The 246,521-nt window shown below is 42.1% G+C and overlaps 2 protein-coding genes across 3 annotated transcripts; one reads left to right on the plus strand and one right to left on the minus strand.

Moving 5' to 3' along the window:
- Positions 1-24,844: 24,844 nt before the first annotated feature.
- On the minus strand, positions 24,845-64,373 carry LRRC9 (leucine rich repeat containing 9). The gene is given in 40 exon segments (XM_054199286.1): positions 24,845-25,020; positions 25,479-25,662; positions 30,224-30,292; positions 30,483-30,665; positions 30,668-30,711; positions 31,297-31,433; positions 34,272-34,344; positions 34,347-34,407; positions 34,759-34,865; positions 36,487-36,619; positions 37,141-37,244; positions 37,955-37,999; positions 38,002-38,038; positions 38,040-38,157; positions 38,263-38,277; positions 38,553-38,682; positions 38,685-38,712; positions 43,607-43,735; positions 45,617-45,796; positions 46,248-46,316; positions 46,318-46,368; positions 47,598-47,761; positions 47,764-47,809; positions 48,786-48,904; positions 49,883-50,029; positions 52,552-52,605; positions 52,608-52,635; positions 53,231-53,246; positions 54,955-55,128; positions 56,428-56,550; positions 57,864-57,916; positions 57,919-58,026; positions 58,028-58,063; positions 58,831-58,835; positions 59,496-59,605; positions 60,123-60,196; positions 61,536-61,699; positions 62,227-62,365; positions 62,367-62,445; positions 64,180-64,373. Coding segments are annotated over 40 exon segments (3,906 nt in total).
- Positions 64,374-89,374: 25,001 nt separating this feature from the next.
- On the plus strand, positions 89,375-206,062 carry RTN1 (reticulon 1). 2 transcript variants are annotated; one of them, XM_054199532.1, is made up of 9 exons: positions 89,375-89,676; positions 152,431-153,165; positions 157,347-158,129; positions 201,608-201,815; positions 202,925-203,063; positions 203,957-204,026; positions 204,643-204,689; positions 204,780-204,838; positions 205,312-206,062. In XM_054199532.1, exons 1-9 carry the CDS (start codon positions 89,487-89,489, stop codon positions 205,352-205,354), a joined length of 2,274 nt encoding a protein of 757 aa, XP_054055507.1. In that variant the 5' UTR covers positions 89,375-89,486; the 3' UTR covers positions 205,355-206,062. The 2 variants fall into 2 exon arrangements, with proteins under 2 accessions (XP_054055507.1, XP_054055508.1); XM_054199533.1 differs by lacking the exons at positions 89,375-89,676; positions 152,431-153,165; positions 157,347-158,129 and adding an exon at positions 189,213-189,535.
- The last annotated feature ends 40,459 nt before the right edge of the window (positions 206,063-246,521 follow it).

Genomic DNA, 246,521 nt, shown 5'->3' on the forward strand with positions numbered 1-246,521 from the left:
GGAATCACCATCAGATTGCCAAATGTCTTGTATATGTCCAATTTTTTCTTTGCCTTTATCATGTTGCCTGTTATTTTGGGGGTAGTAGGGACCTAGAGGCGCCTGGAGTGGTCTGATAGAGCTCCTGGTTTCTTCCTTGACTTTCGCCACTCATATTGGACAGTCATCAATTCACAACACGGATTTGCACTCAACTGGGAAGATTTGTTACTTTGGGCCCTACCTCGAATCCAGACTTTCCAGTCTACAATGGATGGCTCAGCCAGTGCATTAAGGACATCGGGAACATAAATCCTGGTTTCTGGGAGTCAATACTGAATATGCCTTTGTGTTGGAGGCAGCCTATATTTTCAACTCATTTGGAGGTCAGGAGTACCCAGGCCTGTTCTTTCACCCACACTGAGAAATTTAAGCACATTCAAAACCCTCTAGCTACCTTTCTTTACCCAAACTCACTGAGCAATTTTTAACAGATGAACGTAGTTTACTTATTTTTTTAATTTACTTCTTTGGTTTGAAATGTCTTTGGTTTCCTTCAGGTTTTGTGCTGCAAATTTATCAATAACACCGAAATTTAAATTTGTCAATAAGGTGTGCAACCAAAACAACAACATATAAAGTCGGTGTAGCAAAGAAAGGAAGCAGAAATGTTGCTAAAATTTATTCAGGATATTTACAATTAATCTGCTCCCTCCTAACCTCACTGTTCTTCACTCCTAACTTCACAGTCAGGACGTAGGGTATTCATGGCAAGGTAGTGTGAATCTCTTCGTGTTCACGGAAATCTGTCCTGCAGACATTAATGCCTCAGCTCCGCTCCCTGCGTGGCTGGACATAGCCCAGCACCTTGCTGTCTCCGTGCCCTGCAAATACAGTGCCCCACACCTCCCAGCTGGAAAGCTTCAATTTGGAGGGTGGAAGAATGGCCTGGTGTTTAAGTTACTAGATTGAGATGCTTCCCGGCTAAAAAAGTGAAAAATTGTTTTCTTTAAACAAACGTGATTTAATCTGACCTTCAGTAAATCTGCTAACTTCAGTTTTCCCCGTGCAAATTAGGTACTGTCAGGCTAAATTGATTGGATATCTGGTGGTAGGAGGGAAAACCTAATTATTTTAAAAAAGACCCAAATCCTGCTTCACAGACAGAGCTCATCTCTTGTGAGTAGGACAGAGTTATTACAGAAAACAGCAGTAGTCATACTAGTGACAGGCTCTGGTTTGTTTAAATAGGTCCTGTTAACATTTAAGACTTTTTTTCCCCTTTTAAAATTTCCATTTTGAAGTTCATGGTGATTCATGATAATATGTTTTTCCTTTTGTGGTTAACACGTTGACCCAGCATCTCGGCAGCAGCACTGAGAAGCTGTGGTGGTGAATCCAGGTCCTCAGGTCTCTGAAGGAAGCACCCATGAACGGCTCCCTGGGATTAAGGAGGAAGCGGAGGTTTTAATGAAGCATACTCCATTCTTCAAAGGGGTGAAGGGAGGTGAGGGAAGCCCCTGTTTGCTTATGCGATTATTGCTAATTACTGTAATTGAACGTCCTCATGACAGGAATATTTGGTGCCTGAGGTAAAGCTTGTTTGCTTCCATTCCTTTTTTTCAACTGTCTCGTGGTGCCCTCTCGAGGTAGGAGAGCAGCCCATTTTATTTGCTATTTTATGGCAGCTGGAACACAAACTGGAAACACAGAGCCTGGTGAAGAAGCTGAGAAATTGCTGTTTGCTTTGAAAAAGAAATTAAATTTGCTATAACTCGATGCAAAGCCAATGTTTTTTTTGGATTCCCATTTAAAAAAGCATGCCTATCCCTTTGCCTCCAGCTTTTCCACTAGAAAGGACAGAAAAAACACGGGAGATACTTCTTCGTAATGCCCTGAGGTCACAAAGGTACGTTTCATGGGCAATGCACCTTTGTGAAATGCATTTCATGGATTTCATGCCAGCTGATCATTGCAAGGTTAAAGTTTCCATGCAGGAAGGGAACGCATTTCCCACAACATGCTCTTCTGCCCTTGAAGTTCAGCAAAAAATGCATCAAGAAATGCTGACATGTTTGGATACTAAAGTGGATTATGAAGCCTTGACATATTAGGAAGGCCAGCCTTTGGGCTCAAGTCAACCAGAGGGCATTGTGCTTGTGGGGAAGGTTTGTGAGTGAGGTACTTATCCCTCCTGGTTAGGGGGAAGCCAAGTGCCTTGGATGTGATCAGCACATTACTGCGAAGGACCACAAGCTATATGTTTCTCTTTAAAAGTGACTATTAGATGCTTGGTCTTGAAATATCTCTTGCCAGGTGATAACAGATTCCACAAATGCCTCATCTTAAATCCAACAAGGGGCAAGGATTGGCAGTATCGTGGGTCCTCAAGAGTCAGTGAATTAATCAGTTTTGTTTTGGACTGGGATAAGGTTGATGCTGAGTGTTTGGGGCAAGGGCAGCCTGTTTGAGAGATGAGCATGCTATGGGTGCACGCTGAATTATTAGTAGTCTCCCTTACAGCTGAGTAGGATATATTTCACCTCACTGTGCAGCCTCTGCCATCACCTTCTCACGGGATCCTACTGAGTTGCCCCAGGCCATTTCTTTCTGCCTCACCTGGAGTACTGCGTCCAATTCTGGAGCCCCTACTACAAGAAAGATATGGATGTGCTGGAACGTGCCCAGAGAAGGGCCACGAGGATGATCAGAGGGCTGGAGCACCTCTCCTATGAGGACAGACTGAGAGAGTTGTGGTTGTTCAGTCTGGAAAAAAGAAGGCTCCGAGGAGACCTTATAGTGGCCTTCCAGTATCTTAAGGGGGCCTACAAGAAAGCTGGTGAGGGACTTTTTAGGATGTCGGGTAATGGTAGGACCAGAGGGAATGGATTAAAACTAGAGATGGGTCGATTCAGACTGGACATTAGGAAGAAGTTCTTCACCATGAGGGTGGTGAGACACTGGCACAGGTTGCCCAGAGAGGTGGTGGAAGCCCCATCCCTGGAGGTTTTTAAGGCCAGGCTGGATGGGGCTCTGAGCAACCTGATCTAGTGGGAGATACCCCTGCCCTTGGCAGGGGGGTTGGCACTAGATGATCTTTAAGGTCCCTTCTAACCCTAAGAATTCTATGATCCCATTCAATGCAGGTTTCAGGAGAATAGACACAGGACCCAATTGCTGGCTGTATTTTTTTGAAGCCTGAGTCCTTTCAGACCTCTTTCCCCTTCCAGGTGCCCTAGCAGCAGTAATCACCATGAAGTCTGCTATGTCTGTTTGATCAAAAACTCTGTTTCTTTGTTCCCGATGTACCCTTCAGATTAGATGAGCAGAGAGTGCTTGGTGTAGGCTTATGTTCAGACCTGGGAGCAGCAGAGGCTATGGCAGGCCATGGAGGTAAGTGCACCAACAAGGCTCACCAACATGATGGGGTGATGAATGCGACTCTACTTGGTTGTCTCAGCAAGTGGTGTGACACCTTTTCTCCTCCTGATAGCATGACAGCTGTGATTTTCTGAGGCACCTGAAGCAGTTGGCACCCGAGGAGCAAGATTTTCTCAATGGAGTGTTTTTTGCTCAGATTTTCCTCTGCTGCTATTATAGACTGCAGACTTTGTGAACTACAGCCCCTCCTCCATCCTGGCTTTTATGTGCAGCGCAGTTTTGGAGTTCAGAAGGCTTTTCGTGTGTTGATTTTGTGCCCATATTGAATACATTTTAAAAATACTTCTCTTTTAAATATCTCTGCTTCTCATGGATAACTTTTGATGGGGACATTTGGAAATAAATGTAAACAAATGCTGAACAACATGCTGAATCTGAAGGCATAAATCCCCTCCACAGAGCTGCAAATTGAAGACTCAAAGCTCCTGTTGTGTTGAAAAGAGGGACTCTTGGGCCCGACAAGGGGTAAGATGTTAATAAAACCTTTGTTCGCTGTTACAATAGGGAACAGCTAAGTGTGGTTTGGGGTTTCTGCCAAGTTAACCCTGACTTATTCCCATTGTCACAAGTACTGCTAAGAAACCCCTTAACATGTTATTAAAGATAAAGAATGAAAAACAGTTAATACTTTTCATTTTGAATGCCGTATTTAAAGCAAAAGCTTTCATTTTAAAAACATCCTTTATTTCCTTTCCCTAGTTGCTAGACTAGGGGCTCTAAAGAAAATTCACATTTTATGTGTCATTAACTTTCTTTTTGTGAGGAAAAAACAAAGCTAGCTTACATGGTCTGAAACTGGCACTGCTGTTAATATTACAGGAGTCTTATTTTCTCTAAGATGAAAGTGCAGGTGTTCTGAGTCCCCCCAAACACATGCTAACCTGGCTTATTTGATCGTTTCCTTCCCTGTGGTCTGCTGGTCTCTGCCCATCTGTGGTCTCTTGCTCTGTTGTTGTTAGTTCCTTGGGGCAGGAACTATGTGCAGAGCATTCAGATCCATGACTGGACGGAATTGCTTATGATAATGTGAATAATAACAACAAAAAGCCATGGAGAAATAAGACAACATTCAATCAGCATTTCAACTTTTGGTTTCTTCAGTGAATAAAGGCAAAAGAGAGACAGGTTCTGTCTACAGTCCTGCCTTTCATTTGCAAGCGTGCTATTAGGGAATCAGAGGCTACTCAATATGTGGTCTTGGAAACCCTTTGGATGAGTATTAGATTGTAGGAGGCATTGTTTTAGATGCGTCTTCATGAGAAGCTGATAGTAGGATGACAACAAGTAGTATTATCTTGACAACTAGGGAAGAAACGAAGGAGAGAGGTGGTGGGTGTACCTGAGTACTCTTTGGTCAGATCAGGATGTCTCGAGCATCAGACACAGGGGTGCAGTGGTGTCATGTTTAAAAGCAGGCTGGCAGAATACGCTGCGGCAATATTTACATTTCTTTCAGCCCTCATATCTTCCTCTACTCTCCTTTGTGCCACCCACTCATCTTAGGAAAGGTGACATCTTTATCCTGGTAGAATTAACTAATCAAAATATGCTGCTGGTGATTTCAATTATAAATGTTTCCTCCCATTCTTAAAATGTTTCCACTTATTTTCTTGGCAGGACCTTGAGAATCTCTCCTGAGAGTTGCTTTCACATAGATATGCACAGAATAAATAGTTTATCTCCAGCTCCTGCTGACTTTCATGAATAATTTGATGTGAAAAGCTAAGTTGGACTTCTGCTGTGTCGGATAACTTGGGAGTACAAGCTTCTAATATTCCAGCCACAGACTGAAACAGACTTTCTAGTTGTAGAGGCCAAAGTGGCCTTTCTGGCTTCCACTCATCTGCAACCTTTCTTGGCAATTTCCTGTGCCGTACTTTTCCCTCCTTTAGCTACCTGGCTGCTTTGGGCTCCCCAGAAAACGAGAGAGGCTCTAGGGCTTCAGCTGGCAGGACTTCTCTTGTGAAGGAAAGCTATCTACTAAACAAAGAAGATTTTGTAGGACATAAGACTGTGATTTTTACTGTTTCTTGTTCACCTCCCTGGGTATATGCCAGAAAATACTGTGGTCACTCCTGAAGGTGAGGAGCTTGTTTTACGGGGAGTATTCATCTCCCCAGTCTCATTGAAGGCAAACAGAATTGCTTATCTGAGTAATGTCACACACGTGCCTAAATGATTGCAAGAGACTGAAAGGAGTTGGGAGCAGAAATAATAGCACTACTTTATCTCTCACAGAGCAGCGCCAACAAAATAATGAAGCCATGTGAATAAAGAACCAACATAATAATCAAGCTCTAACCATTTTTGGAAAATTAGCACTTCTTCCATAACAGTAACGGCTGCTGGGAAAATGGTACAAAATATTAACTGTCAGGTTAAGCACACCTTAATCAACATGTGCAGAGTCCCACTGATGTGTCCTCAAACCTGTTACTTAAGTACTTGTTAAGGCCAATTAAATAAACAAAATTTTAAAGCCTAATAGCATAAACCACGTAAATAACATAAAAGCGCCATAATGGTTGAATGGGTGGGTGTTTAGCCCTTCTTGATTTAAAACAGTGAAGTGAAAAATGTTGGAGCCCTTGAAGGTGATTTCGAAGACGAGGAAGTGACTGTGCTACACAAACAGCAATCAGAGACAATTAAGAGAACTGGGACAAGTGCCTCATTCTCTCCACAGACTGCATGGGAAATTGCACTTTACATTTCAGTCTCGTTGCATTTCAAATAAGGCCCCCCAGCTATGTCATTTTTCAAGTCCAACTCAAATCAAAAGGTATTGCTTAAAATCTTCCTATTACTCCAGAAGTGAAAGGAATGATTGTCTATGCTGATGAGCCTGGAAGATTGTCTTGGAAAGAATTTGACAGTTTTGTCTCCCAGTCCCATTATAATGTTATTACTGCCCCTGAAGAAGACTGACAGAGCCTGAATACCAGCGTAAGTATGGGGTAGTTTAGGATGGCTCTCTGCTGCCGCAGATTTCATGTTGTTTATCTGCACTGTAGAGAAACTGTGTGCATGTGTTTTCCTTTAAAGCTTAATCGGATGAAGAATCTTAGTGAGACCGTGTAGTAACAAAAGAACAGAAAATACAAGCAAGCTAAAAAAAAAACCCATAAAATTTGAAAGAATTAAAATAGGGAAATTTGCAAATAATTATCCATGTCTAATTATAACCCTATCTCAATGCAGAATGCACAGCGCATGAGTGATACTTTTCCAAGAGCTTTCTGATAAGCATGGAAATGTTTCAGTATGTGATTCAGGAATTTTGGATGTGCAGAAGTGGCCGTACTTTTGTAGCGTTCTTCCCAAAGACAATGAGCTTTCAGAGCTCTTGTAGCTGTTTTGGTTTGTCATAATACGCTATGGTGCCTAGAAATGAGCACCTTGGTTTTTAAACATGCTTAAATACCGATTTAAGTGACTAAGTTTCCCCCAGGGCATAATGCTCATCTGCGTGTCATTTGAGTAATGGTATAACTTTGGCTGGTATTTATCCTGTTAGTTATGAATAAGAAGTAATTGGGAAGTAAGATGAACATAATGAATTAAGTTATTAGAACATCAGTGCTTTTTTAATGTGATGCATATGCGAGACAGAGTGTTTACTTAAAAAAAACCCGAACAACAACGAAATAGTGGGGCTGTGGGAAGGGTTGAGAGCACGAATACATGCTAGAGGCACTGCCTGGTTGTACTGTCTCAGGCGCAGTGCTCGGCTAAATGCCTCTGCCCATGTTTCCATCTTGCTGCAGCCCGGGAGTGCTGGAACCCTGAGGAATCCTACTCCCAAGTGCCACTCGCTTCCCGAGGCCCCGGTGCAGCTGCTCTGTCTTCATCTCAGGCTGTGTGCCGGGGGAGCGAGTGGTGGCCCAGCCGCTGCTGCCGCCCCAACACCTGTTGGTGTGCCGAGGGACGCGGGGGGACTCTGTGCTTGGGCTGCCTGCCCCTGCGCTGCCCAGTGCCCTTCCCTTAACCGGCCCTGCCTCCTCTGCTACCGTCATGGAAACTGTAAGATGGAGGGGCCGTGTTGCATACACAGAAGTGATGCAAAAGCTTTGCCTTACAGCAATTTTCCCAAGGAATTATCAATTTCATCTTACCGTTTTCTTTGCATAAGGCACTTTTTGTCTTTCAAAGTTTGTTTTGTTTTGTTCTTTTTTAATGAAAAAGGCTCTAAATGTAGATGTTCAATTATAATGCTAATTAATAGAAAGTTAGTATAAGATCTCTTCACTCAGATACAATCAACTCTGCATAAACCGGGTCATTTTAGAAAACAAGAACCTAAATCAATTATTTCCAGATTAAAGATTTAAACTTTCACTTTTCACTTTATAACAATTGACCAAGAGATGAATTGCAGTTACGGTGACAACCTAGTACTTGCTCTCCTCAATCCAGTACCAAAGCTACCCAGATCTCTGTCAAAAAAAAAACCAACAATGCCTTTGATATGTGAGGGCTGCAGAGCAAATATGCACACTGAAATTAAGAGAAATTTGTAAAGGAAACAGGCTGCTTCTGAGCCAGGGATTGTAGAAGTCCTTTATAAATTGCGATGACCCCAACAAGAAGCCTTTCCAGCGTGTTGACAGAAAGCAAGTCCAGCTAGAACATTCGTGCATGGAACTACACAAAAGAAAGAAAAATTCTGAAAAACCATACTCACTGCTCTCAGAACCTTACCCCAGTGCCCAGAGTCACAACGGATGTCTCCAGCAGAAATCTCATGCACTTCAGTGGCACTTCCTTGGAGCATGGTACTACTTCACTAACAATTGTGCAGTTGGGTCCTAACCTGCTTGTTTTAAAACAGCTTTAGCAAAAATATATTTAGGGGCAAATTCTTGTCACAGTTAGACCAGTGGGAGTTTTGTGACTTAGTTTCTATATTATACAACAATATAACTTCTCTTACATTTTCATGTACCTCAAATATGATACTCCTAACCGGAAGGAACACATTCATGTACATAAAAACTATGTGTATAAAAATGAATGTTTATTATTTTATATTCAGTAGTAACTTTATGGCTCTGCATTAATATCTCTCTGTTGTTTTCTGAAAGAGAGCTGAAAGACCAATGGGAGCAAAATACCAACCTGAGATAGCAATCTAGCAAGAAAAGCAGTGGTGTCACTGCAGAGGGACTTCCAGCAGAAGAAATGACACATTTACTGAGACTGTCAGTCCAAATCCATGCTGCTTTGGTACTCCGGATAAAGATCAGGCCAACTTAAGAGCTGGTGACACGCCACACAGACAGATGGACAGATTGTTGAGCAACACAGAGACCATGCAGGAGCATCAAGTGTGGATTCTAAAGGCAGCATTCCCAACTGGGAGACTGCAGACAGCTGCCCAGCCTTAATCTTTTAAAAACAGTTTCTGATTTAGGAAACGCCGCAGTTCGTATGGTTCTAGACGATGTAACGTACTGAACAAACCAGGGATGGGAAGGGGTATTGTTATTTCATGTTGGTAAAATAGGCTTGAGCAGCACAAAGAGAAGGAAGCGAAGAAGGGGCCTTCCCTCTGAGCCCTGGAGAGAGTGAGGGTGAGAAATGGTGACGGAATTCCGCTGTGCTTTTCTGTGGCAAGGCCAAACAGATCCCACACACTGCTGAGCAGAGCAGCAGAGGGAGTGCCAAAGCTGCTTGTTGGATGGGGAGGAGATGGGGAGGATTCAGAAACTGGAATTCATCATAAACTCACACTTCAGTCTTCCTCTCCAAAGAGGATCAGAGTCAGGGTAGGGGCACTGTGCGACAACTTTCCTCAGACAAGGGTAGCATTTACTAGACAAGATAAACTCGGACTCTTGACTTATTATAGGCTGCAAAACCCAAAGGTGAAGACCTGATGCCAACGCATTTCTTTTCTGAGGGAAATAGTTTAAAAGATATTATCTGAATTTAAATATTTAGCTTTAAGCAGTTTCTTTCCTGGCACACCAAACTTTAGACAATTAAATTAAATTTGTGAACCTTAAGTAAAAATGGGATTGCTGTATAGGAATTTGAATGATTGGTCCTCATGTGCATCAGCATCCCTCTGACTTAAAATTTTTCATCCCTTCTGTTTGCAAAATGGATAGGGTCTTCCGAGGCAGATACTTGATCCAGACAGTACAATATTCTGTCTTCTAATAATCAGTCCAAGCTGCATTTCGAACACCACTTCTACTCCATTTTCTGTAATTCATTCATTATTTCTTCCAAAATCCGGTTTTGCCCCATGTATTTTGCCAGTGTTGATGCATATTGGGCAGTCAGGTCTAGAGTCATCCCAGGTTACTCTTGTTTGTGTTACTCTTGTTGTGAACTCAACTTATATTTAACCTGGGAATAACCATCATAAAAGGTTAACACAAGGGAGAAAAAAATAAATGCATCCAGTGCACTCAGTATCATGTCCACTTACAAATTGGGTTAGAAAGGGACAGGATGAGTGAAGGGACTGATAAAGGGCACAAGCACCTCATTTTTGGCAGTGCTTTAGCTTTGCTAAATCAGAAATCTGTTACCAACTAGAAGCACTGATTTATTGCGGGGTTCATCTCTTTGCATGCACCAAAGGGATAACAGAAAGCAGATAGCCTTGTTGGTGTTTGCAGAAGAAAGGAATACATTGACTTGTCTGAAACTTTTGTTCTCACACATGCATATGATCAGATTAACGTTGTGGGGTCTAAATGGGGCTGTGCATGTGTCAATTACAAAAAAACACACCAGGAGTGTATTTTGATGGTGAAGAAAAAACTTAAAGCAGCACCTTTAATAAATATTAGCATATTACCTAATTCTTTTGAAGTTCCTGGAAGAAGAAACACCTTTCCGTGAATGCACTTGCCTAAGACCTTTGTTCTTCTATCTGAGTCAGACACAACCAGTTCCTGTTAATTTTGCAGTGAGGTGGGCATGCAGCTACACTTTTTGGACTTCTACAGATTATGCTTACAAGCTTAATAACAATTATATGCCTACAGTACACTAAATAAAAGAAATACAGTGAAGGAACATAAAGGGTATGAGGTTGTCAGCAAAATGTTTATACTTTAGGATGAAGTATATCAACAGTATGTCTAGGCCAGCTGACCCATGAACACTTCTACTTCCATCTCAGGACAAAACTTTGGGACTTTCTTCCGTGGCCTCTCTAGTTCTCACATAAAGGTAACATGCACAACATGCCAGTGGTTGTGTTGTATCCAGGAGAGCTCTGATTTGGATCATCGGAGGCCCAAGACCATGTCTGTCAGCGTAAACATTATCTAACTGTTGGCTCTATCTTGGCGTGCAAAGATCAAGCGCAGAACACCGTGCACCACCAGCAGAGAGAAAGACATTACTGTGACCCCACCTCCAAGTCAGTGATGTCTCAAAGGGGTGAATCTGGATTTAAGTCTGCCTTGGCTTTTTTAAGGTCACCGATTCTCTCTAAAGAAACAAAACAACACATATTGTGTGCGCACAGACACACACACACACTAATTAAAAGAATTAAGATGGAAATTAGGTTGTGTTGCAAATCAAGAGTCTTGTTAAGTGGAAATTTGCCATATGCTCTCCAACACTAGACACAAAGAAGAGCCATTCTACTAACTTAAACCTCAGTTTTTCTGTAGGATTGGAGTGCACATTGCTGTCAATTGGCTTGTTTAGTTTAGTGTTTGTTTAATTAAATAATGTTTATTTGGGGGACTGAATACCAAGGTTACTTTGAAGAAGTTTTTGGAAACTTTTTCTCTCAGTCTGCAAAGCTTTCATTTTGAGGAGAAAGTAACACAAATAAGAAAATGCAGAGGTGCGAGCGGGCTTAGTGTAAAGAAGACTTGGAGGTTTATGTGTCTTCCTTCTTTTTTTTTTTTTAAACAGTCCAATTATGTACCACATAGCAGCAACTGGGCTAACAACAGCCATATGATGGAGTAGCTTCTAATCCGGTTGTGGGTCTAGCTCCATGAGACAGACTCCAAGTAGATGAGTTTTAAATCTCCTTAGAATTAAGAAGGGTTTGGCAACCAAATTAATTGTTTTGGAAAAATCCTGCTTTATGGATCATGAAGAGGATAAAAAGGGAAAAAACATGTCATCTGTAGTGGTTAGTCAGATGTTCTTTTGGAGTTACAACTATTTCCTCTCTAATTCCTCTTCTTGTTGACATTCCCGTTAAAAGAATAATGAGTACTATGTTCGTTGCCTTAGTGCTACTCATCCCTGTGTACGTTACGAAATCTTTGCATTAAGCTACCCAAATGGATTGAATCGTATTGTAAGGCAGACATTAAAAACAATTGCACTCAACTGTAAGCACGCGTAAAAGCGAAGCATAAACTGATACACTACAATACAAGTGGTAATAATTGCTGGTACCCTGCACAGTAGTTTGTTTCAAAGAGGCGGTGGGGCCCAGACAACCGAGAGCAGGCATCAGTCTGGTTTAGCAGGACTGAATTATTTCACTCTTTGGATTTTTAATATTTATGTAGTTACCCTTTTACCAGTGAGGCTGTGATGCTTTGGAAAAATATGTTATATGTATTATTAGTGCCATGTTTCAATAATGGGAGACAATTAAACAATCGCTGGGTAATAGTTTCCCAGGTGTAATTCTATTTTATATATTTTGTAGATATGTAATGTATTCTCACAGAGGCTACATTACTTAATTACCCAATGCTTTTAAAGTATTTTGGTAAAAATAGGTGTGCAAAAAAAGGTATTATTATTTCACAGGTGGCATAAAAGCAGCTTCATTAAGGGGGCTGCTGCTAATAGTCTTTTAATACAGAAAGCCAGGAGATGGTTCTTCACATGGTACATTAAACAGTGAAATATGCCAATTTTGACTTGATTTCTATGCTGCTAAACTACCCCGCATTCATTTGCTTCAGCTTTAAGCCCTTCCATTCTAGTATTCTCTAGCCCCGGTTACAGAATTGCAGCTTGCTTTTCACCTATCTTCTAACAGTTCAACATAGATGTCTGGGTCCAGTCCATTGTTCCAATTGTATATAGTTTAAAAAGCTCTGCAGTATTTTACTCTTTCCATTATATCTTGGCTTCCCTGAGCGCTCTGCTCGCTGCATTTTGCTTGTGCTGGCTCTGTTTTCTAAACCCATTTATGGCTTTTTTTTTCTGTACACCCTTGTTCATTGGGGAGCTTAAATTGACTTCTCTCCATTCTGTTTCCTTAACTAAAAACGCACCATTAAGGTTGATTGAAGTCTTTTGAAAACACTTCATAAAAAATGAAAGGCCATAAGAAATTAGGCTACCAGTGTTTGCAAATACCTGTTTTCAGCCAAATTGATGGGAAGGAATAAGAAGTGAAATTTAAAAATGCTACTGATATATATTTGTTTGCTACTTATTTTTATGAGACTAGAAAAAGCATGTGTAAAACATTTTGAGGAATAAAATATTGAGACATTAACAAAATGTGTCATGCACTATCTTTTCGTTGCAGAAAGCTTTTACCCCCCAAAACATCAGGAGCAGTTCTGAAGACAGAAAGTGGCATAATGAACAGAAGCATCTGGATCAGTTATTTTCACGATTTTCTTTCTAAATCTTTTTTTTATTCTTAAATACTTCTCTTCAGAGAACATGAAAACTATTTCTTTCTCAGAGTAACGCTTGAACCATGGAATAACATATTTATCAGGAATAGGAGGGGTTCTTAAGAAATTGCTTTACAAATGGGAGAAAAAGAAAAGTTAATTAAATCAGCAAAACTTTGAGTCTCCTTTCAGCACAAAAACATCTGTGCAGTGGCTGAGGAAATTAAGTGTGTTTTACATTACGTACATGTACACTTAACAAAGCCGCCTCGCTTCACAAATCACCCAACAGGAATAAGGAAAGTCATTCCGAACAGCACGCTGAATTGTCAAGGAAAATTTTGTGGGCATATGGAAATGCATCGACTTTAAAAAGAGAAATATCAAGAGGGATTTGCAGAAAGTTAAAAGCAAAGCAAGCGCTTTAGAATCAAAAGTGATTACACGGAAAATGGCAGCTTGCTTGTCAGAGCAGCTGCGGCGGCTTCCTCACCAAACAAAATACTAATCGTTCCAGCTGTTTCCAGGCTCTCCTAATACTGATGCTTATCGTTAAAAGAGTATATGCTTTAGAAATGTGGAAAGCTCTGAAAGGAAAATTATTTAATTTTAGTTTATTTTTAGATAATTTTTCAGACAACTGCCAAACTTGTTTTATTTACGAGATATATTAGTTCTATGGCTTTTTCTGTTTTCAGAAATGGAGAGATTCATTCTGACAGTCATCCCACTAAATGTAGACATCTAAAATGAGGAAGACTTTCGGTATAAGACTTCTGTTATGGAACAGTAGCAAAAAATCTGCATAGTGTGAGTTTTACTTAATAGAATTTTTCCAACAAAAAAATCTTAATGTGGACCCCACTCCCCCACCTAGCCCAAAGATCAAACTCAGGTTTGAATTCAAGATCAAACAAACTTGTAAATGAAAGCTGTTCCCAGGCTTTGCCTTTAATATTATGATCCATTTAAAATTTTTGTTCCTTTTTGTTTTATAAAAACAATAGAATAAGCCCGCCAGACCTCAAATGCGGTACTATTTGATGATGTACGGTGAACACAAATTGTAGCATACTGTATCACTTCCTTTAGAAATTCTCCCGTTAATGGAGGAAAAGAGCAGCGAGATCAACGAGAGAAGTAGCTAAGTACAAGGAGGTCATGCAGCAGCGATGAGTTCTGTAGCGGAGGTACAAGGAAACCCTGTCAGTTTCCATCCCATTAAACAAGCTATGAGCCATGTGTTGGACTCGCTGGGATTACCAGCAAACCCCTACCAAGCTGCGTGCTAGCTCTTGCTCACATCCCCCATCAATTATTCAGTTCCTTTTATGCAAATAATGTTTCATAGAAGCAGTGGAGATCCATAATGGGAAAAAAAGTAACATCCATTTAGAAGAATTAAATGGTAGATGAAAAGTGTGACACTTTGCAGGCAAAAGCTATTGAAATGGTGCAGCACCAATACTTTTTAAATGTCTGCACGCATGCACGGATGGGGAGATTCAAAGTTTTGTTTACTTTTTTTTGACAATCAACTTTATACAAAATGAAGTAAGAAGGCAATAGACAAAGGCTCCTGCATTCAGAGTTCTGCCTCGGGGACAGTTGCAGAAGCGAGGCCTCTGTAGCAGATCTGCCTGTGTTCTTCAGGCTCTAAGCTTTCATTTTGTATTTTACAGGGAATGTATGCAATAAGCCTGGATGCGAATGGTGTTTATACTAAAGAGAGGCTTCACTGTTCTTTAGAGTCAGGAGTCAGAAAAAAGCTAAAGGCCGCTCCTGCATCCTTTGATCGGGCAAAACATCCCATTGATTTCAATGCATATATGGGATCAAAACTTCCTTGCTGTAGCACCGCTACAGTTCACTGGGCCAAATTCAGTACTGGTGTATGCAGAGGCAGTGCCATTCCCGTCAGTGGGAGTAAGTCTGCTGAGCGAGATTCAACAAAGATGCTCCGAGAAGGCTTGCTTTCTTCTGAGATTCTTCCCACAAAAGAGATTGATAGGTAAATACAGACAATCCTGGGTGCATCCAGCCAAAGAACTGATCATGGCTCTACTGCAAGCCTTTAAATCCTTGTCTGGGATTTTACTTGAAGGTTTATCCCTCTTCTTGTCAGTAAACTAAGTATAGTCTTCCTGCTGTTTGACCACTTATGTCTGGGTCTACACTGCCAAGTTTGGGAGCGATGATACCCCACTAATGCCTCTCCACTGCAAAGGCTGAGGTGGAGCTGCTTGTCATGAATGTAAATAGGTCAAGACCACCATCGTCCTGTGCACTCCAACATCAATTAGAGAATCTCAAAATAACCTTGAATTTTATACCAGAAAACCAGTGTTTAATAAGGCAGAAGCACAGAAAGAGGACCACAGCCTCAAGGTTTCTATCTGTGTCCTGCTGCAGCCCCTTTGCCACACTTTGCTAGTGGAACTCTTTGTGTGCAAGGAGTGTGAATCAAAAGCAAACAAAATGTTATTAAATCTTTCGACTTAATTCTGGGAGACAATACCTAAACACTAAAAAACTTCTTGTGGCTTGAATCTGTATTTCCTGGAACTCACATACATGCTCCAGCGTTTTAACTATCTCTTCTAGACACGAAGACATCTCTTCTAAAAGCTTTGTAATGTGAATGCCCTGTATACTTATGGTGCTTCTGCATTTAACTATCTTTAATTATACTGTTATTCACAAAGGAAATTTTTTGCTAGACCAGGAGAGACTGAAAGTGTGTTTAAATGGAGTGCAGTTAGCCCCCCAAAGAGAAATATGCTTCCATTATAAAATTCTACACTGAAAAACGCCCTGGAAATAGGCAAAGGTGGAATTTAAAATCCCTGAAAGAGATGGAAATTTGAAAGACTATTACACACAAGCATAGATAAGTTCAGACGATTAAAAAGAAGCAAATCTATAGGGGGTACACACCTATTTCTAATGTCATGTTCACCACATTGTGCTTTTACAGCCTAGAGAAATGAAAGCCATTCACCTGTAACAGGCTGGCAGAGCAATGCTCTCCATCTCAAATGGAGAAGCTCACAGAAGCTCCAGGTCCTTTAAAAAACTTTGGCTTCTTTAAGGCACAGGATATTTCTACTCAGGGTTTTACAAGGGGCTTTCTGTAGGGTTGAAAATGACATGTAGAGCACAAGAGCAAAAAACTGCACTGAGCAGTCTCTGCAGAGAGCTATCTGTGCCCACTCTCATCCCTTTCCTCTCCCCTTATCCCTAGCTAAGGCCAACTGTTAATTCTTGCCTTAAAATTGAGTTGTTGTCTGTGGAGGGCTGGGACTGACCTTGTACAGAGATCAATAACGCAAGGCCGTGAGTACCACATGCTGCATGAGCAGTCCTGCTTTTTCCTCCACATAGTACTTTTACAACCAGTCCACTCATAAGGGGCTGTCTTCTGTTTTGTTTCGTTCCTCTGCCTCCATCAGCTACACCTGTACTCCTCTCTCTGCTTTGGGCTCGCCTTAGAGGTACAAACTGTTTTCCCTGACATTACTGTGTCCTTTTTCAGGTCCCTCTAGCTCTCCTGCGATGAACAAAACCTAACTGCTAGCAGGTGACAGCCAGGCAGTGACCTTTAGATGCAATGTGATCCAAGGTGTCTGTACAAAAACCAGGAGTCACACCCAGACCCATTTCACAAGAAGTCAGGGCTCCAAATTAATCAGAAAGCAAAACGCATCTGACCCAAAGGCTGTGCTGCTCTCACAGACCCGCGTTGAGCTCTGCCAACACTGCAAGTGGTCTTTCCTTGCCTTAAAATTTCAAGAATAGGATTTAAATCTTCGGTTTATTCTGGTGCAGATCTGCCATAGCCCGGCTGAAGTGAGGAGGGAGTCCCTGTCACCCTGTGTACTCATGGCCTGTCTTGGTAGCTCTGATGTAGAAAATCAGCAGTACAACAAAGACACCTCGTGGCTGTCCTGCAAACCGCACGCCAGACAAAGACAACTTACCAGCCAGAAAGGGGATCTGACCACAACCTGAGTGTCTGTGGTTTGGTAACAATCTTCACACTTGCTGCCCGCCATCTATTTCTAAGTATAATTAATAGTAATCCCTCTTTCAAATCACCTAGGAGAAACAAACAAAGTATTGTTTGTTTGAGTTGATGAGTATAATCATCTCTTAATTGTCAAAATTAAATCATACAATTCATAGAAATTTGATGATGGCTTCCAAATTAAGCATAGAAACTCAAATTATTAAATTAAAAAAACCCACAGTAGCTCTAGTAGTAATTTCATTTGGCCTGACATGTGTCCCCTCACTACAAAAAAGACATTGAGGTGCTCGAGCGGGTCCAGAGAAGGGCAACGAAGCTGGTGAGGGGTCTGGAGAATAAGTCTCTTAGCCTGGAGAAAAGGAGGTTGAAGGGAGACCTTATCGCTCTCTACAACTACCTGAAAGGAGGGTGTAGAGAGGTGGGGGTCAGTCTCTTCTCCCAAGTAACAGGCGATAGGATAAGAGAAAATGGCCCCAAGTTGCGCCAGGGGAGGTTTAGATTGGATATTAGGAAAAATTTCTTCACCAAAAGGGTTGTCAAGCATTGGAACAGGCTGCCCAGGCAAGTGGTGGAGTCGCCATCCCTGGAAGTATTTAAGAGACGTGTAGACATGGCGCTTAGAGACATGGTTTAGTGATGGTTTTTGTCAGTCTTAGGTTAACAGTTGGACTAGATGATCTGAAAGGTCCCTTCCAACCTAGACGATTCTATGATTCTATGATAGGCAAAGTGAATGTAATGAAAAATTTATCAAGTCTGGAAGTAAGCTCTTACATTAGGGATAGTACTTTAAAGTCTTCTAAGAATTTTCATTTCATACTAGCATGATAAGTTATCAACATTTACTTTTAAAATACTTATAATTTTATGAGAAATCAGCAGATATATAACATCGTTATAGTTTTGTATACCAGTGTATTTTTAAGACCCTATGTATGCTGATACACTATCCCCAAACCCCTATATTTTTAAAAACATATGAAAAGTGAAAGGTATTTTTTTAAAAATAGATGGAATAATAAAGTCCATAATTACATTCAGATGTAGTTTCATTGCTATTCCTTGTGTCCATTCACACACAGATATATGTGAGAAAGGCTCTATAGGTACAGTAAGCGCATCGATTATAGGGAAGTAGCAATTTTTGTGATTATCTAAAACTGTGTTTCTGAACAGCAAAACAAAATAATGCATAGCAAATTTACCAGCATAAAACCTTGATCTGAGATTTACTTAATTCATTATAATATAACCCATGATATTTTCCCAGTTTAGTAAAAAGGAAGAGTAATTAATTCCGGCCATAAAGCTCTTGGAAAAAAGACCAACCCAGTACCTAATAAAGGTGGAGAGATCAGCCTCTGCCCTCTGTTTTTCCAGTGCAAATCTGAAGAAATTATAATGAATTCAGACTTCTTGTCAACAGAATTCTGAGATTTTATTGCTGATTTATACCAGGGTGAGTGAAAACAGAAAAAGCCAAAGGGATCTCTGATTCCCACAAGATCCAGATATTCTGCACGTGTGCAAATGGTTGCTTCACTGAATTAAATAATTTCATTACGTAATCGATATTTCATATTCATTATACATTCACAATCAGTGTGTTAAAATAAAAGTTCAAATGTCCAAATTATCCCGTCAGTAACACCACTCGAGTCTGTGGAGTAATCTGTAGGAAGATTTTTTTTTTCCCCAGAATTTCTCTAATTTTCACAGCACTTTTGACTCTTACGGTTGATTTAATGTGGAAAGGCAAGAAACAATTCCAAGTCAAACCACTGAGAGTTTGTTTTAAAAAGTATCCTTTAATTTAGAGAATAATCATAATAATACATATTTAATACATTAATAACATGACATTCAGTCCAGTCATGCACTTCCATGACAATAACTTTGTTATGTACCCTTCATGGATGAAATCAGGACTTCGCTTAAGTAACTTGGAGCTCTACTTCTAACACAGCCAAGCCAAGATTTCACTATGTACTTCAGTACATTCCTCTACAAGCATTTTCAGATTTTTTTTTGTCTTATGAAGAAGAGATTATTTACAAAGAAGAGATTATTTACAAAGAAGATGAAATACTGAATTCCCTTAGGATCAGCATTGTAAATATACCCAGGTATTGCTCTGTTAACCCTGTGAGGCTTAAATATTTTACTAGTTTTAATCCTACTGAAAATCAACTATTGTATTCCCCGTATTAACAGGTGGTTCACAAATGACAAGAAGAGAAATATACCATTAGTGGTTCGTAGGCATCCTGTTGCATCTTTTAACTCCAATCTAACTTGTTGATTTTTTTGTATAAGGAGAAAGCATTTAACCCTGTTCAGCAGTGGTACCATGAAAACAGTACTGACCTGATACTAGGGAGCATGTGTCCCAGAATGTGACCTGAAAGAACTGGTAAGATGGTAACATATTATCTTATTATCACTCTCATCTACAAGCAGCTGACGGATGGAGTGACCACCTACTGCTTTGTGCCATCAAAGGATAAAAAGCCAATGCTCTAAAACACAGGTGTTTCCTTTCAAGTGCAAATTATCTTTTTTTAATCATATATTTTTGGTAGAATTTGCCTTCTATTGAAATATAATTTATAACTATAATATTTAAAACTGAACAAAATGAAGCCTGGAAGATCTTAATATTCAGAAAGACAAACAAATGTGATGTTCTGTTTTAAGCGTGGGAATGTAGTAGAGACTCCAGTGGTAAAGCGAAGTTGTTTTGCACATTAAGCAAGGGTTCAGACTCCTTTTGTACATTAAACAGTGCATTACTAGCTCTCTAATAGAATGGGAAAATTCAAGAAAATCCATTTGTTACTTTTTGAAGTAAAATGAGCTGAAACCTTGTCTTTTAAGAGCTTTGCGTTACTGTGTGAGTTGTTTCTCCTCCTGATCGTAACAAAGGAAAAATACACGCGCTTTAAACTTTCAAGGGAAATATATATATTGTACGTAGACTGCGCTTGAATAAATTAGTTGGCAGCAAATTTAAGTTACTAATAAAAATCACACACAAGTGTTATGATTAACTAGGTCACACACAAACCTAAGGCAAAAAAACCTCCAAAGGGTAACTGTCCTAATAGGCGTCCACCAACCACTCACCCTGTGACCTACATGGCTAATTTTCATACAGCGTTTCCATATGTTGTAGTGGCTCACTAGCATAAAATTGTTAATTGAATGTTAGCTGTCCTAAGAAATGTCGTAGCTGCATGGTACCTTGAATATCCATGGAGGAAAGGACAGTGGGCTGACTTTGGGCATTGAAAGAGCATTGTCAAACTTAAAGCCTTAAAACTATTTGGACTCAGGAAACTAGGAGCTTCCTTCCTACATAGATACACAGTCAGAGTTGAACTTACATTACCATACAAACTAACTCTTTGACTACCAAAGATTAATGAAGAAATGCATGGGTTCCTATGTTTTCTGGTGATGGAATACAACTATAAATTTAGCTTAAATGATTACTGTAGTCTTCCTGCTTTGATGTACCAGTGAATCTTCCGTGAAGTTCAAAAAATAAGTACTGATTAAAGACTGATGCTGTAGACAGAAATAATGAAAAGTATCTCATAAGAACATTCGTGTTTCATTTTTACTTCAGGGCTGTGTGCAAAATTTCTCATTATTAATAGAATAAAATAAAAATATAAAATAATAGGTAAATATCAGTAACAGCTGATGCTAAGAGATGCTACAAATAAGTTAAAAAGTTTAGGGAAGGTAATGCTTCAAAGAAATATAACCACAGTAAGGTAAAAATTAGGCTGTTAAGACATCCGAATAGCTTTAACTCTGCCTGAAGAGATGCCATGAGGGGAAGGATTAAAGAAGGGGCCGATTTGTCCTAAAACATTACTTCATCTAACATGGGATAATGTGACTAGTGTTGCTTAATCAGAGTCAAACATTTTTTTTTATTATTATCTGGGTGCCTTAGTGGTGGTGTTCTAATTTTAGCATGTTGGATTTAATAAAAAGTAAGATTAAACTGGAACACCCAGACACTATACATAGTTTTGTAATGTTTCAACAAGCTGAGAGAAAGGGGAAAAGATCAAAGAACACATGTGGCATGTGAAGAAATGCAGACCTAGCTACTGGTAGAGGATGCTTGCTACAGCATCTCTTCTATGTTATTTAAAAATATATGGTCTCCATTTGTTGGTTTTTTAATCTGTGAAAATCAATCTATAACACGGGGATGGAGTCATACATGCTGTTTTAAGCCAGAAAAAAACCGCACTTTTTAAGTAAAACAGAAGAACCTCTAAAAGGACAGTGTGCAGTTAAGATAGAATCCAGTCCTGTGAAGAGGGTGATGATAACTGTTTGACTCAGGTGGTGCAGGAGCCAACAAGGAGAGGAGTGCTACTGGACCTAGTACTGACAAACACAGAGGGACTGGTGGAGGACATTAAGGTTGGGGGCAGCCTTGGCTGTAGTGATCACGAGAAGGCAGAGTTCAGGATCGTGGGAGGTATTCACAAAACAACAAGTAGGATTGCAGCCTTGGACTTCAGGAGGGCTAACTTTGACCTCTTCAAGAAACTGCTTGGAGAGATGCCATGGGCTATGGCTCTGGAAGGTAGGGGGGCTCAAGAGACCTGGTTGATATTCAAATACCACTTTCTCCAAGCTCAGGATCGGTGCACCCCTAAGAGCAAGAAATCAGGCAAGGGACGCAGGAGACCTGCATGCTTGAGCAGGGAGCCTCTGAAAAAGCTCAAGTGGAAGAAGGAAGTTTACAGCAAGGGGAAGAAGGGACTGACCACTTGGGAAGATTACAAGAATGCTGTCAGAGTATGCAGGGATGAAACGAGGAAAGGCAAGGCCTCCTTGGAATTAGACCTGGCAAGGGGTGTCAAGGTCAACAGGAAGGATTTCTTCAAATATATCAGAGGCAAAAGGAAAACTAGAGGAAATGTAGGCCTGCTGTTGAATGAGACAGGAGCCATGGTGACAGAGGATGCGGAGAAGGTGGAGTTACTGAATGCCTTCTTTGCTTCAGTCTTTACTGCTCGGCCCAGCCCTCAGGAGTCCAAGACTGTGGAGGTAACAGGGAAAGTCTGGATGAAGGAAAACTTCCCCTTGGTTGAGGATGATCAAGTTAGAGATCAATTAAGTAAACTGGATATCCACAAGTCCATGGGTCCCGAAGGGATGCACCTGGGAGTGCTGAGGGAGCTGGCAGAAGCCATTGCTGGGCTGCTCTCCATCATTTTTGAAAGGTCCTGGAGAACAGGCGAGGTGCCTGAGGACTGGAGGCCTGGTGACCAATGTCAATCCAGTCTTCAAAAAGGGCAAGAGGGAAGACCCAGGGAACTACAGGCTGGTCAGCCTCACCTCCATCCCTGGAAAGATGATGGAACAGCTTGTTCTGGGCGTCATCTCAAAGTACGTGGAGGAAAAGAAAGCTATCAGAAGTACTCAACACATATTCACCAAGGGGAAATCTTGTCTGACTAATCTGATAGCCTTCTGTGGTGGCATGACTGGGTGGATAGATGAGGGGAGGGCAGTGGATGTTGTCCAACCTTGACTTCAGCAAGGCTTTTGACACAGTCTCCCACAGCATCCTCACAGGGAAGCTTAGGAAGTGTGGGTTAGATGAATGGACAGTGGGGTGGATTGAAAACTGGTTGAAAGACGGAGCTCAGAGGGTTGTGATTAGGGGCACAGAGTCTAATTGGAGGTCAGTGACGAGTGGTGTTCCCCAGGGGTCAGTACTGGGTCCAGCCCTGTTCAATATATTCATCAATGACCTGGATGAAGGGATAGAGTGCACCCTCAGCAAGTTTGCTGATGACACAAAGCTGGGAGGGGTGGCTGACACACCAGAAGGCTGTGCCGCCATACAGAGAGACCTGGACAGGCTGGAGATCTGGGCAGAGAGGAACCTTATGAAATTCAATAAGGGCAAGTGTAGGGTGCTGCACCTGGGGAGGAATAACCCCATGCACCAGTACAGGTCGGGGGCTGACCTGCTGGAGAGCAGCTGTGTGGAAAGAGACCTGGGAGTCCTGGTGGACACCAGGATGACCATGAGCCAGCAATGTGCCCTTGTGGCCAAAAAGGCCAGTGGCATCCTGGTGTGCATCAAGAAGAGTGTGGCCAGCAGGCTGAGGGAGGTCATCCTCCCCCTCTGTTCTGCCCTGGTAAGGCTGCATCTGGAGCACTGTGTCCAGTTCTGGGCTCCCCGGTTCAAGAAGGACAGGGAACTGCTGGAGAGGGTGCAGCAGAGAGCTACGAAGATGATTAGGGGACTGGAACACCTCTCTTATGAAGAAAGGCTGAGGGACTTGGGTCTCTTCAGTCTGGAAAAAAGACGGCTGAGGGGGGATCTTATCAACACTTATAAATACTTAAAGGATGGGTGTCAGGAGGATGGGGCCAGGCTCTTTTCAGTGGTGCCTGGGGACAGGACAAGAGGTAACGGGCGCAAACTTGAGCATAGGAAGTTCCACCTAAACATGAGGAGGAACTTCTTTCCTTTGAGGGTGGCAGAGCCCTGGCACAGGCTGCCCAGAGAGGTGGTGGAGTCTCCAACTCTGGAGACATTCAAACCCCACCTGGACACATTCCTGTGCAACCTGCTCTTGGTGACCCTGCTCTGGCAGGGGGGTTGGACTAGATGATCTCCAGAGGTCCCTTCCAACCCCTATCATTCTGTGATTCTGTGACTAGATCAAGGCTATGGGGAATTTAGTTCTGTATTAATTAGTCATGCTGAGTAGTCACTTCCTCTGACCACTGCTTTCTCAAATGTAACATCTGATTCAGCGTGGGACTATCTGGTTTAAATAAGGTTTATTTAAAGTGTTTCCTCTCTAGAGGTTTGGTGATATTAGTCACCAAAAATATATGTTCCTTTGGAAACTGTTCCTGTCATCTCTGTGCATATGTAAATACCAATTGAGGATGGTTGTGGAGAAGTATCTTTGGGTACAAGACCTTAATTATCTCTCTCTTTCATTGGCAAATACAGCCTACAGCTTTTAAACACATTTTTTCCGGTAGGGAAAAAGCATAGCTTATACCATGGTGTACAGGTATAATAATATATGAAGTATACCTAAGAAAAATGCTTGTTTGGGGTTAATCTTACATGAAATGCAACTATGCATACCGATGCCAGCAAGAATCACCTCACTAACTTACACAACTGATTTTGAGGGAATCACTTTAAGTAGTAAATGTTAGTAATCAAGATGGAAATTTAGAAGTCCTAGTGCCAGGCCTGTTTGTTCACTTCCCTGTTGTGGAGAAACGTTTGTTACAATAAGAAAACGCTGTTGTAACTTTCAGTCACACACTGGCTCATTCCAGCTGCTGGCAGTCAGTAATAGCAAGATACTGCTGTTTGTATCACAACTATTATATCTATTTAACCACAGTAACAGCTTTACCCTTGCATTTCTGCTACCATACTTAACAGTCTTAATTACTAAAAAAAAAAGAGACTTCATGCAACAGAAAACAAACAAAAAACTAAACCGGAAAGTCTTGAGTTAGTAACAGAACAGGATTAAGCACGAATTTGGGAGATACCAACTTATTTCTGTTAAACAGCTGGCTCCATTTTATAGTATAGTCATTGTTCTAATTGCAAAATTCTAAATTGTTGTCTAGATGTTTTCTTAGATGCATTGCAAGTTTTATCAGAAGAAAGAGAGTAAACACACTTTTGGTGGATCTGGAAACTGAGGTAAAGAAAATATGGCAGCATTTAGAGAAAGAAAAATAACATTTGAAGAAGCAGCAGTGTTTAGGGGTGGTAAGAGCCTCACCTGCCTGCATTTTCTGTGTTGCCCTGATGCAGCTGGCTGGTTGGAGGAGTAGCACTGTGGTGCACCAAATGGTTTAGAAGATTAGTTGCCGCTCCTTTGGCTTGCCTAAGAGCTCTTTCTGCATGGGTGCTTCAAAGATTATTTGTTGTAATTCCTGGGTTCTTAGACTTATCTGTGACACAAAATGCACACGGATATTCTCCCTGCAAAGTTTCACCCCAGCTGCCAGTCATCAAGTACTGCACTCATTCTTCTTTTCTTCTTAATTTTCCTCTCCAGAACAATGTTGCATCATTCCTTTCAGTTCCTGGCAAAGTTAAAACTTCAATAAATTAAAAGACAAACAAACAACCCAAAGCTTTTGAAAGCACTGAAAGGCTAATTCTTCTATCAATGATTCGGACTGAACCTGAAGATCCATCCTAGACTGAAGAACTGATATTTATTCCTCCAGAAAACACATTTCTCAGCTCTGGGAAGGTTGTGAGAAACTTACAGACTTGCAATATACCCAGGGAACATAAAAATGCCCTCTTAAAAATGCTTTACATGGCCATATAATAAGTAGCATGAAGGAGTATAACTATATTAGGCATTCAGGAATATGTAATCCTGTTTGTTTATGATTACTTTCATTTGACTTATTCAGTAGAAGCTCTTCAAGTTCATGACCAAATATAAGATCAGAGCCAAATAAATGGTTAATGTTTTCATTCAGATTCCCATTTGTGATTCTGAGAGGATTATGTCTTGTAAAGTTTGCTGGCAGTGTAGGAAATCCACAGTCCTTCGGAGAGTTTGCAACTGGGAAAGCCTTCATAAGAAAAATGAAAACAAAAATAAAGATTACTTATCTTGGTCTTTATGGTAGAAATGTCTTTTTGGTTTTCCAGTAATATAAACAGTAATGATTAACTTTTTGTGAGTGAAGAACTGTCAGATCAGTTCTTCAAATTACTCTTGTGAGCTTAAGATTTGACTATTGCACTTTCTAGATAAGCTGTCAAACACAGAAGCTATGTAAGCTGTGTACATTAACAACCACCAGTAGCTACAAAACTCAAATGCTTGAAACAAAATTGTAACCACTTCAAGAACAAAGCTACTGTAATGCACTGAAGCTGTTTTCACTGAGAAAGATGGAAAACAATACATTTTCAGTTGTAAACCCATTACAAGGGATGGCTGTCAGGGGGCTGATAGAAATTAATCTTTGGAAGGATCTTTATAATATTTTAAAATACTTAGTAGTTCCTAAGTCTCACGTTGTGACACCACTTCCTGCAGCAACTGATTTAAGGCTGTGTGCCAGTCTGTGCTGAGTTGTTAATTTTGTTAAAACTGGGTACAGTACAATGACAACGGTGATTGCCTCCTGTAAATCATCTCTAATTCACCAGTGACAACATTAAAATATTTAACCAATAGTATAAAAAAAGAAAATATTTTTATGTACAAAGTGTTCTGGTGTCTACCTAAAACAGTACTAAATAAAAAGTGCCAGCCTACTTTCTGCTGGGAAAATCTGTTTTGAAGCTTAAGATCAAAAGCACTTTTTAAGCTTAAACACTACCATACGGTTTCATTCTTACTTTCTAACAAGCACTTTAAAAAGCACAACTAAAATGCAACTGACAAACTTGAAAAATCTTTTGTGTTGTTCCACTTGAACGATCTAATGAGAAAATGGCTCAGTTCTGTTGTAGCTAATGAGGTATAACATCTTCACTGAACCTGAATATGAAACAGAGATTTCTCTAAAGATATAGTCTTAACACACTTCTATTGCTTTACGCATTCTGCCATATTTTTATTTAAGTGATGTCCAATGAATAAAAGCACAGGTCAGTTTTGAAATAAAACATTTACACATGAAATCACTCAATCCAAAAGTGCTTTGAACTCTTTGTACAAGCATTGTGGCTTCAAGGGGGAAAGTGTGTTTCACTAACTTACTAAGGTCCTGAGTCTGCAAACAGAGATATTAACATAGCCAGACAGAGATCTGTGATAACACATTTTTGACAGATGAAGTTCTGAGACAGAACCCAAGTGTACAAGGGTTTTAACCTATCTGGTTTCAGCAGTGACCTTCTATCAATGTGAAGAATGAGATTTGGCAAAACAGTGAAGATACCACTAATATCAGTATCAAATAATAGCATTTATTCTGGTAGTACCTAGAAGCTAATATCCTACTAAAGGGCTTTATTTGTATAATAATATATTTATGCCAAGAAATTTATGCAAGGATATAATAAGGACATAACCCATACGTGTGGGAAGCGTAAGATAACAGCAAAGAGGTTAGATTCAGTGCATCAAGTAGTATTTGCAGTTCAGCAACAGTTTAGATGTGGTTGGGCACGGTGACAGCATCATGGCAATAAAAAATTTAAGGAGACAATTGGAGTAGAATAACCTTGTGGTGTAGGTGTCTACTGGTAGTGCTTTGTATCTATAAAGCAAAGAGGTTTGAGGAAAAGCTGGACAGGTTGATGAGGACGGGAGAATAAAACTGATCGTACCAGTGATTCTCATCATCCTTAGTACTTGCATTTCAGATGTGTAAAAGAACTGTTTCTGTGTTCTGTAAAATATGAAACCGAGACATGAAGGGAGAACTGGCTTGAAGAACACAGAGAGGGAACAGACTCTAGATCTCCTCATTACTCTATTGGTCCTTCTGGGGAAACTGATGGTTCAAATGCATACTGCAGTCTTTTGAGCTGGAAGGAAAGAAGTCTGTCCTTCAAACAAATCTCCAGAGAAGTTTCATGCTGTGATACAGAAAACACAGATCTGCTGTGGGACAACAAACTCTTTCAGTGAGCGGGGTCATAGTGATAAACAGAACCACAGAGACAATGAACCTTCTGTTCATAGGAGACATGTGCTGGGCTAGCCTCCTCTCTGACTCCTTGCTGTTGTTATTGTTATTCTTGTATTTAGGAAACCTAACAGTGAATCCTACTAAAAATCTCTGTTTCAGTGAATTTATACTGTAAAATGAGATGAGGCACACCCAATGAAGGCAGACAGACTGACAGATGGGTGAGCACAAGAAAATAATGAGCAATAAAATTGGTCAGTGTGACAGACAATGGTCACAGCAGATGCCCAACTGCTGTGAAGCTTTCTTTTGGTTTCATAGTCGGTGATAATTTCCGGACAAGGTTTGGAGTAAAACAACAAGGTAGCTTTTCCAGGGACCCCCTTCCCAACAAAAGGAGTAGCAAAGGTAGAAATATGGCAGTGAAAAAGGGGTGTTGATGACCAGTAACAGCGGTCAGCTCATGGTATGCAATTGCATCTCAAGGCATTAGGACATGACCTCACCCTCAACAAGAAGCATGGGGATAGGCAAGATTGAACCACAGCAGGGGAGACAAGTACTTTGATGAGAGGGACAGTGAGAACTCACACAAAGCAAAAGGCTTATGGCCAAAGCAATAAATGAAGAACATTATCTGGATGAGATAGTATATTTCAAGACAAGACAATGTGATATTGCATTATCAAATTACAGTTGAAAATAATTATGAAGGTAACTATCATCAAGAAGAGAAACTGGTATCAGGTGTGTCAAGAATCCCCTTTACCAAGCGAAGACGGACAGAGAAGTTATATCACTTTGAAATTACTGTTTAAAACACTGATGCAGCATTGCTGTGATACTGCGTTATGTAGTAACATTATAACAGAATTGTGTTCCTCTGCAACTTCTATAAAAAATTACCAGACACAGATACCCTGTTAAAGTAGGGGTACTTCTTTTCCTTCTGTTCTTCTTCCAATGGACATACTTGCATGACAGTGGTACCACATCTCCTTAACATATATATGAGGATTTGGTTCATCAAATGTGCACCTGCAAATTCGATTTCTCCCCATGACCTCATTCTACCTGTAACCCAGACTATCCAAAAGCTGTGCAATTACACAGGAGTATGAACTGAGGGTGAACCCTGCTGGAAGAAATGAGTGGATTTACTGCAGCATGGGACTTCAGGGTAAGTATAAGTTACTGCTGGGGGTAAATTTCACATTTTTGAACAATAAAATCCATGGTGTTATCTATATCTATAGATAGATGAGCAGGAAACCCTGGATTGGCAATTTCCCAAAATAAATATGTTTGTCTTTTTTCCTTGTGAAGACCGTGACTGTTCTTGCCATTACTGGTTAACATTCAGTTTGCTTGACATTCTCCTGCCATTTCATCATCCATTTCAGAAGGCAGTTCATTTCCCACTCTGTATAACACTGTGAAAGTTGGTTTAAAAAATGTTCTAAGTGCAAAAATATTCTTTTGAGTCAACCACTGAAATCAGAGAGCATGACTGCACCATAGGTACTACTGCTCCAACATGCCCCTGCCTTCTCCCTTCATTTTTTCTAGCTGTTGCTTTAGACCAGAAACTGCTGGTTAATGGTAAAAGCAAGTTAAGGGGCATTTAGAACTTGGACCTTCCACCTAATCTTCAAGGGTCTATTTCTGAAAACGTGCCATATGAACTATATTTTCAGCTGAAAGAAAGCCATGTTTTTTTCTCAAAACTAACAATGAAAAACATATTTTTGTTTCCATTTATGTTTCGTGCTACTTTAAAGCTCAGCAGTGGTAAGATACTTAAATACATGAAGCTGAGATCCTACAAACTTTATTCAAACACTTAGCCCTACTGAGTTCCACTTGTCCTTTTATGGTTACCAGGAAAGCCTTTTCTACTATGTGAAGGTGTTAGCTGTCTTCTAGCTAGGTCCCATAGCTAGGTATTTATAAAATCAGAAAGACTAGAGTCTTCTTTACTGTGTTCTAATAGTTTGTTTCCAGTGACAAAAAAGGCAAACCAACAGTACTATACTGAAAAACAGAAGCATGCCTGGAAAAAAGGAAACCTGAAATTTCCTTTTGGGATTTTTTTCAAGGAGTGTTGTGCAAAACAACAGCAACAAAGATTGCTATTGAGCCATTTTAAAAATAAAATCCAGTATATCAGAAATCCTTTAACATATTTTGATATTTCTTAACAGATCTGACCTGCTTTGGAGTATTGAAAGGAGATCCCATCACTGCAACATACTCATGCAAACACATACATTTTAAATTTATTTTGCATCACTATGAAGAACAGTATGCTGAAGAAAGAGTGCCTCCTGATCATAGTATGGCACTGAGACAGTCACAGTGAGGCAATGTGATCATCACACACACTGTGAAGCTTCCAGCCTTAAAACAATAGCAGATACTTAGGAATGACCTGGTTATGGAGAAATTCCTAACAGTTTTAATGATTATAAAGAGTAAATATTCAGTGTATAAAATGAAATACACATCTAGTTTATTTAACAATGCAAACAAATATACTCACTGGATTTCCGTGCTTTGAGATCACCTTAACGCTGGGAATAAATTGAAGGTTTTCTAGTTCAGGTGATTCCTGTCCAAAAGTTAAAAAATACACCACATGTCAGAAGTTCTCAAAATCTTGCAACTGGTATATATATTTTGAGGAAAATACTGGTCATTTTTCTCAGGCAAATCCATAGAAGAAAATGATAATTTTGTCTGAAAACAGTCCACCGTATTTAGCCTACTGAATCTACAGCATTAATAAAAATATACTGTACTTGAATTCTGTTGAAGTCCAGAAAGAGTTTCTGTAATTTTACCAAAGGTTGTAAACCGTTCAGTTCTTGTATTCGGTTTTGCTCCAGATGAAGAGTCAAAAGACCATTCTGTCTAGCAATGAAACCTTGTGAAATCATTTTAATGCAGTTACGGTCCAATACCAACTCCTGCAGAAAATGGAGAAACTACAGAAACCTTTAAGTCCTTCAATTTGGCTGATATAGCTTCCTAATATAGCAAGAGTAAATACATGGAATCATCTTTAATGGATTTGGATTCCTTTCCAGCAAAAAATTATCTTAAGCAAAAGCAGCTCATAAACTTTCCAAATTTCTTGTATGTTGTTTTGGACCACTTCACTGACAGTGGAAGACAGTGTGTTTGATTTCATCTATGTATCCGCCATCTCTATTTAAAGCAAAACATCTTCCTAAATAAAATATGAGCATATTGAGGAACAACACCTGGGTTAATAATTATTGTTGGTATTGCTTATAGTGAGAGGAGATTTCCTCCGTCAGGAACTTGCTGCTGGCCATGAGCTGACAAATAGATCTTCCACATGCTGGCTGCCCTGGTCTGCCCTTGTAAGAGGCAAGTGAGGCACAGTGGTGCAGTATGGAAGAATTTCACTGTTCAATATCTGAAGGATCTTGGAGCCAGGGCAAGAATTAAGCCAGGGAATCGTTCTTATTGGGGTCAAGACTACAGAAGACTGTGCCCTACAAATCCAAGGCACAGACTGAAGGCTGGACATAGGGAAAGTACTGTAAAATGCTTGAGAGCACATACAGAAAAGCTGCTACCATCTACCCTGCAAAACCAGAAATTTCCAGTTTTTTAGCCTGCTAAGCTATAGCTGGGCCATGTTAGTAATTCCATTATAGGCCAGATGAAAATCTTCCAAACTCTGCATTGTCAGGGGCAGGTTTTCTCCAAATTCTGCATCCCTAAACCAATAAAACAAACAAGAGTATCAAGCACAATTTTCCTTGGACAAAAGAACTTCAGCATTTCCCATCCCCCTCGCAAAAAAAAAAATAAAAATTATTAAGAGTATATATGCATGACTGCAATTTCACTAATCTCTGGAACAGGTTTCATAGGAATTACACCTGTATATGATGAAAAAAATCTGATGAGAAATGAAACAAATTATACCACTTGGAAGTGGAAATACTACATAGAGACTTCTACTCTGTGGAAGCTAGGTGAAGCTTTCTGCATCCAGACCATGAAAATCAAACGAATAAGTAAACCCCCTCCTCTGCTTACAGAAGTCTGAGGACATGAAAAGAAAAGAGCTGTAAACCGCTGTTTAATTTCGTAAAATACTTATGGCAACCTTTGTGTGTATTCTCACGACAGTTGAATGAAAATAGGGCAAAATAAAACAACATTTTCCACTAATTTGCTTGTAAAAGCTTAATTTCTGTTATGTCTGGCCTGTAATTAGGTAGCATGAGGTAATAGATTAAAAAAGAGAAAGGAAAAGAGAGTTCTAATTTTAGCTTTGCTTCTTCCTTACAACCTCAGTTTCCATAAAACCACTAAATATTGGTGATTGCTGAGCAGGTAGTTGACATGACTTGATTATAATCATACATCACAAACAAAACAATATCCACACTGTAAGTTAATATGTAATATTAATTTGTGTTAAGATGTGTAAATATGTACTATGCATATTTTCTGCTTTACTCAGGTTTATCTCACAAGGTCACAAAAAGTAAGAGCTAATTCAACTTCTGGAGAAAGTGTCAAGAGGATCTGAGGAAGGTTCAAGAACATTTCTGTTCCTAGAATATCTCACAATTGATAAAGAAGGCAACATTCATAAAGAAGATAGTATCCACTTAGCAGGTAATTAAAAGCAGCTATAATAAATGGAAAAATAAAGAAATTGACAGTAAGAAGTAAAAACTTCCAAAAAACTGACGAAAAGAGCAAATGCACCTCAGGGGGCACTGAAAAATAGTTTGAAAGTATATCAATAACAGACGTAATCTTGACAATGGTTCTGGATCATTACTAACTGAACATGGTAGAAGTATCAATAAACCTTAAATGAAGCATAGTTGTTTACTAAATACTTTTGTGCTGTATTTGTGGGGAAAAAAGGGGGCAATGTTATTCATATCATACAGTACTAATGAAAAAATTTCCGTTCCAGTATTGACTTAAAGGCTGTTAAGTAGCAGCTGCTGAGCTAGAATCTGACGTGTTCAAATCAGTGACTCTGAGTAAGTCACATTCTAAAAAAGCTGGCTGAGAAACAACATGGAGTATTTATGTTGACTTACACTAAGTTTGGGAACATCAGCCAAGTTTCAGTGGCCTGCAAGGAAGCTAAAATTTGTCATCATTTAAAAAGGGAAAGGGGAGGAGGCTGGAAGGCATTAGTGTAAAAAAAATCCCTCCCATCAACAAGAGGGGCATTCCTACAGTTACTGAACATTTATTTCAAGTCCTTTTTGAACCCCCAGTCTGTGTAAAGAATGTTCATCTCTCATGAGGAAGCAGATAAGCAAAATGAGCACAGAAATTTGTCACACTATGATGGAAGCCCAGACAGTCCACATCCATGTGTACTTCTGCCAATGTCCCTTTTCCCCAGAAAATCTGAAAACAGACTCATGTTTTTCCCACACTCCAGATGCTGAGCGTATGCAAAGAATGAAGACAAGAAGAGCTGGGTGAAGTCTTAAGAAGTATGCACACAACAAACTGATTTTGCAGGATTCTCTGATGCTCTGTCACTGTTACTTTCATAAAACTTGATCAATGTATAGAAGGAATTCTGCATGGTGACTTTGCAAGACTCGTCTGATATCATAAAACTGAACTTGACCATGGATGTTGCCTTATATATGCAGAAATAAGTAAATGAATCCTGACACGTCCCTGAAGTTTCAGTCCTGAAAGAGTGCACAGATGAGAAATGCAAACTGAAAGGTAATTTGAAAATGCTCTTTAGGACACAGGCTGATCTAACGTTGATGGCAAAAGGAAAAAGAAAGAAGTATGACCATCTCCTTTAGAGGATGATGAAAAGAATATCACTTATGAAATGAGCAAAGGAAAGGAGTTTAATGGCAGAATGAATGACTGCTTAGACTACACACGACATTGCAGAAGACTTTTTGATGATTATACAAAAGCCTTCTTTATGTCCATAAAAGGTACTGTAGTCTGAACTGGCTGAACTCATTGATTCTAACAAGGGGTTGTGATGGCCATCAGGATACTATAAAGTGTAAGGCAGCTGAATTTCCACAGGTCAGGCTCAAGTTACTGAAATACTATCTCAATATATTCCTCACTATCTGAATATATTCCTATAATTAAGTGAAAACAGAATATGAATGATCAATCTGATCAGAGGCACATGCACACACTCTCCCAGATCAAACCAGCAACCAGAGAGAGGCAGATGGTACCCTTACTCAAAATGAAATCCTTTGCAGGAAGGTGAAAAAACTTCAATATATGCCTAACCACCTATGCAATAGGATCCAAAGAACAGAGGACAGCAGACTGGTATAGTTAGTTTGATGAAGAAGTGGCCTAACAAGTTGTTCACAAAGAACTCAGGAAAGAAAAGCCAACCAGATGATGCCAAACATACCATATGCGTGCAAAACAAAGAAACCCCTTATATACTGGGTTTCTTCAAGCTAGGAGAGGGGGAAAAAAGGGAGATCCAAAGCTACTGACACTGAAGATACCTCTTTCCTCCTCTGTGCAGTAAAGGAAAGATAAAAGTATATTTTAAAAGCTGATGGTACTTGCTTCCATTGGCAAGTCCTTGCAGTCCATAGCCACAAGAGGCCACCTTTCAGTACAGCTGCTGTCTGTTACCTGATTTGGGAGCTTTTGTCCAGGCAGTATTTATTCAATGTGACTGTAGTTCAGACACAATACCTGTAAAAAGGAAACATAATTAATCAAACAGAATGTTCCTCTGCTAACACATTAGCAAAACTGCCAATTACATTCTTCTGATTCAGAAATTTGATCTCTAGAAAGATGATTGGTCCATTTAAAGTGCTTAAAAAGATTTGGTGCAATTCATTGATTTTGGATCAGATGACTGCAATAATACTGTAAAATTGAAACAGTGGTTGCAATCATCTTTGTGCTGATTGCAAAGAACACAAAACAACACAAAAAACCACAAACAACAGAGAGATTAAAGGCTATTTTCAATCAAGGGAAATTAGTTTATCATTAATATTATTACAAAAAATAGAAAAGACTGTGTCATTAACCCACTTTGGCATAAGGAAGGAAGATTAAACCAGTGAAGAACATGAGATTATTGTTCTGTAAATTCACAGTGCAGATATTTCTAAACTGGTCTGCTAGCACCAGCTCTACAGCTCAGAATTAAGTAAAAAAAGACAAGTATGGATCGAGAATGCAAGTAACATGGAAAAATAAGATAGAAATGAGATATATAGCATGAGCAGATCCATAACATGCTGGCTTTGGGGTAAGAAATGCAACATGCTCCTATGAAAGAAGCACCCTGATGAAAATCTCACAAGAAATTCACAGTTCTTTTTCCAGTAGCAAACAACTTATTTGATTCTGACACCAAAGGCAAGGGTGCTCTGTTTGCTTCTATATCACATTACTGAAATTCCAGCTCCGTAGCTCTTAGGCTGTTTTCATTGCTTTCCAGCAGCACTGGAGCTGCAGTTGCTCAGATGGAATATTCCATTCTCCACTTACCCCAAGGCCCCCCAAAGCACCACATGGATTGTAATTGTGTACCTCAGCTGTGTCAAAGCCTGCTTGCAAGGTACTTGTTACTACTCAATGGTAGAAGCAGGATACTCTATTGGTGAGAGGGACATTCTCAAGTAATTTTTAGGAATTCCTAACTGTGCTGTTGATACATCTCTTTAAGAAACTCAGGGCTTGCAATTGTAATACCTTAAAAGGCACGTATTCAGTGTTATCCTATTGCTGTCCAACCTTTTACAACAAAGCCTCCAGGGAATGAATGTTCTTGCAGAAAATAATCCTGACAAGAACGTTTAAATACTTGTATGTGTCTGCACATCTTAAAACAGTCTCCTGAAACCAAGAGTCAAATGAAAAGGGGTTACAATTTCTTTATGAACAAGACCTACTCAATTCCACAGGAGTATTGACGCTGATATTCCTGGCATGGTGATACTGTTGCTGAAGGCCCTCTAGGCTATTTGAGATCAAAAGATGATCACGGACTATGCCATGAAAATTGTCTTCACGTGTTACATCAGATAGGGACTTTCACTGACAGATGCAGGATACTGGGAAAGAATAAAATACAAATATATCTCTAAGAAGACAAATACATACATACAACCCATAGAAATACTTCCCTGAAGATTAATTTCAGGATGATGTCTGCAAACAAATGTGATTACTGCTGTGCAAAACACTTCTGTTGCAGAACAGTGACTGTCTCACTAGGTGCCCATACTAGTGGTCAGTTAAGGATGCATTTAATGCAGCCAATCACAGGTCATTCTTGCTCTGAATTCATGTAGAGCTACAATGGACAAGGCAGGTTTTTATGAAATCAGAAGATTGGAGAAGCAGCACTGCACATACATACATGTCTGTTCTCACTTTGGCCAAATTTGTTCTGAAAGGAATCAGATCAGATGGGTTTTGATCAAATAAAATCTCTCTCCTAGATATATTTGGTCTGGAGCCAGTACCCTATCTCTCCTAGATATTTTCTGTCAAACTGTGTGCAGGCAGCACCACTCCCAAAATGAAACATTGAAGCATCTAGAGAAAGGATATTTCTTCGACAAAACAGTGGAAAATAACCCTTTGTGATGAAATATTACACTATGGATCAGTCAAGGGAATTTGGCCTACAAATGCTAGGGAATTATCAGGCATATTTGCTGAATACATGTTCTAGCTTTACATTTTCAAGTTGTAACTAAAATATTAGATGCTACTTTTAATAAATAATGCATTTCTGAAAATCAGTGCACCTGATATTAGAGGTTGTCCAATTTAATTATTGCATTTCCGTGAAGTCTGAGTGTCCCCTTTTACCTGCAATCATGTCAGAGGTGAGTTTGCCTCCAAACAAATCTTTTGCACTTTTTTATTCTTTTGGCTCCTGTTAAATGCATTTGAAGTTATGTCTGCTATATTAATGCAGATCTAGAACTATCCAGTAATATAGGCAAAAAACATTGTACAATTCAATGAATTAAAAATGTTTAAAATCAAAGTAACTTAAAAAGTGCTATTTTGTCTTCATATGAGCAGATCTGGATGACTGTTTTATTATGGAACAAATTAATGGAGATAGTCTGTGTTCTCTCAGTTTGCAAAACAGATTTGTAAGTAATGTAGACTAATTTCTTAGGTGTTAGAAATTATTAAGCTCCAAAATTGCAGTTAAAGCCTTGGGAATCCTAACAACATGCCAGGACACTATTGTACTAGGCATTGTTACAAAAAAAGGCAATTTCTACCCCAAAATTACTAAAGAGAGACAGAAACAGACAAAGGAGTATTATGGAGTATATGAGAAGATTACGCACATATTAACAAGTTTGATTAGCTGGGTCTTGATTTGTTAAAGAATTATTTTTTAAAAAGTTGTAGTAATAATCTGCATACAGAATAATTTGCTACTGCGATGCCATCTAAGCTTTGAGAAGATGGAATAATACAAATAGTTGGTAGTGATCTTATTCAATTGCCACTCATGTCCAAAATCATCAGATCAGTTAAACGCCAAGTAGAAAAAAGCATGGGTTTATTAATATACCTTTAAAACATCCATATATAGGTGCATTCAAAATACTTTGTTTTCGGTTCCTTCCTCAGCTGGCATCCGCATGACTCAAAACTGAGAAATCACTTAACAAAATCCGGATATCTTCATTTAGATTAATAGCACTTTTCAACACTCAAGCCACAAATAAAGCCTTTAAAGTGAGTGAAAACCATACCAACATTGCCTTAAAAGCTTTTGAGTTCTCACATGGTTTTACAGAGTCTGAACATAAATAAGAATTAGGGCCTCAGTCTCCAATTAGTGTCTGAATCCAGCCAACAAAGTTTATAATACATACATTACCATTCCAGGTAAGCTGAAAAGAACTGGAATTGCTGCAGGTGTAATTGTTGGTTATTTGACATGAGTTGCAGAATTATTCCATGGATTGTAAACCTTGATTTAGCCTACCTCGTACGCGATTATCTCTGTAAAACATTTTGAACCCAATCCACCTGGAGGGTTCAGTACCTCCTTCTCAGGAGTGAGTATCAATCCAAAAATGTCAGACTGGGGTTCTCATCAGTTCAGGTTCCACTGTAAAGATGGACAAATGCAGCACCCACCTATGTTTAAGTATAGCGCCCTCTATACCTGAACAAGTGGGGAAACACTGTATTTCTAATGTAATAAAGAACAAATTAGTTTTGAAATAGTAAATATTTACCTTTAAATTATATATATCTTGGTTGGTATAAACAAAGTTATTATGTATAGCTCTATTAGGGAGTAAGTTTTCTTTAAACCAACATAAAGATGTGATTCTGTTGTTCTCAATAGAAATGTAATGAGATTTTCAAACACACGTCTTTTGAGGCTGATGATTATTGTTTACACTATGTCTTGAATGTTTGGTGAGCTCTGAAATTCTTTGAGAAATAAACAAGATTCACTTGCTATAAAGTGAGCTGTAATAGAAAAAGGTGGCTGATACTGAGGGTAAAACAAGTTACAAGTAACACAGTCGGTGTTACTGGGTCCGACTGTAACTAGATCAATCATCGGTAGGCGAATTAGATCATGAAACATAGAAAAATATGCACATTTAATAAGAAATACTTATTTTGCTGGAACGTAACTGTTCTGCCTCACTCCCTTTCTTCAGTTCTGCTAAAGATACACTCAGATTTTTTAATATTTGAAAAACTCACTCTGTTGTCAGCGAGGAAAAACTCTCCCTCTAAAATATTTCACTATAAAGAAACATTTCTGCTGTGTCCCAGCTTAACAGCCTGCATTGTCACTACCACGGTAAATATAGTACCATCTAGTGTTGAAATGTAGTTCTTGGAGGTTAAGATAAGACTCGATTCCTTCTATTTGTGTGAAATTGCTGTTGCTAAATGATGCTCATCTTAAATGCTCTTGTTTTTCCAGGATGGAAATATTGAAGAGTGTTGGTCATGCAGATTTAAGACAGTGATCTGTAATAAAACTCAGTATTAGAATTGAAAGAAACTGACCAGTCAATTAATCTGTACATTAATTCCACCTATTTATTCTGTACTCAGTTTCTATGTGTACATTTCCTGCTATCATCAGTGGCAGCTTCTTGGATGCAGGATGTGATATTTCCCCATTATACAACAGAGCTACTCTAATAGAATTCAAAAAAGTTCAGCTTCTCCTCCAAAAACAAGAGCTCTAAAACATAAGTATGCCAGCTCTCAAATATACCTTTGCAGTTGAAGCTATCTGAACGTAGAAATTTTTTTCTTGTCTGCATTAGATCTTAGATAGTTTTGTTCAATTTCTTCAATACATGATTATTTTATTGGCTAGTCTGCTTTACACATCCTCATTCTACAACAGGACTTTAACGGAAACAGGATTTCAGCCTAACACCAAGGCTGGATATTTAGTCTAGAAGAGTCCGAGTGCAAAGTCAGAGCACAGTTTATCCTAACTTTATAGTTCTTCATGCTTTTTATATACGAACTAAATACGCTTTTCTCTATATCACAGATTAACAAATTCAATAATTTTCTTGTTTGAAATATTCTTGAACAGAAACAAATAAATGTTGATACCAAATGTGTACTTTGCTGCCCAGGTTGTGAAATGACTGCTTATACAGGACCTGGCTTTAGACACCTGGCAGCAAGCTTCATGTAAAGACAAGGCTGTCAGTGATCCGCTCTATAATCTATTTGTATGACTACTACTCCCCCTTTCTGATAATACTACAGTATGTTAGCCAATCATCGCACAATGGAGAAAAGATCACAGAGTCCCAATCAAAAAATTCAAATTGTACTGTGGGGGCCCAAAATATCCAGCGTTATTGTGTTGAGATTGTATCTAAGACAAATAATTACTTAAATATTCAGTGCCATTAGACTGGCTTTGGTGATGACTAAAGAACATTTTTTGCTATATTATTTTATTTTCCAAAGGATTTGTCTTACCCTTTATGAATCCCTTCTCTCTGATGTCACGAAACTTACATGACATCTGCTAAAGCATTAATTCTCTTGGCAATTTTTCTAAACCATGAACTCCCTAATGCACAGAATGAAATGCTACACTTATCAACAGAAATGTGTTTTCCTTTAGCTATTCTATATTCTAATAACAAATTGAACTGACAGAGGAGCTTTTAACCTTTCATACTGTGTAGATTTACATGATTTCAGCTGATGGATCGGAACTGGTTAGGATGACCTTGGATCTTCCTCCACTGACTCTTGAGGCTTTTTGTTAGCTCAGTTTCCTAAGGAAACAAGGCTAATGTGATTGTGCTATTTGTATATCCATCTGCTAGCCTTAACCACTAATTTTGAAACCTATTGGTGAGTTTCAGCCCTATCTGTCAGGCAAACACTACTCGACTTCCCACCAATCCCATGAAAACAAGCAGCTGAGTTACAGTTATAAACTGATGATCCCAGTGAAGGAAAGGCTGCAATATTGGCTCAGCTACAATGCCAGACCCTAGAGGATCCAGGAGAGACCTGTTCTGAATGATCTGAGAAACTCTGAGAGCTCATATCTGGTTAGGCACTGGATAACCCAAAGACAAGGCTCTTTCTTAAGGCAAACCATTTTCCTTCAGTCCTGCTGCGCATCAAGTGCCTGCTTAATTAGTTTATAATTTTAGGTAGTCTTTCAAGGTGAGAGATACTGTTCAAAGGGTTATTGTCAATGTTTGGTCATTTGAAATTAGACTTACTAGCCCTCTTCTTGCAATGTTTTACATATTGATATTTAGTAGAACTCTGTGAAATTTTAATCCTGCCTGATCACAAGAAATAGATTAGTTAAGAGAGTTCAATATGCACATGGAAAAGCTCATTTGGCTTTAGACATGAAATATACCTAAGCCTCTACATTTTAGGGCAGGGTATATTTGAAGGGTCAGTATTAGAAAACTGTGTTGCTATATGTATTAGAGAATTCATGTTTATAGAATTTACTAGGAGAACTAATGTTTCAACATTATACTTCTGTGACATCAGAAAAAAGTAGGGTTTTAAATTGACAGAATAAATAAGCTAAGCATGGCTATGTCTGAATTTTCTAATGAAAAATTCTCAGGGTCAATCTCAACTGATCAGGGAGGAATGCAAAGGAGCTGGCTGCAATTTCCTGAATCAGTCTGGTTCTGTCATTATCCTTGCCACCAGTGTCCTTGCTCTGTAAAATTTGTTCAGTATTCTTGAAGCTTCACTGACATTCTCCTTTGATATACTGGAATCCTTAAATGAAGCAAGTAGATTAAGGACTTTGTCTTGCCTTAGGAGGCTATTCTTTAAAAAAACGAGCAAGTGTATCTCATAAGCACATCGTTTCTATAGCCTTAGTGTTTTAAAAAGGGCAATTTTCATATGCTGAAAGCAGTCATGAGCAAAATGAGTGACACAAAAACTTAAGCTAAAAAATGTGAAGGCAAGTTAGGAGAGGTTTGAAGACGCAGAAGGTTAAACACTAAACACCATTATTACACACTTTTTCATTGACAGTTAAAAAATCTCCACCCTTTTACGTTTACAGACTAAAGCAAATATTCATGAGCCCTACTGGATCAGGCCACGGCCACTACAGCAGAAGTGAATGAAAAATAGGAAAAATGATAGCAGTAAGAATAAAACAGTTGTTAGAAATACAGATTACTGAAAATGAAAGATAAAAATGTCAATGAAAACTTGATGGCTAATGTAATCAGAGATTATAATCAGGACCTAATGAAATTCAAGCAATGCTTAATCCTACCTAAGGGTTTTAAAATAGTCAATCAGAATACAGAAGAGAAAGGTTGTTTCAATGCATACTTTTCCCTGCCTTTGTAAAGAACCATGATAAGATGCTCATAATTTACATGGATAAGGAAACACTTTGTATTTTATTAATAAATAAAAATAATCTAAAACTGGAACTACTCATGTTAACATTTTTAAAGCAGGCATTTTTCAATCAAGGATATTAATCAACTAGTTGAAGAACTTTCTGAGCCACTCATCGATTCATTTTATGCAAATGATAGTATGCTTGGAAAATTTTAGAAGGTTATGAACGAACTAAAGTTATAATAGTATTGAGGATAAATAAGATGACCAGAATAGGTCAGTTAGCTTGATATCATTCTTAGATATCACAGAAGGCTGACATGCAACACAGTAAATAATTACAGTTTAATGGCCTTATTAATAGATGCCAGTATGGTGCACAGGAAACAAAAATTAATGTTAAATTGCTTTTGATTAAAATTTAAATGTATTGGTAAGATTAGTAGCTTCTGTCTGAGAATGTAATAAAAAAATAATGATATCCAAAAGTGAAGGTAACTCTTGTTAAATAGACAAGAACTGGTTAGAGGATGGATCTCAAAATCTAACTGCAGAAAGAAAATCATTACTTTACAGAGTATTTTTATTATGTTCTGCTTGAAATTCTCAATGACTGAGCAAAAAAGAGCAGGAGTGCCTTCCTGGTAAATGAAGAGATGACATAAAGATGTTAGTAAGGTCAGCTATTAACAACAGTTTTATAATGACTAACATGGTGGCCCTATCTAAAAAGCACATTTCTGCATAGAATAAGTTGTAAATTGTGTAGCTAGGAACAGAGAAATTCACACTCACACAACGAAAGACAGTGTTCTCAGGAACACTGAAAAGGACTAGATGTAATGATAGAAAACCAGATGATTATCAGCTTGTACTGTTGCCACAAGGACATGCATGTCAGATAACATTTAACCATTGGACTAGTGAGTAGGATTAGGCAAGTGGAATTATTTCTGGGTATGTCATTATCAGTCCAGTGATGGAAGTTTTTGTATAGATGTAGGAGGCCATATATTAAAAACGTGTGGACATAATGAAAAATGTTCAGAAAGGAACTGGAATGTCATGAGAAATAAAAAAAACACTTTATAATGAGACACTTAAGAAGCTCAACCTAACTTCTCTCTAACTTCTCTCTTCTCTCTAACTTCTCTAAGATGAGAGAAAGTGGAATGAATTTGACTAAATAAGGAAAAGACTTCTGGTCCTTTAGAAAATCTGGTTCTGCTCCTTTAGAACATTAGAAAGAGACAATATAAGAACCAGTGGGAGAAATCTGATAGTAGCCAAATTTGTTATGGAAATAAGATAGACATGATACAGAGATAGGAGACACCTGGTAGATTCACTGTTACTTGAAATCTTTAAACAAACACTAAGGCTGGGTTTCATACCAGCAAAACAGTATCAGCAACAGTGATATCTCCATCTCTAGTGACTGGCTGGGTTCTATGGTAGGATATGATTCACTTCAAGCTAGAGTAACCCTCTGAACTGTTAGGTAACTCATGTCCACAAACTGTTTTTGTTTCTACACTGTCTATAAATGGAATGTAGGGTGACTACTTCAAATGTGGTTATCTACACTGTAAATAAGCAAAATTAGATTAAACTAATCCTAATCTGAATGGTTTACTGTAAAATCTGTTGTACCTCAAAGAGATGGTATAAAATTGATGTAGAAATTACCACATAATGCTTTCTTGCCTGCTTTATGCGTAAAGTCAATCTAGAGAATCTTATTTTTACCCCTTGGTCTTAAAAATCTACTAATGCCAAAAATACAGTTGCACTGCAAAATAAGCAACTTAAATACTGTCTTCAGGGTATCCTGGACCTACTGTGAGGCATCTGGAAATGGCCATTCTCAGAGCTCAGAGACAAGGTAACTATTGGTTAGACTTGAATACATTCAGAAATATTTTTTAACCAAAAAGCATAAAATCATTAACCTAAGACAACAAAAGAAAACTTTTACAGAGATTAATATAAATGTTAAACTAAATACATTAAACAGCATCAGCCCTAGCACTGAATACCAGTTATTATGACGCATCTGCAAATCCACCTTGTTCTTGCAAATTTGAGACAGAATTTTAGCGCAAGAAAATACACTGAGAAGGGGAGTTTTTTCTTCATCAGTCCTAGAAAAAAACCAACACTGTATTAAGTATATAATATAACTAGACATACTATACATACTTCACAGCTTAGCATATAGTAAATGGCATAAAAATCCTGCTATTCTTGGAAGGGGAAGGTGATATATTAGTATACATAATAATTCATTACTTCTAATAAGTTTAATAATTTGCAAGATTCCTATAGGTCTTGCACACATCAAATTTTTAGAGTTTCCAGTACATAAAACAGAGAACGAAAGGCCTCATTAAAATACTTTGTATGAACTATAGTCTGTTTTTTGTGAAGATATTTATCCATTTTTTTTCAGAAAGACATAATCTTACTCAGCATGTGAGCAACGTAGTTCCACTGTGACTGTGCTGTGATCACGATTTATGAGCTAGATGGTATAACATCCTCTGAGAGGCAATAAGGATTTTCTGCTATACTGTGAACTGAACTAACTAGGCATTATGGTTGGATGCCTAAGAAACTCTGGAGAGGCAGAGGTTTAGCGGTGTGTAATACTCAAGAGTTACCATGTTGACACACAGAGCTGACAGCAAAGACCACAGGAAAGTTAAAAGTTTAATCTCTCTCCTGGTTCCAGCGGGGATAGTGTTAGCTCTCCCCAGGCTCCGGCAGGGAGACAGGTATCCCACCCCATGTGAGCCATGCCCAGCCCGGAGCCAGGAGCTGCCGGGGCAGGGAACTCGCCGCTTGGAGCGGGCTGGGGCGTCCCAGGTCAGGTTGGTGAGCGGCGGCACCACCATTGTGTTTGTACGTTCCTCTGTCCATGTCATTGTTGTTGTTTTCCTGTCCCCTTTGCTGTTCTGTTAAACCGCCTTTGTCTCAGCCCACGGGTTTTGCCTTTTTCTTACTATTCTCCCTCACAGCGGTGGCACGGCGAAAGAGTGGCTGCCTGGTCCTTTGTTGCTGTCTGAGGCCGAACCATGACAATCTGATAAAAACCTAAGTAATAACAACAAAGAACGAGAGACCGGAACTGGTAGCTCTTATTATTTCTTTTTATATCTTAGCATGTATTGAAAAGATTAATGGAAGCTTAATTGGCAGGCCAAATAGACAAGGCAGCATCTTTTTGGATGCTTCCTGGGTGCCCTAATTAGCTGTTAGTTCTGTTTCCTATGTTGGTTTGTTGTTCAAATTATTTGGGAGGTATTCTTTTCAGATAGTACTCTGTTTGCCCGACTTAGACTTGTACAAAATATTAAATTTAGTGTTAAATGATCATAATAAAGCTTTTCAAAGAGACTTTCAATGTCTCAAATTTCTAAGGTTTAACTCTGCTTATTCTAACTGAGCACTTTAAATAATGTTAAAATGTACTGATTCAAAGGGAATAAAGAACAGAGAGAAATATTTGTTCCAGAAGCTGGCTGGGCAATAGGAATGAATGAGAGTCAGTAAAAGGGCTGAGTATTGGCTTTCTTGGCAAAACTCCAGCCAGCACAGCTGTACTGCTGCAGACCGATACTGGCAGTAACAGACAGACCAACAGTGTATATGCACAGCCCCAAGGCTAGGAACTGTCTGCTCCCACCCCTTATTCAGTGCAGCTGAGACAGCAAAATTAAAGCCAGGGCTTGGTTTTTGATATCTGGCACAGGCCACCAATAAATTTAATTGTTAAGGGAAGCAAAAAAGAAAGGAATTATGCCTCAGAGATGTCTTTGAGCAAAAATGCCACAGAGCTTATTCACTTGGTTAGGCTGTGACTACAAAAAGAAGTGAAGGCCCTGTGAGAACAAAGATCCCGTAACATGATCATAAGGCTTCTTACATTGCAAGGGCCTTAGAATTAATAAGGTGCAGGACCAGATTTTAAGCCTTTATAACTGTGGTCATGGTTAGAATGCTTTCCCAAGAATTTCAAGTGCTGATATGTACCTTATGCCATAGGTGCGATGTCAAGACTAAGTAAGTTGGGAGTGTGTTTATGTAAGATGTTTATATCTTCCCTGGACCTTTTCAGCTGGTTCCAGCTCAGGTTGAAGAACTGCAGTTTGCTTAAGCCTCTGATGCCTTCAAAAGCGATCACACGGTTATGGCTCACACCAAAATAGTTCCTTTTGGGCTGCAAGACAACGCAGGTTTGAAAATAGTTGTATGGCTAAAAGTGTTGCAAAAGAAACTTTGGTTAAAGTAATTAGACACATTTAATCTTTAAATAGGCTTAACTGGATGCAGTGCCTGGGACTCCCCTTGCTCAGTATTGGGTCTGTTGAAGGAGACCTAGTGTGTTCCAGACGTGTTACTTTATGTGTTAAAATGAAATGACCATTATCGAGATCAGCTGGGTGACACCACTGTAATATTGTGATTCAAACTGGAGACAATATCAACAAGCACCAAAACCGTGGGCTGCTAATAATATCACAGTATTCCCGATCCTAGTTTAGTCCCCCATTCTGTTCCCCTGTGTGCATCCTGGCCCAATCCTGTCTTGTAAGCACGTCTCACAATGCAAGAATATTTATGCTAGTAAATGTTTCTTAAAAAAAAAGAAGTACAGCTTAATTTCTTACCAGGTCATAAAAATTATTTAAGGAAATAAATTCATTAAAGCTGTTGATAAGCTTTTGAAGTGTTTTTAAGTCTAGAGATCTCCTGCAGCATGTTCAGGCTGTTCCCATTCAAATTCAAAACCTAGGCCAAAAGTAGATCAGAAATGACAATTTTACTGGACATGCAGCCAAATTCTGTAATGCTCCATGGCTTCCTTTAAAATGGAAAAAATTCAACTGATGGAGTGCAAATACAAATACTGGTAAACCATTAAAAGACTATAAAATGTGAATCCAAACTAACATGAAACAGTGAAAAGACAATAAAGGCTATGATGACTCCTTTTCACTTATTTGAAGACTATTTTTTTCTCCAACTTCCCCCTGAAATAAAAGTGACCTGGGTAAGATGGGGAGTCAGACAGTAAATCAGTTCACAGGAGAAGGGTACACATGCTGCTGACACTAAGGACCTTGCAACTCTTCCCTTATGAGAGAGCAGTATGGGAAGAGTGTAGCCGAGCAGACAGGCACCAGATCCTTAGGAAAAGGTAAAGTGTGAGGACAATTGCTAGTACCTCACTGCAAACACAGATCACTGGAAATATAGCACTTTGGTAAAATAAGAAGAGAATTGTTATTCTCTTCTTTCTTAATGCTGCATTGAAACTGTAAAAAAAATGGAAAACGTAACCATCAAGTAATAAGAAATAACACCATTCACAAACTAGAGGTAAAAATGGGACAGTTCAGAAACTATTTCAGTTTTATGTATCAGATATGTAGCAGGGCTACTTCATCAGAAAAGGCAGCTACTGAAGGTGCCACACAATAGTTATGCGTATGAATGCAGTATCAGAATTATGCATATAAATGTCCACCTGAAGAAGCATTTTTCTGTGCAGCTATTATAACAATATGTATTTCCGAAGATAAAATCTGTAGTCTGCTACAGTTTTGATGTTTTTTTTTCCCCAGGCTATGTCAAATCTGACAGAAAAATCTTTTCAAGAACTGGCATAATGGCATGAAGTCAAGTATTTCATAAAATTCAAAGGCAAGGCTGATAGTTTAGGTCGTGTCCTATTCTCAGATGCATTCTTCTGAAACTGTTTTTCATTGAAATGACGTGTCTTTTACACAATAGGAAATCCAATTACGATTCAGCCCAATAATTGTAATTCACATTGCATAATAACTGATAGGCAGAGGAACACAAGTTCTAGTGATGTTAAGTAAATGTAAGCAACATCAGAATCAAGCCTAAATGGAAACATTAATTTTTAAGTTTTGTGTTTGGTTTAGGTCATGGGCCAACCTGAGTAACAAAGTAACGATGACATAATATAGTTATTTTACTGAAAATTTGACAGCGATACCTGACTAAATATTAGCCTTAGCTAGTGAAAATATTTGCTTTTTTTCATTTAAGAAAGCAATCTGAGGTCTGACCTTTACTGTTGGTTCCATGTTCAAAACCTCATCACCATGTTGCAAATCATAAGACAGAATAAATCTTTCTGTGCTCTCTTTCCCTCTTACATAATTATATTGCATGTAGAAAACAGACACTTGTCTTTGAGCTATAAAAAATAAAAGACATTTGAAATTTGTAAACTTTCTGGGTTTTAATTAAATAATAAATTTAAAACAGCATAAATGAAAGAAGTTCAATTAGGAAATTAATAGCAATCATTCAGGAAATCATCTTTCTGTAACACAGATCTGCTAGAATCTGGGTTTAATTGACTCACAATCAAAACACTGCATAACGTTTTTGCTTGTATGGGTTGTTGTGTACCATACAGAACTATGGCTAGAGTCCAGAAAAGTACACCTAAGCACTGAAATTCCCGAAGTCCAGAATTCCCCAGTCCATGTCTTTTTCCTTTCCCCAGAGCTGAACATCCCACTTCCCCATACTCTCTAACAGATTAACTCAGAGTCTGAAATGAGCCCTCCTACCTTGGCACCAAGTTATGAAGTTAGATGAATGACACAGCAGCATTATATGCTTGTAAAAATGAATAGAAGGAATCAAGGAAAAACTTGTTCAGAATACCAGCTGAGAATAAAATTTATTTTCTTTTTTTCAAAACTGCATATCTCACAATTTAAGCCAAACAACTAAAGATCATTTGCTCCTGCAAGACACCATGAAAAAAAGATCCTTTGTACACTCAATACTGTAAGTTTTACTTTCCAAGGTACCTCAGAGAAAGTAGTTCCTAGTGAGAGAAGACTTAGTTTTCTGCTGCGTTTCATTTAATCTGTTGAAACTTAGAGGATCTGTGCTTTCTTTGCTATGCTTTTCACATGTACAAAATAAAAGCCTCATCCAATTCTCACTACAATGAGTGGAAAGTTTCTCACTGACTTCCACAGAAGTTTTATCTGGCTCTGATAGAATGGACAGAAGAGAATCAACCTTAAACCTGGGCTTCTCAGGTCGTGTTCGTAGAACAGAATTTAATTTACCTACTTGTGTTTTTTTCCTCTTGATAAGTGAAATACAAAGCTTCCTTTCTAATATCACAGTAGGAAAAACAAAGTTCAAACCAGTGTAAGGTAGTCAAACTCAGCCATGTATTCTGGCAGGACCAGTTCATGGTCAAACACTAATCACTCACAATGCCAATGGCTGCAGTTCCAATGTTTCTCCAAGTAAGACCATATTTCTGAAGTGGAGGAAACAAGGTAAATATACTGTTGTTTTTTAGCTAAGTTTGGTATCAATTTCAGAATGTTAATAATTCAAAGGTATCTCCTTCCATAAAGATGCATCAGTTTTATTCCTTTCTGCTGTTAGACTTTCTTTGCCATACATACTCACACAGGCTAATAAAGGAGTTTAACTTGGTTATCTAATACCCTATATAGAATAAGCAACTGACAGATTCCAGCATGAAGATTGCAGCCTGACAAAGACCAGCATAGGTCCTGAGAGCATGGACAGCTGTCCTGCAGTGCTTTCATTGCTGCACTGTCCAAAACTACTCCATCATATTATGGTGTGATTACCTTCTAAATTTGCTTTCATTTCTTCCCTTCTAAGAAACCAGAAACAATCCCAGTTGGAATTCCCTGTTAGCATCTGAAAGTTTGAAGGGTATATCAGAGTAAAAAAGTAAAATCACTACTCCATTCCCACTCTGTTCTCTTGCGAAAAAAAAATAAATAGGGTAAGGCAGAATCTATCACTCAAAGGATATAAATGATATAGGGAGTTAATCTGGTTACTTATAACAGTGTATTTCTCAGTAGTACTCATTTTTATTTTCTCTAAAGGCTGTGGATTTTAAGGGTGAAGGTTTTCTCTGTGGTGTATGAATATTGCCCTTTGCAACACTCACTCAATCCCGCTGTACAAAGAGCGGGTATGAAACTGCGTGAAGTAAGCTACTTTTAGTGTGGACTAATGGCTAAATAGCAGTGTGGCACAGCTCACTTTCACTCTGTGAAGGAAATAAGCACAAATATTTATTCAAAGAGGAATCTTCTTGCTTGTTTTGTCTTTGAAAAAATGCACTTCAGCTGAGCAGAGCCTGTGTTCTGATGAATGAAACCTCTTGACAATCCAAAGTCAAAGATGAGTTTAGAATACAAATGTTAACTTAACCTTAACTTTATGCTAACAAGTGCCTACAAATACATACCATTGCCAAAAGTAGATACATCACTTTCTAAGCATTTCCATGGCCTGAATACTGAATTAGCTTCTGGGTAGTTGACTTGATAGATGGGATTCATTGTACATTGCTTGAGCACTGTGTCAAGGAAAACTTTTGCAATTATTGCTTTCCCTAAGAGAGGAGAAAAGACACTGAATACTTCTAATTTTAGCTTGGGGGTGCAGACAGGATAATAGAACAGTTGTGCTTAGTGTAATAACAAGCAGGCTAGATCTTGGGCTGGCAAATGAATGCTCTAGTATGTATGCAATACATATTAATAAAAGTATGTATTTTTATATATATAATGATTCTGGTTTTCTGGTTGTTATGAAACAAATATACTTTGGCAGACAAGATTATATGCCGACAAACTTGCCAGAAGTCCATGCTGACTGCTCTATTGGCCGATGCTAAATGAACCCCAGAAAAGCTGGGAAATGTCTCTTTTCTTCGGGGGGGAGGAGCAGAGGGAGAAGAGGTATCCTAATTTACGTTAAGCCAGATTTCTACAAAAGTCATAAATACTTAATTATCATTAAGACTTCTGTGCCTTTTTCAAATTTGATTGAAATGTGGTAATTCATAAGCCACTGCAATGGCAGCGTCACACGGCATGACTGGTATTTTTCCTTTCCATGCCCTGTCCTAGACACAAATTGACCCAATGTATTTGTGCCTTTACTCACTCATCTAATTACTTCTCACATGAGGACATCTCTAATAGATGCTTCAAACTCCTGCCTGGGAATTATTCCCAGTAGCCCAAGCCTTTTGTGGAGCTTCCTAATATGCAGAAATGCCACTGGGACAGATTTCAGCAAAGTTTCAGAGCTCCTTTCAAGGCTGCATATGCCATCTCATGGCCATCTACAGAATTTACAAAATAACCCTTCTGTAACAGCAATTATACAAGCCATTCAGCAAATATTTCACAACAACGTCTTTCCAAACTTTGAGGTATCTTGCTTGAACAACTTCTCAGTTGTTCAAGCTGCTGGTTTTGCCTTCTGCATTAGCTTACTTATTGTTTCAGAAACTCTGTTCTGGGACATTCACATATGCTTAGACTGTTACAGAGAAGAAAACCTTTTTTTCCTGTTAGACTGCTGCAAAGATTAAAGTGAGAGCCAAGTATCTTTATTTGACTGAGACCATCCCTTAAAAATGTAAACAAATTTAAGCAGGATGAAAATTTAGCCATGAACTATGATAAGGGATGGCAGGCAGGGAAAGAAAAGAATAATCAATAAGAAAATAGTTTATGGTGTCAATATTCCAACAGAATAAGAGATATGGACAAGAAAATCAGATTGCTAGCTCTGTGGGACAGAGCCCCTCCTCCCGTATGCTTATATAGCATTTAACACCACAAAAAGGAATCTCAGTGGGGCCTCTGCAAACTAGCATGATATAAAGAATAATAAAGCAAACCAGCACAATAGATATTGTATTTGAACATACAATCTTGCCACCCAAAATTCTGATCTCTTCTCAGAGGAAAAATAGGCAGGTGTGCAAAAAGTTGGAAAGAAGAAAAGGAGAACAATGGGGACTAGAAAAGAGTTGCCTTGAATTAATTTTCTTACTCTCTATTCTTTTCCTTCATAAGTCAGAATGAAAATTTCCTTACCTGATATATCTCCATCCTTGGAGACATTCAAAGGCTGTCTGGACATGGTCCTGTGCAGCCTCCTGTAAGTGACCCTGCTTGATCAGGTAGGTTGGGCAAGGTGACCACCACAGGCCTCTTCCAGCCACAACCATTCTGTGAGTCTGTGAAAATACTTCTTCTATTCATAATTTCTGACTCAGCATGAAATAATATATTCCATCTGTCTGGCTCTTTTACAGTCTGGAGATGGAAGGGGTCACTGGAACAGGACTGACAGTTTCTAGGGTTATGACTGGTCTGACAATTAGGATCCGTGCTAGAGGGACCCTACATTTAGGGCTAGGTATCTGAAGATACCAGAGATAAACGGACTAGGATTAAATTTAGGATTAAGGACAAAGGAAGCAGTGATTTTGAGTTAGGATGAGGCTTGCAAGCCACGCACTGGGATGCTATATTACTAGAACTGAGACTGAAAAAAATTAAAATCCATGCTATGCTATGTGCTAGCACTGGTAGGAGAACAAAATAACAGAAAAATAATGTCGTGTTCAAACAAATACAAAAGAAATGTATAAAAGTATAACATAAATGGCTGAAGAAACTATTGATCCAATCTGTTACACAGGCAGCAAATACAGATGCTGCGGGTGTTACTGTGAAGACTTCTAAACTAGTCCTGTATCAGCCCCCGCAAACTCTAGTAGGGGGCACTGATGAGAAGCAGTGAGTGAGAAGAGACAATTTGCAACAAAAAGAGAAAGGGCAAGGCAAGGAAAGAAGATAATGAGAAAAACTGGAAAACACTAGTCATGCCTTTGCCACACGTGGTCTAAAGATGTGAAGAATGAAGCAAAGATAACATCAAGTAATATAATAAGGATAGAGGAAGAAAACAGAAGAAAGATGAATAGAAAAATGATGAAAGGAAGGAGAAAAAGGGAGCAGCACTTTTCTGCCTGTTCTCTTCTGTGCTATCCTTTACTAAACAACAGCATTCATCTATCCACAATGCAGCATACTGTATGCACTTCCAGACCTTGGAAACCATCCTCCAGCATTTGTAGCAGCTGCTTTTCCTTACTGACTATCCAGGGTTGCATACATAAGAGAGAGATTCCATCTTTTCATATTAAGAGACTACAAAGAGAAAAAATAGGGAAAGACTCCAGGTTTTCATTATGCTGTTGCAAAAGCAGGCAAAAGACAAGAATAAACATTCTGACCATGTAAAGTTTATACATTGCACAATATTTACTAAGTTTAACACAGAATAATTAACACAAATTTCATAATACTGATGTTCACAGTAATCATGAGATCACTTGCAAGATATTTTTTTTCCTGCCTCTTCATGATCAGTAAGAGTAGTCCCCATGTCCTGTATTACATAAAAAAAAATAATCAAATCTATTTATTTGCCTCTGGAACCACAAGTCTCATCTTTTCTGAAGATCCTTAGCAGGAAGGTAGCAAAAGCATGAGAGGAAAGAAAATGGTACAATGTATGTTGATAGCAGATCCAGAACCCCATACAAATACTACAAAACTGTGGATAACTTATTTTCTTGAAATGTTTTTTATGAGAGTGTCATTTCTGGTGATTTACAACACTGTAGTTTGACTGCCAGCAGGTTAACGTGAAGATTTGATTAATTATTGCTGGACTTCTCTGCCAAAATGAGCATCAGGCCATGAAGTTTCAATTTAAGAACAGCATTGGGCTGATAGTTGCTTCTCAGGGAAGATGCATAAATTGCCTATCACCAACTGGAATGGGCTCTAATACATATGAATGGAGCTGATCTGACTAATCCATACTAGGAGCTAATATGATGAGACAGTTTTTCATGCAACCTGGAGAATATCCTACCAGCATGACACAGAGTGCACCTGAGGAGCTTCCTGAAAAGTTTTGTTCTCTCCAGGTAATATGAAAAGAGCTCCAAAAATCATTAGCTGTACTAATCTGACCTCCCCATGGACCAAAAAAACTTGCTGGAAATGGGTAGTTGAATTGTCTGCTACAGATTCCTACCTCAAATAATTTCAGGTAAAGCTGTAAGTGCGAGGGTCATTTTGTGTTTCTGAATTTATGTGAAGAATAGCAAAGGGTGAACAAATCTGTTTCATGTTTTATTGGAACGGACTAGAAGCTGTGGTATTTCAGCTATGGGGGAAATAAACTGAAGGCATATCAGAAAAAATTTGAAAGTGGTACAATCCATAAGATCATCTCTGCCCACCTCTGAACATTTCTTGTAGCTATGCTGTTTCTGGGTCAATTCATACCCACCCTCCCCACCCCCCAAACTCCCAAGCAAACAAAAAACCAGCTAATCCCACATCCCCCTTCAAAACATGCTGAGCTATGTTATGCCATTAACTGAAATACTGCATTTCCGAATGGGCACACTTTGAATCCCAGGCAATTTTTTTATATCTTAGCATCTAAAATGTCCTGAGGTCAGAGGGCAGCTGCTGTCCCCTCAGGGAGATAAGATTTTCTTTCAAGTTGAAAAGGTCTTCCGGCTCCCTTCAAGCTCTCAGGTCTGATTTCTACACACAGAAATTACACATACATTTACATGTATAAAATAAACTTTCGCATACATATAAACATAGTAAATGCACATAAAAAGATGAAAAGCACTGTAATAATGGTACCAAAATCATAACAATGCAGTCACACGTATCAAGTCAGTGAGCTGCTCAGTATGGAGAGAAAAAAATGGATTCAACAGGAGGTTCTGTCTCATAGCTACAAGTGGGCAACTGAGTGTCCTAAGACCGCTGCTCCACTGGTTAACACAGTTCTACAAGGTGCTTTGGGCAGATGTTTCCCACTGCTTATGACAGAGATCATGGCTGCATCCCAAATCTCAACATGGTTCTTGGAATACAATGAAATAAATTAGTTCAGTCACACAAATTTCAAAACTGAGACTTACCCAAAAAAACTTCGTACTTACATGCATGGATACAAATCCATCTTGTGACTATCCTGACATATGCACATACTCTCCTGTGATACAGATGCATATACATCTAGGTGGGCTTTGTCTTGTTTCTGCATTGTTCATCTACTGCTGGTTTCCACTTTCAGAAATGTGTCCATTCATAACAATATTTATTCTGTTTGCACAACCATATTAGGAACAGATGAGGTAAGATCCAGATTCTAACAACAAAAATCTGAACCAGTTCTCACGCCTAGTATTTTCTACCAAGCTATGGATCTATGAAGTCCAAAAGCGAGTCATAGAAACACCAAGCATAGGGAACTTTGGGAAACTTCAAGCCACCTCTATCTGGGTAAAACTTCTTAATAATCCTAAATTATTTGATGCTTTGCAAAATGTTCCTGTTCTTATAATCACAAAGTTAACTTTGTTCACAGGCCAATGCTACACTAAATAGCTCTTAAAACTTAGGCACTTACTCTGCTACACTGAAAACTTCTTTTTACAGAAATATTTGAATCTTCTTCTTAAATTTCAGCCTCGGAATTTTATTGTGTACTCTAAAGATGGAATTTATTTTCATTTCCATGATACTGTATGCTCTGAAGTCCTGGGTACAGAATCATGATGGAATTATACAACAAGAACTAAACCTGTGTGCAAAAGTGCACAGAGGAGAGCACTAAGTTAATAATATTTTCTTCTTGCACTGAGTTTTTTAGTGCTATCTACATGATTTTCTTCTGTTTCTTATTCAGAAGAAAGAATCAGAAGCAATACCTCTAGCCTGTTTCATTTCATTATAACTTTGTTCTCTCAGGTGGAGACAAATAAATTTACCTTATTTTATTCAAACGTTGCATTGAAAGTTAAGCATCAAATGTCAATATCTAATCATATGTGATTCATTGTGTTCATTTTCTCTATTTGCACTGTCATATTTAAAATCTGTTTAAATCCTTCTTCCCTATACAAATGAGCAGTTCCACTATATTCGCATAAAGCGAGCACAGCTTGCAAGAACCTACAACAGTTTCTACAGTCAAACTTGAGAAAGAGGATGCAGTCCGCTGGCCAGCCAGGAACCTGGGAGCAGAAGCTCACCTGTTCCCTGTGGTACACAAGTCAAATCACTTTCAAAATATGTGGCAATTTTCTCTCTGTCTGACTTGGAAGACAATAAAACTAATAAAACTATTAAAACTAAATAACTAATAAAAATATTGCTCTTTCTCAAAAAGATTCAGTGCTAAGATTACTCCTCCTAAAACCTTTGTTTTGGCTTTCATCCCTACAGGAGTCATTTATTAATTTCTTCTTGCCAAAACAAAAAGATCCTTGGCTTGAGAAAGTGGCGTTAAAAGTAAGCAGAATGATATTTATAAACAACCTCAAATGGAACCTGTACGTACAAAACTACCTGCAGCTCTAACAAACATCCCTGAACACAAAAAGGAGGCATAACTGAGGTGGACAAGCTTGGAGTATTCAAGCAGAAAACAGTTCTTGAAATACTGACAGTCTAAATTTGAATCTTCCCTCAACTGAGCATCAAGGTTATTCGTACAAAGATGATGTAAGCAACTTCTAATGCTTCTTTACAAGTAAAGCTGTGTAGGAACTTAGAATAATCATTATCACTGTTAAAAAGCAATTGGGTACCTTGCTTATTCTTTTATCTTCTTTTTTTAAAATCAAGATCTTCATAAATAGGTAATAAAAAAAATACAAGCAACAAAAAAAATAATCAGTCTTTGTGGGCTCAAAGCTTCAGCCTAGTACACCACCAAAAGAAGGAGAAGGGAGAGAGTGTTTCCTTTCTTGTTAGCTCTCTGCAAACAGAGTCTGTGGATCACTGATGCTTCAAAATACTCCAGGTCCTTGTAATAAATTTGTTTTGTTAAAAATTATTAAGTTGGAATCATAAGTTCGAAGTATTTTTAAAAGTTTACCATGGATTATTTGATAAACCTTCTTCAAAGTGAATGTTTCCCACTGTTTTCAATTGCATCAACAAGAATTGTACTACCAAATTAAAACTTTTCTTCATTTCCACTTGGAAACATTTTAAAATTATGCCTGGAACAACATAACAGGAAAAACTAACCTAATTTTGATTTTTTTTTAAACAACAAATTCAGAAAGATGAATGATAACAGAAAGACATATATTTTTTTTTAAATCTGAAAGACTACAACTGTGGATACACTGATCCTAATATGTGGATATACTGGTCCTATACTGATCCACAACACCAAGCTTCATCCACTTCACCCTCAGTGTTGCTCTGTAATCATTAACTTAAGGAACTCACCTCCTCAAGTAAGAGAAGTTTGCTTTTTATTATTCATAATGTTATCAGTCTAAGTTGCAGAACTAATAAAACTCTGTTGGACTTGGGTGCAATGTGAGGCACTGTCATGAAATCAGCAGCAAGTAACAGCAACAAATTTCACAGTTATGTTTAAATTCTCCCACACCTCCATCACTTGTTCCTCCCTTGAGATGATTGACAGTCTTTCCCTCTCTTTATTAACAAGCTGTAAAACAGTACTGCAGTATATTATTTCCACTCAAATGCAAATTCTAAACAATTTGATTCTTTTGCGCCTGATGCACTACAGACTGTTTGTACTACACTTGTAGATTGGAAGAGTGTTCACTGGTCTTAGATACAAAACCAAAGCAAGAACTGGCCAGATGAGTGATATGCCTTAGCTGTCCTGCAGAACATCAGAGAGAGAATGGACAGCTTTCTGCTCATCAGAAGAGAGCCATCCAATTCTCCCTTCATAAAAATTCTGTAGAATGAGCTTCAGATCCACGCTAGCATCCAACATTAGGTATCACCAATATCCTCCACATGCCCTATCATGAAGGATTCTCTGTGTCTAGACTTTGTGCTGGCCATTGACTTCAGAGTGAATTTGTCTAATGAAGTCCTCAGCCAGCATCAAGAATGACAAGAAGCCATTAAAATCACATTGAAATTACAGGGGGGAAGACCCCCAACAAACAGAAACAAAAAAACCACAGCACTTTGCTGGATCTCCACTGTTTAAAGGCCTAGAAAACTTTTCCAAGCACTGGTCCAATATAACTACTCATCCTAGCTATTTTTGTTCAATCCTTTTCCTATTTACTGAGATTACCAGTAATGGGAATGGCAGCATCTGCTGACTAGAAAATGGCCTGGATCCAATAATTCAGATCACATAACAGCTACCACTTAAATGATATTTGCAGTACTCCTAGTTTGGACCTTAAAAACACAAATTTGAGAAAGGCTTCAAGTCCTGTCATGAATCTCTAACCACCAGCTACCACACTCAATTATTAATGTCTGAAAATATCAGAATACTGTTCTTGTACAATTCTCTAAACATACTCATTCAGTTTTCTGTTCTGGAATGTTATTCTTTCCTCCACTGCATTTATTTTTTTTGTAAGAGTGCCTTTTCAAGACAGGTCTTTTCTGTATCTTCATTATCATGAACTGAATTTTCAGTTTCCGGATTCCTACTCCTTAGAGATTTATTACTTGATTTTTTTACCCAACATTTGCAGTTTGGCCAATTCATGTTCCAGCTGATAAAAAGACCCCATTAGGATTCAGAAGCAAGAGGTTATGTTAAAGTATGGCAGGAAAATTATCTTATGTTTCCTCAAAAGGTAAGCCCTCTAGATGCCTACTAAAAAGTATACCTGAAAAGAGCGAAACAGAAAATTATTTTAATATATTCAAACTCTTGATTGTCAATAGAAAAAGCTGAATTACTTGGCCAAAGGGACAGCTCTGCTCTGAGCAACTGCACATACTCTTTTGTTGTATACTGGCTCATATCCCAGTCCTATTCATATCTATTAGACCATTGTTTCACCCAGGCAGGACTGATCCCTCAATGTGACTTCATTATGATGCAAGTCTCAGCAATGAAAAAAGAATTAGAGTGTACAGTTAAAATGGAAGTGCAGCTTTTCTTCAGACACCTAAGGGCAGGGTTTATTTCTCCCCACATGTGTCATCACTCTGTGGCATAATAATTACTGTCTGCTTTGTGGAAGCAAAGCATTCTTTTTTAAGAGGTAAATCTTCAGGATCGATCAAGCTGCTATACAGGTGAGATCAGGTAAAGCAAAAGAATAAAATCCTCATTCCTTTTGAATAACAAACAAGGATTTGGCTTCCAACTATAAAATTTCCATAAAGCTCTTCTTAAAGAAAACAGCTTAGCTCACTCTGCTACACACCCTAATGTGAATATTATTTAAAATATTCATATATGCACTAACTATAGGCACTTCTGACAAAGAGATGAGGTGACTGAAGTGCATGTCTGTTTCCTAGATAGTACCTGATCTACATATGGAAAGCGAAGGAGGAAGATATGACTATAAAGACATGAACCTGCACTGGCAGAATCCTTGGTCTGTGCACCCTTGATCAAAAGAATCTGTTGACTCTTGATTGAAGTACTTTTAACGGTTCCTACTTACGTAATCAGCAATATTTTTTCAATTATATTTGTATAGACATATGTGCAAAGAGTTCGCTCAAAGTGGAATGCTTACAAACTGCTGTACAGAAATCTGTGACACAGGTCTTTTCATGTTAGAATAACTGCAGTTGCACTGATGCAACTATGGTCTGACTGATCCATTATGTTGCTTATACTTTCTTAAAGGAAGGGGAACATACTAGTCACTTGGAAATCAGAAAAAAACACAACACCAAAACCCAGTAATTAGTGAGCTGGGTGAGAAAGAGCTTTCTAATCTACAAAACACAGACCTTTCAGAAATGTTTACAGTATCAGCTAGAATAGACAATAACCATAATAATCTGGGAACTCAGCAGGAAGGTCCTCTGCAAACACCTGTGTTGGAAGAATAAAAGAAGGAACTTGAAACTCGGTTTACTATATTAGGTATCTTATCTAGTCCACTGTTCTGGACTGGATCTCTAAGGCTTCCTTCTTGGCGCAGTTCCATTTAAGAGCCCATTGGTCAAAGCACGTACCTAAGGCTTGAGACACCAGATGCAAATAATTATGAACCTGGCAGAACTGAAACTGGAAATGGATCCCCTGCAACACATTAAGTGTCCTAGAAACTTGGCTGCTGATTATTCTGAAGAATAATTAACACAAACAATGACATCATACATGTAATATATTATTTTCCATTTCCACCCAAAATGCAGGGATAGCATTTGGAAGATCTCTTTATTACAGATAAAGGTAAACAAGAAAAATTAATAGATTCTCTAGTATCTGTTCAGAAATGCAGGCATAATTTACATTTCCATTTACAACCAAACAGGCTTGATTTAGATTTAAACTAAAAGCCCTTTACGCTAAAAGCAGTGAAAAAGAAAAATAAATATGTGGACAAATCCCACTGATACCTATTTTCTGTCTTCTTTGACATGGCTACAGCAATGGAAAGGAATTTGGGGTAAACAAAGATGAGCTCTAGGGAGTTTTGACACAGACTGGGAGGATCAGGGCTGTGTATATAGGATATGACTCTGAACCATGCAAGTTGGTAGGCAATTTTTATTAGAATGAGAGAAAGATTAAACCATGTACATAAATCCTTGGTAGTAATCAGAATGCTCATGCTTGCAATGCCAGACTGATACCACCTTCCTATTTTTTCTATTAAGTTTCCAGTGAGGTTGACCTCTTGCAAATTTTGCAGAATACGAAAGTGTAGTGAATGTTTTAAACAATACAGTTTTAATCTAATATTGCACTGCAAATGCTGAAGAGCCTGTAGGCTAAGAGGCAAATCATTCAAATGTAAAAACAAACTCGACTGGAGTCTAAACAATGTTAGCCTCTGTTGTAAACTACAGCTTTATTTTGACATGGAAAGAGAGAATGCATTTTGCCTAAAGGGAATTGGCTTGGAAAGCCTTTGTAAATGATACTGCAATGAAAATAAACTTAGTTCCCCAGCCTTAGTTCCACAGCTGTGCATGAGAAACCTAACCCTATGTCATGAGTTCTCATTAGCTTTTGGCTGCAGACCGTGTCTTGGCCTCGGGATGTCATAAGAACTACATCACTGATGTCAATCATTTCTCTCCATGATGACACTGCACTTCTTTGCAGTGAGATGCCACTAGTGTTTGTGGTGTCCTTGCTAATAAATAGTAATTTCTGGAAACGCTCTACTGCTGGTACACTTGTACTTTGTCAGCTGTAATTTCTCAGTCTTCCTTTTCCTTCCCTATCATCACGCCCAGCTTCAATTTCTCTCTTCTCTCGCTTATGGCTTTGAAATGAATTGGTCTCATTCATCCCTATCAGCATCTCCTTCTGCTCTAACTACTTTTATCTTGGTATCATTATCTCCATCTGCCTTTTTTTCATGTACTCTCTCAAGGGAAGGTGGACTGTGCTGCAGCACCTCTGTCTCCCTGTTGGGGTGCAATGACTTGGGTAATTCAGAAAGCTACGTGGTCTTTTGCTAGAAATGGTCATTTACACATTTATTCTCCCTTTACGTGCCAAACTGCTGATCACGGAGTTCTCGCTGGTTCTGGACTAGCCACCAACTCAAAGGTTAGGATGAAGAGTACCAGTTTTGGGAGGAAGGGGAGAAATCAATTTTTCATAGGAGCTAATTTGATATATGACAACATAAGAAAAAGCCAGGACAAAACTTCTCCTGAACAGGATTTAATCTCTCCAAGTTATAAAAAAATAAAAAAACCAAACACTAAAATAAAAATTAAATGGGAAGCCTTTTACATAATACTGAAGTCCAGGCAAAAATCTGCAGTTCTAAGAAAACTAAAAAATCTTTTCCTCATCAAGAATCCTAGAGGTCTTTGAAAATGAGTGATTTGCTTAACTCTGCATATGCAGAAAATCTTGACAGCTAATCACTTCCAAATAATGTTTCAGCTTTAATTCTTATAAATTGAAGTTTAAGATTGTCCTTTCTGTTGTTCAATAATTCTAAAAGTTAGCCCTACTTACTAGACACATTTATATACCATACTATTCAAATACATTAGACAAATTACAAGAAAAGACACCAGACTCACCTCTATATTCTTGATCACGTTATTATTCAACTAAAGTATATTCAGCTTTGTTAGGGCTTCCCAATTTTCAGTCCTGGAAATTTAATTGCAATAAAGATAAAGCTTTTGCAAATTTACACATTTTTGTAGACCATCAATTTTTTGCAATAAAAGAAGGGGTATTACTTTGCAGCACTGACCAACAAAATGTCACTCTCTCTTGTCAAGATGCCATTAGCTTGCACAGAAAATTGTTAGGTAGTTCCAAATAATGAGACCACATCCTCTGCGCAGAATGACACTGATTTAGAAAGCTTTTCAATTAAGCCAAAAATGAAAAAAAGGTAGCAGCTACAATGGTACATGATAAATGTCTTTTAAATACAGTATTATTTTCATTAAAATATCTTCAATCTAACCAATTTCCTGGAAAGGGTTTCAATGTAATTATTCCAGTTTTAAAAAATATTGTTTCTAATGATAGAGAAAAATACCCCAAAATAGGTTTTAAATTACAAAAACTGTAATACATAACAGACACAATTTCATCCATATCTAAAATGGAAGTTTTGGATACTTAAGTGAAGAAGTGCCAGATCCTGACTCCTTCAAATAGTGCCTTCTTCCTGGAGTGTTTGTGAAAGAATACAATAACCATTGTAAGGGACTGGGAATTGACTAAAGTTGGCTAGTTAGCTAACTCATAGTTAACTTACCACTAAACTGCATTCAGCAATCCACAGCTCTTTGAGCAAGAAGTACCCTAGGTGTGAAATATTTTCAATACTCTGTCCAATGAGAATGACAGTAGTTATATTTGGGAAATATTTCATGTCTACAATTCTGGGATAAACCTGAGAAAAACACTTCCAGTGCTGTTGTTTTTAGTCCCCCTTGATCAATGTTCTCATAAGACAATCCATGACGTGTACTGGAAATGAAAAGCAACTATTATTCTCTTTCTGTCCGTGCTGTAAAAAATACATTATACAGTAGAATGTCTTACTGTCATTACAGTAAATTAGAGATTTACCAGTTGTGTCTTTTAAAACTTCCTCTGCAGTAAAATGTGTTGCAATTTTGGTCACGTTCAGTATATAGAGATTAAGTAGCTTTCTTCTGCTTCCAAATCACATTTACATGAGTGCTTCATATCACACCTCAGAATGCATCTTCAATGTAAAACAAAATAATTTTAAATTATGCTAATTGTAATGAAAATTAAACCCTGGAAATCCATAACTTTGTCTATAAGCTAGTATATGTCTGTGTATACATACACACACACACACGTGTACATACATATATGTATGAGGGTAGATCGTGTGCTTTATTAGTTTTGTAGTTTTCTGCTTCTGGAGTGGCTGTATCAAGTAAAACTTATAATAAAATCTTTTGGCCAGGAAAAAATAAAAAGTTTACATGGAATTTCCCTAAGGGTGAGATTCAGTTTTAGATGAAGACACAAAGTAACAGGTGCCCACATGTATGCCTCCTGCCTAAGCTCTCATATTAGTCAAGAGATTTACCAATAAAGCCAAAGGATCCTGGAAAGCCATTCAGATGACCAGACAGGAGGTGTTTAGGGTATGCTAAATTGACTTATTCTATACGTTCCCTTGACTAGATCGACCAACAATGGGATTCAGAATATCTATTGTTATTTCAGGGACCTTAAAAGTATCCTGCAGCAGCTGTTCCAGAGGAGTGCAGTTTTCTGTATATCCTCCTAGATATGTGTGGTGTCTTTGTCATGGAGACTTACAAGAAATTAAATTTGGTGTGTGATAAAGTCAAAATAAACTTTATTCTATCCAAAACTGTTTAAGAGTCTGACATACATTAATAATCTACAAGTTCAAGATGTAAAATGGAATCAATACTACACAGCCGACTTAATAATTCTTAAGCTTTAGAAATGAGGATCCGAAATGTGCAATCACTCACCTAGTAAGGCAAAGGCTCTCAACCTGCAGGAGTTACCATGGGGGGTGTCCCAAACCACAAGGAGGGTCCCTGAATGCAGACCCTCTGCTCTGAGAAGGACCGACTCAATTTGCCCTCTGGGGGGCTCCATTTATACGCTAGTTGAATCTGATCTGTGGTCATATATAGTTATGTTACTCCTCACTGAGTGCCTTAACTTCCTTGTCTTTAGTGGCACGTGGATTAGTGTCCTGAACCCCAGACTGCAACTTCTAGATTTATCAAATTAGAATTATCAAACACTTATTAGTAGTAAGAGTATGCTTGTTGCATCAGCTTTTTTTTCGTTTTCAAAGCACGTACACAGTATATTAACCACAGTATGCACAATCTACAGCCTTAATATACCACATCCCTGCTGCTTTTGAATTTCTGCCACAGTATTTACTGACACACAGCTCCACTAGCAAGTAATTTGGTACAAGAAATGAAGAATATATTTTTCCATTTACAACAGCTAAGAAAATTACATTAGACATGAATTAGATTTGGGTGGATGCCTGCTCCTCTGTGCTCCCTAGGGGAGCTCGGGGAATTGTTCTACCTCATCTAGTAAGGACACAGCTTCTCTCTTCTCGAGCACCGCCTCCACAGAGAGCTTCCATATAACGCATTCCTGTTATTAACATGGCTCCCATAGAGTAATGCCACCTATTTGCCTGCTCCAGCCTATTCTGACCCAGCACCCAGGCCCACACTACTGCCACCTCTGTGGGACACCGCCTCACCCCGCCCACCAGCGGGCAGAGAGCCAATCGGAGGCAAGTGACACCCTCCTCCCCTTCCCCAGTGGCCAGGTGGGGCAGAGTAGCAGCCAATCAGAGGCGTGGCTGTGAGGCGGGAGAGCTCTTGTGAGGTGGGGGCCGTGGCCATGGCGGTTACCTCAGTGAGAGGGGGCTGGGGGTGCTGATGCGCTCTAGAGGGCTCAGCACTGGTAAGCCCAGCCAAAAGGGCTCATGGAAACTGGGTTCTTGTGTTTCTCAGCTGTGCTAGGCCAATGGTCTGATAGCAGCACACTAAAGGCCTTACCTATCACTTTGCCGGGCACCTGGCCCAGTGCTGATGATTAATTTAAGCTGCAGTGACTTTTCCTCTTGCTGAGTTAGTGTGTGGGGTGGTGGAGTGTAGCTGATAAACTGGTTTGTGAGATGTCAAAATAGAGAGTTTTGTTCTGGCTTGCATACTTCCCTTGGTCAAGGAGGGTGCCATGTCTGTGCAGAAGTTTATCTTCAGGGGGCAATTTAAGGTGACTGTGCCAAACCGCAGCACAGAAGCTTACTGTGGCTTAGCTTAAATCAGTTAGAAACATGAGTGTGGGGTAAAAAAAGCCATTCTTAAACCAAAAGGACTGTGTTCACTGAGCCATTTGCACTGGATTAATTATATCAATTTAAGAATAATTATAATTAAATCACTATGTTTATTTTCTTGCATGCAGTGGGAACAGCTGAGCATTTTCTAGTGGTAGAATTGCTCAGCAGAAACTTGGATCTTCACTGAAAAGAATGTCATCGAAGATGTCTGATTTGTGAGTAAGGAGGTTAAATTTATTGAAAATTGCTAAGATTTCTCTTAAAGTCTTTGTATTAATGTTTCTTAACGTTTTTAATGGAGAGGGAGAAAATTGCTCAAGCAGCTTCTGCAATTCTACCGAGACGTATCAATTGGTCTGTAGCTCGTTACTTGCGCTGCTTTTTCTTGTCGCCAGATGTCATTCCAAGTCCACATAAGACAGATAGCTTCCATTTATTTCTACATTGTAAGAGATGTTCTGGCTTTGTCTTAGACTTCTCTATCCAAAGGTGCTTCGTTTCACGTACCCAAAGACAAATATATATATATATACACACACACACCGCTTCTTTTAGCAGAAATCTGTAATAAGGTAAGTCTATGAGTCGAAATATGCCCTCCTGAATTAACATATCACAACAAGTACATAATGGAACAATTTGAAATTAAAAAGGGGATGTTATTTCTCTGAAAACTGTGCACTTTCTAATTCAAGGGGGAAAAAAAACCCCAGCCATCTATTCTTTAGCCTTCTCCAGAGAAATTTTTGTGTAGTTTTTTGTGAACGGAGTGTGCTCTGTTCCCTTTAAGAAAGAGGGTTTTGTTTAGCAAATGATTCCTTTCCTTTCTCATTGACAAAGAATCTTAGGGGTAACATTCTCACTAAATTAGTTTAGGCAGCTAGGCCAACTGATACCATTTTGTGGCCTGTTTAATATTTTTTTAAACAGTAATTGACTGAATAAGCATTAAAACTGGACATTGCATCCAAATTTAGGTATTCATTGGTACTATCAGTAGCAAAATGCAACTGCTTTTGTTTCTGAGAATCTAACGGAGTGACTCATTATTGGCAGTGAGGAAAGCCAAATAATCTAATTTGGGTATAGGGATTTCTATTCGACTTGAAAGCACTCCTTTCTTACCATAAGGGAATTATTGTAAAAATCAACATTTTTGTGAAACACTTTGGTCCTTTCTAGGTGACTGAATTATCTCAGAGTGACCTGCTCTGGCAGCCTAAAATCTGTGTGTGTAATACTCTTAGTCTCTTCAACTGCAGCAAACATACAGGGTAGCATTATAATCATTAATTCAGCTCATTAGCGACTAGCTAATGTTACTGCTAGATAATCTTGTGTTGGTTTATAAAGCCATTGAAATGTATATTTGCATGTGCAGTATTTAAAAAATGTCTGGCAGCAGTTGCTAGGTTTCTCTTTTAATGTAAAGGATTTTCAAACTTATCTCAGACTGAATTAATCATTTCAAGTGTGTTATCTTTCACCTTCTGCTGTGGCACATTCTGCTTTAATTCTGCTAAAGCCTTTTAGCATAATTTGAAATCACTTCATAGTGTAGTCAAAGCAGCTGTTTAAGTGCTGATGGTGCTTTGCTGCTGTATATTTACTTTCAGAATTGTCCTTGTAGTTTTGCTGACTACTGTAGAAACTTTTCAAACCATTGTTCACAGATTCTGATGGATCACTGTGCATCAGAGGCATGTGTTTTTGCCTCTGCCTTCTACTGATGTTGGTATTTTTATAGGCTAGTAGATGATTTCTTTTCACTGGCATTGTTAAACAGTTATCATTGTATTTGTAGAAGAGTATCCATCCTTAAAAAAACACTGTTTGTGATCTGCATGCAGCTTTTTGTCTGCTTCTGCTTTGTATCACTGGAATATTTCTGACTTCCACTGTGTCATTTATTAATCCAAGTGCTTCTAGCATCATCTCTGCAAACTTGTGCGTATTTAGATCAAATGTCAGAACAAGTGGCAAGAAGCAGTGATGACAGACCTCATGTAAATGTTTGAGAGATTACATTTTAGAAACTAGGCTCTCTATACCTTATCATTAATTAAACACTTTAGCTAGCTTTTACTATCAGGTAAGATATATGAGATTTTGGCTTGTTTTTTCTAATAATTTTAGCAGTATAAATATTTTGATGTGAGACATGGCTATGTCTTTTGAAGTGTTTAAAATAATAGATTTCTCATTAAGCACCTGTGAAATGTCACCCCTTCAGATGTGATGGAAGCAGTTAGGTTAGCAGGATAAGCACAGACAGTAGTTGGAAACATGATCTAGTTATGTTAATGTCTCCACTTAATAATGCAGAGTCCTTACTCCCACTGAGGTTAAGAAAAATATTGCTGAAACAAGACTGAGGAAGGCTTTTAGGGTTTGGCCTAACAGTGGTGATGCATAAAGTGTGTTCACAAGAGTCCCATGAGCCACGAGAACAATTGTGGCAAGGGGAGAAGAGCACTTGCTTGCCTTTGGCACTGCCAAAAATAGATGTTATTCAGGGAGCATTCTGGCATCTATCCCAACCTAGTTACAGCTTGACCTGCAGGATCGAATGGGATAAAAGTGCGTTGTCTCAAGTATGTCACTAGCGACAGACAGTTGTCACAAAAAATCCAGAATCATGACTTTAAATGCACATGCATTAGTGTTTTATCTAAAATGCCTCCTGACTATTTGAGCTCTGGGTGGAAAAGGCCATTTCCCAGCAGCTCTGGCTGCACCCTCATGCTGCAGAGCATATGATGCAGAATGCGTCAGTGCTGTGGGGTCCTGCTCTCTCTGCAGCTTACCTGATTTCACAGGCAACTGTTCACCATTTTTCTAAAGTAAATGAACTACGCAGAAGCATATAGATGGGTATGTATGTCTGTGCTTTGTATTTTGCATGTTTTTAGATCATCTGAGTTGCTGTATTTTCTCATTTATTTGGATGACAGGCCATAAAAACTGAAGAGTGAACTCAGGTGGGCACTGGGCATCTACATGAAATTCCCTGTGGAACAGGACAACTGGCTTCTTATGTACCTGTTAATAACATCTGGAAGGAAAACTGAGTTATCTCAGGTGATTTTGTCTTGGGGATAGCTGCTGAAAATTTCCTGTAAAGAAATTTAAAAAAAACAAAAAAACCCCCCAAAAACCAAGCCCAATAAAACTTCGTTAGTGCTCTTAAAAACAATAGATATTACTTACAGAATATTTTATTATTGCAGTAACTTCTTCGGCCAGCTCTGGACTGGATAACATGCTAACAGACAGAAATGAGCTCAGCATTGATCTATAAATTAGCAGTTGCCTAGTGACTCATGCTACGGGCACACAAAAAATAGCACTATGCAGTAATGGATATATGCCAATTTTTTGTTAGGGTCACTATCCCAGAGCTTACAGCAATTTTTGACATAAATTTTGACAGGGAGTGTAACCTGAAAATGGAAAATGTCAATGAAAACAAGGAATTGTTCAGAAACCATCAGCAAGGTACCTACAAAGGAATGTTGCTATAAACACACTGCAAGGAAAAAAAAAACCACACACAAACACAAAATCTGGCCCAAAATATATGAAAATAAGTAATGTAGCATAAAATAGAATTTGCAGGCCTCATATTAAATGGTTTAGAAATTGGCTTAAAAGCAGATCTCAAAATGGGAAAAAATAATTGTCATGACTATTAATCAGTTTAATGAAACTATCTAATCATTTTATTGGCCACCCAAATGGTAACATAGGTCTCTGCCAGTTAAATCTGCAGATGGCGCAGGCTTGTTGAGTAGTAAGTAATGAAGTTATACCTACAAAATTATTTGAATCACTTAATTAAATGGTCACAGTCCAGCAATATGCACTTCAATACAGCTAAATGCAGGCTGATACACTGGGGCTATATGGGCTACAGCCACAAGGTAAGAAAACCCGTCTTGAAATGCTCTGACCCAGGAAAGTGATGTAGGGTCATCAATAGCAAACTCTTTCAGCCTGAACTCCCGGTGTAGTGCTATAGTTAAAATAACCAACGCGATTGATGTGTTTGTCAAACAGATGAACACAGAATAAGACAGAGAAGGGATTTTTCTTTTGTATGCACTGATAAATAGCTCCTGTAATGGTATGTTCATTTAATGTGCCTTCACTCCAGAGAAGGAGGCCACAAACATAGCCATGGACTGGAAACCAAACCTGATGATACGCTGCTAACAGCCCCTCACTGTTGAAAGGAAGGTTGAAACTGAACTGATTAGTAATATGTAGATAGCTATGGAAGATTACAGCTGATAGTAGAGGGGTTTTGAGTCTGACAGGAAAAAGTGCAACACTATCCAGCCACTGAAACTTTAAGTTGAATGATGTCTGGTAACATGCATGTAATGTGTTGTCAGCTTTAGTGGGGGTAGTGTTGTGTCAATGCTGAATTTTTCCGTAGCATTAATCTCAGTGGGATCTGACTTAAGTTAGAAATCAGCACCTGTGAAACTGCATCCTGATAGTTTAATGGACAATATTGAAAGAGAAGTCACAAGATTTAAATTTTATTAATTTCAACATTATCCTTCCTTGTAATCTATCAATAATATCCAAACCCACCAAGCTTTTTAAATTTTACAGTCTATATTTTTGAATGCTTATGAATGATAAAGTATATGATTTCTCCAAGACGGGGATCAAATTCTTCATGCTTTCTAAAAAGGATCTGCAGATGTAGGAATTGAGTGTGCTTCTTGTCTAAGGGGTGAGTATTTCCAATTTTTGTCAGAACAAACTCTGCACCAGTACTTTGAAAAACATCACCTTTTCCTGTCTCCATCCTTTTTGTCTTTCTTTTCTCTCTATGCATCAGGGGCCTGAACAATCTCCATTGAAACAAAAGTAAATCTTTCATGGAATATGGTGTCATTACAGGTTCATGAAGTTACAGGGGAAGTAATTTTGGCTGTAATCTGCAGTCCATGTGTACTCCTATAGCTCCACTGAATCCCACGGAATGATGCTAGTTTCGTGCCTGCTGAAGGCCAGAACTGTTTTATGGTCATATTCTTGCCTGCTATTGGCAAGGCACAGGGCATTAAACCCACGCCAGTGTGGGTGTGGAAGAATCATTTCAATCTTATGAAGCATCCTTATGAATCATATTTTCCCAGAGCCTGGTTATATTGAGATCAGGACCACTTGTTACAAAATGGTAGGGAGAAGCAAACAAAAGTATTCAAGGGAGTTCTTGAGCGCGTTCTGCAGTCACACTGTAATGTCAGTTACCAGAGGTCTCTACGAAATGTGAACCCCAAAAAGCACCACAGAAGTAGCATTGGAACATTTTGTTTGATATCTGGGGCAAAAGAATTGCACTTGAAAGCAGCAATGAAATTTTTACCTGCTTTGCTTTTGTTGCATTTTTTCATGGTTACTAGCATATCTCTTTGTCTCTGAGGCACAATGGAAATTGAAAACCTACTGGACTGGAACTAGTGCAGTCAGCTTTCCAGGATGAAATAATACCTTAATTGGTCTGTCTGCATGGATGAAAAAGGGCCAAACCCTATCATTCCAGTCTGAGAGATATAATGAGAAAAACATCATAGATCTGATATCAGCAAATCTTCCTGGAGCTATTTGTATCTTTTGATGAAGAGACCTAGTAACATAATTCACAGAACAAGGATACTATAAAGAATTACATCAAAACATTGTAACTTATATTAAAACTTGTATCAAAGCACTGCTTTAAGTATGTAATGGACTTCCTACATAACCAGTTTAAGGAAATGGGGGGGGGGCAGAATTTCTCTTGTATTTCTTTTTTTTTAATCAAACTTTTTTTTCTGAATCACAGAAAACAAGCACCTTGAGAAGTCACCTAATTCACCCCTTTGCTCCCCGAGGCAGAATGAACTCTTTCCAAACCTTCCCTGTGTGCTGTTTCTGTAACCTGTTTTTAAAAGCCTCTGGTAATGGAAATTCCAAAGACTAATGGCAAATGTTAATCACAATGAGTGGAGAAGGTTAGTGAGTGCAAGAGATAATAGTGATATGCTCAATGGTACTTTGATATTACATCACCCTTTAGATTTTGTTGTAGGAAAGCAAGAACCTGGAAGTTTCTAAGGCTCAGCTGGCTATGTCAGGAGATTCCATCATTTCTCTGAACTATTTCTACAAGTTTGTAACCCTTTATCTTGCATAAGGAATATATTTCTTGTTCAAATTCCTGAACTGAAGATTGATAGCAGGAAATGGAATGAGTGTGCTTTTTACTTATTATTGTGATAGAGGAAAAAACCCCCAATTTATAGTTTTGAACACTTTAATGTATCACAAACCTCAAAAACATAAAGTCATTTTTGAAATCACCTAATAGGGAATCATATTTAGCTGTCACTAGCTTCCCACTGTAAAAAAATGTTGCAACGCAGTCTAAAGGACTCAAAATTACTAAAAATATAAAATTAATATTCTAAGTTAATATTCTGAATGAATAAGTTAATGAAACATCCTAGAGGCTGCTAAACATTGTTATACTTTAGGCAAAGGAAGACTGAGAAATTATCAACTTGTATTAGTAGCACCCAGTTCTGCTTCTCAAAGAAGGACTTAAGGCTCTCTGTTCATGTTATAGTTAAATTAAAAAAAAAATAAAATTCCTGCCTGGTTCTGAGAACGACAATCAATGTATTTCTTTTGAAAAGATGCAGCAAAAAAATGTGTCTTTAATTATTCCTCTTGTATCTCCATAGGTAAAAATGTCCTAGGACAAAAAGATTCTGTATGAGTTTCTGTTATGGAAGTGACTGTACTCTGGCAGGTTGAGATACTGATATTGCCAAAGCAAAGGAGAATTTTGAGAGGCTCAAGTGACTGAATACATCTGAAATGTAGAATGAGTCCATCAATAGGTGTGCCAGGCCTGTGGAAACCTTGAGTATCAAGAGGCCTGACAACTGCCTTTAGTTGCTCTGGGAGAGGGATTATGGTTTCAAAAGAGCAGCTGAAAGGCTGCACTCACGTTTCTGGAAAATTATTTTAGCAATATGATATATCAGTCTTTCTAAGCATAGTATAAAAACTAGATACTAGGCCTTGGGACACCCTATTGTTTCATTTTTGAAGTGAAGAATGTGCCTTTCTCTTTCTCTGATAAGAAAAGGTTGGTTCTATTGGTTCTGTGACATCTGATGTTGAAAAATTAATGTGAACACCTTTTCCAGACCTTCATCTTACCACCTCTGTAATTGTTTGTAAGAGTCACACTGGGACCTCCTTGCTCTATTAAATACAACTGATAAAAGAACAGGAAGTAAACACCACCCCCGCCCCAACAAAAAGCAAAATAAAACAAAAAAACCCATGGAAAAAGCAGAAACTACGTGTAAGGGCCACATGGCCTATTGCCAGTCAATGTTCGTTCCCAGAATGGGGTAAATCATGGATGTGGGTCTCAGTAGAGAATTTCCAGCCAGTACAACCAAGAAGAGAATTTCTCTGTTAGAAGAAACACAAACACTGATAGTATCAGGTGCTTTGCTTCTTGCAGAAAAGATGAAATGTGGTGTGAAATGTTGATTGTAGTACTGCATCATATTCTTGACCACATCTTGGGCCAGCTATGATTCAAGTTATTTCCTTCACTGAACTAAACTTCTCATAAGAAGCTCACTAGAACAACAGTAGCAAAGGCTGGGTTGCTATTTACAGCAATGCATACATGCCATCAGAAAAATTGCCTTCTGGGATTAAGAGGGAAATCAGACATAATGAAGACTTGTTTCTTCGTTGTGCATCCCACAGACCAAATTTATTCCAACAGATGAGTAAAAGATGGAAAGACATGCTAATTAGCAGCCTTTTTTTTTTTTTATGAACCTGTACCTCAGGATCTAATTTGCCTTCTAGATAAGGCTTATGTTGCCTGTGCTTTCAGAGGCAAAGGTGGCCAAGTTTCTGTTTCTCCAAGTGTTATGTTCATGTATTTCAAATGCTTGAAGAAAACTGCTTCAGATTAATGAATATTTATTTATATGGTCTGTATATACCTTCTAGACGATGAGAGGCCTCTTTCACTACTGGGGAATTACACAACACAATAGGTTCTGCAATGACAAAGAAGGTAAAGGGAGCACAAAGGTTGAAAGTCATGGGTAAGACCATTATACCAGAGTGGTGGAGAACATTCATGGTTGTGAGACAATAAAAGGAGGGAGAACAGAACAGGAGGAGTCTGCAGGGAACAACAGCAAGAGGAGAAAAGCCAAGAGAAATAGCCAAGATCTAATTTCTTTGCCTACAGTTTGTATGTTGAAGGAAGAAAACAGGAAATATTTAACGGAAAACAAGGATGGAAGGAAAAGAGAGATCTAGAGAAAAATATAAAAAATAATTTAACTAGTTAGATTAAATTGGCTATGAGGACAAGATAATTTCCTGGGAAATATATACGAGTAGTTGTTTGTGTCATATCTCTGTGAATTTGGAGGAAAAAGATAGGTGTGATAAATAGTTGTGCTGGAAGAAATTGAGACCTAACACTCTGCTGTTCACAGCCCAAAGCATGACACATGTACTTCTAAAAATTCAAAGCCATGCTGGCAAGTCATTTCTTCCCAATTTTTATGATGCAATTGGAAACAAGATGTTTGTAAACAATAGGAAACAATATGAAGGTGGCTGAAATGCTAGTTCAGGGCCAAACTTGTACTAAATTTTACATCAAGTCTGACTTCAGAAACACTCAGATATTTAAAGATAATGGGATGCTAAAATGTTCACTGACTCATGACATCAACGAATGAAGCCACAGAGGAAGTGTATGGTACTGTACTATACTGGTGGTAGCATGTAGTGAATAAAACTTTAAGAACTGTCTTAGCATGTTTGAAAGACAAGCTCTGAGCCTCAAGACTACAAAAGCAGAAGACAGAGGTTAATTAATTTGTTACTGTTACTTGGCTTTTTTACTGGTCAACCACAAAGGATGCATTAAGAAGGCTACCCCCACACCCCAGCAGCTTCTCGACATGTGACAGATCTACAACTGTGCTGCTACAGAGGTAATAAAGACAGGCTCAGGCAGCAGCTTTTCTCTTCCAAAACTACCTCACATTTCTAGGGAAATACTGAACAAAATAGAGAGGGAAGAATGAGAAAGATGTTAAATTTGGCAATGATAATGAAACTCTGAATATTGGACTAGCATCAGGCTAGACTGATTCTCTCTTGCAAGGCAGACTTGATTACTTTTATAACAGAATTACAAAATGTAATGGAAAGAGGGAATCCAAAATCTGCCTTGTATTTGATGGAATATTTATTTGAAAAAGATATCTCTCAAAGCTTAATTCAAGGGGATTTAGGTGGGGGGACTGTCACTGGCAGAGTGGTAACACCTGTATGAGATCGTATAATGAAACTGGCCATTGATCAAGTGAAGTCTTCAGCTTTCCAATAAAACAAAGAAATCTCAGCTTACTCTTTTGACAAGTATTACTGAAAGTGTAATATAGTACTGCCTAAATCAAATCAGTTACAGAAATCACACAAATATGCAGATGAATGCTGCTTCTGCTGCAGGGGAAGGAATGGGCATGCTGATTTGCCTGCACAGATACATCCTGTGAGAGGAAACACCAAGCACAGTCCACACTGTCTTGATCTGTCCCAGTTAAAGTTATGGCAAAATTAATCTGCCTGCATGACGTGTCCCTGAGGATTATTTATGAGATTATGGTGTGAGAGACAAATCAGAAATTGGCGATGTGTGGATGAAGAAGCAGCAGTGTGCAACATGCCCCTAAATTCAGGTTCAGTGGTTAAAAAAGTCACTGCTCACTGACTGCAGTGAGCTTTGGCACTGGCAAGACACTTGGCAAAACCAATTTCTTCTGTCTGTCCCTTTCTAATGCCTCTAGACTTTCAGTCACCAAAGGAGATAGCAGAGGTCCAAGTTGGGTGGATGCCAGGCAGAAAGCAACAGCTTCTTTTAGCATTAGTTTACACACCATTCTTAGTCTCCAGTCTTCTGGGGTTGCAGCTGGATTCAAAAGATGGTTATGTGGGTTAGATCCTGTTGCCTCTCTGCCTACTCTTTCACCAGAAGAGGAGGACATGGGCCAAAATTCTGTTAAGACAGTTGTAAAAAATCAAGGCAGCCTCTCCAGCTGTTGGGACCTGCCTGAAAAGCTGCAAACCCTAATCTCCAGCCTCTCCCATAGGACCCGAGTATCACTAGATAGAATTGGTGAGAGGTGATCTTCAGCCTTTTGGGCAAAAGGAGTTCTGTCGCTCACCATGCCACCAGAGAAAGATGAATGCAACAAGGGTCAAGTTAGCAGACAGAGATGCTTCATGCATACCTAGGTTTAGGGTTTGTGTGATGTGTATCCTTGTTTGCTGTGCATGTGTGATGTGGTCTGTCTACACAGTACGCAGTCCTTACTGTGCAGGAGCAATGGCTGCGGCATATACAGAGGGATATTTCTGTTGCTGGAAAGTCAGGGTCTGAAGCAGGCTGATGCCACCATGCTTCATAAACAGCAGAGTCTCCAAAACCAGAGGACACAAACAGATAAAATTATCTCTGTCACAGCAAAGTTATGGAGCATAGATTTAGTGCTGTGAGAAGAATTATCAAGCTGGGTGTGAGGGAGGGAAATGGGGGGAGGCAGGAGAGTGGGAAACGATGTCTGAAAAGAGGGGTCACAGGGGGCATAGCGTTCAATGCATGGATCCTCCCAGTAATGTTCAGGGAGGACGTGTGCTGCTGTGTGCTGCTATATGCTGCTACTCATAAACAATGTGGAAAACAGAGAACAATGATGTGACAAGGATTACAAATCATGCAGAATTAGTCAGGTTAGTAAAAACAAAAGCTGTCTGCAAATAGTTGCAAAAGGGACCTCATAAAATTTGAGTAACTGGGTGGTGAAACAGTAGATGAAACTCCATGGCAATAACTGCGAACTGCTGCACATGAGGAGAAACAGCTGTGACTACAGATATGCAGCAGTGAGCTCTAAATTATCTATCACATCTCAGGAAAAAAGATCTCAGAGTCAATGAAAATATCAGTTCCCTGTTTGGGAGCAATGAAAAAAGCAGCAAAAAGTTTGAAACCACTGAAGGGGGAGACAATAAAACATCACACTGCAGCAGCAAATCCCTAGGGTACCCACACCTTACATTGTACAAGCAGTTTGGCCTCTTCCCAGTTCCTCATTCGCAAAAATTTAAAAAATATGACTAGAAAATGCTCAGGGAAGAGTACTTAATGACCAGCAGTATGGAATAATTTCCATATGAGGGTAGTCTAAATAGAAGTGCTTCCCCTGGAAAGCAGATGACTAAATCACAGAGGTATATGAAATATATATAAAATAAATATTTATATATAAAAATATATACCACACAGGTGTCATGAAGATGTAAATAGGGAACAATAGCCATTATTTCTTACTATACAAGCACATCATGAAACTGCCAGGCAGGTTCAGAACAAACAAAAGGAAGTATTTCTTCAAGCAGACTATAATTAAATTGTGGAACTCATTGCTACAGGATGTCATGGAAGCTGAAAGCATAAATGAATTAAAAATGCAATTAGACAAATTTATGGATATACCTCCATCAAAGGTTGTTAAACAGAAGGATATGGTTTCAATATCTGACTCGGGAAATCTTTCAGCAAAGATTGCAGGAAATTTGCAAGGATATATTGAGGAAGGAGGGCGGATGATTTTCACTCCTTGTGAAAGTGAGTGATTTTCGCTCCTGGTTGCCCTCTCTGTGTGCACTTTCTCTATTCAGCTGCAACTGGACCCTCTCAGAGACAGGATCCTGAGCAATCCTTTGGCTTGACCCATTATAGCTTTTTATAATTCTTACTTTATTTCCTTTCTCCTTTCCCTTTACCTGTCTCTAGTTTTTATAACCAAGCCATTGGATCAGCTAAAACTCCCAGTAGCATAGCTCCTGGCTGAACAGACTTTACAACCCTCTTTGACTCCTGGGAGTGTTGGACAGATTAGCCATGTCTTGTCTTAATGCTCGGCACCTGGCAAAATGGGGAGGAGTTTTAATTAGCTCCTGGCTACATGAGCCATAGAGTTTGTTTTCCTTGATGCGTGCTGGAAAAGTTTTTGAAGACACTTCTAGGCTAGTGTGGGCAGTTGTCTGAGGCACACAGCAGACTAGAGTTACAGTTCTAATTAATGGTGATGTGCTCCTGGAATGGCTGTCAGAGTGCACAGCGACAATAGTTAGTCAGTTGAGCTAGGTTGAAAAAATCTGTGTTAGAGCTACTCTTCATGAATGGATTTCTGTTATCTAAAAGAGAGCTTAAAGGCACAATTCTAAAATACGTAAATGATCCAGCTCTGGAACAGGAATTGGGGATTCCTGTTCCAATTGGGGAAAAAAAAAGAGCAGCCAGGAAATTGAGTTTGGAAATTAGCTTTAAAAAATGAGCTCTCTCTTGTAAGCTGATACATCTGGGAATTGCCCTGCCCCTCCTCCTCCCCATATTCCTGTTCTCAGTGTCAGGTAGAAATGTTATTTGGTATATAGAAAAGCAGAGGTTAAGTGACCAATAGCAGGAAAATGAAATGACAGTGATACATTGAAATGGAAATGGGGGATGGTAAATTTGATCTGCATATACAGAGGCATTATGTCATGAAGTCTCTTTTGATATAACTGCAATAAAATCACATCTACAACACTGCAGCTATTGATAAAAAAACCCCATAACAATGTACACAGATTTTAAAACCTGCAGCAAAATGAAATAGGGAGTGACTTTTGGGAAGCTATGAATACATCAGCAAAGAAAACACCAGGGAGGGGGAGGAGTTGTTTAAGCTAAAGTACACTGTTGGCAAAAGAGCAAATGGCTGTAAACTGGCCATGAATAAATTTAGTCTGGAAATTAGAAGAATTTGTCTAATCCTAAGAGAAGTGAATTTTTGGAACCACTTTCCAGTAGAAATAAAAGGGATAGAACACTCTACCTTATTTTTAAATGACAGTGAACAGTTTATATGATATTGTTGCCTGAAATAGAAAAGGACTGTGCCTGACAAGCCAGGAAGTCCCTTATGTTTTTGTATTTTAAGCAACTCTGTATTATAAGATGAAGGTAGATTTGAGAACATAAACATTTGAAGGGCAGAGTGAGAAGTACTTTCTTGAGAAACTTCCTGGGAGTGAAGTGGTTATGCAATATTTACTCAAAGGAACTCATGGATGACTCATCATTTGGGTTGTCTAAAATAAGACTGAATAAAGCAGTAATCCAGGTAGTTTCAAGATGTGCCCTGCAGTGGCTAGTGTAATGAACAAGGCAATCTTAATTGGTCTGTCTTCATCATGAGTCATGTTACAGTGCAGGTGAAAGGTGCAAAGGTGCAAACCCTGGAGCCCACTGACAGAGATATGATACACAGGGAGAGGGATTCTCTTTGGTAGATGCTGAATAGGAGGAAATAGTGACCAAAAGTCATGGCTGTTGGACTGGGGACTCCTACCTCATCACCTCAGCTTGCAGGCAAGTGGTGTCAGGTTTTTACATTGTTGATATGAGCAGGGTCTACATCTTAGAGAGAAGCCGGCAGGGAGGTATACGTTTCAAGAGGAGCTTCAGAACCAGTGTTTCCAGCTGTGTGGTTTAAAGTGTTATGAAAGAATCTTGGATTTTGAGACCAGGTGGCTTCAGGAAAGTTCACATAATAAGATACTAACCATGGAAGTCAGCACTTAAAAGATTAGACCTTAGGTATAAGGATTGGCCAGTGCAGACTACAAAATTAGCTTCTAATTTTAGTTTTATCTTTAAACAGCTTACTTTTTCTCTGTGAAGATGACTTTTTTTTGAATATTAAGCTGCCATCTAATCTTGTGTTTCACTTTGGGAAAATATGATGTTGGAAATGCTCAATGATCCCCTCTCCTCTTTCTCAGGCACATAGGAGGGTCGTCTGTCATCTGAATGACAAACATAGCACTGGGTTTTGTGTTTAGAGCTGCTGGAACGTTATTTTCCAGATCAATGGTGAAAGTGATTATATGGAGACTGGAACATGGAAGACACAGTAGGATGGAAGAACAGGTCAAAATGCTTTGCTCTTACAAGAACAGTCACTGGTGCTTAGCTTTAGTGCATCTTTGAAATAACAGACTGGATCCTTTGTAGTGTATCACTGTGGCACTAGGCACAACACAAGTTTTAGAGAGTGCCATTATTACGCCAACAGGAAATAGCTTCACAGTAGTGTTGTTAGTGAACTAGAACAGATCTTTAACAGAGAATGAAGCAGTTCTAACTTCATTGTCTATTTTAATGGAAAATAAGCCATAGTAAAATGTATTTGGGAAATTAAGCTCTCCAAATGAATTTTCTGATTTTAATTCAAACTAAAGTTTTGATTCTTTACATTTTGACACTTGTTCCCATGCATATCAGTAAAAGGTAATTTCATTGTCCTCAGAGAGATCTTTTAATCTACCCCCTTCACATTTGCATTCCTTGATTAAATAAATACGCACTGAGGGCTTTTAGTATCTGACCACACCCACATACACAACAGATGTCAAGCAGTTACCCTTTATTCTCAATATACAATCAAATTGCTAAAAGCATTGAAATTCCAGGCTCTGTCCAAGACTGATGGATGAATAATTACAATAAAAAAGACTTGAAGCTCTCACATTTCTTTTTCATTAACTCACTTGATCAAACTTTCAATACTGAGAATACCAGAGCTGGACAAAACCTTGTCAGCAATACTTTCACCAATAAAATACAGCTTCAGAATCATGAATTATCTCCTACTGATTCTGCTGAACTGCTTCAGCTGGGAGAAGGAAATGCAAATCCAGAATCCAAACCACTATTTTGAGATAGTGTCATTTAAAATGTTTAACTTTCACAAAGTTATCACATTAACCAAAACTATTTCAAAACTTATTTCATATAAAATAGTGAAAGTTTAAAGATGCAGGAAAAAAACATGTATCCACCATTAATAAGCACAAAGGCAGTTAAGCTAGTAGCTTAGTACAGCTGCAAGTAGAAGAAGCTGAGAAAGTTCTGAGAAGTCAGAAAAAGACGGAATCACAAATGATTCCTCCCTGTTTCCACAAGTCAAACCTCAAGAAGCCCCTTCATAGCTTGTATGTTTTCAACTCTATATTGAATCATGTGGTCACTTACTGTGTGTTCATCTCATTTTGATTTCTCACCCCTGGCTGGAGAGTCAGAGTTGCCAGGATTCCCCCCTTTTTCAGAAGCCTCTTTGGGAGTATCGCAAGAATTGTGTATATGTCAGGGAGGAATCATTTGTGTTTTCCAGGTTAATTTTGTCCAGAATGGTCTTGTGAAATCTGTTCTACTAACAGCTGAACAGAGGCAATGCTGACCTGAAATGCTTTTATTAGCATTACATTCCTCCTTCCATTTGGAGTTCGCTTTTCTCATGCTGTCCTGGGAGCCCAGTTATCTCACTTTTTTTTTTCCCCTTTGCTAGCCCGTATCTCCAGTTTGCTTTGTTGATTGAGGTCCTAGAGCTCACAAAGCCCTAGCTGACCAGTGTAAAGGACAGGATTATGTGAACATGTGGTCTTTTCACCACTTAAAGGCAGGGCAATCCTTAGGAAGGGTTGATAAAATTTCCAGGTGTAAAGCATAGAAAATATTAAACTTGTTTCACTTGCTTCAATTTTTCTCCCTAACTCCCCAAGCTGTGTGAAGGGCAAAAGCTCATTTCCTCTTGCAGTATCTTTCACTGTTCTTATCTATTCTGTTTTCTTATCTATTTCTCTACCATGTTCAGCTGTAATGAGTTGATAAGAATTCAGATAAGAAAATTGCATTGAATGGGACATTGTTTTTTCGTTCTTGGTCACAATAAGGATAGATTTTTTTATGCCTTACTCTGGGAAACCATCCCTGTAATGTTGCTTGTGAGTGGCAAAACCCACTTTGTTGTCATGGAGATTAGTTGTAACCTGTAATTCTATTTTCTTAAACCTAATGATGATGGCCAAAAGTTGTATGTTGATGCATACTATGAACTTTCGAAGGCAATAATTAATCTCAGCATTTTGAGGAAGGTAACATTTTCTTCACAATCCAGCAGAGGGCCCTGGATCTGATTTCACTTTTTTTTGGCAGGATATGACTTTAATTATACAATGGGGCTGTTCACAGGAAACGAACAGAGCCCTGTTTTCAGTTCAGGTTTTGATTTTTGCAAAAGTTAAGTTACATTAAGAAAAGAACGTGCCACAAATTATAAAAACAAGTAATCAGACTTATTTATTTATCTACCACTCCACTGCAAAATGCAGAATAAAAATGATGATTTTAGGGGTTATTTATATCAGGGATTAATCCTGCCTGGTTTTGCTTTTTCAGCACTGACATCAGCTAGAGTTTGGGGAATGTAGGCTTGTGTTCATTGCAAACATTTAATTCAAAAAATAAAGCCACAGATGAGTAGAGCTGGTAAGAATTTGCAGGTTGTTCTCTCCAATTTGAATAATGTGATATACAGAATGACCTACAAAGTGATTTTGAAATGTAAAGCAATAATGTTCCCTTTGAAGTGCTGATATCCAGTGCTAAATGATATATCAATTAAATGCAAAAACAAATCCCAACCCTGCAAATATTATACAAAAACAGCTTATTTGAAGTCAATGGGATTAATTGCAAATATAAAGTAGAGCCTGGTTCTACAGCACTTCTGTTAACTGGAGTGAATTTCATTAATTCAATAAAAAATAGATTAAAGGTCTTGGAACAACTCTAGCTTGGCTTCATGCTGGCAAAATGCAATCCCTGCCTGACTCAGCCGTCTGTGGGTCTCTAGCACTCAAGCACCTCAGAGTTGTGTTTAACTTTGCACTGCAGACCATTATAGTTCTCATATCATAGATGAGATATGCGGGCACTGACTGGCAAAGGATTAAATTCAGTATTATAGCCTAACTATTCAGTATCATAACACCTAACCTTTACGCAGATTGAGCCAGCTCAAGAGAACAACTAGACCCATCTGTTATTTGCTATCTATTTTGAGATAGAGTAGCCATGCTCAGTGTTGACTGGGTATGAGCCACCTAATGAACAGGCAATGGCCTCTGGCTCAGATAACTTCTTCTCATAAGACATATTTAAATGAATAATTAGAAATGGGGACTTCTGAACCTGATTTTGATTTATGGATTTGCCCCAGTGGCTGCTCTAAAGATGTCCTTGGTTCTCATTTGTATACAAAGCAAGAAAATTAGGTCTGTGCTATAAAAAATGGAAAAAAAGACGAGTATGTTGCTCATTAGGGGAATATAAGTCCCAGCTATCAGGTTACACTGAGGCAGCTATTGCAATGTTCAGTTTTATCACATACAGATTTATCTGTCCTCAGACCTTTTACATTAAACTTGATCTCTATTAGCTATAGAGATCTAGCTAATAATACCTATTAGCATTGTATCTTTAAATGAACCAATGGCGTATATGTAGATGTCCTCATAGTGACTATTAGGAACATTGCTGATTACCTCCAGGTGACAATTGCTTAGAGGTACCTCTGGGCACAAAGCATTGTCTCTATCAAGAATATGTTCCCTTTCACCGTAGTTTTGGTAGTTTTGTCAATATTTGCATATTGCAGCAGTTCTGGGTCTTAGGGATGGTGGATGTGCCTCTCAGTTACACTAAAATGTGTAATCTTTTGTGTGTTTTAGAAGTGATTGCAGGTCTTATCTCCATAGGCTGATTCTTTGATACCCTCTGTGCCATGCCAAACCCTAAATGAAAGCATATTTCTGTTTCCTCCAGCATGCAAGCTGTAATCTTTAGCATCTATGAGTTTCCAGAGACATGCAAACGGTACATAATGAACACTCAGAGTCTGAAAAATGCGTGTACTGTATCAGCATAAATCACGACTCAAATGCTAACCTCTAATGGACTTGCTGTGGAGCTGTGTAAGCGCACAGTGCACAAATACCTTCTGGTGTAATGCAAGGGAATGAGAATTCATAACGAAAACTGGTTTTGCTTCTCTGGAAGCTGGCTGTACCTTTTGGATACCAACTGAACTGTCCTATGATGGAAGCAATTCTGGTTAGACCTTTGTCTCACTTTCTTCAGGTTCTCCCAAAAGCAAATCTTTTAAAAAGCAAATATTTTTATTGTAGTTATTTTTGGTTTACTTTTGCTGTTTTACCAGTATCAACACCATTGCCTATGTAAACTTCTGGCCACCATATGATCTGTTCAGAGCTCACATAGGCTGTCTTTTGGATACTTTCTCTTCAGCTGGATCATTAGCAGTGAAATTAAATAGCACCAGACACATCGGTATCAGTCTGAATATATTTCTCAGTGATGACTGGTCCCTGAAACTGCTCTGCCAGGGCTTGAAAAGGAAGTCCTGTTCTGTGCAGCTGGGAATCTCTGATAGGACAAATTCTAATGCTTTTTCTTTTAATAACCCTGGGCTGGGCTCCCAGGATGAGCACTGTAAAAAGAGAAAAAGATTACTGTTCTGGAGATGCTTGTGAACAACACTCGCAATAGCACACAGAGATCCTGCTGCTGCATGGAGGACGTACTTGCAAATAATATCCCTAACTAAGATCATGCATTCAGATGCAGACTCCTCCTCCAGTGTCCTCCAGGATAGGGAGTAATTTCAATAGACGTATATTCTAGAGGTGAATGCAGAGCCTTTCAGACATAGCACTTGGATGGCAATTCAGCTACCAAGCACTGCTGAAACTAGGCCACTACTGAATGTATCTTCCATAGGCAGAGCTTCCACCTACTCACCTGTCTACTCTGCTCAGCTCTCCTTCTATACAAAAAGGTTGAAGCTGGGAAGAAGGGCTGTGTTCATCAGAGGCCTGGTGGGTTTTCTCCTCTCTGACACCTGATACATGCACATCCCATGGCTGTGCCTGCTCACGTGGTCAACAGTTTTGCTGTTTAAACTCCTGTCACTGCATTTCCTTGTAAAACTCCCTTTTCAGAGAGACAGAGGTAATCCTCACTGCTCCTAGAATGGCTGTTGATGTGGAGGGGAGGAAGGACAGAGCAGTCAGTCAGGCTTACCCGGGGAAGGCACCACCTTTAATCACATTTCATTACAACTGGAAAGCTAGAGATGCTGAAAGCTCTCACATGATGTGGGAATTAAAGGGCCAGGCAGGGACTTTATTTACTGTCATAGCATGACTATAGCCAGGCAGACCTCAGAGCAATGAACTGGCTGCTAAAGAATGTGGCTATGAGCTTTGAAAGTGAAGGAAGTTTAAATTACACAATATGCAGTAAAAATGCTACTATTTAGACTCTAATATTTTTGAAATTGCACTTACTACAGGCCCCAGATGAACCAATCTCCTCATTTTACAGCACGTGGTAAGAGATGGCCCTATCCAGGAGATCATTTTCAGAGCTGCAGTCTTGGACAAGAGTACCTGTCTCATCTCTGCAGCCGTTCATTACAAAGGAGAGCACACCCTACACAGCTGTTTGTCTGGGGAGGCTGTTATCACACCCATACTCAAAATTCTCTTTTCTGGGCTTAACGAGTTTTGCTGTTTCTTTCCTGGCACTGGGATACTTGTGCTTTCAGGAGCAAAATTGGATCTAAGACCCACTGGCTGATGCAGAAACTTACTCCAGGTTACAAAGCAGTGCTGGAACTGCTCTGTAACCCATCTGGTGGGTCCCAGGAGTGCTGTGGGGGAAGCGAGGAGGTGGATGATGCCTTGAAGCTCTGCAGGAGGTTGGGGTACCTATTTCCAGACAGGCCTGAAGCTTTAGCCTTGGCAATTGTAGCAGTGAGAAGAGTAGATGAAAAGGACCTTAGAAAGGTTGCCTGGCTCATTGCCAGAACTTGTGGACATGAAGAGGGGGAAGGTCCAAGGGGCTCCCGCAGAAGGACCACTGTGCAAGAGCTCTTTGGTGGACTGAAAGATGACAGATGGCCTTTGCTGTGGGGAGAGCCACCACCATGTGTCCACTTTTCTCTCAGGCCATTTGCTTCTCTGTAGTCACAGTTTTGAGTAGTTTGGCTTGCCCAGGAGAAGTCATTATTCTTACCAGGACTCCAGCCTTGCCTTGAGAGTCATGACTCTCTGTGCCTTGTAGGGCAGGCCTGTGCCTGGTTTACCCCACAGAATGGCTTCTGGGGTTTCTTCCTGTCTGTGTGCAAATGAGATCTGACTGCATGCAGTAGAAGGAAATTCATGCATGCTGGCCAGGACAGTGCCGTCACACACTCCCAGAGGTTTGCCTGTTTAGGGGAGAGGGTATGAGACACGTGTGGAAACCAGGTGGCCTGCAGTGCAAAGTGGTGAATTGAAAACCAGACCGTAGCTGCTACAGTGATGGAGTCTTTGCTATGGGGTAGGGAGAGGTTGTTTTACTTATCTTTGTTTTCCTATTTATGTCAGAAGCCTCTTTTCTTTTTCTGCTTTACTTTTTCCTATTGCAATTAATTTATTCTAAAATCTCAAGAATAAATCCTCAAGGAAGAGGAGATGATTTTTTTTTGTTGCTGAATCAGTTGATATACCCTGCCAGGTCCTATGCTCTTTGCTGGTAATGTTACATCTGAGACCAAAAATCCCCTCGAGGTTCAAAGTCACTTTGGCCCAGCAGCATACGTCAGCTGCAGAGCACAAAGGGCTATAATGGAAAGAGAAGCAATTTGTATGTATATGTTTTCAGACTTCATACATTCATATGCTTAGAATGTCCAAAGGGAAGAAAGAAAGAATTAAATACCAATGAGCAGAGACAGATGAGCCCTGCGCAAGTCAGTTTTCAACACAATACAATACAAACTACTAGGAGCTTTTGTAAGTTCATTGAAAACAGAGAAATCATCTTTGTTCCTTTGTCCTATTACTTAAATTCACACCTCTCTTAAGCACACATTTGATTAAATCTTCATACAGCCGGATCTTCCTGCAGAGATCTTAAAAAAGCCTGTAAAATCTCTAGTGACTTAACGTTAAACATGACAGCCCAGGTTGTGCCAAGTTCAAAGTTTTCTGTACAAGCTTGCAAAATGGATTGATCAAGCTTTCTGAGCACCTGTCCTGCTGTTCCTGGTGGTTTGGGTTTTTTTTCATTCATCTTGGCAAACCAAAGCTTTGCTATCAGAAATGTATGTACCACACCTGTGATGGTCAGTGGGAGCCCAGGATTTGTGTCCAAGGTTAGAAATTAGACCTCTAGTTTCCCACCCGATATTATGTGGTGATGAGCAAGTCTGATTGTATTGCATGAGACTGTTCCAGGTCACCTGGGGACTGTACAGGAACTGGTGAAATAAAGCCCTGGGTTGCTCTACAATTGGGATCCCTGAAGCAAAACCATGTTTTTTCTTTATTTATATACTTGTCCCTGATTGTCCCCATTTTTCTTCAATAAGCAGAGCACACAGTCCATACTCTTTCCTCTAAGTCTTTTACTATAGTAAAACTGTCTGTGTTCACACCAGCAACCCTCAGATCATGATAACCTTTTTGGTCTGTAGAAATGAATCATTCCTAGCATATGTGCACACATTCTGATGCTGCTGCATTATCAGAAGACCTTTGTGATCACATATTGCTCACACAGCAAAGCTGTCAGGGGCTTGGTGGTCTTACAGGCCTTCTCCTGAGCCCTCTAGTCCATTACAGACCCACACAAATAGTATCATAGGGCTGCCCCAGAGAGTGATGAACAGAAAAGAAAACTGGGGAGTCTGAACAAGGACATGCATTAACATCTATGGGAAGACATATTTTTGAAAACATACTGTATATCATTAACATCATTAATGTAACTTTGAAGTCACTATAGTCTTGCTGGAGTCATAATCAGAAACTATACAATGTGTGACATGGTATATGTCAAAGGGGAAACCACGAATTAGGTCAGCTTTGCTTTGAGGTCAACTTTAGGTGGGGGATTTGTCAATACAAACATGATGACTAAAATCATATGCTACTGAACTACAGCAAACACCGTCCTATTTTGACATAAACAAATAAAGAAAATATGATGACCCTGTGCATATAAGGCAGGTTGAGCACACTGGAGGGGCATATTTTCACCATCGTTCCATGAAGATGTTAAATAATGCTTAATTAATAAATGCTTTATGTGTGAGTTACAGGAGAGTCAGTGTTCACAACAAGGGGTTAGGTGGAGCTGCATGGTTCAAGCAGCTTTTTCCATAGCAGTACCCTCAATCAGAAAACTTGATGCTGATATCAAAGATAAATTTTCTGCCTATCTACCTCAGGTGTCTTTGCAGTATGGGTTACCTGGAAGTAACTCACAAGTAGAGCTCAATTTGGTAGACTATGTTGTATGACACTTAACTCTGTAATTGTTTTAACAAAGCAGTGGCTAAACAGGAGATTCACCGGTATCCTTTACCCGCTGGATAGCCATATTTCAGCCAAGTGGTTTGGAGTAGATTTCTTGTTCTAGTCCAGATGGTCTTGCTTGCTGTGTTAGAGCATATGTTACCCTGAAAGTAAAATGATCTGTATAATAATTGCTGATCTTGAAATAGGGTGCAAAGCATAGGAAAGGGAGAAGTGGGTTTGATGTCACTGTTTTTCAGTAATTAATCACACTAGAGGGCTCAAAACAAGAAAGAAGTTATTGGTGGTTAGATGCACGCTGTCTGTTGAGATTTGCCTCAAGTACTAACTCGAGAACCTATACCATGGGTTTTCAAGCGTGGCTGTCAGGGCAGGCAGAACCTTCAGAGTCCATGGGACCTTGTGCGTACAAGTGCAGTTGATGATGGTATGTCATGAATCATGTTTGTAGAAGCTGTCCCACAAGACATAAGAGCTTACAGGGCAGACAGAAGACAGCACACTTGGTTTATAGCTACTTCTGAAGTGTTTTTTTATGTGATTTCTCTTTTTAAAGACAAATCTTGCTGGCTTTAGCCTACAGTATCTCCACAATAGAATTGTACCATGCAACCCCAACCAGAATAACTTCCTATTCTTTAAAATAGCCCTTGCTACTTAGAGCTTGAGGCAGTGGAGTTTATCTGAGTTCACAGCAGTCACTTCACTTCCAGTGTGATTTGACTGATCTTGAGCATGTGGCTCACACTGGCAGCTTTGGCTGCAGACCTCCAAAAGGACACCCTCTCCCTGCTCCACCTCACCGTGCTGGGGATCCCATTTTTGAAGGGCCATGAGGAGCTGTCACTGAACAGCATGGACTCAAGCAGCAGCAGGATGACTCCCAGAAATAGATCCTGGACTGGAGTGAGGATAAGCATGGCAATTTCCTGGGAGATAACACAAATGGAAATGCTGGAGGCTACTTCTGAGGTTCTTCATCTTGCATTGTGGGCTTATCTGAATTTCCTCCCCCTTTAACCGGAGAGAGTAGAAACGTATTAATTGTTCAAACGCAAGCATAAGCATGCTGGAGCTGGAGAGGGTCTGAAGCATGCCTAGGGATGCTGTGACATAAAGATCACAGATAGAGATCCGTTGCTGCAACAGGCAAAGAGCCAGATGGGGGTGAAGTCTCCTGGCTGGGGCAATTACTCTCCACTTTGTAGCTTGACTTGTCACATCCCAAGAGAGCGGTCCTTCCGCAAGACAGTAAATTTCTTACTTTGACCTGCTGGTGCTGGAGCTCCATGTAATGCGGGAATGGTCCCATACCATTTACCGGACTCCGTTTCCTCTTCTGTGAAAGGTTGGCAAGGATACTGGTTCCCAGTGCACCTTGGAAGTGTCACAGATCCTGCCCTGTACTTCCATCTTTGCTATATGTCGTGCCACCACTGCTCTCACTAACAGCAAGGATCTCTGAGAGTTCACGCTGTTTCTGTTAGCAAGCAAATACAATGGCACACCAAAAAAAAGGAAAGAAAAAAAAGGCACACAGACACCTGCTGTGAGTTTATTTTGACAAGTGTCATTTAGATGCAATAAGCTGTGATCATCTCTGTGGCATGGCTGCAAACAGAAAGGAGCCAACTGGGTAAACAAACCCAGGTGCTGGGAGCAGAGTGCGGCTTCTTCCGCTGCGTCGGGGGGCTGGGAGAGAGAGAGGGGAATGGGAAGCTTTTAGGATGTGCTTTGCTGTGGGCTGTCTTTCCCTCTCCACGAAGTCTGGAGGTGCAGGAGGAACCAGCGGCGTTCCCATGGCGGGTGCATTGCTGTGCCTAGGCTGCGGCGCTCAGTGGGATGCTCTAGAGAGGGGGGGATGCAGAGGAGGGGGATGTGCGCTGTGTGGGGGACCGCAGGAGAGGAGAGGGAGGCGTGTGCCTGCCTGTAAGGAGGCATTTCTTCCCTTATACACACAAGCTGATGCCTACCCTGCTGAAGCAGTTAAACGGGGGAAAGCAGCAGCCAGGCTGGCAGATTCCTGCCCTGTGATATGCCAGCCACAGGGTGACGCAAGGGCTGGAAAGCTCCAACTAACAAGCCATTTTCACCTGCGTAATAAGCGCTAGTGGAGATACAGCAACAGCAGCAGCAGCAGCTCCGAGTCCCCGCAGCCAGACTCCAGCACGGCCGCAGCACCATCGAGCCCTCCGTGGCCACCGCAGCTTTTTTGGTGGCTCCCGCTGCAGCCTGAGAGCCAGAGACCGGCGTCCGCCTTGCAGGCAGCATGACAGCCCCACCAGACCCTCAGGACCTGCTGCAGGCAGGCACTGGGGTGCACTGGGCTGCGGATGGGGTGGACCAGTATGCAGCTGGGGCTCCACTGCGGGATGGAGATGGGGCTCAGCAGCGGGAACAGCTGGTTTTCGGCTCCACCAGGGAACACCCGCCCGTTACCATGGCGACTGCATCCCCAGGTAAAAGGCGAGGGGTACCCAGGGATGCTCAACAAAGGGGCCCCGGCAGCAGCATCTTCTGGTTGTCTCATCCCTGTCCCTTCCCGGGTTCTTCTCCCAGCCTGGCTGCTTGGAAACATTACTAACGAGTTAGTGAGCACGTATAGGAAAACAGAAAATAAGCAATTGCGGCCTTTGCAAATAATCATTTTTGCTGATGTGGGGGAGGGGGGATGCAGGACCCAGCCAAGTTCCCTAAAGCTCTTTGCAGTTTGCTAGGCACAGGACACCCAGATTTCAGTCAAATGTTGGAGGACACCTGACTTGATGGGGCTCTCTCCTCATTTGTTGTACACCTGTACACATCTGGAGTACAGATCTCAAAGGAGTTACTTCAGCTATTCCCCATGCACCTGGAATTCCTGCATGGCCCCTTATGTTATTTCAACATGTAGCTTTTAATGGAGTGCCTATTCTGAAGTGTTAGTATATTTTTTTGCTTGCTTCTGAGACACGTTCATTTAATCGTGGACTTTTCAGTTGTTGTGTTTTCCTCCTTTTGCCTTTTTAGATGTATTTAACTTAAGGTGCATTTAGTTTACCTGGAGTCTGCAGGTTTACTTTTGGGATGTATTTGATTTCCCTTGGTTTAGGGTTCCTTTCTTTAGTGGGTGTATTAACAGCAGGTGTATATCTATTAATGAGCCCCAGAAGGTTTCAGCTTCCAGTAGCTCCTGGTAGAAATGTTTGGGGAAAAATGACTTTATTTCCTTCTTGGTGACACTTGCAGCCCATCAGAGAAACCAAATAACCAAATAACCTAGCTCTGGGGAAGCTGATGGATCCCGTCTAGATTCCTCTTCACTGGGAAGCAGATGTTTCCATTATGCAGCCTGACAGCATTAAAATTGTTTTGAGTAAGTTGAGGGTCAAGGTTTGGGACGGGAATCGGTCTCGGTTATGCAATAGCTGCAGGAGCATTAGGAGCTGTGTTTTGGGGCTGAGTTCTTTCTAATCCCTTCCAGTCAATCAGCACAAAGAGTAGCTGGCCAGAACCAACAGCCTGTGTGACTACGTGTATTATTCCACTTATACCCATCTGTGTGTTTTTTTCAGTGTCTCAGTGTGCATCTGTGCATGTGTGCGCTCTCAACATGGATGTTTCCCTGGTGCTTTTCTGTCTGCTTGATGCTCCTGAGTTCAGTAGTAAAATGCCCATCGGCTGATGTGGGAAATATTTTGCTGTTTTGTAGCTTTGGGCAGGCAGCTAATCTGCTGATGTGCTGCTCATTCGCTGATCTGAGTGGTAGGTTGTGAAACGTGACTTTTTACTGGAGAGAGAGGCAGATGGCTTGTAATGTAAGGCCGTTCTAGGTGCAAGGTATGTGTGTGTGAAGAGGGGCAGGATTGGGGTCTCCAGGTTGCCTCAACAGTGTAATGACATGAAGGAGGAGGAAAGGATCTTGTGAGGTTTTGTTGTTCATTGATGGATGAAAACATGGCCATGCCAAATCTTAGTATACAGAACAAAGAGGGGTGGTCTCTTAAATTGTGTAAATCCTCATTAAGCTGAATGACTGTGATACTGCTTATGTGTAATGAGGGCTTCTTCAGGCTTAACCTGATCTGTGTATTCAGTCTTATAGAATGTAGAATAGAAAAAAAGAGAAAAAGAAAGAGAACAAGAAAAACAGAATGAAAGAAAAGGAAAAAGAGAAGCAATGAAAATAATTTTTGGCTTTTGGAATCCTCTGCAAAGGGCTTTAGACATGTTTGTTTGCATGTGTCAAACTGTGGCAAGGTGGAGATAAAGTGAGCAATACAGACCTTTTTTGGTATTTGCCAGCTATGGATCGACAGACTGTCAAATTAGCAATATCATAAGAGTAGTAATGTGTTTTAAACATTTCCCATTTTGTTTTCCCTGTTTAATAAAGTAACTGTTACGTGGTTGTGTGTCTTCTGAGCTGACCATGGCAGACAGAGCAGCATCCCAACCAGTGCTGTCGTGCGCATGCAGTCTCCTTTTCTGTTTGTGGCTGCAGCACCTGTATTTCTCTTCCACGTTACCTAGACAGCTACAGCTCCTGCTTCCTTCACCGGGAAAAGTAAATAATTTCCCTGTTCTCTCTGTGTGACTAAATATTCTTAAGTTGCTGAATAAGAGGTCTGTCATATTGCTGAGTATCTAAAACTGTCAAGTATTTCAGAAAACTCTTTAATTCTCCTGCTCAGAGAGGGGGGATTCCTGCATGTTCCTAGGCTGTAGGAATGGACCCAGCGGGACATACCTAACTCCAGCAACTTACAACACTGCCACAAACTTACCACACTCCCTATACAGTGGGGCACCTGGGGACACTTCAGACAAGGAACAATGCATCCAAACAAGAGGGAACTGCATGGTATGCTTTCCAGGTAGTTTCTTCACACATTCTGTATCTTCCTCCACACCTCTCAGGCCAGTCCTTTTAGTAAAAAACATGGTTATGCTCTTTGAGGCAAGAGCACCGTTTGGAGATTGAGAGATTCTCCCGTCATGAAAATAACTGAAAATAAATGGTGGGAAATTTATCACGAACAGTACAGAAGTTTTCTTATACAACCTAAAAATTTGCAAACTTTCCCTGAACTTAGCTTTTGTTTTAAGTTTGAAAACCAGCCAGGGATTGTTGAAAGGCTCAGGAATACTTTCAAGCTGGCCGTGGGCCTGGCTTTGAGCCAAACTGGCCTTGTGTCAAAACCTTGTGAGTGGTTTCTGAATGATGAAAAGCAATGGATTTAACTCCCCGTTCTTCAGATCAACCAAAATCGGCAATGATTTGGACTGCAGAAAAAAAATTCCCACAAGGAGTAGAAGGCTCAGAGATTTCTCAAGCAAAGTGAGGGCAATAAGGAGCTGCAGATCCCATGCCTGCTTTTCCTCCTTCAGAGCTACAATGAAATTGACCCCAGTAGCTTCTGGGCAGAGACAAAGCAATTTCTCTTGCTTTTATACTTGGCCCGTGGGTTTTGCCGAAAATGTTTCCCTCCAATGGAGAGTTTCTCTTCTTCCCAAAGATGAATTTGGTTCAGGTTGAGAGGATCTTGAAGGCAGCTCTCTTGCAAGGACTGGAGATTGAAGCAGTCCTGAAATGCTGGTGAGCACCAACAGTTGCATGTTGGTGAAGAGAGCCCCATGTCACCCAACACACCATCTGGTCACAGATTGTGTTATTTATTTTTATAGATCAACAGTGATTTAAATTCCTTGAAAAGAATTATTTCAAAAAATACTGCACGCGCTCCCAGGCATTCCCCAGGATAAATACATATGGTTTCCTTTAGAGAAATGGCAAAACGTAAGAATGGACAGTACTTCCTTGGTGCAGGTGTGTTTAGGGGGAAAAGGAGGGGAAAAAGGGTAGGAGCTCATTCAAATGGTGATTCCTGTTTCAGGATCTGGGAAGTTTTATGCAGCCTTGTGTATTGGTGGATGTCTGCAGGGTGATTTACAGTCAGCAGTGGTATGGCCCTACATCCTTGTAGCTGAGGTTGAAAGAACTGCCAGTGAGCCCTGGCTGCTGATACGCCAGCATGCTCTTTGCCTTCAGACTGGCCACAGCAGTCAGGACATCCCTGGCAGTCCTGGCCCATTTCCAGCTGCCTCCAAAGACAGGTCACAGGTGGGATCCAGCTGCCCAAAGGAGAGGTGGCCAGTTCCACAGGAGATGGCATTACAAATGTGACATGTCCATGGCAACACCATGCTTCTGGAGCAGCAGCCAGGGGCTGGTTGAGATCCCCTGGGGTGGCTCAGTGGCATGAAAGTCCTATGATCATGGGACTGAATGGCACCCATGTGGCATGTGCCAGCAAGGCGAGGTGGGAAGGAGGGACTAGAAGCTGCTTGGATGAAGGAGATAAGTTGAGGAGCAGCCTCTGTCTGCCAAGGAGCAGTGAGATACCAAATCCCGGGCACACTGCATGCTCTGATGGTTGTGGACATATTGCACAAGACCATAAGTGGTGCTGGCTCTTGCTGCTCCATGATGAGGACAGACTATCTAGGCTCAGTGTTTTTAGTAAAGACATTTTAAAAAAAACTTTTCTAATTCACATGATTTGTAGAGGTTGAGATTGAAAACATGTGCTGTATACCCACATGCTCTCACTGTGAACTAACCCACCAACCCCCTGCAGTGAGGTACTCCTACCATAAGCCTGGGTTTGTACTGATAACACTTCACCTGTAAATCTCAGTTTATTGTTTCTCTCCAGTTACTGGAGAGGGTGAGTTACTGGTAGCTTTGTACTTCAACATGAAAGAGGGTTTTGATGGTTTTCAGGCAGCTTGAGAGCCCTGTGGTTCACGCTGGTGGGTATGGATGTGTATGTCTGCACTGCTTGGGTTTGGCACTGATGCTTTTCAGGGATGTCAGAGCACAACCAAATGCAGCAGGTTCCCCAAGGCAACTGGCTCGGCTGCTCTTTGTGGCCTTCCCACCCTGCTCCAAGTATTGCTTTAGCAAGAGCTCCCCCTCCCTAAGCATCCATGGCAATGTACTTCTCAAGGCCATGTGCACTGTAAAGGCAAGTTCCAAAACCTGATTTTTCAAGTTGCTGCGGAAAGAGTCTTGATAGGGTGGACTCATTGACCTAAGCATATGCCACAGGGGAGCCTAAGCAGCTGTTTGGAAATATGTCCTCAAGTGCCAGGCAATCTTGCTCAGATTTAGCCCACTGAGGCCAGATTTAGGCTCACTTTGGAAGAGTATATCTTTATGCCAATTCTATTATTGACACTGTAGTCCTTCCTGATTTAAATAATTGAATTTATTTTTTCTCTGCTCCCAACTTGGTCTTTCAAAACCTCTGACATACTGGTGTGAGTGAAGGTGATGGAGATCATTTGGTGAAGGCTCGCCCCATTCCCTGAGGTTTTGTGAGTGCAACCAGATTTTTCAGAGAGGGATGTAAACATACCAGATTTCTTCTTGGATCCTTCTGTTCCTGTAATTCTCATGAAGCTTGACAAAGTGGCCATTTCATCACAGCCCACAACCAGTCATCTAAAAAAAATTCATATTGATATACCATCCTTCATTCCCACTTGTGTAAACTAGGCGCAATGGCTCCTGTTAGGCTCCTCCAGCAATTGCTCTGCATCTGGGGGTGAAAAGTGCTATTGGAAGTGCATAAAATCTCCTGGTTAAAATCTGTGCAGCAGTGCAGTTCTCAACTCCATACAGATCAAAATGCAGCTGTCTTTGCCCTGTTCCCCACAGGGATGCAGGTAGCTCCATCCCCGCTTTGACTTCCATCCTTATGAATTTTGTTCAGCTTTCAGGACTGCAAATGGGTTGAGGAAGAGGATGAGGTAGATGAAAGAGCGGAGTAGTATCAGGGAGGGTGACTCACCTGCCTTATTTTAATTTTCATCACTTGGTAATGAAATGTTTTATTTATAGGCAAGGAGCTGAGGAGGAGTGGTTGGGGAGGAGGAGAACGGCATGGAGGGGAGAGGCTTTGGATGCCCCAGTTGCGGCAAGCATTGGGTTATGTGTGTTGCTGTATTTCCTGGGCTGCATGTCTTCCCTGGGCTGGGCGGTTCACTGTCTCTCACTGGTGTAAGGGTCCTGGGAGGCACATCTTCCTCTTTCTTTCTGCAGCTCTGGAAATCCCATTCAATGGCATGTCTTACACCTTATTTTTCTCCCCAAAACTGTCGTGTGCAGTACATGCACACTAAGCATGTGCTCTCAGTCTGCCTGGGGATGGCAGCTGCTGCAAATACCTGGGTGCTGCTTCTGGCTCAAGTCCTTCTGGAAAAGTTTGGGCAGATCCCACAGGTCTGTTTATCATGTCTTCACAGACTGTCCCATGAAAGAATGGCTGCCCAACTGCATGGCCTGGATTGACCTGCGAGGCTCAGGACTAGCGTTTGGCTCTGCTTTAGGCCCTAAGACCTGATTTTGCCCCAAGACCTAATTACTTTGTGCACGTGTGTTTTAGTTCAAACTTCCTGAAATACCCAAGGAGTTGTGCTGTGGGTCCACATCATCAACAGGGAATGGAGTTTTTTAAATGGGTGATGGGAATTTCCCTCACTTGCCTTCCTGAGTAGTTGGTACCTCTAAAATGGGCCAAGTATGTACTAAGCCTTTTTCATTTTTATGTAGCATTTATGTCCTTGTGTCTGTTTTTCATGTTGTATTCTCTTGCTGCCAGATCAGAGTTGCTTACAAAATTCTGGGGGTTCTTGTTTTTCTTGTGTTGTTTGTTGGTTTTTTTCAAAAGAAAAGAAGACCTTCACATAGCAAACCATGTTTCAAATAATGAAGCATTATTTGTAATTAGTTTTCTAATTTAGGGAAAGTAAATGTATGTGTTGCTGTAGACTTGGCATGATTCAGCACTCAGGAACACGCGCCACATTTAGTATTCTTGTTTTTTATGACACTTCTGATTTATGGTCAGTCTGTTCCTCTAAGAAGCTGTGTACCTTCAACAGTGAGAATAAATTCTTGGCACTCACCTGCAAGATAACCTTAATCACCTCTTTCAGTCCTCCTTGATTCAATAAAGTATTTAAGATCCTAATTATATGGAACATAAACGCATTCTTAACTGCTTAAAAATATTAAGATGGTTTTAAGCATATGCATAAAGGTGAGCAAGTGTTTTGCTGAATTTAGGGATAAATGAAGCTGAAGATACACCATAGATAAATTGTCTTTATTACACATTAGACCAGGTTCTAACTACATATTAGCTTCAGGTCACTTGGGTGTAAAATGGAGACACCAGCACTTACCTATCTCATTACAACACTGTGAAAATTAACATTTAAAGACATTGAAAACTTGGAATGAATATTATTATAGTGTTGTTTATTTTGATCTATTGTGTGTGTCCAGGGGAGACTAAAAATTGTTGGAAATTACTACAGCCTTCATAAGGCTGTCTCTTTCAAATATGAAGGTGTTATGTCATAAGCATTGGCTTTATACTTTAATATACCTTAAAAGGGGGCTTTTCCGTCTTTATTTAAATAACAGCTGTCAAAAGAGTTCTTTGAATATTTCTTTCACTGCTGTAATGAGACGCCTGCCCTTGATACAGCCTCCAATTATCACGAGATCTCATATCAGAAAAGGTAGCTGGTTCTTCAGAGATTATTTCGACACAATTGCCTTTAACAGCTGCAGCATTCCCAACATTTTCTTCGCATAGCAGTGACTCCTGTCCTGGATGTGGTGCTGCAGCAAGGTGTTTGCTTGTGTGCAGGTGAGGACGGAGCACAGGAGGATGCTTGACGAAGGATGCTTTCTGCGCCGGAGTGACTCTGCAGACCCGCAGAGTTATGTCAGCTCGAGGCTTTACTGTGCCGCTCAGGACATGAATTACATCTTATTTCTCAGTAGTGCTGAATTTATTAACTGCAGCTGATTTATTGTTCATAAAGACACTGAAGGGTTTGTTAACTGTGGCCAGTAAAAAACAAATGTATGGGGCAGCCTTGTCAGGCTGGAAACCTTCCTGCTCCCAGACCCTGGAGATCTTGTGCTTGTCTTGTCTCTGAAGTTTTTTTCTGTGCAAATATCAGTCCACGTCTTGGATGCACATGCGGGCACCTCTGGATGAGCCCCATGACTGAGCAGGAGGAACCCTGGCACCAGGGCACAGCCTCTAGCCATGGGGCTGGGCAGGAGCCTCTCGCTGCCAGTGCTGGCAGTGCTTTGTCTCCCAAACACAGCCCAGGGAGGCTGTTCCTCCTTCCATCGAAGCAGCCTTTGTATGGACATTTTAAAGTTGCAAATGCAGAAGGTATGAATCTGAATGACATCTCCAACCTTTCCCTGCCTGTGCTGCGTTACTCACTGGCTATACGACCAAACAGCCTAAAAATCCTCACCCTGAGCAGCCTCTGCAGCACAGCTGTGTAACCAGGCACTGCAGACAGCCTGAGCTGTCAGAGTTGGTACTGATTTTCTTCTGCTGAGCCTGCCCCCTTACACACTACTCCCAAAAGCACTCAGGGGTACCTGTAAAGGAACTGGTGGAGAGACAGACTGCAATTATGCCTTGCAATCAGCGAGAGAGTTGTGCCTTTTACAGGCCTAATCCTGCCCCCCAACTTGGAGGTAGCAAAGCTGATGTAGGGAGGATGCCTACACCCACCAATGACAGCATGCCAGGGACGTGGGGGATCCCTCAGCCCAACACGCACATAGCCAGCAGAGCAGCTCTGTTTGGAAATACTTTTAATCCCAAGGTCATTGGCAGGCCAAAGGGCTAGATCCTGAGCAAAGCTGAAAAGTCACTCTAAGTCTGCCACCACTGTGATAGTGTTCAACTGTATTCGGGTCCCCCTCCTTGTGGAAGGAATGTGCACCGAGGCCACAGCCGGGGCGGAAGGTGAAAACCTGTAGCCGACAGACTCAGGGAGCACAGCATCTCGTCTTCTCTCTGATCTACTGAACTTTGTGGGAGGGTGTAATGAGATTTCTTAGGTACCATCTCTCCATGGACCACTGATATACAGGGGGGTCTGAATTACAGTAAGTCTTAATTAGGTCTTTCCCTTGGTGTCCTTAATTTAGAGGCAAAAGAGATGCACTTGCTGCTCATATGCATAGGAAATGTTTTGCATTTCAGGATATTTTCATTCCTGTTGATTTCAGCAACGAAATGCAATGCAACACGCTGTAAATTAAATGTGCACTTCAGCTGAACTGGAGGCTTAACTGGTCTTTGTGCGGGTGTAGCTATATGTTATGCACAGTAATCATACGTTATTTGCAGACTGATTGTAGTAAAAGGGCAAATGCCTTTTCCCACCCCTTATAAAAGTTATAAAAATGTGGATGCCAATTTTGCTCACCGGTTTTTCATCTCTAGTTAGTGCTCTGTCTTAGGATGTACCACATTTGCCATTTTGGGGGGTTTTGTTTCTTTTTATTGCAAAGGTTTATATATGTTTGCTAACATCACGGACCAGATAGATACTCTAAACTGCAATATTGCTGTGCGCTAAACTTTAATTGAGACAGTTTCCTTTGGTGTGGGGCTGACCTAAAGCTGAGGCCGGTTCCTCTCTTTTGCAGCTTTTGCAGTTCTTTAAAAAAGCCATAATGCAGCATTCATGTTGTTGCTGTTTTCTCTATTGCTCTAGCAAAAGTATTACTGTGTCTGAATATAGAATTGTTTTCTCAGGACCTCCTGGTTATGTTGAAATTCTCTGTGTGTAATCTGTGATTCTGAGACCATTATTAGTTTGTAGGAAAGGTGTTGGGCCCAAAGGCAAAGCTCCAAGATGCTGTGTGAGAGTCGGGAGAAGTCCCAGGGGAGTCAACCTCCTCTGAACACGTTTATGTAAGAAAACAGGGTTTATCGCTTTCACTGATCAAAAATCCTTATATCAAAATGGCTGGTAAGTGGCATCTTGGTTACAGGCAAGATAGGATTTTAACATCACTGAACGATTTGGAGTAGATTTTTAGTAGGTGGTATCTAATGCTCTACTTAAAAAGTCTCATGTGTGTTTAATGTGGGTACATTGCATGCAGGACTGAAAAGCCAAGCAAGCAAATAATTGCATGCACAGACGTGGAGTCACTGAGTAAAAACTGGGTTACTTTACATGGGTGAAATAGGAACTCTGCCTTTGAAAATGCATACGTGTCTCTGCTGATGCCAGGAAAAAAGAACTGAATTTCCTGAAATTTATTTTTTTTGAGAAATTTGCCATCAGAAAAAAAAAAAATCCACAGGAGATACATGGATTAAAATCACTATTTAAAAAAATAGTGAAATCTTAGAAAGCAGTGTATATATTTTCAAATTATTTCCAAACCCATTCATATGTTTCACTTGATTTGGCTGGGAGCAGTGTTTAGAAATGTAAGTTGACTACATTTGGTTTTATAGTAGGACATTTATTCCAAATACACATAAATTCCATTTTAAAAGCACTAATTCTGGCCTGCAAAGTTCTCTCTTCTGCTTTAGAATTGCCATGTCATGCACAATTTTTTCTGTTTGTTTGTTTGTTTGTTTTTTTCCTACCTTAAAAAATACTGCTGGACATAAGAGTGGATCATTTGAGTAGTAAAAGCCAGTTCCCATTTTGGGATTTTTTTTTCTTCAAAGCCTTTCTGACATTAGCCTGTATAATTCGGTTGCTGTGTAGTAGAGGTTCAGGTCAGAGCGAAGGAGACAGGCTTGAGGATTTATGCTGTGTAAAATATATGCAATCTGCTCTCAGTTTGGACATGGTAAACAGACCGTGTATAATCCCTGGAATATTTGGTAGATCTGCTAGGCCATGAAGATGGCATTTGTAATATTCGTCTAGCTACATGTATTTTTACATGATTGACCATCCCTTTGCTATCCAAACTCTATTCAAAAGCAACCTGAGTAGGGAAGGCTGAACAAAGAGTGAAAAGAAAATATATCATTCCCAGTAGGAGATTTCAGAGTTTGGGCTTCTTTTTTTCCCCTTTTTGCTGCTGCTTTTAATGAATTGTTCTTCTAACCTACTTTAAATCAAGCATCTAGTATGCTAGATATTTTGCAGATTAATCATACTGTGCAATGCATTTAGGCATATCTGCTGTGCAAGTACATTGTCAACTTGTATTTGATAACCTACCAGCAAACAAGATTTTTTTTTCAGAAGCTTGGGATACTAGCATCATTCTCCAAGTGAGAATAATGCAACCACTGTTAATAAATCAACCTGGGTCCAAGGATGTTTCACCACTTTCACTGCCTCCTTGATTAGCATTATCCTCAGAGGTATAAATTAAAGAGGAAAATATATAATCTGGGAAGCTTTCCAGCATCATCTTTAAAAATGTGAGCTCAATGCTTTGCTGAGATTTCTTTGGTGGAGGAATGCTAATAGCAATGTTGAAGCTGTACTCTGATTGTGCCCTAAAGAGTAGGAAGATGCACAGAATAGCTTCGTTTCTTTTTCCTTTGTCATCAAGATTATTTCTAATGCGATCTGCAAGGTTTGAACTGTTTCTACACGGTTCTGTGAACTGGCTCCAGAAGTGCAGCTTTGGTTGTTCCCTCTTCTACTACTTGTTCTCTTAGTCTGACATCTGCATAAAATATGTTACATGTTTTCCCATCTTAGACTGCAGATAATTGACTGCAGCTGTTAGCAGCGAGTGGACATGGTCCCTCTGCTATATCGATCAAAACCTGAGCTTCAGCAATAAGGATTTCAGGAATTTCTTCTGACTGTTTCTGTGAAGTGTCATCATAGCCAGGTGGTAACTCCTGATACGTCCTTCCCCACCAAGGGAAGAAAAATATGCTGCAGATGTGCTGATTTGCAAAAAAAATATTTCACAGGGAGGGTTTGATTTTAGCAAAGTTCCAGCTGTTCTAAATGGGCAGAAAAGGCATTTTTCAGCATATCAGCAACAACTTGGAAATGGAAATGTCACGTCCTCCAGTACTTTCTTAGGAGTCAGTTTTCCCCTTCCCCTGCCCATAACCCACTTGGGTCTTTGGTATTTACTGGAACTAGGAGTTTAGCAAGACTGTAGTACTTGGAGCCTTGCTTTATAACATGTGTATGTTTCTATTTGCTTTCTCTTGGCCAGCTCTCTGCCAACATCATCCTTTGCTTTCCAAGAGATGGTGAAAAGCACAGAATGCAAGACTAAGCTCTCGTTCCTTAGGTTGCATTTTGGAGAGGTGTAAGGAAGTAGATAGCTTTATTACTATTTCGCTGATGGGACAACTGATGCACAGTGGAGTGAAGGGTCTTACAAATAGTCCCCAGCAGCTGCATTTGAACTAGGTCTGTGTCTGCTAAGACCGAGGCAGTACCAGGCTGCTCCAAAGGGGTCTCAGCTTCATTACCAGTGACTCAGTTTGTGGGGCCTTTCAGGCTGAGACTCCAAAAAGTCATTCCTCTCTCCTGAAAAATGTAGGGCAGCTATTTTTACTTATGTGCATGAAGATAGAGGGTTTTTTTCCACCCATTTTTCACTTTTAAACTCATATTAAGGATCTTTAGTTATGTTTTGCAAAGGCATTCACCCTTCCAGCTGAACAACATAGAGGGAATACCATGTGTTATTTGCCATCTCTACTGACATTGCTAAATTTGCTGAAGCAATGTGTTTCAACATTTCTAAACATTTTTCCTGTGGAGCTTTCTCTTCCATAGAAAGGTTTTCTGTTTCCCCTTCATTTGAGATGAAAAGAAAATTGAAAATAACATGAAATTTTCCCATAGGACAGAATTTCTTTTGCAATAGCTCCGCTTCGAGCTCATGTCAGGAAAACCACAACTGCAGTCAGCATGCTTAATTTCAGCCCTGCGTTTACAACTTATTCTTTGCCATTGCTGTCTGAAGAGCAACAACATTAACACACTTTACTATCAACTTGAAAATGCCCATTAAATCTGAGAGCTAGTGCACTAGCAAGTAGGATTTGTTAGCACCTATTTAATGCAAGTGACCTTGGTTCTCTGTCACTGGTGAAAATGAAGTTGCCTCCTGGTCCAGCCCATCTAATTGCTGCTGCACTATAATCTCTCTTTACGGCAGATGACTTTGCCACCCATGTGGTGAAGAAGGCATGAAGCTACCAGTGTTCCCAACCCAGGAGCTGCCCAGCGTCCTTGGATTCAAATAATTATATAGTGTTCCCTCCTTTACTTGCTTAAAGATGTGACTCGCCTATTGCTGCCCAGCAAGGGAAGGAAAGCCAGTGAAGACAGCAAATCTGACTCTTTCTTCTCGGGCTCTATACAAGAACTTCTTTTTAAACACCCTCCCCTTCTCAGTGTGTGTGGGCAGAAAGCAGTGCAGGCTTCTCCATGATGGGAACTGAAGTCTTTAAAAGCCATCAGGTTCCCTTTCCTGACCCTGCACTTGGAGCTGCAATTACAGTTGCATCCTCAGCCTTGCTGTGCTGTGTTTTTTAACCAGCATTTTAGAAAAAAAAGGGCTGTTCCAGAAGTTTTTAAGCAATTTCAGACTGATTTAGTTGGATGGTGATAAGCGCCGGAGTAGGTAAGAACCAAGGCTTCCTAGGAGTCTTCTGCTCCTGCCCAGGTGCCCCAGGCTTTTGTGGCCTTTAGATATGAAAAAGCTAGATGAGAGCAAAGCACCATTTTGCCTGCAGGATTGCTTGCTCAGGTTTCTGGTCACAACTGCTCTGCTGTGCCAGGTACAAGCCAGTTTCTGAGAAGATGGATTAGAGGATCTGATTTGTAACCTTGTCTGACAGAAAGTTGAGAGGAAGAGCAGTATTTGCTCCTGGTGCTTGGGGCAAACAGCCAGGAGAAACGAGCTACACTGAAAGTCAGTGTAGGGACAAGGATAAAATTGTATAAATTGGACGGGAGAATTCAGGCTGGGGAGGGGAGGAACTCAGGATGGAGAGAAAAACTAATATCAAGAAAAAGAAATCCAAACTACTCTCTAGAGTTTGGATTTCTCAAGTGATGGATTTTGCATCAGTTTATGGAGGGTAATGTGATGCTTGTAGTGGTTGGAGGTTAAGCTTAGAAACTCAGCAGGTACCTTCTTGTCCACCTCTCCTGTATTCATGAGCTCTGGAGGCAGCCTTTCCTAGAAAAACCATCTTCCCCCACCCTTTGTTTAGTTGGAGCTATTAATATAATTTCTCTTTAAAAAAAGCTTTTGAATGCATTTTACTTTTTCAATTATTTCTTTTACTCAACTGGAAGGGTGTAAAATCCCTATTCTTTAAGGCAGAGACAAATTTGTTCAACCTTTCACCAAGCAAGGAGGAGTGCTGTGCCACAGCAGGACCTGCTGTGCTGTCTTCACTCTCCAGAGCCTTGGAGACTGGCCGACCTCTCCCAGCTCCTACATCTTGCACTGGGAAAATACAAGGAAGACCATGAAAACTCAGAATGATCTTGGCCATCCGTATAAATGATATGAATAAATAGGAAGGGGTTCAGCAGGGACAGGGCACCTCAGCAGGAAGAGCCAATTTCATAAACACAGGATGGGAAACCACAGATGAGTCCATCAGAGAAGGATCAGGGTGTTAAGGGTCACAAGACACATGCAAGCCACCATAGGCTCCAAAGCTTGTGCTGTTTTGCTGTTGCTAAACAGCAGACGCCACAAAGAGATATGGTGATGTGGGGTTCGTGTGCATGATGCAGCAAATGGCCTGGGGCGGAGTGTGGTGTCCAATATGGAGCACAACACTTCAGGAGAAATGCAGAAAGTTCAGAGGAGAGCAATCAGAGTGATCAGATGTCTGGGAAACATGATCTAGGAGGGAAGACTCAAAGGACTAGGTTTGTTTAAGCTAAAGCAGAGAATCACCGGGGGACAGAACAAGAGCAGAGTACTCACAAGTACATGAAAGTCCAAGCAACGAGCCTGAGTTAATCTGATCTCCAGGTCCATGATGGTCAGGAATGAATGTGGCTTCAGTTGCAACACAAGAGATTCAGATTGGTCATTTGGAAAAAATTTTGGAGAATGTAGACATGTAGGATAGAGAAACAGGTTGCTGTGAGGGCAGTGGCTGCAGCTCCATTGCTGGAGGGCTGTACAGGTAGTGCAGAAGGACATCTCTCAGATGACACAGGAAGTGGTACTGCTGCCTGGGGCCAGTGGTGGAGCTAGATGATGTCTTTCAGGCCTTTCTGGCCCCTTTTTGGGGAAGTCTATAAGGTGAGGGATGGTAGCAAGAAATACATAAATTTCTTCTTTTCCCATCTTAGTTTGGTCTCTATTCTGTTCCAGCTTCTTCTGTTACCCTTTGAAAGTGTGCACCAACCATGAGTCACAGAAAAGTAGGAATGGATGATATTTTTGTGCTTTGGTGTCTTTTGATGGTAATTTATTTTTTTAAAGAAAAATAGCTTTTGGTTTGTTTTGCAGGAAAAGCCCTGCTTTCCTTGGGGCGTGAAATGACTTCTGCAGACAAACCTAAAGATAGCATTCAATGGCTTAAATTGGATGAACTTCAGCAACAATCAATGAATAATCTTCAGCATAAAACAATAATAACAAGGATTCTTAATAAATGCAGGTTTGGCAGGGAGAAATTATAGAAGATGAAATGTGCAGTGATGGTAGGAGATTAACAGCGTAGTGCCTGCATTGAAGGAAGTAGGAAAAGGAAAAATATAAAGTACAGTCTTAATAATTTGATCTAATCAGTATTGTTATGAACATTAAGGTAAAGGAAAACCAGAAAAATGCATCATTGATTTATAAATGTAGACTGTGAAGACAAACCTAATAGTTTACTTCAGTAAGCTACTGATTGTTTTCTGACTGTGTTTCAGTGAAGTGTAAAACCCAGTACTACATGGAAAATTGCTGTCTGAGCTGGAGAGGGTAGAAGGCAATACAGCTATGGCATGATGCATGTTACCTAAAGAGCAGACAGCTTATGCTGAAAGGAAAATGCTCAGGCAGCATGGGAGCTGCCGGTGCAGCTCCTCAGTCAGTCTTGGAGCCCATCTTATTAAATACCTTTGTAAAATGTTTGGTACCAAAAGCCAGAGCAGACTATGTGAGTATGCTGGGAGTCAGGATGAGAGGCGGCTGGAGCATCTTACAGGGGAAGCTGGCTGAACCAGGCAGTCATGAGCTGTAGAAATATACCCCGACACCCTGAAAAGGTGAAAAGAGCTGTGTTTGTTGAGGTGTATCCTCTCTAGAGTGAGGCTGTAAAGCACAAGTGCTGTTTCAGCTTCTGCTTTGACCTTGGGATCACCACTTCTATTCAGTGCTGTGGGTAACTCTGCACTGATTATATACAGAGTCACTATTGCCCTCCCACAAAACGGTGAAAGCAGTAAGAATGACATCAGAGAAAAAAAAAAAGAAATGTTAAATACTTGATACTTGGTTTTAATGTTTTCCAAAACAAAAATACATTTGCTTGGTAACAGTTTTAATAAGAGAATAAAAGAAAAAAAGATAATAGTCCAGTTTTACTGCAATGACTGGGAAAACGCAGCCAATCCTTTTAACTAAAAATTTCCTCATCAAAGGATGAGGAAACAATCAATGAAAGTAGTTTTGAAAAATATAGCACATCTTCTTGGCTGTGTTAATATCAGTGAGCAAACAGCGTTTCCTCAGACCGACTCATGAGCCAAATTTGGAAATGATTCCCTTTATATTTAGGCTCTATGGACTGATCATGAATATTTGAAATGTGACCTGTACTGTTTAATTGTAGCCTCTTATATGAGTCACATGATTATTTAATGAGGATGCTTGATTGGAGGAATGAGCGAACACATTTTATACATACTTCACGTGTAAATTTTATACATACTTGATTGTGCCACCTTCAGTGCTTATTTTCACGGAATCATGGAATTTTCAGAGTTGGAAGGAACCTCTGGAGATCACCTAGTCCATCTCCCCTGCTAAAGCAGGATTGCCCAGAGCACATCACTCAGGGCTGCATCCAGGCGGGTCTTGAAAATCTCCAGAGAAGGGGACTCCACAACCTCCCTGGGCAGCCTGTTCCAGTGCTCTCTCACCCTCACCGTAAAGAAGTTTTTCCTCATATTTGATTCGGGACTTCCTATGTTCCAGCTTGTGCCCGTTACCCCTCGTCCTGTTACTGGGAACCACTGGAAAGAGTCTGGCTCCATCCTCCTTAAACCCACCCTTTAGATACTTGTAAACGTTGATAAGGTCTCCCCTCAGCCTTCTCTTCTCCAGGCTAAAGAGTCCCAGGTCTCTCAACCTTTCCTCATAAGGGAGATGCTCCAGTCCCTCAATCATCTTTGTTGCCTTATGCTGGACTCTCTCCAGTAGCTCCCTGTCTGTCTTGAACTGGGGAGCCCAGAGCTGGGCACAGTATTCCAGTTGTGGCCTCACCAGTGCAGAGTAGAGGGGGAGAATGACCTCCCTTGACCTGCTGGACACACTCTTCCCTGTGCAGCCCAGAATGCCATTGGCCTTCTTGGCGACAAGGGCACATTGCTGGCTCGTGGATAATTTAGTGCCTACCAAGACCCCCAGATCCTTTTCTTCAGAACTGAACAATTTTTTCTAGATGCTGATACATACATGTTTGTCATTGGCCTTGGCAAACATTTCTTTGCCAAAAAGATCACTTCTCAAGCATTGACAGAGAATGATAGAGGGATTCAGCTAATATGAAATCATTTAAACGTGTAATAGCCACTGAAAAATGTATCATCCCCTCTGTACCAAAATCAAGAAAATAACATGAAGATACACATTGTGAGATACATTTGGGTGGCAGCAATGTATGTGTCCAGCTGTGTAAATTTTATTTATTGAAGTCAGAACCAGCTTCAGGAAAGGCCTATTTGATTGCTTGCTTAGCTCTGCTGTAGGTTGGAGGCTTTTCTTGCATTTCTTGTACATTCAGATTTCTCTTGGGAGTTAGGGTGGCTGTAATTCTCACCTCAGAACAAGAGTGGGTGTTGCAGCTCCAATATATCTGCTCCAATGCCACATCTTCTGCCAGTCTCTGGATCTCATCCTGCATGCAACATTAATGGGGAATCACAGGGTCCACAAAAGATCATCATGCAAGGAGACTGGTAGTTTTACCATTTGTTGTTTGTTGCAACAATTTTTCATAAAAGTTCGCTTATTAAGTTTGGGAAAAAAGACTTTCTCTTTCCTGAAGATCTCAGTAAAGCATTCAGCTACAATGGAGTTCAGAAGAGCCTTCTCTGAAGTACTTTTTCATTGGATTTAAAGGTGTTTCATGAATATAAAATACAACATATGTGATCTTCCTTCTCAGCAGCAAAAGCTGCTGCTGATGTAAGACAGAGTCAGTGAATTTCCTGGATTGAAAAATAATCTCCATTTTTCACACTGTAAAGGTCAGTACAGCTGCAACAGTTCAGGATACCTGACCTACTTGATCCATGAGGTTACAGATTTTTTTAATATGGTATAAAGGTGAGAGTTTATCTGTTTGGATAGTGACTCCACAGGTACAACATACTCATTTTCTATCCCATCAGAGATTCCACCAAACATTGACAGTTATTTCCCAATTCAAGTGACTTTTGTAAATTCATCTTGGTGGCATGGATATCTCCAAAATTCCTTGGTCTATGTGTTGGTTTAAATTATTAACAAGCTGTCCTTTCAAATGCTGCTGCCAAGCCAGCCACAACCCCTTGAACCCAAACATAATAAAAGGCAAATTCTTTCCAAAAACTCAATACTGTTTGTTGAATAGATTCCACTCCCTGACTGAAGGAATGGCAGATTAAGTAAGAAAAAAGGGAAAGAAATAACAGGCTTGGAAATCTGAAGCTGAGCATGGATAAACAAGAGGGGATTGTGGCAGTCCTTTGAGTATTGAGAAAACACACATTTGTGAAGAAAAAATGGAGAACGTTTAGGAAAACATCTGGAAGGAGTGGTGCCAGATGGTTGTTTCCTTTTTGATCGGCCTAGTGTTTTTCTCACAAAATATGAAGACCCAATTTTCATGTTTGTCAATATTTACAGATGTCAGTCTGTATGTAAAGAGGAAAATAAGGTCTCAAATAGAACTCTGTGGATGCTTAAAATAAGCTTGATATTCTGTGCTTTGCTGACTCAACCTAAATGGCAAGAGATTTTGAAGTGCTAGGAATGCTTAACTCCTTTTCCAGTTGCTGTCATCTGAGAATCCTACATCCCTATTACAGAAAGGACTTTATTTAGAGGAGCAAACTCCAGGCACCCATGATTAGAAAGTTTTAGCTTGTGTTCCCACCACAGCAAAATCTTGCTGAGCTGGTAGCAGAGTGACATTAACTGGAATCAGCTTTCTTAGTTTCTGCTTGTTGCTGGTGGTGCAGTTGTTGCTTGAGAGATTTGGGACCCTGTCTAATATTGCAGAGCAGGGAGAAGCTCAAAGAAATAAAAGGGGCCAAAGAAGAGAAAGAGTGCATGAAAAATTTCCTGTGCTGAATATTTCATTATTAAATGTTTTCAAGTGCAAACATACACTTTCTCCTATCAACCATTATGATTAGTTAAGGACAAAATCAATTTTTTTAATAGCTCTCTAGATTTTGGTAGAATATTTGGGAGAATAGCTCCCTAGATTTTAGAATGGGGTAACATTGTTTTCCACACTTACAAAGGAACATATCCATTTTATATAACACTTGTATAGCTACAATAAGCAATGAATATGTTTTCTAACAAATGTTTCTTTCACAAATCGACGGTCTTAAACTTGTTTTTATAAGACATGCCATTGAAGTGGTGTTGAACTGTGGGTGTTTTTTCATTTCATTGTATGCAAGATTGAGAAGAATTTCCATCCAGTTTGAAATTCAAATGCTGGCGTTTGAGTAGGGCTGATAGTTAATGTCATTATCCCATGGGGCAAAAACACAACTTCTGAGGAATTTGGAGAAGTTCTTCTGACATTTTCCAGCTGGGGCTTTTCTCTGGGGATCTCTGGAGGATATCCTTAGGATGCTGTAATCATCAGGTTATGCTCCCATCCAGCTAGACATCACCTTTGCAACACAAGATGCTACCACATTTCAGGGACCCCCAGATCTAACATCACCTGCTGAGAGCCTCATATTTCAGTGAGCGGGGGAGAGGATGTGGCATGGTTGTGGGTCCGTGACACCTGGGAGGGCTCCAGGGTCTGCTGTCCTGTTCCAGCCCTGAGTCATCCTCCCCGTGACACTCCTGGTCCTGCCCTGTGGCATGTCCCTGGTGCCATGTGGATCACTGGAAGCAAGCAAAAAATCTATGTTATGGGGCACTGAAAGCAAATCACTTCCTATAAAGGGAGTGAATAGTAGTGAGTAGAATTTTTGCAGGTCTTAGGATCTTATTGGACTTTATTCATTTAAAATTCATTAGAGTTTTTCTAGCATAATCTGAATAATGCATTTATTCACACAAACATACGTGTGTATTTTGCAAACACATGGTGCAATTGTTTTGTCAGAATGATGTGCAAAAGTTCTGGTCGTCAGTAAGTTGAGCTGGAGTGAGCAGTGTGGACTATATTAGCAAGAGCAAAGCCAGTGAGTCAAGAGAAGAGATTATTCCCTCTGGTCAGCCAAGGGTGGATAGAAGGAAAAAACTGAGCAACCTGAGCTAGCTTTGAAATAACACTGCTTTTAGCAAGGGTTGGACTGGAGACCTCCAGAGGTCCCATCCAGACTGATTTTTTCTGTGATTCTATGACTTTTAAGAATCAGCTGTATCACCTTTTTCTCTGCTGTGCTTCTATCTATTATTCCTGACCACTTCCACCTGTTTTCCCATTATAAATACAAAGGTAATTAGGGCTATTTTAAAAGTTGGCTGCTGTCCCTTGAGGCACTTCTGTACCAACAAAGGGCTTGGATTGCTTCTCAAGCCTAGCTGGGTGTCTTGTTGCTCTACTGAGTGCTCCCTTCTCTCTTTCTGGTTCGCAGACTGAATTAATGAATTAAAAATATATGTATTTCTGCAGGTCAGCCTGGGATAAGGAATTTTCAATTTCCTCAGGAAAACAAACAAACAAAAATTGTTTTTATTAAATCCTAGGTGTTTAATTCTCTTCCTACCAATTCCTTTCACTCCACTTTGGTAACTACTTGCTGCTGTTATGAAAAGTCAGCTTTGGCAAAAGACACTGTTTGAACATAAACAAATTGCAGTGCAGTTTGCCACAACCACTGTGCAGTAAATGTAAGCCTTTTCCACAAAATCTTTTTTCTTAGCTAAAATTATTGTCTGAATTTGGCAGAATTCCAAACATTGGGGTTGATCAAGTCTCAAGCCTGAGCTTTTCACCAAACGAGCTATTGAGACCCAAAATCTCACCAATCCGATTCTAGCAGTGCAGCAGGGAGATCCCATATCCCATATTTGTGCTGCAAACTCAATTTTTTAGCAGGGTAAAGCAGAGATTTACACTGGTGTAACCGATGCTGGTTTCAAGGAGGAATAAGCTGGCATGGAGTGGTTTTTCTTGTTTTATAGGATTGAAAAGCTGGACTGAAGCTAAGGAGAAAGTTGAAGGTGCAGGGTTGAGTTTTATGTGAGGCAATTTTCCAGGCAACCCAAATGGGGACAGCCACCCATTGTCCCAAAGTCTAACGTGTTCAAGACTTGTGCGCATGTCTTTTTTCCTGTCTTTCTCCCTCTTTACCCCATCATCAGAGATGAGTAACAGTTGCCTCTCAGGGCTGGCACTCTTTGCCGGTAGTGTTTTGTGTGGATGGGTGGTGATAACAGAATAAGGGCAAGGTAGTGACAAAAGTGCTGATGTTTGTTTGCTCATGTGCAGTGTTATCAGCTCATGGGTGGAAAACTCAATTAACACTTGAGAAATCTTGATTTCTCCAGAGGAAAAGGCGTTTGGCCATGAATCTACCCTCTCTGACTGTTGCTCCAGTTGCACAGTGGTGGGACCTAGCTCCCTAGCTCACACTGTCAGGTTTGGACCAAGGCAAAGGGAGGAGAACAAGTCTTCTGGGCTGACACATCTCTTCTGCTGTGGGTTGGCTTGTTTATTTTCTGGTTTAATTTCCATAAGCAATGTGCACCACTTCTGCTGTTCTGCTCAACCATGAGGTTGTTACAACTTTTTAGCAAGGCAGGAAAGAAAAAAGAAGGACCATTATCTATCTCAGTTAATAGCTGTTTCCACAAGGGGAGCTAAGTGGGCGTGCTAGACCCCAAATGTACTGTGTGTGAGATGGTGTGATGCAGAATGTACTTTCACCATCAAGTACTGACTTTGCATTCCTTAGGCCTTGACTAGCTTAAGAGAAACTCCCTCTGGCAAGTGCTGTGATATGAGGTGCAGAGTGTGATGTGGGGTGGGTATTGCCAGGGAGCCTGGCGCCAGCAGAAATGTGGGGCCTGGTGCCAGCACTCACAGTGGGGATGTGAGTGCTGCAGATGATGTAGAGACAGAAGCCGGATCTCCAGACCGAGAGAGAATGGGAAACGGTAAGAGAGATGTTACTGAGATGTAGGGGCAGTTGAGACCAGGCAGTAGCAAGCAGTGGCCTATGGATGAGCCACCTGTTCACGCATCCTGGGCAATGCCATGCTCTGTGGAAGTGCCATCTTGGCCTTGCGAGCTGACCTTCTGCAGTGCTCTGCATATCTGGACAAAATGAGCCTCTCAGCAGGACTGAGTAGCTGAGGCTTAATGCTGTGCTGCTGTGGTGGTGCAATGTGTTCTTGGGCAATGCAGATGTGCCCGAAGACAAGCTGGACATTTTCCACCATCCAGTTTGCAAAGGGTGAATGGGTTTAGGAAAACAGCCAGCCTCCTGCTTGTGACGGTAACTGGTCTGTAGAAGGTTTAGGAAATAAGAGGACACTCATCAGGAGGTCCTGGTATGGAGAACTGCATGGAGAGTGTAGGTGAGGTGGAGGGTGGGAATGACACACAAAGGTTTTTAGGACAGAGGGATGAAGGTATGCCAGAAACCTCTACTGTGCTTTGCTGTTGGTTTATAGAAGCCATGAGGTGTGCAGCCCTGCTGTATAACATTTCATTCTTGAGTGCAGTTTTACAGAAGTCAAGCTGTGCTCCTGAGCCATAATTTCCTAAGTAACCTAATACAGTCTGCCCCAAACATAATCTGCTGTGCCATTTATCTGCACATAATAGAGTATTTTCTAATGGGAGAAATTCCAGCAACCCTTAATTGGGTGGAGTGGAAGAAAACATGTATTTGAATCCTGAACAAAATATGAAGCCTATTGTTAAGGCCTAAATGTGTTTTGAAAGAAGGTTTAAAGAAAGCAGAAACATTTACCAGATATTTACCGCCTCTTTTTGCACAAGACTGCATCTCTCTTGTTTCCTTTAAAAATCTCTGCTGGAGTTCCTCCAGTAAGACCAACATGTTATGGATGTTCCTCCAGTAACATCCATAATATCTCTGCCACCCCCGCATGGGCCATGGCTTGCTGTAAGTACGAAGGGTGATATGTGGGGTGGCAGACCCAAGCCCTTGGCCACTGTAAGCCAGCAGAGCTCCACTGAGGTCTCTTCTCTGGTTCTTTGAGTTCAGGTGGGCCATGGACTTGCAAAGGCCTGTTCCAAAAGCCTTCTCTGCCCCTAGCCCATCCTTGGGAAGGGTAGATCTGATCCCTCACAGTTTGCACACTGTTGATTTTTCCCTACTACATTCCTATCTTGATTTTTCCAAGGAAATATTTGGCAATTGCTTGGCAGGCTTTTGGTCCCCCCTTTCTGTTTTCTTTGGATTGCAGGCATAGAAATCTGCGTATTAATTTCACACTGTTTACAAGCTACTCTGTCTCCTAACCTGTCGCAGCAGCAGATTAAGCTGGTGTTGACCTTTCTTTAATCTGCAAATTGAGAAATTTGTCAGCTATATCCCTTAGTTATGAAACCGGGATTATTCCAGCAAGGATAAAATCTGAAGGCCATCAACTGCTCTGGCTGAACTCCTCACCAGCTGGGAGCAGGAATACATTTCCCCCTACTGTAAAATTAGCTGCATGCATCGTGGGAGAGTGTTCACCATCCCTTTTTAATGCTATGCTTGAAGCCAGGATGTTCTTTGTTTATGTTCTGAGTAGGAAAATAAAGCCCCTGGCACAATGCTCTATTACTGTAGGAGTTAATATGTGGTTTTGTATCCAGGCCATTTCCAAGGAGATGTGATGTCTGCAGGTCATCCCTAGTATCCAAACTTGTCCTACTTGCAAGCAACCTTGCAATTCTGCTTCTGCTGGGACTGTCACTTCATCAGGCTCGTTTTTTTCCTCCCTTTCTCTCCTGAGCATCAGCTGGATATCCCCTCATATGCTCCTGTAACTCCCCACAAAGGGAATGAGTCAGAGGGTCCCCGCTGGTGCCTTCCTGCCGGCTGGCGAAGCCCTGGTGTCAGACAGCCCTTTTCTCCACCAGCTCATCACACCCAGCCCCTTATGACACCACGACAGCGTGTCTGAGATGCCTCCCTCTTCCCTCTCTTCCATCTGTCTCTTGGGGAAAAGAGCATCGTTATCTGCTGTGACAGGCAGGGTTACGCAGAGGAGAGCTCCTCCTGGAAAGCAGATGGGACAAACTGAGAGTGGACAGGAAGATGCACTAAACAAAGCTGGGCCAGCTGGTGCATCGGGCAGGTGGTAGGAAGGACACATGTGCCAGGAATGGAAAGGTATCCACCATCCACAGGCCTGATTTTTGACTGTTATAAACTGGTAGAACTCCTACGCAGGAGGGGGCTCGGGAACACTGCTGTGTACTTCATATTTACTGGTGTCTCTACTGAATGATAACAACCCCCCCAGATCATCCTGTACAATACTATTTCCCTTATGGGAGTGGCTTCATCTGAAAGCACAAGCTCTTGAGTAGGACATCAGGATTTCCTCTGCAACCGTGAACACAGTTTGTGTTGCCTCCCTAGCCCGTCCAGGCAGGCACCTGGCGCTCAAGAAATAGTTAAATGGATCTGCAAGATAAACTAGGGAAAATAAGTGGCCCTTGGGGCCTGCAAGCAAGTTTCAGAAATATTTCTGCCGCTTTCTTTATCTGTTCAAAAGAGGAATTGGCTGCTGTTTCTGCGTTTGGAAATAAACTGTGGAAAGGTGCGTCCTCCAGAAGATACTGAACTGTGTGAGGGCACTTGCACTGGGATGCAGAAGTTAAGGGCAAAACCCCACTCTAGCAGTCACAGCTGCACTCCCGGAGAAGGGTGATTTTCCTGATCCTCTCCCCTGTCCCTGCTCTTACGTGAAGCCGCGGAGAGTCCTAGGTTGGTACACGGCAGTGCCTCATAGTATGCACAGGGTCACTGCCCTGGCAATCTCCGCGGGTATCAAAAACCATCCCTGTAAATACAGCAAGGGAATGTTTTTCCTGTCCATAATGAGGAAAGCTCATGGAGGTGTTTGAAAAACATATTATATTTGCCATAACTTTATGTTGACATTTTCCACAACATTTTTCATGTTGTTTGCTCCCAGAAGCCCAAATCTCCAGGTATTTGTTGCTCAGAAAATGGAAATTCTTTGATCTAGGGCTGTTGAAAGCACACGGAGACACAGTGCAGGACAAGGAGAGGAAAGGGGGTTAGAAACCCCTGGTGGGAAGGGCGACAGTCTTCCCAGAGCAATTTCCACGTTATTAGTTTGCAACTTGTGTCGTGTTTGGAAGGAAAAACCAAAGGCTTTGACCCAATAAAAACTCATAGTCCAGCCTGGAGTTGCGTCTTTTATTTTCTGTTATTAGGTGCTTACCTCCATCCCTGTTAGACTGTGAGCATCTGATAACAACCATTATGTGTCTGACTGCCCGTTACATTTCTGACCGCCTTTCCATCACTGTGGTGCACAAGTAAGATACTGCAACAAGCAAGACCTTGAAGGTCTGCTGGAGTTCAGCCCTTATTGCCCCAACGCACTCTGGAGCCAAAGGGTTATAGCAGCCCGTAGAAACCCCTCAGCTCTCTGTTTTGTGTCTCTCTCTATAAATAGCCAGGCACCTTAAGGCAGACAGGGAAACCCTGCTGGGATGCTGCTATTTTTGCAGTCCTCTGGATTTGAAGCATTTGCTTTGCAGTTCACCTTTTAAAGGACAAAAATGCTGAGGAGCCTGAGGTAAGTCTGGCCCTTGGCCATCCTCAGGAGCCATGTCTGGTGTCAATCATGAAAATCCTGCAAGAACTAACATGGCCCAGGGCTGCTGCTCTCTGCGCGAATGGATCCGGTTCCCTGGCAGAGCCCAGACGTGGGCGTAAGTGCCTGCCTGCGTAGCTGAGCCTGCAGTGTTGGCCACTAGCATTTATTCCCTGTGCTCTGCTCCTGTTTAGGTTAATGGGAAGGTGTTCTTAAGGAAATTTTTTTAATACCTTTTAAAGGGAAACTATATTATATTAACTGTTTTTCATTGTCTTTCCGGCTGGTTTCCTGCTTTTCAGTGTAAAGGGGTGTAGATAGGAAGGGACTTGTCCCCGTGAGTTTATGATTCTGCTGACTTCAAAACATGGCCATTGTAGAGTTTGCTGAGAGGGTGAGTTATATGAGAGAAGGACTCCATCAAACACAAAATCAGAACAGCTGATCATGAAACAAAGGGAGGAGGTTTTTTCCACTCTTTTCAATTGAAAAAGTGTATTTTCCAGCAGCAGTTCTGCCAGATCCTCTGCAATTTGCAAGGAGCTGAACAGTGGCAATAAAAAAGAGAACAGTGGAAATAAGTCATAGTTTTGTTGCGGTTTTGCCCTCATTGTGCCTTTTGACCACTGTTCTTGTTGTGGTGGGAGTTTCATTGCAGCTCAGGGGACTGTGCAGCAGGGCAGGGCTTTACGGTCCTGGAACTGCTTTCCTCCTCCACCCACTGCATCTTTGCAGGTGGCAGACCCTGAGTGATGACTCTGTGTGGGATGGAGGTTTCTGGAGATGCCTGAGATGTTTAACTAGCAGCTTTTCTAGGTAGCTGAGTATGCCAGGAACCCTGTTAACCTCCCTAGTGGCAAACACCCTCAAATGCTCTCCTGGGGTACCAGGAGGGAAGGCTAGGCAGGTAAATCTGAGCCTCCCACAACCCTAGTCCAGGGCTGAGAGGACAGGAAATTTCCTGAACTGTTCAGAGCCAGTGGGTGGCCAGTGACAGGAAGGAACATGAAGGTTTTGGGGCTGTCTGTGCCACAGAGAGCACTTTCAGCTGTCAGGAGAGCATCCTCTGTGGGCAATGGTGCAGGGAAGTGAAGCCTCCATTTACCCGTTAGGAGAGATCAGTCCAGCAGGCTTGCCTGTCTCAGCAAGATGCAGGGATGACCTCTGTGTCTGCAACTCGTGCAATATTTATGCAGCTGATCTGGTAAATGGCATGGTTTTTATTCTTTGTTAAGTGGATCAGTGCCCCTCGGTCCCTCAGCTGTCCCAGCCCAGTCGCTCCAGAGAGCTCTGTGGCTGCCTAAAGAGAGATTATGAAGCATCATTTCCACAGCCCTGTGCATATTAAGTAGGTTGCAGAGAGCTCACACACAAATAAATGCTGGTTTGGGAACACACAGGTTAGCAATGTTGCAGCTTGATAAAACCTGTGGGGGCAAGAGATACAAGCATTAGCTGAAGCTGTGCAGCGGGCCTATCTAACCACCAAGGAAGGAGGGATCCACGGTGAAGAGCAACAACTCTTCCCTAAAGCAGAGAAAATCCCTGAGAAAAGACAAAAGTATGGCAATGAGGACAAAACCTGAGGCCTTTGCCTCCAAGCCATGATCTGCAGCAGCCCAGGGTGGTCTCAGGACTGGGGTGAAACTTGGGAGCCCAGGCCACTACAGCCCCTGTCCTGCTGTCTGTCCTGCAGGAAGGAGGAGAAGGAGGAGAAGGAGAAGAAGGAGGAGGACAAAGAAGAAATCTCCAAGGACTCCCCTGCAAAGTAGTGGGAGGTGTGGGGAGCCCCTTCTCCCAGGGGATGTCCCCAAAAGCTTTCCTTTTGCCAATGCAACGTGCCTCTTGCACTTCCCATTAACTGTGCCGCACTGAAACCTCAGTTACATGCTAATGCTCAATCCCAGGCTGCTTTCTGCGTTGGTGTCAGCAGGATATTAATCTCTGCCCCGTGCCAAATGTAGATGTGTGGGCGAACCCCTGCCTTCACTTACTGGGCAGGGACTGAACTGCTAATTAGTAAGCCCAGGCAGAGGCTGTCAGGACCACCCTGAAGGGGGATTTAGAGACATGCCTTGCATTAATTCTGGTACTGTTAAAACCAGTGGAAATAAGTATGTAAGCCTAAACCAAGACACCTGTCAGCATCTTAATCTTGGAGCTGGGTGTCTCAGTGTTGCTCCTCCACTTGTCCTGAGATTTCCCTCTGTGCCGCTCTAGCATCTTGCAGGCTGCACCAAGCATTTTTAAAGCCAGCTTTCAGCCATGGAGAAATTCTTAAGGTTATTTGGTGGTGAGCAAAGTGATACACAGGGACCATGCCCCTCCAAATGATGCCTTTAATGGTGCACTAGTAAGGGGAGTGCAAGGAAGCGTGCTGGATTTTCACTTTTGTTTATTACTGTTCACCCTTGGAAAAGAAGAACTACAGGCCATGAACCAGTTATATGCATATGCATTTTTCCATTTTTTGCAACCTGGTTTCATGACAGCTACAGTGCAGATGATAACGTTGGTGCAATAACAATTTGTTAGAATGTATTGGATTCCAAGCTTTCCCTCTGGCAGAGGGAAGAGCCCCTCAGCAGCAGCACACACAGAAATGATGTTGAGCAGTTTCTCTCCAGAGAGCAGAGCCCTCCGAACCAGAACCCTTATGTAATTATGTAGGGTTTTTTGACTCCAGATCCTAAGAAATTGTCTCTTGAATAGTATGTTTCTTGCTAGTTCGTTCATCTGTAAATTTCCCTGGCAGGTAGCGTATAAATAGCTCTAAGGCACAAGCGATCCACGAGTTCTTTTCAGAATACAGTATTGAGTCATTTTAAAGCCTCCTACTGTAGCTCTTTTAAAGATGAACTCATTATTTAAGTGTAAGATTTATGCCTGAGAAAAAATGAGAAAATCCTGGCTTAAGTTGTCCTTCCAACAAAGTACCTTGTTTAAAAACCAATACAGAATAAAATCACATGTGAGCTGGCTACTGAAGTAAGCAGGCAACATCTGCCCATCCCCGCCGTGGATTGTGCTGTTCATCACCGAGAGGCTCTATTGCTTTCTAGAGCCAGGAATAGAAACCAGCGTTCCTTATTCCCAGGAGCGCTTTGCCATGTAGGGCAGAACAATCCAGCTGGATCCCTCCGGCCATCCTTTCTGCCTGACCCCAGACACCATTCAGCTTTCAGTAATTAGGGCAGAATTAGGGCAAGATCCTTGGGGACAGAGGCTGCCAGAGCAGGGCTTGCACAGAGGGCAGATCTCATCTATATATTGAGCGGAGCCTCCTTTCTCACCTGGAAATTTTGTCCAAAGAGAATTAGGGGATTTGATACACTTGTATGGGCTTGGCATCCCAGTAGGTTATAGCAACAGCTCTGTCATTGCCCCTGGATATCTAGAAATATCCGATGTGTCTACAGTGTGTATTCAGATAAACACCTGCTGTCAGTGCACTGGGTATCCAAAGCTTCTACTGACAGGGGATGAAAAACTAAAGCAAGTAGGAAAACCAAAAAGAGATAATTTCTCTAGTGCCACTGCCCATGGGGTGCAGAGTTAGTTGCCCGAGCAACAATACAATGTGGCTGTGGTGCTGACTGCATATATGAGATGAATAACATATGTCGTTCAAACAGTAGCAGACCTCTTAAACAGACCAAAATGTAGTGACCTGCTATGGAAACTGCCCAAGATGCTTCTTCCCTTGTGCAAAATACCACTACACTGCTCATGCATAAGTAGTTGAGGGCTGTTTCACACATTAGTTTTTTGTATGGATGTACCCCAGCACAATTTTCAAGGGGTGGGTGAGGATTTACTTCCCTTTTGACTTCATTAAGTCAAACCAACATCCTTTTTTTTTTTTTTTATTTTCTTCTTGGGAGGGGGGCAAGGCAGCTCTGTCTGAGATTGCATGTAAGTCTGAAGTGGGATATGTGACCAGATATGTGACCTGGGAAGGGAGTTTTAGTAGGATACCTGGGTGTAATTTTCCTTTCTTTTGTCATAGAATCATAGAATCGTAGGGTTGGAAGGGACCTCTGGAGATCATCTAGTCCAACCCCCCTGCCAGAGCAGGGTCACCTAGAGCAGGTTGCACAGGAACGCATCCAGGCGGGGTTTGAATGTCTCCAGAGATGGAGACTCCACCACCTCACTGGGCAGCCTGTTCCAATGCTCTGCCACCCTCAAAGTAAAGAAGTTCCTCCTCATGTTTAGGTGGAACTTCCTATGCTCAAGTTTGTGCCCATTACCTCTTGTCCTGTCCCTGGGCACCACTGAAAAGAGCCTGGCCCCATCCTCCTGACACCCATCCTTTAAGTATTTATAAGCACTGCTAAGATCCCCCCTCATCCGTCTTTTTTCCAGACTGAAGAGACCCAAATCCCTCAGTCTTTCTTCATAAGAGAGGTGTTCCAGTCCCCTAATCATCTTCGTAGCTCTCTGCTGCACCCTCTCCAGCAGTTCCCTGTCCTTCTTGAACTGGGGAGCCCAGCACTGGACACATGTCATCAAAACATGCCCTGCCCAGAGCAGCTATTTCCTTTGCTAGACGCATTGTGCACACATATATTGGAATCAGTACTGTGTCTCCAGTCCATCTTCCTGCAACGTGTCATCCAAATTCTGCCCTCAGCATGAAGTGCAGTAGTGGCCCTTCTCTCCTGCGGGGTCAAAGGAACACAGACAAATCCTGTAAGCCATAAACATCTGTAACTTCTCTTAAAGCTCAAGGTGAAAATTAAAAATAGCCAGTTGATGCCTCAGACTTTTGATGCATCTTTAGCATGTGGCTCTGCTGACATGAGCCATGTGAGTCACACATGCCATCAGGACTCTGCAGTTTCCCAGTGCACTTTTAGGAGTCCTTCTTGGGACACTCCTGTCACTGCTCTTTCACTGCCACATCTGCTGTGAGCCACAGACTCAACCAGGGGCCACAGAGCAGCAAGACGAAAAGACCATGTCCACAGGGATGCAGTTTACCTGGTGCTTGTGGACTGGGACTGACACCATAAGTGGGAATAATCTGCTGAAGATCAGACACCCTGTGCTGTGTTACAGATAGACAATTACAGGCTAAAGTCTGTAGTTTTAATGGCTGCTGACCTTATGATAAAGTAAAATATCAAAGTACAAAAATGTTCCTTCATAAGAACCAAGTGAATACATTTGAATCCATCTATTATTGAAAGGCAATAAGCAGTGTGCTGTGGCAGATCTCCTACAGAGGCACCCTAATGCATTAGTGCATTGCTGCTTGGCTTGGGAGGTTACACAACTCAAACTCGTAGTTACCTTCCCGGTGAGTTAAGGTATCCAGGATGACTGAAAATACACTGGGAATTGCTGTGCGTGACTGTGGGCACTTGGGATACAGCAGAGTTGGGATGGAAGTGCAGGCAGATGAGCACGTGGCCTTCTCCACTCACCGCAGCAGCTTAATGTGAAACGAGAAAAAAAGAGAGAGCAAAGCCAAAGATCAGTTACATTTTATGGATGGAGGATTGCTGGTGGAAGGAGATGGTCTCTCATGTATTTAAATCAGAAGAAAACATTATGTCGTTTAATCTGATATCCTGCAGAACTCATGCTTAAAGATTTCATCTATTGTTGCTATGGCAAGGTCAAATTCACTCTGCAAGCAATTACCTTGGAAGTAAGTGTGTGTTTCTGTACACGTCCATATTTGAAAGGGATTGGAAATAGAAGAAGCCTTTTAATTTATTCCTAGTGTTTGGTATATTTGAAATAAGCAACTCCCCCTATTTTGTATGGTTCTTCAACATTTTCGTATGGATCATAATTCACACGTGCTGCCTCTTCCCATAGCAGGTGTGGAAGTATCAGGGCCAATGGAATAAACAGATGGAGCAATTAAGTAGGGTGTCTAAAGCCACACACCTCTCCCATAACCAGGCACAGCATAAGAGTTTGCGGCCCTGCGTCATTTGCAGGCTTCCTGACCCCATCCCTCTCTTCTGTACTATGCATGAGAGTGAAAACACATGGAAACTTTTCTTTATCAAGGCCTCTTCTATCTGTGTCCCAAAGCTGGAAATCATTTCACAGTGCTTCTTTTAATCTTTAACAACTTATTTGTTTAAAAATAAAGTGGTTAGGACAGTGGGATAAAGCAACACTCACAAGTGCTTGCTTAAATTCTGATCAAGTGTTAGGTGGATCATCCAGACTCCAGTGCACCAATATGAAAGCGATGCTTTTCTTCATTTTACAGGGCTGTTCCTTCATAAAAGGGATATTTGTTATTCATAATCTGCTCCTGGTTATTCTCATCATCAGCTGAAGGAGACGACATCATGCGAGTTAATTGTTTAGTTCCACAGCGGCTAATGAGTAGAGTATGTATTCCAAACTAACAATTTGCCATAGCTCCACAGGATAGAGAGTATTAAGTGTTCAGTGACAACATGCAAATAATAAACATATTTATAGAAAGCAGAACTGAGGGACAATAAAAAGGGCCAGGTTTCTGGATAATTTACTCAGAACTAACAATATGATAGTAAAGAAGATCCAGATTAAAAACATACATATGCTGTTTGGAAGTTCAAATCAAATTCCCAGCTTTTCAAAAGTTCCAGCCTTTTGCAGGTCCTGTTGAAAGCAGTGGGAGAACTGTGGCTGTTCAGTGTCTGGTTAAAAGCGATCCAGCCTTTTTGTCTGGCACTGGTGATGCAGTTCCCTCCTAAGCAAATTTCTTGCCAACAGGTTTTTAGCAAGGCAGAGCTTGATTCTTATAACCAGCCTTCAGAAAACCATGGATCTCGGCTGAAAACACTCAGAGAATGTCTGTCTTATTATTATCATATCTAGCTTATAACATCAATCAAGGTCAAGGCACTATTGAGATTGGTGCTCTATGGACATGCAGTAAGAGATCCTTCCTCTGAGGTGCACATAACTGAAACAGTAAACGATCCCAGTTACACTGACAGGGCTTCTTTGTGTTCCCCATTTGCCCTTCTCTTTCTGCCTCTGTGTTTTCAGACTGTAGCTGTTTGGGGCAAGACTATCTTCTTTGCTCAGCTTTCAGCATGTAGGAGTATAAGTCACTATTTGGACTCCTAAGGTTTACTGAAATTCAAATAATTGCTAATAATAGTATGTCCACTACAGTTAGTGGACTGTGTGCTTGTGTGCAAGTGCATGTGTTTTTACAGACTTTAGGTACCATTGCACTAGATGTGCACCAGATGTGCACCAGAGCGACATACTACATTTTTAACGGCATTTCTCTTTGGAAGCAATGGCTTGAAAGTCAGGCTTGCCCATTTGACGAAAACTAATTTGAACCTATTTTGAGCACCCTACGCTTATATATCCTAAGAACAGTGTCATGTGAAGACAGGTGAAGTTCTTATGTCCTATTGGCTCTGCATGGGACAGTAAACCCACCTGCAATCCACGGTGGCTGAGCATAAGTGGGGAGCAGTTGTGTCTCCTCACCTGGATCAGCAACAACAGTTCCTACTGCTCCACCTCTTCTTTTCATGAGCGTAACAGAGTCCTTGAAGAGCTCTTGAAATTCCCACCTTGCTTTTTAGCAGACAGACAAAGCTTTCCAAGCTGACTTTTTAAAAGGGTATCTCATTGTAATTGTCTATTAGATATAGATTATTAGAGGTGGGTTTCATTGACCCCTCAACACAGTGATCAAAGGACTTGATGGGAATGACAGACATTGACTTCAAGTAGAAGGATAAATAAATTAGTTGAGTGATTGGTTTCTTTCTTTCTTTTAAACACCCAAGCCAGAATCAATCCTTATAGTGACAAGGTTTGGTGTGCTAAATTCCCTTGGCATTACTAACTCACTGTTTCTTTCCCCATCCTTAAAAAAAATACAAGCAGATACAGCTAATGCTGTGTCGCATCCCACGCACTCATGTTGCTCCTGTAGTCTGTTGCTTTTTCAGATTCACACACACATTTGCATTTATAAGCGCCACTATTGCTTTGCAGTAAACACTGCTCATATGTCTCTCCTAAGAGGATCCAGATGTCTTTCTCTCAGGATGGTGCATTTATTTTTAGATTTTTCTGCCCATTGCTGCATACATTGGATGTTCTTTGCTTTTGCACGTAACCCTCAGTTCTCATCACAGACGTTGCATTCAGGGGTGAGGACAGTGATGGGGAGTGAAAGATATTTGTCTTCCAAAAAACAAATTTTATTTTCATTCTTCTGATTCCATTAGGCCCCCACAGACAGGTCTATTCTGTGAGCACTTTTCCCATACAGCTAACTCTGCCTCTAGCGGCCATGTGCTCTTTGATTACACACGATATATGCAGGTATTTGCTGGCCTTTGGGAGCTGAATAAGAAAAGGATTTTATTTGTTCAGTAGCTGAAATGAAAAAAAAAAAAAGGGAATACTTTTAGTTTATTTTTTTTTAGCTAAGGAAGAAACAATCTGGATGACGGAAGGGATCAGATTCCTCTTGTTGGGAAAGAAGCGATGAGTGAATCCCGACCATGCTGAAGGCTGCTGGAGCTCCCACTGAGCATAATGATCACATTATCATCCTGTGAAGTTTTATAGCAAGCGCAGTGAGATCTGGAAAAGGGTGCATGGATTAGTAAACGCGTTTACTCTTCCTTCCCCAATCTTTATGTCATTATTAACACCTCAAACTTGGCTGTCAGAGCTGTTTGACAGAGTCGTAACAGCATTGCAGCTGTGACAGCCTGAGGGTACGCGAGGCAGAACTGGTAAGGAGAGAGAACAACTTCTAATCGACCAGCTAATATTGGCAAGGAAAACAGACAGGGTCTCAGGCACAAGTGGTGCCTTGTGTCTCCTTCCGTTTGTAGCATGGGCATTCAGAACAAGGATTTGCATGTCCAGGGCACAAAGTTCCTGCTGACCAGCATAAGGGACCAGCTCGTCAAGCGCAGTTAAGGCAGAGCATGATCGTTGTAAGTGAGCAATTCTGTTGCATTCCCGAGGAGAAACTGCCCCCCGCCGCCCCCCGTCCCCCCCCCCATCAGGACTCTAATCAGTTTCAGATGGCTATTGGGAGTAGACTCACAAGCAGCCTCTCTTTCCCCTGTTTTGCTGTAGTAAAAGAAAGGAGACAGTTTTTTTAGCAATCAGTAGGCTTTTCCTAATCCTTCTAGGAAAGGTGTGTGAGAACTGTATCTTCCTTATCCCCATTGCTGTGTGTCTTCGTGGAGGTCTGGAGTTATCACAAAATAGTGGAAGGTCTAGCAAAATAGTAAAAATGACAGCATTATAAAAAAACCCAGCTGAGTGGTGGATTGTGTGCGGTCTGATGTATACTTGAATAGAGTTATAAATACATGTTTATGAATGTACCAGAATAATGCCTGTTAAATGAGAGACATGAGTAATGAGAAAATCAGGCCAAAAGATGGTTGCACAGTGGAGGCACTCAAGGACATTGGTTTCACACAAGACAACTGCAGAAAGGGAGAGAGAAAAATATGTCCCTATTACTACATTGTGTTCTACATGCACATGCAAACGTCCAGTGAAAGCTCTGTGGACCCGTTAGGGTTATACAGGATCCAGTCATTGCATGGAAAAAAGGTTTTTAACAATTTACCATGTCAATGGAAATGCCCTGTGATACACCCTACTATGCCCTGTGCACTCTTTAATCCCAGCAGTATCAGAGGGGCACGTCTCATCCCTCCTGTGCTGCTTCTCTTGGCCCTGGCCCCCTGCATGTCTCAGCACTGGCCATGGGGTCAGCCATGCCACCAGACGTCTCCTGCCTGACTTGGACCCTCTGTCTCCTCTCTCCCTCTTTCCATAACTTCTTGCAGGAGGGATATAATCTACTGGAGGGTGGCATTTTGCTGTCATTTTTTGAAGTTGCGTGGAGAGGAGAAATAAGAGGGCGATTTGCTTTTCGATGATCTTTCACCCTTTTGTCTACTTTATAACCTTGACCTGCAGGGAAGGAGTTCTTGTAGAAGGATACCGGGAGGACTATGATGTGCAGTATTGGGCCTTTATTGAGGGGAGTTACACTGACCTGTAATGCAGTGAGTTTTTATTTGGAAAATATTTATTGTCACTACCCAGAGCCAGTGTTTCCATCTTGCACAGGCAGTGAGTGACTCAGCTAGGCTCATGCATGTTGGAAGATCAGGGGCTAAATGTGGATTGCATTTAGCATGTCCTGCTGTATCAGCTGTCAGCTGCTATGCATGGTTTCCATAAACTCACAATTTATCAAAACGTGTGCCTGGAGCTGGACAGAGAATTCACGTCTGATCTGTCACTGGGTTGTTAGTTTCCAGATGGGGATGCTGTTGAGGTAGCGTGGCTTTGGTTGAAGATTTATAACAGGACAAGTGCCAAAACTACCAAAAATGGGGGGCTGATATTTTCAATGCTTTACTTACTGCTGATAGCCAAATACTTTAGCAGATATACTGATTCCCTTCACTAAGTCCTGTCATCACTTGCTAAGCCAAAGCAGAGAGAGTTAACCTGGTGTGAACGACCCTCTCCTACATGACCCCCATTATTGCACATTGTGCATTAGCAACATACTCATTCTTAGCATAGACTAACATCTTCATGTCCTAAAATATGAAAGCTTTTGCCAGTGCATTTGAAATGCCAAAGTCAGAGCTCCACCCACCACCCTAGGTTTTCTTTGAACTGGCCTGTGCATAAGAAATTTGCCCTCTTTCCCCACACTAGAGCATCAACACTCCAACTTGTGCTGCATTTGGCAGGCAGACTCCGGGCCCCACAGGAAGGACCTGTGGGTGACAGGTAGCAAGGACAGGGCTCTGCGGTGGCCTAAGCCATGCTGTGCCATGCTGCCTTCTGCGCTTACCAGGATGAGCAGCTTCTTTAATGCCTGAAGACTGACTGCAAAACTCAGTATTTTCCCCCTAGCAGTTACACAGCACAGAAGTTTCAAAGCTAAAATTTGGAAAATAAAAAAGCATCTTAGGTTGTTTTTTTCTTTTTCTTTCTCAAGTGGTATGGAGGATTACCACATTTGGTTACATAATAATTTCTCTCAGCCTGAGCTTTTTAGCAGTTAATTAGTCAGGGATTTGGGGGAAAAGATGCCTAAACTGTTGAATATTTGCTTATTTGTCCACAAATGTGCTCTATTTTCTTGTAGCTGCTGTTTCCAAAAGTCTCAAAAGAAATTTCTTTTAAAAATCAGGAAAATCCATGACATAATTTTTGACCTTCATTTTCTACATCTTTATTCAGTGACCAAGGGTAGGGAGGGTACGAGAAGCAAACACGCAGTTAGCAAGGAGAACACCAGTGCTAGTGCGAACAGGTTATGCAGAGCCTCTTCCACCCAGCCAAAGGGATTCAGGTACTTCTTTTTCTTGAAGTGTTTTTCCCTCATGGCGTGTCACAGGCAAAGCACTTTTGTAACCCTCAGTGGGGCTCCAAAGTTGCTCAGAACTGAGAAGTATGAGAGTTCTTGCTTAGTTCAGTGCCTGAGATCAAAACCATCCAGGTTGTTAACACCAGCCTCTGAGCAATATAACAACCTGCTTCAGCTGGGTAGCCAGAGCCTTTTAAAGCTGCTGTTTCCTAACAAGGTTTTATAAACCTTTGACTGCTTCAAGATCTGTAGGTGAACTGTGCAATATAGAGGCTTGTTTATTTACTAATGTCTCCCACCAAAAGCCTCATCACAAGGAGGGGAAAAACCACTGGGATTCCTTGGCTCAGAGGGGAAACCCAAATGAGAGCTGAAAATAGAGGATGTGCCCTGACGTTATAGGTATCTATAGATACAACTTTAAAAGCACAGCTGCATTGATTCAGCTGAGTATGTACTCTGTTGAGATGTTTCCTATCCTTTGGAAGATACCTTCACTTCTTTCTCCATCCCTCTCCTTTCTCTATGCTAAAAATGATCATAGCGCATCTTTATCCCTAATACAGATATCACTGAAGGAGCACTTCCAACTTTATGGGGTTCCCTTCTTATTTTTGCTTTCAGACACCAGCTCACAGCAGTGTGATGAGTGGGTGCTAATTACGGAGGACTACATTTCAATAACAGAGCCTTACTGCTGGTGAATACAGAAAAATTGCTCATTAGAGCAGCATGGTATTTAGTCAGATTGGCTTCCCTAGATAATAACATTCTGCTATTAATGGAGTCTGGCAGTGTAATACTTGAATAAAACTATCTCAAGATAATACACACGGAAAGACTTGTACAACTGTTGTCCAGCCTGTAGGGTTTGCTAGGCATTTCTGCCAGGGGCTCCCACATGCTGCTTCTGCAAAAAGCCTTATCATTGGATTTCAGCAACTTACATATACAATTTCTTGGGTTTTTTTGAAAATAAGATGCGGGTCACAAGGCATGGTGCATGTGATTTATTTCACTGGAATGAAACATGCTCTTCTTGATTATTTTCCCAGATATCCAACTTTTAACTGTGTTGTTTGATATGACTATGCTGTGTCCATGATGCAGGCAGCATGGTTATCTGCTCAGTGGCTCTCTGCACACAGCGACTGTGTGCGAGATGTTGATTCCACCCTGGAAAATGCATTGTTTACATAGAATAACATGATAAAGGAAACTCAACAAAAGCTGGTGTTTGAACACAAAGACACCCTGGAAGATTTAGGTGCCTCGTTTCAATGCAGGGAGACTGTGGGCTTGCAGAAGACTTTCGCACTAAGGTTTTCCCATGCAGCTTTGCAAGCAGCAAACTCAGAGGCTGTGGTTTGGGTTCATACTGCTGCAAGCAGAGGTGCCTTTGCTTGGACACGGCTCCCTGGTCCTCCCTCTGCAGCAGCAGTGGCAACTCCAGCTTGGCTTCCTGCTTGGCTTTGCAGAGCTACCAACATCTCTAACGCTGTGCAGAGAGTGCCAGTGAATCTGCTGGGTGTATAGGCTTGTGCCTCTCTCTGTGCAGCTGTGTGAGCTGCCACTGCAGAAGCCATAGCCCCAGGGAATTCCTCGATCCCACATCCTACCCGCTTCCATCAGAAACAGACGCTCCAGTGGGTTAACGTAAGTGATATAAATGTACACAGAAAGGACATAACCATTCAGTGGAGGTACAGACACATATGCTAGAGCTTTCCTCTTCTGTAACCCTCTAGGCTCCCCTTTGACTTGAACATCAGCTTTTTTCTAATTAGCTCAGCTTTATCTAATTAGCACCCAAATGGGAGTGCCTTCCTCAGCTGCCTCTGAGCTTGCAAAGAGCCCAGAGCTAAGGATTTATGTGGAGGAGCAGAGGAGAGCTGTTTCCTGGGGTTTGTATGGTGTGGTATCATCTCTGTGTACTGGGAAGGTGTTTGAGTGTGTCTTTGTACTGGTGTTACTCTGTTGGTTGATACAGAAGCTGGGCAGTACCTGCACCAAATTATCACTGTCTTGTCTAACCTGTTTCTTTTCTGTGAGTTTACTGTGTGTGTTTTTCTTTTATTTATTTAGTAATGGTCATGGTATTTTGCCCATAGTTTGCCTTGGGAATAGAGTGTGTCCTACATCCATCTCTATTTTAAGACTCTGCCGTGTTACCTGCCACTAGCTGGGGACATGGCTAGAAGGAACAATGGTTTTGTGTTATAAGAGGAAATACTAGATGTTTCTAGGGAGCCTGTAACTGTGAGATCCTATGTAAGTTTATAACCCAGAATATTATGCTTTAAGGATAGTATACACCTCACCTGACTTTAGTATTTTAAAAGTTGTCACTCTGGTTTTATTTAACTGAATAATGTCCATTTGCAGACAATTGAGAATGAGTCACACCCAGAAAGCAAGTTATTGTGTTTCTAATATTTGTATTAAGAATATCCTTTTGCTTTGTGTTAGTTCTGCTCTTGGGTTTTGGGGGGCCAGTAGAGATTATGTTGACTTAATGATAAGAAAAAATCTGTTTCCTTTTCACTGCTCTGTACTAAGCAATTGGGATTTATCCCTTCAGATGGTTTAGGCACTCCTTGTGACTCTGCCTCTCTGCAGAAGTTAGCAGAGCCCAACAGAGCAGTGACAGCTGATAGCTATATGTTGCCAGATGCTTGTATTTGTGGGTAGCAAATATTGTTGTTTTAAGCCAAAGTGCATCTGTATGGCTTCCTTTTTCACAGTATTGTGTAAAGGGGGGACTGAACTCCTGTCACCTAATACAACTTCATTGGATTGGGTGATGAATACCTGTACTACAGTTACATTAAACTTTATTATATTATAAGTGTCTGTGTAGGGCTCATACTTAGAGCTGGCACTGCTCAAGTCCTCCTGATTGGTTTCCAGACTTCCAAAGGAAGTTATTTAATGGTGGTGGTGCACACCAGTGTTCAGGTATGTGATCAGTAAAGGTTGCTGTGAGTAAGAATTCACTTAGAGCAAATCAGTCTTGCTCTTACTAACAAAGTGCTTGCAAGACTGTTGTGGTTTAGCTTCAGAGAGCAATAAAGAACCAGGTGGCTGCTCTCTCAACCCCCCATGACCATGTGGGAGGATCAGAAGAAAAAGGCAAAACTCGTGGGTTGAGACAAAGGCAGTTTAACAGAACAGCAAAGAGCAGCTGGAAAGTTGAAGTTCCCGTAAGGATGACATAGTGCAAGTGACCTAGAGATTTTCCTTGATTCCTTCTAGAATCATACATTGGTGTCATCATCCTGGCTGAGTGATTCATAGGAGACACCTGCAAGAACATCTGCTTTATTAGCTTTTCCCCTAATATTTATGCAGAGGCTCTAAACCATGTCGTCCTCAGCTGCAAGAGCTGTACAGTCCAACCCCTCCTTTACATCCAGCACTGCCCCTCCTCCTCGCCTGCCCTGCCTCTCTCTCCTGAAGAGCTTATAACCGTCCATCATAGCACTCCAGTCACGGGACTCTTCCCAACAAGTCTCACTTATACTAATGATGTCATAGCTCTGGGACCGCGCAAAGGCCTCTAGTAAGAATCATAGAATGGTTAGGGTTGTAAGGGACCTTAAAGATCAACTATTTCCAACCCCCAAGCTCTCTCACTGCTCTCTTCCTGTTCTCCTGGCAGTTACAAACACTGACGCAACCAGTGTTTAGAAAGTTTTCTTAGATCTACTGATGAAAAGGATTGTCTAAGAGCTAGATATTATTATTCTGCCATCATATGTCAGGTTAGTGGGTTACAAAGTTTATGCTACAGTGAGGAGCTTGCTGCCTCGGGTGTCTGCATGAACCCATTCACCTCCACTTTTAAATTATGATGATGGAGCTTTCCTTTTGGGGGGGGAAACCTATTATAATCGCTCTTCAATCAAGCTCAATAAACCCCTCTCCATTGCTGCTGCTTTGTCTAAATGCAAGAGCAATGCCTTTTTGAAGACTTCAAATCTGTTCTGAACGTGGTGCTGCAATAGATATGTGCGTCCCAACAAAGAGAAGTCATGGCAGTCCGGTGAAGTTCCTGCTGACTGGAAAAGGGGAAACATAACCCCATTTTTAAAAAGGTAAAAAAAGTAAGGCTCGGGGAACTACAGACTGATCAGTTGCACATGTGTGCCTGGCAAGATCATGGAGCAAATCCTACTGGAAATCATGCTAAGGCACATGGAAAGTAAGAATGAGGTGATTGGTGACAGCCAACATGGCTTCACTAAGGGCAAATCGTGCCTGACAAATTTTGTTGCTTTCTACAACGGTGTTACAATGTTGGTAGATAAGGGAGAATGACTGACATCATCTACCTGGACTTGTGCAAAGCATTTGATGCTATCCTGCATGACGTCCTTGTCTCTAAATTGGAGAGACATGGATTTGACTAACAGACCACTTGGTGGATAAGGAATTGGCTAGATGGCCGCATTCAAAGACTTGTGGTCAACAGCTCGATGTCCAATTGGAGACCAGTGACGAGTGGCATTCCTCAGGGACAAGTGCTGTTTAACATCTTTGCTGGCAACAGTGGGATTGAGTGCACTGTCGGCATGTTTGCCATCGACACCAAGCTGTGTGGAGCAGTCAACATGCTGGAGGGAAGGGATGCCTTCCAGAGGGACCTGGACAGGCTTGAGAGGTGGGCCTGTGCAAATCTCATGAAGTTCAACGAGGCCAAGTGCAAGGTCCTGCATGTGGGCTGGGGCAATCCCAAGCACAGATACAGGCTGGGTGGAGAATGGATTGAGAGCAGCCCTGAGGACAAGGACTTGGGGGTGTTGGTTGATGAGAAGCTCAACAGGACCTGGCAATGTGTGCCCACAGCCCAGAAAGCCAACCGTATCCTGGGCTGCATCAAAAGAAGCATGGCCAGCAGGTTGAGGGAGGTGATTCTGACCCTCTACCCTGCTCTCGTGAGATCCCACCTGGAGTATTGTGTCCAGCTCTGGGGCTCCCAACATGAGAAGGATATGCACCTATTGGAGTGATTCCAGCGGAGGGCCATGAAGATGATCAGAGGGCTGGAGCACCTCTCCTACGAAGACAGGCTGAGAGAGTTGGGGTTGTTCACCCTGGAGAAGAGAAGGCTCTGGGGAGACCTTATAGCGGCCTCCCAGTACCTGAAGGGTGCCTACAGGAAAGATGGGGAGGGATGTTTTTTTAGAGTGTAGCAACAGGACAAGGGATAACAGTTTTAAACTGAAAGAGGGGAGATTTGGATTAGGTATTAGGAGGAAATTCTTTACCATGAGGGTGGTGAGACACTGGAATAGGCTGCCCAGAGAAGTTGTGAAGGCCCCATCGCTGGAGGTGTTCAAGACCAGGCTGGATGGGGCTTTGAGCAGCCTGGTCTAGTGGGAGGTGTCCCTGCCCATGGCAGGGGGTTTGGAACTAGATGATCTTTAAGGTCCCTTCCAACTCTAACCATTCTATGATTCTATGAAACCCCCAGCAGTATCTACTGTGTGTCTGTAAGGACTCCCTCTCCTGAGTGCAGCTACTTGTGCACGAGTGAAGGGACACATGAAAGGCCCCCATTTGTGGGGTGAGCAGTGACTTGAGATGACTATTCACTTCCTTGAGCTCCCAGTGTGGCTTTGGGCATGTCATTTAAATGTCCAATCTCATGATTTCCCAGCTGTGAAATGGGAAGAGTAACTGCTTTCCTGGAATAGCCCTGTGCAGGGTCACTCTCTCCAGCAAGAATGCTCTGCCCAGTGAGTACAAGTCCAGATTACTGGTGAGGAAGCAGGTTGGAGACTGCCCCTGCTCTGACATGCCTGGGGTGCTCCATGGTGTAGAAAAAGGGTGTGCAAACCTGCAGCACTGCCTTGTAGAGTTACTACTTTCCGCAAACCTGGCTGCGGTTCTCTGTTTGTGTGCAGCCTGATGGAGTGCATCACTGTCTGTATTTCCTTCACTGAACAGCAGGCTGTTAGCTTTTTTTAACTGACTTTCTTGCTAGTGTTGCCAGTGATTTGGTAACACCTAGAAATGCATTTTCCCATTTAGTTGTTCTGATTCAAGTCCCATCCTGCACTTAGCAGAGATGCAGCATCGATTCAGTGTGTGTCTTCCTGAGGCTGAACGAAGAGAGCAGTGTGCTTCTGCTCTCAAGCAGCAATTCCTCTTCTTGTTTAATAATGTCTATGGGAAAATTCCCAGCACTGAGCACAGGCTTCCTGCCTGCTTTTGCACTGTTCAGATACAGCTAGAATGCATCTTTATAGCATTTCTGGGATAATTCCTATACAAAATTATTAATTCCTCCCCTGTTTTGTTCCTATAGGGGATGGAGGTGACCTGACTGAAAGCTTTAGCTAAGTAGAAACAATTCAGACTGGCTTCATCGAATTTTCAGTTAGGTCTCAAATATGTGAATGCCTGCAAAACTGAGATCTCCTTCCTAAAACTTGCTAAAGGTAGAATACAGTTCATAGCAAACATTGGTTCTCAGTTTGCTGCAGTCATGCAGCTGGGTGTGGAGAGCAGTTTAGGTATATGGGGAATGGACCATGATCAGCTAAATACTGTGCTGAGCTGTGCCCCTATGGAGACACCCAAGCCTTTTTATGTTAAGAGATCTGGTTAGGTAGCTCTGCATAAAATATCCCCAGCCTGTTTGCACTGCAAATAGAGACCATGGGGGCTGCTGCTTTGGAGGACACTATAGATGAGATGATACTGTGACTAGTTCTTTATTTACAGCTTCTCAGACCAGAGCAGACAGCATGCAATTAAAGCAATTGTCTCTGATGTTAGAGAGAGGACAACCTTGTCGATCAGTGTATCGGAAAGGCAAGACAGTACACGTCTGATGGGCTCTAGAGAGAGGAGATGATGCTTTTGGAGAGAGAAGCAGGATGTATTTGCATCTTGCTTTCATTATGCACGGAAGAGAAAATACTGTGTTAATGGAAAGGTATTGAAGAGCCACTAACTGAAGCTTTCTAAGCTGAAAGGCTTAGGAAGAGAATTGGCCAAAGAGATTTTTGGGAATGGGGAACAATTTGAATCCGCCCTGGAACACGGAATATGAAGGGACTGGGGAATAAAGCAAACATGGTAGTGGTACTTGTAAATACAGTAAATAAAGCAGGATTAAGCCTACAGTTGAACAGTGGGAGTGCTCTGGCAACCCATGGGGCAGGTCACAAACCTGCTCTGAATTTTTGCAGGCGATCCCTATGTCAGTCTTGTCCTTAATCCTGTAAAGAAAGAAGAGCTGCCTCTGGTCTGGAGGCAGTTCTCATGGGTTCACATCCTGATGGCTGGTTTGCAGCTATTGCTTTTAGCATGTCTGTATTTGGCTGGCTGCTTCTGTCGGCTTTTTGTTTAGGATTTGTCAGCACCAGAGGTGGTGTTAAACACACAGATCCACAGATCCTGTGTGAGCCAATGCAGGCAGGACGCAAGAACAACCACAAAACCACAGATGAAAGGCAAAGAACAAATTTAATCTTGATACCTCATGGATCAGGGAATCTCCGAAGCAGCAGCCAGGCAGAGGCATGCAAGCAGGGGACGCAGGCACCATGGAGCGAGAGAGAGTCCTTATTAGCAAGAGTCCTTGTTAGCAAGAGAGTGAGAGCATGCGGACTCCCTGTTCCTGCCAGTATTTCAAGGGTTCAAGCAGGCATAGTTTCCCCACTGTGCTTTGATCTTCTTTAACAACAGGGCAGGATTCTCAAGCGGCTAGATAAGGTGTCCCTGAGTCCACCGTAGACTTACATTATCTAAGTGCAGATGTTCTACTTGCAAGCACATAAGACTGAACAATTAGTGTGATATATGTGTTTCCCAGCACCCCAGGTGCGAGTCACTTGAGTGTATTTACAATCCTCCTTGCCGATCTTCCATTACTTTCCCACAGACGCCTTGCAGTGTGAGGTTAGTGGAAAACATTATGTCGATGGACCTGATGATCTCTGGAACAAGAGGGCAGTGAAAATGGAAAACAATACGTTTTTATTGAGGCCTGCTAGGTGAAGAAATAGCCAGAGGGCTAAGATAGCCTGACAGCAAGAAAGTTCTTTGGGAGGGCTGGGAACTGGAGAAGGAAGAGCCTGAGTAGGATTGATTTATAGGCAGTAAAGATCTCAGTTTAGCTTGTGAGTCACAGCTTTTTCTATTTGCTATGGCAAAGCATGGGCTTGTATTCTGGGTACTTCTGTGTTTTATGTTAAACATGCAATTAAGAGGTCTGAGTAAGGACCTGTGGGCTTTGCAGAAGTAAGCAAGTTGGTGCAGATCAAGTCTACAGAGGTGGGAAACTCCAGCAGAAAGTTTGGAAGCAAGAGCAGGGCAATACAGACTGAGGACTGCAGCCCACGTCCACCTGATCTTCCAGCCAGGGGAAGATCAGGTGTCACAAAACACTGAAGGCCTCCTGGGGTCTGACCTTAGCATTTAACCTGTCCTGAGTTAAATAATCTTGACAAGGAAAATGGGCTTCAATTCCATGGTTCGAAGTGCTGAAATACAGGGATGGTAATAAAATAGGCAGCACCCAGAAGATGAAGGTAGTGTGACAGGGAGCTTGCAAGCAAGCCCAGAGCTTGGGTGCCCAGAAGAGTTGAGGGCCTGATTTCCAATTGCCTGTGCCCTGGATATCATCAGGGTCTATCGAGGTGCTGGAGGTGGGCCAGGCTACTTTAGCACCTCCTAAAGTCTGGGACACAAAAGCTGGCTAGAAAAACAGCCCACAGCTTGCTAGTTATGGTACCATGCCGGGGGGGTGGGAGACCCCAGCCAACTGCTGTTGGCTTGGAGCTGGATATGGGCTGGGGATCCTGTCATGGGTGCTGGTGAAATTCTGTCCAATATGACAGTTTATCCTGAGGTGTATTTAACAAAATCTGACTGTAAATGTTACACTGATCCCCTTTGCCCTCTGATGCAAGTGGGATGGAAGGGAGCAGGGGTGGGGGAGTGCCTACAACCCCAGTGAAGCAGTTTATGGGCTCCCTGGATCTCCCAGGCATGCAGCGAAGGTGACAGGAGGTGATATCCGCTTGGGGTAAATGTCCCCCTCTGAATTCCAAAGAGGTGTGTGGGTGCATGCAGCTTGGTTCAAGGGGCAGGGGCCAGGCAGGCAGCCCCCACTGCTGCCTTCACCTTGCATCCTCCTTGCCCAAGAGCTAGCGAAGGCAACTTCTCCTCCTCATGCCTGGGAGGTGATGCTGGGGTTGCTGGGCCCTTCCCTGCAAATTAGGCTTGTGGCTTTGCCAGAAATGACATCATTTGTTAGGCAGATTTCTTTATTAGGAAGCTTTCTAATCTCAGATGTGAGCGACACAGAAACCCTCCCCACCCCCTGAGCACTGAGAAAGCTGAGCTGCATTGCCAGCCTCTGCAGTATGCTTTGCTTATTTATCATTCATGGCATCATGTTTGTTTTATGACAAATGAACTTAATCACGATTTTCACAGTGGAATACACAGGGAAATACCCCAGGATAACCATAGCTGCAGGTATAAAAAACAAATTTAATTTAGAAAGGATACACAGGAGCAGTCTAAGCAGCTGAAGAATTGAATTAATCTAAGAAAAAGACTCGGCTATATATAATTCTTCATACTGAAACAATAGCTCTGTCATATAGGATGTTGCTTAGATTCTGCATTAAACTTTTTTCTTCTGTGCTTAATGCTGAACTAAATCGTTATCATTATTTGTTGCTGAAAGAGCATTTGGGTGTTGGGAATATTTTGTTTCCCCTAGTGTTGCACAATGGAGGAGGCTAGAAATTGCAGATCATTTATTAATGCTCTGCTCCATTGTGGTCTTAATCTCAAACAGATGGGCCAGGATGCTCTGGCTAAAATTCTGTGTGAGCGTGCTGACTTGCACAGAGCTTTCCATTTCAAGTACGATGATGCAGAGACTGGGACAGGGCACTGAGTGTGGTGGTCATTCAGAAATGTGATTCCAGAAATTTTAGAGGCTGAGAGTTAATCACTTCAGCCTGGGAGAGAAAGGGGTATGCATGTAGGTGTGCGTGCACACATATGCATGCATACATATGGATGCACTTTGGAGTATAGTTTGGTTTTGATTCTTTGATATGGTATTTACTGTATGGCTGTGCTTGCCAGGGTAACTCTGATAACTGCTTGCTTGACCCTGACGGTGCTGTATGCTTCCGATTTCTGCATTATTTCTGACCCTTATCAGTATTTTTTCTTCCTCTCATCATACTTATTATGATGGTTCAACCAGGAAGAATAATGCTTTAGAAACTAACTAAAAGGAGCAGTGACTTATACAAACTTATGGGTTTTCCTTCTATAACTGGATAAATTGACCTCACCTGATGCTTATAGTGAGGGGCAGAGCAGCTGTAACGTGCAGGGAACAGGACACAACAGCTTATTTGACTGATTCAAGCACAAAGATGACAATGGGGGGAAGGCTCAGCCTTAAATCAGCACATTTCTGCCTTAAAGTAATCCCCTCCTTGCCCAGTGCTTCCCGCTGCAGCTGTGTTAGCCAGCAATATCTCAGCCCTGCTGATGAGGATGGCAGCACAACAGCACAGACCAAAGCGTCCTGCCTCCCTGCTCCCTCCAGCTGCGGGTCTGCTCCACCCAAGGTCCTCACACCTGATGTGGAAGAAAAATAGCATCAGACTGGTGCTGTTGAATCCATTGCAGGCAGACTGCTGCAGAGGGCGTGCGTTGGCCATGGTGCAAGAAGGAGCTGCCTTGGTCCAGGCAGCAGCACCTGCACAACAGCTCCCATGTTGACCATGTTGTTCCTCTGCTTTTGTGTACATGTTGCTCCTCATGCCCTTTGCTGGTCCAGACTGAAAAAGCTCCTTCCCTGCAGGAAGTCAGATAAAATGCTTGAGCCATGCAGGGCTTGCAACCAGCACCTTCTTGTTCACTCAGAAGCATCCTCTTCTTTAGGGCTCTGTGTGCATCTGAGAATAGTGCCTTGCTACAGCCTCCTCTGCAGAAACAGTTATTTATTCATAGGCACTGGGTTTGCTCTGAATTTATTCTAAAAAAAGATTTGCGTTGTGCCTGGGAAGTGCCTGGCCCTTCCTCCAAAATGGAAGCGAGAAAAGCTCCTAGTGTGTTTTTGTACATGGTTAAAAATAGTGTCACAGAAATGTATGATGGATAAACATGAATGAGGGAAGTGTAGATCAAATGTAGTAACCTTCAGACTATACACACAGACAGGTATGTGTCTCTATCCCAGCACTCCTAAAATTTCTTCTACCTCTTCTTGCCCATTCCATACTTCACCTCTGCTTTCTTCTCTACTTCTTGTCCTTTGTTCCCCTGGCTTTGTTTTAGTTCTTCTGCATCACTCTTCTTTCATTTAATTCTCACTCTGCTCTGCCTATTTCTCTCTGTGCACATCAGTGTCCTTTTGGCACTCTTCTTTCCACCCTGCTCCCACACACCCCATCATTTCCCTGTCTCCCAATACCCCTCTCTGTTCTTAGCACTGATCTCCCTCTTGTCTCTGCATGCTTTACACTTCTGTTCTCAGCTGTTTCCTTCTCATCGTCACAACCCAAAATCTGTTGGGTATCCTCTACCTATGTAGCCCCTGGGGCAGGCAGGTGCCGGTGCCAAAGATATCTGGTGCAGTTCAGCCACCTGGTACAGAGATGGCCAAAACCTATGAGTGGGCTTAAAATCTGACTTGAGAGCTAGCTGAAAGATGCAGAGAGTGGGTAAACTGGGCTGGGGATGAAGCATGTTGCATCAAGGGGATCACCCGGGGTTAGATGGTGGAAATGGTTAGAAATGGAAAAGCCATTTCTGCTCTCCCCTTCGAAGACCAGTCTGACCTTGGTCTGAAGTTTGGGTGAAACCCACGCAGAGATATCTTGAGGCAGGTCCAGGCAGGAGATAGGGGCTCTCAGTACCCAATGGTGGGGGACTGACCTGGGTTGCCAGCACAGCCTTTGGCTTGGGAACGGCATCCAAGGGAGGTATTTCAATGCATCCTGGATGTGCAGATTGAAATATCTCATCGGAATGGCTGTTTACACTTGTCTTCTCAGTCAAAAGCCAGCATAAAATCCTTAAGCCTTTATCTGATGTATTTAAGTGGATGAAAACACTTAAAAAGAAAGAGTCTGCCCATATGTTGTGAGTTCCTTACAGTGACAGACCTGAATGTTTATCCACATGAAGGCCCTTTAACACTGCGAAAGTGTTAAATGGCTTCAGGGTAAAGTGGAAGTTGAGCCAGTAAGAGTATAAATAGCGTGTTGGAAGTACTCTTCATGTACTACTCTCCCATCCTCAACTTCCCTCATCTCTCCTGTTACCAGTTTTTAAAGGAGGAAAACATTGGTTATTGTCTTCAGGCTATTTAAGATCAGGCTGAGAGCTGCATGGACCTCAGAAGCCCTTTTTGTGTTACAACCCCATGGCTGATGAGGACATCTGCTGGCCTTGTGGGCAATAAGAGATGCAGCACCTGAGCCATGTGGTGTTTGGATAAGAAGACATCAAATGCTATTTTAAACTTCCTGAAATTCCTAATTTATTGTGGAAAGTCATTGCCTAATAAATTAGTTGTATTTAACTGCTGAAACCCAGTTTTCCTCTTGGAAGAGGAGTTTAGTGGAAGAATATAGTGACTCCTGTTTTAGAGCAAGGTGCAGCCTGATTCTTCCTCTCTGTCAGTCCTCTCTGTCCATTCTCAGCCCTGTACTGGCGTAATTTCATGTTTGCTAAGGAACATCCACTGTTCTAACATTCAGCATCAGAAAAAATATGTTGATGGTTCAATTTAGTAAAAGGGAAATGTTCAGAAAGGTCTACTGCAAAATTTAATCTCTCCAGGGTCATACTTTAAATTCTTCTGAAAGAGGCTCAGATTTTCCTTGTTTGCTTGGGCTAGCAAAAATACCTGTTCCCTGAATTTAAATTAGATCATATTTTGTTCATTCACTTCTGGAAAACGTGTAAGCAAGTTGCAGAAGGAGCAGCTGTAAACAGCAGCTGCTTTGAACAAGCTAGGCCAGTTGGAAGTGGGGTGCACATTGCTTTTTGCACTCCACAGCTCAGTCCTGCAACCGGTAGAGCTGGGGGAAGACAGGGCATGGTTAATCCACTGCCTGGATCACCTGCTGTTGGGAGGCTATGGAGAACGGAAAGCTGTGCAGGTCAAGATGGCTCCTATCCCTGCTGCAAAATTCCTTCCAATATATGGGATTTTGGGACAGCGATTTCTAATAATACTCAATAGGATGTTACTATAGCAACAATATGATGTGGTGAATAATTTAATGGGCTTAAATCCAAAACACTGGGAGCTAAGATGGGTTTGAGCATGATTTAGGATTGCCTGTGAACTTTGGTTATGCGGGTGCTATGCTGAAGTGATTGGACTTTAGAAGAAGCTAGGAAAGAAGATAAAAGGTGCTTCTGTGACTCCGAAGGGAGGTGCAGCCTGTTAGTTGCAGCTTCAGGGAAAATGAAGGCCATCCTGCAGAGTCCTCCTGCATGCACCATGTTACGTGTGCTTCCATGAGGGACCCTGATGCACAGCATTTCCCTTTGATATTTGAAGTTTGCTATAAACCAGATCTGACATTTAGCTTCAGGTCAAATTAAATTGATTTGACCTAGAAAGATTTTATTGGTTTGTTTTTTGTTTCACTTAAAAAAAAAAAAATTAAAAAAAAATCTGTTATAGTTCAGTTCCAAGCAGAATTGCTTCCCTTTAATTTTCTCTCTTGCCAAACTGAAGAGTCTCTTATTTGCCCAGATTTCACCTGAAGTACTAATGTATAAGAGACAAAATTGGGCTATCAACAGTGGTACCAGAAAAAGACACCTGGAACCCGCTCCCATGGTAGAGCTGGAGTTCATTCCCTGCTAGGGCCCATCCAGACAGGCTGTAATGGGGAGATGGTATCTGGACACACTCTGTGCTCCCTCTTCCACTCCTCTGCCCTTTTCCATCAAGAAGTACAGCTTGAAATGTAGACTAATTTTATATCTTAACTTCAAGCCATTGCTCTTTTTCCTCCCATCCTTTAAGACTGTGACTAATTCCCTCCCTTCACTTTTACTGGTACCTTGAGAGTATTTACAGACTGTGATCCTGTTCTCCCTCTCCCTTTCCCCTTTCATACAATATAAATTTATCTCTGTTATTGCTTCCTCCAGACTGGTCCCACGTGTCTTGTCCCCCAGTGCTTATGCCACCAACATCTTGTATAGCTTCTCTGCATCTTTCTGTGCTTTTCCTAAATGAAGAAAACAACTCACAAAAGTACCTGGCTCCTGGCACATCTGTGCCAGAGGACAAGCTACTGATAGACAGTGGGAGTCTCTTTTCCCTGCCCTGTATGAGACTTTCTTTGTTTTACATTGCAGGGTTAGTCCATGAGCTCTTATTTCTTATGCTATCTGTTCATGGGCTGCCTCTTGCCTCCGTTAGTGTCCTGCGTGGGTACTTAGTCATGCTCATTCTGCAGCACTGAAGCAGGAGAGCTGCTGTGGAGGTCATGTATTTATCTTGTCTCCCCAAGCAGGAGTACCTCTATTGATAGCATTCAAAAGTTACTTGTGTAACTACTCTTCAAAACCTTCAGTATTTAGGATCTGAAACCTCCCCGGGCTATTTCAGTTTCCTATTCTGGAACTGTGGCAGCAAAGTCAGAGATTTTAAGGTTTGGAGTCTTGAATGTTTCACTGGGGGAAGGGACATTCTTTGGAGGAAAACAGACCTTGCTGTGATTGAAAAGCTAAGTTTTCATTGCAGCTTTTAATAGAAATCTTCCAGTAGATGTGGGTGAGACAGTGGTGTGCGATAACGGCTCCACAAAAGTGCTTCAGCAGCACTGTCGGCACACAGATGGGAGGTCAGGCAGAGGAGGAGAGCAAGGGGAGAGCTCTCTGTTCCTGCCTTTCACTGCAGCTTCCACAGTTACCTGTCAGCTGACCTTTCCTGTGCAGCAGAGACTACGTGAAAGTCACAAGGCATCATGATCTGGGTAATTATTCCCAGCTTTTCACTTGTGAAGCCAAACACCAGGCTGTGCCGCTGAATGCAGAGAGAAGTGCCTGTCAGAGAGGTTGGTCCTGGCACTGCTGTCAAGCTGCTGCCCCCCTCCTGCTTTAATAACACACAATAATTCCAGCAAATGGTTGGTTTGAATCAAGGTTGCTCCACCACAACCTCAAAAGCTTTCAGATAGTGCAGCCTCTGCTGCCTGTAAATCTGCAGAAGACTGTGATTTATCCACTAACTGTGACTGCAGGGAGCTGGGTCCCCTTGCAAACAGCAGAGGCATGACTTTGCCTTGGCTTTCCTCCACTCTTTCCAGAAAAGCAGTGATCGGCAGCTGCCTGCTCTAGAGCAAACCAATTGCCCCCAACCCTGCCCTGCTGGCTGCAGCAGGACAGAAGAGGATCAGAGCTGAAGATACCCATGTCCTAGGTTTCTTTATCCCATGAAAGAGTGGGTGAGCCTTCAGTGCTGCTTGTGGGGCTGCCTGCATGGTGTGCACATACAGAGGAGCTGCTCCTTTCCCCTCAGCTTGGGGATATCCAGGAGTGAGGAGCTTGTGGGTGACATCCAAGGTGTCTGTGAAAGGTGCCCAAAGACAAGCCAGCCTGTTGACCAGGCCCCAGGTCACCACAGAGGTCCCCCATCATCCTTGCAAGCCTTCAGGCTTTGCAAATGAATAGAGATGCTGAATAAGGAAGGAGCAGGAGCTTCTCCTGGGCTTTCACGGAGGGGGACAGTCCAACTAACCTGTCTTCCTTGAAATCTTAATTACACCTCTGCTCAAAGTAGAGACTTCAGACTTGCTGGCTGGTCTCCTGTATGGGTGAATATTTTTGATGTCGCGTATTAACAGTCAGGAGATGGAGTGGCTTGTAGTTGTATCGGTTCTTCACTAAAGTAGAGTGAAGGGTGGGATAAGTCTAAAGATGTCCTTCAGGGAAATGAGTTCTCTGGAGAGGATTTTTCCTGCCTCTGCTTGGAGTAAATTAATTTTTTACATGGGAAGGGACATAGTGGCAAGTAAATAAAAGAGAGACCTTGAAGGCAAGGACATTTATAGCATTAGTTATAGCACATATGGTCCAATCCTCCTTAGGCAGAAGCTGGAGCCAGCAGGTTGATGCTGATTTATGACTGCAGTGGCTCTGCCCCACATTCTGCACTACTTTGAGAGGTTTAACTTTTAATATACTTTTGAAAACTTTTTGATTGACTTTCAGATGTGCCCGTGGTGTCCCCACCTTCTAGAAACAGAGCGAAATTGCTTAACATGCAAGGAAACCACATTAGCACTTGGATCAGAGCCTGCTGCCTCACCTGCCTCAGCAGAACCTCCCAGTTTCTCTTTTTAAATTCTTTTCTGACGCTGCTCATATTTCCTCACTCGTCGTTGATGTTATATGTTCTGTATCCTACTTGAAGCTATACAGTGTCTTTTCTCCTAATATTTCTATTGCTGACAATAAAGGTAGTCACCAGGAGTCAGCATACACTGGTCCTCTGCTCTCCCTGGCACAGGTCATGTTGTGATGGGAAAACCTTGGATGAAAAGAGTTAGATGACAATTTTTGAGCTCTGTGTCTTTGCCTGCATCAGCCTCACACCGCCATGTCCTCTCTGACCTAGATTTCTCTGCTGTCCCTCGGGCATTAGATTTGATACTGATTTGTGGCTGGTACTGTCTTGTCTTCAGACTCTATTTGTTGGCTCCCAGGGCCTCATACTTCCTTCCCCGCTGACAGTTTTATACAGGTGCAACTCTAGTGCTGTTGGTGGAGTCAGTCCTGCTTTAGCCCAGCCCTCAGTGCCTGACAGCTGGTTTTCTCCCTGAATTACTGAGCCTGACATGTCGCTGTAGGTGTTATGCATTGTCACAAATTTAATTTTCCTCTCGAGAGCCCTCAGTAATTTCAGCTGAACTTTGTGGCGACTCTCACTCTGTCTCCCTGGAAGATTCATGCTGCCGGGGTGGCTTTGTCCTTGGGGGATGGGGAGCCAAGCCCAAGGGCAAGGCAGCCCTTTCTTCCCTTTTTTCTCATTTTTTAATAGCTGGATTTACATGAAATGTTGCAGTCGGGTATGAGTGTCACAGAGAAAAGTCAGTAGTCCCTCCAGATGTGTATCAAAGTCTTACTCAAAGACTTGGATTTCAGCAGAAGCCCTTCTCCAACGCTGGCTTTTACCTCCCTGCTGCTGAGCCCTCTCTCCCTGGGTGTGGAAGAGCCTGAAGCTGTAGGGCGATGATTTTTGTCCTGAGTTTATCACAGCATCAAAAGCAGCTGGCATTGGCAAATCTCTCTGTTCCAGGCTGAGTTTGAATCTGTAGTCGCATGGTTTTGGATTACCTTACAGCAATCATGTGAAGCTGAATTTATAAGTAACTGTGACTCAGAAAATATGGGGCTGGATGTGCAGGAGGTGCCTGTGGCAGAGCCCTGGCACGGAGGCTGGGCAGAAAAAGAGAGTGTTTCTGCAGGGGGTGTTGAAAGGCAACCGGCTCTGAGTTTGCAGAGTGCTTTGTAGCAGTTTGGGGCTAAAAACACTGAATAGCTGAAGTTCCTAAATCATGTTTGAAATGGGACTTGGGTATTTTAGAACTTAAAGACAAATGAGACTCAGTCAAACGCATCCAGATTTTGTGAGATACTCTGGTGTCTAGTGCTGTAAAGGGAGCTGGGCCCCATTTCAAGTCATTGAAAAGCATGATTGAGGTGCAAATTCACTTAGCGCTTGGAGCATTTTTGCCACGGGACTCCATAGAGTTTGATCATTCCAGGGAAAATATGACTACAGTGAAATAAGAATGAATTATTCTCATAAGCAGGGTTTAATTATCCTTAGCAAAGTGCATTTGATAGCATTTTAGGCAGTACCTTAGTGTCACTGAACCCTACTGGCCAGTCATGTTACTCCTGATGATACTGTCACAGGAGTAAAAACCTGCTTTTTTCCTCAATCAGATTTTTGTTAAAACTTAGTAAATTATATTTGTGTCCTTTTCTAATAATTATGAAGATCTGCTGCAGTTACACTTCTAGCAGGAGCATTTGCAACTTTATGCATGTTTTAAACCCTTCTTGTGCTCCTCTCAAGGCACTTTTTTCAGTGTTCATGATTTTTCCTGCTGTTTAGAGTACTGGGGAGGGTTGTCACAGACCTTATACCAGGGTTTTACTGCCAGGTCAAATTGGAGCTCTCTGAGACCATTTATTGAAGCAGAAAGCCTGGAGGGGATTTAGGGGTGGGAACTGCTGAATCATTTACTATGGTTTCACTTTGCACACCAGCTGGTTGGCTTTGGGGGACCTGCTGAGCATCCCCTGTCAGATGCCATGAGCTCTGTGGATGTCCATGGGAGCTGAGGATGTTCAGCATCACCAAACCAAGCTCCACTCCTCTGTTTGACTTGGCTTGGTCTAGGGTGCACCGTGGTGCCCACAGTGCCTATTCAGTGGCAGCAAAAAGATAGCAGGTATCCTGGTATCTTTTTGGAGCGGTGCTGGCAGGGAGACGATAGCTGTTGTGGTGCAGAGTCCATGACCAAAAAAAAAAAAAAGCTGTTAAGAGCCTGCCAGGATGATTGTACCAGCAGCACAGAGCATCCTGCATTCCCCAGAGTGGATCTGTCTTAATCTTATTAAAAGCTCATCAGTGTTTCCTACACATCCCTTCTGCAGACGGGGCTGTAGCACTCAGCAGCTGAGCCAGGGCCTGATTGGTGTCCATATGGTTTTTGGAAGAAACCAGAAGTCACCTGGGGCAACAGAAGAAACTCCCAGGCAGGGTCTCGGGAAGCCATGCGGAAGGACCATGCTTCAGTGTAACATGATGGTGACCTGACACCAGCTGCTAGGGGGAGTGTCTCAACTGGGCAGCCCCCAAACTGAAGCTCCCAAAAGTGTTAGGGCTTCCAGAGGTTGGAACCTAAAAGCCATTTGTCCCCCCCTCCAGCCTCTGTGTTTATTAGGAGGTGGTGAGTTGCTAAAGGATGCTTATCCTCAGCAACCAAGGTCAGCCAGCTGTCCCCCACCCCCACGTATATTTAGCACAGGGAGGACCAAAAGGAGGGAGTCCTGGAGCTGGAAGCTGCAATGCCTGCTTGCACTAGACAGCTGAAACACTGGGGCTGAAGGCTGTAGCAACTCATATCCTTTGCAAATTGACGTGGAGGAGGGGTTTATATCAAAGCATATAATCAATTTGTTTGTGTTTAGGACTTGCTTTCCATCTCAGGTAGGATGAATCAGAAGTCACTCCAATGGAGTAACCAAAGTGTAAAGAGAGTTAAGCCAGTTTTTTCCATCCTGTCCTTTTGCCCTCCTACCTGTGCAGGAGACAGGACCTGTCTCTCTGCAGGGCAGCATTTCCTCTGGCTGCTGTGGGATCTTGAGGGGAAGAATGAGTAAATTGCACAGCTGATGCACTGAATCACTCCTGTCCCCAGGAGCTAAGGTGCAGAACTGTCAGCTGCTCTCAGACAGTGAGAAGCGGCCTTCTTGCTGCTCTGCGTTTCCCCAACACTTTTAGAACCTGTGCATGGAACCAAGGGGAAATAATAATAGAATAAAAGCATGTATCCGATACATCCAGTTTTCTTATAGCATCTAGTGTGCAAATGAATCCCAAAATTACTTTTTTTTTTTGGTCCATTCATGTTTGCGAATGCTGTGACTTGTGGAGTTACATCTTTCCTGTCGTCAGGATCAGGAGAGTTCTGGAAGAAAAAAAGTTGTTAACCTGTAAAGTGGGTTTGCAAATCCTGTGCTAAAACAAAGAGCACCATCTCCTGGCAGCTGGGGATAGCTGTCACTGCTGCCAGGGATGCACACCCAGCACAGTTCTCTTGCAAGCAGCTTGCGTCTCTCTGCATCTAACCTATAGCATCTGGAGGTAGGATAGCTCGGGGCTGAAAGCTGGCTCTGACTATTGAGAAAGGCTAATCCAGGGGATACTGATAGCTGATTTAGTGGTGTTATCCACAGCACGGTGATGCCTGCACTTGGCATGAGGGGTCTCAGCCGTTTGGGTTTCAAGTTCCACTTGAACTGGCACACAAGTGCTCAAGTACTTTTGAGGTTTACATGGATATTGAAGTGGTTTTGGTTGGAAAATTCATGGGGAAGGGTCTTGCAAAATTGAGAGTGTGGCTCCGAAGTACACGCAAGTATCCCTGGGTGTAGCCAACCTACTTTGAAGCATTGTGCGATTTGGCATGGGTCTGAGAGATGACTCCGCTACTTGTGCAAGCTGCCCTTGCTGCTGCTGGGAGTGGGGACTTAGCAAAGGACATTTGGAAATCTCTGGAGCTTTCCTGAGGTTTGAGGTTGGACTTGAAATCAAGCACAGAGGAAGAAACAGCCTGGTCTAGATCTAAGAAGACAGGGCGTGCTTTGAATTTGGAGATAGACTTGGGACTGCTGGTCCATCTGGGTACTGTAAAGAGATGTGGAAAAGTGACAAAACACTGAACATTTGTATAAAGATGTGTAAGACTACAGATGAGAACAGAGTAAGGGATATAATATGAGTTTTAAACAGGAAGGCAACTGAGCTGGGAAACTAAAAAGAAACAATGAGACATCATGTATCAGGGCCAAAAGAACAGTAAAAAGGCTTTGCCTTTTTTTCTCCTTTTTTAAGAATAAGTGAGGAATAAAAAGAAGCCAAGGTCAAGCACAGGCGTGTTGCTAGTGGCTGATGACAAAATTGTAAATTTGGTACAGAAAAGGCAAGCCTATTTTATAGCGACTTTTGTTGCGTATTTGGAAGAAAGCAGGAAGATGCATCTATCTGATGGTCATGGATGAATGATAAAAATGAAGGAGAAGCTGGAATGTAAGCTGCTGATGTGGGGCTGGGAAACATGGTCTGCGCTGGTCATCAGAGAGGATGTATGTCCAAATACAGATGTTTAAGTGGTGGCAAGGTCTGGACAATGGGACTGTCCTGCGTCAGTGCCAGGTGCAATGGGAGGCCATGATGGCTCCTTGGGTTTAGACAGTCAGCCTTGCTATGAAATCACTCTTTCTAGGGGAGAGGGTAATTACAAAATAAAAAGCTTGAGCAGGTGGACCCTGTTGCCAGGAGGCTGTGATCTGTGTGGACACAGGACAGGGCTGGGGAGACCCTGCCCCTGGGAGCTAGCAGCCTTGCAGTGCTGGGGTAGCTGATTAATGACTCCTGAGGCTCAATATCCAAAGCAAAAATCAGAGCCAACTATTTAAAAGACTTAGAGGAATTTGTTGGAATTGGCTTGCTCATGCTATTCTGCTTTTGTCTGAAAAGATTGCCGAAACCTTGATTCTTCCAGTTGCAACCAAAGATCCTTCCTCTTCTCAGTGCAGCTCCAGGCTGTAGAAATAGCATAATCTAATTAAAGATTGTTTTCCCCTCTCCTCTTCTGAAAAATTATTAATTCTGACTGAATCACTGACACACAATAAATAATGAACCTCACATTGTGGGGTTGCCAGCTGTTCTGCAGGACTGAAATTTCATGTCCTTCTGTGTTGGTCTGTCACTGCCATTGAATGTCACCAGAAATGCATATGAAGGTTAAGAAAGGCAGGTTAACATGGAAACTGGTTATTTTATTGAAAATTGAACACCATATTCTGAAGTGATCAATTTTAAGAAGACTGAGCATTCTCTAGTTGGGAAAAAAAAATCAGTTTTATTTAAATTAGCTCTTTTTCTTGTCTATTCTCCTCAACTAACTTTTTGTTTCCTCTTCCAGTGTGCTGCAGCAGTTCAGCTTACATTGATCCAAATTGGGCTTCTTAAATTAAGAGTTACTCTGCGTGGTACCAATGATTTCTAAATTATTTCCTGTGTCAATTGCTAAATAGCTTTAAATCCAGTGCTGTAGGAGAGCATTTCTGGAGCATTCACTTACTTATTCTGAGGAAACAAAACAGTAATTTTCAATTATTTTTTTCTTTACAGTTGATGAAAACACATGTTACTTGCTGAGCATCTCAGCTGTGCTCAAAATGATTGAATCATACCCATTACTTCTTAACTGGTCGCAGCAAGTGAAATTATTTCCCAAGGGCTCATATTACAAGAAAGCATGTCTGCTGCTCCCAGGTGCTGAATAGCTTTGCTTTACCTGAATTGGCAGGCAAGTTTTTGGGCACATTTGAAGGAAATCCAGATTAAAAAAACCCAACCCTTTGTAACAGGGGTAAATTCAGATCTGATACTGCCATCCGTTACCAGTGCTATTCAAGGCTTCTCCTTCCCACGGATATTGAACTAAATAAACTTAAAGTCAGAGAGGGCATTGTTTAACCACCAGGCTCTGAATACACTATTCTTCAGCAAAAATCTGCTCAGCTATTATAGGTTTCTGTGTCTTTAATAGCCAGCCTAATATCTGATATATTCACACTTCCCAAGTAAGAGGCAGTTTTACTGATGGCTTTAAATCATTCCCTGTGGAAATAGAGAGTTGTATTAAATCCTGGTAATGAGGCAATTTCAGCTGTCTTCAGTGCTTTTGACTCTGTGGTTGCCTTGAGAGTCGGGATTCCTCTATGTCCTGCTAACGTGAACCCTGTCTTCTGCTCCCACATGCGCGTGGACATGCTCATACACCCTTTAACTTTTTGTCTTCCTCCTGAACCCCAGTAAGAAATGCATTTTCTGTTTTCATTGTTATTTGCAAAACCATTGCAGAAAAAAAAGGTTTATGATGAACAGTGAGTCCATTTTAAATCAGCTCTTGTGTTAACATCTGCTACAGCATTGGTTTTGTCCTATTTGAAAATGTGAAGTGATGTTTCTGTCAATGGCTATTCCAGGGTTATTTTTACTTTCTGCTGATGAATAACATAAAGAATAGGATGATATTTCTGCAGGCTGTCTTTATCACAGTGGCTTTCCTGCAAGCAATCCTGGCTTGCTATAACTCCTGCTATGAAGCACCCGACACAAATGCATTAGAAAACCTTTCACTGCTTTATTGATCAGCATTACTGAGTGCTGCAAATGCATGTGCGTCTGGCTCACGTATAGTGTGGACAAAGCAGAAATGAAAGCTGCAAACAGCATCCATGAATATTGGTTTGACAGGGACTTCAGTCTCCTTTGACTATGTTTGTGCTACCTCTTCGCTAGCAATAATGGGATGTTTGTAGAAATGGGTTTTTGCTCATTGATGGTGTTATGATGGCGTATTTTTCATGAGCACCCAGAGCAGAAAGTATTGCACAGCCATCTCGAGCTGGTCCAAAGCCACTTGGAATCAATGGGACTTTTCTAGTGAACTCGGTGGGCTTTGGATCAGACCCAGTAGGCACTGAGGAATGATCTAATGAAAGAGCAGCCCTGAAACACCATGATTTAGACAGCCACTCACCCAGCACAAATAGTAAATTACAAACAGCAGATACTGGCAGCAACAGGCATGAATAGTCTGTAGTCAGCAATTCACAGCCTGAAATATGTTGGCATAAACAATGCATCAGATAATTCTAGCTAACCAACACATTTGTGAAAATCCAAGCCTTGTTTATGGATAATTTTCAAAAAGGCAAGTTCAGCAAGAACAATACTTACAAGAAAAAGAACCAATCATTTAGAAAAGTTTTTTGAGTATGAGCTGTCCTTGTGAGGCACTGGATAACCTCAGATAGGACCTGATGTGGGTGCTGGGCAGCCCAGCTTAGGTCTTACTCTGCTTTGGTTTCACCGTGGTTTTACGCCTAGGCTCCATTCTCATATACCTTTGCTGGTAAGACTGAGTCATTTGGAGCAGTGAGGATGAGAGCTGCCTGCAGTGAGTTGCAAAAGGATCTTGCAACCCTGAGTAAGCGGGCAGGAAAACAGAAGGTGGAATTTAGAGTAGGTGAATGTGAAGTTACATAGATAGAGGGGAAAAAAACCTCCCAAATTCACATGTGTAGGAAAAATCTCCACAGTGACCCTCACCACTCTGAAACAAGATCTTGACTTGATCACAAACATTTCTATGAAAGGTCCATAGCAGTGAGAAGAGCAAAATGAAGGCTGGGAATGACTGGGAATGGCGATGATAATTTTTCACCTGCTAGATACAGCACCCCTTGCTCTATGCTCTTGTATAGCAAAGGCAGCTGCCACGAGTCCCTGGCCATGGGCTCTCAGGGTGTGGGGTTGGAGCTGTTGTCAGCATTGTGTGTGCAGTAGCAGATTAATGATGGGGGCTGGTGTCGGACCAGCAACACCCAAAGTCCGTGAGGATGGACACACAGGAGCAGGTGGCGTAGGTAGGCTGAAAAGGTATGGCAGTTTTGGGTTACTTTTTCCCTATGCTACCAGGTTTCCCCTTGTAAAAGGAGGAGCATGCTGTTCCCACCCTAAAGGTGGCCCAGGGAAGAGAAGTTGCCTGTAAGTCATCATAGCACTGAGCAACGGAAAAATACGGTGAGGGAAATGGTCATACTGCATTTGTGCAGGACTTGGGTTGTGCATGTCAAATCCAGCAAGGTTGTGCAGTAAAATAAAGCCTGCAGCTACACACTGAACAGTGTTAAGGGGAAAAAATTGCTTTAGGGCTCACTAAATGAGCTGCACGTGCCTAATGCATGGAGGGCTGCGTGAAAAATAATTGCGATGGTATTTTGAGATGGTATGATTATGTATGTGCAAGCAGAAAGAAAATAACCAAATGCACGTAGCTCAGGAGCTCTCATGCTGACATTTCCCAGCTTCTGACTTTGTAGCTGCAGCAATGTCCCTTTAATATTACTGTTAAGTTTGCATTGTGTGTGGCAGCCCAGGACATGTGGAGCAGGTCAGGAGCCCCACATCCCTTGCAGGGTGATGAGCAGATGTTGGAGAAAGCCAGACAGCCTCTGCGATGCAGCGTGCATCAGTGCACAAGCGGTTAACAGGCTACCAGCCTCCTATAGGAACCAGCTTCTACAGACAGTAGCTTTGTTCCTCTACATCCCCACTCTCCTAGTCCCTATAAAAATCTGTCTCCCCTCCTCCTGCCTCCCTCACGGGGGTTGTTGCTGTTCCTGTCATCGGGCTGTGCTCAATATTAATGCTCCAAATAAAGAGTGGCCATCATTTGTCATTCAATTATTGACATCCCCAGGAACTTAAAACATGACAGAGGGAATCGGAGATGGTGTATGAAAACGATGCATGGGTGTGGGTAGAGGTTTAACCACTTTCATGCTGGTATGCTTTGTAGACGATGCACACAGGATACTGCTTTCTGGGCACGTGGAAATCACTAAATGATGATGTCTAGTCTCTGCCCTGGTGTTTCCCAAATTTAGGCTGGCTACTCCTAAAAGAGAAAATTAAATCTAAAGCTGCCTACCAACTTTCCATCTCAATTTCTGTCCAGCAGATTTTTTTCTTAATGAAATGTTTCCCTAGGATGAAACTCCTCCATTTCTCTGTATTAAAAATAAAAATCTTAGACATTAGATTTTTTTTTAAGGATATTGGATGGTGAGCCCCTGAATCAGATTGTGAGGGAGGTTGTGGGTTTGGAATCACTGGATATTTTTATGCACCAGGTGGGCAAACATTGGCCAGGAACTCTTAGCAGCTATCAGGATCGTTATAGCTATTTTAAGATACAACAGCAGCTGGAAGCCTCATCTAACAGATGTGCCATTATGTTGCCCAAAGGTATAGAAAGAGACAGTCCCAAAGAGCTTGCAAGCAAAGCCAAGCCTCGTGCACAAACCAAATATAAAATCAGCGGGGAGTGAGTATGGCTTTGCAGAAAGATTGATGCAAGCAGGCACTTGTCTCTTTACTGTGTGTTGTTTTTGTCTCTGCTTTAGGTGTCACAGCCTCATCGCACCTCTTTGACTATGGCTCCACTGCCAACGGGGGTGACAGCTCCTTCTACACCTCTCTGATTTCAGATGTCCACTACACCACTCCACGGGACTCCACCTATTTCACGGGCATTTATCAGCAGGAAAACAGCCCCATTCCTTGCTCAGGCAGCACAGAGGGGTTTAACACGCTGGGGCATCCTGTTCAGGATGTGACTGGGTTTGAGTCCCATGGCTTGTTTAGCTCAGATTCAGGAATAGAGATGACTCCTGCAGAGTCTGCTGAAGTCAATAAAACCTTAGCAGATCCCATGAAAGAAGCTTATAAATACATGGACATAAGTAGATCAGAAGAAATAAAATACCAAGAAAAACACGACCTTAACTCAGAAGATGAGAGCCCAGGCCTTATCGATAAGTACCAGGGAACACCCACCAGCTCCAGCCACACTGCTGAACCTCAGCGGATGGCTTCAGAGAGCATGAAGGCAGCCAAAGAGCAAGACCCACTTGAAGACACAATGTCTGGAGATCAGCACAGTGCCTCCGTGGTTACAGCCCCCGTCAAGATCACGCTCACCAAGATCGAAAGCACCGGGGAAGCTGTGAGCAAAAAGTCAAGCCTGATTCATCCAGAGACTGGCCTGAAGCCGAGCCATGAGGTGGTACCAACAGTGACAGTGTCGGAGCCAGAAGATGACAGCCCAGGGTCTGTCACACCACCGTCCTCTGGCACAGGTAATGCTGGTGCATGGCACCATTTGTTTTGCTAACGAGAGAGTGGTTGCAATTGTAGTCCTGCACATTGTAGAATTACTGCGGGTTTGCGGGGGCGTCTAAGACGGTGCAAGTAGACATTAAAGGGTCTCTATGGCTGGAGGTGTTTCTGCTCTGCCTGGTCACCACTTTGCATTGCCGAGCCAAAGCGGGATGTGAACCATACATGACTGGGGTCAGATGCAGGCTTGCTGAGCCTGGTCCCCATGGGGATCTCTCCTTGAGGGGAAGTTGTGAGCTGGCAGGTGTCATTGGGGGTATCGTCAGCCAGGTGATGGTTTGTGCTCGATCCTGGTGAATTTGGGATCTCTCTGTCACCCTGGCTGGCCACACTCCCCAGAGGAAATGAGGTGTGTGGGACCGGGGTGCTGCAAATGTCTGGGTTAATTTTTTTAAATTTTAATGGCTGTTTTAACACCTCTTTGCTCTTGCAGAGAATAAGGTTAAATTGTTAAAAATAAGTGTCATTTTCAAGTGAAAATACTACTTTTAGAAAGTGCTGAGGAGGAAAATGCTGTCGCCTCATTTACAAAGGGGACAGGAGGGACAAAGGGCCATTTTCTTTTCAAGGTTCCTGATTTCTATCAGGGGGCACCAAAATCCCGTGTTTATATATTTTCTTATTGTCTGATTACTGCAGTAGTACATAATATCTATTCTTAATTTCCCCTATTATACACTGCTAAAATATTAAAGTAGTATGGTGTTTTAAAAAGGAATAAAGTTCTGTGACAGGAAACAGAACCTGAAATTAACAGGACTTGAAATTAAATTTCAGCATCCTGGATCAAAACCCTATGACAATGAACATTTGACATTAGACAGTGAACACCCCCAAGCTGAAGTTTCCATTGCTTTGATGGCATTTAGAAGCATTTAAAAATCAACTGGAGTTTCCCTAAAATGGCAGTCTGCGATTTCCACCCACACTAATACCTACCCTTAGAGAAATACCTAGTTCCTATCCAACACTGAGTGTGCATTTGCACACTTTCACACAAGAAAAAGAAATAGAAAGAGTCCACTGCAGCTGTGAGTTTATCCTGCCTGCATCCTCCAGAAACTTTACATAATGAACAGACTTTAGAGTCCCATTTTTCTTCTTTTATTTGACTGGGTGATATTACGTGCTACTTCTGAGACATGCCGGGTTTTATCAATTTACACTTTTTGCACTACAAAATAATTCAGAACTTCAGACACTAATTGTTATTTATTCAGTTCTTGGCGATTGTTCAAGGCTGCCTTCATGACACTCAATAACTCAATCCCATCAAAACAGCTGAATAGTGCGTGGCTGAGGCTGCCCTTCTGGGAGTCACTGGTGTGACTGGTGTAATTGCCAGCACGGAAATGTTCTTCTCCATGGGCAAAGATGATCCCCAGCACTGCCCAAACAGCCCTGGGAGGTCCCACTGCCTTACATTGGGGTGCTGGAAAGCCAGAAGCACTGCTTATCTATCGCATTAAGGAAAGAAACCTCCATCTTCCTTTAGGGGCTGGCTCCCACAGGGTGTTTTCTCTGGATTTCTCCCCTTTCCTGCAGTCGGGGACATGCTGCGCCCAGACTCCACATTCATAAGCTAGGAAGAAATGTAAAACCTGCCCTCATTATTTCTACCCAGTGACCCAGCAAAGTTGTTGCTCCTAGATACCCCTCAGGTATTCTGGCGAAGTCCCCAGTTCCCCCCTGCTTGGATCAGGACTTTTGTAAATGGTTTGCTTTTAATTACTGGCCATCATCTTTCTGGGGAAGCAAGACGTGGTCTGTTCATACGCTGCACTGGCGCTGAAAGGTGGTGGGTATTTATACGCTTCCCCTTGCCAGTGGTACATATGACACCCTGCTGCTGGCCACAAAGGACTTTTTTGTTCACAAGGTAAATGCCATGGCTGAGACTTACAAACTGCCAGCCTGGGGAAGAGTGGGATGAAGCTGAGGGGGGGCGCGTTGCTGCGCTACGAGGGCTGGCGGTCACATGCCTGTTTGGACATGTGCCGGATTAAGTCATCACTCAGGGAGAAAATGCTTACATGCAGCAATGCAGGAGAGCGGCGCACCTCATGTGGGCTTCCTGCAGTCAGAGGAAAAGGATGCACAGGCTCCTCCACAGCACGGCCGATTCAACAGAAATTTCCCAGCGTTGGGACAGAAGTGTGTTGTAACAGTCCCAAACACCTTAATCCTGTCTACGGCCATACTCTGGGTAGCAGAAGGACTTTCTCATGGGAGAGGGATGTGTTACAAGAGAGCTGTTTTGTTAAAGGAGCTGCAGACATGCCAACAATATGTGCTCAAAACTGCTGATGACATGTGTATTGGCAGATGCACAAACCAAAACTGCATGGAGGGCTGTGAGGAGGTTGTTTTTCTTGCCTATCTCACAGCAGGATGCCATGGCTTGGGTTCTCTCATGGGGAAGGCATATGATCAGGAAGAAATCAGCTATGGTATTGCCATGAGAAATTAAGTCTGGAAATAGCCAGAAATAGTGATTTTGTCCCAGGTCGCATCTGATACACTCTCTTTTCCACCCTCTGTTGTAGAGGAGCTTCCAGAGGTGGCCAACACAGCTAGGCAGGCTTGAGCAGCTGATGCCGGTGGCTGCACCCGAAGCAGGGCTGGGCTGAAGGCAAATACCCACCTGGAGCAGGTGCAGGTCAGCTTGGGGCTCCCCACACCTGCAGCTAAGGGGCTGGAAATCTTCCCCCACTTTGCTGTGGTCCCCAGATGTGTGGACACAGGCAGTGTCCTGCCATGGGCCTCTTCACCAGCATCAGCAGGAGGAAACTTGGGAGTCTTTTTTCCTGGTGGCTTTCTTGAATCCTCACCACCTGCAATGCCACCTAGTGACCTCTGTCATGTTAATAATGATATAAAATCAGTGAATGAGCACTTGAGAGTTCAGAGGACAAATTTCCATATATGCTTGATGGCTGTTTCAACGTGACTGTGGAATTCAGTCTTTATTTCTCCAAACAGGGAGGGTCTTGCATGTGGATGGCAGCTATCTCTGTGTCAGTGAAGTGCAAGGTGGAAAACAGCAATCAGGAGGTGGTAGTGGCCAGGCACTGGCAGGGGATTAGGTGCAAACTGCTGCCATGGTCCCCCTCGACATAGACAGGCTCAGGTGGCCTGACTGGCCTTGCTGGCGATGCACCAGGTGCAGTCTGGGTTTGAGGCTGGCTGATGCTCTGCGAATGATCAGGTGAAGCCTGTTCCCAATGCAGTTACTCAAGACAGCTACTGATGCACCTCATGCTGCCTCTGTTGCCTCTTATTGTGAACATTTTACATGCAATTTTACTTTCTTTGTTATTTCGTTTCAAAATCCCACATGGTAAAGTGACATGCAGGGAGGCAGAACAGGTGGGAAGTCTGGTGCTAGGTTCCTTTCTAGTACAGGATGTGGGCTCCTGGCTAATCCTGGGTGACCAGCAAGCCTTTTAAACTGCTAATTTCCCCTCTCTGAGCATATCTTCTTCCAGTGTGAGCCAGAAAATGCATAGAAATTTTTTTGTTTCAAATTTTGGGTGACAAGTTTGTCAGTCATTATTTGTTTAATGTAGTTCTTAATGATATTAAGAATTACAGTAAAAAAACAAGTTTCATGCTTTGATCCATCTGAGATAAAAGCAAACAGAGAATTCACCACCCTCCCCCCTGAAAAAAAAAAAAAAAGTTTGAGAAAAGTGTCTGACCTGGAACTTTTCACCCCTGAGACTTAAATTTTGACAAAATTACTAGTAACTACACATGGGTTGTTATGATCACCAGTACCAGGAAGCCATCAGCCCTGTATGCGTGTTCTGTCCCCAGAACAGACCCATATCTGGTGGTGACAGTCAGACACTGCCACGTGTGGCCTGAGCCCACGTTCCTTATGACTGGTGATTTTCCTGGTGAAAATGGTGGTAAAATGATGGTAATAATACCTCTTCTATAAGGAGTATGTGAATGGGAAACAGTCCGTAAGGACAAGCTGTTATTACTGTTAGTGATCCCAGATGGGAAGACTTTCTGCCTGCTAGAGGGATCTGTACTGGCATGAAATCTATTGTGTTTGTTGCCTAAGCAGCCAGAAAATCTAATTTTTAAACAATTTTTTTCTTCCCCCCCTCCCTTTTTTTCTGGGTGGCAGAACCATCCGGCTCAGAGTCACAGGGCAAAGGCAGTCTGTCGGAGGATGAACTCATCAGTGCCATCAAGGAAGCAAAAAGCTTCTCCTTCGAGACCCAGGAGGTGCAGCGGTCACCAGCCCTTTCCACTGAGAAGAGAGACCAGCGTGTCAAACCTGGGCGCCCCACCGTTTCCTCACCCCTGGATAACGAAGCCAGCAGTGCCGAGTCGGGGGACTCAGAGATTGAGCTGGTCTCGGAGGACCCACTGGCTGCAGAGGAGGTGTTACACTCCAACTACATGACCTTCAGCCACATTGGAGGGCCTCCTCCATCACCTGCCTCCCCCTCCATCCAGTACAGCATCCTGCGGGAGGAGCGGGAGGCCGAGCTTGACAGTGAGCTCATCATCGAGTCCTGTGATGCCTCATCGGCCTCCGAAGAAAGCCCAAAGAGGGAGCAAGACTCCCCTCTGATGAAGCCCATGGTCATGGATATTATCAAGGAAGAGAACGGCTCGCGCACTGATGCCTCAGACTACAAAGCAAGTAAAATGACAGAGAGCAGGATGAACAGGGAAAACCTGGCAGAGTCCGCGTGCTACCTGAAATGCTCTTTTGTTGCACCAAAAGTAGGTGCTGAGCCCTCGACCTCTGCCGTCAGCACTGAGGAGCTGAATGAAAGAATAATCCTGAAGAAACCCATTGAAGAAACTGTTGTTAACCAAAGTAAAGTGTCTTCCAAGGACTCTGGCAAAAGAAGTCCTTTGGCTTCACCCCTACTGCCATTTTTAAATAAGCAGAAAGGTAAATGCAAAAGTTTTTGTTGTTTTTGCAGTGCTGCTGAGAAGCGGGGGGAGGGAGAAGTGCCTGATCCTTGCATGGGAGGTGTTAGTAGTGCTGAGCAGGGAGAGCTGCTGGCGCTGGATAACCTCAGCTTGAAGCTGGGCATGCCTGTGACAATGCACACATCATCTCTGACCTTCCCATCCTCTTCTTTTTCTCCTTTTCCTTTCCCTTAGGAAAAAAACCAACAACCAGCAACACTAATTTTTAGGCTTAAGCATATAGTACGGGATCAAGCAGGAACGCCAGTAATGTAAAACTGATTTGTACATCAGGCATCTGGAGGACAAAGAGCAACAAATGATTGTTTTTCCTTTGATCCTTTTTCCTATCTGCCTTGCCACAGGGAAGGGGTGCAATCAGGAAGGTGGTCCTGCCCCACCCAGAAATGTGAGGATAATGTTTTAGAGGATGCATTTAGAAAAAAAGTAAGATTTGGAGGAGAGGGGTTTGGTTTGGTGGGTCTGGGTGTTTCTGAAGCTGGTGCAGCTTAAACGAATCTCTCTCATGGTGGTTGACACCCTCCATCCTGAATAATGAGGGCTTTATGTACACTTCCAGGCTAATGCAGGGAGGCGGGTCGCTTAGGGGTGCTCATGCCATCTCTGCGTGCCTTGGGGGGAATGCTGTGTGCCCCTCTGAAAGCCCTTTTCCTAATCCAGCTCTGAGAAGTGAAAGGGCAGGACACTTCGCTGGTACTCGTGTGAGCTCAAGGGCACTTATCTCCCTGTAGGATCCCTTCAAAGCCAGTGTAGAGCCAGCCAGGGCTGGGCTTGCCGTGCTAGGCACTGAGGTCTGACTGGACCCACAAATCCTCTAGAGCCACCACCAGCTTTTGGTCTGAGCTCAACCCTGAGGACCAAGGGGTAGCACACGGTCACTAGACTCTGACCCTGCCAGGGGCCCCTGCAGCCTGTAACTGGCTTAGTTCACAAGGTGCACAAGAGCAAAAAGGCATTTTATTCTTTGCAAGATGCCAGCTCTAAATAGCCAGGATCTTTGTGTGCCTCTGGCTTTGTAGGCTGGCATGGGAGGGAGGGACATTGGGGCTACGCCATGCTCCCCCTCTGCCATCTCCCCCAGCAGAGCTGGGGGGCAGCGGCTGTCTGTGGCTCTTCCATCAGATGGGGGTTTGAAATTCAGAGAGCTGCTGCTTCCTTACAGACAGCTGGATAGAGATGGAGGGGGGCGGCGAACCCCATCCCTGCTGCTTAGAGAGCATCTGTTCCCTCTGCCTGCGTTTGTGCAGACGTTTGACCACATGATGGCCTGGAGATGTGGCAGACACATTTAAGTAGCACGCTTTTACAACTGATTTTTCTGGTGCTGTGAAACCAAGCGTGCAAGTCTAATAAGGAAACAGCCCAAACTTGCACGATGTGCTGCAATAAAATATGTTAATATTGATATTCTAGTGGTAATGAACTAACGACATTCATAAGAAACATATGATTATTGCTTGTAAGTATGTTTTCCAGCCAGATTCTCAGAGCTGGAAATGTCACACTGTGTGTGATCTCTTAGTTCCATCACGGGTAGGATGAGCTCCAACCATTTCTCTCCCCCTTCCCAAATTCCCTTTTTGTAGGACTCGCCCAAGCCCTGCCCAGCCCCTAGAAGCTGTAGAGTTGATTGAATTTACCTTACACACCTTACCTGTAGTGTTCAGCATTGGGTCTCTACAACCATGTTGTGTTCTCTGTGTTCTTCTGGGCAGACAACTGACAATTTGGTCTTGGATTTGGGGAAAGTAGTTGGGGAATATCACGTGGCAGCTAGTTGCCTGTCACTGAATTTTGAGATTTCAGGTCCCAGTACAATTTTCAGCCCCCCTCGATTGTATTCAGATTTTTTTTGCTTAACTTTTGTGTCTCATTTAATTTCTGTCATTGCCTAAACTGATGCTAACAGAGGCTTGCTCTCATATGGTGGTCAGAGAAAATCCCTGTGTGCATGAGCAGACTTTCTCCCTGTGTCACACTGTGTCCATATTTCCTATCTATATTCCCATAGGACAGTAGTGGCAGGAACATTTCCTCCAGGATAGACACAAGACAGCTAATTACTATTTGGTGGTGCATAGAGGACTATTTCAGTTTGTGCTTTTCTCCCTCAAGACACACAGGTGCCTAAGGCAAGGAAAACAAAAACGTGAAGCCTCTCAAGAAGACTACTGATAAAACTTGTGGAACTTTTAAAAGCTGTTTTCAAGCTATGGGGAGGTGAGCTCAAGATAAGAAAATATGGAGGATAGCAGGGTCTAGTTTACGCTACCTTTGAGTCATGGGTATTTGCTGCATGGGTCGCTGTGTCTGGACGCTAATTAAATTTTTATGTTGAAGGTAGAGTATGGGGCTCTCCTTCTGACCTGGGAAAGGCAGCTTGCCCCTCACTCAGAGAATTCATGCGAAATCCTTCAGTGGTTTTCCAGTTATCAGAGGTGAACTGGGAGATACGTTAAGTGGTGTGGTCGAACCAGAGCATCCCCCATGGGTCCTCCCAGGCTCCATCAGCCTGGAGCTGCATCAACTAGCAGGGAAATGATGTGGCAGAGCACATCCCAGGGGACAGGGACTGTCTTATCAACTTGAGGTTGTTGGCAGAGCTTTACATCATAGCATCATATATGTGTCATACGCCAACTCAGATCCACCTGGCAGGCATTTGGCACACGCCACACAGCCAAAGTGACGAGAATAGAGGGAGATGTGGTGGCGCCACACAATGGAGGTGCAGCAAAATGATATCACCCAAAGGAAGAACAGTGTCATCATTCATTAATTGAGAGAATTATCTCAATTATAATTGTCTATCATTAAAAGAATACTAAGGAGATGTGACTATGTACTTGTTAAAAGATAGAAAACAGAAAAACCTCCATTGTTTCCTGTTACCTCCTTGTTACACGTCATCTTGGAAGTGTTATGCTACCAGCACGTATCCTTATTAAGACAGAATGTTTTTAATGATGTTCACAGAGTCCAGGTGGGGACTTATCCTCCATGCCCATGTTAAGTCTCACCTGAGTTCTGGTCAGTACTAGCCCAGCACTTCTGGAGATTCATAGGAAATTGATGGATCAAATGAAGAGGTTTGACATGCCTGGCTGTGTTTTTAATACCCAGCTGTAGATCTTTCTGTGGCCCTTGGCCAGCTCGTAGCCAGGTATATGTAATTTAAAAATAGTCAGCCATCAGTTTCACATGTAGTGTTAACTATTTCACAGTGTGATACTGTAATTTGACCAAGGAGTTTTTCACTCATATCCATGACATTAAATATGCTTTGCCTGGCTCATCAGAAGATTTTGACCTGGGCTGGAAAAACCGAGTGCATGTTCCAGAAAATACATGAAGAAGCAGTGCAAAGTGAAAGCCCAGCATTCAACCCGACCTCAGGAACAGTCTTGCTGATTGTATTGCTTCCAGCCTGCGGCTTAATCCCTCGAAGACCTTTTTGGTGTGTCTGCTAGACATACAGAAATCACAGCTGCTCCCCTAAATAACAAGGTGGGGCACAGCAAGTGCACGTGTGGTTTGCGCAGTGATAACTCACTGTCTCTGCTTAACGTCTGTTGCCATCCAGTGGCAACAACAGAAATGGGCAGTGACTGCCTACCTCCATTTTACTGGAGCTGCCTATCATAATTTGAAAGAGCGGAGCTATTCCCGTCCTGTTAACTGCTAAGCAGCCTCGCTTGCTTTTCCACACGGTCAGAAAGATTGCATTGCTTGCTGCAACCCAGGCTTGTTTTGGCCAGAGTTGTGCAGTTGTTACCTGCGTTCGCGTTACCAACTCCTTTGCTTCCTGCAGAGCAAAGAGGGCGAGGCAGAGCTGTAGCAAGACATTGGCTGTTCGGCTGTCGCCGCCCCCACATCACTCCTGGCATCTCCTCCCCTAGATGGACACAGCCCCTACAAAACAGGGGTTAAAGCACGTGTGTCTGTGGCTCTGCAGGAAAGGAGCTTGCCAGCCCCGTTTCGTTTCTTTTTTTCTTTTTTTTTTTTGGATATTCAGCACAGAGAAGGAAGACCAGATGCATTTGTGTTTTCCAGTAGCCAGAGCAAGGAACGTAGGTTTTTAGGTTTGTTCTAAGAAAACCCTGTCTTGCAACTGATTTTCACAAACTTTGGAAAATAATACAACTGACTGATGTAGCCTGCACAGCATTGTGACATTGCATAGCTCAGGTGACATCCAGGCTGGGCTTGCACATGGCTCAGGCATGCAGGAAATTTCAGAAAAGACCTGCTGTCATGAAAACATGATTCTTTTGGCCTAGGGCAGTTTGCAAGAAGCCCAAAAGAAGTCTGGACCAAAGCAGGCTGGGAAAGAGCACTTTGAGTCCTTTCCTGTCTTCTCTTGCCCCTGTTGGTAGGTTTCTGCCAGGGTGGCCTGGCTTACCACATGCTGGTGTCCACAGCCTGGGGACGTGGTCCTGGGCGGAGATTTCCCTTATGCTGGGACACCATGTCTCTCTCCAAACTGTCTTTCAACGACAATATTAGGAGATTCCTTCTGCTTGATTCATTTAATGAAACATGTCAGATCAGATGTCTGAGCTCGGGTTAAAAAAAAAGAAAAAGATGTGGGCATTCATATTAATGTTTTGTTTAATTTTCTTTTTATTTTATGGCAAAATTTAGCATAGGAAAAGGAAAACCCAGGCCCAGGGCTGTGGGGTCGTGCTGTCACTCATATGCTAGATGGCACAACTGGCAGGACCTGCAGTCAAATAAAATTCATCATTTAAAATACTTTATTCTGCAGCACAGAACTATGCTACCCTGCTATGAGACATCCTTTTTATGCCTTATGGAAGCCTTTTGTTGATTAATCATCTGGTTAGTCCCCTACAAGATCATGTCCTTACCACACACCCTCTGTGGCTACTGTGGCTCTAAGCACCCACGAGGGACACCAAAATTCATGGCCACCCATCTCTATGTGGTGGCCTGGTGTTTCTCAGGTAACGTCACAAGCTGCAGTCAGGATCACTTCTCGTTTTGGGGTGACACTGGCAAATGCCCTGACTTGAAGAACACGTTTGCCCTCCTCCCTGCTGCCTCTAACGCTGTCCCATGGTGTCCAGGGCTGTTACGCAGTGGACAAGCACAGAGCAGTGCGGGCTTTTCCCCTCTAATCTCTCACTGCGTCCACCCCTGTTTGGTGCCACAGACAAACTGATTTTAGACAGTTGCTCAAGAAGGTAGTTTTTCAGCAGAGATCTTGGAGAGGCCTGAAGTTATTGGTAATGCTTTTTGTTCAGTAAATCATCATCTGCGTCACATAAGCACGTCCCTGCTGTTGGAGGAGTTGCTAGTGGGGCATTTTTCCATAGGAAGGGGATGTTTTGTAGGGTGATTAGGCAATCTGAGGCTCATTTCTCATCTGTGTGCTTTCACCAGGCTCTGCAATCAGCAGCAAGCCAGGCTGCAGCTTAGGCATACAGTAATGTTAGTTTAATATTTTAGTGCCATCTGGTGTAAGTGCCTCCACGCTCCGTCCCATCCCATGTTTGGTGCCACAGACAAACTGATTTTAGGCAGTTTCTCAAGGAGATGGTTTTCCAGCAGAGATCTTGGAGAGACCTTAAGTTATTGGTAATGCTTTTTGTTCAGTAAAACGTCATCTGCATCGCATAAGCACGTCCGTGTTGTTGGAGAAGTTGCTAGTGAGGCATTTTGCCGTAGGAAGGGGATGTTTGGTAGAGTGATTTAGCAATCTGAGGCTCATTTCTCATCTGCATGCTTTCACCAGGCTCTGCAATCAGCAGCAAGCCAGGCTGAGGCTTAAGCATACGGTAATGTTAGTTTAATATTTTAGTGCCATCTGGTGTAAGTGCTTCCACGCTCCGTCCCATCTGTTTTGCATGCTTTAGTTTGCTTTTTATGGCACTCTGGTAGCTTTGCATCCTTTGGAAAGTCCCTGCTTGGAAAAGGTGTAGGGGAGAGGGATGTCCTACCTAGGGCTGGAGTATCTTCACCTTGTGATGCTGTAGAAGGAGTGGGTTAAAACCTGCCCAGAGAAGTAAAACATGTGAATCTAGGCCTGGCCTTGCCATGAAATTCTGGAGTAAATTGGTGAGCCTCTGTGTTCTTGCCTCCCACGTGGAATAATTTAGGTGGGAAGGGACCTGTGGAGGTCTCTGGTCTGACCACTTGCTCAAGTCAGTTTGGTCAGGTTGCTCAGGGCCTTGCCTACCTGTCCATCTTCTCAGCAAAGGCAGAAGTTTGGGGATAGCTGAAAGCTGTAGCCTGCAAATCTGGGTCAGTCCTGTGATGTAGCTCAGTGCCAGGAGCTGTAGGCACGCTGCAGAGCAGGGTAGAGGAGAGATACCACTCAATGCAGCTTCATACAGAGTGGGCTGGCAGGAACTTCACAAGGTCCAGAGAGCCCACCTCCTGGCCCACAGCCAGGATTCCTGGTAGAGCACTCTTGACAGATGCTTGTGACTCGTTTTGAAAAGCTGCCGTTGACAGATCCTCCACCAGCTCCCAGGTGTCTGTCAAAAACAGTTGCCATTCTTCCATCCTTCTTTATTTTGGACTAAGAAATTCTAGCTGCTTCAGTTTTTCCTCTCTCATCATGTTTTTGAGCTGTCTGAACTGTCTTGTTCCCTTCATTCTTTTCTGCCATCAGTTGAATCCTTTTTGAAGCAAACTGGAGAGGGTGCTCACATGGAGGCCACCCCCATACTGATGATGGGTTACATGCCTGCCCTACAGACTAGGATTGGGTTTGTAGAGCCCACTGCAGCAGCATGACATTGACTTCTATTGCTGCAAGATGGATCTCTTCCATATTGCTTGGAAATGTCTATTCAGACTTCTGTAGCAAGCTGTGCTGATCCGTTTTTCCATACTTGGACTCATTTGACTCTCATTTGCTGCATGATAACAGGAATGGAGTAATTTTCAAAGGGTCAGAGAAGCCCAGTGGAAAAAATGAAGTTAACCATGATAATCTTGCCTGTTTCTGAGAAATTGAGAACTTGAATGACTTCCTGCTCAGACAGTTGAATGCCTGCTGAAGTGGGCTTTGTCAGGTAATGCAGAGCAGATGAATCTAGGGGGAGAGGTGTTTTCCAAGAATCATGAGCAGGTGTTGAGTGGAAGAGGTCCTGCAGGCAGATTTCAACAAATCTTCTGGACTCTTCCCCTGAGCAAAATGGTTTCTTTTTTCTCCTGGGCTGTCTGACTCACAGCCCACTTTGGTTCACAAATCTCTTATTCTGCTGTATGCCTGGCCTTTCCCCAGTCTACCCTCTTTAGGAACTGATAATGTCCACCCTCAGTTGCAAACCACTGAAATAGCTTAAAAGGAAGAAGTGACACCTGCGTTGCTAAACCCCTTGGCAGGGCCACACTTGGAGCGTTGGCAATCAGTCTGTTGTCCAGGACAGCCTTCTCTTTCCATACCTCTACGTGACTGCCCTCATGTAAGGTCAGGGATGAATTTAAGACTGAGGTGGTGGGCAGGAGAAAATGCAGCTAAGGCACGCTTCAGCCTGTTCTTGTCTCTCTGCTCTCATGCGTGTTTTTCCTTGGCTATGTGGCCTAGCAACCCAAAGTTATGGCAGAGGGACAATTAACTATTTGTTGGCTAGACTGATCAAAAGTTGTCAATAAAGAGTAATAAAATATTTTTAAATGAAGGCATCTGAGGCATGAAGAGCTGCAGCCAGGAGTGAGGGATGATTTTCTTACTGAGAATAGTTTCATACCAGGGATCCACCTTTCCATGGTATATTCATGGTATTTTGGGAGGTTTTGCAGTAGATTGGTAGTCCAAGAGGTCTTGATTTCCAGGTGCTTTGCAATTCCGCTTTCTCTCCATTCAAGGAATCTAGAAAATTACTCTGAACACATGATGGCACATAAAGAGTGAGCTGTGATAACACAGACTCTGCAGACACATTCAGATGGCCTCATTTTGCGGGGTCTATCTCCAGAGACTTTTGAACAACTGAGGCAGTGGGGTCCCAGCCACCTTCTCCAGCCACTGTGACTGGAGGAGTTTCCCCATCCCAGCTGAGCTGCCCCAGCAGCAACTCGTGGGTGTGCTCCTCTGCTCTTGGAGAAAGTGAAGGAACTTCACAGCTGTGGGCCAAGCAATTGGAAATGTTTCTGCCTTTGCAGCAGGCTATGGCCTGCCTCTCTATTTCTGGCCAGTTAATGCAATTCAGCTGCCACATGACAGTTGGTTATAACTGTCAAGCTGTGATAACTCAACCGGAGCTGAGCTGGAGAACCTGGAGACATGTAGGTCATGATGGTGGAAACGAGCAGTGTGCACACCAGCAGGTTTATGCTGTACATGATTTCTCTTCCACTCCTCCCAGACCCATTGTTTTCAGGCAGGGAGGAGTGAATTTGGCACTTTCTGTCCTCGGGGGTAGTTGCAGGGTCACCTGTTCTCTCTGCAAAGGGGTCAAGGAGAGCTGATAGATGGTCAGATGCTAGCTCTGGGGTTCTCCCTGGAGTTCTCATCTGGTGGGAGCATAGCAGAGTCTCCTAAGTGAGGACCGGTCACTTAGAGGAGATGTCTGAGTCCTGGAAAGGATCAGAGGAAAGCGAAGAACAGAGGATTTTCTCTCCTCTCCCCAGATAATGATTTGCTTGAGCAGTGGCTGAGATCAGAAACCGCCAAATGCAATGACGCCCTCTCATGATTATTACTGTGCACATGTACCAGAGCATGACCTTGATATGACCTTAAGAAATATCTCAATAAATCTCATGCCCTTCAGATCACAACCTATGTTGTCCACATCCTGAGCATTTTGGACCATCTCACCTCTGGCATCTGTTTCCTGCCCTGATTTTTTGCTGTGCTAATGAAAATTAGTCCCCGTGTGTTGGGTAAGGTCAAACTTTTAATGCTAAGTGTGAAAGTGTCTTAAACACAGTGGCTGGATGCTCAGAGGTGCTTTTAAAATTGGGCATAGCTTAACGTAGGAGGATCATGCATCTTCTCTTAGGACTGCTATCCGCTCTGCTGCCTGTGTGTCAGTTAAGTACAGAGCTATAAAAATTGATAGGCTTCATCCTTCCATTTCAATGTATTTTCCCTTTAAGAGCAAAGAACTGCCTCTGAAGAGCTGTCATAAGTCATAGCACTCAAACAGAAGTATACAGACCTTTCTGATAGATACGACACCAGATAGTGTTTATAAAATGTTTCTGCCAGGTCAAGATCACATCGTAACCAGTAAAAAAAAAAAAAAAAAGAAAATAAAGCAAGCTTCTTGTTTGCCTGTATACAGGTGCCTGGTGGTCATGTGGTTATGTCAAATGTTTAAAGATCAAAGCCATGAATGGCAAAGTCTAGGCCAAGCACAGTGAGTTGGTATGGTAGGTATCTGTATACAAACAGGAACATTCTGAGAAGAGGTCCAAAGAAGAAAGAAGTGTAATGTGTGAAGACGTTTCTCTGCAGGCTGCTTGCTGTGTGCCTGTCCATGTCCATGCCCATGGCATGTCAAGCCGAGCACCCAAGGATGACCCAGTCCTGCTCCTGAGGAAGGCTACAAGGAGACAACCACCCTGTTCACAAGTGATTTTTCAGTTCATACAGACAAACCTCAACTGCAGAATCACTCACGGTTTAGGCACATTTTAGAAGCCAAAATCTTGACACAGTGTCCCTTTCGGTGTCTTCGTGTTAGCAATCAATGACTCAGCTTTCAGGGAAGGCTGTGACACTGACAATTTTATGGTAGCCACTTTTTCCCAAATGCCTAGATACAGTGATGCTTTGCCTGGATGCTCCCAGCAGATCTCAGAGTTTTTTTATTGACAGAGAAATCTAACACCTATTGATAGTTTTTCTGTGGCTGACAGAATATGGAGGAGAGATGTTTATTCTGGGTGTACAGAAACAACAAAAAAATGCAGTATATAATGAAGGGGGAAAGTTATACCACCTGCAAGGCTTTTCTGTTAATAATCTTAAAGAGCTTTTCCATACCAATTCATGCTTTTAGCTCAGAAGGTGGTTAGGGAAGTTCATATACTATAAAACAAATTAGGCAAAGGAAAAATAAAAATAAAACTTTTTGGTTTTAGTAACAAAATATTTTGCCCATTAACGCAATTTTCTCATAAATGTAGTATTTTGCAGGGAACTTCTGGAATATTTTGTTTTCTGATCTGCTGGAAGTGCTGCTTCTGAACCTCTGCAGTGCTCTGAATACATGAGTACATGAATACATGAGTATTCATCAGTTTTGTTGATTAATTCAAATGAAGAGTTCAGATAAATTTCAGATTTGAAATTTGTGGTTAAGGTCTGGTGATATAAAATAAATCTCTACTTCTCAAAGAGAAGCAAAATACCAGCCTTTGAACATCTCTGCCTGTTTCAGGGTGGCTTAGCACTCTAATTCTTCAGATATTAAGCAAAATAAGGACTTCCCCAAGTACTGCTATTTGTGTCTGGTTGATAGGTTAAAATTAACATATTTGACTGTAGTGAGGGGGGAACGTGTCCATTGGGAATAAAACCTGGAGGTGGGTATTGATTTTACTGATGCTTTTCCTTAGCTTCTGAGAGCGCACTGCTGGTTGGGACATAATAGCAATACTGACTGAAAAGGGGATTTATTTTTTTTTTTCCTTGGGAGGCTTCTGCGTTCATGTCAGTTCAGAACAATATAGAAAATAAGGGACATGAAATGATCCAACAGTTCAAAGGGCTTGATTTCCCTGCGAAGAAAGTGTGTCTGGTGTTTTTGTCATTTTGACTCTTAATCTTATCTTGATTACCACTTTCTTTTGGTTTAGTTCTGTCCTCTGCAGTATTTTTTTTTTCTAACTGTCTTGACCTTTACCCAACTTGGGCAATTTTGCGCATTGTTTTGTCCAGAGAGATATCACAGATACCCTCGCTTTCCTCTCTGGCTCTGAACAGGAACTTGGTGGTTACATGGGAACTGTAGCAGTGAGAGGTCATTCTAGTGTTTTACTTTTGTAGCATTTCATTTGTGTGTGAGGAATACAAACAAGTATAGAAAAAATTAATGCTACAAGAGTACGTGTTGGTTTGGATGGCAATAATCTTCTACCTCCACCACAGGTCTGCCGGATGCTAGCCTGCCTGTGGTGGGGACATTTGGCGATGTTTAAGTTGCTTAAAATACTTGTGAAATAGATTTCACAGGTGCTCTGAGTCTAGGAGGCTCTATCGTTTATGAAAATTGGCCATAGAAAGATACCCGTGCTTCTGAAATAGGCCTTTCTCCATTCAAGAGGACTGAGTATCCATTTCCTATCCTATTCAGGGCTCATCAGACACAAAGCATGAGTGCTTTGAAAGCCACATTATGCAGCAGTGAATATTTTGTGGGGGAAAACCCTGTCAGTAGGGTTGCTTTTAGGTGAAAGGCTCTTTGCTCTCCCAGAAGCCTCATTTTAGGGTTTATCTTCCTTGCAGCTTCAACTTGACTCACAGGTCTATGCATTGAATGCCCTTTGGTATCACTTGCTCAGAGAAACCCTTTCCCAACTCATGCCATGTGATTTTATGTGGAATTGGTGATCTCTTCCAAAGGTTTCAGCTGGTGTTGGAGTTTGCTTCACTTCACAGCTCCCCGTAGGTGTCTTCTGTAACAGGGGCACTGCCAGTTCTCTGGTACTTATCTGCAATGCTATAACATCACTGGAAAACATGTACAAGCTTTCTTGTAGTTCATATGAAAATAATCCACAACTCAGTTCATTGGAGTGCAAGCTACTGTGAGAGGTGACCTCAGGAGTCCTCTAGAGCTGGGGTAACTTGACAGGCACAAAAAGGACACGGATAATCAGTATTATCTTTGCAAAAAGCCATGCCTTAGAGAGAGAGAAAGCTTCCAAGGCAGTAAATTTAGCTTGCATTAAGGATTTGGCATTAGACTATCCGGATTGCCAGGTAAAGTAGAAATCTCAATAAAGACTGTCTCCTTTCAAACTGGATGGTAAAGAATAATTTGCCAGGGAAACAGCTCTTGGTGTTGCTACATCATCTGGCTAGATGTAAACACTGTTGGAGCAGCGCATTTCATACAAATGAACAAAATGTAATTTTTAAATTGCTTCTTATCTTTTGAATAGAAGGTACAATGAGATTGCAAAATTTAAGGGAAAAACAAATGCAGATTTCCAAGGCCTGATACCATCCACAGTGTGGCTGGTATAAACCCTCTGCCTTGCTTGATGTTGCTTGGGATCCACAGTGGTGTAAGAAAAAAAAAAATCCAGCCTCTGACAGTCATGGAGACACTGTTTTCACAGTGACTCATTTAAAATCAACCTAGGATCTATGCTCATTCAGTGAGTGCTGTTGGCAGAGGCAGGCATTGTGCAGACAGGTTTTTCTGCTCTCTTTTAGAAATATAGGCAGTTCCTTACAGAGGCAGGAGGGAGTTATTGCATACATCCTAATGAAATGCTGATAGCATCCACAAAACAAGGTCTGTTTCTGGGCAACGAGCAAGGAGCAGGGCTGGAGAGCTTACAGAAAAGCCAGTGGAGATTAATAGTTAGGATTTCTGTAGGTTACTTTGTTGGCTAACGGACCGTTGAAACATGAGCAGCTATGCTTACTTGCTTAGGTTAAGTGCAGGATCTTTTTCAAAATATAGAAGTTACTTCCCAAAGCAAGAGAACAGGCTGCCTTCGCTATTCATCTCAGACACCCTCACTGGAGCTGCTGGAGCTTTGCTGATGCTGAAGCAGCAGGCCCATGTATACACTTAGCTGAAAGCGAAAGGTTTATTGATCCAACGAGGGAGTCATAAAATGAGTGGGATTTAATAAAAGCCATAGTAATTGTGCCTTCTGAAACAGGCACTAACCTATACACTTTATTTGCACAGGCAGTTATTGCAGCTGCATATTATGTGCTTACTCTGCTGCCTGGTGCTCTCAGACATGGTAATTGCACAAGCAAACTGGGTCAGAAATTGTGTGTGCAGTTATGTCTGATGTTCCAGAGAAACAGCTCTCAGTTCTTGCAGGGAGAGGGTCCGAGTAGTGCCATTTTGGGGGACTGAAATAAAGATGGTTCAGTCACAGTGACAGGACTACTAGAAGCAGTGAACTTACAGTTTTGTCCATGCTGAGAGCCCCAGTTTTCTCAGCACTGCAGGTTGGCAGTGAGGGACAGTGAAACAGTCCAAGTCTCCAGGCAAAGCAAGAAAGGAGACGATATTGTAATCTTACAGATGGGATGCTGAAACATGTGCACACCCATCTTAAAGCCTTTTGTCTAGAAAAGCTGGTGAAAAGGGGACGGAGATTGACTAATTTATCATATGATTTATTGGTTTGTTGAGTGTGGTGAATTGATTTCACTGCAATAACACCAAGAATACACAACAGAACTGGGAAGTGACCTCAGGTTTTTCTGAATCCTGGTTTGTGAGATCATCCTTATTGCCTGGTTATTGACCCTTACATCCAATAGATTTCTGTAAAAAAATTGCAGGTTTCTTATCATTCAAAGTGGCAGTGAGCAGGAGCAGCAAGGCACCATACATCAAGGAGAACAGTTAGCAGCACACCATTTCTATCAAAGGGGTGATTTCCATATATATAGCTATATTTCCATATAGCTATGGCAATATGATTTCTACTTGTAGATCTTGTTCCTCCAGCAGGGAGGGGAGATTATGTTGGAATGAAGTTTAAATGGAGTAAAGGGCCAAAGAACTGAAACTACTAAGTGCCAAAATGACTTTGACACGTGCTTAATGATGCTGAATTATTCATTGAAATGGCAACTGACATTGCGAAGGAAAATAAATGCGGGTACTGGAGAGAAAATGCCAAATGATCATCAGCCAAATGCCCCAGTGTCACAGATTTCACAGAGGATCTGGCCTGGGATCCCACCCCTTAAGTGTTGGTTGCTGCTGGGTGCAAGTCCTTTGTAAAGGAGAAAGTGAAATGTTTTCGCCATGCACACAGGTGTGATTTTGATGATGCTTGTGGGCCCAGATTAGCTCAGTTTGTGATGGGAGACCTTCCCTTTGAGGGGAGATATTGCAAAAAGCAGGGAATGCCCAGAAGGCAGCTGTTTAGGGCCAGAGGAATTTATGGGGCAACTATGATATAGCAGGTAGAGCCATGAAGTCTGAAAGATTAACCCTTGTCAGCCACATCTGTCTGGAGAACATGCCATCTCCTCTTATCCCTTTTAAACATGCCTTGTTTTTTTCTGTTCCTGTACCCCGGGTTAAAAGTCAATCACAAGGTTTGCAGTGTCTTCCTCTTCCTCCACTTCAAATCCCATAGAAACAGGGGAACAATGTCTCATCAAACTGCTCTGCATTACCCCACTGTGTTTTGAGAGAAGGGAGGGAACTGAAGCCTCGTCTTTAGCATGGTTGGGATCTGACCCTATTCTCAGGGACAGTCTGAGCAGACACATTGCCTTTGCAGTATTCACTGCACGACAACCTACAGCAGTAGATAAGAGGGGTATCTGGGATGAGCAGTAGCCATCTAACACATGCTTGATGCTGCATGTGGGAGGCTGAAAAGATCAATGTGATAATCATGGACTCAAGGGCCTGGCTATGCTATGGTTTGACTACTGCCTAGGGAGCAGAATTGTTTCCTGGCATATCTCTGCTAAGGCTAGAAATGTTGCCTCAAACACCATGTAAATGGCTCTGCTACATATATCTGAGCTCTCCTGGGTATTCTGGAAGAAAATATTCAGAGCATTTGGCTTCAGCTCCTGTTATTGTTCTGATTTGGAGATGCTGGCAGTTGAGATTGTCAGGATTTATTCATATGCAAGCTTTGCTTTTGCCCTGTGGGTAAGGGTGGAGTTCTTATCTGCAGTTTCTATTCATGGATTTGAGTCAGGCATAGATATGTATCATACCTATATGTATAATTCTATACCTAAGCCTTCCCATCTCCTCCTGTCTGCTCTCTGCTTGCTCAGTAGAGGGAGTTCCCACTGCTGCTAAATGGAGGTTTTGCAGAGAAAGCAAGGGGACAATCATGCAGCAGGAACACATACAGCAGGAACTGTCTGGGCCTTTGCAAAGCCAACACCAGCATGTCCAGCTGTGCGCAGCTGCATCCAAATACCACGTCCTTGGTTTCTGTGGGCTCCTGCAGAGCCCAGTGCTTCCTCCTGTATCCAGAACTGAAAGCAAAGCAAGCCCCTGTGCCATCCCCGCCAGAGCTGAGTCCCACTCACACCTCGGGGTAAGACCATCCCATCCACTTCCAGCAAATGCCACAAAACAGTTGTGACAGCTAGGGTTCGTAGCTGACCCAACTGTAAAGACGTCCCTGCTGGGGCATGCTGTGAACCCTGAGGTCCTGGTCCCCATCACTCAGGACAGGGAGTCATTGTAAGGACTCACAGCCGCAGCCCATGCTTGGATTTCCTCAGGATCTCACATCCAGGTCAAGGCAGGTGTGACTAGGCATGTAGGCCAAGTGATCGTCTTATCCCTATCACCAGCACTGGCTCAGGAAAATGACATACAAAGTAGCATGCACAAAGCACGCGCACCCTAAACCACCAAGGTTTGTGTTTTTCCAGGATCAGTTCTCCTTTCCTCAGCAACAGACTCTAAGAAATGGGGAGAGTCCATCTCTCTCAGCTTATTTTGGATAATCCCCACCAAAGGGAAAAGAGATTTGAAAAATCAAATCACTGAAGAAGGTTCTGCCACACACTTTGGTTTTGTGCAGTTTTTTTAAACAGTAGGGGTTTGACTCTTTCCAGAAAGGTGAGAATGCAATACGCTTTTAGCTGTCACTCCCGCAGGATTTTGCTTTTGCTGACCAAAGTGAAGAGTCTAAAATGCTGAGGCACCCCTTGTGCATCCTTTTAGCATATGTCAAACCAAAATAGGAAAAGAGGGGATGTAAATATTTACTGGAATTGTGTATCAGAGAACACCCAGGGATCCACATTTGGATAATCTGCATTGCAAGAGAAGTCAGGGGAATAGCAGATGACTTTGAAAGGCTGTAGTGCTAGATGTGTTTCTTAACACGCACAAATTGCTCCCTGATTTCATAAAGAAAAAGAAAGGTCTACATTGATTATTGTTTTTAGATCTCATTTTAGTTGTAGTGCCTAGAGACCCAGTCAAGATTGGGATCTTTTGTTAGCCAAGATATAAGCATGCAGTGGGTCCTTTCCTTGGAGAGTTTGCAGGATGAATTTCCGTCCAAGGAGGATGGTTTAATGCATGAAACTGGGAAATTCCACCATTTTGTGCTGGCTGAGGGTCAGCTCTGCTTTGCCTGGTGCCCAGTCCTTTTTTCAGTCCCCCAATCCCCTCACCACCCTTTGGGTGGAAGGGTGGGTGGAAAGGGGAGGGAGAGGGAAGACAAGCAAGAGGACTGTGGCCTGCTCTGCTTTGTTCCTAAACCTTTTCCCTAATTGGATGAATTTGAGATGTGAGAATTGGTAAACTCTTGTGCCAGTGAGTGACTACACGCCTGGCAATGTCAGTCAGCCCCATGTACCCTGACTGCACATTTGCCATCATGAAGAGGAAAGATGAGGAAATGTGTCTAATGTTTGCTTTATAAAACAGACATACAGAAGTCTGCCCACCTCCACTGAAAGATCAGATGAGTCTCTCCTCTTATTCAGGAACTGTTTTGGCCCATTACTTGTAGGTAACGTGAACAAGGGAAGTTATCTCCAATCCCTTCCCTTGCACATGTTTGTTGCATGGTAAGATTGGGCTGCCTAAAGGTAGGTCTGTCATCAGTCTGATTTGAAGCTGCTCCTGTTCCCATTATATTTGAATTCAGCTTTAAATGCCGCTGATGGAGAAGGATGCAGTGGATTTGGTAGGAGATGAAGTGCAGACAGTCCATGCGAGCACATGATTCCTCCTGCCATGTACTATAAATGATGCTTCTGCTGTACATTAGGAGAACGGAACAGTGTAAGGGCTGGAGGACCAAATGGTCTGCTTTAATTATTCATCATTATCAGTAGCTATTATTATTTAAGAGCTGCCCTTCTTAGCCTGAAATATTAACTGCTAGCCTGCGTCTTTCCTTGATTGTAACCGTCCAAAGCCCTGCTGTATTTGCTCTTGAAGCAGGCCATGGCAAAGGTCGTCTCCATCAAGCTGTTGCCGTTCCCCAGTAACTCAGGCCTCCTGGACCTCCTCTCAGGGCTCTTCCTGGCAGTAATTCATACCAAGCCAGACAGTGCTTTGCTTCTCATGTTGGTCCCAAATGTGTGCTGGTTTCCTTTGCTGCGCTCCATCGATATCCCCCTAAGCCTGACTCAGATGCTGCATACGATACATTCTAGGGAAGAGTTCCCACCAGCCGTGACAGCACGCCTTACTATCATCTTCATTTCTCCCTGAGAGGCACAGGCCTTGTTTACTCTTCTTTTAATAACACAGATGGTTTTAATAGTTCTCTGCCTTCGCCCCCAATTCTTTCGCCTTGTCTGTAGTCTGTTTAATGCTTCCTTCTAAGTGATAGCTTTGTCACTTAATCTCATTAAAACTTATCTTCATTGAACTCCATGAGCTGCTTATCAGACCGTAAGCCTAATCTCCCATTTGTAATTAATTTGTTCTGTGCCTCCTACAATTTGGCAACATTAGATAATGGCATCACTCTCAAGGTCACTGATACACAGCACGAGGTAAACACCCATTGCTCCAGTGCTAGCTGCCTTGCTAGCGTCCTCCTTCCTCCTCTCTTTGCCACGCTGCTTGATTTTATTGACAGCCTTCTCCTTTTCCTTCAGCCAATTTCTGCTGCATTTTGGATGCTTCCTGTCCAGACTGTGCTGCTCTGTGACTCTGCAGATCAATATCCCACGCTGTCTAGGGTGATATCCTCTAGACTCCTCTGCACTGGTTTTCCTCTAGCCTTCCAGTTCATTCCTACTTAGTCCAAGAATTTAGGTGCACTGTTCTTCCTTTGCTGAGTTACATGTTTGTAAAACTTGCAGAGCCTTGTCCTTTTGGGCTCAGGGTTGGGAATGGGATACAGTAGCCTTTCACCTTCAGGCCATTGGGCCCAGTGGACACGGAATGGCTTGCTCATTAATGGCATAGGTAGAAACAAGACATAAATCACTGTTATGATTTGAGATTTGATGTCCGTATTTTTAAAAAAGGAAGAAGTCCCGGATCATCACAGTTCATCGTACCAACCAGTACCACCAGGCAATTCCTGTTGACAGGGTGAAGAAAGCAAGCAAGCACTAACCAGAGATGAAAACAAAACCAATGCTTCTCTCCTCCCTGCAGGTCCTGCTGGGATGCTGGTACTTAGCACCACTGCAGACTTTGCTTCCAGTCTGTGCATAAGGGTGTTTGCAAGGCCCTGCCCTGTCTAGGTCTCCTGGCTTGAACTCCCCTTTTAGCAGTGAATTTCACAGGCCAGAAAAGGCAAGAATGGTGCCCTTGGTGATACTGCCATTTGCTCACTGGTATAGAGTTGCCTGGGACCTTTTCAGGCTCTAGAATAGTGTCAGTGCTGGTCTAAGCTAAATCTCTTCATTTTCCCCAATAGATTTATTTTCATCTCATATATTTCCCAGTTTGGATGCAGCATCTAAGAAACTCAAGTTGATTTGACCCATTCTTTCAATTTTTGCTGTTCTCCTCCTAAAGCTATCTACTAAACTTAAGTAATAGATGCACACAGACCTGTGATTAGATCATAAGTGTCGGTATTCAATACAGTATTGATCACAGTATTCAGAAATTCAGTGTTCAGGCAGCCGTAGAGAACAGCTCCAAATCCATTACACAGGGCTGTTGGGAGGAAATCTCACAAGCACAAAAAACTAAGGATTTTTAACTCACTAGAGTCTGCAACTATATTTTCTAATTGACAGATTTTGAAAGTGTCCCTAATTTTTCTTGCCTGGTAGTCAAGAAAGAAAAAAAAAAATCTACTGGTGAGAAATTCTGCTGCCTTTTGTGAGAAGGCAGGCTGCTGTAAAACAGATATATATTTTTCTGAGGGGGGATAAATGCAGGAAGGACATTTTGCATTTGCTCACATAATGGCCGCACATACATCAACCCTGCTACCTTGCTGGGAGCTGGCGCGAGGCGACTGGGTAGATCCAGCTCAGTCACTTGAGAGCATCTGTATGGAGCTGCTGCGTTCAAGTCGCTGAGTGCAACATTTTGGGTAAGAGGCAGCTCTTACCTGAGGATATATGGTAATTACTCCCAGTGAAACGTGCCTGGCTCAGCAGCAAGAAGGTGTATTTACAACACACTTGCAAGCTGTTATGAACTGTACGTTTTGTTTGAATGCGGCAATGCCTCAAGATGCTAGTTTAAGGCCAGGAAAACTTTGTGGTTATTGTCAAAAATAAGTTTCTGGTCAAAGGACATGTTGATAAGAGCAACTGACTGGTAGACAGACTGACTTCAAGAGACTCACTCCTGAGATCAGAACCGGGTTTGGATCAACAGATAAACCTTCCATTTTTTTAAACAATTCCTATTTCCTAAACCATCCTTGTTTTGGTCTCTTTCTGCAATACACTCCTCCAAACCATGCTGAAAACATCTTTTTAATCTGTTTATATAACTCCCTTTGTGTGCTGCGCTGCCATTCTCTGTGCTCACACAGTCACTACACCAACGTGATCAACAAAAGAACAAAAATCATTTTATTCAGCACATAGTCCCTTTCCTCTGAGAATGAGCCCAAGTTCAATTTCATTCAGCTGTAATGCGCTGGGACCCTGGCCCCTAAAAACAACATTGCAGCACTAAATATCAGCTACCGACTATCAAAAGGGATTTTTTTAAAAATTGATTTCAGTTTTGGTTTTTTTAATGATCCATTTGTCTCTTCAGACTCAGGAGCAGGCAGTGAGATAGCTGTGATTTGCAGCTACGGGCTGCCTGTTCCCTCCTCTGCTTCCATGGAAACACAAGTTGGATGAGGCAAAACCAGGCATAGACTTAAAGTACATGATTTCCAAAATATTTGCTTTTCCTTGCAAGGAGTCTTTTACTTCCTCTTTGTACAAAACTCCGGGTGAGGAAGAAATCGCTTTAGGGAGAGGCAACTTTTCAAGGTGCCGACTGGTGGTGTTGTGGGGGTTGAAAGCATCCTCCCTGAGCACGTGAACGTGCCCCTTTCCTGCTCAGAGGTGAAATGCATGAGGCAGGGCAGGGGCAGTGGGTTTTGGAGCTGGTGTCGTTTTTGCTGTGGCATTTGGGGTCAGGAGAGTTCAGCTTTAAGATAATCCCTTTGCTTTACCTTCATCTCCCTGAAGAGATGGCAATCATATCCTCCTCTGCCCTTTGGGACCCCAGAGATACCAAATTTGCTAATGTATCTACTGGGCAGCCTCTCTCCTTGCTGGGTCATGGTAAAAAACAGATTATTTGCAGTTTGAGGGCAAAACAAGGGAGGGCTGGGGAAAGGGCGGTGACTCACACAGACCTGCATGGCATAGGCAGGTCTCAGTACATTTTGTATGGGGAACTGATTGAGAAAGACAGACCTTGGAAGAGAAAATGGACCTTATGCAACAGCCACCAGCTCTTCCTGCATCTCTCATGCAGCAGTCTCTCGCTAGAAAGGCTCTCTCCCCACAGAGACACCAGGTCGCTCTGCTGCTGGAAGCCAAGCTGGAAACCCACTGCCCCAGGCATAACTCCACAGGGCTTGATCCTGCTGCAGGAGTCAGGTCCTGCCTGTGGTGCTCTGGTTTGCGGGATCTAAGCCTCACTTCTGGCAGCTGCACGCCTGATATCTTCTACTTGACCCCTGTTTGTTGGTGAGAGGGAAAAAAGTATCTTAGATGTGGTGCCTCTAATGAGGCACTGAGGTGAACGAGTTGCTGGGTGCTACTTACGCAGCGTGTCTTTCCTGCGTGGAAAAGAAGTATATTTTGTCCTCCATCACTTGCAAAGCGTTCAAATTTTGAAGACTGCTTCTGTCTGTGGCAGCCTAAGCACAAAGCAGGGCAGAAACCTTCTTTTCCAAAATAAACCCCAAGTCAAGCCCTTTCGGCTGCAGGACAGCCTCGCATTTTGGCGGCCAGGAAACCCATCCATTCTTGGCCTCTTAACAAAGCCCCATCTCAGGCGTCGAGAGGTAAAAATAGACGTGACCCCGTGCTGTCTGATGATTCCACAAGTTTCACACTGATCAGAGCCCTTCATTAATTATTTAGCTTCAGGGAAATGTGCCGAAGGGTTCTGACACTTCAGATATGCAAAGTAATTGCCACATTTACTTCCCAGCTAATGGGGAGGCCAAAATAGATTGTACGGGACTGAGTAGGTATGCGTAGGTGGACAAGGGAGGGGGAACCAGGATCTTCCTGCCCTTGGTTTTGTCCATACCCTGGAGCCCACAGAGCTTCACTGTGTCTCGAAGAGCTCGGGGTTGTCCCCTGAGTGTCAGCATGGGCTGGGCATGTCACAACACTCAGCCACGGCCACCTCCACCATCCCCTCTATGCGCCCCTATAAGCAGCCTGTCTCTGTGTATCATGCCTCCTTTTGCGTTCTGCCTGCTCCAGGGTTGCTCAGGCTCCTCAGGCCAGGACAGGGGCTGCATGCAGGGCTGTGCTCCTCCCTGGTTGCTGAAGCACATGGTGACAAGCAGCAGCTCTCCCTGCTCCAAAATAAGTAGGTCTCATCTGCAGGTTTGCAACCTGAGGAAAACAAACAAATGCAGAGCAGCGTGGCTATATTTATCTGAAACTTAGAAGCTGTGGTTCACAGCAAACTTTGATCACTTTAAATGTCAGTAAAAAATGCACAATTAAAAAGCAAGTGTTTTGGAAAAGGTAAGAGCTGCTCTTTCCAAAATGAAGTACGATCTCTTCTGGCCCCCAGTCCTAGGCATCCTAATCCAGAGAGGGCTGATGTCTCTCGGTTTCAAACTGGGGTACTCAGAGGCAGAGATTTCCAAAGCCCAGACCCGCAGGTGCTGCGGAGCAGCAGGACTCAGGGACCTGCCTGGCATTCAGCAACAGCTTATGATGTCTACTGTACCTGTGAAAGGTGGGGTTCATCCAAAACAAAATACAGCATTTTGGTTTGGGGTTTGTTTTGTTTTGTTTGCATATACAAAGATTGTGGTTTTCTTGAATTGATCATAATTTAAAATTAATGTCATGCCATTACTTTTTATCTCTGATTCATTTGCAAGAAATTAGTTTTAAGTATCTGGCATGTGAACTGCAAGAGCCTTGGATGGGACACAGGGACATTGTGCTTTTGGTCTCCGGATGTTTTTATTAAGAATGAGGTATCTGATACAGTACAAAGGGGTATTTGGTGGTATCTCTCAGTCAGGGAGTTTCAGCAAAGCCCCATCTGCTTAAATGTTTGCAAGGAGTGAAACACTTAGGGAAAGCAGTTCAGAAATCCCGGCAGACCTTTTGCAATGCTTGCCCAGACCTATTTTACTATGCTCTTTGGAATTCTCCAGTTTCTGCAAAATCCAAACCTGTTGCAAGGGAGTTCACTATTCATGCAGAAAATGTAGTATGCTATCCTTCCACCTCATGTTGTTCATGTGCAGTGCTCTGGGATAACAGCTATTTCTGTATCTCTGCAAATCTACACTGTTACTCTGAAATTACTGCTACTTCTACCATGTCCAAGTGCTATCCATAAGTGAAGCAGAGTGGTTAAATGTACTGTGATATATGGAAAACATTGTTCTTTGTTCAGTTTTGTCCAGTGAACTTTCATGCTGCTTATTAATTGATAAAGATGGCAAAATAATTCCATTTTGCATATATATGTTCAAATTCACTCTATACCTCTTATCGTATATTCATGCTCATCCCAGAGTAGAGGGCTTCTATTCCTTTGCAGAAGCAATTAGGAAAATGTGGCTTATGGAGTTTAATGATATTGTCAGGGAAATCTGAACTCCTTAGGCCTTTTAGTTTGTTTTTCTAAATGTGAAATACTTTTGCTGGTCTATTTTTAATCCTTTGGCCTTGAGAATGGGAAATGAAATTGTCTTTTCTGAGATACTCAACGTCAGCATCCAAATCAGGACTTTCTCATTGTGTGCAGAGAGGGGGAGCAAGGATACGTGATATTCAAGTACTCAGAGATAGGATCTGTTTTTCAGAGAGAAACCCATTTCCACAAATTCAGTAGGTTTATCTGGGTTATGCATTTTTTTCTCTTTTTCCTCATTTTGCATCTGTATGCATAAGATATCTAGTTTTAGGGATGACTGATACTAAGTTCCTAATGAGCTGGCTCCAGGGTGTGGATTTTCATTGCATATTTTGCTGATTTGGTGCTGGAAGCTTACTTGACCTTGCTTGTGGTATCTTCCATGAGCTATATCCATATGATCCATCCTTTCCTCTTCCCTCTGCCCTGTGTGAGGGGATGTGCCAGGGCAGGGCCAGCCCCCCTAATACTCAAACCATCACTGCTTTTCTGTGTAGCTCTTCTTCCAGCCGATGTCCTAAAACGCCCACAAAACCATTTTCCCTGCTCATTTCTCCAGCAAACACAACTCTGACCACTTTCCAGGCAACACTTCTGGCACATCATTTCCTGATCTAATTCTTCTAATTGCCCTAGAGGCCCATAATAACATTTAAAAACCAGAGTGCTGCTTCACTGTCCAAAGAGTTTCTCTAGACAGTGCTCTCACCAGAGGCCTGCTCATATTCTCTCTTTCCTTTCCCCCTCCCACAGTCTTGCCACTGACATTGATGCCTTACACACCAGTATTTTATGTCCTTCAGTTTTTCTTTTTTTTTTTTTCCCCTTGGACGGTATTTACACACTGTTTCATTAGCCCTTCACCCCACGCAGCACTGTTAGCATTACTGCAATAAGCAGCCACACTGTCTGCATCCTCCATTGCCTTTGCAAGTGCTGTAGGGTTGCATTTGCTCAGGACAGGAGCGGCTGCTTTCTAACCTCCTCCCCTTGACCTGTCCCCCCTTTCTCTGCAACCTTGGCCAAGATCTTTTCCGTATTAGCAGCTGACTTCCCAGCTCAAGAATGATCTAGAGCTGTGGCTCAGTGAGTGCCATCCCTCCCTTTGCAGAGAGCATTTTGGTACACAGGTGTCTCACATCCATGGAGCAGGCGGTTGTGGCTATTGCATCCAGCGGTGTATTAGTGATCTGATTAGTGATTCCCTGGAACAGTCTTCCAGGGAAGGCTGGGGTTGCCATGACAATTGTGTGTCGGTCGAGCTGGTGCGTGCATGGCCACAGCATCTGCACACCTCCGCCACTAATGCATTTATCCTCCCAATGTCCCTGTGTAGTGCGGGCAGTGGTGGGGGATGCAAAGATGTCCGTGCTGAGATGCTCGCAGCAGCTCTCCAGCACAATGAAGAGGGGTGAGCAGCTCAGCTGGGCCTACTCAGTGACTCCTTTCCCCAGAGAAAATGACCTTTTTTTTGTTTTTTCTGAATGGGGGCTGGGGAAAGGGACCTGATCTGCAGTAAGTCACTCTACACGTTCTCCCACCCGCCTGGTTTGGGCCGGCAGAAGGACCACCTGGGTACAGGAGCAGAGGAGCCAGCAAAAACGCTGCAAACCAGAGCCCATTTGCAAGCACCCCTGGCTGCCTCTGAGAATCCCAGCCCAAATTAGAGGCTTGTGACACTGGTGCAAAAGAAGCCTTGGTCTCCTGAGTGTCTGCTTGTAACCTGTCTGTTTAATTTACAGTCTCGTTTCCACAATTTGTAGTTGTATTTTGCACTTTGACAGAGCATCCCAGCCACCAAATCAGCACCTGAAGCTTCAAAACTTGGGCCTGATCCCAGTAGGGCATGACAGAGGGGCTGCAAGCTGGAAGCAAGTCTTCAGGCATTTTTGTGGGCACATCATCCCTGGGGTCACACCAGATCTGCCTCAGCCCAGGACCTGGACATGCGGAGGAGCAAAGAGCAGGACTTAACCAGGCAGGCCCTGGCTAGTGCTGCTGTGCAGCAGGGCTGCAATGGTGTGTCACTTTGGGCTCACAGCAAGGCTGCCTGCCTGGGGCACAGTGCTCTCTGTGTGTCACTGCACTACATACCTGCGTCCTTGTACCAGCGCGGTCCCTGCTCATGCTCTTATTTCTGCATCTTACTGCCTCCTCCCCCCAGCAAAGCAGCTCGGAGGGTCTGTGCCTGCCAGCATCATGGAGGGAGAGCCAGTGAGATGAGCTGCACCAGGGCCACCTCCTCTGCTCCCAGCACAGGACCTTGCCCAGGCAGGGACCGGGTCCCTGGTGGCTTGTGGTACACCCATGAGGTGAAGCCCAGGCCTCTTTTCCTCAGCTCAGCCACTGACAGCCAGACATTGCTTCAAGAATTTGCTAAAAGTGTGTTATCTTCATCTCTTCTGGGTATGCTTGGCCGCAGAGGAGGCTCCTCTGTCCTCCAGCATCCTTGCAGAGCACCAGGCAGGATTTCATTATTTCCAAGAGCAACACAATTCCAATTCATCTTCAGAATCTTGCTTGATCTCCACCGGTCCAAGGATGACAGCCAGTAATACCAGCCTGTAAGTTATATTGCAAAAATGAATGAGGCAGATGTTGTGCTGGGTGCTGCAGAAATAAAGCTTAAAAAGCAGAAGATGCCCCAAATTTAAATAGACTAAGCAGACCCAGCGACCTAAGGGAGATAATTCCCAAGGTCACGTAGGAAGCCTGTGGCAGACGCAAGGACTGAACATAGATCTCCTGAGGCTCGGCCACACTGTGGTCTCAGGACTGTCTTCTCTTTTGTCTTCCAGTCCATTAGGAAGATCAGTTAATGAAATGGAATTAATAATGCCAGCTGCAGCACCAGCAATGCTGTAAGGGAGACAAATTTAGCAGCATAGGCTTAAAAGCAGAAGGCTTGAAAATGGGAGTAGGCTGCAAGCACCATAAAAGCCTGTTCTAATAGGGGAATGCAGTAGGTCAGCCAGAGTTTTAGGGTTTCATCAGCTTTACTGATCAAATCTTAAAGGAGGAATGAAGATGTACCAACTACCTCCCCCAGAGGAGAGAAACACACAATTTTAAGGTTCCCAGCAATTGAAAAAAGTAGTCCCACTGGAAAGAATCAAAATACTTTTCTAGGTCAATGGCAAGAATAGAGCCTTCATTTCTATGATCCTCACGGTTCAAAAATAACATTAAAGAACTAAGAGAAATTATCCACTCCTGAAGAGCCAGGAGTAAAGCAAAATTAATTCTTACGTGTTAGACGTGCTGTTGCCTGCAGTAGTCAGTGAGCTCAAATGGCACTGCAGAAGTGCCAGCCATCTCTGGGATGGCCGGTGAAGAGAATCTGTGCCAGGTTCGCTGAGGGACTGCACATCAGCAGTTCAATAACTAAAACAGAAAATTGTTTCTTAACAGCAGCACCAAATCTAAGGACTTCCTCCCCAAATAGCTCATTTGCTCGGATTCGAAGAAAGGCCACCTCATTCCTGGGGAGGGAAGCAAGTGCAAACAAAATATGTCTCACCTGATTCTTTCACCCACTTATTTGACTCATGTCACTGCCAAAGACCTTATGATAATCTCAGACTTTAAGCAAAAATGGGTATGAAAAACAGATCTGCTGAGCAGAAAGTGAAACAGAGGCAGCAGAGCAGAAACTTAGCAAGACATCTGAAAACACACTTCTGGTCCCTGTGAACAACCTAAATATTTTGACTGGTGATTTTAAAAAACTCTCATAAATCCAGGCATTTCAAGACTTCTAAAAGAAATCTCAGGGAAGCTGGAACACAATGTGACATGCAGGGACGCGGGATTTCTTTTGTTATTGGAGTATTGTTTTTTTATATGGAGTGTTCAGCTCCAGACTTAAACTGCACCAGTTTAAGACCATATTGTCTTTTTTACCAGCTTATTGATTCCTTTTGTGGTCTAAAGACTGGAGAAAAGAAGTAATTAACCTCCTAAGAGAAAACACCAAAGACCCGGGACAAAAGACGGTAAAGGACAGAGGTGTCTGTGTACCACCTAAACTGTGAATAGTGGTGGGCCTGAAATAGCTGTCAGGATCTTCCAGCTCATGGCCTTTTCACCTGAGCTGCCTCGATTCTGCAGCCCAGAAAATGTGTTGTGCAAGAATGAGTGCAAGACAGTGGGAAGGATGAAAGCAGAGCCAGGATCTGGCCCATTCCTCTGCTATTGACAGCCTCCTCACGAAAATGTAATTGCTGGCTGCCCTTGGCTTAGAGTACTCAGGCAAAAATTCCCCGTTGCTCTTTGGAGCTTCGAGACATATTAATGCAACTTTTAAAATAACATCCCCTCTATTTTTGTAGCTAATGTTAAGAACAAATTAGCTTAGAAGAAAAACCCAATGATCTCCCTTAATGCTATTGTTCGCCTAAAGTGCTAAATGTCAGGATCTTACAGCGCCACGTTGCAGACCTGGCGCTGCCCTCAATATGTCCCACGACACGTTGACGTGGAGTGATGCAGAGCACTGTTCTGAAAAACATAATCAGTCCAAAGCCTCTTCAGAGTCATTGCACTTAGAGCAAAACTGGCAACGGTTTCAGCGCTGTCTTTGAATTTGTTACCATTAAACATTCTTTGAAACCGATGCTGATTTCCACCCTGCCCTCCAGCAGGATTGTTAAGGGACAGCCCTGAAGTTTAGGGCCATGTGTGATCCTTCCCATGGTAGAACAGTGGGTACTTCTGAGTATCTATGGACTGTTATGTCAATTCAAGTATATTTACCCAAAAAGCCTTCAATGTTGCTAACTCTGACCTCATCGGAGCAGTGCACAGGCATGCTGGGTCACTGTGGAAGTGGGAGGACCTTTGGAAGGAAGCAAGGTAGAGCTGGAGAGCTAGTCCTGACGTGGCGCTTGTTGTGTCTCTGTAAGCAGCACAACTGTGGTGGCCCACGCACCACGGCAGGGTGCCCATGTCTTTTGCGGAGCTGCAGTCTGCACCTCATACAGCAATTCCTGTTGGGGTTGGAGGGATGGAAAGAAATGAGGCAGACGGCAATACCCTACTTATGTGTTAACTTGGCCAGAGGTTTCCCTCAACAGGAAGTTAGGATGGGCTGAAAGCAACCAGGTAACTTTATTTTACTGAGTCCTTGCCTCACACATCCTATACACATGGGTCATTATCTCTAGCAGAGCTACATAACAGGCAAATGCTGATGAGCCCACTTGGCTTTGTGGCTATGCCATCCACATTGAGCTTTAGGTGACCTCACTAAAACATCTTAAGATCTGTAATTATTTCAGTGACATCCTGTGGCAGAAGCAGGTGTCCCATGGACAGTGCTCTGAAGGGAAGGGAAGCAAATTCCACTTACTGTGTTTAATCCTGCTTCTATTCATGATCACAGGAAAACTCTCCTCCAACACTGCAGTATGCTGCAGTTGATGCCAAGATCTCTGACCTGTGCATGTCTCACCCTTTGAAGATCCAGGCAGTGCTATGCTTATTTGTGCCTTCCAGTCTGCTCAGTAAATGTTTAGTTGGTGGTTCTTGTTTAGTTCTGTTGCAAAGAAGTAGTTCTCACCCTCAGTCCATTGATGGCCAACTGCTTAGTCCTAATTCTGGCTCACTACTTGCTGAATGCATAAGTTAAATTCTCATTGTAGAAATGCATTTTTTTATCGATTGCCATTTTAGTCCTGGATCCACTCAGTGCTGATTGGGATTTTGTTAAACTTTTTGTGCAAGTCTAAGTAGGCACACATACATCATTAATACCAGGCACTGCCTCTGTCCCTCACTTGACTTGGCTCCTGGGATAAGTGAGTACACGCTGGAAGACCTTCTTAGCCATTTGCATTTTCTAAGTATGTTCATCTCACAGCTCCGGTTCAGTTCTGTTTCTGACACAGATGCATTGTTCTTGTTACTGGTGGTAAAGTGATGGGTATTGCTGCCCATGAATTAAAAGAGCACTGGAAGTACTGCGGGACAGTTCAATCACATGGGCAAGGTGGTCTGAACCAACACATTTCCAAAGGGAAGTAAGAATTTAAGCCGGAAAACTAACGGTATGGTTCATTTTGGTAGCCTGGTGAAGGAGATCTGAAGCCTGGGGCAAGAATGGAGCAAAGGAGAAAACATCAGCGTTTCATATAACACTGGGATTTTAAATGTACATGGACCACTCTTCTCTCCAAAGGGAATTTGTCTTTTATACCGGACTGAGAAATGTGGGTTACGGTGAGACTGAGCAGATATTTGGTTTCTTCTCACTGCTGTGTTGCTGGTGGTACATGCCCAATAGCCATGAGTTTCACTGATGCATTGTTTGAGGTCTCTTTGGCTTTTTTTTCAGGGACTCCAAGATTTAGGAGTTTCATTGTGAATGATGGCTCTGTTTTATATACACTGCTTGTAAATACCTCATATTATGGATTGGTGCTGGGAATCCCACTGCAGAGCTGCAAACCGTGTGCAGGGCAAAATGTATCAATAGGGATATTTTCTGCTCTTGCAAAGGGTCAAAACCAATCACTTCATGCTGAGAAATCATTCCTTGCCAACCTGTTTCTTCCTTTTCTTAACAAAGCCAGGAAGAATGCAAAATCAAGACTTGTAACATTGTTTCTAAATGATTTAATCTTACTATATGCAATGACAATTGAAGCCGGTTCTGCACCAATTAGTTAATTATTTCCCTGTTAGGGAACTGAAGATGCTGGATTAAAGCCTAGAGCAACTCTTTTGGGGGACTTCAAAGACGGTTTTGAAACATGAACAATAGCTGTTGACCTCCATAATCCCAGCAGAGTTTCCTAGGTAAAGATCACACTACGCTGAATCTCTCCTTAATTTTGGCTTCTGTGAGATGAGTTACCAGAGGGAAGGATAAATGACCTACTACTGCCAATTGGAGCAGATCTCAGATCATTCAGGCATTAAAGACCATTTGGTTTTGGAAGCAAAAGAGCAGGGAGGTTCAAACTCTGTTCCCCATGTTGATCTGTACGTGACCCACTGTGTCTGTGCTGGTGTCTGTTTCCATATAAAAAACCTAAACTCAGTATAACACGGCTAAAGTAAAATAATTTCATAAACTAGAAGGATCTAAAAGATTAAATACAGCCTCAGAGATGAGAGGTCCCCAGCTGGGATCGTTCTGCCAATGACTACTGGACCAAGTCGGATATGCTGGATCTCAGGTCACTTTTCAGTGAAATGGAGTGAATTTTCATGGAGCTTCTTTGTTATTAATAACCACGCCACTCCCCAAATCTGAAAAGGCAAATACATTGGGTGGATGTAAAGCGTTTTCTTTCCAAGTATTTACCAAGTACTGTGTGGCCGTTGTTTAGTTATGACATCTCTGCGAGGCTACTTATAGTAAATTATTGATGGGGAAACTGAGGCAAGGGCAGTGTTTTACCAGGGGAGGAATGTAAGGGCTGGTGTTAACATTCAGCCATTAGTGGGCTCACAGTTACTACACAGAGCACATGCTTTTTCACAAATTGTCCTGTATATCTGCACTCTTACACCTCAAATCCTGGTTTATGCAGCATTTTGAGCACTGGGAGGAGGCAGTGCTCATACCCCACACACCCTAACCTGGGTGCGGCTTGCGGTGCTCGGCATCCTGCTGTAGCAGGGCTTGGCATGAGGGGCTGGGGGCTGTGTGGGTCACCCCATGCCTATGGGTGCTCATGCCTGCAGGGGAGAAGGGCAATCCCCGGTGGTGCGGGTACTCTGCTAATTTCTTCTGTTTCTGGAATAGTTTGGAAAAAAATAGCAAAATGTGGGTTGCTCTGTTGGGGTCAGATCCGGAGCCTGGTTTTCTCCTGCCTGCTCCCCAACCTCACCCAGCTGGGCAGAGGAGAGGGGGGGCATCAGAACCTGGAGGGGCCGAGCAAAATTTGGCCCTCACAAAAAAAATGAAGAAAACACCAGATTTCATCACTCAAGAAATTTCTGGAACATGAATGTCACAACCACAAACGTACAGCCACATAAGAAACACTGCTCAACACACCCACCCACCCCCCTCCCCGCCCCCCCCTCAACCCACACCCAATTTGTTTTTATTTCTTTGCCGTCAGGTTGCCTTAACCATTTCGATGGCTTAGGAGGCTAAGCTGCCGAGCGCAAGCTTTTGATTTGAAAGGGGACTGCATCCCCTTTTCAAAGGAGCCTGCTCCCTAGGGCAGCTGTATCACAATGCTGATTTGCTGCAGTGGAGACCGCAGCGCGTACAATACGCCCTCCCCCCTCCGCCTGTGCTGCTTACAGCATCAGTCCGGAGCCGAGCGGGGAGACGGGAGCGATACCCGCTAACCCACCCATGCTCGGGAATGCCTGACTGGTAACGCAGTGCCTCCGACGAAAGGACCGGCAATTCCTCAGCTCGCCGAGATGCAAACCAGTGCCGATTCCACCAAGATGGACTGTCTTTGGAGCAACTGGAAATGTCAGGGTATTATATCTATTCTAGTGTTGCATGCTAGAAGGACTGCATGTCAGAGGAGGCAAAGGCAGGATCCATCCATTTTTGCATTGTTCACCTTTGGGCCTTTGCATGCTGTTTTCTCTCCCTCACCGTGAAGCTTTTATTTGGGGGTAATTTAAGAAAGAACGATAGAAAGCCCTTCATTCTATTATTTGAATGTATTTCTCCCGCCTTCAGCTGTCTTACCCTGAAAGCATCCAGGATACGGGACCTTCCTTCCCACCTTACAGCTCATTCCCAAAGCATCCGCCCTTGCCGTTAGCGGTATCATTTCTCATCCCTGACTCTCCCCGTCGGGCTGCCGCTGACATGTTTTCATACCTTTCGGGCTTTAGGGAAGCTGGGTGACGGTGAATTTGTGTCTGCTGGGGTTCGCGAGGGTTCGAGGCGGTTGTGCCGGGTGCATCCTGCCCCCGGACACACCCATAGCGAGGGCTTAGCCTAGCGTCGGCACAAAGAAAACGCAGCTGGGGCAAGAAGTGCCGTAGCACCAAGGCGACCGCGGCATTGCCACCCACTTCGTACTGTGATGTAGGATTGCTTTAAGAAATAAAAAAAAAAAAAAAAAAAAATTAAAAAAATTAATCCCTTCGTCGTGCTTTCGAGCACTCTGCTGAGCCGTTCGGGGGCAAAATATTGCCGTGATACTGTCTTGCTGCAGAGTAGGCGAGGGGAACAATAACATCTCCCTTTTGGGCTTATTTTCAGCTTATTTTGAGTGGGTTGGTGTCTGCGCTGGGTGGGGCTACCTTCCCTGGGCGCCCCGGGCAGCTTTTCAGCCATTTTTAGTCGGCTTCACACTTCCCAGCCAGCATCCAGCCTTTGTTTTGTTAAAAGACAGTCTCTGTGATGCTGCTCGGTGAGCAGATTAGAGGGAGAAAAGCTAGCAGCTGATCCTGCTGGGCAGGCTGCTGCCTGCTTCGGGCAGGCTTTGTTTGAATGTATTTTTTAATTTTAAGGTGCATGTTTATGCTGAATATACAGTACGTGATGTTGATGCTCACAACAGGCTCCCTGGGAGATAGATTACTCTGTAGCATCGTCTCATTAAAGGGTCCGGGATGCTTGCAGACATAGCTTCATAAACGCAGCTCAGTGTAACAGAAGCCAGAAAACCTTCCTTGTGGTTTTTTGGGGAGGGGAGGGCAGGGGAGACCTTTCAGACAGACACTTGTCTTTAGGGAACTTGGTATTTTTACAATAGTAATTCAGCACCTAATTCTATTTATGGTTTAAGGATTTTTTTAGGGAAGATGGGTAGCTGGAAAGTAAGCAGATGCACCTGTTAAATGCCAGCCTCCAGCAGCTCAGGCTTTCCATACCTTAATCAAGGGCTAGAGTTTTCCATAGGATAACATGATTCGTTAAGCTTATGTGGGAGAGCCACAGTGAAACTTCAGGGTCTTTTCAGCTGAGCTTTGCATATAAACTTGTCGTTAAGTGGGGTTTGGCTGTTTTGTTTTGTTTGTTTCCAAAAAGGCTCAATATTTTCCTGATCGTTATAAAAACATTATTTTGCTGAGTCAGATTGCTGAACCACCTGTATTTAGAGGCAAACTAAATATTTGCCCTCTTTATCAGAAAAAAATATTTATTCATAAATTTAAAAGAGGGGGAAATAACAAAGGGCAGGCTGCTATTGTTTAATAAATAATTATTAATAATAGTGGGATTTTTCTCCTTCCGTGTTCTCCTTTTCTAAACCAAGAGGTAGATTTGCTGAAAATGAAATGATACAATCCCATGCTGTTTTGAAAAAAACAAACAAACAAACAAAAAAACAACAAAACCCCCCCCAAAACCCCAAAAACCAGACCTGAAAAAATCAACGCAGCTAAAATAAGTCACTTGCCTCACTTCCACATCATTTGTGTATCTCTTCCTCTTTCTTGGGTCATGGTTTATGAATCAAAAAAGATCCTGCAGAAAACATGAAATAGTCATAGAATATTATTTCTGTCAGCAAAATTCTCTGATCAGTCCCAGATAAAATAGAAGGAATTTAAAATTCAGAAGAATGAAGGCTAAAGATTTGATTAATTGATTCAGTTTTTCAATATCTATTATTCCTGTTCTCTCTGTCTCAACCCAGAATATCAGTTTCATGCAAACCTGGAGTTGTATAATTTTGCCAGCTTCATTATCAATGGAATTATGGTTCATCTCTGAAAACTCTGGAATATGTCTGTGAATGTAACAGATGCAGACACAAAACTCAGTAAATACAGAGCATATTTTTACTGAAATTATGAAAAAACTATGTTGACGTTAACATAGGTTTTAATTAAGAAACAGTCAAGCCTGCAAGTAGCCGTATCATTGGTTTTCCCTTGTAGTACTTATAATTGGCATACAATTGGGTGGGGATCTCGAGAAGCTGCAGGGACACTTGGTGAAGCTTTGGCTTTACCCCACTAAATCTACATACTGTTACTTTCCTTGCAATGAAGCAATTGACGCTGCTTTGTTGATGACGTTTAGAAACATTGCAATGTGTTTTACTTACTATCCTGCAGGTACAGCCTGATTATGTCAATGGTGGATTGTGATAGAGCCTCCTGGGGGAGTGGGAGAGTAGTTTGCCCCTGCTGGGCATACCCTTCATTCAAAATATTATTGTTGGCGGCTTTGGGGAATTGCAGCCAACTTCCACAGCCAAGTCATCTTTTGCACTGGAAGGTGATACATTTGAAGTAGTTTGGGATAGAGCCATGCATAATGCATGAGCATGCAGAGAAACGCTTCTGACTGGCCAAGCTGGTTGATGTGGGCCTTCATGTAACAACGTACAGCCAATGCCAGCCGCATGACGCATCACAGTGCGCAACTTCCAGAGGGGAGCTGCAGAATGAGGTGTACCTCCAGGTTCAGGTGGTAGAGCAGGTCTCCGTGCCTTTCTCAGGTACTCGGCCTGGCTCGGCAGGACTCATCACCACGCATTGCTGGAGAGGTGTCTCTGTGTTAGGAACGTCTTGGCACCCCAGCTCACTGGCACACCAGCTCACGCTGGTCCCCATGAGTAATCCCCCTTCCAATATTTCTTCTATATGCCAGTGGTGCATATATGCTTGTGTGGTAATAAGCGATACGCTTGTTCCTGCAGCTTCAACCTCCTGCAAGACTTATATAAAAAGAAAATCTGAAAGATTCAGAGAAAAAGGCCTGTAAACCATTCATAGAAATGATCCTAAATATTATCCACATTACAATTATAACTTAATGTGGAAAAAGACTGTAGACTTCATCAAATCCATCTAGCTGACATAACCCTGCTGGGACCGGAGTTTTTGACTAGCATTTACTTGGAAGCTGTTTCCAGCTTCTTTGCTTGACTGATATATCAAGTGGTTTCCAAAGGGTGCCGAGAAGCCACACCAACCATTCGTGGCAACGTTCCCCACTTTAAGACTGATAAAAAAGTTCAATGGCAATAATATGGATGCATGTTATTAATCTATAATCTTGCTGGCAGTTATGAAGTCTGTCTAATTACATCTATTGTCATGAGAATGTAACTTCAGCTGTTTGGTGCCTTCACTGCTTTCCTGAAAATACTGTGGGATCCACTTGTCTTGCTCAAATGAGCTCTCCCTCTTTTCAGCAGCTAGAGATCTGTCCCAGTTGTTGGTTGGTCCTTGGTGGAGCTAAAATCTTGGAACCAAGTCATCAGCTGGTGTAAACAATTTTTATGATCGTTTCACAAACCTACACTAACTTATGAGGAATTGACTTCCTAATTTCACGGTTGATTTCCTGTGAAATTTGAGTGAAATTTGTCAAGACCTTTTTCCACTTTCAGAGTTGCTTTCATTTTTTTGTTGCTGCTGCAGAAATTGTATCAATCCTTCCCCAAGCATATTCCTGTTGATGGCAGTACGACTGCAAGATCAAGGGCTTAAAGGTAGAGGACAAATGCTCTTAGACGAGCTTCACACTGTTCGACTGCCAACCATCCCAACAAACACTCTGACCTAGGTGGTATCGGTGAGATTTCAATAGCTCTGCAAAAATGTGCTTTGCACACCTGCTGTGCCATGTCTGAGTGTAATCTTTTTTTCTTTTCTTTTAAGAATAGATGGACAATGTTCTTTCATTGCCAGAGCAAGGAGAAAATTACCCCAAAGTAAGATTAGTTTAAGGTATTCCCTGAGGAGTAATTTAAACTCTAGCAAGAGGGTGATGATGGGGCAATCAGTAGTTGAAGGTTACATTGGAGGGCTGCTTTTGCTTTCATTAGGTCTCTTGGAAGTGAGTTTTGGTGAGGCTCTTTTGATATCAGAAGGGATACTCTCTCCACATCCTATTTAATTCTCACAAATAACATAGTTCTGAGCCATTCATTTTAAAAACATGCAGATTTTCAAATGTTTGTATAGACTTAGGAAGAGTCCAGATATGTTATTTTGGTCCAGGAGCATCTCAGGAAAATTTTAACATTTCCATAGCATTATCTGCATTCAGGGACTGCATTCAGGGGCTCCTTGGTTTCTGCTCACTTAAGGTGAGAACAATAATATCCTCCATAAAAACTGGCCAAGGCAGGTAGTGATGAGCAGGAGGTGTGTGGAGGAGGCTTTCTGCTGCTGCTATGTTAAGTCCTGATCTTAAACCATCTCTCATGAAAATGATAATAATAATAATACCACCACCACTAATAATACTAATACTAAACTACAATAGACTTGTGTGCGGCATGGTTGTAGGGCTGATTTTTTTTAATTGCCAATCCTCTTCTGCCTACCCAAGCCCACTCTGGTGCTTCACTTAAGGCAATTAATCAATACTTTTTGATCACGTCTTGATCTTGCAGATGGAGTAGGATATAACATGGAGAACATCCGATATGAAGATTTTCCTTTTCCCTGGTCCTGTTCCTGCTACAGGTCTACTCCTACCAGGGTGCAGGGAGCAAGAAAGTCTGAACTTTCAGGTTGAATCTTGGGGCAGGTGGATGATAAAGATATAAAGCTGAACTGAGGACAGGAAATTAATGAACGAAGTGTGTACAAGAGGTAGAAGGAGTATGGAGAGATCCCTCAAGGCTGGAGATAAAGGATAGGGAGAGATGCCTTGTGAAACAGCACAGATATTCTGTCTTGGCTGTTAATCACAGCAGTCTCCTGAAGGCACCAGACCACACGTTAAATGGTGTATCCATCTCTATTACATTTGGTTTTGAGGAGGGGACCAAAGGCCATATTGGATCCTTCACTGTAGAGCATAGGGAAAGCCTGGTCCTACAGCCTCTTGTTAAAGCTGTAAAATGGAATTTCTTTGAGCGTGAGCAATACTTAGTTCTATTCAAAGACTTACAGCTTTTTAAGTCTTTGCCTTTGTTGTCAAATATTGTTGTGACAATGCTATAAACAAGAATGCCCTTCTTAAATTAGCTTTCCTGATCTTTTCACTGCCAGTAAGTCTGAGAAATGGCTTATGAAGTCATTTGTATTTATGAAGTCATAATGTTACCCTGTGTACAGAATTAAAGGCAGTGTGTAGACAGGTTTTTCTCATTTCTCAATAATACTAATATCACATAAGGAATGAAGTTGTATAATCCATTGATTTTACCTCCTAAGGGGGCCCAATGGGACGTCCCTTGTGGGGAGGGCAGCTTGGTCACATCCAAGGGTGTCATTAATATGCTGAAGAGCATATAACCTTTTATTCAATCATCAAGGCCCATGGGCCTCATTTGAAGGCTGGATACAAGGGTTTTGCACACACTTTTCGTACTAACTTCCATGTAAATGCTGCTTGATCGATGTTCATTTTTCATGCAGTTGTTGCAGTAGAGGAAAAACTTGCAAAGTCAGGAGAGAACGGAGGTTTTCAGAGAAAGGGAGGGAGAAGCTGTGAAAGATGTGAATTGTCCAGACCATGCTCAGTTGATCTTCATTAATTTTCATCTTAAAACGCTTTCTTTGAGACATGGAATGGAAAGATCCTCGTTTCTTTTACAGAAGTATTTTTCAAAAACATAACCATGCAACCATGCAGGAATCTGAAGGTGAGAGGACATTTTAGTTACGAGTAGGTTTGGATCCTCTATTGTCCCTCTGGGATCTCCATTCAGAAGCCTTGGGCTGCTGCTGCCTCACACCATGGGCACACCAGAGTCCAGTCCTCATGTTTCCCCCAGGTCCCAAGGAGACTATATTCAGGAGCATCACTACTGTTGTGGTTTGAGAAAACCCATAACAATTCATTGTCATTTAGACAATTATTCTATCACCCAATGACCCCTCCCCACCCAGAAAGGGGAATCGGGGAAAGCAAGGAAACATGAGGGTTGAAATATAAATAGATTTAATAGGATAAGACTAAATAATTAACAATAATACTGAAGAACCAGTATTAATCCCAATGCTGCTATGAAATATACAAGAATTATACTCAGCCAGTTCTCTCAGCAGGAAGCCGTGCACTCTCAGCAGTTCACAGCAAATGTCAGACACTGCGAGCACAACGGCTTCGGGAGGAAGGGAAGGGCTCAGGGGTCCAGCACCAGGGCGAGGAGTTTCTCTGGACCGCCACCATCAACGGAGAGAGAGAATACACTGCAAACTTTCGAATTTATATCGAATGCAATGTTCATGGTATGAAATAATCCTGTTGGCCAGCCTGGGTCAAATGCCCAGGCCTCGCTCCTCCTCATCCCTGCACCTGGCAAGGCCTGAAAACACTGAAACCTTGAATCCCACAGAGCCTAGCTGGCTATAAAGTAAATATTTTCACAAATTCAAACACTAGAGTCTTCCAAAAGTGAAGTTTTCCTCAGCATTTCCCCAGAAGAGAAATTAATCCTGTGTCGCTCAACCCAGGACAACTACTTAGTCCACCTTGGCTGTCTCAAGTCATTCACCCCTTGCCTCCAGCACTGCCCTTTCCAGCCCCCAGGTCTGTCTTTTTTGATGCCAAATATTGAGGAGCAAGAACATTTTCTGCTGAAAGCCATGATGAGAGCTGGGAGAGCTTTCAGGCGCTGTACTCAGGAGCAACTCCTTGCTGGCACAAGCATTGTGTGCTGCTGCTGTTGCTTGCCTTGCAAACATGGGTATTTACCAGTTACTCATGCTAACAAGTGGTTGCTTGTATCATAGAGCTTTTACCTTTGTGCGTCATTAGTCTGGGGATTGGCCCCAAATGGAGGGCTCACATTAGTTTAATGAGATGAAATTATACCAGAAAGTGTAGCTTAGACACTGATTTGGCACCCTTGAAAATTTTTCTTTCAAATAGAAGGCTACTTGAGTAACATTTTACAAGTTCTGCTATAAGTTAGAAAACATGAGCAGGCCATACTTTCAGATAAATAGCTTATCAGACGTGCTTCTCCAGAAAAATTCTTCAAAGGCACTCTGCAGTGACCAGCAGCACTGCTGTCTTTGAGATGTCTGGCAAGTCCTCCTTAATAAATATAAATGCTTTTGAGTCTGAGACAGTTCTGGCAAAACCAGAGTCCTTTTATACCTCCACAAGTGAGCCAGAGCTGTGGTGTGTTGCACTGAAAAGAGTGCAAAGTGACTGACACAGCCTCTCTCCTTCCAGGAGGTGAAAGGGAGATCATGAAAAGCTACAGCTGAACAGCTTCTGCATGTTAATGGGCCTGGTTAGGATTTTGGAGTTGGCGTTTTCAAAACAAAAGGAATCCAAACTTCAGTGAAGCTGAGGCTGACTTCAGTGCCTGTTTTCCAAAACCCCGTTTGCAAATCCTAGCTGCAAACCTTAGATGGTCTGAAGTTGGTGTTTTGTCACTCAGAAGTGTATCTTGCTTAGCCAGGCACATTGACCCACTGTCCAATTGCATGCACATCACATATTGACAGGCTCACGTGGCACCAGGCTCCTGCTTCATGCATATTCAGTGTGCTTTGCTCAGAATCATGCCATTGTAGTTGGGTCTGGGCTGTGCCATGCGTGCACACATGCTGTCTGCAACACACCCAGTGCTTGCAGGACCCTTGGCTGCACTAAGACCTTTTATTCCTTCCCTATGGGGCAATTTTTCCCTAAGGATTGACTAAAGAATTTAATTACTATGTCACTAACTCATTCTGTGTGGCATCCCCCGTCTTCTAATTTATCTGGAGAGCACTGTACCCATGTAAGAGCCAGACTTGAAGCCTGTCTCAGCCTGGCCATCGTGGGGCCAGCGTGTGCTGGCAAGTAGCTCTGCAGAGAGGTGTATGGGAAGGTGTGCAGCTCCAGCTCAGCTCCTGGCCCTGTTGTCCTTCTACTCACTGCATCCCCATGTGCTGGGGAGGCTAATCTGGGCCTGGGTGGTTGTCTCTTTGTCATGTGAAGGAAGGGGTGCAGGCACGAACAGGCAGCTACCCTTTATCAAAGACTCAGACCACCATTTATATTTTGTGACCTGTTGAAGGGCAGTAAACCCGTGGGGTCAGTGAGTGTTTGAGGGAGCTGTTTGCTGTCTGAATCAGTTTTATATGAATATAGGATGAGATGAAACTCAAAGCAGACATATAAATGTGGCAGACAACCTAATCTTTCATTTTCATTCCCATTCAGAATAAAAAAACAGAGTGTGGAGGGTATTGATGCAGCCAGCCCTGGGTTCATCTGATGGTGAAGGAGACGATTTCTCATTACTTTGCCCCTTGGTATCTATTTACACCAGACACCGATGTGACAGGTACTTTTTCTCTGGTGTAAATGGTTACAGGAGAAAATGGCACCCTGAGGAAGCCAGGCAAAGGATCCCAGCTAGGGGATTCTGCACTCAGTGCACCGCTGCCCACTTTTAAGGGACAATTGTTTATGTAAGGAAATGTAAGACAAAAATAATGTAAAAAGCCTTTGAAGTGACTGAAGCTGCAACTAAAGGAGCAAACATGGCTCTGACACATAGCTCAGTTGTTTCCAGGAGCATCTAAATTCCAGGGGAACTGATACAGCTCAATTTCCTGAGGCCTGTCATCAGAAAAAGTGTTTTTTTCTGGGAAGCCCATGGACTGTGGCTGGACCCTGCAAGTCCCCACTGATTTCTAGCTCGGAGCCGTCTTTCTCCCCCTTCCCAAGGAGCCATGAGTTTCACCTCCCTCCTGCACTCCCTTTTACAAGTCAGTTTGGCTCACCCCCTTCTCCTTAAGGGAGAGGAGGAGGAATGATTGTGGGAGTGGCAAATCCTGCCCAAACAGCTGGACACAGCAGCAGTGCCGCAGATCCGTCCCTTCGAGGGAGACGAGGAGAAGGCAGATTTAGTTCCTGCCCTTGAAAATCCTAACTGACCTTACTGCAGGCTGTGGGTATGGGGTTGTGTGTGTCCCCAGGCTGGACCTGGGCACCGGGACAGCCATGTAAAAATCATTCAACTTGCATCTCCCTCCTCAGTGCTGAGATTATCCACGTAGCAGTTGGCACATATTTTTTCCATGCACATGGGAATATTTGCCTCAGGTCTCAAAGACAAAGGATCCCTCTCTCCCAGGTCTCATTTGGCTGGCGAAAGAGGCCAGCTGCCTTCTCATCTCCTCTCTCATGCGTGCACATATCCCCAGAACTGTGTCATTTGGCTTCTGTCCATCTTGCTCTGCATTGTGGCAAGCCTTTCCTTACCTGGTACAGCTTAGTAAATATCCCAGTCATTTCATGGCAGAAAGGGAAAAGTTTCAGGATATGGACACGCTTGGTCAAGTCTGTTTTGAGTCATTCAGCATCTTCCTTGTTGAGGGCAATAAGAAAGTGCAGCTTGGCATCTCTCTGTGAGGATACAGCCTGCTTCCAGTCTGCAGGAATATGAGGCAGAAGATCCTAGAAAGAAAGAGAAAGGGCTTTGTTTCTCATTTTGTGTCTTATCATCAATTGGCATTGACTCAGGGATGACTACTGAAGTGGGCTTTTGTATTTTTTGGCTCAGCTCTTGTTTGTTTGCCTGCCTACTGCCAGGTAGTGTTTTACTCTGGTGCGTGGCTTTTTTGTTTCATCAGCAGATGATGTTCCACATACAGCATCCTGAGCTAACTCACCTTTGCTCATTTCATTTAATGCAAAGGTATTGTGTGATAGAAAATTTAAGTATCTCAAACAGTGAGATCTGCATAAATTTCCAATAGTCCCCGCTGACAGAGGCATTTTTAAGCATAAAAATGATGAGGCTGTGAATAATACCTCCTGTCCAATCGCCTGCTGGAGAAAGCACACCAGTTGCTGTGCTGACTGAAAAAAAGAGTATGAAAAATGGTAAAAACTCACACTTGTGTTCTGAATGCCATTTTGTAAGGATGGTTTGCAATTCACATTCAAACACCTCAACACTGTAAGCAATTGGTGGAGCTCCTGCTGCCTGCATCAATACAGCTGGGTCTGCTGCTAAACTTATCACCACAGGTGCATGCTCTGACTTTGTTGTAACTGCATTTTGGAGCTTTCCCTAGTCGATGCCCATGGCTTTCTGCAGGAAGGAGACCTGGGCATATATCTGGAAAGACTCTGGCCTGGTCTCAGATTTGTAGTCAGCATCCAGGACCCCAGCACGTACCACCAATATCCTCATCCCTTGGCTTCCATGCGGTCCATAGATCTATTCATGCGTGCTCGTGATCACAGATCCAGTGCTGAATGCTGACACTTAAAAATATGAGAGTTATTATATTGTGTATATTGACGGAGAATACAGTAGGATGTGAACATTGCATGAAGAGAAAAGAGTTCAGTAATACGATAGCAATTTTTGCACTCAGGCCCATCACTTTGAAAAGCAGTGCTAATATGTGTAATAGTAATGAGTAATATTACTCATTGACTCAAGGCAAACATGCTGTGGTGACTCACAATTTTTGGAGATTAGATGATAAGAACTACTAGGCTGGATTAATTTTGTTTCTTTTTGTATTTGTGAATTTTTTTTGGACAGACTGCAGTTTTCCTGAATTTACTCTTTGTTCAGAATGATTTGACAAGTGGCACCTATAAAATCTGTTTGGCTGATGGTGTGTCAGGCTGTTTATGAGGACTTGCGCAGTGTGTGAAATTAAAGCTGTTTTATTTATATTGTCATGAGCATGTTCTTCAGCTGGATGAAGAGTCCTCTCGGAAACAGGTTATCCATGTAAAGAAATTAAATTCAGCTTTGTGGACTGGATATTCTGCAATCGTTTCATAAAATTTTGCTTTTATAGTGGCTATCCCTGATGGTAAGATCATTTGCTGGAGGGGTTGGAATAAATTATACAAACTTGGGAAAAACACTGTCAAAATTAACTGTTTCACAAATGTAAAAACATATTGGTTGAAAATGGTTTTCTGCACTTGCTTTGTTCTAATTAACACCTCCCATGGATCTAGACAAGGAAAGTTAACAAGCAGAAAGGGTTTTTTGTTTTAGTATTTCTGAGACGGTTGGATTTGCAGTAGCAAAAGGGATTGATTCTGTATTTTAAGGTCCCATCTGAAAAATGGTTTCCTACCCATGATACTATTAAGCAGTGGTAAAAACAAGAGTCTTTTCCTTTCTCAAAACTTAGGAAATAACAAAATCATATTGTCAAAACTTTGAATGGGAAAGTGGTTTATTGTGGCTAACCCCAAAATTACTCATTCATTTATCAACAACCAAAACTTGAAAATGCTTTGATCAAGCATTTGGCATTTGGACTTGTAACCAAAAAAAAAAAAAAAAATTTAAAAATATGCATTTTCCAGAGCAGCTAAATGCAAGTTAGGGTAAAAGCTTCCATACAACCCTAGCAACAACACGAACCCCAGCTTGCATTTGCCTTGCTGCTGCAAGACACCTACCGTGCTGTGGTTGGAGATATTCATCCATCATATCTAACCCAGACACAGATGCATGAAATCCAGTGGTTTCAAGTAGGTCATCGGTTGCCATTTCCTCAGTGTGTTGCTGAAGTCACTTCACTGCTTCTGTTGAGGAGTTCCTGTTGATGCTGATGTGAGCAGGAGCGTCACTCCTCCCTTTACCCTTCTGCAAGGACTCTAAGCATTGCAGTGGACATGGTGGCCATCCTTGACGCGCTTCCAGCTCCTGCCTTTAACACGTTGGTCTTCTCTCCTCAGCTATCGACCTGTTGTACTGGCGTGACATCAAGCAGACAGGGATCGTGTTTGGCAGCCTCCTGTTGCTGCTTTTCTCCCTGACCCAGTTCAGCGTTGTCAGCGTCGTGGCCTACCTGGCCCTCGCTGGCCTCTCAGCCACCATTAGCTTCAGAATCTACAAATCGGTCCTACAGGCTGTGCAGAAGACGGATGAAGGCCACCCCTTCAAGTGAGTGCTTTGCAGTCACGGCCAGGGGCTGTTTTATCTTGCAAATGATCCATTCCCAGTGGCAATTCATGTTTCTTTAACTGCTGCTTTTATACTGGACAAAATTCTTTTCTTGTAACAGGGGAAATAATTTTTTCTGTTGTCTAGTGTCTCAAGAACTGTAGGGCTGTATTGTCTCAGATTCTGGGGCAAAGAAAAACAACACAAAAGCCATCATCCTCTGGGATCCAGAAAATTTTAAGCAAACAGAGAAAAAGAGTTTCATTAGAACTAATGATAATACAGTATCCCTGCAAGCAGGAAGAGTATTGTTTCTGGCCACACACTACTGGACTTAGAGGGAAACTCTGTCTTTTCTCCAGCACTGCTTGGCTGTGATGTGGCAATCCATTATCCTAGGTGATGGTTGCCAGTGCCAATGGCGGTGCCCTCCCCACCCTCCGCAGGGTCTGGGTGATTTGCTTCAGGAGAGCAGCGATCCTTGCTCCCCGGCTGTGCCAACAAGTTGGTAAACCAGGTCATGGAACTGATCTGGTTTGCAAACACACACACTGAAACAAAGTCTTGTTGGGGTGCTGCTACTTGTGTTTCACTTGGGTTGGTTCTGAGAGGCAACTCATGACATAGGCATAGCTCAGAGAGAGGTGCAGGGCAGGTGGAGGGATGGAGGAGAGGGAAGGGGGCATCACCGCCGTAGGTGACATGTGGCCAGACAGCAGCTTTTCTTCCTCCAGAGGCTGCCAGATGGAGGAGATGCCCCCTTCTGCAGCAGCATTGTTGCAGAGAAGTTTGTGGGGAAACCCCCCAGCTAGGATTTGCATCCCTCTTTGGGTGGAGTAAAGAGGGAGATCCCATGAAGACCAGGCTCTGCATGGGGAGAGGGCAAGGCTGGAGGCAAACAGCCCCAGTGCAGCCTGCAATTGCCCAGGGAGACGGGTCGTGCAAGGCAGATTGTGCGCCGGTGGCTCTGTGCCTGCAGGAAGGGGAACCCACTGCTCCAGCACAAAGAAATGAGGTCTGGGGAGGAGGCAGTGGCGGGATAGACAGGCATGACCTTGAATGGCAGGTGAACCTGCCTGGGTTTGTAACTGGACCTTTGTTTCTGGCAGAGCCTACTTGGAGATGGAAATGAATCTTTCACAGGACCAGATTCAGAAATACACAGACTGTCTTCAGTTATACGTCAACAGCACAGTCAAAGAGCTGAGGAGACTCTTTCTCGTTCAGGACCTTGTGGATTCTTTAAAAGTAGGATTGCTTTAAATATTTTTAACCCCTCTCTAGAGGATCAATCTACATTTCAAAGTGCTGCTTCCCATGTTGACAGTGTTGTCATAAAACCTAGTTTTGTGTAGCTCCAAATATAAAAGTTGCTCTCCTTTTTGATTTCCAAACTGCTTGCTTTCAGCAATTTAGAGGTTTGGCAATCTGCATTTGAATTTATTGATCCATAATACAAGAGTATAAAAGTTGCAGGACCAGCTTAGCTCCACTGCAGTTCTAGAAACATCTCTGCGTTATGCTTTCTATGACTTTGACACAAAACAGTGTGTTCCCCTCTAATACCTCTGTTAATCTACATTTCCTCTAATGGTGGCATTTCCTGCTATGGAAGAAGGACGTCTTTCCCTCTCTGCTGAGATAATTATTTATTTTCAGCCTTACACCCAAGTGGGTGTTCTTCAGAGCAAAGGGAATATCATTAAGAGAGCAGACATGGGTTAGGCTCCTAAATTACTAATGACTTTTAGAAAAAATGTACCCATTTCCCAGTCTCAAGAGTTTTCAGTCACTGGGATTATCACTGTGGGGCTGTGATTAACCTGTGTGGCATGACCCCTGTCACCATCAAAACTGGATTCAGAAATCTGCCTGTGCCGTGCTCAATGCAGAGTCCTAAGTGTATGCAATTAAGCCCTAAACGTACATGAAAGCTCAGCTAAGAGTGAGAAGCAGTGAACAGCAGAATGGAGAATGGGGTTTATACACCCAGAAAAACATCTAGTTCCTAATGTGCCTTACTTAACAAGTCCCCTTACACATTAAAAAAGGCTAATGTGCTATTATGTTAGCTAGTTAAGGAAACGAATCTCTTCTTATGCTGACGCTCGAGGTGATGTAGTGATCTGTCTTTAATTTAGTTTGCAGTACTAATGTGGCTGCTGACTTACGTGGGAGCCCTCTTCAATGGCCTGACTCTTCTGATAATGGGTAAAAATCAACATTTCTTTTAAAATCTATTTTTAACTTTGACTCCCTCGTGATTTCACGGAATCACGGAATTTTCAGAGTTGGAAGGGACCTCTAGAGATCACCTAGTCCAACTCCCCTGCTAAAGCAGGATTGCCCAGAGCACATCACTCAGGACTGCATCCAGGCGGGTCTTGAAAGTCTCCAGAGAAGGGGACTCCACAACCTCCCTGGGCAGCCTGTTCCAGTGCTCTCTCACCCTCACCGTAAAGAAGTTTTTCCTCATATTTGATTGGAAATTCTACTCAGACAAAATAGCCTGTCCTCACGGTGCCTTCCCCACAGTTGAACCATCAACTTTTATTTCCCCTTCCAGTAAATATTCATTATTCCCATTCTGTTGTCCCTCCTGCTAGAATTAATTTGTTTTTTATGGTTTTGTAGCCACTAGTCCCAGAGCAGTGGTAAATACCATATTTGGGAGGTTTGAGCAAAGTTAATTTTTAATACGAAGAAGATCCCTGGTGGATCAGCTGACCAAGTGGCATGATATGTGTTTGTCGCTGTTTGAAGTAGGTCTCGTCTCTGGAGGAACGTGATTGGCAGGAATATAACAGTGTGCTCTTTTTCTCCTCAGCTGTCGTGTCTATGTTTACTCTCCCCGTTGTATATGACAAGTACCAGGTAAGTCTGTCTGCACAGCGGAGTTCAGCTGTCTGGGTGGTTCTGTCTTGTTGATGCCTGATTGACTTGGTCTCCTTTTGCTCTTTGCAGGCACAGATTGATCAATACTTGGGACTGGTGCGGACCCACATAAACACTGTTGTGGCAAAGTGAGTTCACAGCAGGCTTGACCAGAAGTCTTGCTGTACAGTTGCAGTGCTCTTGGGAGTGGCTACGAGCCGGGCGGGCCCACGGACAACATGCCCTACGAATGATGTCCTCCTGAGCTCCTGGCACGCAAGAGCCTGCAGGAGGGTAGATTCAAAGCCTTTCAGGAGTCCTCTCCATCCAACAGATCTGTGATTCTGCAAAACCCTTAGATTTGAGCAGGACTAAAAGTCCGTAATGAAAATTGTCTAAATTTCATTCCTGGGTTCCAATAGGCAATGGACCATGGTAGAATAATGACAGAATATCACTGAGCATATCCCACGGTTACATGAACTACCCAAAACTGGGCCATTTACAACTGTAAGAACACATAGATGGGCATTTTCTTATTAGACTCTAGTCCACCTGTTGTGACAACACACTGAATGGAACAGCTGCCTGACCATCCTTCTTTTTTCTTCTTTATTTCTAGGATTCAAGCTAAAATCCCAGGTGCTAAGAGAAAGGCAGAGTAAAGCAGACATCAAGAATTCATCGACTACATAGTGAATATGGGGGAATCTGGAGTGAAACAGCTCTGTTCTTACACTTTACTGCAAATTTATCGTTCTTTTTTTTCTCGACACCATAATCTTAGAAACATAAAACTCGGAAGCAGTGCTTTTCCCCTGCTGCTTCTGCACTTAGAATATTTGCAATCACTTGTGTCAAGCACTAAAATATAGTAAAGAGAAAAGTGTACTAGATGTGGTTTTTTGTGTTGCTTATAAAGTGCATGATGGTGAGAGCCTAAATAATATTGACCTTTTTTATTTTTTTTTTTTTTTAGTGTTTTTCCTTCTTCTATTGGCATTGCTTCTATGACTTTTAATGTTACATGTGGCTAGGGGCTTTCCTGCTTAGCGCACTGATGCAATAGTTAAAATTGCTTCTACGTCACTGGGTTGCTGGTTGGATTCATCTTTATTAACTATATAGAATTGTAGACTGATGTTTTAGTGTTTTCCAGCACAAATAAAATAAACAGTAATCGGTACTTATGGTAATCAGTTTTGTATAACTCAAAAAAATGAGAACAAAACCCAGTACTTTTGTCGTAAGGGATTGACAGGCTGATTTACATGTATGGTAACTGGAAAGTTCCAGCATGTTAAATTTATTACAATTTGTATTACATTCTCTGTAGTTCCTAATGGACTTAATTATGGACTCTGAATATTTGCACTTATGTACTTGATACCGAATGCAGAAATAAATGTTACTAAATGTAAAAGTTCTCCTTCTTGTTGCCACTGGGATTATCTTGACATTTGCAAACTGGACACATACTGTGCAAAAAGAAGCATTTTCTCTTTCTCTCTGCCTCGCCTCTTGTGATGCACACACACTTTGCCCTTCCAAAATGGTGCAATCCGACAAGATCATCTGTAGTACATAGCTATAACCCATTGCTCAGTTTCATGGAAATCAAATATAGTTTGGGTTTTTTTGTTAGTCTTGTGAGCATAAAACAGAACAAGAATAACTGTCTCTTCCTCCGTTTGCACGTTGTGCAAGTCATAAGCAACATACTATGGGAGGGGTCAGCACAACACAGAGGACTTTTCAATTTCCTTGTCATCATGTTACTCGCTTATCCAGAGCTTTTCTTTGACATGTGCTTTAAACTGTGGGATCAATAGTGAATCTGGAGGCTGGGTACTGGAATAAACATTTGCTCCTCTTCAAAGGTGAAGGGTTTTTAAAATTGGCATTTGATGTTTGAGAACCATCAGACAAGCGAAACAGCTGTTGAACATTATCTGAAGTGCTTCAAAACAAATAATTGGTTAAGTGAAAATTATTTTTTTTTGTCTAAAAATGCGAACATCAAAACACAGTCAAATTGCAGGGGTTTTTTTCCTACCATAAAAGATTTTAGGCAGAACTTTTTTTTTTTTTTGCCCCCCACAAAGAACTAGATCCTTAAACACTTATCCAAACTTTTTGACTGTAAATCTTTCCTTAGATTCATCAATTTAATTTACCTTCATCTCAGTTACACACGGACACGGTGACATGACCAAGGTCAGGATGCAGTGCTGTTTGACTGCGCGTAAATGTGCAACCCAAATGCACATGAAGGGTTAGTAGAAACATCGGTATGGCTGTGGGCCAGTTAATTCCTGAGATGAGTCTCACATACTCTTTTTCATTTAAGGTTTATATTTAAATAATCATCTTTGCTCTTATTTAAAAATACCACAGCATCTTTTAAGTGTCACCTGCAGCTGGATATGAACTTTTTTTTTTCCAATGAAAAACCAAATGCCTTATAGTGACATATGTTGCTGTTGAGCAAATGGAATATGTTTATTTTAGCATGTGTAGTTTGCAGCCAGGAGTTAAAATTCAACACCTACACCCACCTTTATCTGTCTTAGACTTTGCTGCCAGTGTATTGAAATGGCCAGTATATACCCCGTATCTCCAAAGAAGACAGTACACCCTGACCATGTGTCATTAGGATAAAGATTGACTGTCACAATTCTTATCGCTTACAAGGTAAGTACATGGGTCCAACAGGTTAATTTTGAAAATGAGCACATTTAATGTCACATCCCACTGGTCCCATAAATGTGTTCTTCCCAAGCACTACCAATGCGGTTCTGTCCGAGACTAGACTTTTGCAACGCCTAACCCTAAGCAAGATTTAAAGGGTACGTCTCCTGTTTACTTCAAAATCAAATGGAATAAAACCTTCTGGAAGTCCAAATATTTCTAAGAGCCTAAATCAACAGACACCAAGACCCCCATTCTTGTCTCCTCCAGCATCAGCCTCTCTCAAAACCCACAGCCCTCCACTCCAGGCCCTTATTGCCCTGACTGTACCCCTGCACACCCATCTCTCCAACCCATGCCTTTTCCTTCTATCTCACATCCCACTTTCCAGCCCAGCTCCCAAACTTCCTTGCAGCCACCGTGATTTTATATGTATTTGGCAATAACGGCCTCCAAGTGGGCCAGTGCTGCTGAGCAGCTGGGGTGGGTTAATTTCAAAGGTGGATGGACCTAATTTGGAAGACCATACGGGGACACACCAGAAGCATAGGACTTTGGCCAGGACTTGGGTTGCTTGTGCTGCCCATGGCTGCTATCACCTTACTGAGAGCGCAGCAGCACTTCCAACACCTTTGAACGTGGAAGCTTGGAGCAAGCCATTGTGCCTGTAACTCCTTACGGGAGCTTTGTTTGCAAACCTTTATTAACTCATGGTCCTGCAATATAAATCACACTGACAGAGCCCCTGCACATTTAGGGAGTGGAAGTTCGCGATGTGATAAATGATTTAATCGCAAACAGGATTCCAATTAGAATTTATAATTTATTAAAGGAACAAAGGCAAGCAAACAGCGCTAGGTGTGCCGGGGGTCTCTGCCCAACCAAGACACACCTCACAGACCCCATTTTTGGTTTATATCTCCTATACTAATACATATTCATAACTGTCTCTAAAATGGTTGGCCCTTGCCAAAAATGGGTGTATCCCCCCTCTTACAGGTCACTATGCAGATAACAACAGGACCGGTTTAAGTTGGTATTCTAGAATGTTCGTCAGGTGGCTCCTGCAAAACACAGACACGACAGACACACCGTCTCGTCTGTGGCCATATAGACAAAACAATCAAAGGTCACACTTCACCCTGTGGCCCTAACACTATTCCACACTGACACGAATCAGTTAAGCACATTTCACAGCGATAACCTTAGTGGTTCCTGATAAGCCTCATTCATAGAACAACACCACGGAGAGGGTTTATACCTCCATCTTTTTTTGTGTTCAAACGAGTGAGGGGAAAAAAAAAAACACTGCACTCTAGGTTTTAAAAATATTTTAGTGTAATTACAGTAGATGGCTGAAGATACTTACCACAATGACTCACATTCCTGAGCCGAGCTGTGCTCTGAGGTACACAGGCTGTAAAGCCCTTTTGTTTCTGGTCTTCATTTGCATTTAAAGTGAAGAGCAGCTACAGACAATCTTGACTGGTAAAAGCTGCAAACTTGTGAGGTTTTCTCAACAGGTGAAACCTAGGAAGCAGCTCACACTACCTGGGTAAAATGGCAGGGGAAGGGAGGACATTGCACCGTTCTTTTGTCTTGAGAACATTCCTCGCTAGAGGAACCTGGACGTGACACGGCATCACTAGTGCTTCAGGAGTCAGGTTGTCCCCCTAGTTCAAACACTGCTTTAACAAGATATGCGAGGCAAAGATTGTGTGCTGGTGGATGGATATTTTGAAGACCCATCTAACCAAGGGATGTTGTCAGGTGTTTGGAGTTAGGTGTTGTGCTAAATACCTTGCCCAAGCAGTTGTCTCTCATCCTGTGTCTCTGGGTAGCTTGAAATGCTGATACTCCCTTTCTGTAGAGGAACCTGAGGGGTTGCTAAGGTGTATTGTCTTAGCTAGGAGGCTTGTTTAGATGTAAGAACATGTCTGGACCAGGCCTTTCCATGGCTGAGAACTGCCTGGATGATATAAGGAAGACAGCTGTATTTTCATCTACTAAACATGGTGCTGCCTTTCAAGGAAGATAACAGGTTTACCTCCTGAGCTTACCTTTGAAAGCCAGCCCAAGTGATTGTGGTAATTTCAACTGAAACCAGCGTAACTCTGGCTTGGGGATATGAAATCAAAGTGACGTGCTGGTGGGAGAAAAAAATTTGTTAGGACATCTATACCTACCAGTCTTTTTTAGGATCTGTGACTTTAAAATATCTTTTCCAGGGTTTCACCTGTACTTTCCAGAAACTTTATAAGCCTGCCTCTAAACAGCTGCCTGTTAAGGAGCAGTTTGATCGTTAGGGAAGAGCTCTGTCAGTGCTTTATATCATTTGAATGTCTGTCTATGTATCTTGAAATGAATACTCCACTGGTAGTTTGGTGTGAAATGTGAATACTCTCTAACATTGGTTGTTTTGATTCCCCGCTTCTCAGTGCCTCAGCAATATTCCACTCTTCTTCTAGCCTATGTATTTGCCTCTGAGCTGTTACAGATCTTTTTTATGCTGTCTCTGCTCTTTAATATTAATGTAGTGAGAGTAGGATCATAAAACACATCAGTGTCAGGAAAGACGTGGAACTGGGAGGAGATAAGAATGATATGATATTCTGTGAGCAGCTAATCCAGTTAAACAGAGTCTGTTTTCTTCCCCACAGCTTTTGCTATCTCCCTGCGTGCTTTCAGATGGCAGCTGGCTCCCGTCCCTGTCCTGGTGGGTTACAGGTCAGTCAACTGTAAGTTTATCAGTCTTTCCTTCTCCATCTGGGCCCAAGGAAATATGTGGCAAGCCCTTGTGTTTGCCCAGTGCAGCTTTGCAAACACCGAGTGTGATGTATTCCTTCCTGGCTCTTCTTAATATATTCTTTTCTCAGGCACAGAATTAAAAGATGCTCCATCAGTGAACCTGCACGTGAGCTTCCTGGAATGCTGGGAATCAGTGGTGTGAGGCTGCTGGCACGGAGGGGCCTGGTAAGACTGGCTGGCGTGCAGCCACTGCGGGACATATGGCATTTGGATACGGGTGAAACATGTCCACTGATAAAAAAGCCAAAAGCTGCAGTGCCTGAAAACAGAAGGAAGAATGGTGTCTATTTATTTCTGCCAGGCTTTCTTGCTGCTCAGCACCTTTACAGGAGAGAGTGGCAAAACCTTGCCCTCTGCCATGGTAGCGGAAAGACACTGAGAATGGATTCTTCTTCTCCACAGGCGCGCAGGGAAATGGGAGCCGACTGTAAGTACGTACATGGGCTTGATCTGCTTCTCTCTCTTACCTGACCTGTTAATTTACCTGTCTTTGATCTTTGTTCATAAGTGAACAGTCATCTCACCATCTCTTCTCTGGTCAGCATCAAATCCAAGTAGCTGCAGGCTAGCAAGTCAGATGCCAGTGACTTGCCACCTCTACAAATCTACTTTCTTCTTTGTATGGGTAACTGCTATTGGGGGAGTATGAGCTCTGTAGAGCCAGAAAGGGCACCTGAGCCCCCTGAAACTGCTGCAAGCCCAGCTATCTTCACCACCTCTGCTGCTCCCCTAGAAAGAGTGCTAAATCTACAAGTATGCCACATTCATAATCTGGGGCATATCACTTTGTGTGTGCAGGACAAGGTAAAGTTACATGGGCAGGCAGATGCGTGGGTAGACTGTTCTGTCTAGCACTTTGGCAAGCCCCTGTTGACCACCGGGATGTGCTCGTCTCTGCATTTCCCGTGTTCTCATCTTCCCCTTCGCTCCTGCTCTGCCCCAGCCAAAATGCTGGGAGACACTGAAGGGACCAGGATGAAAAGAAGAGGATGATAGAGAGCTGCAGAAGGAATCTAGCTAAGAAAACCAAAAGACAAAGTAGCCCTGTGCTGACATGCTTTCGTTGCTTTTCCCTCCTGTCTGCTGCTTAACTGGCATGTCAGACTCATTTCTCATATTCACTGAATATCAAAATGATTCAGCCTCAAGGTTGCAATTTATGCTTCCTCATGGCCCTTTTTGATTAAGTAGAAAAAATAATTCAGTCCAGTGAAGCTAATTGTCATTCACAGTAAGGCCCCTCTGCATGTATTTCCCTTTATGAGGGACCTGTAAAGAGGATATTAGCTACATTTTTACAGCCCTCTAATTTAGCTGAAGTGACGTAAAGTAGCTAAGAGCAGTCCAAAAATGTCTATAATGTTTTATAGATGTGACTTTAAAAAAAAAATAAAAAAATTATATATAACACCCAGGCAGTGGAGTGACTTGAATAGCAGATGTCTTTACACATAATATTCTTCATTTGCCAAGTTAGACATGAGGCCCAATTTCATTTCTCTTAATTTCACAAACGCTTGCTTGGAAAAAACCACCATCCACATGATTATTATTAGCCTGTTACACTGAGTGAAAAAGTGTCACCTTTGGCACAGGCTAAACATGGTCACTGAATGGTTACCAGCGCAACTTCAGCATAACTTGTCAGTTATTAGCAAGTTTTTTAACAGCACTTAATTAGGAAGTGGTGGGGCTGTAACCTTCTCGGAACTCATTTGAGGAAGCAACTCTCGTATTCCTTCTAGTCAGAAATTTCTCATCCCTTTCCCCCCTCAAAAACTAGCCAAATTACAACTTTTTTCAGCTGAAATACAGAGATGTGACAAACTATGGAGAGCAAAACTATCAAAAAGTATACTCCAAGTTTTCACATGTCAGCTTAAAAAACCTTAAGGAGTATAAAATTCTGGTACTACGCATGTCACTTTTGAACACCAGATTTTCAGAAATAAGCTTAAATTTTAATTCTGACATCAGGATATAACCAAGAATCTCTCTTCGTCTCGAACGTTTTATCTCGCCCACTTTCACAACAGTAATCATGAGTCTATGACTCATATACTATACCAATAGTGAAAATTAAAAGAAAACATTGTTCCTACTACCATTTACCAAAGGTACTCCTACAGCTCTCCAGTCACAAGAGACTTGCGTAAGTCTGCCTTCTGGAGTGAAATGCTGTGGCTTCTGTTACACAGGGTGAACTACATACAGTACCATAACTTAAGTTTTGCGAAAGAAATCAGACAAGAGAAGGTGCTGTAGAGTCATGTGCCTGGAGTCTCTGGTGTGGTGCCATGAGACAAATTATGAGTGAAGCAGACAAAACTTTCATTGATAAAAGGTTTTAAGGGGATCTTTAGGAGCAGATGGTAATTGGTAGCATAAAAAGGAGAGGTCAGTACTGAAGTTTCCCAAATATCAGCCATATTTCAAATTTTCATACATAAAGTGAAATGCAGAGGATGCTAATGAGCTTTGCTAAAAATATGAAGTGGTGAGGTATCGGAGGAGACCACTGGGATGCCATATGGAAGACACTGGATAATCTTGAGGCCCATGAACAATAGAAACTGGATGATATTTTGCATCACGAGTGCAAAGTTATGTCCTGGATTGACAATAGAAAATTCTCTTGTTGGCTAGAAAGAAGTGTCGTGGTTTGGCCTCAGACAGCAACAAAGAACCAGGTGGCCGCTCTCTTGCCGCCCTCACAGCCGTGGGGGGAGAATTGGAAGAAAAAGGCAAAAGTCGGATGAGACAAAGGCGGTTTAACAGAACAGCAAAGGGGACAGGAAAACAACAACAATGACACGGACAGAGGAACATACAAACACGATGGTGGTGCCACCGCTCACCAACCTGACCTGGGATGCCCCAGCCCGCTCCAAGCGGTGAGTTCCCTGCCCCGGCAGCTCCTGGCTCCGGGCTGGGCATGGCTCACATGGGGTGGGATACCTGTCTCCCTGCCGGAGCCTGTGGAGGACTAACCCTATCCCCGCCGGAACAAGGACAGAAGGTTGCTGGTTAGAAAGAAATATTGATGAGAAAAGCCTGGTTGAATACATCATGGAAGTTCTCAGTGGGGCAGAGGTATCCGGAGGAATGTAGGGGTCATTACAGGAGTGGAGTCCAGGAGAGTTTGGTTTCATTACACTAGCAAAATAAAGGCTGGGAAGGAGGGATATAGTTGCTCTTTACATGTACACTGGGGGTAAACACCAGGAAGGCTGAAAGCTGTTTAAGCTGGTGCTTAATTAGGCTGCTTAATGATGGCAGAGGAAAAAAAAATATTACATTTCATGGTTTTGGTTTGGAAATTAAAATTATTGTAGGTCAGGGAAATTAACACTACCTCCCAAACAGGAGTTTGAAACAAGCACTGAGAATCTAAGAGTCTTTCAAGGTAGGAAATGCAATTACATACAATGCTGATTGCCTTGTTGATAAAATAAGCAGATGGCAATTCCCCATGTGGGTGTTTTTGTGCTGAAAGTGAGTTTACAAGAATGGATTGCAGGGAATCACGCACGCTTTTTACTCCCGGCACTTATTGCACTAGTGCATTAACTATTAGAGAGTATCTGTGTTTATTTAGCAGGAAGAGAATATTACAGATGCTCATCTGATGTGGATGAGTAGATCTACTGAAATCAGAGCAGCTCTCTCCAGATCATATGAACTCAAAATTTTGCACGTTCTCTTTGGGAAGAAAATATTGCCCTTGTTATTTATTACTAACTAGTAATATTTGTGATTAACTACTAAGCTTTGTGAAAGGTATTCCAGGCTCAGCAGAGACAAGCAGGCACCAGGGAGGCCATCATTAGACGTGACAAAATTTTAAAGACTCATCAACTCCTGCAACTGCAGACAGGGCTTCATGCCTCCTCTTGTTTCACAGCAGTTAGGAAGATGCTATAAAGGCAAATAAGTCCATGTCTCCCTCTATGAATCCTGTTTGCTGTGGCGTGATTTTGTATGCAGGGAAAAGGGTCACCAGATTACAGTAGATTCAGGTTGTGATGGATAGGTTAATAGAAACGAGTGCAAAAAAAATCCAGGTTTTTTTGGCATAAATAAATAGAGGAGGAAAAAAATCTACTGGAATTCCCTCCTTAATTTTCACTCTAATAAACTTGTCGTGAAGCAGATTACTTATGAGCGATGTAAATTTTCATTCACGTTGAATGTGTATTGTTTTATCCATGTTCAGACTGTGAGCTGTAGTAAAAGGAAGGAGGGAGCAGACCCTGGTAGAGAAAATGACCCTTGCTTCCTCAGACCTAATATCCTGGTAGTTCTTGTAAACTGATGCTGCATTGCCCAGCTGCTCTCACAATAAGGCTGGGGCAGGGATTTGGCTTTTCCCATTTGGTGATCAATGCTGTAGCCAAATTTCTGATACAGGGCAGCAATAAATTCCAAGAAGTCTGGAGCTAGAAATCAAAGTATTTCTTAGCTTAAATGCCCTGCTGCAGTTGTAAACCCATGCCAGTTTATGGCCTACCCTTTGCTTATGTGTGCACTTTATATGTCTGTACCACATTTACCACTCTCATCTTTGATAGGAGTTTGAAAGCAACAACTGCACATAAGGTCTTGTTGGACTTGCACAGGCAGTGTGATGGCAATTGAAAAGGCATGTCTCTAGGAGAGGAGATACAGCCTTGAGGAGGACCTTTCGTGTCCTCCTCACAAGGACAGACATTTTCTGTTAAGTGTTAAAGAGCTTGAAGTCCTTCGCAACTGTGGAATTATTTTGAGTTCTAGTGAAGCCTTGTCTTGAAATATCTGCTGGAAAAAAACGTTACTATTTCACATCAGAAGTCCTGATTTTGAGGCTAGTTTTGCAGAAAAAATGGTTATATCTCATTAGGAAACAGGAAAGTTACTATTGTTTTTCCATTAAAATCTACAATTGCACTGATAAATGTTATGAAGCTATCTGTATCAAAACAACAGTGAGACTGTAATTAAAAAAAAAAACAAACCCAAAAAAGCCAACAACAGGAAGAATGGGTAAAAAACTACCTAGAAATGCTTCATTGCTTGAAAAGGAAACAACCTGAACAACCTGTAATTTTTCCTCAAGTATAATTTCCAGCTGAGGGGCTAAATTCCCCCAGAGAATTGAGAACTTGCCCCGGTGCTTCAGTATTAGAGAAATCAATTTGTTTACTTGGCCCAGAGGTGCCTGAATTTTGCTCAGGTACAGAACTGCCTGCACCCTGCAACCACTGAGTTCATTGAGGCCTGTCTCCTGCCTAAGATTTAAAAGGATTTTTAGAAAAAGAGGGCCCTTCCCTTCCTCCTCGTAAAGCTTTATCTTGTAGCTACCAAGTTAGCTGTCATGCAATGAACAGATGACTTTTTTTCAAGCCAGATAGGGTAGGTCTTCTACTAGTCCAGGGATTACTATGTTCACCTAGACAATGGTATCCTGTCTGTAGTGAAACGAAGACATGGATCCATCTATTTTGGAGGTTAACTGGAGATACTTTGCATATTCAAACTGCAGAAGAGCATTACCACAGTCTACAAGGCAGTGGATACTGCCCCCATCTCCTGCAAGCATCAGGAGGAGAGGAGGATGCTCATCTTGCTTAGGATCAGGTCCTGTGCATGTACCCAACATAAAGCATTAAGAGCACATCATTTAACACATGGCTATTCTTGGCACAGTTCAATTTCCAAAGCAATTTCTGGGAGTGCTGGAGGTGAAGGATGGCACCACCTTTGCTGATTGTCCTTTGCTGAGCCATAAATCGATACTGAGTGTGAATGAACAAGGTCTCCCGTAATACCTTGGCAAAGTGTCAGCAGCCATAAATACGTAGGAAAGAAAGGGACCATCTCCTAACCAGCTGGTTATCTCCAGATGAAAGTTGCAGTACTTTCTATTAGACTTTTTTTAGATAATTAAAAAGAGGTGGTATTATCCAGATGATTACTTGTCTCTACAAGCTTAGTTCACGCGGAAATAACCATGAGTGCCACCTGATATTCCCTCATACAATCACTATTTTATCTTCAATTTTGAATAGAGGATGTTTGTCCTTTACAGTGATAACTGTAAAACACGGATGACTGCATTTAAAAAGATCCATGGGAAAGCTTCAAAACGCAACTCATCTGCAGCTTACAGGCTTAGAAAAGCAAATAAAGAATCTAAGCTTTATTATTAATATTTTTAAATCTTGCGTATTTTGGAAGGTTGGGATGCCAGCATAGTCTCCAAGGCTAGAAATTATCTAGTTTAACTGCTATGACCTAAAAGTACCGTATGCACCATGTTTTGTGAGACTTAATACGTAGGCCAATACTCTTCTAGGTTTATTGTAGTAGTTTGGTCTAATCTCGATGTAATTCATTGTCCATGACAGAGGAGGGCCTTGAACCAGCAGCGCAGAGGTTGCAACAGTGAAGGAAATTTCCAATCAATCATCTGCTCCCCAAAAATGACTTCTATGAGGAACGACAGCCTGGTCATTGTCCCCGTGGATGGGATGTGGGGAAGGCGGCAAGATCTTCTCCTGCCCAAAGCCTCCCTTAGATGCCTGTGCGTGTCACGACCTACCCACTGGCAACCCTGGAAGGCTGGCATGGGGTGGGGGCTGCACTGCCCCGTAATGCTGGGGCGTCTGTTGCGGGGACAAACCCAGCCTGAGCCCCTGGGAGGACTGTTCCTCTGCCCGGGGCAAGGGGATGGAGCATGGCCCTGGGCCCTCAGAGCCTGGTTGCCTGGCAACGGCGAGGCCTGGCCTGGCCACCACGTTGAGGTCTGGCCTGGCTGCCATGTTGAGGCCTGATCTGTCCACCACAGCGTTCACATCCTCTGCGGTGGCACCAGCCACCCTCAGCCGCCTGCAGAGCCTGGGTGGGTGTGAGCGGAGCCTGGGGGGCCGCTGAGGTGCCTCCTGCCCCAGCACTGGGAGGGAAGGCTGGTCTCCCCAGGGACAACGTCCCCCCAGCCCTGAGCAGGCAAGGAGCAGGGAAAGACCCAAACTTTGTATTGTACATATATTTTCTACTGTGGCGATGTGTGGAGTCAGGGCTTAACAGGGAAAATGGGTATTGCCATTTTAACCGTCTGCCGAAAATAATATGGCTAACGTCATCCCCATGGCCGCAGTCGCCATGGACTGTCTTTTCCTGTTTACTTGCAAGCTGGTTTACTGAGGTTAATGTAGAAAACAGAAAATCCGAAGGTAAGAGTCACTACAAGCGTTTGGTGGGGAAGGGCTGCGTGTAGGTCGTGTGTTTCTAAATGGGATGGCTGCCATGGTTATTAATGCATTTCCTCCTTGTCTTTTTGGGTTTATTATCACATATGGGGCCATCTGGTTCCTCTGTGGGACTCCCAAGACTTTTTGGCAAGCACTTATGTGAAGATGTCTAGCGTTTTTCCTCATCAAGCCTTTCCACTATATCTTGTTTCTGGAAACCTTGTTTAAAAAAGACTTTTCTTGGACAGCTGCAGTTCTACCTGTAACACAAACCTCCTCACTATCAACAGCGCTGACATTGTAGGGCAGCACTGAGAAAAATCCTCCTTCCACTACAAGGCTGGTGACATATTAAGAAAGCAAACACACTTTACACGGTGGTTCAGGAGTTGTGGCAGGTGGTGCGAGACAAATGCTTGCTGTGGTCCCCTCAGCCTCTGAAGTGAGCATGTGTCACAGTATTTGAAAGAAGAAGGAAATTTTAAATATGCTTAAAGCACAAATTCATTCCTTTCAGGTCTTGACAGGTTAGAAGCCCTTGAATTGTCTTGAATGTTAATATTTTCCTGGGCCATATGAGACAAGAACCTGCTGATGGAGCTATTGGGCCTTCTTGGAAGATTAATGAGACCTATAGAATCACATTTATCACTGTGTCTCTTGTAAGAAATACAGCCTGCCTTCAGGGTAGCTGGATGGATTACAGAGATGCAAAACTGGAACAACTGAGCAATCAGCAGCTTGGTGCGAAGGCCTTCGTGAAGGAGATGAAGCAATGACTAAAACCAGAATAAATTTGCTTTAGAAGGGAAGATTAATCATGATGCAAGAGAAGGGTTGCTTCAAGTGTAAGTGAGAAAATTGTGCTGTGAGTAGTAAAGTTAGCAAGAGAAAAAGCACCAAATAAACTAAGTACCAGGAGATATATTTCAAACAAGTTTTATTGGCTCTAAAATACCGTCCTTTGAGAGGAAGGAGCATACGTGTATTAAGGTTGAGCAGACTCGAGGGATGGATTCCACACTGGGGGACACTGCCTCTGGTTATCATTTCAAATTTTCCAATTTCAGAACATTCAAAACTTGCTGTCAAATCTGTTTAACTGTAATGGAAAGTTATTCCTGTCTAACAAAACTCTTCTCTTATAAATAGGCAGGACTGGGCACAGCTTGTGGTTATGGATGTATATCGTAACATATTCACTTCTGGAGGCCTCAGCTGTCAGACTAAGGACTGTATGGAACTAGGGCCTGAGCTTCTGTGTTGCCTTTGAGATTGGTTGCACGGCACTATCTCAACAGCTTGGTTTCGAAGGCTGCACAAATGTAATGTCCCTCAAAGAGGTTATAACCTAAAGGTCAGAAAAAAGGCATACGCAGATGAGACAAATGGCTTGGGGTGACATAAGCTGTAGTATGAGATCTAAGATGATGTGGAAACACTTCACCAGTAAATGTCTGTGGTCTCAGTACTCTGACCTCCCTGCCACTGTCAGGGTGCAGTTCATCCCATGCCCAAAGGAGGCAGGGGGGTTGAGGAGGGATTTCAGGTGGGACATAGCAGTGACTTTATAGTTTTTGAGGATGTGGAGTGCAAGGGAGGATGAACTGATGCTGTTCTGGAGCCAGAAGTTTGCGCCTATGGCACTGAATGAGAGAGGCCAGGAAGGATGGAAAATTAATAGCTGTCATTTGTCACATAGGGTACTTTGATTTTTATGCCACTTTTAAAAGGCGTAAGGGTTTGATTAGGAGAAGAGTTTTGGCAGTAGAGAGAGAGGCACAAAAGGCTAAATTTTGGAGCAGCCTGTAGGAAAAAAAAGGCCAGATTTTCAAAGGGATCTTTTTTTGTATAAAAAACCTGTATTTGGGAAACCTATACTTCACCAGTGGCATTTAGTGGCATTTAGTTTTGGTTTAATGACAAGCATAGGAGGAAACTGAATATATCCGAAAACTTTATTGCAACATTTTTCTGAAGGAGAAGTTTCATCTAGGAAATACAGATTTTGAGAGAGCAAGTGTAAGCACAAAAGAGAAGAGAAAATCAAATAGATAAAAAGAAATCAAGAGGGGGTCTGGAAGAGGGAAGACCTAAAGGACTAGAAAAAAAGTGTTCACAAGCAGAACTTAAATTAGGCTTTAACATGGATTTTCATTTATGCACAATATGCCTTAAATTTTATGTTTCTGAGGAAAATAGCTCATAGTTCTGTTGGCAGAAAGGCAACAAAGCTGGTGAAGGGTCTAGAGAACAAGTCAGAGCGGCTGAGGGAGCTGGGGTTGTTTAGCCTGGAGAAAAGGAAGCTGAGGGGAGACCTTATCGCTGTCTTACAGCTACCTGAAAGAAGGTTGTGGCGAGGTGAGGGTTGGTCCCTTTTCCCAACTAACAAGCGATAGGATGAGAGGAAACAGCCTCAAGTTGCACCAGGGGTGTTTTAGATTGGATATTAGGAAAAATTTCTTCATGGAAAGGGTTATCAAGCATTGGAACAGGCTGCCCAGGGAAGTGGTTAAGGCACGTGCCTAGAGATATTTTAAACGTGTAGACGTGGCATGTAGGAAAATGGTTTAGTGGTGGAGCTGGCAGTGTCAGGTTAATGGTTGGACTGTATGATCTTAAAGGTCTTTTCCAACCCAAACAGTTCTATGGTTCTATGATTCTGTTCTGTGATTTGAAGGTGGTAAAAAGACTGTGATTTCAGACTGCTATCATTAGAAATAATTATCTGGAACTACTACTAATTGGTGAAGCTGGGTCAAACTCTGCTCTTATGCCACCCACCCTGCTATTTGCTGGGTATATGAGTTTGTTTTCTGACATCTCTCACACTGATAGCTCACAGAAAATGCCGTACTGATAGGTGATCATCATCAGGCCTGAACGTGGGCTGCTACGGCAGAGGTAGCAGCTACTTCTGGCCTTTGTTCCCACCAACTCCAGATAAAGATCCTAGTGAAATGGGACGGCTGCTAGTTTTCAAACAAGTTATTAGGTCAAATTAAAAACAGAGCTCTCATCTCAGCTGGCTGAGTGCCTCGTCTTCGCTACAAATTCACTTATGCTTGGATTATGAATTTTCTTCCCCGCCCCATGAGGATTTAGTCTCTGTTACAAAACCAGGTTATAAAAAAATTTCATGCCACTGTAACAGGTACAATAATCTTTTGGATTAATTAAAATCCTTTCAATTATTATTCCATCTCAAGCTAAAGTAAATTTAATTAATTTAACAAAGAGTAGCTTCTGGAGTAATGTAAATCTCACTTCAGGCTTTGATGAATCCGGATTGGTATTTTGGGTTGGAAAGAGACATAATGAAGCCATGACTGCTTGGAAAAAACTGTAAAGATTAGCTACACCCTGATTAAAGGGAAATTATTTCAATCCACAGCTTTTACTTCATTTTAATAACATGTGTAAACTTCTCTGAATGACTCTGAAAAGATTAATTCAGCAGAATTTAAGTTGGAAGCATTTTGCGACTGAAAATTTTACCACGTCCTGGGACTTCACATGCCACTTGGGCATCTGCCTTTTCTGTGCACCAGGAGGAGGAGGAGGAGAAGTGTGAAAGATACTGACCCACTTTAGAACAAGGGAAAACAGATTTAGCAAATAATTAAAAAATAAATCATTCCCTTTCAGAATAATTCTTGCAGAACAATAGAGCAATATCTCAAGCTTAAAACCTATACATTTTAATTTCACTGTATTTTTCATTTAGAAAAATACTTGAAAAATGAAGACTGCATTCAGTGGGGAAATTGTGCAGTGTCTTGAAGATACTATTGCTGCTATTAAGAAATTGGTAAGAAAAATCTAATACTTAGTTTCAAATATATGGGAGAGTTAGTTGGTAACCATGAAATTAATCTTCTACGGTTGTATTATTAGAAGTGTTCTCTTGTGTGAGTTATATTCTGCCTTGAGAGAGAGAGAGAGGCAGTTTGGAGTGAAATTGGTGGGTGCTTGCATACACTTTGCTGCCTGCAGAAGTTCGTCTGTGATAGAACAAACCAACCTGAATCATATAGATCACCCAGCTGATCCAAGCCTTAGCTCACCTGCTGGTGTTTTAATGGGGGAACAGTACATGCCATTTATACTAGAGGTAGTGAAATTTAAGGAGTGCCCAGACTTTTGTTGAAGTAAAAAGAAGGATGGTCTTATGCTCAGCGGTAAATTGTGACTTAAGGTTGAAGTTCTGTTCCCTATTGCATCTATTGCATCTTCATAGTTTGCTTTTGTGCAAGAGGTGTAAGCTCTGAACCTACAGCAACTTAGTAGGAGCATCACAAAAATCACATGAAGGCAGAGGTCTACTTGTATAGAGCTTTTGACGTCATAAGGGTTTTAATGCTGTTGGTGCAAGGGAGAAAAATAATGCTCCCTTCTACGGGCTGCTGTGAGGATACACCCACTTATCATTCAGCAGATGGTACGGAGTTCAGCAGGTAGGTGGTTTGCCCTATGACTAGGTGCAAAGGGATTTTTTTTTAACAACTTGTCTTTCCTTGAAACAACTGGGCTGTGTGTGATAATAAGAGACCTTACAGCAATTACGAGCTGAGGATAGCTGTTCATAGATAGCTAACTTTTGCTGTAAGACCTCTGAAGCCATTAAAGAGAGAATGGCTTCAAACAGAAGGTATTTTAAAAGTATCTGCACAATGTATTTGTCTAGTTAGGTGTAAATCTTGTAAACTTTCCTTTCTCCTTCAGTAGGCATCTACCAACTCTGCATTAGTCTATCAGATGAGTGTTTTACGTAACATGCTGAAATCATAAATCTGTTTTCTTTTTCCTTTCCTTTCCTTCCCTTCCCTTCAGCTAATTGAGGATGTAACCCATATGAAATTAAAACCTTTTACACCTGTATTTTGCACCTCTAAATATTTCATCTTCCCAAGGAAATGAGAGTGATTTATATGCATGCATACAGAATTTGCGCTGTAGGCAGTAAAATTCAACAGTCCCTTTCTTCCCACAGCGTCTCAGCTGGTGATTGTAACTGCTAGCAAAACTGAAGGAGAATGATAGGATTGGTTTTATGTATTATGATGCCAAGGTCAACATCCACTTAAGAACGGATTACTTTTCCCAGACATCTGGGGCTTCACTAACCCACCTGCAATTCTCAGTCATACAGACTGGGGGAGTCAGTTGTTTGAGGGCTCCTCCCGCAACCAGTACAGTCTGTTTTCTCTTGCTTCACCATCACTCTCCAAGTGACCCTTCCCGTACCATTACCCATGAATCAGATGATGTCTTTCTAGTGTGTCTCAAGGTCAGCTAGAGTCCCCCTTCTTCAGTGTAGCTTCAGGCCACAGGGAAATGAGGTCTTCTGCTGCTAGAATAACACCCTTCATGCACAATGGCAGACGCTGACAGCTGAGACCTTCCCTGCCAGCACAGCTTTAGTAGCAGCGATGTGGGCAACAGCTTCCTGAAGATTTAAAAGTCAGAAGCCAACAGTTCCTGGAGCTCCATAGGTTTGGTCAGCTACCCGTAAAAGGAGGAGGAAAGACAGCAAGGATGAGCAAGAGGAATGATATATCTAGGCATGGAAAATACCCAGTATCAACTAACTAAAAAAATATGAAATAATGGTTTTGTAAGGAAGAAGTGCTTTTTCATCTGTTGTTGTGTTACTTGGTTCTCACTTGTGGATTTTTTAATTGTCAGGAAGAAATTCGCAGGCATACCCTTGAATGCCTAGAAGAGGAAACTATAAAAAACAGCAATCTTCGCTTCAGAATACAGAAATTTCCAGGAGAGATTATTGCAGAGATGACAGGTAGTACTGACTTAACCAGCTCTGAAAAAAAACCCATAACCAAAAGAATTGAATTTTCTATGTGTTTAAACAGTTTGAAGTAGTCTATAGAATCAATCTTACTGCTAAAGGTAAATCACTTTCAATAGTAACTTATTAATGAAGGAAGATAGGTGTTTGCTGCTGTATGATACTGTGAGGGATTTTTCTCTCACATGAGAATGTAAATGAGAGATACCTTCACAAAGGACTGTGCATAAGCACTGGGAGAACGACTGGCAAACTGCAGCATTCAGTTCTGATCCCAGCCATGCTACAGCCTTTCTCTTATGCTTGAGATGGAGCATTTGAGTGCTCTGTGCTGAAAGTTCTCTCTTTGTGAAGTAGGGTTAATAATGCGTATCTGATGTGACATTACTTTTGGGTGGGGTTCACCTGACCAAATGCTTATCAGCTGTCTCTTTTAGACCGTAAAGAGAGAGAGAGAGGCACATCTAGTTATGATTCATCTCACCCTAGAATAGATGTTTAAAGCGAGTCAGAAGAACAATGAACTTGAAGTGCCTCTTTCTCTCCACTGGCTACGAAGGGAGGCTAAAGCTTTAGCTCAAATGTAGGTATCTATCTGGATGAAAATAAAGTGTGAGCTCTATTTCTCTTTTTTTTTCCCTCAGGTATGGCTTCACATTTAAGATGACCAACCCATATTCTACTACTACCCTTCTGTTTGCACTGTAGTCACAAAGCAAAGGGAGCTGATCTAGGTGAATGTTAGGATTTCTTCCTTTTGGGAGAAGCAAGGGAGTTGGAGTTCTTTATCTGGCTAACCATGAGGCTGTATTACTAGTAGTGGTGGCACAGGAGGAGAGATGGCAATGTGGCAAGATGGCCAGGACAGCAAGACTACTTTTGGAGTACTACGGAGTTAGATCAGCTTTGGATTCATCATGAAACAGCAGCCAGAGGTTTTCTTTTTTCCTTCCCGTCCCCGCCTCCAAGTTTCCTCCCTCAAGTTTCCTCCGTCACCTTCTCTCTGCCTATAGCACGTTTGCTGTGCAGTTAGTCGATTTTTTATGCTAGCTGCTCCCATTCTGCACTGCCAAAGTGTTTTGCATGGGTGGATGTACACTAATGTGACTGTTATCTCAGAAGCTGCAAAGGTGCTGTAGTACAACACCTCTGCACAGAAAAGCTTTAACCACGGTGCCTCTTCATGCAGGCTCTTCACTTCCACGCAGTGGTGGCTCTCCTGGGAGAAATGCTGTTGAATTTCAAGCAAGGTGATCCTGCTCCTTGTCTGTGGCTGCCAGAGCTGGTTGTGCAGAAGATTTTTTGGGGGGGAAAGGAATAGATTTTATCAGTTCACTATATGTCTAAGGAAATTCTTAGACATATAGTATGAAAAAGAGCAATTGTTCTGTGAGAACACAGCAGGCTTCTTATTGAAAAATGCAGGTAACTCAGGGAAAATGTGGTAAAACTAAACTACTGAAATAACGTGTGATTTCAGGGATGTTAGTGTCTTAGAATCACAGCTATCCCTTACCAGGTGACAGTACCAATAGTAGTGAATTAAAAATTATGGATCAATCCCTTAAGGCATTATCTCATATATTCCTTTTTGTAGCTAAGAGGCTTCCGCATGTTTTGTACTTATTTTTTAGCTCTTGTTACTGCTGCACGTGAATCCAGTGCTGCTAAGATAGATCAGCTGCAATCTGCATTGAAAAGCATTGCTGATGAAATTAAATTACTGGATGAGAAGCAAATCCTGTGTGAAAGACAGAATGCTGCACTGTGGTATGTATTCATTTGAACAAGGAAAACCATACTGTCGAGGTGATTAAGGAGACCTGAAATGTTTTCAAAACATGGTGAGCAGTGCTTGGCCCTCACCGCTGCAACTAGCCGCAAATGTTCCTAGGCAGCTCTTTGTTTGCAGCAGCAAGTCTGATTTTTAAGATCTTGTTACTTGAACAGCAGAGCCTGCCTGCTGCTGCCTGCCCTCTGTAACCCTGATAAGCTCTCTTAGGGAAAACTGTCTGGAGCTTTGCTTCTCACACTGGCAGAAAGAGTTTTCTTTCAACAATTAATATTACGGAACTACTATAGATGAAAATCATAGTTTTCGGTCAAAAAAAAAAAGAACTGGGGAAGGAATTCTGAATCCATAACTGTGCTAGAGATCCATCTTCCTCTTCAAGAGTTACCCCAAGACGATACAGAGACTTGGGAGATAGATACTTTTGTTTTCTCCCTGCCTGATTTCATGTTACTGTCACCTTCTGCCACGCTGCTAGAGCTGTTCAAAAATAAATCACAGTGCATTTTCTTAGAGGAAGCCTGCTTGCTTTGTTCTTTCCGTGCTTGCAAGCAGCCGTTCCATTTTTAATGAAACTTGTGGAAAATAATCACATCAGTAAAACTTTGAAAAAGTTGTAATGCAAATAACTGAAAGCCATTTCATTGGAATGCAAGGTCTTAGATGGTCTTTCTCACAGGTACTGGTGCATGTTATGCTTTGTGGTATGTATACTGCCATAGTAGACTGAGTCGCTAATGTGTGGATAGGCAAGTAATCATTTCAACAAATATCTGAACCAAGTCTGTGATCTGAATGAATGGTAGGAAATAGAATTTTCATCTTTTTCTTTTTTTTTTTTTTTTCCCCCAGTGAAGAACAAGAATACTTGCAGACACAGTATAAAGAAAGAGTAGACTTGCTGGATGAAAGAATGGCAACAAAAGCTAACACAAATGTTCTCTTAATTGAGGCTTGTGATAAAACAAGAGATACAGAAAGAGAAATAATCAGGGCGAAAGCAGCATTTGAAGAATTGAAAGAAAAAATAGCTCAAAAAATGAGTAAACTTGAGAAAGAGAAAGAAGAATTGTATGAAAAGGTAAAGGTTTTGAAACGTACTTCACAGTTTTACAGGTAGTTATATAGTGCCAAAAATGAAATGACCTTAGAGATTATTCCAGATGTTGCATTTAGCTTTCGCCTGTGGGGCTAACATATGTCTCCACAGCAGCCAAACAGAAAAATGACTCTCTTGTCATTGGCTGCACACTGTTTTGACTTCCGTATATGTGTGCTTATGTGTCAGTGGTGCATATATATACACATACATATGCACACATCAAAATTGCGTGGTATATGATATTTGTTTTCTAGCAGCACACGTCAGAAAGTCATGTCTGTATTGGTACTTCTTACTGACTGTGGGACAAATAACTATACACTGGGATTTCAAACCCCCCAGGCGAACTGCTTAAAATAGAGGTACCTATATTTTCCAGCAAGTTCTGAGATAAGGTTGTACTGTTTTTTATATTCTGCCCTACTTTCAGTTGTGTATATTTGATATCCTTTCTGAATGATAACAGAAAAACAGATGATCACATTAAAAGAAAATTTTCAAGTAGAAAATACAGTATGATCAGGTTCCTACGCTGGAATAAAATCACATGAAATTTTGACAGATCAGGTCCTGATTTGCATATTAATTAATTACTGTTTCTTTTTCTTATAGAATTTGGTCATTTGGTACATAGATGTGGCTTTTGCAGAAAATTATTTTATTCCAGTGTAAATTTTGTGCTCATTTAATTTTAGAAGGTTTCGGATGTTTTAATATAAATTTTTAAGCAATGCGCAATGCTCAATTGCATTATTTTTAATGTAGAACAGAGAAATTAAAAAAATCCTTGATACTCAGGAAGCAAACACTTCCAAGAAAAAGCGTGAATTTGAAACCTTGGACACAAAATTTTTGGACCTACAGCATTTGATAAGTCTGAATTCAACGGTAAGTGATACATAAAATTTTTTTGATTCATTAGTGTAAAGATCAAAATTCAATTTCATAATTGGTCAAAGTGAGGCGAATTTATAGACAAATGCAGTCCCTACCTTTTAAGACGAAAGATAAGCTTGCATGATGTCTAATTGACTGACGTTATTAACTTGGTTATAAAGTCACTTTCAAAAATAGGAAGTCCGTGTAGGCTGTTTTTACCAGCTTAATGAAACAGTTGGCCACTGTGCTGGTCAATTTATTTGTCAGGACATTCTTATAGGGAATATTAAAAAAAGTCAGTGGGAGGATGACTTGAATCCCAGTCATGCACATGCCTCTGGTGGAGCTAGTTGGAGGACTAGCTGAAAAAGAGAAATGACAATCAACAGATATTTAGTGAATGCAAACTATGATGTAAGGGGAAGAAATGGGAAGAAATTTAGGAAAGAAGACTCTGCTCAGATATTATTAAAGAGCTTGTGCTGGAAAATGTCGTAGAAACTAAAATAAGCAAGGAGACTATACTATGCTCAACTGCCCGGGAATGCATTCAGCAGTGTAAGTAACTCCACGCTGGTGGACATGGCAATCTAAAGGAGGCTCAGGATCTAGAAAGTCAAAGCTAATAGGGCTAAAAGACAACTAGGCTTTCTCTGTCTGCCACCTATTTAATATGGGCTTGCAGTTCAACCCTGCCCACTCTAGAACTACTTTTCCCTTTTTGCAAGGATAACTTATCAGACAAAAGTAAGAAAAGATCAGTGTCTTCCTCTTTCCTTTTATGATTTCTTGTAGAGTTAATTAAGACTATTGAGTTTAACATCTGCTGAGTTACCTTAGCTCTACTGAAAGCAACTGTACTGCAAAACTAATACTTGTGTAATGAGTTGAACCAAATGAAGCTGTAAAAAATTATTTTTTTCCCTACTCTTGCCAGCGCCTCTTAGAAACATGTCTGCCTTCCCAGTAAAAGTCCTTACTTTCTGAATGAATATTACGTTTGTAAAAATTCCAGAGTGGTACCTGAGTGGACTCTGCAGTGAGGTTTCCTTAAATGAGAGATTTCATAGGTTAATTTTTTAAAGTTTCTTTTCATTATCAGCCTGCATTGCTCAATTACCTAACTCTTTTGGTGATTAAATACAATAAATACAGCCTTAACCACTGTTTCCTCGGTATTCTTTCTTTGTAGACTATTAACTTTGACTGTGAAATTTCGGAGTGGCTAGAAAATAGTAGAGTCTCATGCAGATGTTATGAAATCTTAAAAATACAGTGGCAGTAAAGGGATTCATTGTTTGCTGTTTGGGAAATTTCATGTGTTTTGACATAATCTGTTATATTTTTAGGCTCTATTTAATGAGGAAATTCTCAAAGCAAAGCTGAAAGAAGAAAGTGAGCAACTGGAAAAAACCCTGGAATTTAAAAAAACAGACACGCTGGCTCTCTCAGAAAAGAAGTAAGCATTGTTAGACTTATCTAGATCTTAGATTTGATCTTTTTGCTAAACCTGCATCAATGTTTGAGGGAATTTTTCCCCAATATTTAAGAACAACCAGTGAAATTCTATAAAGTATGTGAATTATTTAATGGGAATCTTTCTATTGGCTTCAGTGGGCATATAGTAAAGACTTGGATGACAGCTGGAGTTAATCTAGATTAGCTATCAGGGAACAAATATTAACAAAGAGTGTCCCTTGGACTGGAGTTACATTGATATTCTAACAATATGCATGGCAGCAAAGCCAGTCATTACTCCCTGCACTTGCTATCATCTTCCTATCGGCTGGAATACTTGTATTTGCTATTGTGCAGAGGCGGCGGCTTCTGTATGTTACGTGAGATGCAAAGAATTACAAATGATGTGGATAAGCAAAATAATCCAAATGTCATTCTATGAGCTTGTCTATGTTACACCCATGGAGCTCAATGTGGAGATCCTCCATTTGGCATTATCCATGCTGGTTCCATAGCTGCTTCTCTTCCGACTCTGACATAGGCCTTCTAAAGGGTTGTGTGACTCAAGTGATGGGGAAAAAACCTGAGACTCCTCCTGGTGATTCGAACTTCTGGTTTGAACCCATTTCCCTCTACAAGTGGAACTAAGAATCCCTACAAAGAAGAAAATATGTGTTCTTGGAAACTTGGGTAAAATTATTGCTCTGAACTCTACTATTTTTCTTGATGGCAGAACTAATTCATTAATGTCTTAATGAAATGAATGTTGACATTAATTAACAAATAACAAATTAACAAGTTACTGTAAAAAAAATGAGCTGCAGCCAGCATCCAGCCGTGGCCCTTGATCCTGTAGGCAGTTATAAATTACTTATCTTTACTCTCCTGAGTATTAACTTCAGTAGAAATATTTGTGTTAGGGAAGTTCACCATACTTGTGTTTCAAGCATCCAAATAGTTATGATCCGGTGATGACCACAGAGCAGTGCATTGTGGTGAATTTCATAGCCTGAGTGTAACAGGAGCATTGTCTTTTTTGTTCTTTTTGTGCTGTATTTTCATAGCTGCTCAGTGTTGTGAAGGTCTTTAATTTACAGTGTTTGTCCTTCATAACTCATTCTACTATTTGATGTAACAGATGAGTTAGGCAGTTGAGTTAAAGAAAGGATCTGGTCAGTGTATTTTTTCCTCCACAGTGTTTGGTACCTACTCTCAAAGCGTGGTCAATATGGATTTCTGCTTCTGTGTTTGCTTGATGTGAAGCTACTAGGATACTGGGGCTTTCTCTTGCTCTTTTTTCTTTTTGATATCCTCTCCTCTGTATCAGATTTCTTTCTTCAAACGCTTCTTTAGGTAGGCTCATGCTTCTTGAATGACTCCAGTTTTGTATAGAAGATAGAAAAGGAAGTGAATATCCCTTGTTCTGACTATATCCTGTAAAACATGCAAAGACACAATGTCCATCAGAAGCAAGAAGGATAAATCTATGCTCAAACTTTCCCATATTAACCTGTAGACCTGTTGCTAGTAGGACTTATCAACCTGGAAGCCTGCCTGCTTGCTCCTTGTGTACTTTTCCTATCAGTTTATAGAAAATATTACCTCTTCCCACAAGCCTTCCTCGGCTTGTATTTTAAGACCTTGCGGTAGAAAGCCTACCAGTTCTGTATGTCCTTACCTTCTTTGCAGGTTTTCTTCTCATCAGTTGTATTAGAGGGAAGTAATTAATAAGGATATCTGGATGGAATAGAGCTCAAATGGATGCAGATATTCACATAGCTTACATCCGCATGGGGGGCCTGACAATAAGAATGCATAATTTTTAATAATGTTTAAAATATTTTTAATACCCTCCTAAATATGTCTACATTGGCTTTGTTTAATAGAATTCAGCTTGATTCTGAGTTATTGCTTTTACAATCAAAAATTACCCAAGAAAAGGAGGATTTTGATAATGAACTTGAAAAGGTAAGAGAGATATTTTTATTCTGCATCAGAGTTTCTAGTAGGCCTTGTCTTGTTGAAACACTCAATGAGAACAGGCTGGCACAAAGCATGACATGTGAGGTGCACATGCCAACCAAGATGTTGGTCTGTTAAAAACTCTGCCATACTGACATTAGGCAGCACTAGGTGGGAGCCACGTCCTGCCCATCCCATGCCCACCACATCACTTGCTCTTCTACGGCACTGCCTACCATCACAAGCCGGGATCCCAATCATGATCTTCCTACTTCCTTTCTGTTTTCCGTCTTCTTGCCCTTACCTCCTTCAGCCAGGACCCACAACTACTTCCCTCCAGCTTGATATTGTGTGCCCACCATCCCAGTGTTCCATCATCATCAAGCCTTCCCCATTCCCACTTTGTCACTCTTTGTAGTCCACACAGTGGAAGTCACTGCCTCCAGCTGGAGCAAGGTAACCATGTGCCTGGGAGCATCACAGAGCTTGCAGGCTGCTTCAGAGTGGTTGGTTTGAATGAGACCATGGAAATGAAGATCCAGAAACATGATCTTGATGTGATGTCAACAGATGTTAATTACATACATGCTATGAATTTTGATTCATTGTAAAGTTCTCTGAGATTTTTTGATTAAAGGCACTATAGCAGCACAGAACATTATTATAAAGTGAAACAGAGTTAGAAATAATGATAAGCTAACATGTGGTCCTTATTTCTAGACTAAGGAAGATCTACACAGTGCTAAATGCCTGAATAAAAAACTTAAATTAGAAAATAAAGCTGTGCACCAGAAGTATGAACAAGTGCTGGAAGAAGAGCAAAACTGGGCTATAAAAAAGGATGAGATGGTGGCAAAGTAGGTTTTACCTGTCAGCTTTTGAATACAGATTTTTTTAAGTTTGTGATTTTATGACTAAGGCTTTTCTTGCTACATAGTGAGATCATGTTTCTGACAAAGTATCTAACTTTTCTTTTTTTCTTCTGGTAGATTGGGGAAATTATCTGTTTTGTCCGATGACAAGCTTGAATTTCTGGCAAATCATATGATGGAAAATAAAAACCTAGAGAAAAAAATCGGAAATCTAGAAGAAAGCCTACTGTATGTAATCTTTCAATATTTACAGTAGTAAATTGTCTCACTACCATTTACTCAGGAGTACCTGCCTTACGTTGTACACTGATAATCAAATTCTGTCATGTGAGAACGGTAATCCTGACAAAAGAAAGAGCTTTTCTTTTGCCTCTGCTAGAGAGTCATCCTTTGCAAGAGAAAATAAAAATGTTTGGCCAATTCAGCTTATGTCCCCCTAACCTAGCAGAGCCAAATATTTGCACACACTGTGTTTTGAGTGACACCAGTTGTCCTGGTTCTGTGCAACACTTTCACAGTGTGGCGCTGAAGGGGCTGTGCTCCTAGGGTCTTCCCATTATCTAAATCCTCCTGAGGAATGTTTTGTTAATATGGAAGCGCCCTACTTATGGATATAATTATAACTAAAAAGAAAGAAAATAATTGCTCACCTCCCTTTTCATATCGAATAAGAAAACATACAATACATTTATTTTGCTTTGTAGGAAAAGAAGTACATTTCTATCTTGATATCTATCTATCCTTGATAGGATCAGTGTCTGCATTTTTGCTGACAAAGGAGATATTGTTGCCATGTAAAAGTGGGATGCAAAAAAATAAGACCATGAGGTAGCTACACACTGTTAAAAAGGAGGTAGCCATGCACTGCTAAAGAGGAGAATTTGTAATGAAGTGCAATGAAGTCTACAGTATAAAACTAAGTTAACAAGATAATGAGGTGAAATAATCATCACAGAGTATCTTGATGTTAATTGGATATCTTCGCTAATGATAGCAAAGGAAAGGGTTGTAAGAGCTTTCTCTGAGAGTCAATCAGCTATTATTTTGGACTTTTAAACTAGGCTACATGGAACTGTGCAAAATGCATCGTAGCTCTGACCTTTTAGAAAAACTGAAAAATCCCCTTTCTCCAGTCCATGTCCCCTGCTTTTCCAGGTCTTTATTTTATGTTTCTTCATAATTATCTTGTTCTGTAAGTTTTCACTGACTTCACAACATACCTCCACATCAAACCCGGAATAATTTAATTTCACCGTGCCTCACACAGACTTCCCAGTCACTTTAACAGAGACGCAAAACTGGAAATCAAAATTAAGATCTCTTGCTAATTTTTATTTTCTCTAAAAGTAATATGCAATATATTCAGAATCTCACCATTCACCTTACATGATTGACTGATTTATTTTTTTTTTAATGGACAATTTCAGATTAAGACTGTCAGCTTTCATTCAAAGAAGGCAATCTCCAATTGATTAAACCCACTGAAATGGGAAACCCGCTGACTTGACAAGAGTGAATGTAGTTTTGGAAAGTATGGAATAGAAGAACTATGGTTTTACAGGGTATCTAAGAACGACTGTTCTCAGATACCCTGTATCTAAGATACCCATATAGATTGTATCAGCACTTGTTGGGCAGCGTGCTAGTATTTTTAAGAACCAGAAGGCCTATCACCCCTCAAGGGTGAAAACTACACACTCAGCTCGCTCTCTGAAATGCTTATACACCAATGCATGCAGCATAGGGAATAAACAGGAAGAGCTGGAGATCTGGAGGTTGCAGGGCCATGACCTCATTGCAGTTACCAAGACGTGGTGGGATAGCTCACATGACTGGAACGCTGTCATGGATGGCTATGTCCTTTTTAGGAAAGACAGGCCAGCAAGGCGAGGTGGTGGAGTTGCTCTTTATGAGAGAGAGCATCTGGAATGTATCAGGCTCTACCTGGGGGTGGATGAAGAGAGTTGAGAGCTTGTGGTAAGGATTAAGGGGCAGGCTAATAAGAGAGGCACTGTTGTCAGTGATTAATACAGGTCACCTGATCAGGGTGGGGAAGCTGATGAAGCCTTCTACAGACAGCTGAAAGGAGCCTTGCAGTCACAGGCCTTGGTTCTCACAGGGGACTTCAATCACCCTGATATTTGCTGGGAAGGGTACACAGCCAGGCATGTGTCCAGGAGGTTCCTCCAGTGTATTGATGATAACTTTTTGACTCAGGTGGTGCAGGGGCCAACAAGGAGAGGAGTGCTACTGGACCTAGTACTGACAAACACAGAGGGACTGGTGGAGGACATTAAGGTTGGGGGCAGCCGTGGCTGTAGTGATCACGAGAAGGCAGAGTTCAGGATCGTGGGTATTATGCACAAAACAACAAGTAGGATTGCAGCCTTGGACTTCAGGAGGGCTAACTTTGACCTCTTCAAGAAACTGCTTGGAGAGTTGCCATGGGCTATGGCTCTGGAAGGTAGGGGGGCTCAAGAGACCTGGTTGATATTCAAATACCACTTTCTCCAAGCTCAGGATCGGTGCACCCCTAAGAGCAAGAAATCAGGCAAGGGAAGCAGGAGACCTGCATGCTTGAGCAGGGAGCCTCTGAAAAAGCTCAAGTGGAAGAAGGAAGTTTACAGTAAGTGGAAGAAGGGACTGACCACTTGGGAAGATTACAAGAATGCTGTCAGAGTATGCAGGGATGAAACGAGGAAAGGCAAGGCCTCCTTGGAATTAAACCTGGCAAGGGTGTCAAGGTCAACAGGAAGGGTTTCAAGTATATCAGAGGCAAAAGGAAAACTGGAGAAAATGTAGGCCTGCTGTTGAATGAGACAGGAGCCATGGTGACAGAGGATGCGGAGAAGGTGGAGTTACTGAATGCCTTCTTTGCTTCAGTCTTTACTGCTCGGCCCAGCCCTCAGGAGTCCCAGACTTTGGAGGTAACAGGGAAAGTCTGGATGAAGGAAAACTTCCCCTTGGTTGAAGATGATCAAGTTAGATCAAGATGATCCAATTAAGTAAATTGGATATCCACAAGTCCATGGGTCCCGAAGGGATGCACCCAAGAGTGCTGAGAGAGCTGGGAAAAGTAATTGCTGGGCCGTTCTCCATAATTTTTGAAAGGTCCTGGAGAACAGGTGAGGTGCCTGAGGACTGGAGAAAAGCCAGTGTCAATCCAGTCTTCAAAAAGGGCAAGAGGGAAGACCCAGGAAACTACAGGCTGGTCAGCCTCACCTCCATCCCTGGAAAGATGATGGAACAACTCATTCTGGGTGTCATCTCAAAGTATGTGGAGGAAAAGAAAGCTATCAGAAGTACTCAACACATATTCACCAAGGGGAAATCATGTCTGACTAATCTGATAGCCTTCTATGATGGCATGACTGGGTGGATAGATGAGGGGAGGGCAGTGGATGTTGTCCAACCTTGACTTCAGCAAGGCTTTTGACACAGTCTCCCACAGCATCCTCACAGGGAAGCTTAGGAAGTGTGGGTTAGATGAATGGACAGTGGGGTGGATTGAAAACTGGTTGAAAGACGGAGCTCAGAGGGTTGTGATTAGGGGCACAGAGTCTAGTTGGAGGTCAGTGACGAGTGGTGTTCCCCAGGGGTCAGTACTGGGTCCAGCCCTGTTCAATATATTCATCAATGACCTGGATGACGGGATAGAGTGCACCCTCAGCAAGTTTGCTGATGACACAAAGCTGGGAGGGGTGGCTGACACACCAGAAGGCTGTGCCGCCATACAGAGAGACCTGGACAGGTTGGAGATCTGGGCAGAGAGGAACCTTATGAAATTCAATAAGGGCAAGTGTAGGGTGCTGCACCTGGGGAGGAATAACCCCATGCACCAGTACAGGTTGGGGGCTGACCTGCTGGAGAGCAGCTGTGTGGAAAGAGACCTGGGAGTCCTGGTGGACAACAGGATGACCATGAGCCAGCAATGTGCCCTTGTGGCCAAAAAGGCCAGTGGCATCCTGGGGTGCATCAAGAAGAGTGTGGCCAGCAGAGACTGAGGGAGGTCATCCTCCCCCTCTGCCCTGGTGAGGCCTCATCTGGAGTACCGTGTCCAGTTCTGGGCTCCCCGGTTCAAGAAGGACAGGGAAATGCTGGAGAGGGTGCAGCAAAGGGCTACCAAGATGATTGGGGACTGGAACACCTCTCTTATGAAGAAAGGCTGAGGGATTTGGGTCTCTTCAGTCTGAAAGACTGAAAAGACGACTGAGGGGGGCATCTTATCAATGCTTATAAATACTTAAAGGCGGGTGTCAGGAGGATGGGGCCGGGCTCTTTTCAGTGGTGCCTGGGGACAGGACAAGAGGTAATGGGTGCAAACTTGAGCATAGGAAGTTCCACCTAAACATGAGGAGGAACTTGTTTCCTTTGAGGGTGGCAGAGCACTGGAACAGGCTGCCCAGAGAGGTGGTGGAGTCTCTGGAGACATTCAAACCCCACCAGGACACATTCCTGTGCAGCCTGCTCTTGGTGACCCTGCTCTGGCAGGGGGGTTGGACTAGATGATCTCCAGAGGTCCCTTCCGACCCCTCCCCTATCATCTTGTGATTCTGTGATTTGGGACACATTCAGCTACTGTTAAAATGTCCTACAGTACTGGCTTGATACATTTAGCTTTGCATTTGGAACAATAAAACCTTTGGAGGGAAGCCCCATACTACCTCTTTGTAAATCCTGATGGGGTTTGGAGTGGGTGCTTCCCACCACCTTTGTGTCTTGAAGGAGCGAGAATCACTGCTTTCACACTACCAGTCTTTTTTATTGTGTTTAGTTCTCCTTGCATGTGTTGAATACGTATAAAGTTCGTGCGTTTTAATATTTACGACACATGACACACTGAAAAATGAATAGTAAGAAATTCAAATAAATTGATTTGTCGATCTGTCCCGAAGTTCTGCTTCTAAAAATACTTCTAAAAATACAGTAATTGTTCATTTCTGAAACATCTGTTCTTTTTTTTGCATCTGCTTATTTATTCTGACTTGAAAAATATACTCCTGGATTTGCCTTGGTTCCTAACAAGAGTCTCTTAATTTTGAACTAATGTTTTCAACCTGAGAAACAGCAATGTGTAACACACAGCTATCACTGAACACTTGAATGTATATGTTTTTGAGATGTGACCCCCAGGTACCATATTGCCTCTCTCCAACTAGAATAAGTGCTTAGCATCTTGGTTGGTAGGAAGGAAATTTTGAAAAACTGTACTAAAAATTTGATGTAAACTAAATGTTCTGCAAATCTTCAGCATTATTTCTGAAAGTTTATCTTTTTTCCCCCCAGAAATACCAGGGAGAGGTATGCAAAAGAACTGTCATCTCTAGAGCAAGATTTGAAGACAGAAAATAAGACGAGGTAGGATAAACTAGAAGGTGTGCGTTGTTTCTTTAAAACAAAGCGGCAACTTAATGAATTACTATATCTCGTTGCTGCTATTATATCAAAGATATAAACCAAAAGCCTCACTATATAAATATTCCATGATACAATGGCAAATAAAAGGGAAACTCCTCAAATATACCCATGGCTTCATTTGAATAGTATTTCTGTACTGCCAAGTGGTAAGAACCACTGAACTTACCATATAAGTGGCTTTCAATCACTACGACATTAAATGTTCTACTTTATTTTATAAGCTATTTGGGATTTTTCCAGGATATGGACACTTACATAAACTGTAAAACTCTTTGGGTTTTTTTTATGATTATATTAATTAATTTAAATTAATGCTCTTTGGTAGCTGACCCTGCACCTTTGAGGTCGATGAGAACTTTGCCATAGAATTCAATGGGAAAAGTGTCCCAGTCCCCTGCAGTATCAGTATCAAACACCTACAGCTCCAGCTAGGAAGTAAGGGAGCTTTGCGTGCTGAGCATCTTTTCAAATCAGGTCATCAGACTGGTGGGGTCTGGAGTTCCAGATATATAGATATAAAGATATGTTATCTAGATAAACCCTTTGCCAGAGTCATTAAAAATGAGATATCCTTGCACTTTCAAGTATTTAATCTTTCTTCTTTGGACTTACGTATTTTTCTTTAGTTTAGCAATTCTACTGAATCTTTCTTTTTAGGAAACCTTTAGAGAGAACTGTAAGGAGCACGTTACACAAAGGTCACAAAAAGACTAAGGGTTATTTTATGTATATTCAGAATATCTGCCATGAGGTAGTTTGCATCACTCTTCATATATGCACACACATCTACCCACAGTGGTGTGAGTTTCCTGTAGAAAATGCCTTGAGTTGGATAAGTCTAAGTGAATGATTGCAGCTGCAATTAAGGTGAGAGCAATATAAAGCTTTCCGGATAGTTATGAGTTTCTCAGCAACTGCCTGATTTTAATTGAAGCTCTTGGAGGTCTGTTCATACTGTTTGTCTAAAATCAGTTTAGTGTATCTGTTTTTTGAGGTGCTATCATTCCACATCAATATGGAGATACCTTCTTTTCAGAGCATTGAGACCTACGTACTTTATAGGGGTTTTTTCTTCCACGAATGCCTCCTTGTATGTGATCCGGATGGGATTATTACCTCCTCTTTTTTATCGGCAAGAGAAAAAAGTGGATTTGAGAAAAAGCTTAGTCCCCTACAGTTTATATGATACTCTCCCAAATAAAGCCATTGATTGCTCAGCTAAATCACACTAGCTCTGCAGCTCTGACTTCTCATTTGATTGTTCTGTCACGTAAGGTGCAAAGAGATCTGGAGATTTCTTGGTCATCTAGTCCAGTCTGGGTCTCCCCTGAATGTTGCATCATACCTTTGTCTTCAAGAAACAATCATGCTCAATCCAAAAAGCCATTGTTGCTTTCTCCCCTTATGCTCATTAAGATGTCATTTTAAAATCTTATTCTTTTGATAACTAAGAATAGTTTTTTCTGACTTCCAGTCTCCATTTTCACATAGACAGATAGTGTCTTTTTGGCTTTGTACCAGTGTTGTCTTTTATCCTTTTCACAGTTTACAAAGCCTAGGGTTTTATGAATATGAATTATTGTCCATTCCAACCTTCCAATTTCCTAAGCTAAGTTTACCAAATTAGTTGGGCCCAGACTTATAGTAGCTAATTTTAGCACATAACAGAGGCACTTAAGCGAGACTAGTCACCTTAATACTCCTCCAGGTGCTGTACAAACAGGGGCACTTTGAAAGCTTTTTATGTCTTTTCATGCATCCCTCCTAGATTTTTTTCCAGGATCCTAGACTTCTGTCTGAATCACTTTGATTGTAGTCCTGAAGTTCCAGGAGATATGTTTGAGTCTTTCAGTTACTTAAATTAGGCTTGCAGTGCCTCATATAATGTTGTCTCCCTTCTCTGTTTTTCTCCCAATTTCAATTTTTTTCTGTCTGTGTGTCTGCCACCAGAATAATGCTTCAGTGGAAGCTACTGTACTTAGGAATGCAGAGAAAACTCTTTTTCTTAGAGGAGGAGAATGTAAACAGGAAAATTAATGAAAGAATAGAAGCTGGCAAAAAAAGGCATGCTGAACTACTTATGAAGGTATGTTAAACAGCAGGTTTTATAACCCACTACATCCAGTGTTACGGTATGTTCCTGCTGCACATAATCAGAATAATCTGATACCTAAGTAAGTAACATCCAAGGGCCAATTCTTTGTAAGCTATTAAATATTAGATCAGATCTAAATATCTTCAGTATCTAAACGTCTAAAATCTCTGTTCTTGGAGATACTCCAAAGCCATTTGGATGTGGTGCTAGGCAACTTGCTCAAAGGGGACCTGGCTTAAGCAGGGAGGTTGGACAAGATGACCTCCAGAGGTCCCTTTCAACCTCAACCATTCTGTGATTCTGTGATCTGACCGTAACTCCTATTAATAACTATTTTAAAGAGATTATTTATCTTAGCAGGTGTTGTGCAGATTTCTCTCATTTTGCTCTAATTGTTTATTTCCAAGTGGTCCAGTAGATATGTATTTCAGAAATCACTGACCTTCATTTTGCTTTCCATTATGAGATTAAAGACCTTGAGAGAAAGCTTATTCAGTCTGAAAACCAAGTCAAAGCCCTGAGTGAAGAAGCAAGTAAGAAGGAAAATGATTACAGGAATTATAATGAGGATTTTACTAAGAAAATAAAATGTCTGGAGGTAAGTTTTATTGTTCTTTTAACTAACCTTGGGAAGATTTCAGATGGATGAATTGGCAGTGTTTGTTGCACCTCATTGCAACTATGCTCATTGGAGCAATGCTTAAATGCTTAAATTGTTTCAAGAAAATAGTCTACTTTTCAGCTTGGTGTTTTTATTTTGGGTTTTTTTTAATGCTCAGAGGCACTTAAGACACTCAGATTGAGACACTGGAATCAGTACACACCCATATATGTATATGTACGTATATATTCATGTACATATGGGCATCTATGTCAAAAGAATGCAGTCAAGATGTTTCTCAGAAGGGATGCCTCCCATTTTAAAATAAAAATATGTGCAGGACCAGATTCAGTTCTGAGACGCGTCCAGCTTAGCTTTGTAGTGAGCCTCCTAAAGTGTAACCTGTTAATATAGAATGCGTTTCATCATTTTTTAGTAAACAGGCTAACGTTCATGGAAATATGACAGCTTAATTTTAGACACTGGTCAGAGTCTCCTCTGAATTATTGTTGTTGTAAATCTGTTGGAGTGACTGATGGTGTACAAGACATAACCCAAGGCTACTTAGTGTCAGTGTTCTTTAAAACACTGATGAGCTTTCTTTCCCAAAGAAAGTAGGACACTGAAATGCTGAATATGAACTATGCAGAGCTTTCAAAGATTTCAAGTGTTTCTCCGATCTTTGGTATATAGCATATGCTCAATTCCCAGGGAAACTGTCTGACTCTTGGTCAACAGTCTGATGTGAGATGGGATAAAGCAGGTACCAGGAGTGTAGGAAATATCCTCTTCTTTGTATGCCTGACCTTAGAAAGGTAGATTTACAGAAGGCCTTGAGCATCTTTCTCATTTTGGTGGTGGAGAGGTTATGCTCCCATATCACGCAGAACAATTATGGTCATGTAACTGCTCAAGCTTTCCTAAAAATCAGGGCTGAGACTGTCACTGCTAAGTAAGCAGTTGTGCTGGATTCATTCTCATGCACTTTCTGGCAGTTGAGCTGTGCAGAATCTGCAAGAGAGATGCTAACTGAACCTTGAGACTGTCTTTGTCTTTTCTTTGATATGGTCTGTTCTGAAAGAGTTTTTCCCTCATCCAATTCAGTGCTGATGAAACTGTTATCAGAGGGCGGCCCTTTCCTTTGTGGCCTGGACAGAGTAAAAAGTAATTATAACTGTTTATTTTCATCCAGTGACACACTCTAACATTTTCTCCTTTTTTAACTGTTTTCCTGCTTTGTTTTCATTTCATGCCATTTTGATGAAACAATTGAAGTTTGCTTTTTTGTTTTCTTCCCCATTTTGCTTTTGGAGCTTTCAGCATTTTCTTGCACTTGCTTTCCACTATTTTTGTCTGCAAAATGGTTCTGTCTGAATGCGGTCTCACGGACATGGTTTGTGTAAGGGGAATAAATTCTTTTGTAAGAGTCATGTCAGATCAGGTTTGTTATGCTCTGTCTGGAGCATCATGATGATGCATGATATCAAAATAGTCCATAGAAATAAGACTCAGATCCCCTTTCTTTCTCCACCTTCTTCGCGTATACATGTCTGCCAAGGGAGCCATTTCGTCTATTCTCCTCCCTAATTTCCATTTTCTTCTTTTCTTTTAACCCATCCTTCTGCTACAGTCCTTAAAAAAATACAGATCACGAGCAATATTTCTAGTCTTTGATCACAGGAATGGATATGACTTGCCTGACTTCAGAATCTCAGAGGGAACAAAGTCATGTACTGCAGCATTTGACATTAAAGTCCTCTAAAGAAGCAAGTTCAGAGTCCTGGTGTTACTTTACATCCTGGGCCCAGTTTCATTTCTTTGTATGGCGTTATTTCCTGGGTATCATCTTGTCTTTCTCTTAACATTGTTCTTCAAGTTTCCCAGTCTATATAGGCTGATCCTGTTCTCCCTTTCTGTGTTTTTACCTATTGCAGCAAAAGAGATGTATTTTTTCGCTGAAAAGTCATTTAACTCGTGACTTGTGTTTCTTTGGTCCTTACCAAGATGAGATTCCACTATGTTGAGAGATGCATATACATTGAATTAGACTTTTTTTTTTCCTTAAAACCAAAGGTCAGATTTTTTTAAAGCTAAGAAACGGGACAGAGAAAGATTAAAATGTACGGATTTGTAATGGTATTTAGGTGACGATCTGCTTAGTCTTTAAAAGCTAGTAGTTCTTCTTCCCCATGCTGATGTAACAGAGTGCAAAGATTCCCAGGCTGCTAAGTGTGTGCAGCCCTGTTACAGGGGGATGTACAGCTCAGATCCAGAAGCGTTGTAGTTACGTTTGTATTAAAGCAATATAAGCATGATTGAAAAAATATGCTTATGGCTGGGCATGGAGCAACAACATGAGACAGGTCAAGCCACAAAATGACATGCTGATAGGAAAGGACAAGCAAGCGTACCTAGAGAACTCAGATGCCTTCAGATCATCTGAGTCTAATGAAATTCACCTTCAGGTAGTTAAGTGGCTGAAGCCATTTCAGAGCTATTCATGATTATATTTAAACGCATATCAAGAATAGGCGAGTGAAGCTCAAATCAACTTCAGTTCCCAAAATAGCCATACTGGGTAAGACACAATGTTGGTCCTACCAGGATCCTGTCTTCTGCAGTGATCAATAGTCCTGCTTGGCGAAGTAATGTAAGAACAGTCAAATATAGAATGAATCTTCTTCTGTATAATCTCCATGACAAATGAAGTGTCAGGAACTTCTTTGGATGGAGATGGTATCTGCATTTAATAGCTTTTGATGGAATTTTATGCTGTGCTGGATCTTCAGAGCAATACTCTCCTATCACTGATTGATCCTTTTAACTCACATATACATTTATCCTCAATAACAACCTTTAACATATAATTTATTTAATGAGGACAAGAATTTTCTTTTAAATCTGCTGTCTCAAAAGTTTATTGGCATCTTGCAGTTCTTGTGTTGTGAGAAACAGTGAAAAACTGTTGTCTTCTCATCTTGTCCAGCAAAGGTGTGTGATTTTTACACACGTTCATTGTATGTCCCTTCAGTTGTCTCTTTTCCAGGCTGGAGAATCCCAGGTACAAAACAGTTAGAAAAATCATCCTACATAATAGTTAACCAAGCTTTTCTGACAAAATAGGATCATGGTCCCTGTTAGTTTGTGGGATGTCTATTCTCATACTGGAATGAATCTGTTTCTTCCTTAATGACTCAGGTGATAGGATAGAGTGAATGCTTATCCTATCTGCAGATGACAAACATGATAAGAGTGGGAGCACCCTCTGCAGGTCAGAACTAGAATTCAGAATTATTTAGCAAGTTGGAGAAGTAATTTCTGGGGAGAAAGGGTCATAATGAAAAAACCCATACTTTTGCGTTTAGGTAGAAACAGTTGTCTGTACAAATCCATTATGAGGGAGATATTTAGGGCGTGATAAATACAACTAAAGATGAAAAGTTGAACATAAGTCAGCAAAGATTTGTAGTAATGAAAAAAGCAACTGTCAAATCAGTCTGTATAAAAAGGCTGAGCCTGGCAAGGCTTATGTTGTATGTTCTCTACCTTAGCTGGCCTTGGTAGGACACAGCTGGAGTACAACGTCCAGTATTGATCAACTCATTTAAAGGAGGATGTAGATTATTTTGAGATCCAAGAGGAGTTCAGTAAAGGTGATCAAAAAAAGGTTGAAGAAATATGCAGCTTTTCCATTTAAAATAGGTAAATCTAAGAGAAGACATGGTAGTAGCTACGAACTAAATAAAAATTCAGGGCAAGATGATAAGCTTTTCTCCTTGTGCACTTGTTGAGACAAATAACAGAATAGATTTAACTTAAGAAAAAATTAGGCCCTAAGAAAGCATTGGCAACACAGATAGTAAAACCCTGGAATCGGTTGTCTAAGACGTGGTATCTCTACCACTAGGGTTTTTAAGGACAAATCAAATATCTGTCATGGGTACTTAGGTCTAATTGGTTCTGCTTCAGAGCAGACAGAAGGACTAAGATGACCTCTTGGGATCACTTCCAGTATTCTTTTCTCTGTTTTTTGCCCCTCTGCATATGTTGAATTGTTAATGCATTAAATGCTGCTTAGATAGATTATCGATTAATATTTAGTTTCATTAAAGAATGACATCAAAACTGCAACTGAATATCTACTTAAAAAAGAACAAGAACTAAAGATAAGCAGGATAACCTTGGAAGAAACCCGGAGAGCAAGAGAAGAGGAGTATACAAAATACAAAGAACTGAGGAAATCATTTTTACGTAAGTATTAAGTAGCTCCTCTACATAGTGGGCTTCCTCTTGCTGTTTCTAAAGTCAGTGTGCCGTAGCCCTTTGTCTGCCTATGACTCAAGTGAACTATGAAACATGTTTAAATTGAGCTCTTTGCAACAACTGGAATCTACAGACATGGCCATAACACAAATATAAAGCATTTTTAAAAAAATGCCAGACCGGTTTTACAGATCACTTACTAATAGAACCTAGATTTATTTATAAGAGCTTAACTCTAACGTTCAGTCATTACACTGTCTAAAAACCCTTTCTCTGCTTTGTAGAAAAGAAAGATGAAGAGCTACGAGTCAAAAGAGCTATTCAGCAGTCAATCAAAACTACTGGGAAGCTCAAGGAGGACAAGGTAATAACTTAAAACTTAGCTGTACTACTTCTGCGAAGTTTCCATCACCAGCTTTATTTCCTCCCAGTAAAGACCAGACACCCATGAAGACTGGGACTGGGGGAGGGAGACTGGGGCTGCGGACATACCGTCCTCTGTTGCTGTGTTTCCATCTGGGGGATGCCTCAGACCTCAGCTCAGCCTGTAACCCAGCATTTTTATCAAGCTGCCCTTGTGCTTGAATTTACATTCCTTAGGCAAGTGAGCAAGTCAAAAAGAAGCTGGTGAATTAAGGGCATTTGTGAACCTGCTTCTATTCAGATGCTTCCTACTGCTAGGGCAGGAATTTCTGCCACCTCAGTAACTCTTAACTTGAAAAACCAATCTGTATCCTTGCCGCCGCTTTGGCTCTATTTCTCATTTCTGACTTGAGGCATTTAATCAGCACCAGTGTGAAGAGAGAGAAACTTGTATAGCTGTGGGGGTAGTTGCAGTGGCTCAAAATGTCTGAGGTGTGGGGCATCTGCTGCTCCCAGACAGAGTGTCTCTGCAGAGCTTGCACAGTGACTCTGTCTGTCAGCCACCTCCAGACCTGGTAGAGCTGATAAGCCTGAGTGCGGTAGCCACAGCGCATGTCAGACCTGCTGTGCCTGCACTGGCCATTTTTATGGTGCATACACAACCAGTCCCGGTATGTACTGGGGCCATTTGCTTAGGGCTGCTGGGGATCAGGCAGCCTGGCCAGACCTTGCTTCAGCTGGGCTGTGCATCCCAGGCAAACAATCAGATTGCTTCTGCTTTCTGTTTCTCTGCTAGAACAAAACCTTCAGGGGGAAAAGGAACAGAGTCACACCTTCTGCTGTTAATAGGAAGAATCAAAGTATCTTTAGTTACTGAGAAGCATAAGACAAGTTCAATAAACCACATAATGGGCTCTTATGAGGCTGGTCAGATTGCAGGATTTGTGTCCCGGTGGTCTGGTAGTGGGCAAATCTCTCTGATGAGCTCCATAGAAGCCACATCAACACAGAAATTGTTCAGAAAAGTGAGATCTGTTTCTCCAACTATATTAGAATAGGGATAGCACAACAAAACAGTTGTGTACACCTGAGCCTCCAGTCACAGAAAAGTGACACCCCTGTCATTGGATGACCCTGCAGCAGGAATGTCACAGAGCTAGTTCCTTGTGGACTGTGAGCAATCACTTCTCCTCTCTTTATCTCTTCCTGCTCATTGGTAAGAGGGCATAGATACCTGTCTCAGAGGGTACTTGCCATTTTAAAAGGAAAGGTGCCACGTAACAAAAACTCTTTATTTAATTACACAAATCCTATATAAAGATCAGTTAGCAGCAAAGAGCTTATTATTAACAGCTGGAGCTGAGGAACGAATTGCGGATCAAGCGTGATGCTGCAATTGACCAACTGAAAAATCATACAGAGAGTATGAAGCTGCTAGAACGAGACATCTATGAGATCAACAGGAAACTTGACATCGTGAACACCGAGAACTGCAGATTCAAATTAGTGAGTATATTGGAGCTTGACAGTGCTCCTTCTCAATATGAAGTTCATGATCATTTTTCATTTCACAGAGAACTAGCTGTGGAAGATGATGCAGCATAAACAGCACAGGGCAAACCTGGCCTTTTAAATAAATGTGTGGAGCTGTGTTTAAATTCGAAAGGAAACAAAGAGGAATATCCAAGGGCAAGGCATCTCCCTGAGGCATAATCAATATCGTATATCTGCTGCATTCAGTTAGGGATTGTAGGAAAAGGCCTTCCTGCCACATGAAGGGGGCTGAGATGAACGTGAGTTGTAGAATAGGCCTGCGATAGGCCTGTGCAATTTGGAATCTATGCTTTTGAAGATATTCTGTATACCTTTCAGGTCCCAGCCTATCAGTGTGGTAGAACCTCCTTCCCTCTAAAAGACATGAAGGATCCTTAAAAGGGTTTTATTGCCAACTGTTACCAGGCTGCCATCAAACCTGAATCCCATGTGGACTAAATTTCACAGATGATCTGAACCCCGTGCACTATTTGCTGCCTGCAAGCGCAGAGCTCTGCTGCTGCAAGGGCAGCTGCCTGAACCTGTGTGTGCTAGCACTGAGGATGCTAGGTACCAGCTACTCTGCAGCTCTATCTGATTATATCCTTATGGAAACAAAGGTTTCCCTCAGGAAGAGAACTATTCTTTTCACTACAAACATCCCTTTCCTTATGTTCAGTTCACTAACAGAAGCTGAGAAGCTCTGATTTTTCTGACGCCTGTATTGCGCCAGGGAATGCTATTTATTTTGACTGATCCGGGCCACCTAACGCGTTTCAGCCAAACCTGGAACAGTACAAGCTGGGTACTGGTAGAGCTGATCCAACGTGAATGAATCCATCCTATTTTGGGGAGTGAGTGAGGAAGAGTTTCCCTGGTTGCACGTGAACTGTGCTGCTCTGGCTGCTCTCAGCGTCGTCATCCATTTTGGTAGCACAGACATAGCTGGGTTGTGTT

This window comes from Rissa tridactyla, chromosome 4, assembly GCF_028500815.1.
Source record: "Rissa tridactyla isolate bRisTri1 chromosome 4, bRisTri1.patW.cur.20221130, whole genome shotgun sequence".
In the NCBI taxonomy this organism is placed as follows: domain Eukaryota; kingdom Metazoa; phylum Chordata; class Aves; order Charadriiformes; family Laridae; genus Rissa; species Rissa tridactyla.

Bases quoted from the DNA above. Each gene is read 5' to 3' on its own strand.
- RTN1 (XM_054199532.1), top strand. From the start codon at position 89,487: ATGACAGCCCCACCAGACCCTCAGGACCTGCTGCAGGCAGGCACTGGG. The intron at 204,027-204,642 runs GTAAAAATCAAC...TTTTCTCCTCAG, and splicing joins CCTGACTCTTCTGATAATGG to CTGTCGTGTCTATGTTTACT. The intron at 204,839-205,311 runs GTGAGTTCACAG...CTTTATTTCTAG, and splicing joins ATAAACACTGTTGTGGCAAA to GATTCAAGCTAAAATCCCAG.